The 251,037-nt window shown below is 39.6% G+C and overlaps 7 protein-coding genes and 1 long non-coding RNA gene across 17 annotated transcripts; 3 read left to right on the top strand and 5 right to left on the bottom strand.

Moving 5' to 3' along the window:
* Window positions 1-8,168: 8,168 nt before the first annotated feature.
* On the top strand, window positions 8,169-17,563 carry dnpep (aspartyl aminopeptidase). 3 transcript variants are annotated; one of them, XM_066665299.1, is made up of 15 exons: window positions 8,169-8,292; window positions 8,685-8,775; window positions 10,642-10,730; window positions 11,468-11,581; window positions 11,827-11,952; window positions 12,068-12,192; window positions 12,313-12,397; window positions 12,885-12,992; window positions 13,384-13,461; window positions 13,596-13,676; window positions 14,909-15,069; window positions 15,437-15,476; window positions 15,727-15,828; window positions 16,766-16,933; window positions 17,296-17,563. In XM_066665299.1, exons 1-15 carry the CDS (start codon window positions 8,287-8,289, stop codon window positions 17,344-17,346), a joined length of 1,425 nt encoding a protein of 474 aa, XP_066521396.1. In that variant the 5' UTR covers window positions 8,169-8,286; the 3' UTR covers window positions 17,347-17,563. The 3 variants fall into 3 exon arrangements, with proteins under 3 accessions (XP_066521396.1, XP_066521397.1, XP_066521398.1); XM_066665300.1 differs by having other exon boundaries at window positions 8,189-8,454; XM_066665301.1 differs by lacking the exon at window positions 8,169-8,292 and having other exon boundaries at window positions 8,713-8,828.
* A 1,479-nt stretch (window positions 17,564-19,042) lies between these two features.
* ptprnb (protein tyrosine phosphatase receptor type Nb) lies at window positions 19,043-53,963 on the top strand. 2 transcript variants are annotated; one of them, XM_066664105.1, is made up of 23 exons: window positions 19,043-19,323; window positions 28,990-29,040; window positions 32,778-32,888; window positions 33,559-33,664; window positions 34,713-34,842; window positions 35,261-35,594; window positions 35,852-35,989; window positions 36,196-36,227; window positions 36,741-37,003; window positions 37,253-37,339; window positions 38,844-38,923; window positions 39,971-40,035; window positions 42,157-42,360; window positions 43,696-43,950; window positions 44,923-45,070; window positions 45,441-45,514; window positions 47,265-47,342; window positions 47,666-47,785; window positions 47,910-48,076; window positions 50,600-50,653; window positions 50,879-50,943; window positions 51,228-51,301; window positions 52,008-53,963. In XM_066664105.1, exons 1-23 carry the CDS (start codon window positions 19,248-19,250, stop codon window positions 52,077-52,079), a joined length of 2,784 nt encoding a protein of 927 aa, XP_066520202.1. In that variant the 5' UTR covers window positions 19,043-19,247; the 3' UTR covers window positions 52,080-53,963. The 2 variants fall into 2 exon arrangements, with proteins under 2 accessions (XP_066520202.1, XP_066520203.1); XM_066664106.1 differs by lacking the exon at window positions 37,253-37,339 and having other exon boundaries at window positions 19,045-19,323.
* A 486-nt stretch (window positions 53,964-54,449) lies between these two features.
* Window positions 54,450-61,205, bottom strand: gca (grancalcin). The gene is made up of 8 exons (XM_066664107.1): window positions 61,073-61,205; window positions 57,931-58,089; window positions 57,685-57,754; window positions 57,494-57,537; window positions 56,554-56,701; window positions 55,702-55,815; window positions 55,090-55,148; window positions 54,450-54,779 (listed from the first exon to the last, which is right to left on the bottom strand). Exons 1-8 carry the CDS (start codon window positions 61,094-61,096, stop codon window positions 54,753-54,755), a joined length of 645 nt encoding a protein of 214 aa, XP_066520204.1. The 5' UTR covers window positions 61,097-61,205; the 3' UTR covers window positions 54,450-54,752.
* A 4,451-nt stretch (window positions 61,206-65,656) lies between these two features.
* etv5b (ETS variant transcription factor 5b) lies at window positions 65,657-75,784 on the bottom strand. 2 transcript variants are annotated; one of them, XM_066665815.1, is made up of 12 exons: window positions 75,648-75,784; window positions 73,366-73,532; window positions 72,939-73,026; window positions 72,769-72,816; window positions 72,113-72,163; window positions 70,754-70,877; window positions 69,911-70,198; window positions 67,944-68,233; window positions 67,436-67,498; window positions 66,917-67,155; window positions 66,713-66,820; window positions 65,657-66,057 (listed from the first exon to the last, which is right to left on the bottom strand). In XM_066665815.1, exons 2-12 carry the CDS (start codon window positions 73,411-73,413, stop codon window positions 65,821-65,823), a joined length of 1,584 nt encoding a protein of 527 aa, XP_066521912.1. In that variant the 5' UTR covers window positions 73,414-73,532; window positions 75,648-75,784; the 3' UTR covers window positions 65,657-65,820. The 2 variants fall into 2 exon arrangements, with proteins under 2 accessions (XP_066521912.1, XP_066521913.1); XM_066665816.1 differs by having other exon boundaries at window positions 66,719-66,820.
* Window positions 75,785-94,821: 19,037 nt separating this feature from the next.
* cacnb4b (calcium channel, voltage-dependent, beta 4b subunit) lies at window positions 94,822-115,224 on the bottom strand. 2 transcript variants are annotated; one of them, XM_066663673.1, is made up of 14 exons: window positions 115,013-115,224; window positions 112,727-112,810; window positions 104,700-104,831; window positions 103,487-103,609; window positions 102,674-102,801; window positions 101,306-101,355; window positions 101,030-101,049; window positions 100,338-100,418; window positions 99,488-99,546; window positions 99,227-99,336; window positions 98,905-99,056; window positions 98,657-98,752; window positions 97,750-97,935; window positions 94,822-97,092 (listed from the first exon to the last, which is right to left on the bottom strand). In XM_066663673.1, exons 1-14 carry the CDS (start codon window positions 115,073-115,075, stop codon window positions 96,814-96,816), a joined length of 1,563 nt encoding a protein of 520 aa, XP_066519770.1. In that variant the 5' UTR covers window positions 115,076-115,224; the 3' UTR covers window positions 94,822-96,813. The 2 variants fall into 2 exon arrangements, with proteins under 2 accessions (XP_066519770.1, XP_066519771.1); XM_066663674.1 differs by lacking the exons at window positions 112,727-112,810; window positions 115,013-115,224 and adding an exon at window positions 109,282-109,429.
* A 2,117-nt stretch (window positions 115,225-117,341) lies between these two features.
* On the bottom strand, window positions 117,342-172,368 carry inpp4ab (inositol polyphosphate-4-phosphatase type I Ab). Of its 5 annotated transcripts, none has more exons than XM_066666655.1 (24): window positions 172,245-172,368; window positions 148,079-148,281; window positions 147,506-147,550; window positions 146,864-146,982; window positions 146,164-146,280; window positions 145,951-146,030; window positions 145,463-145,574; window positions 144,089-144,179; window positions 143,214-143,361; window positions 142,364-142,494; window positions 141,956-142,060; window positions 140,608-140,716; window positions 139,062-139,079; window positions 137,541-137,727; window positions 136,377-136,592; window positions 135,652-135,973; window positions 133,252-133,284; window positions 132,839-133,011; window positions 132,109-132,232; window positions 131,555-131,822; window positions 128,784-128,881; window positions 128,488-128,600; window positions 127,160-127,314; window positions 117,342-119,961 (listed from the first exon to the last, which is right to left on the bottom strand). In XM_066666655.1, exons 2-24 carry the CDS (start codon window positions 148,167-148,169, stop codon window positions 119,829-119,831), a joined length of 2,988 nt encoding a protein of 995 aa, XP_066522752.1. In that variant the 5' UTR covers window positions 148,170-148,281; window positions 172,245-172,368; the 3' UTR covers window positions 117,342-119,828. The 5 variants fall into 5 exon arrangements, with proteins under 5 accessions (XP_066522752.1, XP_066522751.1, XP_066522756.1 ...); XM_066666654.1 differs by lacking the exon at window positions 172,245-172,368 and adding an exon at window positions 166,816-166,935; XM_066666659.1 differs by lacking the exon at window positions 172,245-172,368 and adding an exon at window positions 166,816-166,935 and having other exon boundaries at window positions 135,832-135,973.
* tmem182b (transmembrane protein 182b) lies at window positions 172,261-178,591 on the top strand. Its single transcript, XM_066666660.1, has 5 exons — window positions 172,261-172,486; window positions 175,180-175,309; window positions 176,456-176,542; window positions 176,643-176,780; window positions 178,244-178,591. The coding sequence occupies exons 1-5, from the start codon at window positions 172,325-172,327 to the stop codon at window positions 178,519-178,521; spliced, it is 795 nt and encodes a 264-aa protein (XP_066522757.1). The 5' UTR covers window positions 172,261-172,324; the 3' UTR covers window positions 178,522-178,591.
* An 8,389-nt stretch (window positions 178,592-186,980) lies between these two features.
* Window positions 186,981-194,097, bottom strand: LOC136692927 (uncharacterized). The gene is made up of 3 exons (XR_010802001.1): window positions 192,707-194,097; window positions 191,723-191,844; window positions 186,981-187,378 (listed from the first exon to the last, which is right to left on the bottom strand). It is a non-coding gene; the product is annotated as an uncharacterized lncRNA (long non-coding RNA).
* Between the last annotated feature and the right edge of the window lie 56,940 nt (window positions 194,098-251,037).

The following is a 251,037-nucleotide window of genomic DNA, read 5'->3' as shown; positions in this document are numbered from 1 at the left end:
ATGGTGAGGTCTCCTCGACCTGCCTTAAAAAGGAAAGGCATGAGGCAGTAAAGACCAGCAGTGCGCCTGCCTGCCATCTCTGAGAAGAGCCGCGCTCCTCAGCCTGAGGCTCGTGTAAACAAACAGTGCAGCTAATGATGTCATCTGTCGTGACTCAGCTATGGTTGATGACCTCACCTGAAGGAGAGCAAGTGAAACAGCAAAGGGTTAATGACAGTGCTGCAGGTCAAGTCATGGTGAATGATACGGTGATAACATCACAATACACAATTTTTTTTTCAAATCAAATGACTTACATATTTGACTTGTACCTTATTGATTAAAGAAATGGAGCAATTTGTGTTCAGAACGTCCACATCTTTTAAGGTGAAAGGTTATGAGTAAGAACCTGATTGTAGCTTGTTTGTGGTTGAAGTTTAACTAGTCTGTATGTTTTTATTCACTGTTTGAATTACCACAGAATCTCATTTGTAACTCAAGCTGTTTAGTTTTGTTGCACTTTTAAGGCCTGTGTTTACTTTCATGCAAGAAATTCAGAGTCAGGGCCTCCTTAAGTAATGTAACTGTAACAGCAAAATTAAGTTACCCACCTATGGAGCAGGAATACAGCAACATCTTCATCTTTTTTCATGCTGTTTAACATCCAGGATTCTCTCCACTGTCCAAGTGTCTCCAGATGCCATTTTTTAGCCGTGCCTGAGCCAAAGACACACAGAGCAAATGCCTGAGACATTTCAGAGCAAGTGCACAAACAGAGCAGAGAGCAAATGGTAAGGAAATATTCTCTGAAATTTATTAAAAGTTTATTGGATTAAAATCATGAACATTGCCATTTTTCAACTATGGATAAGTGGTTACAGATTATGAATGAATGCTTGGATATTAATATAGCAGCAGATATATTTTGCAGTCACACAGCTCCAGGGGCCTGGAGGTTGTGGGTTCGATTCCCGCTCCGGGTGACTGTCTGTGAGGAGTTTGTGTGTTCTCCCTGTGTCCGCGTGGGTTTCCTCTGGGTGCTCCGGTTTCTTCCCACAGTCCAAAAACACACGTCGGTAGGTGGATTGGCGACTCAAAAGTGTCCGTAGGTGTGAGTGTGTGAGTGAATGTGTGTGTGTGTTGCCCTGTGAAGGACTGGCGCCCCCTCCAGGGTGTATTCCCGCCTTGCGCCAATGATTCCAGGTAGGCTCTGGACCCACCGTGACCCTGAACTGGATAAGGGTTACAGATAATGAATGAATGAATGAATGAATGAACACTTTAACTTAGCTAACCATTATGTGCAGCACTAAGCATGGGAGCTGTCCAGTGGGGGATAGAACCAGTTCAAAACAAAGTGGTGGCTGGCTTTACATGTACCAGTAGAGCATGTGCCAGCCTACATCCTCCTAGCTTGGTAGCTTGGACTGGAGAGACCTAGTAAATGTAAGTGTAATTGGCAGAGACTGAACTGGGGGAGGATACTTGCTATAACTTGTGTTGTACCAGACTACATCATCTTTATAGAGCATTAATTCAGGTGGAAAAGCAGCATATGAGCCAACATAGGAAAGAACATTCCCACCTTCATAAACACAAGGAGCAATCTGTTGAAAAATCCAACCATTCTCATATGAAACTGAGGACCAAGATCCTCACGCCAAAGAGAAAGAGAACTCAAACTCAGCAAAGCGGGCCAGACTCGATTTTCATTAGAACATTATTTAATTAGCAGAGATCTGATTTCAAATCTGCTCTTCAAACTGTTTCCGCTGGCTGACACAGCTTTAGCAGTTCCAAATTTTAATCAAGAAAAATTGGCTCATAGACTTTCTGGGACTGAATGGCTTTTAAGTGACATTTACTGTGATTGGCTATATCTTTCTAAATGAAGCACTGAGAGGACTATTGAACTTTCCCACTTTCCGATTGGCACAGATCTGCGGGGGGTGGGGGGTAAATCTAACTTAAAACTAATAAACAGAACAGAGTAGAGCAGCCTAAATTCATACTCAAAATAAAAGCCTTCTTATGAGTATAAAGTAATGATCCAGATAAAAGTAACTTCCAGAATAGCTTTTGGATTTGAAGTAGCTGCTTAACGTTGCAGTCACACAGCTCCGGGGACATGGAGGTTGTGGGTTCAAGTCTCGCTCCGGGTGACTGTCTGTGAGGAGTTTGGTGTGTTCTCCCTGTATCTGTGCGGGTTTCCTCTGGGTGTTCCAGTTTCCTCCCACAGTCCAAAAACACACATTGGTAGATTGATTGGTGACTCAATAAGTGTCCATGTAGTGTTACTCCTACATCAAGATAATGATAACATATCTTAAAGAGCAGAGCAGCAACAATTCAATAAGACAATACAACAATAGAATAACTATTATTACACAGATATGTGTTTTTTTTAAATAAAATATTAATGCTGTTGGAATTAATAATCAAGTAAGGGATATTTGATATTGGACACTAATCTATTTATAGTTTTCCTCCTTAACGCTCTGGAATTCTAGCATTACAAAAAGCTTCCCTGGAAATTTTCAAGTGGAGAGAGACCAGAGGTGACAGAGGATGTAAACTTTATCTCTGGGCCCCCCTCCCTCTATCTTTCTTTCCTTCTCTCTCACTCCCCCCTCCTCTCTCTCTCTCTCTCTCTCTCTTCCAACTCTCTCCTCTCAGCTCTATATATGGTAGAGCAAGTTTCTGCTGTTTAACTTCAGCAGATACAAAAGAGCAAAGGAGGTCGGTGTGAGAAACAAGGAAGGTTTGCCAAATGATTTCAATGTTTAAATGTTTAAAAAAGACACGTCTAATTAGATTAATTTATTCATTAACAGCAGTCAAACCTTGGCCAAGTCAACTCACTTATTCTCACATATTCATTCATATATCCATGTCTTGGCGGTAAACATTCTGATATTCTGATATTTTAGGGGGAAAACATACCAATACTTTAGTTTAAGGTTAATAACACATAATAACATACAGAGTATCCAAAGTCCTTTAGAGGAGTTTCATTTTTTCAGTGCTCATTAAAATAACCACGGGCTGTGATGTGAACAAGTCAAATATAGTCATTTGTTTTTTACTATCCAAAATAATGTGTGACTGTGTGATGCACTGTGATGTAGAGTTGCTCTTTCCAGGGTGTTTTCTGACTTTGCGCCCAGTGTTTTTGAGTAAGCCTAAGACCCACCATGACCCTGATGAGGGTGAACTGGTTAAAGAAGAATAAATGAATGAATAATGGGTCATTTTCCATGTGTTGTCATTATAATATTCCATCCATCCATCCATTATCTGTAACCGCTTACCCAGTTCAGGGTCACAGTGGGTCCAGAGCCTACCTGGAATCATTGGGTGCAAAGTGGGAATACACCCAGGAGGGGGCGCCAGTCCTTCACAGGGCAACACTTACACATTCACTCACACACTCACACCTACGGACACTTTTGAGTCGCCAATCCACCTACCAACGTGTTTTTTTGGACAGTGGGAGGAAACCGGAGCACCTGGAGGAAACCCACGCAGACACAGGGAGAACACTATTATAATATTACTAATATTAATTTGCTTTTTGGGACCTTTTGCCTTAAAAAAAAAGGTTTTTGTCCAAACTCTCCTCTCAGAACTATTTAAAAACAATGTCTCAAGCATCAGGTCACATAAGCAAGCTTTCTCTGTGCAGCTTTTATGGAGATGTCTGGTTCCTATCACTACCACTGTGAACCACTCTGATGGTGGCCTGTGCTGTGTAAGAGAGCAGGTAATTGCTGTTATTCTCATGGGTATATACACTTTTTCACACCAAACCTCAATGGATACTCATCGCAAAACACATCTTAACTACTCAGTCCACAGAGACGAGTCCACACATACTGACCAGACCGTCTCCCAGACAACCAGGGAAGATATTCGTATTCCAGGATGCAATGTTAATTAAAGTCTGACCTTTTGTTATCTGATAACGCTATTCATGAGAAAGCAATTTCACTTTCACTGTGCAATGAAAATTGAAATATCTGCTGGTCCAAGAGTGTGGACAATTCCAAATCGGGAAGACCTTTCAGTTGTTTGATATTGCTAAGGTAGGTCTTTAATTTTGCATGATTTTTTTTTTACTGTCAGGGCTAGATTTAGTAAATGTATTACTAACTTCTAATTACTAATCACTTCTTTGCTTAGGTTATTTGTAAAATGACACACTTTGAATTGTGTCAAATTGAGTTTAATTATATTTTCCAGACACCAATAACACTTTACTCAGCATCCATCATACACTATGTGGCCAAATGTTTAATGGATGCTTGCTCATCCAAATTTTGTGATATGAAGACTATTTCAAAGAGATTTTGGTCCCCTCTGCTGCAGTACAGCTTCTGCTCTTTACACTAGAATCTGGATCATTTCCTGGAGTGTTTTATGGGACTCATCCCATAAAACATTAGTGAGATAAGGTACTGATGTTAAATAATTTCTGAGTCACAAATGCCACTCCAACTCACCCCACATGAGAGTCATATAAACTTCATAAAATGAACTCAATAACGATTATTCATTCATTATCTGTAACCGCTTATCCAATTCAGGGTCGCGGTGGGTCCAGAGCCTACCTGGAATCATTGGGCGCAAGGCGGGAATACACCCTGGAGGGGGCGCCAGTCCTTCACAGGGCAACACAGACACACTTTCGAGTCACCAATCCACCTACCAACGTGTGTTTTTGGACTGTGGGAGGAAACCGGAGCACCCGGAGGAAACCCATGCGGACACAGGGAGAACACACCAACTCCTCACAGACAGTCGCTTGGAGCAGGAATCGAACCCACAACCTCCAGGTCCCTGGAGCTGTGTGACTGCACCACCGTGCTACCCCAATAACAATTATAACTAACTTAATATATTGATAGATTAATTGATATAAAAAGCCGTAGGCCTAATATATTTAAGAAAGAAACTGTTAGGCCTGATTAACTCTTGATGCATCATCTGTTTTATTTGGGTCAGTTTCAGTTTCTTATGCCTTTGCCACAACTCTCAAATTTTGATGTTCTCTGTGTTTTTACTTTTTATTTCCCTCATGTCCCATGTTAAATAAACCAAGTGTTCCCAGTCCATTCTGTTTGTTACCATGCCACATGATCACCAACTCAAAAGCTAGCTTGCTTTATCAGGCTGCAGAATCCGTCATCAATATTTAGCCACACATGGTATTACACATTTTGCACAATTCACTTTGAAATGTGAACACACATGTCCTGGTTGCTTATAATCTTAGTGTGTTTAAAATGGTGGGGTGTTGCACACCAAAGATGAGAGATAGAGAGTTTACAGCTCAAGTCTCTAAATATTTTGCTGGAACCAGGCAACACAGTTGTACACATGCTATGATGGGAATTGTTACTTGTTTAATGTTGTGGGTGTATCAGAGGATTGTGAAAACGCTTCTTACAGCAATGTTAGATTTGCTTTGGCTAGAATATTATACTAGACTAATTCTGTAAATATTGTTATAATGCCTTGCAGACAGGCTGCAGTCACAGTACTTTTAAACTCTATTTATATGTATTTATGGCTGCTTGTGTTTCATTTGGTATGAAAGGAAAGTTTTTATTGAGGCCTTTTAGCCAAAATATTTATTCTGTGGTCTGTAGACACAAACTTTAAAATTAGTAAAGACATTATACGGGTTTTGTCCTGAAAACAGTTATTGTTACATTTTTTTAAATACAGTAAATTAAATCCTCATATTGATCCTCATCCATCCAATCATTTCCCTGGGCCCAAACAAAAACGATCTGTCCGTCTACTACATCACCCTGCCCCCATCCATGTGCACTGCACGTGTATCTATTTGTCCATGCGTCACTGAAAGCAGGATGAATGGCAGAGGACGTTACCTCCACTGGCACAGCTAAACAAATAAATATAATAATAATAATAATAAAAAGCCAAGGGCAAACCAGAGTGAACATCTGTGTAGCTTTAGGTGTTTTCTTGTAAATGAGGTAGGTGGACAGTGTTTGAAAACATCATGTTACACACCTTTCTCCAATGTTCTGACTGTGTGACTTAATATGTGCATTCACATTCTTTAAATAGATTATTTGTAGTTCACTTAGACTTGAACTAAGACAAGGAACTAAGAACATTAGAATATATAATAAAAATCATATATATTCAAAATAGCACAACATTGTGGCAGCTGCACAAAAATTGTTCAGGTTTTAATGCAAAATCTGCCATTACAGCTATGCTATTTTCTCCCAGTGGGAATGATATGGAAGCAAATCTGTCTCATCAGACTGCATCTGAATATAATTGCTCTTGAATAGAACTCATGAATTTTCAAGAACACGTTTTCACTGTTATTATTCAAGGTTAATAAATTCAGATTAAAAAAATTCAAGCTTAAAAAAATTCAAACAATATATTTAGAAGTTGCTCAAATTCGGTAGACGACATTCAGACACCAAAATACGAGTTACAAAAAATTCAGAGACACATCCGGGACACCAAGGATGAGCAATCGATTCATTTGGATTTTCTCTTTCACCTTAAATGGTGCAGTAGTTGCATTCTGTCGCCGCTAGATGGCGACAAACGAACACAACTTACATACCATGGAATAACTACACGTTTAGCTTCCTTCCGCTGATATTGTCTCTTTATTTTCAAAGTGTCTCAAAAATCTGAAAGTCTCATTAAAGACACAACATAACAGACTATTGACGTCCTGAAGATGAAGAAGTTTTACTGTGGAGATTTTTTGTAATGGCCCTGTGAACACAGCATGTGATATGACAGAATGTGAAAATGTGTGAAAATTAGAACACCCCATGAAAGCCTTTGTCTTTTTAAACATATAGACATTTGACTTTCATTTGAACAGCACTGAGAGATTTAGCTTATACAAATAAAACTGAATAAATTACTTATAAACATAGGTTGTACAGTGTAATTGGCTTTGGCAGAGAGGATTTGGCAAATTTTTCATGGGTGCAACCCACACACTCGGCTCCACTGCTCATCCCACAAACGCATGTTTCCATTGAAAAGGGCAATTAACAGGCTTTTCAACGGTATAAGATTTATTGCCAAGAAGCATTGTTACAACAAATAAATAATCTAAAAACACAATTTTCTATATAAATATTTTTAATAATATTAAAAATAACCAGACATTGTTAATATACACACGATATTCAGTGTTTAAACAAACACAACTTTATGAATTAAACTCTGCACTTTGGGATATTATATTTGTACTACACCTTCTGTAAAATCAATTTCAGATTCTTGATAATCTGACAATTAAAAAATAAAAATGCCACAGGACATTTACCCCAAAGTTCATGTTTCCACATTCTGTCATATCACATGCTGTGTTCACATGGCCATTACAAAACATCTCCACACTAAAATTTCTTCATTTTCAGGATATCAATAGTCTGTTATGTTGTGTCTTTAGTGAGACTTTCAGATTTTTGAGACACTTTGAAAATAAAGAGAAAATATCAGCGGAAGGAAGCTAAACGTGTAGTTATTCCATGGTATGTAAGTTGTGTTCGTTTGTCGCCATCTAGCGGCGACAGAATGTAACTACTGCACCATTTAAGGTGAAAGAGAAAATCCAAATGAATCGATTGCTCATCCTTGGTGTCCCGGATGTGTCTCTGAATTTTTTGTAACTCGTATTTTGGTGTCTGAATGTCGTCTACCGAATTTGAGCAACTTCGAAATATATTGTTTGAATTTTTTTAGCTTGAATTTTTTTATCTGAATTTATTAACCTTGAATAATAACAGTGAAAACGTGTTCTTGAAAATTCACGAGTTCTATTCAAGAGCAATTATATTCAGATGCATAATTTCAGTGCAAAAAAAAAATCAGTGCTAAAAATTCAAAGGTGGTAATATTTCAAAGTCTGATGAGACAAATTTGCTTCCATAGAATAGCCCTTAATACTAGTGAGCTTCATAACAATTAAAGACAAAATTATTTTCTTCAGTGGTGACCTAAAATCTGACAATTTGCAAAGATTTGTACTCTTCTTACACATTTTTAATGTTTTCTGTGAATATTTCTCTTTTTATTTATTTTTTTCCTCGAGTTATTATCATTTGCATGTAGTTATTTAGGTGTGATAATTGCGTTTTGGTGCGTTCCACAATGTTATAGACTTGTTATACAGCCTCCGAACACTAGAGGGCAGAGGAGCCCTGAGAGGTGCTGCAGTGTTTTTCAGCTGTATCTCTATGTTTCTTTGATATTTGGACAGAAGAGCTCCGTAAACTCTGTTAAACATTTATGCAGGTGAGAGATAACGGCTATAAAAGTTTCCTCAAAGTCTCCACAGCGACAGCAGAAAGGTTTGATCTGGTCGCTCAGGCCCGGAGCTGGACTTGACCCTCGAAGCAAACAGCAAAACGACAGGATTTAATAAAGCAAAGAGCCGGGTTCGTTTCCAGAACAGAGGTGTGAAGCGAATTCTGTGTATTTTGCCAGCGGCGTGAAATAAAAATAATGCCATTCACTCTTTGTATTCTTAGAGCGCCCTGCCTCTGTTCTGCGTTTAAAGATTTGCGTTAGCGGAGAAAGCTGACTTTATCTCTGATGTACAGACTGATTGAGGCTAATGACAGGAGGTTTTTACTTGTTTTATGTTTTTTGACATAACTATTTTCCTGTTTTTCTTTCTATTTTAGTCATTCATCATGAAAACCTCAAAAGAAGCAGTTCATGCCGCCGTTAAGGAGTTCCTGACTTTCGTTAACCGTGGAGTTTCGCCGTATCACGGTAAAAATAGCGGCCCTTTATGAACAACGTATACAGTAAGGTTATTAATACAGGTATTTACACAATGTATCAGGTTTATAAGACATTCCTTTAGTTTAACAACGCATTCTCTCATTTTAATAAACTTTTACCTCAAAGACTTGTTCAGTGAAAATCATTTTTTTAGCATTTTTACAAACGTGTGTGGTGTTTGTTTATAGGCTGGAAACGTGTAGAAATTTATCATGCACAAAAAAAGCAGTCAGTAACATAACTGAGCATTTTGGAGCTGCCACGTAACAAAGATTTTCAAAAGATATTCAGACAGTCAGGGTTTCTTACATCATAAACCCAAGAAACCAATCTCTTCAGACTGTGGGTCTGGGATGTTGAGCTGCTGGTCAGCGTTGAAGGAGTAAGTGGAGAGAGAGGCAGCTACTAATTGCAAATTCAAAACCTCTTTTAGGGCAATAGGGAATGTTTTTCTTGGAAATAACTACAAAATATTTAATTCTGCAGACTTTGGTGGAATGGATGACCTGAGGGTGGTTTTAAGTGCTCCATGCCTTCTTACGTATCACTTATTATAGGGAACTGCTTATTACTATAAGGCAATGAGCATATAATGCTTGTATGACCTTGGTAGAAAGGCATTAAATGAAATGTTGCAATCTGGAGCAGCTACAAGTACATTTTCAGTCACCATACCTAATGTCAAGTGGAGTAGCAATCAATACCCTTGGGATGGGATCCATAATAATTCAACATTATGACCAGATGAAAGTAATGTTTTTGAGGCTGAATGTCATTATCTCCAAACTGTTCCAGCAAAAGATGCAAACCCTTCCAAGAAATGTACGAGCTGTTAATGAATCAAAGGAGGACAAACTTAACGGTTATAGCTTACATTTCAGAAGGACTGATGATTCAGCATGTGCCCACAAATTATTGGCTGTTTATTATCTTTTTTTTTCCTCCATATTTTTTCTGTTGGTGACAGCTCCTGGACTATTTTGCTGTCCAGATCTCACACCTCTATTTTGTTTAAGACCAAAAGTAGCACAAAAGAGAAGAACATTGCCGATCAGACTTTAGCTTTTTAGCTTATAGATGCTGGATTGCACTACATTTTCTGTAAAAATTTCAGTTCTTTGGGGGTTTTAGGTCCTGATGCTTTATTCATGTATTACTACATTATAGTTACTTTTACCTGAGTGTGGTTATAGGCTTTTGTATGTATGTATCTCTAGTTTTAGTCTCAGTATGTTGTGATTATGTGTAGTTGAGGGAAATTATGATAGGTGTTGCATTTGATTAGGAAACATGTAAAAATTATGACGTCACTGCACTGTAGTATCTAGAGTTTCTTAAGAGGGTGTCTTTGAAATTGATTCTCTTTAGTAGACCTTTAGAAACCTTTTGTAGGTCATGAACCATATACTCAAGATTACCTTTGACTTGACCCATGTTTAATAGCTGAAAGATTAATCATTTGGTTGAAGTGATTCGATTCGTCTGACTCGATTATCGAAATGAATGTTTAAAGGTTTTCAGTTTTCAAATTGCAGAAGAAGCAGTTTTAATTATAGCCAACATGATCAAGAACAATATAGAAAGGTACAATTAAACACTGCTGTATATGTGTCAACTATAAGCAACTATAAACTAAAGCACAACTATATGACGTTCTGATGCAATTGAAATTTTAAAAATAATAATAAAATTATTTCCCCCAAGTTATTCATGATTAATGTACATAACTAAAGCTTGCCAAGTTTAGCCATTTGTTATTATCTAAAATAACATCACAGAGATTCATTACTATCTGCAATGCTACTCTTATTTATTGTCTCTCACCATCCATTATGTCTGTCTTGTCTTTTTTAGTGGTGGAAGAGTGCAAGACTCGTCTATTAAATGCTGGCTTCACAGAGCTGAAAGAGTCTGAACACTGGGACATCAAGCCAGCAAACAAGGTATGTATGTGTGTCTGTGCGTGGTTGTGGGGTGGGGTGGGGTTGTGCTTGTGTATTTTTATGCATCGTATCTGCTTTTCTTCAGAGCTGCTCTCTGCAGACATTCGCACACATCATATTGGCACATCTAATAAAGCACTTCTCATCTAGTAATCTTTAGCTGCGCTGTCTTGATACAAGTATGCCCCATTGACCTTTCAGCAGAAATATGATGAGGTTTATATAGCTAGTTAAGTGTGTATATTACATCTCAAGTACAAGGTGTATCATATTTTTATCTGTTTATTAAATTGCTTGTCATGATTGTGAAGTTTCTATCTTCATTTTTGTCTGTTATTAATTTTATATCCTAAATATTTATTATGAACAGACAAATATAAATGCTCAAAATGAAAAGGAATATTATACACACACATCAGTATTGAAGGGTGTGAACATTTCTTATGAATGAAATACAAGGATATTTCTCTGGCAGTAATGATATATTGCATTTCACTGCTTTAAACAGTATTGCCATACAAGATGTGTGCTCTCCATGCACATGGTATATTTGCATGATTCCTTTGTAATACTCTATTTATTCCTACAAAATTGTAATCCATACTACAACTACTAATGCTGTAGTAGAACTTTTACAAAGCATTTTTGAAAGTTCTGTTTCTGAATACATATGACGACAAAATGTGCATTATATAATGTATTGTATTTTGAAACTGCTTGTATTTTGTTTTGCACAGTACTTTGTGACTCGAAACTATTCCACAGTCATCGCTTTTGCAGTAGGGGGCCAGTACAAACCTGGCAATGGCTTCTCCATTATCGGAGCTCATACAGACAGCCCCTGCCTGAGGGTGAGAATGAGCCACTCTTTTTTGGCAAACTTATTTTCATTTAGTTTTTCTTTGACTTTCCTCGTACTTAAGCGGTGGATTTTCTGATATATGAACTCTTCTGTAATATCTCCTCAGTAATGAATTTTTCATTAATAAACAGAGTAAAAACATAGCGTCCTAGTCATGAGAACACTCTAACTTGTCTTGTAGACCATGCTGCGAATAGTATTTTAAGATTCCTGTTTACGTGCATGAATTATCAGGTGAAGCCTCGCTCTAAGAAGACCAGGCTCGGCTGTCTGCAGGTCGGTGTGGAGTGTTATGGGGGAGGAATCTGGAACACGTGGTTCGACCGGGATCTGACAGTTGCGGGTCGTGTCATGGTCAAGGTACACAATCTGATTAGATACACACACACTATCAATTATACAGCATCTCGGAGTGCCTGGTTTATGAGTGTACTCAAATACTAAAGCTTAATCATCATATTTTCTTGCTGTGTAGAGTGGCGATAAACTGGTGCATCGTCTAGTGCATGTCCAGCGGCCCATCTTGAGGATCCCTCACCTGGCCATTCATCTACAGAGAGACATCAATGACTCCTTTGGCCCCAACAAGGAGAACCACCTGTGGGTCTTCCAAATGGAGGGAGGATGGCTAAAATCAGGAGAATTAGTGAGGTGGAAATTGAGTGGGTTTTAGTACTGTGCAATTCAGGCCTTTAATTGCACATTGTGTATGCATTTCAGAGTACCTTTCCTGGCAACAGCAGTTCAGGAGGAGCTGGAGACAGGCTCTGCTGCCTCTGGTGATGCCTGTAATGCAGAATCTACAGTAAGGCAATGTTTTTGAACATTTCTTTTAAAATGAAAGATACTGCTAGGGGAATGGTGTAGAATGGATGTTGGAATATTGCTGTGAGGTAGTGAAGTTTGAGGTTTAGTTTTGGATCACAGACACCACCCCAATTTATCCCAAATCTGTTGGATGGTACCTCATCACACCAAAGTATGACTTCCACTTTTCCACAGCCCAATGATGTGGGGCTTTATACCTCTCAGCCAACTCTTGGCAATGAGCATTGTGGATCTTGTGCTCAAAAAAAGTCAATTTTCATTTCATGGTTTTCTATGGAGATTATGTAGGGTGTGCATCCTGAATTGAGTGACATTTTCCACAACGGGTGCTGTACTTCACTGATTATAAGATATAGTGCATATTTGGAGGTTGCAAGCTTGGATACATTTTTGGATAACATAATCAGTAATTGAAGACTCTAAACGTTTAGATAATTTGTACTGTCTCTGTTTTTGTTCTATAGCAAGAGAAGCATCACCCAGCTCTAATCCGGCTGCTAAGCAGGGAGCTGGGGGTCGAACCTGCTGCTCTGCTGGACTTTGAGCTCTGTCTAGCGGACACGCAGCCTGGGGTGAGTCCTGCTGCTCCCTGGCCTGAGAATATCACTGGGTGTATCACTGTTCACAGAGAAGATTAGAGGCTGCTGGTGTCTTGTGGGATCCTCCAGCAACAGCTAAGCTCCTGTCAGTTTGGCTAGTCTGTACTGTCTGAAGAAAATAAATTAGAGCGCACAAGAGGGTTCATTCCCAGGGCTATATCTCATGCTGTCTCTCTGCATTAATCTGAGTAATGGATTCATGCCAGCGTCCAATAATGTGCTCAGAATATTCAGTGCTGTAATCACTCTGACACATTCCTGTATTGAAAACATGTTGAGAATCAGTGCTGGTGAGAATTCATACTTGATGTGATATTGTCTTTTTAATGAATGCATGTAATCATGTTTGTGTTGGACTTTACAGACACTAGGCGGTGTGTATGAAGAGTTTATCTTCTCTCCACGCTTGGACAATCTTCACAGCTGCTTCTGCGCTCTGACGGTATATTTCATGTCTTTTATTAACCCTGACTGATTAAAGCACACACACACTCCCACAGTTAGCCTTCTCACATCTAAGGCATGCTGCTTTGTTATCTAAAAGCTTACTCAATGGTGCTTGCTAATCTCTTTCAGGCTCTGATAGATTCGAGCACAAGTAACTCTCTTGCCGCTGACCCGACTATCCGTATGATTACTCTCTACGACAATGAAGAGGTGAGGTGTTTCATTTCACCGTACAAAAACTTTTAATCGTTAGGCTGCTAAGTGTTATCAGAAGCCAAACCAGAGGGACCCACCCAGAGAACAAGGCCTATTCATGGGTTGCAGGTGACGTCACTGTGTACTCATTTTAAAATCATGGTCATTGCCCTTTTTATTTGCCCTTTTTTTTTTTTTTTTTCATTTTAAAATTAGGAACATATTAAAAAACTTATTTTGTGTGCAATACACAACTCAAAAACAGTGATGTTTAAATTGATTTATTGTTTCTTACAACTATTCTTCAGTTAGATGTTAAATTAAAGGAAAAGAAGTATGGATCCATTTATGTTTGTAAACAGAGCTCTGTTCCCCTGTGTCCATCAGTAGAGAGGGCTGTGTCCCAAATGATACCATACTCCCTACACAGCAGGGATCAGATTATTTACCCTGTATACATGTCTGGGGTGCCCTGTGAAGGACTGGCGCCCCCTCCAGGGTGTATTCCCGCCTTGCGCCCAATGATTCCAGGTAGGCTCTGGACCCCCCGCGACCCTAAAATTGGATAAGCGGTTACAGATAATGGATGGATGGATGGACATGTCTGGGGTCTTTAGTCTCTTACACGATTACGGAAGCTTGTATATGACTTGTGTATGAATTACTCATACAGATTCTGTCACAAGCGGAGAACTTTGTTGGAGTTTTAATGTGGTAACAGTTTTCCATTAAATCCTCTGACGATATTGAAATGAATATTTAGTGGTCAAAATATGATCAAAACATTTTAGAGTACTGACTTACATTATCTATGTCCTGAGAGTCTGCCCATTCGACTGATGTGTAATATGTACACAGTACGTAAACAACTTATAAGAACTGCAGTGGACTGTATGCGTGATCCAATGATCTCTCTGTGATGGTGTATTGTGGACAAATTCTTATCGTTCACAATCTGATATCGTCATATCACACACTCCTAGGGAGAGGACCAATGTATGAGATAAAGCTCTCCATCCTTCTCATCTGTTTATATTATTGCTGCATTCTGAAACCAAAATATTGGTACCCAATATGGCACCCACGCCAGACTCGCGTGACTGCAACCCATGGACAGTGCCTTGTTGTATTCCTAGCCATGGTTATACAGAAGCATAAAGCCAGTTTTATGTCATCGCTCCCATAATGTACATAAAGTTCTTGGAATGTACCTATAAATGATCCTACCTTTGCTCTTTGATTGGCAGGTGGGTTCAGAGAGTGCTCAGGGGGCTCAGTCTAACCTCACAGAGCTGATTCTGCGTCGTCTGGCGTCTACATCTGACAACCTCACTGCCTTCCAGGAAGCCATGCCCCTCTCCTTCATGATCAGCGCTGACATGGCCCATGCCGTGCACCCAAACTACCAGTTAGTCACTGTGGCAACCACTGCATCTCTATGGAAACCATTCAGTTACACCTGTGCTATTAGAGGTTAATGTAATCTTACATCAGGCATCACAGCACAGAGTAGACAGGACGTGATCAAGCTCTCACAGACAAAGCAGAATATCAGAATTGTCAGGTATAATTTGTGTGGTAGAATGTTTTAATGGCTTTTCCATCTATCATTTATCATCTATTGGTCTGGACAGAAACCTCTACATCACTTAATTAAGGGATATAGGAAACCTTCAGCATTCTGTCACGGTTTCTGCCTGTTATTACTGTGCTAAATTACTTTGATTGAAAGTTTTTCTTTGAAATGTTTTCATTCTGTTTATCGCATCCCACAGAGAGAAACATGAGGAGAATCACAGACCAGCTTTTCATAAGGTATTGAAACCTTCTTCAGACACAAGCGTATTGCCTATTTTTGTGTGTCTGTAGGTGTGTGTATATATTTAAAATATATTTTGTTTTTCTTTTTAAAACGTATGTTGGCATTAGTGACAGCAGGTTTATTGGATACTTAGCTCAAGATTACAATTGCCACTGAATTCACTAACGATAAGTTGTTTCCTCAGTCTTTCTGACTTTGTTCCTCATCCCCTGCCTGTTTACCTTTTTATACGTTCTGGTCTAGGGTCCAGTCATAAAGTTTAACAGTAACCAGCGATATGCCACCACTGCAGTAACAGCCTGTGTTATGAGAGAGGTTGCAGGGAAGGTGGATGTGCCTCTTCAGGTAATTCTCAGTCTGTTTTTATTCAAATGTAAATTCTCATATTTTTCTGTTCCCTCTCTTGCTGTTCCGTCTTTAATTGTTTTCATTTCTCTCATTTCTGTCCTCTAGAGCAGGGGTAGATCCAGTATTTGTCTAACATGTTTATTTATTTCTGCTCTGTGGACTGTCAAAACAAACTTGATAGATAAGCAACTGTCTACTAACTCAAACGTGGCAGTCAGAAAAGTCTAAGAAACTTAGGAATTGTGGAGCCTATATGAGCCTTTTGTAAGAGGTAGAATACATGATGGACAGAAGTGATTCAAATAGCTTCTGTTATTTGTTGGAAATTAGAAAGCAGTACATGGTTTTGATGTTCCCATGTCTGAGTATGAGTACATTAATATATTATCCTAGTATTTAGGCATTTTACCATCACTGAAATTAAAAAATAAGCATCTGAATGATTAAAAATTATTTCAGAATTTTCATATTAAAGTGTATTTGAAGATATATTGGAATAACTTTTAATTTGAAATCAATTATTTATGTCTTGAACTCAACTTTTGGCCCCGAAATTGGCCCTAAACAGAAAAAAAGAAGCAGAATTACCATCGCCATCTGGTCCTCATCCCAAGGCAAGATGCTAGGTGACATCTGATATATTTGCAAATAACTCCTCTGACTCAAGTGAGTGAGCCAGCGTGTTTCACTGAATGCTGCCCGAGTGCATGAACAGTTCTGCTAGCAACACATGCTCAAAGGAATCTGTGCCACAAACAGAGAATGGGTTCCCTCAAATATCAAATCAAGAATATTTCTACAGTAGACAGTTTGTGACACTGCAAAACACTGGCTTTTTCGAACAGTAGCATTGTTCAAACACTTGTGATTGACCTATGATCTGTCAAGAATATGGCTACAAAAATGTCATGAGTGGCTGTGTATGTTTTACCAGGATGTAATGGTTCGGAATGACAGTCCTTGTGGAACGACCATTGGGCCTATTTTGGCGGCCAGGTTAGGAATTCCAGTTCTGGATATTGGTGCACCACAGTTGGCCATGCACTCAATCAGGGAAATGTGCTGCACCTCAGGTGTCCTCCAGACCACCACACTCTTCAAGGTAATACTGCCTTCAGCCTGGGTCTGGGTGATGTGGGCAAAAAAGACACTATGTGTTATCCTTCATTCCATACTGATCGTTAGGTTATGTGATACACTCACTGCTGTGTCTGTTTAGATAATATTTCATCCAGAAATACCTCATGCAAAGTGATATATAAAAAGCCTTTGTTTCCTATAACAATTTTGATAGTTGTAGCACAAGGTCCTTTTGAACCACAAACTCCCACCTATCCTGCACGATGCTAACATTGTTTTTCAAGGGTTTTCCTGTGGTTTTTGCTAGGAATTTGTCTTTTTCTGTAAACGGAATCTCTATTAGTTAACAGCAAACTCATGTAACCCTTTCTCAATCATCTGCAGGGATTCTTTGAACTCTTCCCCTCCGTGAGGAGCAGGCTTGTGGTCGACTAGAGCGCTACCAGATGAGCATCACTGTCTGGAAAACTGACATCTGTTCACTTCATACTGTCTATCTCAGTTCTGATGTTCCTGCCTCCACAGATATTAAAACGGAGCTATGGAATATAAGGACTGTTCAATTACGCTCTTTTGAATCTACACCTGCTCAAGCAGAGAGTAATTTTTAAGCACACAATAAACATAAAACCTGATTTTACGACTCTAGTTTATATTCCATTAGTTTTCCCAGCTAGAACACACCTGAGTCATAGCATTCGCTAATTATTAAGCCCATAGTGAGTTAATTCAAGTGTGTTAGAGAGGGGGAAAAACAGTGAGGTCTGCATGTTCCAACTCCAGCCCTTCTGTTTTGTGCTGTTTCGAGTCTTTCTTCACGATAATTACATTATTTGCAGATGATCATGTCCTTTTTAAACCTGCATTAGATAAATTGGGCTCTAGTATTTGTCCAGTTGTGCCATGTGGGTGTAGGTTTCACTCTTAGGATCTCTTCACCTTGGTAGACTCTGACAGAGAATGGCAGAGTTTAAATCTACTTCCTGAATCCACACTAAGGAAAGTCTAAAATTTCTGGGAACATTAAACTGTAGATATACCAGCTATTACCTAAATAATGAGTCTGACACTGTTTAAAAGGTGGTGAGCCAGCATGGGTAAATGGAGCATAACCATAGTTAGTGCAGTGGTCCCCAACACTGGCCTTGAGCAGCCATCTTCCTATTACACTCCCTTACACACTTTTCTACTTCAGCATGTCAATCTGGGATAAGAAGGGCTTGATCATTTTGTGATAAACTAAAGCCAATATTGTAGGGCAGGGATTACAAAAAATCATGTAAGCCTGTGATTTCCTAAGACCACTGTTTTGGAAGAGGAGAACTAACCCCAAATTGCATACTACTAAATGCAGTCCTATTTTGAGTACAGCATGTTTTATTCATAAATCATCGGGGGTATTGACAAGCTCCTTTTGAGAGAGAATAATTCTCTTTAATATTTGAATGCTGCTTCTCTACAAAAAGTTGTTTCTCAAGCAATAATCTTCAAGCGCAACACACCACTGACATTCCCACATTGTAGGATTGGTGCTTTTACAGTAAAGGTATAGATAACCCAAGTAGATAGATAGACTCGTGGTCTTCTCAAAGGGAGGACAAGCTAAAGCCAGTGAGCCTAATAATTGGAACTGAAGTTGAAATGTTTATCCTGCCAATTCTGTCAGGTAAGGATTACCTCAGTGATTAGTTATTTTCTGTCCTCCTTAGCATTCACTTTCACAAGTGTGCCACATGAGCATTATCAATGCCATTCTCATATTCCAGGAATGACAGCTGCTGTAGGGATGGCTGTTGCGGTCACTGAGGTAAACGTGTTTGAACATTAGATAAAGTAGAGGATAGAAGGAAAAAACTAATATTTTCTCCAGTTGTTTACCCAGTAAAGCTTCTCAAAAAGAAGAAAACACAAAAGCCTTTAATAATTGTAAAGCCTCTGGAAGTTGGAGACATGGCTGGTCGGTGCCTCCCTCTTATGATGTTTTCAGCCACATTTACCTCAGGATTCGCTTAAACCACTGCTCTGGAGCTGGAAGTAAGCTGCAGTGGAGACCGGGGCTCGGCTGAATTCGGGTGCCGCTGCATCACTCGGTGTTTTCTGCCCGCGCGGAGCGTCTTGACGTCATCACGGGTCTCCCGCCCGCCGCACCGAACAGTGCGCGCTGCTGTGCGTTTTCTCCGGTCGGTGTTTTTCCTCTCATCTCTTCTTCCTTACGCGTGGCTGAGTCCCGGAGCGCTTAGCGGCGGCGGCAGCTTTAACAATGTGGGCCTGACTGTGGGCTCGAAGCCAGAGAGCGAGAGAGTAACGGAAAGCGTCCACTGTTGCTCGGAGTGAGCATGAAGTCCTCGCGGCTCCGCGCGCTCCTCACACTCGTCACCGCGTGCTGTCAGCTCTGCAGCTGCGCAAGATACGGTACGTTAGCCTACGTTACCGCACACGTTTAACGGGGAGGCTGCTGCCCCCTCAGCTGAGTTTTTGGTTGATTTTTTGACTTACTTTCAACTCTGAACTCTGCGGGATATTCACAGCACGGACTGAGGCGGTGATAAAATTAGTCATTTTCATTGGTTTACTGTTGTTTTCCTGTCATTAATGTACTTGTAAGTGTGCTCGTGACTTGAAGCTGCAAACTAAACATTAGCCCATTGCTCTTCTCCAGGCTTTTAGTTTGCGTCGGTTTGAGATCCGCCGCATCCCGAACTTGTATGTTGTGTGTGTTGGTGAAAATTTGCATCATATAATATGTGTTGACGTCACTGGAATGCCGCTGAAATAAGGCGCTGACCAAATACAACAACGACATGAGTCATCGACGTCAATGGAGGAGGGAAAGCAAGAGTCGTGATTCATACACTCTTCAGTAACTGACCACACCAGGAGCTCTGGGGTCAGTAATCTGGCCCTGAAATTACCCTCATTATCTGTGTAATCACCATATGACCACAGTTGCTAAGACTTTGTTGTGGTAAACAACAGGTTTAAAGGCCCCCTCCATGTCAGTGTGGTGTTGTTTATACGCTATCACGTGCAATGTAAGCAACCAACTCCATGGCTGAGCATTTTTGGCTTTGAAACTGCAGTCTTTTAAAACCACAGATTCGGACAGCCAGGGTCTCTTACATCATAAAACTAATGAACCAATGCTATCAATTTGCCTGAATTTTGAGCTGCAGGTCTGTGGTACATCAGTATACGGCACATCTCCTACTTGATGATGGAGATACTGAAGGAGACTGTGTAGAATTACATCTAAGCCACTTTTGCGTCACTAAGGGCTTTTATTTTTTTCCGAAATTACTTCAAAGTGTTTCATTGTGATAGACAGATGAGATTTGAAGGGACTGGTTTTAATCAATGACTCGTAGGAGACTTTAAAATTGTCTTTAGCTCACTGCTTAAAATGAGTCCAGTGGAGGTTCTTTTTTCCTTCAGAAAAGATGGCATCCGTTTCTCATGGAGCTGTCAGCATGCTCTATGACTCATCCACGAAGTAAAGCTGGCCCAGCAATGTTCCAGCAGTGTCGCAGATGTGCTCAGCTTGAAATATGCTACATTTTCAGCTCTGGCTGCGATACAGTGCTCAGTAGATAAAGAGCTAGAACTTTAAAAAGGGAATTCCACTCATTTCCTCACAATTCAGTTGCAGCACATTTGAAAAATTAAGATTGAGTGTTTTGATGCATAGGGTGTCAGACACAATTCACAGTGGTGATGATGGGAACCAGACCTCTAAAAGCTCTTAATGTACGTTCATGGCTTTGCCCTCTGATGGACAGGCTTTCAGTCCGGCGTCCAATGACTCAGGGTAGGATCCAGACACACTGCATCCCTGGTCCAGATGAAGCAAATTCAGAACAAGGAGGAATGAATAAATATGTGGTTCTGAAGTACATGAAGAGTGCCGTAAGACATTTTTTCAGATTTACTGCTGTGTACCAGTTATGTGTACATGATCTGGCCACTCAATTGTAAATATGAAGTCTATGTTTGTCTTGTAAACACTGCAAACCCTGGTTCCTATCACTGTCACTATAAAGAAGTCAGAAAGGTTTTCCCAAATCACTATTTCACATGAAAGTCCTCTAAATCAGTTTACAATGTTCATACAGCAGCAATTGATTATAGATTTTCAAAAATCAGTGGAATCTCATTTATTGATTAGATGCTGTGTTGTGCTTCTAATGACTGCACTAGAGAGGTATGAGCTTAATGTAGCAAAGAAGTCAACGTCATCCAAAGTCATTAGCTGTCCATTGCATGATTTGGCTGGATGTTTGCAGACGCCCACTAACCATGAAATTTCTTGTAAAATCAGATATTATTAAGCAGTTGTTCACACTATTTTTGCATATTAGGAAGGGTTGACCAGAGATAGTGGAACATTGCAGTGAGGATTTGATCCATATTCATCCAAGTCAGCTTTAGTGAGGTTTATGCAAATAATGTTGAAAAATGTTTTATATAATTTGTAGAGACGAAACACGTCTTGGCTCAGCTCCTTTTAATTTAGTAAAGCAATTTGTAGCTGTAAACAACCACTTACAACATCTACATTATTTCAAGATTCAAAACCAAGAAAGTATTTTTCTGGAGCCACATGTCCAGGCCAAGAACCTGAGATTTACCTTCATTTTCAAGAGTGCTCAACCAATTTCAAATGATGAATCACTATTGACATTTCCACTTAGTCCAAGACTGCGCTTAATTCAACTGCAGGAAGCCAGGCCTATTTGTAGCTGTAAACCCATTCTGAGTGGAGATCCTGCCAGATACAGTGTGTTATGTGTCTGGGAAGACAGAGGATACATGAAACTGCTGTGGTTAGTGTAGAGCAGTTCAATAAATCTAGCATGTCAGCAGCTGTCTCTATGTAGTATGGCTACTGTTTATCACAGATGGGGCTTTAAATAACGGTTTGGGTCAACTCTAGTCACCTGTTTGAGGTGACAGTGCAGTGCTGTTCAGATTTATTTCAGCACCATGGACAGAGACGGTGTCTTGCATGCTGTTTGTCTTGAGAATACTGGGTCAGTTCAGATGGTTTGTTGTAGTAAGCTGTCAGCGGGTGAACAAACCTCATATCTCTGTGTTTGTATGTATTTGTTAATGGATGATAAATTATAGCTGGAAGATATAATATATTTAATAATTCAGTTGTATTGATTTTATTGTGATAATCATCAAATCAAGGGTATCAGCAGGGAGTTCCCTTCGCAGTCACAACTTTCTGGAAATGCTTTTTAGTACACGTTGGAAGATTTCTGTGAGGATTTAATTGTATTCAGCCATGAGAGCATTGTTGAGGATGGATTCCGATACTGAATTATTAGTCCTAACACCACTGCAACTCCTCCACTGCTGGGTGAGTTTATACCTCTGTAGCGGACACTTGGCATTGACCTTAGTGACCTTAATTTATTATATATTCTATGAATCCTTGTTCAGTGGAATGAGTCCATAGTGATTGCACTTTAAAGCAGCTGCTGTTGCTGATTCTAAGGGGTATCTACAATCATTTGGACCTCTAGCGCATGATCATGTCATGAAAACATCTTGATGTGTGTATCGTGTGTTGTGAAAATATCATGCTGGTGTATTTTTGCCATTCCGCCCACTTTTGCCCTAAATTACGTCCTCTCACATTTCAATTTTCATCCCTCATTCAGATGTGGATGCCTGGAGTCTATTTTTTAAGCTCCATTTGATTGTGTTGCGAGCTTCATCTGTATTCCGCTCTCCTCCGCTGGCTGACTCACCTCAGATGAGACTCAAATGGCCCTGTGTGGGGGGTACACGTCTATTCAGAATGAAGCAAAACTACAGAAAAGTTGATGCCTTTGTACTGGGTGCGATGATGCCATCAGTGCTAAAAACAAACGTTCTTAAATGCTTCCCAGTTTGGACCAAGGCTACTCAATGTATCATGTTTCTACATGGTATAATCGGATAAGTGGAACGTAGAATTAAGCCCAAGAAATGCTCGCCTATTCTGGGATATTCTGCCAAAAAACACAATGACTACTTGAAGACCGTGGTGGTGGTGTGTTAGTGTGTGTTGTGCTAGTATGAGTGGATCAGACACAGCAGCCAGCTGCATCCTCTGTGGATCACTCATAAAGGACTAGAGGACGACCAACACAACTTTGTTGGACAGTTAGTGCCCCCTCGAAGTGTGTTGAGATGTTCAGTGTCATTGCATAAGCAGCAGCTTGAAAAGATGCAGTGGCTGGCTTTACAAGAGGAAGCGTGACCTAGCCTCCAGCTTGGGTGGAAGGGGTGGAATTAGTGAAATCTAAAGGTTGTGTGTGTGTGTGTGTGGTGGGGGGGGGGTGATTGGTTCTTCAAGGAATCAAAGTATTGGCTCTATGGCATTGCTCCAAGGAAGCCTTTGTTGCACCTTCCTTTTTAAAAGCATGCCACTTTGTGTTTACCCATGTATACATCCAGGTGCCAGAGGATTTTTGCATCATTTGTATTGTGTGTGTGTGTGTGTGTGTGTGTGTATTTGTGGACTCATTGGTCATGGAGATTAAGAGATATATCTGGAGGAGGCTGCCTCAGGTGAGACAGAGCAGGTAATTACATTTAGGCTTGGTTCATTTTTCTAAGTGCTTTCCTAAGTGCTCTCCTCCAAACAGCCGCCATATGCACAACAGATTTATACTGTGAGAAGTATATATTGAGTGTGATTCGAGCTTCAAATATTGCATGTTGACATGTAGAAGAGGGTGAAAACATTGGAACAGTGGTGCGTGTGGGTGGTCAGAATCTTCTGGCCATCTGATCGCATCCCAAGTGATTTCTCATTATTTTATTTTCATCCTGTGCAGGAGGATATTGGAGCTGAGTCACTGCAAGATGAAGCTCTTGTGGCACACCGAGTCTTCCTGTCTGTTCTACTTCATAGCTCTTGTTGTCTTGCTTTCTTATAGTTTCTCTGTGTCTCAGACTCTCTTTTACTCTCTTTGTGGTCTAATCTCCTGACGCACACGGTCCCTCGGGAACTCCCAGCAGAGCAGAAAGCAAAAGCACAAGAGGCTCCCTCAGATGCAGAACACTGAGAAAATCAGCAGGAAACTCCCACTCTCTTAACCAAGTTTAGAGGCCTGACTGAATTATGCATGATATATGTGTGTGTGTCTGAGTTTGTTTTTCATGTATTTTCAGAAGAAAAAAAACATAACTACAGTAACTTACAATGTCAGAACCAACAAAAATGACTTTTTACAAAGCTCAGTCATGGTATTAAAGCTTTACAAAGGTTACAGAAGTTAAGGACAGAGATTGATTTAGGTCTTAAAATTAATGGAAAAAAACTGGCAGCTGTGGTTGCCAGGATTTCACTGTAAAATATACGGTCACGTTTTTGGCAATCATAAATTTTACATTTAAGAACTGTTTTGTTTTACAGTAATTTTCTGTTAAAAAAAAAGATATACACCGTAAAAAACCACAGTATTTACATAAAAATAACAAAGAAACATTGTTTTGCCATAAAATTAACAGGTAAACTGTGTGACAATTGAGGGAATAGAGACTGAGATATTGCCGTATTTAGATACAGCCAAACCGCGTCTTATATTCAGCCCTTAAAAGGAGATTTTGCTGAAAAGACTAAAGAAATGTGTGGGGAGCACTTGGAACACAGGCTGATGGTGAACTTTCCTCACCAACACACACAGATCTCGACACAACATGCACAGAAACACACACAAATACACAAAATAATCACCCAAATGCAAACCAAAATCAAAAAGTATCAAAAACAGAAAAAAAACCCAAAGAAACTCTGAAAATCACAGAAAATATGGAGAAGCAAGGCATGCTGGGAGCTCCCTAATGAGTCTCAGCTCCGCCTAGTATTTGGATACTTGTACCGCCCCCTGATGGTTTGTGAGTTTAACAGTGAAATAAGGTCTTTTTTACTCTAAAGAGATGTAAAAATAAGTATTTTGGCTGATTTCACAGTTACAGAAACGGTTTTCAACATTTTTAGAGTTTACAGTCATTTACTGTCAGGGTTTTACAGTTTTCCACCGTAAAATTCACAGACATTTTTTAAAGTGTACTTACACATGTTTTAGATAACGTTCCCCCAGCATTTCTTCTGAAATGAAGGGTACTGACATGTAGTGTGCCCCACTATTACTTCAGTAACAGCATTTGTTCTTCTGGGAAGGGTTATCTCATCCCAAAAGTACTGTATGGAGGTTTGTCACTTAATATATTTCAAACACCACTGTCCCTCAGTGACCTGTAATTGGCATTGGTCGTAGTAAACTAAGTGCAGCTGTTGCAGGGCACCTTGTTTGTCTCCTTTATTGTGCTGGCAAGAGTGCATCAGAAACAGCAGTGCTCTATGAGTGTGTTAACCCCATGCTAGCACAACACACACTAACACACCAGCACCATGTCAGTGTCACTGAAGCACTGAGAATGATGGCCAAAATCGCGCCTGCTCTGTGGTGGACCTTTGGAGGTGCTGGGCCATGTGAAAGCGGACAAAAAGCATGCAGAGCAACATAAAGACTACAGTCTGTAATTGTATAACCACTCTGTGCTACCTGCTCGGTTGTGGTCCCGTGGGGGTCCTGATCATTGAAGAACAGTGTGAAATAGGGCTTGCAATTTATGCAGAGCAACAGATGGTAGTCTGCAGCTGAGAAAATCGACAGTGAGTGTAGAAACAGGGAGCTGGTTTTAATGCTATGGTGGATTGGTGTATAGAATTTTCACTTCCTGTTATGGAAAAGATTACTGAGGTAAAACACTGACTAGGCCAAACTGCCATTGTTTATTGTACGTCATTCACTTGTGGATTGTTTCCAGGATGGCGACCCTGTGTTTGTGTTCAGTGCTTGTCTGTTGCTATGGTAGCAGATGACTGACAGTTAATAAACCTTACACTTTCTATGGAAATCAGATGCAGCTGCAGATTGGTTGCTTAGTGCAGACGTGCCCTCGATATACAGAGGGCCTGCACTCTGGCAGGTGGTGGCTGCCACTGTCAGCTACAGACAAAAGAGCGAGAGTCTGGGTCTGCGTAGCTGAAAAGCTAACAGGCCAATAGAGTTGCACAAACACTCACTCCATAATTATGGACATGTTAATGACAAAATGTGAGGAAAATAAAGCCTTTGTGGCTTACTCTGAAAATATAAGAGGAATAAAAATGAAGACTTACAAATGCAACCAATATCTCAGAATGAACTTTAGATAAATATCCCTCCAGATCCTTTTGCAGAAATAAAAGCAAAATAAAGTGTATAATAGACAGAGTGAACTAAATCCCAATAACAGTGTTGGTATAATCTCCACAGAAAACATCAAATGAAATGGGACACTGGATCAGCTGCGCATAAGTTTAAGGTCAAGACCAGTGCAAGTGCTAGTTATGGATAATCTATCCATACATAAACTATCCAAACAATCAAATCTCCCATCCAATACCTTTAAGCTGGAACTGTATTTGTGATTCTGTGTTTGTGATCTGAGTACTGGAACACTAATACTCATGTATGAATGCTGCCAAATCCACACAGCAATGTTTCAACCAGTAGCCGCTGATGCAACGTATTCTAGGTGGGGCTGTGTGCGCCACATTGTCAGTTTCAACAAGCTTTCTAATACAATTTAACACATATTTTAGGACATCAAAGCTCTGTGAAAATCAGTCATTTTAATGTAAGTTGAAAAACAATTAGCAAACACTTAACAAAAGGGATCAATTACATTTCTGCTCAAATGTGCTCAGATATAAGGAACAATCATTCATTCATTCATTATCTGTAACCCTTATCCAGTTCAGGGTCACGGTGGCTCCAGAGCCTACCTGGAATCATTGGGCACAAGGCGGGAATACACCCTGGAGGGGGCGCAAGTCCTTCACAGGGATATAAGGAACAATACATTATATTAATCATTACATTAAACAGAGGTTCAGAAATATATGTTTACCAACACTAATAGGATAATATTAGGAATTGCTAGATCATATATAATATTGCATATATAATACATAGTATTGCTGGATTATACTGCATCTATATACTAATAAATCTCTCTCTCTCTCTCTCTCTCTCTCTCTCTCTCTGGTGTGTGTGTGTGTGTGTGTTTGTACCAAGTTCTTTAACCTGTATTTTCTTCACCAAAGTTCTCCTTTCAGATGAATTTTAGAGAAGAGAGAGATCTTTTTGAATGTGGAAGCTGCTGGAATCCTGTGTCCTGATAAATCACTAAATACTGTGTAGTCTTTACTCCACTGTGAACTGAATTTGTCTGGGGCGAGAGATTAAGTGCCCTGAGGCATCAGATTAGAAGATGCTGATAGGCTAAATTTATGTCGTTAGGTCCATATTTTCTCATAGCAACAGAGCAGCCTCTTGCCAAATAGCAAGAGAGGTGAACAGGAAGTCCTGTTTTCTCAATATATTTTATATTACCTATTATTTTACTTTTGCAACATACTCATATCAACAAAGTAGTTAATGATAATGAAAAAAAAAAAACAAGAAAAAAAGAAAACTAGGCAAGAGAAGCTTGGAGAAGCTTTGGTGCTTCATATCAATGTCTTTGTTTAAATTGGTTTTTATTATGTGATTGTGTTACAAAATAGAGAAGGACTAATAAAGGCAGAAATGAAAAAAGAAGCAGAAAGTTTTCTTCATAATATATAACACCAGCATCAGTGTTTTTCTTGTACATTTTATTAAAAAATTAAATACTAGATGAGCAACCACCACAGAACAAAGGAGAGCAAGAACATTTTGTTGATTTTAAGAATTGTAATTAATAGGTAACAGGTTAAAGAATGTGAAGTTTTAGGAGGCTGTTCACAGCTACATGAAGTTTTATAAACACACTAATGCCACAAAGTCTCCCCACCACTTCCCTTTACAATATTTCAGGCAAATACACACTCACGTGAAATATGACAAACTCAGCAGTCCTCCTCTCTCTGTGAGATACAATATGTGAATAAATGTTGCCGAGTTACGAGCAGTCCTGCTGAGCTTGTGAACAGCAGAGAAATTTAACTAACACGGAGCCAAACACAGCCCCAGAAACACACACACACAGAGAATGTTCCTGTTTTATTTCCACTCCACTGGGCGATATCGCTGCGTGTGAGACTTTCTTGAGTTACTGAACCTTGACACGCCCACAGATGAATCCACAGGTCGTGCTAAAGAACCTGCTCTTCTTTGGTTCCAGCTGGGAACTCATTTTTCTAGTTTGCGAACCAGTTCATGTCAGTGGAAACGTGCCAAACAGTTAAAAATTTAGTTCATGAACTGGTACTATTCCGATTTCTTGTTAGTAGAAACTCACGATGAGAAATATGGCTGAACTAACAGCAGAAGGTGAAATAAAGTTCCTGCTCATGCATGCTCGAGTCAATCAGTCAGAAAAGGAAAATACCTCTTCTAGGTCGTCCCGATAGGCAGTCAGGCAAAGATATTTCCACCAGGGTGCCCTCTATTGTTCAGGCACCCCTGCTTTCAACACCTATTGTAATGCACTCACTGTTATTGCATCAAAGTGTGGCCTTCCAACCTACTGATACTGCTGCTTTCTGAAGTATGGTTGTATCAGCATCTGATGACATGTAATGTATAATGCAAAATATAGCTACATAACTGCACTGGAAATCTGTCTATATCTGCCAGGGTTTAAAAGCTCAGTAATGCCTTGAAAGTGATCTCTCTCTCTCTCTCTCTCTCTCTCTCTCTCTCTCTCTCTCTCTCTCTCTCTCTCTCTCTCTCTCTCTCTCTCTCTCTCTCTCACACACACACACACACACACACGTACACGTACACATACTCACATGCACGCACACTTTCCCATGAAGCCCCAGTGTTTCATCTTCATCACTGAGCCAATTACCTGTGGTCTGCCACTTCCTATCGGTTACTAAGATACCCATGTCTTCTGCTATCCGTCTCGCTCCATCAGTTTTTTTTTCTCTTTTATTGTTTTTTGTGCTTTCTTCTCTAACCTTCTTTCATCTCTCTATCTCCCTCCCTTCTTTTCTTCTCATTGCTACCCCCCCCCCTCTCTCACCCACTTCTCTCTCAGGCTGTTTGTTTGATGGAGGACTTTGCTCCAGTGAGCAGGTCTGTTGGGATGGTGAGTATGCATGCATTACACTTTTCAAGGATTTGTCACGGGGGGGGGGGGGGGGGGGGGGGGGGGCTTGTGGGGTATATGACTTATTCATATCTCATCTGTTCTGTCAAATTAATATATGTTACTGAGATACCTGCACTGTAAACCACTGCACTGTATCCTCCTGCTTTTCGTCCCATCTTTATTTATGTTTAAAGGGTCATATCCTTTGTTTATTGTAATTTAGTCACAAAAACAGTTATTCATTTTTACGTGATCACTTTAAAATCTCTCTTTATTGATTATTGACAGGCCTGTTTTATTAGTATGCCCCGTTTTAGACTTTTAGAGCTAGGCCTCTAAATTAATACTCTTTTCTGTAGTACCTCTATGGGGTTTCACAGTATATTAACACTAAGCTAATGCTTTGTAGATTAAATGACTCATTCAAAACAAGCTGCCTCTCCTGCTTAATTACTAGGCGTGGGAATCACCGCTGGTCTTGATATACATCATACTATTTAAGGATTTGTGAATTAATAAGAACTGCAGAGTGATATCTAATGTATTTTAAAGGGACTCCAGGTGACTGGCCTCTCTCTCTCTTTCTCTGGGAGGGTAGGATGGCCTTCCCCCCTCCACATTTCTCAGCATCGTGTTAGTCAATTATTGTGTTGCAGAACTGGGCAGGTAGTCTTATCCTCCAAGAAGACTGAGCTGTCAAATGGCGGGTACAATCCATAATGATTAAACTGATAAATAAAGTAATGGTACTATTTTTAAAATCGAAATGATATGGGCCCTTTAATGGGCACGAGCTCCTGTACTTCTTTTGTGCTCTCTGTCTCATTTGCATGTGTTTGTTCTTGTTCTTTGGCCTAATGGCCTTGAAGTAGGCTCTCACATAAAAGGAATGGTTTCTCATCCTTGCAGTACTCTGTGATGTATAATATTTCCAGAGCTCTGCACACAGGGCAGAATAGTATTTTTTTCTTCTTCTTCTTCAGGAAATGCCTCAGTAAATACTGCCTATGTAAACATTGCCTTTCACCGTCACCTGCTCTTATCCAATGACAAGGATCTTTCACCATCTCTATGGTAACCATGACATCACTGAGGCAACCATAATATCTCCCTTTCATAGTTCTGTGGAGAGAAAGAGAGAGAAAGAGAAAGGAGGGGGGGTGATGAAGGCATGATGGTGAAAGGAAAGCACAAGAATGACTCATAAATTAATTTTTCTGTAGCCACCTTAGAGCAAGAAGATTGTTAGGATTTGGACACATATCAAAGTTATACAACTAGTTTCCCTCCACAATCAAGCACACACTGGCCTAATATGAGGCCTAAAATATCGGTATTTTTACTGTACACTGTTCGTCCGCTCTGTTTGAAGCACCTTAACTGTATTATCCACTCACTAGGCACTCAGTAGTCAGTTGTAAGCAAGTCTGGACATAATCATTAAGGGGGCAATGTGACCATCCTCAAATTATTAATATATTGCAAGTGGTGCGTTGATATGGAAACAGTGGAGCATCAGTGTTATATCAAAAGCATTCTAAATTAATTTAAAAACGGTCCCTGGTACTTTGTGAGTGGTCAAAGGAGAACCCAAGATGACATTGTGGTTGTTTTTGGTGTGGCCACATGATAATATTTTATCCTCAGTGTGTTATTTTGTTCCATCTATTAGTTATTTTGTAGCCACAATATATTATCACATGGTCCCAGAATCTAATTTCATAGACACAATAATTTCTTCCATGGCCTCAAAGTATAATTTTGTGTTCTCAATATATTATTTCCCTGTTCTCGTTTACTCGTTATTTTGTGACCACGTCTTATTAAACCAACTACCATGTCACATTAGGGGCTCCATGGTCCACCACTCAAAAATATCCAAAAATGTCTTCTCTGGTCTGAAACTAGCCAGTGATGAAGGACTAGAGACACCTAACACAAACTGGTCACTGATTCTATGACAGTGGCCAGTGAGTGGATGTATATTTGGGTCCTTTCAGCATTTGAGGACAATCTCTGTCCTGTTATCATTATAGTTAGTAAAATACACATAGTTCACAAATACATAAACCAACTGTATAATTATTTTCTACAAATTATTTGTCAGTAAATACACTCAATATTTGGTATTTTATTTTCTTTTTTAAATATTAAAATTTTAATCAAATGTTGTAATTGCAGTACAATGCTATGTCCTTGGGCTTAATCAAGTGTTTTTACATTAAAATTAACTACTAACTAAATACTGAAAACATTGTATCATAAAATGATTAATATATATATATATATATATATTCAATGCATAAATGGTGGAAAAACATAATTTTATACCTGTCCTCAACACTGTTATGATTAAAGGAAAAGAACCCAGGAAAATGTATTCTATTGTCATTAATCATGTGACTTAATTTCATTATGAAGAAGAATGTCATGCAAGGAATGGTAAGCCAGCTCCTTTTCTGTCAAGTTTAAAGCATGTTTTTGCTTCATCACATTGCTACCTATTGCAGATTTAGCATGCCAGTTGTGAACCCTGTTATGTTTACTATGTTAGTGATGTTTAATAACAGGGTTGACACGATTGCATTATATTTTAAAAAGTGCATTGTATCTAATTGGTTAAAAATATTATTACATTTAATTTCTGTACATATATATTTCATTGGTATGGGACCAGTCACAGCAGCAGCAGAGAGGCAGAGACAATACAGGGCACTCAGAGATACTGACCCTGTGAGAAGGCAGGAGTATTTAAAGAAGGTTAAAGAGAGGATCTTTTTGGTAGTTTTAAAACAATGGCTGTATATGTTGCAGGCAAAAGGATGTTTGTTTTTGCTCAGTTTGTAACTTTTTCCAATTTCTAAATTGTGAAAGTTGATTGCACCATAAAATTTTTGAGCAAAAAAAAAACGAAAACGTTTTATTTGTCTGTTAGAATCTTTAAAAGTGATGTAATATGTCACAACTAATAAACTATAATATAACTACAACTATAAATAAACTAAAATGAAAATGAACAGACGTCACTGACATTTAATACCATGTAACCCAACAGTGTCAACCCTGTTAAATCACTGTCAACCCTGTTGTTTACATATATTTAAGAAAGTAATATAATTTCTAGATAATATTGACAAAATTGTCTATGTACTACAAATTGAAGAGGAATATTAAGTAAGCTTTCAGCATATTTCTTCCTAATATCCAAACAGATTTAATGCCATTTTGTCTAAAGATTAAGAGAGCCCGATGTGTGCTCTTTTTTATGTAAAGATATTACTTTTATGAAAAGTAGTTTCTGATAAATGTATAGTCTGTACAATAATGTTATTTACATGGGGACCAATAAAGGGATATAAAAAGTGTTTTTTTATGCTACTAATTAATTGCAAAATATTTCCTTCATATGACCAAATGTCCATAACAGGGTTGACTTTTAACCACAAAAAGACATTTTAAATTTAACATTAAAAAGACATTATACATTTTAAACATATTTTAATTGTTTCACATGCTGAGATTGTGCTGTAGGTTTTTCCAATAATTTTATACGTGTCTTTTTCAATGTATAAGAAGAAATAACAAAATATTAAACATTTTCAACAACATAAATGTCCTCCAATGCTGAAAAGACCCATTTACTTTTTATTTTATATATATACTGCATTTCTTATACCCAAGGCCACTAAACTGTGTTGGCCTTCACTTGCATGTGTTCTTTCTGTATGTTCCAGATGAGTTGTTTGGGCAGTGCCTTGTGCAGCAGGAAGGAAGGTTTCGCTACAGGGTCACTGCGGCCGTACTGGACAGACTGCAGTCTTTACTAGAGATGCTCATGAAGGAAGGTCAGTAATACATACAATATTTCAGTACTTTCTCTTTTAGTACTGACCACACGCAGATATTTTGCAAAGTCTGTGGACTAGTAGAGATGGGTATTTGTAGTATTTTATGAACATTCAGGACCTAATCTTATCAGCATTCATGAGCCAATATTTATGTTTGTTCTAAAATCTTAACAGCTGATTGGTTGTCCAAATTATTATCTGGATGCACATATTTTTTAAGCTACACCCATTTTTCACTGGAATTGAAATGTTATCTAAAAAAGTACCATTTGAAATCAAGCGCAATGCTACCCAGCTGGCATACCAGACAGGTAGTGATCTCCTATTAGCATGCCAAGATGTCTAACAGTCCATCTTGTATAGCACTGGAGCTGTGTTAGAAGGAGATTGAAAGAAAATGTGGTTGCCTTCACATGTCTCAGAGGAAGTATTCATATTGTGCGTGATTAATTGAGTGGGAGAATCCTAGCTAATGAGTAGAATTGGTAATGACAATATCTGGGAGAAAATTAGGTCAGTTAAAAAGAAAATCAAAAATAACGATACACAGCTCTATACACTCATGTATCCTGTCTTGACTGGCATAGGTTTTCTACATTTACATTTACATTTATGCATTTGGCAGACGCTTTTATCCAAAGCGACATTTCTCTACTGGTTTTTGCAGGGTTGACCTGGCGAGATGATGTTACCCAATCAGTCATCGACAAGGAACTAAGTAAAGTTGCAAAGATCCCACTGTCAACTGGTCTCAAGAATGCAGCCACATCTGAGTAAGACATTAAAACTGAACATAGACTCATTTAGATACATGAAACAAACATTCTAATAAAATGCAAAGTACTGATCAGAGGTGGGTAGTATTCTACATTTATTTTACATTTTATCAGCTCCACTCACCATATACAAGCATCATTTAAAAAAAATAAAAATAAATAAAAAATGTGTCTCCAAAACAGTAGCTTTAAAGGAGAAGGCACAAATCTTCTTTACTTCTAATGCAAGTTAAAATAAATATATTTTGTTTATAGTATTTTGGAGTACTGTTGGTAAAACAGTGAAGATACATTTGGACAGCAAAGATATGTCAATCATATAAACCTGGCAATGTTTAAGATGGAAATATGTTTTTAGGAAACTGTGCGTCTTGGGTGAACAGTTGTGTCAATACATATGTGAGGAGTCCAATAAAGATTACATAGGGCCTCTTTGACATGCTTCAAGAGGTGGAGCTTGGTGGGTTTTGCCAGAAATGATCACCTTTAGTGCCCCCTAGAGCACTAAAGTGGGATGAGAATGTCAGTGAAGGTGCTATAGAGATAATAGTTTGACAAAACGACTCAAGTAAAACATAAAAGAACATAAAGCCTGGAGCATCCTGATGACATTGACTTACTATAAAGAAGTGCATTTTCTGCCTTTCCTGTTCAGACCCTCCAATTATATCTGTCTGGTCCAGTCTTTTATTCAGTAGGACTTACATCCATGCTTGTTATCTCATGATGCTTTGCCTGAGTCATGACAGGTTTCAAAGTCCCCTTAGAATGTGTGAATCCAAATTCATTTTAATACTAATGGTCACATATTCATTCCCAACCTACATGGAGGAGAACCAACAGAGCTCCACATTGGCTAATATCAGGATGAGCGATGTGAAGAGATGCTAACCATGCTAACCACCAAGGGAGAGTGAAACCAATTATGCACTCTTGGACACCAGGCCACAGATTGCTGAGGCATCATTGGCATTCTCTTGCTGTCTCTCAATGATATGGCCAAAAATCGATTTTCCTCCCCAACTTTTTCCTCAATTCTCTGTAGGTCCAATGAAGACGAAACAGGACAGCTCAACCCTAAACTCCAGCACCACATGGATTACATGATTGTGGATTCTCCCCAGTCCTCTCTTCACATGCAAAGCCTGGAACATTATAGACCTACTTACCAAAAGGTGAGAAAATACACAATGACTGAATTAAATTAAATGTATTCCCCAACTGAATGCCTATATTGCAACATTTTCATTATTGCCTCATACTCTTAGGGCTTTACAGTACCCACACATAGTTAATAACCTGTACAGAGATGTGAGCAAATGGAAAAACAAACCAGGTTCTAACATACAGAATTAAATTAAACAGAACAATCTTTAGGAAAACAATGAGTATGCTGCAGCAAAACTGTGGAAAAAGTATTTATCATACTTTACTCAAGTAAATGAGTTAGTTTACTCATGTTCCTTATCACATTTTATTAGTTACAACCCACTCCTCATAGTTTCTGACATACAAGTCTGGAGATTAACTCATATAATAGCATATACATTTGAAGGAGTTAAATAAGGCTGTTTGTATTCTCCTGCCATTCAGTACGGATATCAGGGTGAAGAAGAGCGTTCTCTGAATCTGGTAGAAGGGGACATGTACCCCCCGTCCTCCTCTCACTCCCGTGGCTCTGCAACGCGCAGCCACCCCCTGGATAAGGACGAACAGATGCTTCAGGATCTGATGTCTTTTCTTCTCTCCTCACCTCCACAACCCACCACCTCCCGCCACAGGGTGGCCACACCTGTCTCCTCTTCGTCTTTCTTCCAGGGCCTGGATTTTCCACTGGACTACGGCAAGGACTATGTTTCCCAGGATGCTGTGGTCAGCAGCCAGCAAGAGAAGAAGAAAACCCCTGAGGAGTATAGAATGTTTGATGGTAAGTGTGAACTCAGTCTGAGGCCTTGTCCCAGTTCTTGTCTCTACCTACAAAATTTGACATAACCAGTGTCTCCTACATATAATCCCAGGTCCTTCAGGTACATCCTGTAAAAAGTCACAAATATTTGGTGCATAGCTACTATCACAAATAAGATTAATCTTAAACCCTGAATTTTGCCTGTGTGCACATGCATGCTTCTGGTAAACCCCTTCTAGTACCAAAGAAAGTTTTGAATTGTTGACTTATGTGTACAGAACCCCCACAGCAGAGTTTGAATGAGCTGTTACTGCAGCATGGTTTTGACCTGACTCATCTGAACCCTGGAGAGATGGAGCGTCTTTTCACTGTGCTGGACCTCCTGAAGAATGAGCCTCCAATCACACACAGTCAAGGTCAGACAAACTGAGTCCACTTCATTCATTCACATGTTGTTAATCTCAGTATATATCAACAAACACAGCTATATTTATAACCTTTTTTGCATGCCTTATACTTGAGAAGATTAGGAAGTGTTTTTAAAGCAACAGGGCAAGCCCTTGGTTTGGACCAGATAATGTCAGGATAGTAATATATGTTTTTCTTTTTTCTTTTCCCATAGATAATTCTGATTCAGATTCCCCTCAAAAAGTGGTAAGCTCATTTACACAAGAATCACTCTACATCAATGTTAGTTATTTGTCTTTTACAGTTGCTTTGCCTGACCAGCAGAGGGCATTGTATGCACTGTGTGAAGGAAATGGCTGAGCAGAAGAGCATTTCAAAATCTAAATGACCATGTTCAAAATGTCCTCTTTGAAGAGAATAATGGAGCTTGAAAGAGGGGAGACAAACTTAGTTTATGCCGTTAAATTAAAATAATTCAAGGTAAAGAGTGTGTTTTCCAAGACAAAATAAAAAAATTATTATTATTCCGGCACGTTTTTCAAATTGTTTTTTGTCTGAAATGTAACGTGACCTGAGTAGACTGAGGATAATGACCTTATGAAAGTGTAGTCTGATGTGCACTTGCAAGAAGGGAGCATTAAATGCTCAGTTGGGTAAACTTAAAGAAACAGAAAGCCTTTGCAGGTATGTTCAAACAAAAGGAGTATTGGGACAGGGCTAATATGAGTTTAAAATTGTATGCATACTGCTGTTTCATAGTTGAAGATCACAGAAGGGAAGATGACACATGTAGTGGAAAAACCTCCAAATCCAGCCATGTCATCCTCGTCGGCTCATGAGGGCTTCATGCAGAATAACGTTATTACACAAGGGGCCAGTATACCGGGCCCTCCAGCCCCCCTCAAGCAGGATAAAGGGTGGAAGGGAGAGGAAAAAGTGTGGAAAGGAGCTCTGAATGCAGCACCAGTAAAGAATCAAACTAAATATAAAGAAGAATATGGATACATCATTACAAACCAGAGGTACAACCATTGCCATGTGTGTTAAACTGATTGCACACCAGTGACATTTGTAAGTCTGTTTTCACTAAACCAGATTATTTGTGTTCATTTACATTATGTTCTTAGTTCCGTACATCAAAAACCAGCAAATTAGCAATTAGGCAGCGAGGTGGACTGCCCGTCTGAGTGCATGGTTTATGTATATTGTGGAGTCTGTGTTTGTGTATCTGTGCATGTATGTAGTGTGTGAATGTGTATGTCTCTCTGCAGTCCACTCTCTGTATATGATGGGGTTCGTCTGCTGGAGACTCTGGCTGAGAGGATCCACCTCACCACTGGCTCATTCGTCAATATCAGGTAATCCCTGGGACAGGGCTAATTTGCTACCTCAGGAATTTTCTAGGCTGCACCCTGGTAGATCGTTAGTATGGCCAGGAAACTGTGCATGAAAAAAATAGGCCAGCTTTTAATAACCTTATATCTATTTGCCACATCTGTATTGTTGAATACTTTACAATTTCATTGTGTTTTATTTAAATATTTGCTAGAAACACAAATGGGTAGTTGCTAAATTCCAGCATTAATACAGAACATTCCTTTTGGTGGAAAGTTTTCTTCAGCTGTCAGTCAAAGATTAAACAATTTGTCAGCTGTATTCTTTCACAGATTAAAATTTGACATAAGGAACACTCTGGTAATATTGTACCAGCAGAGCAGTGTAGGCAGAGGCCTGATAAACATTAGGAATGTAAGTACTACAAGAATTGCTTTTGTGTGTCTGTGTTTTTGTTCCAGGATTCAGAAGTTTAGTAAGGCATTACTGAGCACATTTACTAGAGTAGCTCCAATGTTTATTGCTGGAACACAGCAGCTGCCCTTCTGGTGATTGTTGTATGTGCAAAAATCTGGGTCTGTTCTGTAATTATATCCTCAACATATTATAAAACAATGAATCATAGTAATCAATAACACAGACGGGCCAAATTAAGTCAAAATTACTACAAAAAATCTTAAAGTACAAGGAACATAGATCTAAAATATTTAACAAATAAAATTAATGCAGCATTAACCTGTTTAACAGTGAACAAGAAATGTATGCCTTACTATCCTAAAAGCATGATTTCCCAATAGCATCTTAGAACCAAAAAGATTATTATATGGTAGAGTGAGCATCACCCTAAACACTCTCTCCCTGTTAAGATGATCTTAACACTATTATGTTTTTTGGGTAAGTGAGCCCTGCTTTTAGTCATACTGCTAAAACAATATTATGTATAAGCTGTCCAGAGTCCATGTAGATTTAGTGTGGATGTAAAACAAGTTGCAGTACACTGCACCACTTTTTAACAAAATAATTGGCCACCGGGCAGTATATGCTTCTCAAATTCTTATTGTTCTTTTTGCCTGTTACTTTCTGCTTACATTCCCATTATCCTCCGTATGACTTCGCTGTAATGTAAATGCAGTGTATATAAGCTCTATTTGCAGAAGTGGATAAAAATGCATTTGAAACTTTAAATGTCTGTTTTTTCATGAAGTAGTAAAACAGCCCTATTATCAGTTTAATGCACAACTCATATACTCACAACTCAACGCATATACCTTCTAATGATGACCTTCAGACCCCTTTTGTATCCCAAGCCCAAGCTGTGGTGAGGTGGAGCCCTAACCTGGGGTCCACAGCATGGTGGAGAGCCATGGGTGCAGGGCAGAAATAAATGACAAGAATCAACCTCAACTCTGTGGTGCCCTGACCCCTTGACCCCCACCCCAATCCCATTGCTAACCTCATCCCCTAACGCCCCTTCAAGCCTCACAGACTGTGCCTGTTTGGCTGTGTGACCGTAACTTCTGTTCCCAGTGTGGTAGGTCCAGCTCTCACATTCCGAGTTCGCCCAAACAGCCAGAACCTGACTGCTACTGAAGTGGCAGAAAAGGCTGGTAAGTGTGTGTGAGAAGGTTACTGATTTTTGATATTATACAATGAATTTACTACTACTACAAACATGCCCTAATATATGTCCTTACAGTTACTGAATTTTGGGGGAAAAGACATTACACAGAAAAGCATGAAATGAAATAAAATGGGACGAATGACATGTGAAGTATACCATGTCTAGAGGAAATGCTGGATGAATATCAATCCACAAACATTTGGCCATGTGTCTTACGATCATTGCTGATGCATATGCTGGATTTATGCTCCCCTCCCCCAACACCTTTGGGCTAGAATATCGTCAACCGTTAGATCAGAATGTCGTCTATCAGTGCCTCATTTGTTGCCTGTAAATCTCACAATGCTCAGCACTCAGAGCACCCAGTGTAAATACAATTTCAAAAAAAGCATATATTTCTGATATTATTTTTGGAATCTGCCATAGGCCCCTCACTGACATTGGTCCCTGCAAAGCCTCTTTTTTTTTCAAAACAATTCAAGACTTGCCCCTGGATCTTAGGCACATGTTCAGTTGTGAGTGCACAACATGCATCTTTAATTCCTGTCTGGCCATTGATTAAATCCCTAAAAACAAATGTTTGTTAGTCAGTGCATTTTAAGCAGTTCAAGAAACACAATATGTCTTAAATGTTACTCTACACTTCAATCTTCATTCATTACACATGGATATATGAATATGCACTTAGCCCCTGCCCCCAACTCCACTAATCCCTCCGCAGTTTAAAAACCCCTCCCTGCACATTAACAAGATGGCTTCTTAGGTTTGTGATGTATGAAACCCTGGCTGTTTCAGAACACCAATTTGGGTGTCTTTGGAACAGTGCAGTTTAAAAGCGGTAAGGCTCAGTCATGTTTGACTGCTAATTTCACCCATGACATGTCATCTAGCATAAACAATGCCACACGGAAATAAATAAAATGGTATAAAAAGAAACTCTCACTGTAGTGGTGGGCTTTAAAATAGCAAATTCAAACTATTTGACATGTACTTTTGCCTCTTTTGTTAATTATTCGTTTTACGTTCTGGGCAGTGGCTGAGAAGAACTATCTGGAATCGGAGACTGGTCTGAATGTACTGCAGGCTGGAGTCGGAGAGGTGAGCAAAGTGTGTAAGCAGTGAAGTGAAGGAGGTTTGTTTAGGCTAGCCCTAATTTCGCCGTCCATTTTGAGCGCGTAAATAGTCACAGGGGACCGGGGCAGTACGTGTCCTCATTTGAAAAACTCGGTAAACAAGCTTCGTTGGCTTCACTGCTTTCTCGGTTGTGTGTTTCTCTCGTTTTCTGTCACTCAAACAGACTCGACAAGAGCTTTTCTCTCGTTCTTTCGAGAAAGACAGACAGAGAGAGAGAGAGAGAGAGAAAGAGAGAGAGCGCCATTCACTTGACGCTACCCCCGTCTCCGTCGTCACCGCTCGCTCTTGTTGCCATGACAACCACTTAAGTGTCAAACTGTCAGGCGCGCGCGGGATTCGTGTGCGCGCTCCCGATGCAGGCGTCTCTCTCTCTCTCTCTCTCTCTCTCTCTCCCAAACGCTACGCCTCCTCGGTTATTCGACTCGGTCAAAAGTTTTCGCCCCCACAGTCCCCCCTTAAGCCAGTGGCGGAGGCGGAGAGGAGCTCGTGAGACCGGAGCGAACAGCGGCGGTTATGCGTGTGCTGCGGAGGTGAGTTGAGCCTAGGTTGACGCGGTAACGGTAACGATAAGTCGTGTGTTTACCGTGTGAACGCGTTTCTCTTTGGTGCAGCTGTGGAACATTATCTACGGCTGAATGGTTTGTAGTGACATTTGAAGGAGCGCAATGTTCAATTCGCTAACCTCATAAACTGCGGTACACTTTAAGAGAGGACGTTTAGTAACTCAGGGCATGTTCTGGTGGTGTGGGACTGATGTGTGTCAATGAACAATCTGGAAGATTTATCTGGAAAACATACATTTTCAAAAACGGATTTTGGTCAAAATTACCATAATTCAGTATTCCCGCCAAATCATTCTTTTTTTGTAGCTTGTGTACAATTTCTGTAAATGTAACCCACATTCCCACCAATGTGGATTTGATGGCTCCAGACATTTTTCTTAAGCTATCAACAAAAATAGGGATTGATTGTAAATGATAATAAAAATGAATTATGTTTAAAATGGAGCATACACTTTTCTTCTGATATTTTTACTTGATTTAGAGTGGTGGTGAAAGTCTTTAGTTTTTCTGTCACAAATATTATCTTGCAACTATACAAACATATAATACCATTAACGTTAAAAAAGGAAATCGAATTCCCCAAAGGTATAGAAGGGAATCCTGTGGCCCAGTGCACTCAACTCAACTCCCTGCAATCTCTTCACAGACAGTGATGTCAGGTGAGGCGGTTGCTGTGGCGACAAGGTCAGTGCAGTTGGCCCAGATGAGATGATGTAATGCTCCGGCTCCTGTGTGGTCCACATCATACCAGCAGAGAGAGGGAGAGAGAGAAAGAGAGGTTGAGCGAGAGAGAGAAAAGGTAGCATATGTTTTCGTGAAGGACTGAGGATTCAGGAGGCTCCTCTGATCTCTTAATGATTCGCCCAAAGTACAGCCTGCAGAACAGGCCTTGATTGCTTCTCTTTTCGCCTCTCTCTCGCTCTCTCTCTCCTCTCTTTTCATTCGTCACATTTTTTAACTCTCCCTTTTTTGTCACTTCTGATGGCCAAAGGGCTTACATCAGGCATTGATGTTACCATGGCAACTGCTGCCCCCACTGAGACGCATGGTAACCCAGACAACGGGGTGGGAGGTGCAACCTGCTTTTGAGATACTCATTCTGTCCTGTGTGTGTGTCTGTGTGTGTGTGTGTGTGTGCGCACACACTCACTCACACACCTCCTGTTCCCGTTCTCTCTCCCTCTTCTCTAATTCCATTTCATTTTAAAAAGCTCCAATAGAATAGATTTTGCCTGGGTGGTCTCTTCAGAGAGAAAAGGCTCAGCTCACTCCGCCAGTAAAAACAAGGTGGAGGAATATCTATCTGTCTGTTACTGCAAAGTATTTTGTATCATTCACTTTTAAATGAGCTACTCTTTCCACAAAAACGACACACATCAGAACTGACATCAGAATTTATTTTGTTGCATTCTGATCCTGGTTTAAGGCTTTTGTAGCAGGGGACCCTTCAGCCTCAGTTCTGCGATTGTATGTGTTTTGTCTGTTTTTTTAAATATTCTCACTGTTTTTCCTCTCTCTGTAGAAAAATGGAGCCTCGCCCGTTGCAACGCGTGTGCAGGACGGCACCCGATGGGTGTTCCTCACCTTTGTGGGTGTGGCCTGCATTGGTGGTCTCTTGGTTGGCTCACTGACCATTGCTTGCCTACGCAGCCATGCCCGCCAAATGGCCTCTGGAAAGCTGGGCTTGGGACCCGAAGCAGGAAATGACACGCACTATGCGTACCAGGTAGAAGCATGCTTTCACATTTTGATTTGTTATGCATTCACATCTCTTGAAAGTTCAAAATTAAAGTCCAATGTGCTTTTTTAGAAATGTGTGTTCTCTCTTTTTGTATCAGTCAGAGCACTACTTTTATGCATCACAATATAAGTGCCGTAATTTAGGCAATCTTACATAGCTGGTGACAATAACCTCATCACCAAAGGCCTGTAATGGGTGCAGGTTTTCATTCCAGTCAAGCAGAAGCAGTCAGTGTTATACCAATGAATTAGTGGAAGACTAAGACCAACTGATTAAACATTTGGGTTTTACAGCAAGGATGGTCCTGCTGTAAAATCAGCAGTTACACTGATCCTTTGACCAGTTGGTCCATTCAAGTTAACTGTAATGCTTCAGGTATGTGCCGTTCTAATCTAAACAGCTGTGTACCTTTCTAACTTCCTAAATCCTCAGTTAAACTGGACTGTCGCCTCATCAGAGTCTTAATTAGAGGTGATATTGGAGGGAAGAATTAGTTCACTGAACAGCTAAAGTTAGTTAACTAGTTTGATTTTGCAGATGTGAGGAACAAGCAATCGAGTGGGCTCTCGGTTCATTTTTTTTTTCGATCACAATTCTGAGATCAAATTTGAGGGTCTGATTTCACCTAGATGAACTTGGTGCAAAGTGAAATTAATCATTACTGAAAGTGAATTGTTTTCTCATATTCCTTAGTTCTTTCCTGTTCTGGTAGATGACCTTTCTGCTCATGCTTCTTGAGTAAAGTTCTCAGAAAACCCTATAAGCTTTTATATCATCCAGAGCCCTAACCTGTGTAATAATGCACAGAAATAATTGTACTCTGTAGAGAATGTGTATTTGTTTTAACTTAGAATATTAACAATTGAGCAGGGGCCAAAATGTTTGCATGTACAGTATATGAGGGTGTAATTTATTTCTCTGCCCCACCCTCAGGACCTCTGTCTGCAGCGCATGGCTGCTAAGTCTTCTTATATATATATAGAGAGAGAGAGAGATGCTGAAATTTTTAAATATTTGGGCCAATAAATCAACATAAATTCAAGTAACAATTTCAAATACAATTTAATACAAGATATAGAATGCCTAAAACACATTTTGGACTGTATTATAGGTGTTGTTAATATTCTAATAATAAGATAATAAGTGAATACAAGTACACATTCTCTACAGAGTACAAATAGTTTTGTGCATTGTAACCCAGTTAATTATCTGATATCATTATCCTATTATTAGAATATAAACAACACCTGTAATTTGTGCAAGGGTGCAAAAATGTTATAATAATCTGGTTATTTCTCTCTCTCTCTTCCCCACCCTCAGGACCTCTGTCGGCAGCACATGGCTGCAAAGTCCTCTTCAGCAAAGCAAGAGAGCGGGGTGGGGTCTGCAGGGGGTGGAGCGACAGTCGGGGGCTCGGGGGGAGGAGCAGGGACGGACACATCAAGGGTCAGCAGCGTATCATCTCAGTTCAGTGATGCCGCTCAGCCCAGCCCCAGCTCTCACAGCAGTACCCCCTCCTGGTGCGAAGAGCCAGCGCAGTCCAACATGGACATTTCCACTGGACACATGATACTGGTACACACTAATAATCGGTATTTTTATCTAATCTGCCTGACACACATCTATATTGCCATGGCAACACTTAACTATATTAATTTTTAGTTTTATCAGTATTTATCCACATGTAAATAAAAAAATAAATTACAGTGTGACATTCCTGGGATGTCTTTAGTGTAGGTCATAGTGCATAAGGTTAAATGAAACCTCCATAAGCCTTCCAAGACAACTGATATCAGCCAACATAATTACCTACAATGGCTTATTCCATCAAACATCACAGTTAGACAGGAATGTGGGAAGATGTTTTAGGTTGGGTTATGTTGTGACAGCACGTTAAAATTTTTAAATTACACAAAAAAAACTTTTAAACTCACTCTATTACAAAGACATTTTAGAACCACTTTTTAATAAAACACAATTTTATAATATTTAAAGATTCATTTATAGTAATTATTTAGAGATTAAACCCATAATGTTTCAAGTATCAAGTCTGGAATACCAGACTTCATGTTCCTACACTAAACACACATGCTCATTACCCTTTGTGGATCAGAAACCGTACTCTTCAGGGTACAGTGGGGTTTTTCCTGATAAAATTCCAATAACAAGGAAACTGGATTTGGCCTTTCTGTCCTTTATAATGTTTATACATTTTTCTTTTAACAGGTCAGGTTTGTATTTGAGATTAAAATCACAAATTCAGTAAAAGTCACATTCAGTAAATTCACAGAGTAAAACAGTTACAGTGTTCGTAGTTATGGCAAATAGCCCTTCCACATTTCCTCTGTTCCTTAGTGAACAAAACAAGCTACAGCAGGTTTGTAAGACATAACACTAATCTGGAAGCATGATATTAATGTTATTAATGCAAACTGAGTACCATCTGATATTGATATTTTAAAAAATTATTTGATACTGAGTTTTATTAGTACTTTTGAGAGTGTTGCAGAGTGTCATATGTAATTCTTGCTCTTCTCACTTCTACAGGCATACATGGAGGACCATGTGAAAAATAAGGACCGCCTGATGAAGGAGTGGGAGGCGTTGTGCTCCTACCAGGCAGAACAGAGCACTGTGTCAGTGGCTCAGAATGAGAGCAACCTAAAGAAGAATCGGTGTCCTGACGCTGTGCCATGTAAGCCTTATTTTAAAACAATTTCTCATATTGTTTTTTTTTTTGTTTGTTTTTTGTTTTGTTTTTTACTTTTTAAGGTTTTCCATAGATTAATACGAGCTTTTTATATTTTGTGTCTTCGTATCTTCGTTACTCATTCAATAGGATCACCTGTCTTTTTTTTTTGCTGCTGCTGCTGCTGCTGTTATTTCTCCAATTTATTAAAATAACAATATAATTTGCCCTGCACTCTCAAACATTTGAATCATTGTGGTTCTAAATATTGAATATGACAATGAATCTCAAGCTCTATTCTTTTTGTTCACTTTACCACCCCTTTGCTCACCCATCAAAGTGATAATTGTGTGTAATTCCATGCTGTGTTGTACAGACGATCACTCCCGTGTGAAGCTGAAGGCTGAGATTAACCCCTCGAGGACTGACTACATCAACGCCAGCACGATAGTAAGTGAAAGCAACAGAGCCGTTTGGCCTGTGTTCAGGTTTAGATCACCACAGGAAATAGAAAACATCCTGCCTCTGTCCAAAAGCCCTTAGTTAGACAGGGATTAAATCTAGAGGATACTGAGCAGTCTGAAAGGAGACTCTCCAATGAAAGGTAAATGTAGTCCAGGACTAGTCTTAATCTTTGACCAGAAAACCAACCCTAATCAAAATTTAAATGGTCACTTTTATAAATATACAACATACATACTTTGGAATTTCTATACCTTTCAAATGTAATTAAATTTAATTCACATTCAGTATTGAATATGCACAGAGGAGACTGTAGACACACACCTTTGGGTGTGTTTTTGCAGTACATGGTAAACCATGCTGCACCATACACATCTCTGACAGGTTTCATTTACCTTAATGAACCTGAAGTTTGAGTGGGTTTTATAATAATAATAATAAGTTACACTTATATAGAGCCTTTCACATACCCAAGGACGCTTTACAATGAGAAGAGATTTAGAGGAAAAACAAATTCCAAAATTTCAATATTTTTTTGAGGATGGAAAGAGGAAGAAGAACGGATGGAGGAGGGTAAGGAGTTCCAAAGTGTGGGGGCAACGCTGAAAGTCCTACCACCCATTGAGGAAATCCTGTATCTAGGGATTGTCAGAACAAGACTGGAATCAGCAGGTCTGAGTTTACGCAGGGTATATGTGTGTAGAAGTGACGACAAGTAAGAGGGAGCAAGGTCATGTAAGGCCTTAAATATCAACAGCAGAACCGGGAGCCAGTGAAGCTGGTGGAGGACAGGGGCTTTCTTAGAGTGTGTTAAGACTCTGGCCACAGAATTTTGAATATACTGAAGAGGGTGGAGTGTATTAGAAGGTAAGCCATAGAAGTGAGAATTACAACCATGAAGTAATGAAAGCATGCACCAGTATCTCTGCATCTTTACAGGAAAACAGGGCGGAGTCTAGCTATAGCACGCAGATAAAAAAATTCTGACTTAAGTTAGAGATTTGATATGTGGGATAAAGCTGAGAGAAGAATCAAACAGGACACCAATATTTCATATAGAGGATGATGGGTAAACATGGGTATTATCAATAATGATGGGACAGTCTGAATAGGCAGAAGTGGCTGACTTGGTACCAACAAGTAGAAATTCAGAGTGTATTATAATCAGTTTTAGGCATGTACTTACTTCTACTATTTATTAGCGACCTAATCAAATATGTCTTGATTGACTACACTGTTGCTGAACCAAACCTTGTATATCAGAACACACCATGAATTATAATCCAGGGTCTGCAGCTGATTTTTAATAAGTCTCTATAACTGCCATCTGTGGAAATGTCACCAGAGTCTGTCTGTCTTATCTAATGGCACACCTTTGCATTTGCTCTGCCATCTCACAGCAAAACTCACCCCACTCAGCTTCCCCCCTTATACAGGAACCTCGCCCCCCTTCAGTTGCCAAGGCAACAAAATCCATTTATTCCACAGTGATGTGCAGGGCTGCCTTGGGTTCCGGAATCCCCATCTTGCCGTTGCCATAGCTACGGCGTATTGATGTAGCCCAGGCAGAGTTGGTTTGGAATCCCTGCTGTTCTGTTGTAGCGAAAGGGGATCATCTATTAAGCCTTCCTGTGTGCTGACCACATGAATGGCCTGTTGCCATGGCGAAGGGCCCGTCCATGGTCAGAGGGGGCCGAAGCACTGACCCTCGACCTTTTGTCTCCTTTTGACCCTTTAGATTGAGCATGACCCAAGAATGCCAGCGTACATCGCCACCCAAGGACCCCTCTCACACACCATCTCTGACTTTTGGCAGGTCAGTTTGTATGTGTGTGTGTGTGTATGTGCATTTATATTTTATGATCAATAGTGACAACCATATATTCTGTACATTTCTTGCTACAGCAAAAATGAGTGTATTATAATCAGTGTATTATAGCTTTAAACATCATTATAACATCAACATTCTAATGCTGTAGCCACAAGATGGATGTGGAAGCATGGAACTAATGTGACACAAATGTTTCCTTCAATTACATAAAACATAATAATAGTGTGTTATTTGTTTGTATATGTTTATATGTCAATGAGTTGTTAGTTTATCAAAAAGACTGCAGTGTGTGTTTGTGTTTAATTTAGATGGTCTGGGAGAACGGCTGTACTGTGATTGTAATGATGACTGCGCTTGTTGAGGATGGAGAGAAGCAGTGTGACCGCTACTGGCCTGATGAGGGCTCCTCGCTCTACCACATCTATGAGGTATTTTAAACCATGAGTATGATTAATGTAACTGTGTTTTATTTAATCTCTTTCTGGTGTATTTAAACACCTCAGTGAATTAATATATTTACAAAGCCAAATGGTCATTTTTGGTCACTCACAGGTCAACCTGGTGTCAGAGCATATCTGGTGTAATGATTTTCTGGTGCGTAGCTTCTATCTGAAGAACGTCCAGACACAAGAAACCCGCACTCTCACTCAGTTCCACTTCCTGAGCTGGCCTGCGCAGGGCATTCCAACATCCACACGCCCTCTGTTGGACTTCCGCAGGTACTGCGCCACACAAAGTTTCCTCTGTCGAGCGTGTATCATACTATTGGCCCTCTCGTCTCCTGATATCCTGGCTTTATATTGTCTCGTCTATCAGCTCAGCATCCCTCTTTTGGGTGATAAGTGTGTAATATTGCCTCAAGGGTTTCTCTTGTGGGCATGTTGAGCCTCATCTCCATAACTAGGGTTTGATTTCCAGCTTTGGCAGGGACACATTACTATATCAATAAGAGGGCTCATAAAAGTACATTAGCCTACGGCTGTAACAAATTTGACATGGCAAAGCATCTGTCAAATTTCATAATATAATACGGGGTGTCTCAAAAATAAAGGAAACAGAGACATACGGAAGCACCCATATAAAACTGTTAGGACACAAGTTGTGTTTAAATTTTGTTCACTGTCATTTTATACAGGTGTTTCCTTATTTTCCCTTTCCTTACTTTTGAGACACACTATATAAAATAAATCTGTATTATGTGTTTTTTTTCATTCCTGTTCTGCGACAATGACAAGTGAGTTTGGCAATTGCTTGTTTGTTGTCTGCAAAGGTCTTTACCAACGCAGCTCATCGTGCTAGTCTAAAATATGAATAAAATGCCTTCCTGACAGTTTAGGGAAAAAATGACAAGAATAGAGACGGGATTTCATACCAGCCTTGTTTATGATTAGTCGCAGGAATTTTCTGTACCCAGTCATTTAGATTCTCACCTCACTGTGTTATAATTTATTTTCATGCGGTTGAGAAAAATCGATTTGTCACTTGTCATTAAATCTTGGCTGGAAATTGTGTGCTCTCGTAGGAAATGAGTGGTTGTCTGACACGTTGTCTCCCTCTAATGCGAATGTAGAGTTATCCTCTGTGCTTTCCCTGTAGTCTTCAGTCTTTGTCATGATTCCTTTATCTCTGTGTCTCTCAGCCTCCTCTCTCCTTTTGTCTCTGTTTCTTACTTTCTGCATTTGTATTCAGTCTCTTTTCCACCATTTGTCTCTGTTTTGTCATGCTACCCTTATCTCTCTGAACATTCTGTCTCTCTCTGTCCTTCTCTCTCTCTCTCTATCTCTCTATCTCTCTCTCACTGTGCGTGTGCGATGGAGCGCAGCGGGGCCCATGGTATTGCACAGCTGTCTGTGTCATTTTTGTGGTTTGCAGCTAGTAATCTGGGTCCAGTTGCATAGTCACAAAAATGAGCACGGACAGGTGTGGCTGCAGCAAGAGCAACGCTGATGACACGCTCCATCGCCTCAAAGCCTCCTCCTACTGTCCATTCTACCTGTCTCTCACTCTGACTCTCTCAGCCTATCTGCCTTCCTCGTAGCTGGCTAGCTTGTGACAGCTAGCTAGCTGTCTGTTGGTGTCTGTCGGTCTGTTTCTGTGTCTGTTTGTCTATGTACCTGTTTGTCTGTTCTCTGTCAGTTTTTCTCTGTTTGTACAAAGCAAATTAAAAGTCCCAAGTGGGCCTTCCTTGAGTCTTGTAGCTTGCATTTTCCCTGATGGTAATAAATTTAATGTATTTATATAAACTGCACAATTTTTTCCAAACGTTTGTAGACACCTGTAATAACAAGTGAATACCTTTGTAATTTGATGGAGTAGTTGATGTGATGCAGACGTTACCCTCCAACATCAGTACCTGACCTCACTAATGCGCCCCTGGCCGACTGGTGCATAAACATCTAAAGAACGTTGACAGCACATAGCTTTTGGTGCAGCAATGAGACATTCACCTAAAAATACCCTTTATTTCAGAAGAAATCTTGGATGTGCCCTAGAACGTTTGAACAAAATAGACCCAACCTTAAAACCTGCTCCTTTGGTTATGAGCATTAATCTGCCAATTTTCTTAATCAAACAAGGTGTATAAACAAACATGGCCTCTAGTGAATAATCAAAGTAGGTTTTATGTAGATGTTGCTTAAACAGCATTTTCCTACATTCATAAGGAAAGACATATCTTTCTGATATGTGTCATGGACATGCCGTATTTGGGGTAAACTGTGACAAGAATTTGTGTTGTCTATATCAATGGCTGCCTTTAGTCCTCTAAACCAAAAATCTGTCCTTCTAGCTACATTGAATTTGACTGTAAAATAAAGCAAGCTAAGGTCAGTTTATATGTCGGCACATATCGACATTTTCAAATACAGATAATATTGAATATTACCTCAAGGCAAGCTGGCACCTTTCTACTGGAGTTTCATATTTTAATTTGAATTTACTCTGGTGTTCTTTATCAGAATGAAAAGCCTTACTGTAATCTTTCCAATTGCTTTTCAGAATGTGTGTATTTCTTTTCTTTTATATGCACTTTTGAACTAATAGGAGTTAAATATAACTAATGAATTGGAAAGACATTGTATATCATTTTACTTATTGGAACAAGGCAATTCCTCACACTGGCTTCCCATTTTTACATGTTAATACATTTCTATTTATTTGATTGGGTTTCCTGTTGTAATCTCTTTTAAAGTGTGAGCGTCTCTCTCCTCTCTCTCGTCTGTCTCTCTGCCTCTTCCCTTCAGGAAGGTGAACAAATGCTACAGAGGACGATCCTGCCCCATCATTGTCCACTGCAGGTACACACTCACTGTGTAAATGCCTCCCCTACACAGCAGCTTTCTAAAAATAGGTTGCTTTGTTCTGTTTTCTTGTTGACTCCAAAACAGTGTCTGATTGTTTCTGTAATTATTAATATTTTTGTCTTGGACTTACATTTTTGTCGAACAATGTCATGTTAATATGTACAGTGGCTTGGTTTGATACAGAATTACCAGCTAAGTGTCTTCCCCTCTCTCCTCCAGTGATGGTACAGGCCGAACTGGAACCTACATCCTGATTGACATGGTTCTAAACCGCATGGCTAAAGGTGGATCACTAAGCTGCTTACATTGTCATGCTTACCTACCATTTCATATATTCTATTATTTTTATGATAATCCTCATTTATGCATTTAGTGCCTAGTAACGGTGTGTTGGCCAATCATAATTCATACATGTTCTAATTTACCTGCAAATTAGGGATTAGTATATTTTACTTCTCTCTTTTTCTGGTTTGTTTCTCATTGTTTCTTATGCAGTATACATGATAAGAGTTTGTTTATTGCATCAAGGAGTGATGATTCTGAGTTTTGTGTTGTCATTCTGATGTAGGGGTGAAGGAAATTGATATTGCTGCAACTCTGGAGCACATTCGAGACCAGAGACCAGGAATGGTGCGCACGAAGGTAAGTTTACTCTATGGTGTTCCCTGGTTGTAAACGTAGGGCAGTGCATTACAGTAAGCTGCAAACAAAACTTCCCATTTTCTAAATAAAACAAATGTAGTATTTGATGCAAGGCCAGAAATCACTGTTAAAGCATGATCTTCGAACCCTCAGACAGCATAGTATGAGAAACCGTCATGCTACGCCGATAAACATAGCCACATTGGCTTGTGTGTATCATGGAAAACTTGTCAATTACAGCAACACTAGGTAAGATTAGTTATTTTTAATATTGGGCTCCACCTAGAGTTGCAGAGTGCAATTCACTTTTACAGAACTGTCCTGAAACAGAATTGACCAGTCACCTCCAAAATTAACATAGTGCAGTTTCTGCAGTGCTGAGCTGATTTTAAACTATACTTTTAATGTAAAAACACAATCTGTTGCTCTTTAACTTAGTTTGCATTTTTTGCAGTGTGTTGCAGGCATTTTACAATTTACAAAATTAAACATCAGGTTGGTCAGTGACAACATTGTCATTTTTTTTCTTTGTACTTTAGTTGGGTTAATAAATGTCCAAAAGCACTACTTTTCTGGAGACAGGACTGTATAATATGTCATATAATAATTTTCAAACTGTTTCAAGGGATGAGATGGGGGTTTCACAGAGAATGCCTTTAAAATATAATCTGGAGTGATGTTGAGACGTGTCCTCCTCTTTCCTCAGGACCAGTTTGAGTTTGCTTTGACTGCTGTGGCCGAAGAGGTCAATGCCATCCTTAAGGCTTTGCCTCAGTGAGACCAGGACCGGGGCGCTGCTTAAAACACACACATATACACACACACACTCCTTTTGGAATATATTAATGCATGGGAGCAACCACACAAATCCTGGCCCTCACTTTTGATTCTAGCACTGCTGGAAACTGCCTGTATAGACCACTTTACTAAACACACAAACACACACACACTGGTATCAATGATGGTGGAAATGAAGGGGTGTAGTTAGACTATTAGAAGAGTTGTTTTTCCCCCCTATAAAGTGGACCATGTTAATTACAAGCACAGGGCATCTGACCTGATACTACATTAAAATGTCAAGAAGCATATAAAATGTGTTAAATTACAATAGGCATTAGCTAATTACTTTTGTCCAGCACCTCAGCTGTCCACTGTATGCTTAGAATTTTCCCCTCTTAAAAATCTGATGTGATTAGTTTTACAAAAATAAGATAATGTGGTGTAATTTAATTACCAGATTATCTCATGGAGTTGCAAATACACTGTTAAGAGACTGCATCAGTAAAGATTTCAGTGCACATTATCTGCTATAAATAAGTGAAAATTAGCCCAGGGTATATTAATCCTGTACAGATTGACCAATCTTCAATAATGGCCTGTGGAAAAGGGGTATTCAGCACGAGTTGACTCAAGTATGTACACAGTTAAGGCATTTAGTAATGCTAGGCATGGCACATATCAGGCTCTCTTCAAGTTGTATTGATAGGTTTGTATGAGACTGGTTCTTCATCAGTGGTCAGTTTTTGGCCACAGGACGCTGTTAAGTATCATGTTTATTTAATCTGATAGCTGTCAGTAAATTGAGTAGCCACACCCACTGCTCATTTATGAATTTGATCTATTTTGATTTATCTAGATTGACAATAAATATTACACATGTTCTGCGCTAAAATTCCATTTCCCATGTAAAACTAATCACTTTAACAGGACTTAAAAATATTTTATTGACAGTGGGGTAAGTCGTAAGCTTTGCAAGGACACAGTTGTCAAACCTTTGCGCTGAGATTAGTTCTGGTCTGAAAATGTTCATGTGTTTAGCATTGGGTGGGTCTTAATGTCCTGATTGAAATTGAACTTGGTTTTGTTTGTTTTTGTCTTTTTTATTTGGGGGACTACGTTTAATAATCCACTCATCACTACTTTGGCCACACCCCTGATTTGTCGAATGGTTGCAGGAATGGGGGCATAATACCTGAATTAATATTAGAAAACAAACAATTTAAGACTGAATTTTGCCTTCTGACAGTTTAAACAAGAAATGAAAAAAGCTGTAATTGGCACAGGTCCCATCTCACAAACACAGACAGGTCACAGGGCTCGTTTTAAAAACCCAAACCCATTGCAAACTCTTGCCTTACCGTTTCTTTCCTTATTAAAAAAATGGAACGTGTTGAAGAGTAATCCCCTGGTCCTTATATTTGCTCTTCTCTTTGGATAAGGCCTCCAATTCCATTGGCGTAACTATGGTGATGGCTTTGTCCCTTCTCCACCTAAGCATTGCTGTGAGTATTTTCCCAGGATCCTCTAGTCTCCAGAAGCATTAGTGCATGAGAGGCTTTAGAGAATGCAGCTGGACAGAGATCACACTTGACCAGGCTCTCGATGCGTTACTGCAGCTTGGTGACTTTGATTCCTATGTGTTATCAGCTGAATGCTCTTGCTTTGTTCTTAAGTCTCCACTCCAATCCAAACTTTGTCACTCTCTCTTAGATACTTCTTAGAACTTCTTGAATGTGATTGATTTACTGTTTGTTCCTTCTTGCATCAATATAAAAAACTATATAAAAAATATATCGTATCTAAGTAAAAATATATTTATTTTGTATTTTGTGATTAATAAAAATCTGTTTTGTGACGTGATGCAGCAGCATCACTGTGTATATGCGTTTTTTCTGCATTCTGGGAATAGAATCCTTAATCGATAAATTGAGTAATACTCAAAGATTTGCACCCCTTAGGATTAATGCATTAATCTACTTTAAGTAGAACCGATGGTAGACATAGACTTGTGCACTCACAGCTTATATATTTATATACAGATATATCCTTCATATCAAAGCATAAAATGAAATGTGGAAACTGCAGCAATGGCCCATGAGTCTAAAGTTGCCAAGATAGAGAGGGGATAGAACCTCCAGGCACTGTACTGTAGAGTAATAGACCAGTATTCTCAGGTGTGGTTGAGAACCATTTAACAACTGGACTGATGTATCTAGAGTAAAACCCTGCCAGATAATGAGAACAGACTCCCCGCTACCCTGGATTTGCATACTGGCAAACAAAATACAGTACACAAGTTACATGTTATTTTATTGACAATATCTAAACATGGAGTTATAGTGACTGGAAAAAAATGTTTACAATGTTTAAAAATTAGAAATAATAAAAAAATAATGAGGATTGTGTTGGCACAAAACAAAATGAGTGTTGTGGTCTGACTTTTATAGACTGGCATCATATGGCTTTTGGGCTACCAAGAGCTCAAGAACTAAATAAAAAAGTCAGCTAGCACTTTCATTCTGATAGGAGGTAACCATTCTAAATGCCTGTGTTAGATATATATATATATATATAATTATTCTGCATGTACTGGTTTATATTCTCATATTTCTCCGTTGAGCATTTTTCAGTGGCTCAGCTTTTCCCCATGGAGTATTCTGTTCTGCCTTCCTCAGATAGCCATAGTACACATCACAAACTACAAGAGGAAATAAAAGCCATGTTTGTAAATGATTACATATTAAATAATGTCAGTTTCATTCACGTTGGAAGGCTAATTTCTAAATAAATGTCATAATCCAAGCAGATGTTATCTGTGTGGTGCAAACATTTGCTGGGCCTTAAAATTATGGGAGATTAAGGCTAATTGTTAGGGGAAAAAAACTAAACAGTTCTGCTGTTCCTAAGGCAATTATTATAGCTTCTTGTTATGGCACATTTGATATAAAGCAAGAAATGCACTAAACATTTTACCACAAAATATACAAGTAAATAAAATGTCCACTTACATCATCGAACTGGAAATTTACTGCTCCTTGTTGCATATTGTCTCTCCTTCTGAAGTTCTCTGCAAAAAAAAAGGGTATCAAGTGGTAAACATCTGCATCCATTAAGTTATCATTCAGGCTGCTGAAGAACATAAAGAATAAACTGATAAAGTGTGTAGAGGGAAATTTTAGATCTTTCTTTAATGCAGTGGTTCCCAAAATTTTGCAGTGCAATTTTTGTGGAATAAATTCAAGACCCCACACTTAGAGGTCTTTTGCTTCCAGACTCAACTGGAATTTATTTTAAACAGTGTCATTCGTACAAAACTGGAACTATAAGAACTGCATGAATTACACATCAGATTACATTCATTACAGATGTATAAATTACAAATGGTATAAAAAAGCAACTCGGAGAACACTTGGCAATTGTGAGAAATGTGTGAAACGAGAGGGGTACAAAAAGATAAACATGTACAATATTCATATGCTCCACGTCCACTGCAGTTTTTACGATCTAAAATCCAAAAACCCAAATCATCAGTTTGATACATTAATGTAACCTATATAAACCAAAAATGAGTGGACCTCTTCACGAGTTCCATTTGTGGTGAAAACACCCACCCCACTCACCTGTTAGAGCCCTGAGTTTCACACAGCAGGCCACATAGTCATCAAAGTAGATCTTGCCTCCGCGACTAAAGCGGTTAACGATGCAAACCAAAGCCTGAGGACTCAGTCTGTATCCTGAAGTCCACAAACACAATTTAAGTGTTAGCAAAACCCACAATCAAGTGCCATTTTAACCACAGCAACATACACACTGCTGCCTTCAAAACAGAAAACTAGCTTAAGTAAAACAAGCACACTACGCTTCACCAGATTAGGGTGACCAGACGTCCTCTTTTACCCGGACATGTCCTTTTTTTTAGACTTAAAAAAATGTCCCGGCGGAATTTCACAAACATCCGGGGTTTTGTTTTTCTAGAGCGTACATAGAACTTCGAGATGCGTTTCTTTCACAAACTAGTCCCGCCCTCCCCTACTCCGATTGGTTCGCTTGAGTAAAAAGGGGCGTGGTGAAGTAGCCTAAAATCTTCGGATTGGACGGTCTGACTGTAGAGCTACCGTTATTGGTTGATAACCTTCTCTGTAAACATTAAACATTTAATTGGTCAGTCTGCACGTCAGTAGCCACCCCCACCCCCGGGAAACGTGTACTCTTTTTCAGATCTGGTCACCCTACACCAGATATAGTCCTAATACTGCAATAATCTGTCACACAATTAGAATTGTAAGGGACTCTGGATAAAAATATCTCTTAAATGCACCTGGGTTATGCATATCGTTTTGAAAACTGAACATTCATACGAGTTCCATACTGTGTGCATTGGGCCTTAATTTCAGATTGAAAATCAACCCTATTCTGCACTTGTTAAATAAATTAACTGAAAGCCACTAAGAAAAAAAACCCTTCAAACTCACCCATGTTGCTGATGGACTGTGAGAACTCATGAGGCTCCACTGTCCCACTGTTGTCTCTGTCAACCATCATAAAGTTCTGTTTCCAGCCATTCAGTGCAGCAAACAACTCTTTAAACTCGTTGAATCCCATTTTACCAGAGTAATCTCTCTAGAGAATTGCAGTTAAGGAAGTGGAACCAAAATGCAGACAACACCAGTAGAGAAATTTAACTGTGCTTGATATAATATTGGGGTGATTTACGTCACAATTATGTCTATATGTAATTACCCTATTAATGATTGTTTATTCATTTTATTTATATAACTAACAAAGAATCTGGATCTTCAAATTTTCTGCAGAACTCCTGGACTAGAAATTTTCAAAGTTATTTGTTTTTTATGGCACAGTGTAGTCTCGCATTGACACGTCCTCTAGGGAGAGTCTGGTATCTTAACATTTAACGTGTCCAAGAACCACCTACTACAGCAGGAAACTAAATTTGACTGATACACAAAAGGAAATCACAAGTCTGCTATTTGGCATGACGTGTAGGAGGAGGCAGATAGCCAGTGCATCTGGCCAAAACCTGACAAGTAAGGCCAGGTTAGGGCACTGATAATATCAGACTCTCCAACTTGTGGGTGGAGTACCTGTGGCTGAGACTAGGTGCAGCATAACAACAAAGGCCTTATCATCTTCCTGTAGTATATTACAATCGATCTGGATTAAATGAATATTATATACAGCGTTTTAATGATAAACAACTATTTAAAGTTCTCTAAAACTGAATTCTTCAAGTTTTTTAACTAATCCTTTAAAGAATTTAAACTGCTTGATTCACCCATTAAAACACTGACAGAGAGACAAAGTACTGATAATGTGATAGTGTGTAATGTTCATGTGTTCATCTAGCCCTCCAGATGTCTGAAAAACAGTTCCCTGTTTGAATCAAAAGGATACATCCAGCATGGCGATCATAATCCTACATGTTTCCAAGCTGAAGGCTGCAACAAAGGACATAAGCTTGGGTCATGTGAAAGAATGGATCTATACATCTCTTAAAGAACAGGTTGTGTTCTTAAAGACATCATTGTGTAATTTCTGGGACTATCAGATACCACAAATGTTGCAGTTTGTTGCAGTCAACTTACGCATATAGCTGCCACTGAATCCACTCTGCGTCAAACATCTCTGTAGTTCCTCAGCATCTACTTCACCATCCTGAGAAAACAGAACCTTATTACCACATGGCCTCCAGCTTCTTTTTCACTAGCTTTAGTCAGTTGACCAGGTTACTTCCCTGGGATTATGAGTGTGTGGTTTTTCAGTTCCTCAGAACAAGCTCTAAATCAGGTATTTTTGTGCCACAGCTCACATTCTCAGAGTTCTATTTTTACCTGGCCGGCTATAGCAGTGAAGTAACCCCACATGGGGTCTTGTGCAGGAGGGGCACCAAAAGTGCCAGGGTAAGCTCCGTACTGGGGTGGGAATCCCCCTCCTGGAGGACCACCCATCGGGACTCCTGCCATTGGCATCCCGGGCATATGACCACCATACTGAGAGAAAAAGAGAAAACGAGGGAAGAAACAGAGAAAAAAAGTCAATGAAAGAGTTCAGAAGAAATCAGACAACTGGAGATGTGAAAATGTCAGTTTCTCCACAAACCCCCACGTATTTCCTGTTCAGCCGTGGTTCCCACCAATCTAGCAGTTCTATGGTCACCTACTTTATGTAGTACATTCAAACACAAAAATAATTTAACTAATATTTTGAGCTGAAAAATAATCTTGTATTAAATGTATTTATTGTTCCTCTAAAAGCCGAGTGTCCTGACATGTTGCTACACAACAAAATGTTCTTTAGTGCGGTTTCAAAATTGTGAATTTAAGAGGAAGTTAACCTTGTTTTCACCCAAGCACCTCAGTTGGTTGTTTTATCAATTGTTCCATTCATTCATTATCTGTAAGCGCTTATCCAATTCAGAGTCGCAATGGGTCCAGACCCTACCTGGAATCATTGGGCTCAAGACGGGAATACACCCTGGAGGGGACGCCAGTCCTTCATAGGGTGACACAGACACACACACATTCACTCACACACTCACACCTATGGACACTTTTGAGTCACCAATCCACCTACCAACGTGTGTTTTTGGACTGTGGGAGGAAACCGGAGCACCCGGAGGAAACCCACGCAGACACAGGGAGAACACACCAACTCCTCACAGACAGTCACCCGGAGCGGGAATCGAACCCACAACCTCAGGTCCCTGGAGCTGTGTGACTCTAGAGCTACAAAAAATTTAAATCAATAAACTATATTATAACTTAGGAAACCAGAGCACCCAGAAGAAACCCACGCAGACACAGGGAAAACACACCAAACTCTTCCCAGCTGGAGCTGTGTGACGGCGACACTAACTGTTGGGCCACCATGTCGCACACAAACTACACAATTAATAGAAAAAAAAAATAATTAACTGATTATAAAAATAATAGTAGCCACTATAAAAAAACACTGTTTTCTGCTTTCATGTGGTGGTCCATTCATAACGTCTCACACCATATCTATGATAGATTCATTCACTGTTTCTGTGTTTTAGCCACTTTTTTTTATATTATTTTTTGTTCGTACTACGATAACTTTTAATCACCCTCTAACAATTTTGAAATTTCGCTTTCAGATTAGCTAAAAATATCATTTTTTTTACCTTTGTCAGTCATAAATTATTAAATATTTATCAGTTCTGAGTTGCCACTCTGCAGAAACTCAGATATGTAGCAGAAATTCAAAAAAACTAATAAAGAGTTTGTTGCAGTTACCTTTTATTTTTCCTCGAATTAATCCTCGACATATTGCTCATTATTCTGATGTCAAAGGTCATGGTTAGGTGTGTTTTATATATTTATGTTATTTTAACCATGATCATCTGTGCTAAAATGCACTAGTTCAACCTGATTTACCACCTTAAATCGAAAGAGGATTTTTCCAAGTTTTCACCAGGGAAATTGTGATGGAAAAATTGTGATCTTGACTCATGCTCATGCTAAAACTGGAAAGACAAACAATCAACAAATGCTCTAATACTCTAATTCAACCTACGTCCAGTGTGCTTATGATGCTGAAATATCCTCAAGGGGGTGAAGCAACACTTTCTCTGAAATTTCTCATTTAGAGCAGAGCGAGTTTAATGGTCTTGTTTAGACTTGTTTTAAGCCGAATGCCAGCTTTGGTAAAACAGCAAAGGCCAGGCTTTTTCCCTGTGCAGGACTTGTCTGTAGTGAAGGGTGTTAATAAATAATTAACAGAAACAGTTATTTTTCCTCATATGTTTGTTATGAGGCATTACCCACAGAAAAGTGCAGAGTATGGATTTATGTATTTTACAGAATTTAATTCGCATATTTAAGAAATTACACAATCTGTTGATTACTGCTGTGAACTTTTTGTTCTAGTGAAAGTATTTCTTTCTGAATTGCTTTCACAGAATTGACAAAAGACAGCCACGCCCACATTTCTTTAGAAATCCTGCCAGCCGGTCAGTACATTTACTGATCGGATCTACTCAACTTTCACACACCTGAAGGACAGGTACATATTAACGTAATGCATTGTGTGAAAACCGCGACCCTGAAATGGAGAAGCGGAGAAGAAAATGATGATGATGATGATTGTGTGAAAAATTGCTGAGGTCTGAGGAGAGAGAAGAATTGTTGATACAAGTGATAAAGGCAGAATTTAGGCGTAAACATACCAATTTTGGACCCTGCATATCTATCCCCAGTCCCTCAATAATAATAAAAATCTTTGCTCAAGTTTAACAAAATGATTTCCTCTTTTAATAAACAGCTAATTAAGCAGTCAGAAAATAATGGCTCATTTCATTTGATTAGCTGGAGAGCATATTATTATATCCAGGGAAATAATTGAAGTCCCCATCTGGTCATTGATGATGCTTAGATGGCCTACATGTTCACCGTTAGTAAACAGTTCTATGAATATGTAACGAGTCCCCAGCTCCATCTCCACTCACATCTCCAGCTCGAAAGCCCTGCCACGCATGTTGATGGCGTTGGTTTCTTAGGTTTATGACGTAAGAAATCTGTGCTGCCTTAAATTGACTGCTCGAAACTGGGGTTTCAATAAAAACATCCACACGGACACGTTAACAAGGTCAAAACCTGATTTTCACTTTAAGGTGAAGGGGAAATTGAACCTCACCCCAAACGTGACATTATTAAATGCATTGAAACCTGTTGATGGTCGCAAAAAAATATCAGCCTGAATATATTCAGCGTACTGTATTGTTATCTTCATATCATTTAACAGTATTTATGTTAAGGTAACGTCCAGCCATTTTCCCTCAAAGCGCAGTTCAGAAGCATTTCGACGTTGTGTTAATTTGATTGGATAATTAGCTCGAGTCCAGCGAGAAAGAAAAAATCGTCCCGAAATGACATTAAGACTACAGTGTGTGATAAAGGTATAGTAAATAATAGGATACAAAATATATATAAATATATATATAGTAAATCTTACTCCTCCATATCCTGGATACGCCATATCTTGTTCCGTTAGCAGAGCGGAGAAATCTTTAGTGGAACTTGGCCAAAGTCTCTTCTCGGAAGCCTTCCACTTCCTACTACAGAGACATGGGGTGCTTACAAATTTAACTCCCTACTCCCTATCTAGTGCACTGTGTAGGGCATGGCTGTAGTTGAATGAGATTGCCTGGTGTCGCGCCCCTTAACCACTGCCCACAACTTTACCTTTTTTGGTGATTTGCCGCCACGATGTTTCTTAACACGCCCCCAACACGAAATGTAAGGATTTATAAAAAAAGCCGAATTTGCCCCTAGTAAATAGCTGATATTCATGTGCGCTCATCTCATAATAAGGTAATTTCCAACAGGACTTTTATTGTTATTGAGGTGATTTTCATAAAAGACAATTCCATTAACTGCTTCATATTGAAAATGCACATATCTACGGATTTAAACAAATATGTCAGACACTCCAATATCACTATGAAAGCTTATCCTTATAAAGAGAAACCATGTAACAGTTAAGATATTGAATGGTTAATAGCAGATTTTCTGAGCTTCTGGTTTGTTTTAAACTGTATTTTATTTAATTATGATTTTTAATTTGGCTACACTGTTTACCTTTATACATATTATAATTCTGTCTTATAGAAACATCATAAAGCACTTTAAGATGCATTTATGTATGGACAATTCTATGCAATTAAAGATTGTTGCTATTGTTGTTATGCAAAGGTACACCGTCTGTTTAAAAGAATGTCACTTATGTTCACGCCCAACTAAAAGTGCACTATGTAGGAAGTAGGGAGCATTTAATATTCAACCTGAATGTGCCCCCCCCGTATGACGTAGAAGACACGGCTCACAGAACTGAGTTCAGTTTGATGTTGTTTTAAGATCGATTCATGATTCCACTGTAGTGATCGGTTTTGGGGACATCATTTCTTAACTAATGTGGAACACTTTATATGAAGCCGTCTGAGACTGAGAGGTTAAAACCACTTGCGTGATCGCCCCTTGCACAGTGAAACGATGGGGAGCTTAAAACCGTTTGAGAACCGATTCTTTTGAACAATGAATCGAATGATTCATTCACTGATTTTGTTTATTATTTTCAGTAATGTAACAAGACTCGAAAAGCACGAAGCGCAGAAACATAACAGGCACAGGAAGACATGTTGCAGTTAAAGCATGTAGGTTCGACCATTTTAAAGAGGAGAAATTGTTCACAAGACGCACTCATTCACGAGTCATATACTGTTGTTTTGTTAGGGTGTGTAGTGTACATTTGCTTTAGCTTTTTACACGGTTACACCTCACATTTCCCCAATAAGAACCCATTAAACTGCATATAATGAGTTTTTGTGCAAATGGCAAAAATAACGAAGTGTTTAACTGCCGTTTTCAATTGTATAACGAGATGAATTTTAGCTATTTCGCTTTTGGTTTAATGCAGTAGTTGTGTGCTAAATATTTTTGGCCACATCGCGGCGCCATTTTATTAAGATCAAAACACACTGAACCCCCTTCTCGCTTATGGGATTGGTGCATTGTTCAGAAATATATGTAGGTACTATTCAATTTATTTATTATCGAACTGAAAATAAGTTCAAACTATCCTTGCATGTGAAATACCTGGTACTAATCTGTAAATTACAACAGAGATAAAATGACTTCAATATTGTGTGCCTTTTCAATAAGAACCAACCCAGCTGACATAACACCATCAATTCCAAGCTGGTTAAGTCCTGGCCTGGTTTTGGTTTAGCTTTTCACTTAACAGGGTCAGTGGTTGACCACAGTAGCAGCATCCAAAGCACATGCTGGTTTTTGCTGGTGATCAATAAGCTCTCAGGGTTTTAATAAGGTCTTAGACTTTGCAAAAATTAATGTTTCATCTGAAATGGTGTTTGTGTGTTTAATTAATTAGTTTGTCTTTTCAATATGCTAATTGTAGCAAATAAATGAATTTCAATTCATTGTTGCTAGGTCAAATTATAGCAAATGTTTGACCTAATACCTTTCAGTCCTTTATAAGTGTCAATTTATTTAATAAAATTAAACATACAGAGTAAAAGTTCAATTTAAAGTCAAAGACAGTGCCTTATAACAGGACTTTCCATTTAATCCTCTGAAAATGTTTGAGAGCACACTTATCATGATCTCAGCTCATGACAGTCCTAATAGATTCTGCAGTTCTACACAGGGGATCGGGGTCATCAGCAGGATTGAGAGAGAGAGAGAGAGAGAGAGAGAGAGAGAGAGAGAGAGAGGGAGTAGAGCAGGGAATAGGAGTCAGTAGGTTAACTTTAGATAAGACCTGTTACTTGCTTTAAAAGCTTTATCAGATTACACTGGAAGAATCGGCTTGCAGATTTCATCCTACAAATGACTGTGTGGAACCTGAAGCAGAATTGTTTACATTGTAAATATATTATTTCATTTTATATATTATCCCAAAGACTGGTGAATCTACATGTGCACTGCTGTCTGTTCCATTTGTACCAGCACAACACATGCTAAAATGGCCACTACCACATTAATGTCACTCAGGCCTAAGAACCTGCCTCATAATACCTGTCCTGTGGTGGTCCTGACCTTTGAAGACCAAAGTGAAAGGGGGCTAACAGGGTATGCAGAGCAGCAAATGTGCCACAGTATGCACAGTGCACCAGCATGGTATATAGTGTGGAAACTAGGAGGTCATTTTAATGATGTCTCAGACAAGCACATGCTGTAAAATATGATTTAAATAAACCCTTATCAAAAACTTTCACCAAGCAGTACAGGCTGGGCATTCAGAACATTTATGCAGTATTTTTTAGAGGTATAATTTAGATGTGTTGGGTTCCTTTCATCGTTACTCTGAATGATTTTAAATCTTAATGATTTTGTTTTTAAATTACATGGGAAAATAGTTGATTAACCAAGACCTTTTTGGTGCTTAAATGTGCTTCTTTAGTTTAGCTAAGCTAAGTTAGCATTATGCAAACTACATGAGGGAATATTAACAAAAAAATAAATTAAACATTAAGCACTATTAAATAGATTTGAGTATATGATTTCTGATACTGTATAATAGTCAAAATGGCTGCAAAGGATATATTAGTAAGCTTAGTTTGGAATCAGCTAATTTGGAATGTATTTTGTTTATAGCACAAATTAAACACCATTAGCATTCACACCCAGTCAGTAGATCTGTCCAGCTGGTCATCAGGTATTCAAACACTCCCGTTGATCTCATGAAAGAAAAGAAAGTCTTAAGTGAAGCAGAAATGAGTTTATTGTACCCAGAACAGATTATAAACCTATGTAGTGGAGGTAGGGACATCCAGGTTACCCGTGAAACTCATGTTACAGGGTCCATGTACAGTTGAATAAAGATCAGTCCCTCTTACAGCAAGTCAAACTATTATGACTACAAGGCAAACTGATCCTAAAACAACTGCTTTTGGGACTTGGCTCCTTGTAATAAAAGGCCTTGAGCACAAACCTGACAACAGGCTACCTTCAGATAGCAACAGCAATGCCCAGAATTGGTCCCCGTTTCTTTCAGATTGATCAGGTGTGTGTGTGTGTTCAGGCAAGCAACAGACTTGTGATACGTTACCATAAAAAAATTTAATGACTGGAATTAGCAAAACATTTCCCCAGTTCCAAAATTCAAGCCCCTGAGGGTCTTCACAGCTCAGAAGTTGTTGCTGAAAGCTGTAGAGTTGGCTATATTGTGCAATTGTACTGTGCTCTGCTGTTATACTGAACTTATAAACTGCTTTGCATATCAACAACAAGCGCACAATTCTGGTTTTTCATGCAGAAATTGGAACCGACATGCAAATCTCCACTGTTCAAAATGCAGATATGTCCAGAAAAATAAGAAAGAAAACCTTTGATTATCTATTTAGACATAGCCCAAGTTTCGACTTTGTCACTCAGCACTGTGTAAAAGGAACAGGTATTAGAGTGATGAAAGTCTGGTTTACAGCTTATACAAAGACAAAAACAAATGCTGACTTTGCAAAAATATACTTATATAATATACATAGATTTGCTCTTTTAATATTCCTGTCCCCTCCCACCCATCTCCATATACTCGTAATACAAAAGCAGACACTGTGCACTTCTTCTGGCCAGTAATAAAGCATGTACACTCACACAGCTGGAATAAAATGAAAATCTGTCATATTAAGATCATGGTTATAGACTTATGGTATGGACAGCATTCAACAGCATCAAGAGGTGCATCAGTACATTTTGTCATAAGGAATTTCAAAAAGGACAGAGCTGAAAAATGGACACCAGGCTCTACACGGTGGAAAAAAAAAAAGCGCACAAAAGCCTCCTTTTAAAATATACACATATTTGTACATAGAAAACCAAAGCTTGTTGAAAAATACTGCAAAGTCCCTTTGAGTTATATTATTTTTTCAATAAAAAAACAAACCTGAAATGAGAGAGGTCCATTACAGAAAATGTGTGGTTTATGACACTAGTTCAGAACACAAGATGAGGGATGGAATGAGAATCAGTGTGTGCAAAAAAAATAAAAATTAAAAAAATTAAAATAAAGGGGGTGGGGTGGGGGGGAGGAGGGAAAAAAAAAAAAAAGTTGTATAATAATGCAAGGTGTTTGGTGTGTTAGTGTGTGAGAATCAGCATGTATATGTTTTTACGTGTATCATTCTTAAGTCCTGCTCAGCAGCTTTGGGTTCATTCAGAAATCCAAGCAGATGCAAAAGCAGTTCAGAATGTGTAGTTTTCAGGGAAAGGCAGTCCTGCCAAGCACTGATCTCGACCATCTCCGAGGTAAGGGCCTCGTCTGGCTTCATCGTAGTGGGACAGAGGGACCGTGTCATCCTCTGGGACCTGCGCACCGTCGGGGTCGGCTTTCAGGCTGGGCCTCTGGTTATCAGGGAAGGCCATGGAGAAGAGAGCCTCAGGATCGCAGACAAATTTATACACATAACGCTCACCCGCGACCTACAAAGCAAGTGAGAGAGACAAATTATTTTTTTCCCTGACAATATTTAAATTAACTGGAAAAATATATATACAGAGAGGCTCAAATATATAAAGGATTGGCTACTGTACAGCAGGATTTAGAATGTTAAGTGATCAAGAATAAAACTCATTAAAATAAATAAATATAAATAAGGGGCGGCACGGTGGTGCAGCAATCACAGCTCCAGGGGCCTGGAGGTTGTGGGTTCGATTCCCGCTCCGGGTGACTGTCTGTGAGGAGTTGGTGTGTTCTCCCTGTGTCCGCGTGGGTTTCCTCCGGGTGCTCCGGTTTCCTCCCACAGTCCAAAAACACACGTTGGTAGGTGGATTGGCGACTTAAAAGTGTCCGTAGGTGTGAGTGTGTGTGAGTGACTGTGTGTGTCTGTGTTGCCCTGTGAAGGACTGGCGCCCCCTCCAGGGTGTATTCCCGCCTTGCGCCCAATGATTCCAGGTAGGCTTTGGACCCACCGCGACCCTTAATTGGATAAGCGGTTACAGATAATGGATGAATTAATTAATTAAATATAAATAAATTAGCTCAGTTCTAATCCCTGCTGTACACGATTAGTGGTAAATAAAGTACATGAATTACTAAAGAATGCAAAAAGGAAAGGAAATTGGAACGGGAACGTGCCTTTACCTTCTGCATGATGCCCTTCTCATAATAGTAGCGTAACGATCGGCTGAGCTTGTCGTAATTCATGGCAGGTCTGTTCTTTTGGATACCCCAACGTCGAGCCACCTGCGCACACATGCACACCTGTTGTGAGTTTCCTATTCACAGTAAAGACAGCAAAAAAATAGATCCTTTCTACCAATGTTAAGCAAGTAAACTGACCTCTTCCGGTTCGATGAGTTTGAACTCAAGGCCGCGACCAGTCCAGGCAATGAAGTGGCTGTTGGAGGGGTCGTCCAGCAGGGTGACCAGGAACTGCCAAAGCTGTAGAGAACCACGTCGCTGGTATGGTGGACCCTCCCTAAACCCTGCCGCTTCCTGTTTGACCTTCCCCTCGCCACGCTCAGGCACCACACAGGCATCATCGTAGTAGAGGTGAGGTTCTCCGTCATAGATGAACCCTGCACACAGATGAATACAGTCAGACTTGGGTCAAATAAGGACAGCTCTCAGCAATGATTAACACACCAGGTGACATATTAAACAGGTCTGAACCCATTGAACCCTTAAGGATTAAAAAATATATATATATTCAATATTAAATGAATTTTCAGATTTAAAAAAGATACAAAAACATTTCATTTTCTGGGGGAAAAAATATTAAAGAAAACAGCAAAATCTAAAACATAACCCTAGAGCTTTTAATCAATTTAATCAATTCAATTTAATAAACCTATTTACCTTCACTGTTGGTCCGATAGAAGTTTGATGTCTTTCCAAACGATGACTGGCAGTTCTGTATCTCTGTAAGACAGAGTAATTGAATTCAGCCTGTTGTACTCAATGCAGTATGTGGACAAAACAATTATGTGCCTGTACTAAAGGCAAATACTGACAACGGAGGCTTTCTTTGCTTTGGAGCGAGCGATAATTCTATAATAACACAATGTTCTATCATGTCTGAAACACAGGCTTTTGAAATGTGCAAAGCATTCACAGCCAAGAGTATTTCAGGGCTAGTAGGAACTAAGAGGATTTGCTGTTACATCACATCTCACAATCACAGAGCAAGTGGAGAAGAGTGCGTGAGCAAAACTGGGCGACAGCAGAGAGAGTTCTAATGCGAATGGACGGATTTCACAGCAATACATGCCTGTGACGTAAATCCCAAATGTGCACCATAATCCTGAGCACAAAGATCACATACCGCATGTAATATTTCCATGGTCTGAAAGCCTGTGACGCTCACCTGAGTCAATGCCAAAATCTCTGGGCTCCTGCTTGATGGGCATTTGCTGAAACAAAGGTGGCCGAGGGGCTCCCATGCTCAAAGCACCATGCTCTGGGTATCGGGGATCTATCATCTCCTGTTTGAACCCTCGCGGAGGAACTGGGACCAGGGGCTCGGACATTTGGCGATGGTAGGTTGGTCGGTTGTCCCGTGGGTAGGGACTGGGGGTGTGCGGAGGGTAGGGAGTTCCGGAACGAGCATCAGGCTGTGAGAAGGGCAGACATGGCTCTGAAAGCTGCCTGTGAAACCTAGAGGAAGAGGAGGAAGTGTAAAATATTAATTGCTTAATATTTGTGGTTCCCACAGTTATATTTATTCTGTAATAGTCTAAAGATTATCATATTTTCTATTTTCGCTTCTGCTGTATATTTATTATTCTGCTCTCACTGACATCAATTCAGATTATATAATGTCTTTTTCTTACAACCTCAATTCCAATGAAGTTGGGACATTATGTAAAGCATAAATAATATCTAAATAAAATATTCACTCACTTTGAATTTGAGGCCTGCAACATGTTCCAAACGAGTTGGGACAGGGGTATGTTTACCACTGTGTTACATCACCTTTTCATTTAATAATACTCCATAAGCATTTGGGAACTGAGGATACTAATTGTTGAAGCTTTGTAGGTGGAATTCTTTCCCATTCTTGCTTGATGTACAACTTCAGTTGCTTAACAGCCCAGGGTCACCATTGTCATATTCTGTGCTTTAAAATGCACCACACATTTTAAATGGGAGACAGGTCTGGACTGCAGGCAGGCCAGTCAAGTACCCGTATTTTTTTTCTACGAAGCCACGCCGCTGTAACACGTGCAGAATGTGGCTTGGCATTGTCTTGCTGAAATAAACAGGGACGTCCCTGAAAAAGACGTCGCTTGCATGGCAGCATATGTTGCTCCAAAACTGTACTTTTCAGCATTAATGGTGCCTTCACAGATGTGCAGGTTACCCATGACATGGGCACAAACACACCCCCATACCATCAGAGATGCTTGCTTTTGAACTTTGCACTGATAATATTGCTCTTAAACTGTTGGAAGATTTGCTCACAAAGTGGTGAACATCACCCCATCCTTGCTTGTGAACAACTGAGCCCTTCGGGGATGCTCCCTTTAAACCCAATCATGACACTCACCTGTTTTCAATGAACATGTTCACCTGTGGAATGTTCCAAACAGGTGATTTTTTTTAAGCATTCCTCAACTTTCTCCATCTTTTGTTGCTCCTGTTCCAAATCTTTTGGAACATGTTGCAGGCCTCAAATTCAAAATGAGTGAACATTTGCCAAAAAACAATAAAGTTTATCTGTTTGAATATTAAATATCCTGTCTTTGTAGAGTATTCAATTGAATATAGGTTGAAAAAGATTTGCAAATCATCGTATTCAGTTTTTTTTCCCCCAACTTCATTGGAATTGGGATTGTATTATTTCTACTGCCAATTGCCAGAGTAGAAAATAATTGCATCTATATCCAAAATAGAATGGAATTGTTATAAAAAACCAAAGCAAGACTAAAATACGGACAAATCAACTGACCAATTAGCATTAGAGGACGCATGCCAAATTAAGAACTAACAGGACCTCTAACAGTTTTCCATGAGTTAACTCTTGGGATAAATATAGCTTTACTTTCCAGGTCAGTGTACAATCATTAAGAGATTAATACCCAATGGCACACTGTGAGCTGATTACAGCAATGACTAACTGCTCATGCAAAAGACACAGATAAAGACATGGCTTCGGTCAACGGACAACAAATTAGCAATCAACTTCCATGAGGAGTATTCTTTGGTAGTTTATAACAGTTGTAGCGATTTGCATGTGGCCATGCAGTTCTAACATATAAGCAAAGGCTTCAAAATAACTTCCAGTTTGAAACACTACTCTTCATTAAATATATTTTCCAGTGGATTGCATACCTGTGATCTGTACTGTAGGAGGCATCTGGGTTACTGATGGGTGGGTGGGGCATTGCAAAAGGCGGGCTTTGACTGTGAAGTGGGATCTGTGTTCTGTGGTGGATTTGGCTTGGATTGTGGGCATGGCCAGGTAGTGCTGAAAGCCCAGGCGTCTGACTATGGATTGGAGGAGAGACTCTCTTCTGAAGATTGTGTGTCCCCGTGTTGTGAGAAGAGTCACAAGGCGAGACAGGGGTGGAGGGTGAAGTCAATGGTTTGTTGAATGCAAACGGCTTCCTATCATAGGCACTGGGAAGAAACAGTGTGATTAGTTTGGTCGGTGAAAGAATTTCTCATGATAACAATGGAAAACTGCAACTTAAGAAGCGGTCATCAACACTTTGCCTGGACGTTAGTCGCTGGCTGATATGAAACTTACAATTCCAATAACTGATAACATTGACTTGTTTAACAGATTCCAATAGAATTCGTCGAACAGTGATTTGCTGAGTAATACAATCAGCCTATTCTGTTAAAAACTTCCTTTAGCACACAATGTTGTGTTTGGCTATTGATTAAATTCGCCTGAAATGACTAAAGGTTTTTCCTAAACAAGGCCAATTGTTTCCACCAATACTAACAAATCTATGAAATGCTAATACCAGCACTAATGAAGATATAGTTTTCTTGGGTTTGTACTTCAAACATCTGAACACGCCTTACTGACCTACTCAAGAACGTCTGAAGAAAATAATTAGATTAGAAGTGTGGTGGATTAGAGTAAGGGCTTTTCGGGGTTGTTGATCATCAGTCACAGTTGGACAGAGTTTGAGGTAATTGTATCAGCGAGGTGGAGATGCACACCTGTAGTTGTAAAGGCACTTCTCTCCATATGGGGAAAGCCTCTGCTCTTGTCCACAGGGGGAAAACTCTCTGCTTGGGCTTGTTTCCCTCTTCACTTTTGTTTGTGGCGGGTCATGAAACATCACTGCAGAGGAAAAAGACAGGAAAAAATACAAATTGCTCACATAAGTGTGTTTTAACCTTCAAAAAAATGGATTACACTTTGGCTTAACTGATAAAAATGTTTCTACGCAAGTTCTCTACAGCACTGCTTCTCTATTCAGTGACCCACATCCCTCCTTAGAAGCAGACCAAATCATGGATTTGTAGTAACTCACTTGCTCATCCACATTTATGAGGATAAAGTCGTTACAATAGGAGTTGCTAACAGAATTCAGCTGGTTGTGGCTATTGCAAGAGAAGTGCTTTGCATCAGTGATAGTGTCCTTGTTGTTTGTGTAAGTGAAGCAAGCTTGGTGCATTCGGACAAAGTCCCACAGGGTACAAGGACATATAGGGTAACAGACTTGGAAAATGAGTCTTTTTGCCCTGGCATGGTGAAAGGGGAGTCTGTTAGACTTAAAGGCTTTCTGCCAAAGTTTCAGCACCATGCCAGACTAACACACACACACACACACACACACTCTTATACAAACATATGCATGCGAAAACGCTCACAAGGCACATTACACTATAGAACACACAACCAAACTTATTCAAATGCCAAATGGGAGGGGGATAAGCCTAACAAGGGAAACAGCCAGACCAGTGTTCACCACATAATGAAGTAAGTGTGTTTGTGTTTGAGTGTGTGAGTGTGTATCCTGGCCCATTAAAACATCACTCGGCCGAAGGCAGCAGTGATTTACTGCACTGCAGTAGTGCACAGGGCCCTTGCACATCAACCCCCCTCAGGCACACATGCACACTACTTTTTCAACCCCAACATTTGGAGCCAAAGCCCAGAACTTAGGAACAGGTTGGAATGAAAATTGGAAACCTGTTTTTCCCTCTCAACAAAGCACACATGGAAAAAATGTATTTTATATGATTTTCAAAAGAGCCTTAGAGAGTAGGTCCAGGGCTTTCAGCCAAGTACATCATGGCAATTTTATGTAATATATGTTTTGTTCTGTTTAACAGATTATAAAATATTTAAAACGTTAACCAATGCTCAAAACTCTACCAAAATGACTATTCAAATGATCTGGCATAATCATCAGGATGTCATAAAATCTGTGCCAACCATGAAGAGGGACATTTTCACTCTACAGACTGTTGTTAATAATTCATGAAAAGTATGCAAATAAGCAACTCCTGGCAGCCCTGCAACCAATCCTATTCCCTGTCTGCCTGCACACTCCACGATCAGATACTCACAGTTATCCGACTGGAAATCTGGAACAAACTGTTCGTCGTCGGGTACCTGGGCTGGAGACAAAGGAAGATAAAGAACTTCAGTCTGGTTGTGGGTGAGTGTGCGCTATAAGAGAACAAAAACTACAGAAATAAACAGCATTAAATATAAATGCAATAAAATCCTTTAATAAATACGCAACGCTTTACAGCCAAATGTCATAAGGGAATCATGTTTTGAGTTTCAATCAGCGTTGAGGACAATTTGATGAGGGAACGATTAGTCATGGAGGCGATGGGATTAGTATACAATATCACAAGTTGTTTTTTTGTAATTTTACCACATTTTGGTGTCTTTAGGTATGATGTGAAAAATATATAAAACATGACTCAACAATTTAAAACATAGGAGTGTGTTTGTAGTGTTATGGCAAGTCAAAATGTCCTTCACACGTAATGATTCTTAAAGTCCTATTAAGTCCACATTACGTTCTGAGGGCAGCACTGAGTACTGTTTGTTTATTTGAGCCACAGCTGTGTGTCCTCAGCAGCTAGGTATAGACAAAACGAACCAAGGTGTCTCATAGGCTCCTTTTTAATGATTGCATACAACAAAGGAATCTGCTAAAATGGCTACGGCAAGCCCAATTGTGTTTATCTATCATCAAGAGGAGCTTTACCTTCAGCTATCCATATTTCTTGAAGTTGACTCAGGTCCTGAAACAGCTCTGTAGAAATATGAGGATTATTTCAGTGTTACATGTGAGTCACAAGACATCAGACTTCATGACTACAGTTGTTTGAATCAAATATCATGGCTACTGTTAGATAGGCTGCATTTTTTTTTTACCTTCAGTGTCCTGGGCGAGCTCAGTGTCCACAAATTTTCTCTTCCTGTCGTTCATTGGCCTACACTGGGGCCCCTCGGCATGACATTTCTGCAAATATAAAGGATTACAATCAGTAATGCCCAGCATTTATGTGCCACATGTATCGTTGCCTATCATTTCAAGGACACCCCCCCCCCAAGGATTTTAGTTAATTTCACATGTTTTGAAAACACATTTCATAAACTCTTCTTGGTTACCAGACCAAATAAAAAGGCCCAAATAACTATGAACATGAAATAAAATCTTAATATATTAACTTACAATTAAGGTAAGAATGTGTCATGATTTTAGATGTGAGGTTTTTGTAAAACTAATACATTTATGAAGCATTTCATATATAAAAAGTACACATGGAAGACAAGATGGGGCAACTGGTTCGGCACTTACACTGGTTGTTACCACGAAAGGGACCTGCTGGTCATAAAATCCATCCATGCTGCGGGTTGGGCAGCGTGGCCAGAGGCCTGGACTCAGTTGAAAAAAGACAGAAAGAGGGATGGGAGGTGGGATGAGTGTTTTCTTCACGCGCAAGCTCTCCTCTCGCCTGCTGGGTCCTGGTGAGGGAAGAGCCGAGAAAAGTGGCACTTAGAGGAGGCTGAGTACTCGGCCAGAGACTTGGGCAGCTGTCAGTGAACGTCCCTAAAACTGACAGGACAAGACCAACTGTCCCTTTGATGTGTGGCACCTTCAACCAGTGTTTGTTTGTGGAGCACTAACTCTTTTACCCTTCAGATACAGCATGCTGCTTAAGAACAGGGACACACACACTAACACACAACACCATTTAAGCCTGACGGTACAGATGGGGGCCTTACATAACCACACACAGCCATCTGTTGCCCAAGGGAGAGAGCCACTCTCACTAAGCCTAACTGGAAGCAAAGGAGAAAATGAAGAACATGCAAAGAGTTTGTGACCAGGGCTGGAGAGGAATATAAGCAGTATTAAGAATGTGTGTATTTTTGGTGCACGGCTTTCTTTATTGCTTCTTATGAACTTCAGGTGAAAAAGGCTAATAGAAATTGGTCGAGTCCCAGTAACTTAAACGTTCCTTAATAGACCCCCTCCAAGACAAACACTCCCTTGTCATAAACGGTTTTAAATGACGTAACATTTCATCATGGCTATGTGGTGGTACTGTTGGCATTACCCCACCACATAAAAAAACCAAGTTCAGCTTATTTGGACAACAGAGGCAAGAATGCCTGTATGTTGTCATAGACACGTGTGAAGGCCTATTTTCCCTGACGCACGTAGCATTTCTGCTACTGTCGCTGAGCCAAGAACACAGAAGATCTTGGCAAGCAACTCAGAAAATTGGGTGTAATTAAACAATCATTCTCTTATTGCTTCCTTTAGATTATCACGACTTCCCAACAGGGGACACCAAGGTCCACAAACAAGCTGAAAGACAGAGAATCTGCATGATATAAAAGTCTCAAGCCAGCAGGAAACAAAGGTATGGCTTTCCTGCAAGTTTTAGTGTTTAGTTTACATTTATTTGTCAAGTCTGGCACATTGGAAAATGACAACGAGAAAATAATACACTAAGCCAAAAAATAAGAACAGATATTTCTACATTTAATGTCCATTTTAATCAGCCCCACTTGCTTTATTGGTGCCTTATAGGCTATATATTGCTCTGCATACTTTATTAGCCCCTTTCACTCTGTTCTTCAGTGGTCAGGAACCCCACAAGACCACCACATGGCAAGGGTTAAACATGTGATGATTTATACTCACAACAGCAATGTCATTCACATGGTGGTGGTGTTGAATGATCAGATACAGCAGTGCTCAACTCTGAATCTACCAGGTGGACCAACAAAGTACAGGTCTGATAAACCTCACAGAAACGGCCCAGTCTTTAAAAACCTCAGGAGCAGTGCTGTTTCTGATCCACTCAAACCAGCGCAAAACCCACTAACCACCACCGTGTCAGTGTCACTGCAGTGCTGATGGCTGACAAAATATTTAGAGCATCAAATGAACTACAGTCTGTAGCTGCACATCTACAACATGCTAAATATCAGAGAGTGCAGAAATAAAGTTTTTTAATGTGTGTGCTTTAAAATGCAGAAATACACACACACACACATATACACATATTATATAATATAAACCTAATATATAAAAATTTAAACCCAACAGGAAAGGGTTAACTTGATGTACTTCGAGTTCAAGAAGTTCAGTCCCCACTGCCCCCCCCCCCCCCCTTTCACTCCTCCCCTTGGCCCCTTGTTTTTCTCAATGAAGTGAAATTTGATCCCTCGCGAAAACACACACACACACACCACCCCTCAAACGCGCCATTCATAAATCCCTCCACACTTGCAGCACAAACCAAAGCGACCCCCTCCTCCTTCCCCAAAGCCACAATTTAACACTAAAAACCCTCCGGGACTCACACGCTTCAGAAACTCCAACATAACCAAACTTGCGCCAGAAAACCAAGAAAGAGAAAATGGTGGCTCAAATTATTAGCACGAAGAAAATGGCGTTCGCTCCACAAAAGCCCTGGAGGGTGAACTAACCCCTTCGCTGTAACTCAACTGCTCTGAAGTTGGAGAATATAAAAAATAATAATTAAAATATAAGCGGCAATAAACTGCATAAAAGTCTACCTAAACAAACCTAAAAGCGTGCGCAGCGAATGCAGAAACACTCACCCTCCGGGGATTTAATCCTCAGAATTTAAAAACAAAAAAACAACGCGTCCCTGCAGTCCTAGGCTCTTAAATCCCAAAGCAAACACAAGGCGCGTTCACGATGCGCGCTCTAGAAAAGCTCAGCCAGACTGAAAATTTTCTCAATGGACTCGCCTGCTTTTGCGAGGACGAGCGCTCAGCTCAGAGGAGAGCGCTCATTGGCTGGCCGCCCGCGTCTTTCACGACAAGAGCCAATAGGTGTTCGAGAAAAACTCCGCTATGTATTAGGCCACCTGGAGCCAATCACAGCCAAGCTCCGCGATGTTTTTATGAATGGCTGGGTTTCATTCAACAACCAGATGTTCGCCACTGTGGATACTGTTTTAAAGGGACAGGCACACTTTTCTTAAACTTAAAAGTCGCACAAAATGCGCCATTTTACACTTCTAGACAGTTGAAGAAGGGATTTTAATCTATTTTATGAATATTTTTTAACAGTGCCTAAAGCCACCCTCTGTTTTACTGGTATCGCATAACAACCTGCACAAAACCTTAGTACCAGCAAACAGTGCTGCAGTAGCGTACTCAAGTCCTCAGGTCTGTTGTCCGAGTCTCCACAATAGTTTACTGGGACCTGTCTCAGTCTCAGCCATGGTTTTAGTGTTGCTATTTTAAAAACAAGAGGCTAGTTCACATTTAAAAAGACTCAGACACAAAATTTGTGACCAAAAGACCAAAACATAACTTAAAGACTATGTAACGCTTACGCCAAACCTATAAGACTTCATATTTGATGTACACTAAGGATCTTAAAATGAAAGGAGCACCACATGCAGCAAAAGACCTATTCGAAAAACAGCAGTCAGACATAATAACAAACCTGCCTGCCTAATATTATGAATGTCTCCCTTGTGCGAACAAAACAGCTCTTGTATAGTTAGTAAAGTGACAGCTCTGAAGTAACATCCACATAAATTCTTCAGACAAACCCACCTAACCTTTCCAAACTTTTGTGTTACAGTAGTTCTTCAGTGGGAATGGACCAGACAGGCTAGCCTTTGCTCCCTGCAAGCATCAGTGAGCCTTGGGCTCCCATAACCCTGTAACTGGTTCACCAGTTTGTCCTTTCTCTGACTATTTTTGGTAGGTACTAACCACCGAATACCAAAAACAACTCACAAGACCTGCTGTTTTGGCGTTGGTCTGCCCCAGTCATCTAGCCATAACAACTTGGTCCTTGTCAGATTCACTCAGACACTTGCCTTTTTTCCTGCTTCCAGCACATCAACTTAAAAACTGACTGTTCACTTGCTGCCCATATAGCCTAGACCCTGACAGGTGCCATTGTAACAAGATAAGCAGTTATTCACCTTCCCCGTCAGGTTTTAATGTTGTGGCTGATTGATATACATTACACTATGTGCAGAATTTTAAAATAATTCATTCATTCATTCATTATTTGTAACCGCTTATCCAGTTCAGGGTCACGGTGGGTCCAGAGCCTACCTGGAATCATTGGGCGCAAGGCAGGAATACACCCTGGAGGGGGCGCCAGTCCTTCACAGGGCAACACACACATTCACACCTATGGACATTTTGGAGTCGCCAATCCACCTACCAACGTGTGTTTTTGGACTGTGGGAGGAAACCGAGCCCCCGGAGGAAACCCACGCGGACACCGGGAGAACACATTTTAAAATAATGATAAAAAAAAAAACTCACATACTGCACTATATGAAATTTAGCCATCAGGTCTCAAAGTTGGCTCAGTCTTCACTTGGAGCTGACTTGATCTTGGCTACACTGTTGCTTCAACAGAGGTGTCCTTGATTACAGGCTTCCTCGTAAACACATAATTTACAAAAGAATGATACTGAGTTTTGTACTAGTAAAAGGTCAGATATCAAGACAGCTGTTCCTACACTAGGATATTTTACTTCACCAAGAAGCCATCAAACTCCCATGAAGAACAACACACAACACTGTTTCCAAAACATGAAGTTATGATACTGGACGAGGTGAAGAAAATAAGAGTCTGGCAAACGTATCTGCTCATTTCACCACCAACATCCTCTCCAATGATTGTGCAAGATGATAATGCTTGAGAAACCACTGACAGCAAAGTATAATCATATGCATTGGCAACAAGCATATTTTTTTGCTTAAATATCCTCTGATGGTCAGGATAACTGAACACCATGCACACTGCAAATGCAGCAGACTGGGTCTATTGCAAGCAGGGGGAAATTCCACTACATGAATAGCCTTTTGGCTCTGATCTATTATTCATATCTGTTCTTCAAAGTGGTGGTATAGCCTCACTCTAGACAGGGATACAGCGTCTACCTCATACATGCCAATCTTCAATAAAATTCTAAGTTTGGCTATATTAAAGAAGCATTCCAGCCTAACACTAGCATTACCCTGTAATTTAGTGTTACTGCCAACATTCTGTAGTACAGCCTTGTAGCCATCAGTCTCAGCTAGTTTAACAGAATTCACTGAGGTTTGTCAATTATTTTCCTGTTATCCCACTACAACATCCAATATATTTTTATTAATACCACCATTAAATATCCCTGTGGTGCAAAACAATACTGACCGCAAACATAGCAATGTATAACAGGCTAATATGATCAAGCTACATTTAGGTTCCTTGCTAGCTTTTAGCTTGTTTTCCCTCTTCGTTTTATGAGTCATTTCTGGTAATTCTGTCATAAGTAATAAACTCCATGAAATGTATGGGTGACACCAAAGGTATGAGGCAGCAAAAATATATTTAGCCTTCTAGCAGTAATATTAGCTCTTTGGTTTACTGTATTTAGCAGCTAGCGGTATGCAGTTGCTTAAAGATATTTTCTACTTTCAACATACATCATTAAAAGGTGGTTTTCTTGGTACTGTAACAAGTCAGTTTAATTTAACAGAATGTTAAGGCATTATTATAGACTGGTATGCAGCTATATGTGTATTTATAACAGACCTAACAATGTTAACAAATTTGTATTGACCAGTGTGATTCCTTTAATGGACTACAAGTTCAGGCATGTTCTTAACATGTTTTTGATGTAAAGCACTGAAAACATGTCTCTTCCCTTGAGAGGTTTATGAAGCATATGAATATTAATTTATAATTATCTTGACGTTTCACCAAAGTCTGTGTATTTTATGTTACTGCCTACATTAGATATAAGAACACATGCATTAATACTGTTGACACATGCTTCTGCTTTTACAATGACAGTATTAAAGCTATGAATATTGCATGGCCTTCTGTAAATAAGGTGATGAGTCATAGTTCTGTCATCTCCCTCTCTCTCTTTCTCTCTCTGTGTCTCTCACACAAAAATAGAACCAAAGCGGGAAACACTGGCTGTTCTCCAACATTTTTCCAAATGCTTTGTCTCTCTAATCTTTGCTGAAACAACTCCAAACAAGTCTGCACTAATAATAATTAAATAAACCACCTCTCTTAGCACATCATGGCTCCACATCTTCCTGTCGGTTTGATCTGGGATCAGTGGTTTAGCTGGGATGCATGTCACAGTGCTCCTTGTAACCTGAAATGATAAAGAGGTTGCCATAGCGTTCATCTGATCACCATCCTCATGTTTTTTTTTCCCTTCCCTCTCACTGGGGGCCTGTTCTAAACATAGAGCTCAAATGCAGCTGTTATGTAACACCTTCCTGATGTTCATAGTTCTGAAAGCACATAAAAACCATCATAGCATAGCCCAGCACATTGCTCAGCATCACACTGAATACAGCCATGACCCTCATACAAAGACTCCTTAAAGTAAAAATAGGCTAGTAGTGCTATCTGTCTATCAATTTAACAACTTTTCATAAACACAATAAAGACTCCAAATCAGCCAAAACATTGCCAAAATGACCTTTTTGTATCTACTCTCATTGTGTATTTTATCAATTCCACTGACCATACACGTTAACTTAGATTTAAATGACAGACATCTGATGCCCTGCATCCTTTGGTAGCCAAGACCCTCACAGGACCACCACAAAGCAGGTTTATTTGGGTGGTTGATCATTCTCAGCACTTCAGTGACGCAGACATGATGTTGCTGTATTGATATGTAATGGTTTGAGGGGCTCACACACAGTGCTAAACACCTCATTATCACTGCTGGACAGAGAATAGTCCACCATCCACAGAAATGAATTCAGTAGCATCCTGAAGGCAGCATTCTGTGACCACTGATGAAAGCCTAGGATATGACTAACACTAGCTGTGTAGCAACCAATGAGCTACTGTCTAAGATTTGAACCAATACGGTGAAAAACTACTATGTGATGGTTGTGTGGGGGTGCGTACCATTAAAAAGCAGGGTGAAAAAACACTGATTAACAGATGGACCATGTCACAGTCTGTTTTGTATATGTTTTAATATATTTAACTGTAGAAATATTAAAAGAAGCAAACAGATATACAAGGAGGTCATTAATGTTTTATCTAATCAGAATGTTTTGGAGCACTTTCTGTGGATACTACATTTCTTCAGAACAACACGTGTTTATGCTAACTGGACTAGTATTAATCGAGGAGCACTGAGTTCAATTAAGCATGATTATATACTCTGCAATTATTTCTGTCAGAAGAGTACTGTGGATTAGCGCCTGAGTAAAATCATGGCTCTTGTCAGTAATCACCTAAATGACAGTACTTCCCCAGGTCAGATGAACTGAGCTTGAACAGAGCTATAAAAGCTGTGGCAACTCATGGATTAAGTTAATCAACAAAATGGTCACGTGTGTTATCACAGAACCTTCATCCAACAATTACTGGTGACAAAATACTTCATAAAAGACCGTAAAAAAATCAGGTTGTAGGTCAAAGCTCTAACTGGGGTTTATCTACCGTTAATGCCATGACCCAGACCACTAGGCTGATCACCATCTGTCCCATGGGTTACTACAGAAGTCAGAAAGGTAGGTGAATGTAATGAAACACAACTGGAATAGAAAAAGTGGAAACCATTTCCTAACATCACTAGCTCCAAAATGACACAGTCTTCTTTAAACTCGTCAAGTATGTGGTCATACAGAAGGCAGTTATAGATTCACGCTCCAGCTTTAACAATCACTTAGTACAAAGATCACAGTTGCGCTGACTAAGGCCTTTCTGTCTGTAAGGCTAGAGGATACGTGTGGCTTTCTTGGAAGCGTATTTCAAACTGACAAGGAGTAATGTCTTAACATTGTGCACGGGTAGTCTTACAGGTCCCATGTGCTGTATTCATATTTCCCTCTCGAGTTGCATGTGGGATTATGTACTAAAAATATAATTTTTCATTCTAACTTCACCATGTTCCATTCTTTTAAGACTGAAATAGGTAAAAGATATCTGCTCTGATTGGCTGCCCAGTATTGTATCTTTTTGAAGAAGCAGATCAGTCTGAAACACTCTGAATGTGTCTGAATGCTGAAATGATGACTATATACTGATTAACCATAACATTAAACCCATCTTCCAATATTGTGTAGGTTCTCTGCATCTCATGAGACAGCTCTAAACCCAGAGCTCCACAAACCCTTTGAATACATCCACTATCATCTTGCATCCAGACTTTAGAAGCAGATCTTTTTAATCCTTGTAAGGTGCAGGGTTTAGCCTCTGTGCATTGGAAGAGTTTTTCCAACACATCCAACAGATGTTGATGACATTGAAATCTGGTGAATTTGGAGGTCATGTCAATGCCTTGAACTCTTTGTTATGTTCCTTAAAACATTCCTGAACATTGTGGCAGGGTACATTATCCTGCTGAAATAAGCCATTGCCATTAGGGAATACTGTTGCCATGAAGAAGTGCACTTATTCTTCCAAGATGTTTAGATAGGTGGTATGTGTCAAAGTAACATCCACATGAATGCCAGGACCCAAGTTTCCATGCACAGTAATGCCCAGAACATCACAATGTTCTGATAGTTTTCCCCCAGGTAAACGACACACACATACCTACCATCTACATGATGTAAAAGAAACTGTGATTCATCAGATCAGGCCACATTCTTCCACTGTTCCATGGTCCAGTTCTGTAGCTCTTCTGTGGGATCGAAGCAGATGGGCATCAATGACCATTGGACACCAGTAACCCCGTTTTTGTAGCTATCATATAGACTGAGGTATGTTTATAAAGTTTTATAATATTATAAAATAAACATTTTTTATACATATTCTTTAATATCTGAACTACACAAAATTCCAGTTCCTGTGCTTTCTAAAAGTAGCCCAAGGGTCTATTTTTTTTTCTGTTGACAGTCCCAAAATTCCTGTTCTGTAAAAACAGAGCTACAATGTGTATCATTTGCATAGCTTTCATAGCAGCATCCTCCACAGCTTCATCACAGATCATCGCTTCCAGTCAGAAACTCTCAAGGTTTCTTTGCATAGTGTCATTTCCCATAGTGTTCCTGCACTTTCATTCAGACAGTTAAAGCTTTTGCCACACGTTTTTATGTTACAGTGAAATGATTAAGCATTACTAATAGCCCCTGAATCCAACTTAATTCACTTACTTTTCTATATATGTGCAAGCTTTTCAATACCACGGTTCAATCTCATTCAGCTGCTGTCATTCACCACTGCTCTAGATAACTCTCCCACCCACACATCCTCTTCTACAACCCCAACCTCTATGGCTCTGGTAGTCATGGCTACACCTGAAAGACTAAAAGAGAGAGAGATAGAGAGAGAGAGAGAGAGAGAGAGAGAGAGAGAGAGAGAGGCTGACTCATAATACCATTAGCTAGCAGGTCCTCCTGAGGCAGTTAAAAAGTGAATCATAAGCACTCTGCTTTGATCTTCCTTAAAACAAAGGCTACAATCCATGCAATAGTATATGTTTATTCCCAATATACATGTACCTCAAAAACTATTGTGAGATTCCCAGATGCTGACATGACTATTACTGCTACTGCTAGCCTGACATTAGCCATAAACTAGCCATAAACACTGCTCCTTCATTGCTTTAACTTACCGGAACCTAGCTAATTTCTCACTACACGGCAGCTTAAAATATGAAACCACAATATATACCAATTACCCAAAACATTAAAATGACCTATTTCTTACACTAATTGTTTTCAGCTCCACATGATGGTGCTGGATTAGCGTATAGCAGAGGTATGAGTGGATGAGACACAGCAGTTTTTAAACACCTCAGTGTCAATGTGGGACTGAGAATGGATCACCAACCAAACTTATCCAGCCAAAAACATCCTTTAGTCAGCATTCTGTGACCAATAATAAAGGACAAGCAGACTACCAACACAAAATTTGTCAGATCAGCTGCTGACTCTTTAAGATGGACCAACATGGTAGGTGTGTCTAACAGAGTGGACAGTGAGTGGGCAGTGTTTAAAAACTCCAGCAGAACTGTTATGTCTGATCACTGCTAACAAAGCCTTGTAAGCAACAGGTGGACTACAGACTGTAATTGTGGAACTACAAAGTACATCTATATGATAAATAGGGCTGATAAAATGAACAATTAGTACAGAAACAAGGCGATCATTTTAATGTTTGGCTAATTCCTGTAAATTTTAGTGAGAGTCCTCATAATTGTTATAAACAGAACTAAACGTCTAACACCATCATTCATTCATTATCTGTAAGCGCTTATCCAATTCAGGGTCGCAATGGGTCCAGAGCCTACCTGGAATCATTGGGTGCAAGGCAGGATTACACCCTGGAGGGGGCGCCAGTCCTTCACAGGGCAACACAGACACACATTCACACCTACGGACATTTTTGAGTCGCCAATCCACCTACCAACGTGTGTTTTTGGACTGTGGGAGGAAACCAGAGCACCCGGTGGAAACCCACGCGGACACCGGGAGAACACACCAACTCCTCACAGACAGTCACCCGGAGTGGGAATCGAACCCACAACCTCCAGGCCCCTGGAGCTGTGTGACTGCGACACTACCTGCTGTGCCACCGTGCCGCCCTTAAAAACCATCATGCCCTCATTAATATCTTGGCTGAATGCCATCCAATCATCACACATGTTCATCTAGAGTAAATGAGTAAATCCTTCTCAGCAGGTTTGTGGCTTTTAAAGATCTTACAATGAAATTAATCTATTCATCTGTTGCAATAAGTACGATTCTTGCTACATGGCACTATCACCAGCTTTCCCAACAATTTATTGCATGTTGGAATACATACAGCTGTAGACCAAGTGATAACACCTGACACAGAAACATTGGTTCTGAATCGTACTGCAGACAACTCAGCAGGAGCTCCTGCCAGTCCCTGACTTCAGAGGCAGTTTTTAACAGCCTTTTATGTCTAGGTTTTATAAAAAACTATAAAGGAAGAAAAAAACACCCAGCCTCAGGATATGAAAGTGCTGTAGTTTGAGTGGCACACTGTGTAGAGTGAGAGGAGGATGTTGAACCTTGTAGGAGAAAGACAGTTAAAAATATTCAGCCAGAAATGGCACACTTAGACTCACTGTCAACATCTAAGGTGGTAATTTATTAGTCTCAGCCAGTCCTGTTTCCTTTTTAGAAGCAGACAGAAAAGTGAAATAGAACCTAAAATTTCCTCAGTATAAAAGCCAACTCCCTTTGACAGAAATATTTTGTTTTTGTCAATCATGACAAAATGCAGCTCATAAAATTACACTGCAGTCTTTTGAAGCAGTTCAAACAATCCCTGGAACGGTAAACGATTAAATAATCCAGTGAAAGCTGGACAGTGCAACAAGAAATGAAAACTCTCCTGATCTGTCTGAACTGTGTTGTGTTCGGCTACAAAAACAAAAACAACACATGAATACATGACGAGTGAACAGCGCTTAACCTTTCCTTCACCATTGTTGTGGTTTCATTCCAAGTGCCTGACTTCTGTAATCATCTCAGACCAGTCTCCACAACCCAATGCTAGAGGCTACATAGACTTGTAGTCAACACTTGGCATTGAGCGTGGTGACAACTGACTGATGTGCAGATACCCCATAATGTCCCATTTCACTTCATGTATTCTTATGAACATAATATATTCATATGTATTATCTTCTTTGTGTCCACAGGTATGTGAATCCATTCACTTTAAGGGGTGTTTACAATCTTCTAAAGTAGGCTTAGAGTTCACAGAAAGTTCTAAAACATCCTTGTTTCCCATGAATCACATGAGTCAAAAAAAAAGATGTTAGGGCACCGGGTCTCTCCACTTGCCTAGCCAATAATTACACCACTGCTTAGGTGACTCATAGTCTCAGACCATTCAGGAGCAGTGTTACTAAAGCAGTCTCTTTCTCTTGTGTCCAGAGGCAGTCTCTCCTTAACACCTTGACCATTGTCATTCTCAAGAATTGGACCCATTTATGCCATGGTCTATGGGCCTGCGTCTTAAGCTGCTGGCTTTGACACATGCTGATGAGGCAGGGGTGGGCTTTGTGTTGTTTGAGGTGGGAGATCATTCTCTAGCCCCAGGGCCTAGACTATGGGACATGCAGGTATGCACATTAATTCTACTGGATTCCACTAGTGGGGGTTACTTTGGGAAACGGTGGGGGATGATGTTTGGAGCCATCACCCCCTCCTCCTTCCCACTCTGAACTTTGCTAAGACCTTAATGCTGATTGAGAGAAAGAGAGAGAGAGAGAGAGAGAGCCCAACAGTGGGCTCTAGTAGTTAGGGCTAAAGTAGGCCAGCTGCCAGACTCATGCCCCTCATGCCTCTGCATCCATGGTGGGACTGCGTGAAAAAGGAACTGGAGCATAAGAGATGGGATACCCATCCATCCAGGCAGGCAGAAAAACACAGCTTTTATACTCATAGTTAGACTGCATTTTCCCAGGATAACACACTGAAAACCAATTCCTTGAATTTAATAAAAGAATAACTAATAAACTATCTATTTATACCATTCATTTTAAAAGAAATGTTGAATAAGCAAGTGTGTCCATGCCACACAGTCAAGTGATGCAAATAGGGGTCCTTCAAGACTGAAATGTAATACACATACAATACATTATAAAAGCTGCATATTGGACACGTGTAAACAGTGATTATTATGGTACAAGGTCCGGAGCTGATATGAATGCTTTTTCCATTGGTTATATGATAACAGGATTAAACAACAGCGAATGGGTTCTGCTTAATAATTTTGTTTTATATTTTGCTGCTTGCTAAAGTGCATACAGTATTAATGTTCCTTACAAGGTACAGCAGTGGTCTGTATGTCCTGCTGTGTAAGGGTACGGGGTAAAGGTACATTACGTTCACTTCCGCTGAAGGAAATTTGAATATCTACAAGTTTTCATAAGAGCCCTGTCTTAAATAATTCATTCATTCATTATCTGTAACCGCTTATCCAGTTCAGGGTTGCAGTGGGTCCAGAGCCTACCTGGAGTCATTGGGCGCAAGGCGGGAATACACCCTGGAGGGGGCACTACTCCTTCACAGGGCGTCTTAACTAATGTGAATATGAAACTATAATTTGTGAAATCTATTCAAATTCAAAATCTACAATTAAAATAAAATATAGTACAAACGCTTCTGAATTACAGGTACAATGGTGAAACATTGAGGGTCCCACTACAGTGAAAGCAAAAGGTCACCACAGTTATCCCATAGGAGGAGTTATCTGAACAAACTGCGGTGCTAGCTGTAAGAGGTGTTAAAAAAGTTTGGTAAAATACGCCATTGTTGAAGATAATTGTGAAACTTACAATGACTTACAAAATGGATAAAGTGGATATTTTGGCAGAAAACTGGTACCAGAGAACAAAGACCAATCACGTGTCAGCATAAGACTGTAATAGTAGCTGTAATAGTTAAAACTAACTAATGTGGAGGCTAGGAGTTGGGTGTGTTCTCCCTGTGTCTGCATGGGTTTCCTCCGGGTGTTTCAATTTCCAATAACACATGTTGGTAGGTCGATTGGCGACTCAAAAGTGTCCATTGGTGTGAGTGAACTTGTGAGTGTGTGTCAATCTACGAAGGACTGGCGCCCACTTCAGGGTGTGTTTCCGCCTTGCGCCCAGTGATTCCGGGTAGGCCCCAGACCCACTGCAACCTTGACCTGGATAAGTAATTACAGACAATGAATGAACGGAGGCTGCACATTAACTTCGTTAGATCTCACTGCGAGATTTATATTCATATGCTCCAACACGTTGCAGTATTACAGTCAACAGTAGTGTAATTAAAACACAGTATACTGTGTACAAAAGCTTCTAGATACCGCTGGTAATAACTGAAATACTAGGTGCACCAATGACTGTCACGTGTTGTACTTATCTAATTAGACACTCTGGATCATAAGAATTTGTGCTTAAGGTCACTTGCTCAATACCAAGTTTCGACTAGAGGGGTATGAAGTCCTCAGAAAACACTGGAACACAAAATGGGGGACAATCTCAGTGGATTCAGAAAAAAAAAGTAATCTGTGGTTGTCTGCAAGCTTTTTGTCAAATCCTGTATTTTTAGAGAATTTGGCTTATCAGAACACCCTCACACGGCTCTTCTTGAGTCCCTTGCCACACTCTACCAAATTACCCCAGATGATGGATGGCATTTTGCAATAACCCGCTAGTACTCCTGTGACGCAGGCCGGTTTTGATGTTGATGTTTGATCTTCCTTTCTCCCTCTCTCTCTCTCTCTCTCTTTTACAACTTACTGGGGAAAACAAACAAGGGTCTTCCAAATGCCACCTAGGTTATGCATCACTGGTGCACACAACAAGGAAACAGAGAAAGTGAAAACCGACAACGGAGAGAAAAAAAAGACTATAAAGGTGTAATGGAAGAGAGCAGGAGAAGCCTACTGTTGAACAGTGACCTTTCAGATAGTGATGAGAAGTCACCCTGAAGTGACACGGCTGTCATCTCTACAAGTGAATGTCACCTAAAACCTTACAGGAAGGTCTGTCCACTCAATGGCCAGCTTAGGAAGAGTTCAGGACAGATATTTCTACTCATACAAGACTAGGCTAATATCTCACTGAATGGGGAGGGACCCTATAAACCCAAAACGTCACAGTAATGTTCCAAATGCTTTTTGAAACACTGGTAAAAACAGATAAAAATCACAAAAACAGTAAAAAATGTTTTTTTGCAGAAATCGCAAAAAAAAAAAAAAAAATCTCCATGGTAACTTGGGGCTTATTATGAGTTTTTTCCATTCGTATTTAACCACGGACCATTTGCCTCCCTGACATCTCTGACATCACTCATTGGCTGGCTGAGAAAAGGCAGAAAACACAGTCATGTTACTCACCCCTCACCTTCCTCAAAGCTCACAAAGCACACATAATGATTAATCAATGGGTCATTAATGAGTTATAAAGTAACAAACATCTGTTACCACACAGTCAGCACAAGTCAGGATTCTAACCTCAAGTCTACTGTACGGGCCCAAATATTAGTCAACACTTGCTCATCCAACATTCTTACCTAAATATAAGGGTACTACTAAGGGGTCTGTTCCCGTTTGCTAAAGTAACAGCCTCTACACAGGACAAGGTTCTGGAATATTTCCGAAAGGATTTGATAGAATTCAACCATGAGAGCATCAGCGGAGTCCAGGCCTGACATCGGATGAATAACAGGTCTGGATCAGAACTGTACTGGATGCAGCTCCATCACTTTAGAAAACACTGTTCCTTTGCTAGACCCCTCTAGCCCACGCTTGGCACTGAGCTTGAATGTCATATCCACAGTGACTGCCCCTTGAAGTTACCATTAAAAGCAGATGTACAGATATTTGGACATATAGTGCAACCCTGTATCTGTAGAAATGAAGCCCTTTACACAAAGCTCAGTACTCCTTTTTGTTAGTCTGCGTACGTTTATGGCTCAAAACTTGTCATTTTCCATTGGAGAAAAAAAAATCCAAGTAACCTAGCAACTAAGACAGAATTTGGCACAAACAAACTTTCTTCAACCTTGAAACAATAGCAAATATGCTACAAAAGTTTATGCTGCCTATTCACTCTGAACCGGATGGGTATAAAAATAATAACGAACATATTTTCCCAACTATAACTGACAATGAAAGATAGTGAATGATGACTTGAGACTCTTGATCATTGTGTTGTAATGGACAGACCTTTATGACTTTATGGTCAGTGGATCGGATGTTTTTCTCCACAAAAATCTGTGAACGTGAGCAATATAACCTTCAAGTGTTCAAGCAAGTCAGTTTTATGAGTCCATCAGTTCCAAAGCAAGCCAGTTAACTGAGGTTGAGGACCTCGGGAAACTGCTTTTAGATGTGCAGAAACTAACAGTACAAGTCAAAAAGACTAGGTTTTCTGCAGCCATTCTCAGTGAAAACTCTCTATTAAACATGTCCAGGGTCCTTTTTAAAAAATTGTGGACAGCTGCCCATCCAATATTTTGTGTGAAATTCAAGGTTTAATATGTAGCTCATCACCCTACGCTGCAATAACAGCTTCTACTTTTCTGAGAAGGCTTTACACAGACTGTACAGTTGGAACATTTGGGTGGGGATTTGATGGCTTGCGTTCAGTAGAACATTAGGGAAGTCAGGAACGAATGTGTGATGATGGTACTGGATTATAGATGTCAGTCCAACTCATCCCAAACAAATCGAAAGGAGCTTCATCACTCCACATGTCAAATCGGGGGATGGTCGGGGGTTAAACTCGTCAGGACTACACATGGGACACTTCATAAAATGCAGAATAAAAAATAAAAAAGTCAGAACTAAGACTAAAAGTGTTACTACATGCAGTCGGTATGTTTTCACATTGTTCCTAAAGCAGCATGAAGCCAGATTCCTGTTTTCCACTTCAGTGACCAACACCAAAGTCAGAGCAATCAAACTGCACCACTTCTCACCTTCTGTTTGACCTGTGTCTCATTTTGTTCAGAAAGTGTTTCCCATTTTGTTCAGAAAGAAACTAGCAAAGAGAGAGAGAGAGGAAGGGAGAGAGAGAGAGAGAGAGAGAGAGATAGAGAGAGAGAGATGGAGAGAGAGAGAGAGAGAGAGATAGAGAGAGGAAGGGAGAGAGAGAGAGCGAGAGGAAGGGAGAGAGAGAGAGAGAGAGAGAGAGAGATGAGAGAGATAGAGAGAGAGGAAGGGAGAGAGAGAGAGAGAGAGAGGAAGGGAGAGAGAGAGAGCAAGAGGAAGGGAAAGAGAGAGAGATGGAGAGAGATAGAGAGATGGAGAGAGAGAGATATAGATAGAGATAGAGGAAGGGAGAGAGAGAGAGAGAGAGAGGAAGGGAGAGAGAGAGAGCAAGAGGAAGGGAAAGAGAGAGAGATGGAGAGAGATAGAGAGATGGAGAGAGAGAGATATAGAGAGAGAGAGAGGAAGGGAGAGAGAGAGAGAGAGAGAGAGAGAGAGAGGAAGGGAGAGAGAGAGAGCGAGAGGAAGGGAGAGAGAGAGAGAGATAGAGAGATAGAGAGAGAGATAGAGAGAGAGAGAGAGATTTGCAGAGGAGTGTGGCAGGTTGTTAGCCAGGTTGGATGAGTGACGCGTTGCCTTTTCTCCCCTTTCACACCTATGATGTGCTAGCAGGAGTCATGGGCTCAACCTGACACATGACCATCTGTGCACCTTTTCCTTTACTGCCACTTTTCATTAGTCTGTAAAGGCTTATACCACAGCCAGTTATTACTGGACAGTTTTATTTACTGTATATATATATATATATATAGTATACAGTATACAATGTAAGTATAAAATACAAATTGTATTGATAGAGTAAATCTTAAGTTTTAATGATATAGTAAATAAAACCCTCAGTGATACCTATATTACCTGACTGTCCTGAGAACAGCTAGGGACTAACACTCTGTATTAAAGGGGCAGAGCTAAACTACTGTAGACTAAATATGTGGATGTATGTACATGCTTTGGATTTTCTTTCCTTACAAAAGGACATTTATAAGTGGACCTTTTTTCCAGCTCAGTTAATACAGTACGTAAACACACACATTTTTTTTAACCATTGCTTATATTATTTTCAAACTCCAGTAAAAAAGGAGACGGCAGTTGGCACTGAACCAAAGTCAACACCTGCTGTTTGGGGTTTAGCTAAAGTGTACGCTAATGAGACGTATTTTGGAACTTCTGACAAGTGTTTGTTTAAGACTGTGAGTGTGTGAGGATATGTATTACATTTTAGTTGGACATAGTTGACATTCTTGCAGTATTAATGTTTTTCTTCAGTATTTCTAAAAACAACATGGATCTGTGGGAAATACACAGCACAATATCACGTCGATGTGGCCTTCAGGAAAGTGAGCGTTTAGTGTGTGTTTAATTTAGTGTGCTCTTGTATACTTGGGTTTTTTATAACTTATAAGCAAAATTGGACACAATCTGGTACATACTGTGAAGGACATTAACACACACAAAAATACACACGACTGCAAGTGTGAACTTTGGTGCAGGCTGTGAGTTTTCCAGGACAGAGAATATTATAGGAACATTTTAATAAGCAAAACTAGCCTTGTGGGCGGCATGGTGGTGCAGCAGGTAGTGTCGCAGTCACACAGCTTCAGGGACCTGGAAGCTGTGGGTTTGAGTCCTGCTCCGGGTGACTGTCTGTGAGGAGTGTGGTGTGTTCTCCCTGTGTCTGCGTGGGTTTCCTCCGGGTGACTGTCTGTGAGGAGTGTGGTGTGTTCTCCCTGTGTCTGTGTGGGTGTCCTCCGGGTAACTGTCTGTGAGGAGTGTGGTGTGTTCTCTCCGTGTCTGCGTGGGTTTCCTCCGGGTGACTGTCTGTGAGGAGTGTGGTGTGTTCTCTCCGTGTCTGCGTGGATTTCCTCCGGGTGACTGTCTGTGAGGAGTGTGGTGTGTTTCCCTGTGTCCGCGTGGGTTTCCTCCGGGTGACTGTCTGTGAGGAGTGTGGTGTGTTCTCTCCGTGTCTGTGTAGGTTTCCTCCGGGTGACTGTCTGTGAGGAGTGTGGTGTGTTCTCTCCGTGTCTGCGTGGATTTCCTCCGGGTGACTGTCTGTGAGGAGTGTGGTGTGTTTCCCTGTGTCCGCGTGGGTTTCCTCCGGGTGACTGTCTGTGAGGAGTGTGGTGTGTTCTCCCTGTGTCTGCGTGGGTTTCCTCCGGGTGACTGTCTGTGAGGAGTGTGGTGTGTTCCCCCTGTGTCTGTGTGGGTTTCCTCCAGGTGACTGTCTGTGAGGAGTGTGGTGTGTTCCCCCTGTGTCTGCATGGGTTTCCTCCGGGTGACTGTCTGTAAGGAGTGTGGTGTGTTCTCCCTGTGTCTGTGTGGGTTTCCTACGGGTGACTGTCTGTGAGGAGTTTGGTGTGTTCTCCACGTGTCCGCGTGGGTTTCCTCCGGGTGCTCCGGTTTCCTCTCACAGTCCAAAAACACACGTTGGTAGGTGGATTGGTGACTCATAAGTTTAGGTGTGAGTGTGTGAGTGAGTGTGTGTGTGTTGCCCTGTGAAGGACTGATGTTACCTCCAGGGTGTATTCCTGCCTTGCGCCCAATGATTCCAGGTAGGCTCTGGACCCACCGCGACCCTGAACTGGATAAGCGCTTACAGATAATGAATGAATTAATAAATTAATGAAAACTAGCCTTGTTCTTTCATCTGAAAAAAAAAAAAGTTGTGTTTTTCAGGTTAACTCTCAATAACAAAATTAGATAGTGGTATTAGTATGAAAAATGTGAACAGCATCATTAATGCAAGTTATGTGGAACAATTTGTAAATCATGAATCAGTAGGTGAGTGAATGAGTGAGTAAAATTACAAGTGGGTGAAGATATAAGTACAAGAGAAACCATTTGTAAGTGAAGTGAGTTTCCAGACAGTGAGGTGCTTCACAAATGCCTCCCTCCTCTGCACTGAAATAACTCACTTGCCCATCAAAAGTGCATGTGAACGTGTTATCCAGACAGAATCTCTCCTCGTTCCTGAATCTCATTGCTTTGTCTGAGCTTTAGACTGTACTGAAATATTTAAGCTAGGCTATGTTCAAAACAGGATCTGGCACACTGACGTGTGCTGCTTCAGTTACATAATGTTCATGTAGGTGTCTTAGCTAGCTGATGAGCTTTAGCAGTTTCCCAATGACTCCCCCACGATTCTCTTTCTCTTCTCCTTCTCTCTCTACTTGGGTCCTCAGGGCTGGCCTACATCCTTCGCTGTGTAAAACACTCCTGTTTTATTTACCTATGGGAAAAAGAAGGAAACAGAAGTATATTAGTTGACATCCAGCAAGTCATTGAGTCAATGCAGCAAGTCAAGAAAGTACACACTGAAATAATAATACATGAAAAAAACACATGACACGGCACCAGCAGTATTGTTTCCATGCGCAGTGTAGGCTACTGTCATTGCAACCAAGAGCCCTTGTTGTTTTATTGAATGAGAGAATAGCATGTTGCCTGGTAACAACGAAGTAGCCCTTTGCTCTGGTTATTTAATGTCCAATTAAAAATCAGCGTGTTATGCAAACGTCATTTATTTAAAGGGAGGTATGCTGAGAAGGTGAACACAGGTCTATGCAACTCCAGTATGAACATTAATCTATCAGTTCATCCAACATTTCTTCCCAAATGAAGGCTATTATAAAAGCTGACTTGCCTCTAACTTTTGGGAAGGTTTTTAAATAGATGTTACATCAGTGCTTTGAAGGTTTGGATGCATACAGCCCTGAGAACGAACATTAGTGAGGAAACTGGTGCTGGATTAGTTTTAAATCACAAACATCACTCCAACTCAGTCAGAGATATTAGATGGAGCTTCATCCCTCAAGAGAACGCAGTTCCGCCGGTCCTTTGTCCAGTGCTGGGGGATTTTATAACACAGGCTAGCCTACACTTGGCACTGTGCCTGGTGACCTAATGGTCAATCAAATGGACAAAAACAGGCATTCCTTATAACTTCAGTAGAAAAAGTAAATATAAATTTACTGGTATTCATGACACCAAGACATGCAACTTAATTTCCATATATGGATCCAATGAACTGGGGGGTGAACAGTTCATTTCAAAACATTTATTCATTGTCTGTAACTTCTTATCCAGTTCAGGGATGTCATGGGTCCGGAGCCCACCCGGATTTACTGAGCACAAGGCGGGATCCCACCCTGCAAGTCCTTCACAGGGTGACAAACACTCACACATTCACTCACACCTTGGGGCACTTTTGAGTTGCCAATCCACCTACCAACCTGTGCTTTTGGACCGTGGGAGGAAACCGGAGCACCCCAGAGCCCTGGAGCTGTGTGACAGTGACACCACTGTGCCGCCCCACTTTGAAATAATATTTAATTATCACATCAAACTTTGTCATTATCCCCATATGATTAACATTTATATTCATATTTAGAGTTCAGTACATGGTTTTGTCTCACAGCTAAAATAAATGGTTTTCTCATAAGAGACTGAATAAATATGTAACACTCACAGAACCACACCCCCATCCCTGCTACCTCTGCAACCATTTTCAGTGATGTGTCACTTAAGGAATAACAGGCCTGGGATGTCAAAGGTTAAAAAGACAAAGCAAAAACTGAAACAAAGCTTCTCTTCTGATCTCACAGAAAGGATCTACAGTCTCAGATGTCATCTGAGCGTTTCCCATTTGGCCACTGAGTGTTTGTTAACCAAGATGATGTAATGACACTGTAACTGAGTCTGAATTCAGGAAAACAGAAAACTAATGTCTTCATCGTGTGTGTTCTTTGTTTGTCTCGTCAAAATGATTGGGAACAGACACTGATCCTATGGCTAGATTTTAAAAGCATCCTCCACTACAAAGTGCCTTTAATCTAGGAATGGGAGATGAGAGATTGGGAGGAGTGGGGGAGGAGTGGGGGGGGGGGTGGGGTGAGGGGGCGACACTCTTTCATCTGCAAATGCCAGCTGTTATTGGGAAGATGATAAAATAGAGAATGGCTGCCCTCTGATGGTGACAGGCAGCATTGCTTCAGTAGAGTGAGCACGAGCGTTTTTCTGTAGTGTTATTTACAAAATATCCATCGCTTTGATCGAATGATATTCAGAATTACCCGTCACTCTCAATGACAGTGACTGCCAGAGTCGGGTTCCGGCTTTCTGCCAAACAATCATAAAAATATAGTATGTAGTATATATTTATTTACGTTAAAGGACAGTTAGAGTGACATCTAGTGGAAGTTAAAGGAAAACCATGCCTCACATGTGAGTTGGTCCCCAAGAAACCACCTGAACCCGTTTTTTCAAAATGGTCGTTTATTTTTCCCCTTTTTTTTTTTTTTTTGTTCTTTTTCTTTTTGTAAAAGAAAACTTAAATACTGCTAGATTTATCTTTTACACAATAATTTCCATAAAACATTTTTTAATTAGTTTTTTTATAAATTAAAATCATATATTTGTGCATGCACTTTTGCATTTTCCTCATTAATTTTTCAACTTTCACAAAAAAAAAAGAAAAAAAGAAAAAAGAAAAAAAAATGGACACTTTTTTTTTTCTTCTCAGAGTTGGAGCTCAGATGGAGCCTGAAGGAGGAGGAGAGCAGGATGCTGGGAAGGGATGAAGAATGTTTCCGGATGAACAGAGAACTTCCATCTGATTGTCTCAAGCAGTGAAGTTGGAGATGAATCTTCAGTTCGAATATGGGTCAAATGGGCGTCGACTCTCAATCTGTTTTTTTTTTTTTTGTTCATTCATCCTCAGTTATAGTATTAACAGAGAAGCATGCTCATAGACAACTGCATACAGAATGTACTTGTTTTAATACCTCTTGCAGTTTTAAGGGTTTTCTTCTTTTTTAAAATCTTTTTTTTTTCTTTTTTGAAAATGCACAAACTAGCATAAATCAGTGAGACAGGGATATGCAGGAGAAGATCCATGGGTTGGCAGGGAGTTAAGGTTGTTGAAATTTCAAGTTTCTTTTCATAAACGCTTCTACCTTTGTGTACCTTTTCCTTTTCATGCCATATTCAAGTAGAAGGGCAGAATGGAGCTGACCTCAGCATCAGCAGCTTCTGAAGTGGCCAAAGGTCATTCAATGATCACTGAAGGCTGAAGAACTTGCTACTCTGTTGAAGCAAATCAACCAGAACGTAAGTCAGAAGGCTTGTGTAGTGCCTTGAGGAAAATCTTTGTTGACATCCAGCACCCTATGAAGAGTATACATCCCACTAACTTGCACTTTCTAAAGTGCCATGAACTGCATCTGTTCTGAGGTTTACTTGTGGTGATGATCTGAGCTATGAAGATGAGTAAAGCCTTAAAAGCAATGTCACCTACATGTATTGTAAACTAGCTCAGAGCAACACTATTTTTCACCAGCGTGTCTGACTGGTGTGCGTCTCTAGCTAAAGCAGCCATTCTAAATAGCAGTTAATGGTCTATGCTGAGAGGGCCATCAAGGCCCTGGAAGCTATGAGGCAGCGCTTTCGAAGAAGTTACCCTTTCTCTCCTGAATGAACACGTTAGTGCGAAGTACGCAGAACTGCACAGGTTAGTAGTGTACTATTGTGCGCTGTGCCAAGCAGCAGCACAATAGCTAAATGAATCCAACTGTATAAAAAAAATCCCTTTCATCAAAAGATCCAGAGGCTTTGGAAGACTCTAAGACCCTGGTCTTACAGACTTCTATACGCACTCCGTTAAGTATAAGAAAATATCATTGGCAGTGGGTTGGTATATTATCATTATAAGCCTGGCTGTACTGTCAGAGGGGTTGCTGTGATGTACTCAGACACGTTACAGTCACTCCAACGTTGCATGTTTGCAGATCAGTAATGGCGGAGGGAAGCATTTGTTAAGGTAGTGTGCCGATAGCAACACACAGACTTGACTGATCTGTTCTTGCGGTGGGTGGGGATGGGGGGGACTGTGTGTGTTGGTTCACTTTCCAGCAATGTATTTCAGGGCAATCTCTGGTGTATTGTTGGACATCTGTTTACATGTGTAGTCTGCAAACAACCTTGAGCAACATAACCGACATATAAAGAAGAGAATAAACATATGAATGATGGAGCAGTCTCTCCTCCGACAGAGGTCTGGACTGTCCTTCTTCTCTGAACACACATCTCGAGTAATGTTTGCAGATGGAGACGCAGGCTTCAGATGATTTGTGTTCGGGAGGAACTTATGACGTCCGCTCTGACGCCAGAGGCCCAACCGAAAGAAAACATGACGGGGGATGAGAACGAACGCCATCTCGGCCCTGGCGGCATCGTAGCTCGGGCCTGGATGGTGAGAGTGGGCAGGGAAATGTGCAGGGCAGGGGCTCAGAGCCGGTGGCGGGAGTCCTGGCTGTAGCTGCCTGGGGAGCTACGGTTGCGGTGGGGCTTGTAGCTGTCCTGGTAGGGGTCCTGCTGCTCGTCCATGTAGTGGTGGTCTCGGCCTCCGCTGCCTCCATGCTGCGAGCCAGATGAGCCACGGTTTCGACCTTTGTGTGCCCGCTCATTGTGGTAGTTCTCATCGGAGGCCATCAGGTTGCGGCGCTCGTTGGGGGTGGAGTGGTCACTGGTGTGGTTGGCGTGTCGTGTTCTTTGGCCCTGCTGATTCTGAGATATAGAGGCAATACCGTAAGGACAACTGACTGCATAAAATGTGTATACATTTGTACAGTGCAATAATATAAAGGAAGTTGTAGGTAAATCTTAATCAGCCCAGTATTCATTCATTCATTCATTATCTGTAACCGCTTATCCAATTCAGGGTCGCGGTGGGTCCAGAGCCTACCTGGAATCATTGGGCGCAAGGCGGGGAATACACCCTGGAGGGGGCGCCAGTCTTTAGCCCAGTATTTAAATCAGTCAAAACAATTTTCACTTTTTTTTGTATCTATAAACTGTCAAAACTAAATTACATCAAAATAATGCAGTTGAATCGACAGACTGACTGTGTTCAGCAGTTGAGATTTCACGACACACAATAATTTACTGCCTTTTAAACTGCCAGAAGTGACAAGTGTTTTCTTTTTTAAGACTCCTAATAGTCTACTATATTATTTCTTTCATAGTTTAAGAATGACAGCAGGGCTTACAGTTCTTCTTGCATTTCTATGAAGGCTTATTCCAACAGTGACACAGCGACACTTGTTGGAACAAGCCTTTATGTGTACATGTTTATGCAGGTAAACGAGATTATTCTGAGTAGAAACAAGCTCAAAGCAAAAACTGAAAGAGTGATTGAGACTGTGTGTTTATCTGTTTACGAACCTGTAGAGAAGAGATGGTAGTGGGGTAGGGAGCGAGGGCAGCAGGGCCAAGGTTTCTGCCCAGCAGTGGGTTCAGAGGGGTGCTGCTGGAGGTGTGGGTAGCTTTCCAGTATGCTTCCAGATACTCTGCCAAGTGTTCACATGCATCCTCCAACTGATTTTCATCCAGGATGATGTCAAACATCTCCTGTAAATCATTAGAACACACACACACACACACACATATAAATGGCAGGTTGCATCGTATTTGTTTGCTTCTGCTACATGTTATCTGTCAGTGTTAGACATTTAGTGGTTACCACCCTTTTAAGCACGTCTGGTTTCAGCTCCTGTTCCTTTAAATGGTAATTAGCACACAAACACACACAAACACTTCAGATCTCTGAGTAGCATGTAAAACACTGAAGACTTCAATTTCACCGCTTTTGCCCAGTTCTCTTACCTCTCTGCTCTGGCAATGAGGGGGCAATACAGACCTCATTATTTCCTTTATTACATAATAAGAGGAGCAAAATCAGAATAGCTCATTTCATCTAATTTTTTCTGTCTTTACAGACTACAGGTTTAAAGACACCCCAGACATCCAAATTAAAGTACAAATGCACTGACAAGTAGTAAAAAAGAACAATATGTCTCCTTTAATTGTGTTACAGCATTAAATCTAAAGTTAATTGTACTGTTATTTTCATAAGACCACATGAAATATGTTGATAAATGTTTCTGTGTTCTTTTTAATTTGTGTATTTGCCTCAACCCAGATTTAAACAAACAAACAAACAAAAACAACCACACCCAGTATTCAAGTATCGTAAAAGTCTTCAAAATGCTGTGTGCATCAGAAGATAATCTAAGGTGTCTAAGTGACCAGCAAATGATAGGATTTTATGTGTGGGGTTAACATTACATACCGGTGGGCACTGTGCAAGTTTATCAGCTGCTACAAGCTGCACGTTGAGATGTTTACTCTGAGATTTTCCTCTGGATTTGATCAGCCTCTGTAGGACCTGTATTAAAGAGAATGATTTTGAAAAAGAGGAGAGAACAATGACCACTGTTGGTGATATTTGAAGGCAAAAGGTTCATTTTTGTCTACAAATGCTATGCACTTCATTACTTTTATGGGCCGTGTGTGCGAGTGTGTGTGGGCAGTGAGTACCTTCGGAGAGGACACTTTCACGTGGACGATGATGGGAGCTAGTGAAGTTTTCAACAGCTGAGCAGGGTGGTTAATGGTATCTGCATCCAGGACTACGAGCTGCAGAGAGCGGGCCAGCTCGAAAATACGCTCAATCTCACTCTGCACTTCAGCTACACACAGACATACAAGGTAAAACACGCTTTTATTGGTTTAAGTGCAGTCATAGTCTGAGAACACTGACATAGCAGGGTAAAACCCTCACTATAAATTCAGCAATGTCTTAACATAACATACAGAGAGTATGACAAAATAAATGTGTTCATTTGCAATTTTTTTTTACCAAGACTTGATCTGGTGTTGGAGCGTTCAATGATGGCTCTCTTGCTGGGGTTGTTCAGCACAGATCTCTTAGCCAGGGAGATATCCGCAGTAACACGTGTTATAGATATCCTAAAAAAAAGTTAAACATTTGGGGTCATTTTGTCTGTATAACCACGGTCCACTGAAGACTCATGGTTCTGGACTAAGCAGCATTTTGAATGGATGTGTTTTGTTGAAAGAGTTATGGTGATGCCATACTTGACTTTGCTACTCCACTCACCTGCCATCAAACCTATGCTTCAGGAAGTCAAACAGAGCCTTTTGCATCATATCCGTCACCTGCACCACAAAATATATTCATGAAATATCTGATGGTGAAAAAATGCAAAGATGACTTTTAAAAGTAATGGCTGTTGTTCATTTTCTTTAGATCATGTTAAATATCCTTTAAGAAAGACATGGGTCTAGAAACATCCAACACAGCCTAAGTCATTTTTTCTTTTTTACACCCTCCACTGAAATCTATCCACCCCCCCCCCCCTTTCAGTCGGTCTGTCAACAGCTCATTCACCCAGACACACTTCGTCTCTCTCTCTCTCTCTCTCTCTTTGGCCGTGTATCTTTTTCTCCTTTTCATTCTTCTGTCTTCCTTTCCATCTCTCTCCCCCTCTCTTTCTAATTTCAAACCGTGCTCTACTTTCTACCACTGACGTCTCTTGGACCCCGGAAGGTTGTTGCCATGGCAACCGAACGGCGGAGAGGAGGAGTGTGTTTTTGTTTTGTCCATGCAAGTAGATGCAGAGAGGAGAACAGATTTGGTGTTCTCTGTATCTTACAAACACAGACGCAAATACACAAACACATAGGAGGAATAACCTAGAAATGTTCAGGGCCTTCACATAAAAATTCTACAAATTCAGGTTATGACAAATCCATACAATTCCACACAGCTTTAAAAAAAATACATTTTTACATTTATATTTTTCAAGATTTACATTTGGAAAAAAATAGACAAAGGAATTCATATTCATATTTAGTGGGAAATATAGTGTAAATGATATTAAATTTAATATTAACATTCATATTAAAATACTTAAGGGATAAAAATGAATGAATTACAGACTCCTCACCTCATATCCCTTCAGAGATGGACCAACAAGCACCACAGGCCTCATGGAGGGCACAACATCATAGGGGGCCACATGTTCAGTCTGTAAAAAAGTTACAGGTCATTTTCTGAACATGGTATGAGTACTGCAATTTCAATATATAGAACACAGATATACATATTAGAGATATTGACAATGTTTATTACTCTATATGTAATTAAATAAAGTTATTTGGTCATAATTATAGTATTTTCTGTTTTACACATATAGTTGTATTTAATTAAATTGCTTTAAATATTACGCTTTTCTGTGACTGATAATATTTTATGAGGACATTGACTAGATGTACTCAAAGAACTGCAAGCTTTATTAGACTTTGTTTTTGCAATCAGAAAATAGCTTAAGGTATTAAGCCATTTATTTGACTCTGGGCTTAGTTCAGTTCATTATAATATGTGAATGTCAGGGTAAAAATATAACCCAAGGGAATCCTTGGATAACACTCCTAATGCCTTGTTAGTCTATATCTGTAACATAAATAAAATAAAAATAAAATTGTAAGTCACTCTGGAGAAAGTCATGTACCAAAATGCTGTGGAAATGCAAATACATGCCTCTAAATTGTATATCTGTGGTAATGATACAAATGCCAGGTCTGAAAAACACTTGTACTTTAAATGTCCAGAAGCAAAGTGAAGATGAAGATGACTTACCACTTTCTGTTTCTGCTTGCCTGTGAAAAAAACAGAAACAAGTCAGTCTAGCTTTTCTCATCTTGGTAAAAGCTGAAAATGAATACGAACCATTCAGAATATCATAATTCACTGTCCCATGCTCACAAGAAGCTGCTTGTTCATTCTTTAGCCTTACGCAGGACAGTGATGAAGTAAAATCGCCCATTGATGAAATGCCTACGACGTTTTTCGTGGAGATTCCTGTGACCCCTCCCCAGTCTCCCCAAACCCCACCCCCCCACACCACAGGCTCACCTGATGACATCACATCCCCCAAGCTTGAGGAGGAGCTTCCGCTGGACTTACTAAAAAGATGAGTGAACAAACAGAGACACAGAAAGCACAGTATTAGAGTGCCCCTCCAAGCGCCAGTGGGCTACTCTACAACTATCTACTTATATGTTCTTATTTTTAACATCTACGATTACTCTTATCCTGTGTATAATTACATTTATGCATGCTAAGATGTAAAAAATCAATCCATCAGCATCACATAAGGCCCACCACACTTTCTTCCTACCTGCAACCACAACATTCCTGTAATCATTTATCTTTGGCCATTTAAATCCTAACCCAAACCAATATTAGTAATAGTTACTTATAAAGAATGTATAACAATAGACCTAAAGGTAGAATTTTGATCTTGTAAACAATCATATAGTTGGAGTGAACTAATGTCATATAGAAGCAGAAATTAATAACTGGACAAGTGTTAAAATGACTATAAATCTTAAATGGAAAAAAAATTATTATTTCAAAACATCTTACACCCCAAATCTTTTAAACACCCTTGTAACTACACACACACACACACACATTTTTCTGAAAAGTACTTAAAGATTAATGAAATCTTTAAAACAATGTAATAAAATCTAATAAAACAATATGCCTAGAGTATAAGGATTTATGGTTAAAATTATTCTTTCTTCTTACAAAAGCTAAAAAAAAAACAAGCAATGTATAACCTACGATATCAGGAAATGCTATGAGAAAAATCTTCTAAGTGTCTGTGTTTCTATTCAAAAGCCAAAGATGTTTTTGTGAACATGGTGAATGGTGCAATGATTCTTTCAGCTTAGCAATTACATGTGCTGCAGTGCTGAGCAACCAAATCAGACAGTAAATGCCTAATAATACATCATGTACCTTATGCTATATTAAAATGTCAATGTTTCAGATTTAACATATATGCTAACAGGCTGCACGTATATCTCTCTTATGCTTATATGTTCTCTATATAACCTCTGCTGAAACTTAGAGTAGAGCATTTGATTTTCTGGCAACAAAGTGAGAAATGCACTTTTACACAACCAATAAAACAGTAAAATACAATACTGGGCAAACTTTACATGGTTGGAAATGAAAAAAACTTCAAAATTCACATAAATTATTTGTTGTTTAAACAAAACTGGAAAAAAACAAACAAAAAGGGTAGAATTGGCTGGTAAGTGACAGGTACATTACAGAAAAGATTCTCTAACAAGTCAGGTATTTTACAATGGTAGCCAGATTCAACAAGTACAATTTTCTGTCAGAAGGCCCCCCTCCCACAGTCTATGGAAAACCAAATGCTCTTATTCAATACTTAACTGAATGGCCAGGCACTGTCCTACAGCTGCTTACCCTTGAACACGGCTCTTCTTTTGCTCCAGTTGGGCTCTGATGTTCTCCAGCTTCAGAGGGCTGGGGATGAAGCCAATCTCACAGCCCTCCTTCACCAGTCTCCCGATCCACCAGTCATTATTAAACTTCTGCATTTGATCAGGATGAGGGAAGAAAGAAAGGATGTACTTTGGAAAGTGCTTTGGCTCTGGTTCAGTTATATTTAAGCTTTGCATACCTCTCGCCTACAAGTACAGTATAAACTTTATTATATTTCAGAGGACTCTACTTCAAAGGTTACCATCCAATTTTCTCAACACTAGTGCTTGGTGACCTTTAAACTGTGCAATTTATTTATTTACATACACTTCTTTCACAGCTTTGCTGCTTGCTTATAATATAAAAAAGTGGTCTCGGTTAACTCCTGGAATACACCTCAGCACATTACTAAGTTTAGACATCACTAAGAGGTTATAAGAGTTATAAACACCAAGAACAGTTTCCCAGGTACAATTCCCAGGTCCAAAGCCTACCTGGAATCACTAGGCACAAGGCAGTGAACACAGAAACACACCATGGATGGTGCACCACACACTTACATATTCAGCTATGGACATTTTTGATTAGCCAATCAACCTACCATTTGGACTGTGAGTGGAAACGGGAACCCAGAGCGACATGGAGAGAACACACCAAACTCCTCACAGGCCCGAGGCAGCATTCGAATCCACAGCCCCAGGACCCTGGAGCTGTTTGAGTGTCACTACTGTTACGCCACTGTGTCACCACACGGACACTCATGTTGTGACAAACAGGACACTGGGTCCATCATACCTCTTTGATATGCAGAAAGTCCTTAGCATCAAATGAGATGGCTGTTCCTGGCACTGGCACATCTTCATCTAGGGCTCCACAGTAACTGACATTTGTCTTCACGGCAAAGGCCACTGCTTTGGCCTGTGAACAAACAAGAGCCTCTGGTTTGAGCTTTCCATCAAGCATTTTTCTCACTATATATATATATATATATATATATATATATATATATATATATACAGAACACTTAGAGCAGGATTATCTTAAATGAATGAATTAATTGTCTGTAACCACTTATCCAGTTCAGGGTCATGGTGGGTCATGTGCCTACCCGAAATCATTGGGCGTAAGGAACACACCCTTGATGAGGAGCTGGTCCATCACTGTATCTTAAATTATATGATACTGTTATACCTGGAGCTACATAAAACATGTTTGCTAATCTTTGCTGCTGTACTGATGTTACAGAAAGCTATAATACACTAAAGTGCTCTGAAAGATTAGTCTACCTGGGTCTCCGACCAATAGGATGTTGGTACAATAGCAGGGTATTTCCTTCTGTCTCTCCGCTCTCATAAATGTAATAAATGAAAATGTTAAAATCATATGCAACCCTTAAAGCCCAAACAACACAAACTAACACTTTTCTTTTTTCCAAGAAATTGTCCGTTCCCCTGTCCTACCTGACACTGAGGGAAGACTGACAGCCTGGGCAGATCTCTTGTTTACTGACCATCTACTACTACATGCCTCAGACTAGCTCCCTACCCACCACTACCAACACTGAAGTTCATATGGACTCCAATTATTAAATCCTCACATTTTTCCACATGCAACCACTGCTGCTTATGCAAAGCTGCTTGTAAACAACATCAGTTGTGAAAAGCGCTATACAAAAAACAAAATTGATAGCATTTTGTGTCCATTCAGAAATACCGTAAGATTTTCCCGGTGTGATATTTCTGTGGATGGTTTAGTAAACAATGGCAATCACACAATGCAAGTAATGGACACATTAATGCAGGCCGCCTATCGCACCTCAATGAGACTCAATAAATTTATTTAATATAATGCAAGCCATGTCACACACTCTGTAGCATTATAACCCTAATGTGCTATTTTGATGAAAATATGCAGCCTTTCTTTGTACTGCACTTTATTTTTAAAAAACATATTATAAACAGTCATTATTAAGCATTTTACAAAAATATAGGGTTCTGGAGACTTTAACCTTGGCCCTTTCCAGCTGCACAGCGGCCTGCTGCTCTCGCTCCTGCCGGCCCTGGCTCCCACCCTCCTGCCTCTCCTCCTCCAACGACACATCCGAGTCGGATGGCCTGCTAGTGTAGGAATCAGCTGAACCCTGGAAAGATTATTAAAGAGCATTCACCAGCAAATTACTTGCATACATGCAGTTTATTAAAAAAGATTTTGGAAAAGGCTATTTAGCATTTATCACGAAACCCTTTAAATATTACAGCAAGCATCACACATGTCTATAAAAAACAATATACTTGAAAGTTTAAGCATCACCAACTGCAGAAAATGGAATGTAAAAGCTTTGGAGGAGTTGAAAATGAAAATTCAGGTCTCCATGACTCTTGTCAGGCTTTGTATAGATGGGAATATACCCACCTGCATTAGTAGAGCAAAGGAACTGTGTTTTCTGGAGCAATGGAGGACCACTGTATACCACTGGGATGAGTCTGGGTTCATGATGCAGAACTAATCATCCTTTATCAGTATTTAATTCCACTAATGTTATTGTGGATAAATGCCATCAAGGCCTCACAGAAATGTTGCAAGAATTTGTGTAATGCCTTCCAAAAGAAGGAGAAACTGCTTGAGATGTTGGATGAGCATATTTTCACAAGCTTTTGGCCATAAATATGTACAGCTACACTAAAACTAGATTAATAAATCTAAGCAACATTATCATTTATGTATTTATTTATTATGAATCACAAAAAAACCTTTCAATAAAGCTAAAGGGCCCAGAATCATTCTGTAGCTTTGCAGTGTTTAATACAGGACTTGGGTTGTGTAAACAGAAATGATGCATGTCAGTCATACAAAGATAGAAATAAATGTATGCAAATAAAATAAATAAAACCTATTGGTATCACTTGGTATTTATACCCCTTTCATTTCTTGAACATAATTTTTACTTTCTTTTCGAGGCTGTTTTCTTCAGACACTGACAGAAATAGACACAGCATCATCTTGAAAAATGTCATGTTCCCAGATTCAATTGGTTTTGACAACTCCTCAGACGAATCACAGAGATGCACACTCACAGCATCGTGAACATCACTCTTAAACATGTGTTAAATCATGAATAACAGCAAAACATTCAAAACAGATAATTCAGTAAAAAACAATTAAAAAAACATAAAGCCCCTCATAGGCCTTAACTTTACAAAACATCTGTACGGAAAGTGTTTTTAAGTGTTTGTATGCATCCAAAACAAGTATTGCTCTGTTAATACTTGCATGGCGCATCATACACATGAACTCATAGAAAAACAAATCCACCCCTAATACTTTTCTCCATGTAATAGTAAGACCTGATAAAGATATAAAAAAACAATATAACCTTGTAATTACAAATGGAAATGCATATAATCTCACAACTTACTTCAGACAATTTTATTGCTCTTCTCTTCTATTCTATCATCGCTTTACACTGGAGTTGAGCATACACAGGTCAGCCTTAAGCTATTTACACAATAGCCTAAGAATATGATGGTTTTAAGGTTATATCATTTCTATATCCCATGGAAACCTATGAGAGTACAGATTTGTGTATTGTTTTGTGCCATATATAGCAGAAAGTCTACATTTTAAACACTGAAAAACTATACCCCAATATTCTTCCATTTCATTCCTAACCTCAAACTACTACATACCATCTCTATGTTTTATTTGAACACAAAATGTGTGCTTGAGACCTTAATCATTCCCCTGTATATGCTGTATATTAACCCTGCAAAAGAAATAAGTTAATCCTAAAGACGAAAACCAAGTTTGTCATGGCTCCTACAACTGATTTCCTATATCACACATACTGTAACCTTTATAAAAGTAGCAAATAAACAGACAATATATTTTCTGAAGAGAAACTTTTCAAAAGAAAACCCATGTATTGTTAACCTTACTTTCATTATGTTTTCCTTGGGGTTCCAGCTTTATCAACCCTTTCAGATGCATGTAAAATATCAGTTGTATCTCCAATAGCATCATATAATGTGCAACAATCTAGTTAACCAATACAAAACATGCAGTACCTTTTGAGGTCCATGAAACACCTCACAATACAAAATTTTAACATTTTCATCTGTAATTTCCATCAGATCTTCAGAAAACTCCAACATTAAGACTCGACGGAAGAGACGGATTCAATCAAGCCTCAAAGCCACATGTCCACTCTGTCTAACTGAGATGATGAAGGTTAACCCAGTAGTAAGTGCACCAGTTTTCAATTAATATAAGCAGCTCCTCTGCATGAAGTATAGTAGGGGAGTTTGGTTGTGATAATCCAGTTGGGAAACAACATTAGCTCCATTTGGTGAAAGAGGCGACTGGGTCAATATCGCATTAGGGAGAGAGAAAGCCTTGCAGTTGGCTAAAAAAACCCACTCCAACACACTGCCCATGGCAAAGCACTTTTTTTCCCTATTGCAGCAGCAGCCGCTCCACTCAGGCTTACTTCAGCAGGGACTCAATTGAGTCCAGCGAGGCCAATCACAAAACGCCTGATTCGGAAAACAAGAAATGCACAAGTATGCTTATCTTTCCCCCCCAGAAGTGATGATTCTAGGGAAAAAACTGGAATTCAAATGAATGCCTTTCATCTTCGATTCTGATGAGATAACGGTGCTTTGCTGAAAAATGACTTCTCGGGGTCAGTGGAAGACTTCTCAATGAAAAATCCCGTTATAATTAATAGAAAGAGAGTGGACAAATTTAATTATAAAGCAAATCCACATGTAGGTACTCAGGACCTTTGTTCTGGTGAGTATGAAAATGACAGCTACATTTACGATGTAAATGTATGTAAAAACAAACAAAAAAAAGGTTAAACAAAGCTGCTTATTATAATTTAGAGGAGAAAAAGAACATTTGTTATGTTCCACTTGAAAAAAATATTTCTAACAATTCTGAAAAATGGGCTTCAAACATTCAGTGACATTACTCTTTAAAGTCCCTGGTCTCCACAAATATTTTACATATCAGAAATGTTGATTAGCTAGAAATTTGTAAAGAAAACACTAATAATATTTTTTTTAGTAATCCAAAAAGAACTAAATGTACAAGGTGTGGCATGATTACTCCACAACAAGACCACTACAAATTTTGAATTCTATCAGTGAATTAGTAAAACTGCTGCCGTCAATTACAATTACTGTTTTGGCAACTGCAAATTAGAGCTTTAACCTGGAAAACTCACATGATTCAGACTCACATCTGAAATACACAATGAACAGTGGACCAGTTTCTTAAAGGGGAACACCTCCCAAAGTTTAAAATATCTGCATAATAAACTGGCCAGAAGTTTCTTAGAGAAACTTACAGAGTCAGAATGGTTCAAAGTAGTGGTGACAGGAACCAGCCTGGTTAGATCAAAACGCTAATTCTGCCTGATACCTGACACAATGTTTTATGATAGTTTTGAGTTAAAACTGCTCAAAAACTCAGAAGGCACACATTTTTGTTGGTAATGGCCATAATTGTGGAGTACACATCACAACAATGGTTTGTATTACTAACAGTGTGAAGAAAAGTGACTCTGTACCTTTCTCTACAATCAATTGTATCAATCAATCAATCATGACATTTCCCTTTAATTTACGAAGCCCCAATAATTCTAAAATTTGTTGCAGCCATTGTAGCCACAATAATCCATAAATAGACATTCATTCATATACAGTTTCTCAAACATGAGGGCTCCTACACATAGTTGTAGTAGAAACATGGTGTACACGCATAGATTATTTATACAAACGTATACGTACATATGTGATCCCATGCGTGTGCACAAACACAGATAAAATCAGGCAGATACAAATGGTAAAGAGAAGTGAAAAAATCCTTTTGGAGAACCAGTCTAAATAACACATCTCTCCTGTCGTGACAACCCACCGGATCAGGACAGGAAAAATTATATCACACCACGTGTGACACGAGCGTACACTCACGCAGAGGCTCCTGGCTTTTTCTGTCCCTCCTCACGACGTTCAAATGGGCCACTGAAACCATGTGACTCATTACATTCTACACATCATCACTGAACCTGCCTGGCTGAATAGAGGAGCCCGAATGAGGACACCGGCCCTTTAACACAGCCAGTGTAAATGCAGCTTTCTGTTGCTAGAGCCTATATCACGATATATAATGCAAATTCTCGCATAAAGGGGTAGTGGGTATGCCTTTCTGACACAAGAACCGTTTCATTCAGCATCTCTGTAATGCAGAACCTTTCGCTGTACACAAATGAATGAGAGGCGATTTTTTTTTCAAGCGCTTGTGGTATCTCAGAAAGGTTAGCATTGTGTGCTATGGATAAATAGTCTCATAGAAATACACACATATTTAATAAGATACACACAATGCTTGTGTCCCTTCAATACACCCACCGTGATCGTTCTGCTGCATCTCTGAACACTGTGTTACGGTGGATCTCCTAGGCCCTGTATATGTGTGCACCACAGATGAGCCAGTGCTTGTCACACACACGGGCAGCAGCACTGAGAAAACACACACAGGCAGCAAGAAAGAGAAATAAAACAAGAAAAAAACCTGGTCACACTTACCGCCTCCGAGTCTTCAAATCCATGCAGGTACAAATTGTCATACATGGAGGTTTGCTATTCCAGAGAGCTCCTCTTCAAGAACAGAAAAAATGAAATGAGAGTGAGAGAGAGCAAGGAGAGGAGGTGGAGAGGAAGAGAGGGGGGAGGAGGGAGCCACCACAACCAGTGAGGGGAAAAAAAAAACTGATCGATGGGGGGATGACGATCCTCTGCCTCACCAGAGGAAGAGGAGGAAAAAAGCAGCAAGAGATGCCTAGTGGAGAGCACGAGCGAGAGAGGAAAATATAGAGGGAAGGAGATGGAGAGAATGAGAGATGGAGAGAGAGGGGTAAAGGCAGGCCCTCGTTCAGACTCCGATTCTTTCACATCCTCAGGCTGGGAGAAGCTCCCCGGAGGCTGCTTGACGCTGGCATTTCATCATCTCTCAACACGCACGCACACACACACACACACGCACGCACACACACACACACACAAACTCTCACACACGCGGACGGAGAGAGAATGAGAGATGGAGAGGGGGGACAGATAGAGGAAGAGAGTGAGAGAGAAAAGGTGTATAGAGAAAGAGAGAACCCTTCCTCAATCTCAGCCTGATGACACACTTGGCTAGCTCGCTGCTGATTGGCAGAGCCGGCTCCCAGTCAACGCTGGTGCTGACGTGCGTTCTTCTTGGCTGAGAGAGTTAGATATTCCCCCCACCATTCTGCTTCCCCCCTATACCCTGATGCGATTCGAATGTACAGTAATATGGCTCTTCTTTCCATATTCAACATAGTCATTCCACCCATCCAGTCTGCACTGACCTCTCACTGAAACACATCAATATGGCCAGTGCTATCATTAATGCATGCAGCTTATTGGTCTATAATTAGACTTGCCAAAAATAATACTGATGAGATGATGGGATCCAACACTGCCCAATCAGAGCATCTATTTCTTCACATTTGCAAGATTAAAATGAAAACTGCTCAAACAAACAAATATTTGAATCAAATACAATAGGAATCCTCATAAAATGATGTAGAAGACCGTGTTTTATTAGATAACATAATACAAATTTACAGCATTTGAAAACATTTTCCTAGATTGTCCCCTGTGAACCTTTAGCTCTTTTTCCAGAGACCCTAGGTTTTTTTAGTTCATCTAGTTTTCATCAAAGATTTACTGCTGTTTCTGCATGAATGGTTTCTAAAGGGGCGCTAATTAGTGCAGCACCAGGTTTGTTTTGAAGAGCGAGGGAGAGAGCAGCATAAAGTGACTCAGAGTGAGCGAGGGACAGAGTTTGTTTGAGCGAGTGTTTGTAATCGATTATCTCCGTGTTTCAGTAATAAATTCAGACGCTGAATGTTTTTATATCTATTTTCATGTGTTTTATATAAGAAGGGCTACTGCACTGTGGTGGTTGAGAGTATCTTTCTGTTATTTACCCTGCTGTGTGTGTGTGTGTGTGTTTACACCACTATCGGTGCATGTGTGTTGAGCGTTGCTGATATTTAAATGATAATATTTAATTTAAAATTAAATCCCAGAAACTGTTCTCTGCAGAAATTGTGAAAAACATCCACACGGCAGACAGTTGTGTATTTACAGGCATACAAGCACAAAAAGGCGGCAAGTTATTGATGGTAATATCATAAAATTCCAATATTAGACCGATAACAATAACTGAAATAATCCAGATATTGGCAAATAATACATATAATGTGAATCACTATTTGGGCGGCACGGTGGGGCAGCAGGTAGTGTCGCAGTCACACAGCTCCAGGGATTCCCGCTCCGGGTGACTGTCTGTGAGGAGTTGGTGTGTTCTCCCCGTGTCTGTGTGGGTTTCCTCCGGGTGCTCCGGTTTCCTCCCACAATCCAAAAAACACACGTTGGTAGGTGGATTGACGACTCAAAAGTGTCCGTAGGTGTGAATGTGTGTGTGTGTGTCTGTGTTGCCCTGTGAAGGACTGGCACCCCCTCCAGGGTGTATTCCTGCCTTAGATAAGGGTTACAGGTAATGAATGAATGAATGAATCACTATTTTAAAACCCTATTGGTGGTTATCCCAAGAGCAAAATTATATGTTGCTGTAGGGCTGGACAATTAATCGAGTATTAATCAAAATCGACATTCAGAACTTCTAATCGACATAAACTTGTCTATAACAATTAAATCAATTATTTTTATTCTGTTGTGTCCCCACTGTGTGTTCGTGTACTGCCTCTTTAAAACCACATTACTAAGCTGTAGTCACGTGATTCTGCCCCCTATCTGCCACACAGAAACAACTTAAACACAGATGCCGACCTAGCGACTCGAACAACTCGTACCAAAGAAAAACACAGTGTCTGTGGTTTGGACGTGCTGTGTTTTGACTTGAATTAAAACGACACTGGACAAAAAGATGTCAAATGTAAACACTGAGATAAATCAGTTTTAGCGACCAAAGCACAATCTCACACCAAATATAAACAGTGCTCAGAAAACGAGAGGAACAAGCTCCCAGCAAGATTAGAAAAAATATCCGAGCATTAATACTAGAGCATAGTTTCAGTACAAGCCTCGTCACTGAAGTATGAGTCAAAAATACAAAAAACAAAATAATCCTTCATTATTCATAATCATGGTAAATTGTACAAACACTCGTGATATAAAATTGCGCTCATATCGCCCAGCACTATGTTGCTGCTATGTTGTCTTTGTACCTAAAAACCCACACAGATATCTTTAATAGTAAATCTAAAGAAAAACAAAGGATATAAATAAATTATTACATTCTTAACTTGCCTGTGTTGCTCTATAAAGTAACTGTTCCATGTCATGGAGATGAGATCATTTTAAAATGTTATTGATTTATTGAAGGTATTTACACATTCAGATGAAGCTCACCCCTATTTGTATAGAATATGCACATTTTTAAATATGAAGATCTATATTTCAAGGGTCAAATATAAGCAAATAATTATAATTAATCACAGTAATCTACAAAAAAGAGATGGCTACAAGATATATATCACATTTAATTCCAACCAAAAGTGACAGAAACCCAGTGTTAAGTGTTGATCACCTGAGCACAAAATGGTCATAAATAGAAAAGCTTAAATAAATCAACCAATTGATTATACTTAATAACTGTTTACGTCAGAATTAATTACCTTTAAAGCATTTTTAATACTTCGTAATAATTTTTTTAACCATTTCATAAATTGTTTTTCCCCTCCTTGGTCCTAAATCACACACACAGCACGGTTTGCCACACTCTTTACCTGAGACATGGCTATAGCACTGAAAAAGACATTAATCAACAGCACCTCACAAAAGCACAGAAAGAACACATTAATTTAACCTTGGTCAAGCTTCAGAGACAGACTGCTTAAAGTGTGATAACGGTACATCCGCATTTCTGATTCGCTTCAGAGTTGAGGATAGAGCTGCAAAATAGAGTGATCAGTCTCACCTGTCTGAGGATAAAGCTGGTGGAAGTAGTACTGCCATCTGAGCGTTTCAGTCGGCTCCGTCTTGAGTATGTTCCTCTGTTCACCTGAGAGGGGGCAGCAGAGAGACACTGAGTTGAATCACAAGCAATGCTTCTATATTTAGGAACGACCAAGAAAGAAAAGTCTGATGAATGAAACACTTGACTTGGATGTTTATGTAGCACTAAGTGAGGTTATATTTGTAATAACTGTACTGCATTATAATGCAAATGACCCAAAGGCTAACAACATGACTTATAACAATTTTTTAATGCAAAGAGATAATAGGTTGGAATGCTTCTTCTAAAAATACATATAGTACTTGTTTAAAGAAGTTCTGTCATTTCTTGCTTAAAGAAGTTCATTTCTGTCATATTTTAGTCATAGATGTTAAAGACAAGGACAGATATACTGAAAATATCTGAGCATTCAAGTCACTGATATCACATGTTCAGGTCGTGATATTATACACTAGGAGACGTATCGTGAGTGAAATAAGCAATCAAGGCCACGGATGAACATTTATTCTGTGAAAATGCAGTGTTCCAAAAACTCAAAAATATAGATTCAACATCCAGGGTTTTATAGGTCACAAACCTAAGAAAACACCCCATCAACGTGCTTTCAAGCTGTAGGCTGAGTGCATATTCATATATTTGCAGGTGTTGAAGGAAGACAAAGATGTAAAGTCTGGGAAAACTGCAAAGCTCCTGGTGTTCCTAGAACAATGAATTGGTCTCAGATATCAACATCATTGAAATGTTATGATGCTCCTCAGACGTTATTTTAAATGCCTTTAAGCTCCATCCACAAAATCATTCCTAGCAATTCTTCATGTATAAAATTAACTATTTTTGGTGTGATTTCTAAAAAAGGAAATATAAAATTGCTGTATTAGTTTAATGCGGAAAATGTAAAGACTTTAATATCTTTGTCCAAATGGCTAAATGCAATTGTTTTCATGAAGGAGAAATCTTCATAAAACCCACGCGTGACATGCACTGACACTACTTGCTGCGCCTATATTTTTCTAAATAATAACTGAAGGATTATAATGTAGAGCCTCTCCAAACCTGCAGAGTCCATTCCCCTCCAAAACCTGAAGGCATTGTGTCCATGAATAGCAGCGTAAACCTCAGTGGGATAGGTTAATTAGTAAGTCCTGATTTGATCTATTTCTGGTAGTCTCCAGGGCAATCTGCTTGTTTGAGCATAGACAACGTCTGCTCATTTTTCTGTGAGTTTGTTAAACAGGGCCACTTCAAAATGGGTCAGTGTGCTCATTTCACAAAGGGTGTCATAGAAGTTGCTCCTCTTGTGGTCATTTACCAAAAGTGGTTTCAGCCAATAGAACAGCAGAGAAACGCTGCAAATCTGAGGAATCCCCCAGTGCAATTTATAAGGTTTTAGGCTCAGATTTGTATTGTGTAGTTTCACATTTTTCTGCTCCAACATAGTCAGTTAAAAGCAGACAATGTACAGTGTTGGGCCAAGTCTTCTGAAAGCCTATTAGCACAAATGTGATTCATAAATGGCCATGTGAGCATCATGCTGAACTCTCGCTGTCCAAATTAGGACTCCTTTGAGATACTGAGCTCTGGTGAGTTGAAGATGTGCATGACAAGGTTCCTTAAGGTGCTGGCATGAGGACCACTGCCAAAAAATCAGTTGGAGAAGAAGTAAATAAGTGTCCTAGAACTATTGGTTTAGACAGATGCGTAAAATAAAATATTTAATTCATTAGGTTATTCATTCATTCATATATATATATATAGTTTGTTGCTGTGTTGAGCTAAACTGAAATGCCCCAAAAGAACTAGCAAGTTAGCTATCTAGCTAAATGTGAAGCATTCATATTATAGCCTATAGTTCTTATCATTTATGTAGCTCTTTTCTGTTCCTAACTGAAGTTCCATAAATTTGTAAAAGTTTATTATAGACTATATCTCATTAATATGAGATAGCAAGTCACATTTATGCAAAACGTTTTTTTTTCTAATTTGTATTATTAGAAAACAAAACAAAATGGAATCGGCTCCACAGCGAAAGGACTGAAATGGAACAAAACAAAAACTAACAAACAAAAAACTCCAGATACACGAAGGAACACTTGGTAAACGTAGTGTGGCCCGAAAAGAGAGCATTAAGGAAACACTCCTTAAACTCTGTAAAGTGTACCTTACGTAAAATTATTCATTTAAACTCGGTGTCCTTCTCAGACAAAATATTCCTCGCTGTTGCCTAAAAGGTGAGAGTTTTAACGTTACCTGGAAGATGGGCGCCTGGATGCCCTCTCCGATCTTGTTTCTGATGTAAATGTGCCGGGACATCTCCGCCAGCACATCGGTCCACACGGGGGGCTGTCCCGCTGCCGCAGCCCGTTGTGAAGTCTGCGTAGTCCGCACCGTCTGCTCCAGCTTCGGTTCTCTCCGTTTTCCCGCCGCTGAGAGCCGTTGTCCACCTCGCGCTACTATCGTTGCTCGCGCGCCCTCGTCCTCACTGAATGAGCGAGTGCCATTTAACGAGGACCGACTCCTTTAGGAATAGTTTACTGAACCGACACTTATTTAATCACTCGAACCGATTCACAATTTCAAACGGAATGGAGCTTATTATTAACAGAACCGTGTTCAAATGTGAACTACTCCCCAGAATAACAGACTCAGTGTTTTGTAGCCGTCTGAAATGATAATCTGATAAATCCGAGTTTGTAAAGACAGTATCAGATCAGGAAATCAAATAGGAAAAGTACATCCCATGAATACAGTGAATAAAATTAATCTGTGCACTTTCAGTAGGCTATATCATTCTTGTTAGAACTAAGGTTAGCGTTTATTTTACAGTCTTGTTCTTAGGCTTGCTGTTGGTTTTAATATTTCAAGGGATTTCTACAGTGGCCTGCAAATATGAACACAAAAAAGACAAATGCACACAATAAGAGAGGTGCACACAATAGAAAAACACGCACAAAGAAACACACATGGAAAAAGAGATGTGGACACAAAAATTGGAACTCCATTATTAATTCAAAATGGAAAGTATAGGTCCGTACTGAACATTATTTGATTGTTGCTGATTGGTGGATGCGTGGGTCTATAGTGTTTATAGGCATACTAAAGAGTTGATTCTTCGACTCCAAATCAGCTGGGTGTTGTAATCGATTCTTGGCCAATGACTCGTTACACTTTGCATTTGACTCATTTTAACTTTAAGCGTGGTTTAATCCAGAATTTATCAATTTATAACACAGCTCAGTGACACCTTGAGTAAAAATGTATTCACATTAACTACTGATATATGGTTATTATTCATATTGTTGAGTAATAAGCCCATTTCGAGTCGATGTAAGACAAAGCCACAGTTTTCTCATTTCCACAAGCTGGCACTGAAAATCTTTTCTTTCTGTTGGAAACATGCTTCTACCAGGGGTGGCAGAAGTTTAGCATTACCAAGTGTGGGTGGATGGGGGAATGGTGGACACCACCTTTGTCTGGAACACAAAAAGGTTTGAAGGTTGATTCTTTTTCAGTCAAAACTGGTAAGAACATCTTTGGGTGACATGAAATTTAATATATTGTGGACTACAATTCTGGGGAACTGCTGCTCTCTCTGGTTCATTTATGTTCAGAAGCTCTGTCTTTAAGAAATGGCAAGTTTGAGGAACTGTTTGTACATGGCTGAAGTTTTTTAACTTAGTTTTCATTCCCTGTTTTGATATATGACTTTGTAGCACTTTCAGTCTGTGTTTACTTTCCTGAAGGTCTACCAATTTAGTCTGTTCCACATTAAGTAATAGGTAACAGCAAAATGAAGTCAATATTACCCACCTATGGAACAGAAACAGAGCAATATCCTCATCTCTTTTCAATATTTGTAGGTCTTTTTGCTTTCTAAACACCTTCAGGTGCCATTTTGCTGCCATGAACAGAGAGTGAAAGCCTAGCATACTGGACCAAGACGTGGTTGTTTTTAACACATTTACTGACACTGGGACTTTGTAAACACATTAGGACCAGTTTCCAGCATGCAAACAGACTAGAGAGCTAGCCAATGGTGAGGAAACATCCTCAGAATTTAATAATTTATTTGTTTTAAATTAATAATAGCCACATTAACACATTAGGTTCAACACTAATAGACTCAGCTGAGAGTTAGATCTCATTTACTTGTCTTGAATCCAAATATTTAACATTTGATTTATATGTGCACGTGAGGGAATATCACAGATCAGCCAAAACATTAAAATAACCACAGTGAATTCACACTCATTGCAAACTTTATCAGCTCCACTCACCATATAGGTGCATTTTGTAGTTCTACAATTAGACTGTAGTCTGTCTTTTGCATACTTAACCCACTTTCATCCTGGTCAACGGTCAGTACCCGCACAGGACAACCATTGAGAAAATATTACCAGGACCGTAGATCATTCTCAGCACTGCAATGACTGATGTGTTGGCGGTTGGTGTTAGTGTTTGTAGAACTGGTAAAAGTGAATCAGACATAACTGCTACATCTTATCACGTCTGACACTAAAGATAAACAATGAAAACACACTTAACTGAGTAAAGGCATATTAAACCAGTGAGACTCCACTGGTTTAATTCTCTTTAATGGCATCAGATATTGATGACGGCATATTGTACAGCAGAACTGTTTAAAACAGACATAGTACATCTAAGAGTGCGAGTTCAGTAAAATAGAAATAAATACAAATCAAGTTCAGTTCAAATAACTGTGAGCTTAAATAATACAAGACATTTTATAAAGTACAGTCATCAAAAAACAACAGTGTACATAAAAATAAAGAACAAATACAATGGCAATGGTGCAAAAATAAGAATAAAACATACGTCAAGGCTCTTGAGTAAAATAAGACATTGAATACAGGTTGGTGAAAATGTATTTTAATCTGTCCGAGGGCTGAGAACTGAAACAGTGAAACTGGGTCTTGACCAAAGTGAGATTTGCTCTGTCCTTGCTATGGAGTGTAATATGGTACTGTTTATGGTATATACGTATATGGACGACAGTTACGCAACATAAAGAGCAAAAAAACAGATCCTGAACATTGCAGACAGTGCATATATTATGGCGTGTTCTTTTTTTAACTGCCTAGTCATTTCAAGCTTAAGATTGTCTTAAATCTACAGGTCACTGAATATTCTAAATATTATCTGAGGTTTATCAACAGTGAAGACTAACCAATGGTATACGGCCTAAAACAATATACCCGCTTTAAGAGAAATATCCACTGACTTTTCCAAATCTCTGTGCAATTTCTTTGGCAGGATGAAGTGTCATTAAGAATGGCTTGATGTGTCTTAATGATGTGTATACTGGCTGCGACTGGAACCAGAAGTCACAATGGTTATGTTCACACAGCAGGGAAAAATGACCAAAATCCATTCTAAAGTCTTTTTTTGTTTGTTTTTCTTCATATATTAGACACAGGAATGTGTCAGTGTGTTGTGCCCTGTGATGGACTGGTGCCCCCTCCAAAGTCCACCTTACACCCAACAATTCCGTTTAGGCTCTGGACACATCGCGACCCTGCACTAGATAAGGGGTTACAGTCAATGAATGAATGAATGAATATTTATTTTCGTTTAGAATCTTGCTCAGAAAATTGGGTCTGGGCGATTTTGTCTGCTGTGTGCACAAAGCCAACACCTACATTACAAATATAGCCATGTTATCAGTCAATATACGTGTCCATCTTATTTAACTATTAAAAGTACAAACAACGTTCCACAGGCTTTCAACAAAAGGCAGAAATGTCAAGCTAAAATCATTACTGCCATCCATTAGCAACGTTACAGCACAGAACTTACAACTGTTTTTTTTTCTCTGATTTATTTAAACACCTTTATTTCTAATTATGAGTTCAGACTTGTACAAGTAAACAATAGTGAACATATCTGTGGTCAACTTAAATAACTCAAGTCAGTGTCATCAGGTAATTATATTATAATCATAAGAGGCTTATATGTAAATGATGGTGGTAAAATATAGGTACATTTTAAAAACCATAGTTCCATTTCACATCAAACCCTTCTATAAGCGTTTGTTTACACCATTATGATTTAACCATGCACAGAGTTTGAAAACATGTGAAACAGTGGACTTTCCCTTTAACAGCTGAAGGCTAGTAGACATTGACACAATATGTATGTATGCATGCATGTGCATGTGTGTGTTTATGCGGACAGCATTAGTGAGGGAGAGGTAGATGGAGCTGCACGGTGCAAACATAGGGTCTCTAAAGAAAGTTCAAAACACCGGCATCATTTTAGAGGGTCAAGGAGTAGAATCATGCTTTGGACCAGTACGTTCTGAAGCATATTCATATCTGAATATATGAGTGACAATCTTGATGATATTTAAGAAAAAAAATGAAGGGGGTGGGTTTTCAGTCACCAAATAGTTCCTTGCTATTTGTAGGGCAAAAGACATGGAAATTCTTCACTTGAAACAATAATGAGTTTTTAGGGGCTATAAATAATATTATAACCAATAATACTTACAGGTTCAGTTCTAAGGTTTCAATGCTAATCTAAAGGAGTTGTAGTTAAACAGGCACAATTCTAGGTGGTTTTGGTGCCATACCACTTCCAGGGACTCAGAGTCCTGGGTTCGATGTGGTCTTTTCTCCCCACGTCTTTGTAGGTTTCCTCCCAAAATCCAAAAACACATGTTGATAGGTGGATCACTTGGGGTAATTAACATAACCCTGCAATGCGTTCCACTGCTCCACAACTCAATGCTGACGAGCTTTAGAACCCCCTAAAGGAGACTTGGCATTAAGCATGGTGACCCTAGGCTTATGGACAATGGCGCCAATGCTTCCAATTCCAAAGTTTTTCTAGGCGGATTCCTTAAGATATGTTAATTGGAAACATGTGATGTGGTATGCAAATGGTAAAAGAGGTCAACTCTGATATCAGTGTGAGGTCCTGTTTGACTACAGCTTATTTTACACAGTGATATGTTTTATTTTAAATGGTGTATTTAGCCACCAGGGGCTAAACTCAGATTGAGTGTGGTCTTACTGAGTTCAGTCTAAAATCCTGGCTCCCTCGCTCACGTCTCCACTTTTCCAAAGGTTCCATCTGGAGGGCGGTAATGTTTGGGGAAGGCCTTCAGCTGGATGTAGTTGAAGGCATACTTGCGACTTCCCACGTTCTTCACCGTGTTCTCACGTCGAACACCCTCACTGGGAGGACGGGGGTGAGGATGAAAACAAGTGGCAAAAATAAATAAATAAATAAATAAAATACACAGGAAAAAACAACAACAACAAAGGGCCATGTTTAGAGATCTTAAGCAAAAAAAAATAGACAATCAAGCAACACATATGACAGCACATGCTATGTGTGGACAATGGAAATGGGGACTCAGGTGAAATAAAGATAAATTGAGGACTATGGGCTGAGAACATGAAGATCTCTCAGGGGATGAATACAAGGAGCATCTGAAAAGCTAAAATCTGGAGGTTGAACTTCAGGCAACATTTAAAGATGGTAGCACAGTTTACTATATTTGTCAACCATATCTTACAATAAATAACAGTAAATATATATGTATATATAAAAATACTCAGCCTTCACTCTGAGTAAACCTTTGTGCCTTTTGCTTCTGGCTTGCATGTGGAAATCAAAGATGACAAAAATGCTCAAAAATATTGCTCATCCTTCCCACACTAATGTGACAATTAAACCTCTGACATCCAAAAAACATGCAAACTGTAAATACTCCGCCATATTCACAAAATTGAATAACAAAAATGAAATGGCTGTGTGTAAAATAGACAAGAAAAAGCACTGAATTGGGAATCTCTATGCATCTCATGATTTTGATTTGACTTGATTGTTTATATGATTCATTAGAGAATGAATGTCATCTACATAGGTCTGTGGAGTCTTCGTATTTCCGTAAGCAAAAAACATAGCCTATACAAGATTCTGATTTTAATGTTTTGTGAAGCAATTCGTAACCTTTCAAGACACAACAGAGATGCAATCAAGTATTTCCCAAAACAAAAATACACTTAAAGCACATAGAACCTGCAAATCTCTAAAAGACACATCTCTATCTCACACTGACTGTGAGCACTTCATATTTCGCACACTCTCCACTTAATTACCCTGCTCAAAACATTACACTCGGTCATTTGAATGTCACCTAAAAAGAGAACCACGGGTGCAGGTGACCTATTTCAACAGCAGAGGGCGCTCAGAGTTAGTCCAACCTAGACTGCGCTGCCTCTATTAAAGGAGTTTACCACGCATGCGGGATACATCACAACAGAGATAACGTGGGAGGAAGAGCAATGCTGGAGATGCTCCATCATCATATAACAGCTAATCTGACACCTAGTCACATTCTATGACTCCCAGTCTACACAGCTCACACCATCAGGGCATGACTAAGGACTGTTTTCTCAGGCGCTCATATTGGATCATCATTCACATTATCAGTGAATCTAGAGGTAGTTTAAGAACTCACTTTTTTCAGTAACAAACTGCAAGATATGTACATAAAATATTCTATTATTAGCATATTGAAAGAAAACTCTTAACATGATATTTCAAAGGCTCAAATATAATGAAATCACTGCATATTTAATCACTGTATCGTCACTGTCCTAACAAAATCTTAATAAAGGAGCAAAAAATATATTTTTATTTGAATGTAATTAAGTGTAAATATATTTTAACATTTATTTTGCTTTTAGCTGGCATTAACTTGGGTGTAACTTGATTTTGATTGGACACTCAAGATTAGGATGACCAGATCTGAGATGGTGAAAAAGAGGACACGTCTTTGGGGGGGAGGACATGGGAAAACATGGGAACTTCTATTTTAATTCATCCGAGAACTTACATTTACGTTTCGTCATAGCTGCTCGAGATGAGGGTAGGTACATGAGCTTTGCCTGACGTAAACAAGCACTACTGATGTGCAGACTGACCAATTAAATGTTTACAGAGAAGGTTATCGACCAATAACGGTAGCTCTACAGTCAGACCGTCCAATCAGAAGATTTTAGGCTACTTCACCACGCCTCCTTCTCACTCAAGCGAACCAATCGGAGTAGGGGAGGGCGGGACTAGTTTGTGAACGAAACACTTCTCAAAGTTCTATGTAAACTCTAGAAAAACAAAATGCCGGAAGTTTGTGAAATTCCGCCCGGACATTGTTTTAAGTCTAAAAAAGAGGACATGTCCGGGTAAAAGAGGACGTCTGGTTGCCCTAGTTCAAGATATGATTCCTACGCCAGGAAGATTCTGTTCCAAATCCAAGAAACCAACAGCGGTTCTCAAAACCTACACCAAAATGCAAATAAATAAAGAATAACAATAAATATGTAGTAACTAACTATAAGAGCAAAGTAGGTACAAAACTGATTTGTAAAAATTGCTTATCGTCCCCCACCTACACTGTATTAAGACCAACTCCTTAAAGTCTGTTATATACAGAATAAACAGAACTGCCAGTCAATTCAATTCACGTTAAACACAGTTTAAAAAATATTAAATAAATAAAAATCTTTTTGATCCACTTACAACTCTTGGGTCTGTCTGACCTTTCAGATGTGCATCAAACACAAATTGTGGAATTGGCTAAAATAAATGCAGTGAACGCTGTACAGTCAGAAGTGCATTTCCGTAGCTTCAGGCCACCATTATTCAACAAATAACGTGTAGTTCTCGAACTAACATGAACATAAATCTGTATGTACACATTCCTTATTTGGCACAAAAGAGATATTCAATATTTCTGGGTTATTTGCAAATCTTAAAATAAATATATTACTCTCAGATGCTAAAGTTAACATGATAAATATATAGTGAAAATACAGCTAGGTATTAGAAGGTACTGATCTGGGGAACCCAGGGAAGAGCTTTGAAGCTTTGGGACCTGAATAGTATGGCACAAAGAAAGCAAAACAAATAGTCTGATATTTGGCACTAGCAGATACATTCTCCTAACCGATCGTGCATAATCCGCTTAAGTTTAAAGTGACACATCTAGCCTCACAATATTAAAAACAATACGCAAAATATAGAGATTCAACTGGTACTTTAAACCATTGGCACCTATTGCAATTTACCCCAATGAAAATGTCATACTTTGGTTCAAAGTAGTGACTTGAGGGAAAAAAAATAATTATATTAAAATATATGTAGCTATATTTACTGCATAATTAACATCCACCTGACCTATAAGTACAATCTGACAATGTCGAAATCTATCACTTCTGGGAGGTTGCTAACTGCCACCAAACTTTGCTCTAAAAAGTGCACTGGCTTTGTGCTGAAGCAGACTTTTTTTTTTACCTGCTAAATGTAGGAAGACAAGAAAACGACAAATGCTGTTAAAGTGTAGCTAGCATCTGTAGCAAATGAGACAAGAATAAAAACGAGCTTCGGCCAAAGCCTTTAGCTTTGCATTTAAATACGAATGCATGGAAGACGCAAAAACTCAAATCAACCAGAGGACACTGGAAAAGAAAAAAAATTACAAGACCTTCATGGTGTGTTATACACACAACCAATAGGTTCTAGAATGTGCCCCCCCCACCCCCACGCCCAAAAAGATCCCACTTTATATTAAGAATTTGTTGTAACTGGGTAGTTACATGCTAACAAGAGATGTAACAAAACTGCCACTCTATGTATCTTACATATTCTGGTAAGCTGGTCTTCTGTAATACATGTGTAACCATAAATAAACAAATAATAATTACAATGCGGTTACATGTATTGCTATGATGTAACTATAGTTACTACAGGCAACAACATGAAGTGGGACAAAATAACTTGTTACACTTTGTGTAAATATCCCATACTTAATGAATTAAAGTATATATTTATATAGATTTTGATTCTGAGATGAAAGCTAAAATAATTTAATAAATTCAATGTCTATAATACTGTATTTCACAAAGTTTACAAATCTTGCAATTCACACCTCAATTATTTAACAAAGTATATCAGTAAGGCAGAGAAAGGAACTGCAAGAGACACGTAGACCTTTAGACTGGATGTTAAAGGAGAAAGCCACAGAGGATACGCAGCCACTGAACAGAGTAACTAGCCCTCTCTCTACGCTCTCAGTCCATAGAGAGATGGACAATGGGGAGGGAGAAAGAAAGAAAACAAGCAAGAGTAACAGAGGTAATCAGAGGGGTTTTTAGACCATGTAAAAGTTTGGAATCACATTATGAATTTTTATTCTCATTTCTCAAATATTTTGACCATGTATTTGTAAGGTTTTTATTGATATTTTAGTTATGTGAATATAACATCCTTCATTAATAAGTCTTCTATTTTTTTTTATATTATCCAACGATCTTCCAAATTCAGTCAGGGCTAAGTGGAGCCTAGCACATGCTTCCTGCTAGACACACAAAGCCTATACCTCATTGGTTATCGTAAATCAGCTAACAGACAACTGTGTGGTTATGGGGGAAGAGAAGGGCTGTACACTTCATGCAAATAAAGTGAGACCAATTATGCTTGATTTCATTCCCAGCCACAGATGACTGTGGCATTGCTGGGGGTCAGACTCCTCCAGTCTTAATATGACCGGGCCCTGTGCTTAGACAGATCTGGACACTGGAGCCCTTTAAGGAAGGGGTCGGACATTAACCCTACAGATCCTTTAAAACGTATGAGATGAGTTGACGTAAGAAATTGAGTTTCAATCTGTGACTCCAAACTTTTGAACTGTAGTATGAGAGTTAATACAGAGGAAGGAAGAGTCAAGAGTCAGAGAGGGTTAGAGAAAGTGAAGAGGTTTAGATGCAGCAGAGTTTGGCCAGCAGGTAGGAAGAGAGAGAGAGAGAGAGAGAGAGAGAGAGAGAGAGAGAAAAGCAAGAGGAGGGAGATTGATTCAGAAACTGAGGGGCTCAGCTGCAGCGGAGTTTGGCCAGCAGGTAGGCCAAGCTGAGGAAGAGCCAGACGATGAGTAGGTTGGGGCTGAAGGCCAGCAGAGGCAGTGAGTACAGCAAACTGGGGTCCAGCCTGAACTCCCTCACCGGCAGCAGACCACTCAGATTCTTCTGTGTCACCCCCTCCCTGGTCCCAATGCTGCAGGAGGAGTAGTGTGGTGGGCAACGGGGGGCATGGGAGTACCACGGTGCAAGAGAGAAGGGGAAGGAGCAGAATGTAGAACAAAGTTGGGAGGATAATGACCCGTGGCAACCGTGGCAGGACCGACATTGATGAAGGGGAGTAATAAGAATAATATGGGTTTGAAAAGAGAAGATAAAAAGGAAACAATGAGGCAAAAATGAACGTATAGGAGACATGCAGCCAATAAAAAAAGTTACAGATGGAATGAAAAATATAGGAAGGTAGAATAAAAAAATATGTTGGCAGAAGGAAAAGAAAAATGAAAGGACGGCAAGAAAAAAAGAATGAAACAACACGAATAAAAAAAGGAATGGCAAAGAGAAAGCAAAAACCAAGATACAAGAGGAAAATATGAAAAAACAGGAAAACGAATAGGAAGGAAGGATTTGATGCAGATTTATGAATGAATACAAAAAATATAGGGTATATAAAAAGAGAAAAGGTAAAAATAAGAAAATCAACAAAACAAACAAAAATACGACAAGCAGAGAAAGAGAAAAAAGAGAGAAGAAGAGGTAAATTAAGAGTAACGTTGAGCTTCATCAGTGTGTTGATCAGAAGTGCAGTAAGCAGCAGCTGTAGCTCCTATGAGTTTTGATGTAATTTGAATGGGAGGGAAATTAAAGCTCAGGCTGTGCACTCCCAGCATGCACCACTGCGTGCATGTAGCCAGCACACAAACACACACACACAAAGAGAGAAACCAGTACCAAAACCAAAAGGAAGAGTAACCAGTGTGGATTAGCGTCAGTGGAGAGAGTGTGTGTCTTGTCTGCACACACTGCAAGAGCTGGATCAAAATTCTCTCTCTCTCACACACACACACAGTACAAAGCCATTTTGCAGTGCACATGGGGGTCTATTTCACAAAATAGGTTTTGTCAGTTATCACAACATCTCACATAAGAATTGCACTTTTTATTTGCATATTTGGCCCATAGTTACTGCATAATTATATAATAAATAAGTAAAAGTCATTTAGAGTGTTTGATAGCTTACAGAACGGTGGGAAACTGAGATTTTCATTATTTCAGAGGATTTCTTCAAAGCAATTTTAAAAGTAACTGAAATAACTGCCTCGACTCCTCTGTAACGGCTTTAGACAAGATGCTAGACGTTTCTGTAAGAAAGTGAAGTCATTCACGTCAAGTCTTAAGTTAAACAGATTAGTGTGGCACGGTATACCAATACTCAAAAAGTATCTCAACACTCATTTAAATGGTACAATACCCCCATATAATGAGTACTAGTACTTTAAGAAGGAGTGTTCTAAAGTAAGAGCTTTTTTTAAACAGTAAACACGTCTTACGAATGTATGACATGGAGCCAAAGGTGCGATTGGACCCAGAAATGCCAAAATGTCACGTGTGGCATCACACTTAACAACTTGTTACCAGCGATTTGGCCAAATGCCCTCAGCTTGTGGAGAAAGTACATTACTATTCCTGACATTTTAGGTTTTTGCAGTGGTATCGTTTCAGTATTGGTATCGAGATATTTATGCAGGTATCGTATCGAAAGTCATAATTTTGGTATCGTGACAACACTAAAACAGATTACTGAAAACCTCAGCTTTGTGAAATAACCCCCAGATCTCTCATACACACACACACAGCTTTAAGAGATTTTATAGCAAAACAGCCCCTTTTTCTTGCCTCCTTTCCTCCACATATGGGTCACACATTATTAATGAGTGTGACAAATTTTTACCCATATTTCAGAGAGGAGACAAGGAGGAGAGAGGGTTTGGGGCAAAGCCATTCTCCGTATGCACTAGAACCACAGCTCCAAGCAGGCAGTTAGTAAGACTATAGCTAATCTGCATCTTAATCGCTATTCATTCAGAACGAAGTGTTTTCCTCTGCATCTACCAGTCAGTTTATGCTTTTGTCCCTTCAGCAAGCACAGGCCAGGAGAGCAGGTGGAAGACGACAGAGGGATGGAGAGGATGAGGATGGGTGGCAGAGAGAACACATATCACTGAGCAAAAACATCAATGATGACAATGACAACAGCATCAGCAATCATTCTGCTCAATGTGGCGGCACATACACAGGCACAGAGAGCTGGAGAGAACACAGGAGGAAGAAACAAGAAGATAAAGTGCTGAGAACAGTGCTGACCTCAGGGAGAGAGGGAGAGTTAAAGAGGAAAGGAAGAGAGAGGAAAAGCAAGAGTCTCCTGTAGTTGGCACTGTCCCCACACTATGACTGTGTTTATTAGGGAATGTGTGTTCTTTTTTCTCCCCCATTAGTTGTCTTGGTGTTTTACCTGCGCATGCAGTCGAGGGCCTGGGTGAAAACCTGCGGGGCCATCCCATGCTCATGCTGCAGGATAAGACACTGCTCTAGAGTCACCGACATGGCCGTGCGGTCCTTCGCACTCTTACAGCTGGTGAACCGAACCCCATTCAAACGCCGGCAGATCTACATCAGAGAAAGGAGTTAGTTTAATTTACATAAAACATAAAATTTGATTATCATTATATACGTTTTGCATTGTGACTGACACCAAAACCAGTTACAAACATCCTGCTTTAGCTCACTGTATAAGCAGCAGTCAAGATAAAATATGAATTATGTCAATACATTGTCGCTGTCCAAAGAAAAACACATCTCTCCAAAACAGTAATTTTACAGGTGAAGGAAACTCCCCCCCAAAAAAACCCCTTCAATAGAAGTACAAGTCATTTTGAAGTATTGCTATTATTTCAATTATAGGAATTGAAGATTTCTATAATGTAGAAATCTAAAAATCACCAAAAATGGAGAAACACGTTTTTCTTCGGACGGCGACGATAGATTATTGCACAATACAGGGATATAATAACTTCTGTCCACATTTGGCTTGCACCTGACTAATCCTACCTAGCATAGTACACAAAGTAAGGGAATTTGTGTTTTGTAGGTTATTTCTTTGTTGTAACAATGCTTCTTGATCTTCAATGATGACAAGCTTCGTTTTTCCAGTGAGGGAGATGCCGCCCCACACCATCACACAAAATAAGCTGTTTGGAACTGGCAGAGAGGATTTGGCAAATTTTTCATGTGTGCAACCCACATACTCAGCTCTACTGCTCATTCCACAAATGCATATTCCTTAAAAATGAGACACCATTTTAAAGGGAAATGAACATGCTCCAACGGTATAAGATTTATTGCCAAGAAGCATTGTTATAGCAAAGAAATAATCTACCAAACACAAATGTCCTTACTTTTGTGATATGTTTACAGTAGTGATAAGGAGGAAAGCTGTGTGAAGCTGATTTTTGGATGCAAACCCTTCACAGGTCTGTTCTTGTTCATCATATTATGTCTATTATACACAAAACATAAAACTACACCTCTACAAACCTGTATGTGTGCTAATAACAAAAAGAATAAAGTTATGAATTATATTTTAACGTCCCAATAAATAACACTTTCGTAAAGGCCTTGAGATTGAATCTTAGACTATTTTTTTAAAATGTGGAACGAAAGAAATGAAATCCAATGCAATCTCATTCTCTTCTTTCTGCTGCCCACATGCAGGTTTACTGATATTCCCAGAGAGAAGGTCATAATGGGCAGAGTGGGAAACCGCTGAGTCATGCTGTTTACCTCCGCAGCTTGCCATAAGATGTCCACGTTCTTGTTTTTCCTGGCATGAACGTTCTGGCCGAGGAAACGCAGGAGCTCAGGGAGGCACGTCTGACTCCGAGAATGAGGGAGACCTGGGAAGAGGGAGTTAGATATCAGTGCTATTATCTAATCCATGAGGGAGAGAGAAGTGAAACGAGAGACAGTATTTTCTTATTCATAACAAGAATCATGCCTCTTAATATCTTCTTTGGTCTAGAAAGAGAGAGACAAATGCGCGGGCGCACAGATGGAGAAAAGAGAGAGTGCTGACTCACAGTCCTCGGGTAAAACCTCCTTGAACTGCTCATAGTATGAATTCAGGCGAGCCAGACTCTCAATGTTAATGAGCTCCTGCAGGGACGTGTCTCCAAACCTGAACATACACAAACACATATAGTTGTGCCTTTCTGCATTTTTTTATATCACTTGTTAGATAAAAAAAATAAGAACCATTGATATTATGAAGTTTTATTACTGCAGCATGATTAAAGCAATGATTAATTATCACCAGCAAACTCTACATGAACCAATTTATGCTCCATAGAGCAGGTTTCCATCATAGGAAAGGCCATGTTCAGAACAGAACTTTTTACAAAGAACCTTTGATCCAGGCCACTAGGTGTCAGTATAATGTAAATAAGATATACACATGTTCTTGTAATCAGTTTGAAAACAACAGCACCTTTTTTCAAACTTATATTTAACCATATAATTAAATGGTTGAGTGCAAAGCTCTAAACTAAGGCATTCAAAGTGGTTTGATGTGAAAATGTTCACAGTGGTGTTGATAGTAACCTGACGTCTTAATCACCCTTCTAAACTCCACAGAAAACTAACCCCTACTGCCCGATACACCGTCCACATACTACATACACTGGGCTCGTTTATACCTAGCATTCAAACGTTGGGTGTATATACAGTATGGATGGATGCTGTTTGACACTACACTACTGTACCTTTTTTTTTTTTACTGTATATTCACTAAATGTGTATACTAAATGTATACAGTCAAGCCCGAAATTATTCATACCCCTGGCATATTTTGACTTAATTTTACTTTTATTCAACCAGCAATTTTATTTTTTGACCGGAAATGACACAGGCATCTCCCAGGAGATGATACGATGATGTACAAGAGGGATCATTGAGGAAAAAAATATTTCACAGCTTTTATTCACGTTTGAACAAAAATGACATGTCCAAAATTATTCATACCCTTTGCAAACTGTCACAGTCTATGGGAAAATCCAAAGTTTTATACCATTCCAAATAGCCCAAGCTGTTTTAAAGCATCCTAATTACCCTGATCCATTGGGAACAGCTGTTTTAATCAACTCAACAGGTGAAAAACAGCAGCTCTCTGCAGTTGGTTTGTGGATAGTCATGGCTAAGACAAAGTATTAACCACCAAGACCATCCTGGTGAAACTGGGCTCTGCTGGTGGCAACATCTCAAGGCAGACAGTCCAACAGACACTGCACACTGCTGGGTTCCACGGACGCAGACCAAGGAGGACGCCACTTCTCCAGAAAAGGCACACAAAAGCCTGCTTGACCTTTGCAAATGCTTATCTGGACAAAGAAGAAGACTTCTGGTCTTCTGTTTTATGGTCAGATGAAACAAAAATTGAATTGTTTGGCCACAATGATGTGTCCTTCATTTGGCGTAAAAAAGGAGAAGCCTTCAACCCTAAGAACACCATCCCCACTGTCAAACATGGTGGTGGGAACCTAATGTTTTAGGGGTGTTTTTCAGCCAATGGACCAGGGAACTTGATCGCAGTAAATGGCACCATGAAAAAAGAGCAATACATCAAGATTCTAAACAACAACATCAGGCAGTCTGCAGAGAAACTCGTCCTTGGGAACCAGTGGACATTTCAGCACGACAACGACCCAAAACACACAGCAAAAGTGGTGAAGAAATGGTTAGAAGAGAAAAACATTAACGTTTTGCAGTGGCCCAGCCAGAGTCCTGACTTGAATTCAACTGAGAATCTGTGGAGGGAGCTAAAGATCAGGGTGATGGCAAGGAGACCCGCCAAACCGCAAAGAGTTGGAGCTCATTGCTAAAGATCAATAGGCAAAAATACGAGTGGAGACATGCAAAAAGCTGGTCAGCAATTACAGGAAGCGTTTGATTGCTGTAATAGCCAATAAAGGCTTTTCTATTAATTATTGAGAAGGATATGAATAATTTTGGACATACCATTTTTGTTCAAATGTGAATAAAAGCTGTGAAATATTTTTTTCCACAATGCCTCTTGTACATCATCGTATTATCTCCAGGGAGATAACTGTGTTGTTTCCGGTCAAAAATAAAATTGCTGGTTGAATAAAAGTAAATTTAAGTCAAAATTTGCCAGGGGTATGAATAATTTCGGGCTTGACTGTATATTCTTACATATAATACATTACTCATACATACTATTCATATATTGTAAACACTTATGTTACGTTCATATTATTTGTATTCATATTTATTGCACATTCTGGCCATTGCACTCTTCTGTCTTTGCACAATGCTACTATTTGCACTTCTGGTAGATGCTAACTGCATTTTGTAGCCCTGTATTTGTACTGAGCAATAACAATAAATATATCTCTCTCTATCTATCAAGTTTCAAGCCTCTGAAATTTCCTCATAGAATTTAATGCCACTGTAAGAAACTATCACAAAAATACTGGTGGCAGCATAGAGCATTTGGCCTAAAACTCATTCATAGCAAAAAGTCACAAGTAGTGTGTTGTAGAGCAAGAAATTCCCCAGAGAAATCCTGTGAGATCCATTATCAAATTACAAATGAAACCTCAGAAGGCATTTTATATATATTGTGACTTTCTGGTTTCCATCTGTACCACTGTAAAGAAAACAGCACAATAAACCATTTTACACCAACCATTATTATTATTATTATTATTTACTACAGCATAAAGAGACAGTATAAGAGAAAACAGCAGGGTATAAAGCCTTCTAACATCAGCAACCATCTACAGCATTCCTGGAAGGTAGAATTTTGTAGATCAGTTCTCTTAAGTAAACTCACTTCTGTGCAAGTGTTTGCTGTTCGTTGATCCCGACGTTAAACAGAACGGGTTGGACTCGCAAAAGCATGCCGTTTTGAATCTCCCGTGGCAACGAGTCAAACATGGTCCCTGGTAAAGGGATGCGCACATTAAATCCATCCCGGTTTCCTGTGATGACTGGCAGCATATCCGGGGAGGATGTTGAAATGGCCTGGGTCACTTTAAACGTTACGTTCCTCAAGTCCATTATCCCCACACTCATGTCTTCCAGCATGGCCAGCTCTTCTCCTGCACAAACACAAATCAGTTTAAATAAAGCTCCAATAAAAATCTAAACTAACTACTCACCTTCTAGAAGGTCAAATGTATTAGGGTGTATAAAACTAAAGCCATATTATTGCAGTGTAATTAGAGACTGAACAGCATGGATGTGTGTGCCTTTATGTGTATATTTTTGAATGAATATGAATCCTAAGGTAGGGTTAAATTAATCAATGTCAGGGGTGTCCAAATTAGTTTGTACTATTGTATTATAAATAAACATTTAACATTATATATCTTTGTGTGTGTTTACCATAGGTACTCAGTAGACTCTCAAACTGAGCAAGCAGCCCAATGGTGTATAGTTGCCTCAGGAAGCCATCATCACGGAGACAGTTCCTTAGTTTAATAATAAAGCCGCAAATAAGAGCAGTAAGCTACAGACAGAGATAGAGAGAGAGAGACAGTGAGACAAAAATATAACTATTATATAAGTTTCATTTTTGTTATAAAGGTTAATACAAGTAGTGAGTAAGGAGTGGAATCTATGACTTGTGAGCTATAGCAGCCTCATAGGATCAGTGTAAAATAAAAGGAGCAAACATGAAAACACTTGGGTGATTTTATGGCAAGGTGAAAATGCTCCTTTGTTATTATTTTTGGGTTGTCCTTTTGACACTTACTTTCATTATTTTATCTTATGTTTAAGGTAATTTACTAAGGTTGTTCCTTTTTCCACCTTTCTAAACAAATTTGCTGTAGTGTCCTAGGAATATTAACTGTTTAAAAAGCTTCAACATTTCTCAGAGCCCCTTAATGCTCCACAGTGTGGGAATCTAACTCACAGAGTTGGGCAGTAAGATTTCCCTTTCATGTTTGTTGAGTCCCAATAATGCTGTGTTAGGGGCAGTTCATGTCTTGTAAGAAGCCTACCATCTTGGTAGCACAATGTGATTAGTGAAAACATAGCTTAGGAATAGACTTGGCAATTATTAAATGGGGTAGAAAATTAGTTGACTGTGTGTGTGGGTTTGCTCCCTCACTGTCTGGCAGAAGACAACGTCTCGGCGGTACTGCAGACTGAGGTCCATGGCGATTGTGGGCGCTCGGTCCTGCATGAGCAGAAACACCATCGACTTCTTCGCCTTGTCGCTCATCATTGCCACACACTCTGTTAAAGTTGTTAGCAGTGGATACAGAGCCTCACTCCACTCACCTGAGACGTATATACACAAACACACACTTAAGTGCAGGTTTATTCCAGCAATTTTACACACCTCAGTGTTTCTGAATTTGAATTTTCTTAACTGTGACAAATTTCATAGTTTTGAATTCATAACCATAGAAAACATTTTTGCTTAACAGACCACATACAGCACATGTAAAAATGAAATAATGGCTCGACATTTAGCATAAGCGCAAAGGGAAAGGGGCTTGGGATATGTGGTCCTCTTACCTGGGTAGCACTCTTCTATGCTGCTACTGCCATCTAGAGGAGTGGAGGTGCAACATGCACAGTTAAGAAACAAGACCAGCACACACTTGGCCAAGCTCACAGAGACAAACAGGTATACGGCCTTTACGGCTCAGGGCAAAACGATACAAATAAACAAGACATTCTGAATCTAGCATCTAACAATAACATTTACTAATTTGCAAATATAAGCTAAGCAAGCTGCCATTCTGGATTGAAATCATACAAAGAATAATTCGCAAAATCAAAATGAAAGGAAATTATCAGATAAAGTGACTACTAAAGGGATTGGCAATAAAAATAATTAAAAAGTAATTCCTCATTGAAACAGCCACTAAAGAGCCTGTTAAATGGTCTGGTCATAGAAGATTCTAATTGTACAATGTGTGAAATCAGCCTTAAACTGGCAGCTACATTTAGGAGCTAGAGCGCCGGACATTAGTGGCAACCTTAAGCTTTTAGCTTGGAACAGACATTTGAAGGTAGTGACTGATGTAGGTGCCAATGATATTCATCTGTGGCAGTCAGACAGAACCAAGAGAAATATTAAAGGGGTGGTTAAATTGGACCAGATGATGTGTGATGCTGTAAAATGATCTGGCCTCATCCCCACGCTCAAGCTTACAGGAGGCTTTGGGCACTACACTGCTGGATGTCCATGTGGTGTTCCAAAAATTGTTTGGGGTTAATAGACGGTAGATCCACATTTGAGGGAATGTCTGGTCTTTTAGGGCGGGATGATATCCACCCTCACTGGAGGGTGTTGTTCTGATTTCTTGCAGCATTTCACAGTGTCTATTAGTTAGTTGACAGCGTATAATAATCCACTGCTGGCAAACTACATCTGAGGCCAGGCAGAGGAAAGACAGGCTAAAGTGACCGTCAGCTTACTACCTTAAGATATCATCTCTTTATTGAGACTGTGCCTGTTCCTCGAAGTAAATACGAACTTGGGGGAAAAAAAAACTGTTTGTCCTAACAACTTTAACTGAAAATAAGCATTTACATTCAGTTTCCAACAGCAGCACCTCTGTTCTAAAAGTTTGGCCTGCTTAATATAAAATGCATTATAAAGCTCTCATTTTTAAATCAGGTGATTAGTGATTCTAAAAAAAAAAAATAAAAAAATAAAGATAAAAAAAATGTCTTAATTTCATGTCTCACCGGAACTTGGATTAGACCTGATGAATGTTTAACAATAATTGAAGCCATACATGTAGGTTATAATTATGTACACAGCCTGTGGTTATCAGTCCAAGGATTTGGTATAGATGCCATCTACTGAAATAACTTGGACATTAATCATAAAAAGAGTTGCACATCTTCCACTGTTGAAATTCACTAACACAATCAATCCTCTAGAAAACCAGAGTTCATTTTCACTGTTCAATATTTATAGGCCTCCAGGGTCCTATTACAAATTTTTGCAAGAATTCAGTGGCTTTATTGCAAATTTAACAGTGGAAAATCATAGGGGAATTTAATTTTTATTTTGAGAATGTAGATGATCCATTAAAATAGGCATTTTCAGCAATAGATAACCCAACTAATCTTAATTTATTACCTAATTTGTGAGTTGTTTATAAAACAGTTCGGAATAAGCATGGATTTGTTTATAGTTTTGTTAATATATAAGGATTAATATCAAACATTTTGATTTTGAAAATTAACAGAATTATTGCTGTTTAATTTGTATTTGCAATTCACTTTCTAAGTCAACTGGTTTGGAACTGGGTTTGTATTCAAGACGTGGGTTATCCCCACTGGGCTATGTATCTTTGTCCTGCCAGCCTTATATCTGGCACAAATAAAATGATCAAGCAGGACCACTGAGCAATGCCCAGAGACTATGCCAACCAGACAGTCAGTGGCAAGTCACATGATCAGTGAGTACATATGCTGAGAATCAGGCAACTGTCCTGAAGGTCAGAGTGACGCAGCAACAAAACACAACTAATCAATATATCACCAGTAATAAAACCTAGTCACTTTAAAGTCATTGACATGTTCTTGTTTGATGCATGTACTAACACAAGCACATAAGAAGTGGATGTTTCATTATTTGACATCAACAATGTCGCAGAAATGTAAGATGACAGCAGACCGAGGCGCCTGAGAGACAGCAGATATTAGGATGAGACAACATTGTGTAAAAATAACAAATGAGTTATGCTGAAGACTGTTGCTATGGCAGCATGCACCCTGCCTCATGAGCATGATAGCAGGTGAGAGGGGGCATGAGGCGGAGGGAAAGTGGAAGAGAGAGAGACCATGAGGCACATTCTAAAAAGACTGTTTTTGTGACAAGTTGAGCAGCATCATAGCAAGACTGCAAGTGTGACAGAAAACAAGAGAGAAAGAAAAATAAGGAAGAGAACATACAGGGTTGTATTTCTGCATTTGGGGGGCATGCAGGGGTCAGGGCATGCAGTGAGGATGATGATGATGATGGAGATGAGGAGGAGGACGATGAGGATGAAGGCTGGTCTGGTGAGGTGGGTGAAGGACAGTTGTTTGTGTTGATGGGATTAATCCAGAACGCAGCGCCATTCTTCTGGTTACCTCTCTTAGGGGTGCTGCCCTGCTGTTCGTTCTGGAACATGTCCTCAGAGCTGCTGCTGCGGAGTCTCTCTCTCTGGAGGAGTTTATCCACCCGCTGAATAATACATTCCAGACTTTTATCCACATTCACCCACACCTTTTCCTAAAGGAGAGATTGACAGCGAAGGAATGAGAGAGAGATTATTTCTGTTCTCTTAAGTATCGTTTCTATCTTCTTAGAGGAACTGTCTTATCATTTTCTCCTATGATTCCTCTTCACGTCATTAAACAGCTATTGTACTGTCATGACCTGGATGAGGATCTTAGCTTGACTTGCCTGCCCTTATAAGGGGGACCACATGGAAGTACAAAACAATTTGAATCTCCTTCTTGCAAATGGTACAAAATCACTTTCTTAAGTATTATTTGGCACCTTTTGGTCATGAATATTATTTTATTTCACTGCTGTTTGATGAAATCATGATCATGTGAAATATTTACATATACTTTTGGCTATGACCTTTTTCCTATGTCGTGTCTTGACCCAGGGTCATTCAGAGTCTTACCCACTCCTCTTCGTGCCAGTCCACGTGTAATGATGAGCGACTGTTGCGTCCACTCCATTTGGCCAGCAGAGTGTCCTGGTCATTCCGTAGCACTACGTGTTCAGAGTCGGCTGAGGGTGAGTTCTTGGAGGCAATGTACTCTGGACGAGCTGCGTTTAGTGCCTGCACAGCAGACGCCAGTAGCTTGCAGTCACAAACTGTCACTAACTGCCTTGTCTGCAAAAGGCACACACACAGACACACACACAGACACACACACAGCCAGAGAGAGAGAGAGAGAGAGAGAGAGAATGTACCAACATGAATTACTATATAAATTACACAAAGAACAGCTGTAAACTGATTCCAAACCAATATTTTCCAATTATAAGCCACTCTGTAAAGTTAAAAAACAACAATTCTAATATCTGTAAATGCATTCACTTAAGTTTGCATTGTAGCAAGTTATAATATCAATTAAAGTTCTTATATATGTAATTATTATATTTTAATAATATATACTTCTATCATAAAATTTGATATTTGAATAATTGATCATTCATTCATTCATTCATTATCTGTAACCGCTTATCCAGTTCAGGGTCATGGTGGGTCCAGAGCCTACCTGGAATCATTGGGCGCAAGGCGGGAATACACCCTGGAGGGGGCACCAGTCCTTCACAGGGCAACACAGACACACACACATTCACTCACACCTACAGACAGGGGAGAACACACCAACTCCTCACAGACAGTCCCCCGGAGCGGGAATCGAACCCACAACCTCCAGGCCCCTGGAGCTGTGTGACTGCGACACTACCTGCTGCGCCACCGTGCCGCCCTAATTGATTAATTTTTCAAATTCTCAATAAATATTTGGTGTGAATTAAAAAAAGAATTCAGATAAAATTAATATAACGATTATAGTTAAATTTTATGATTTCTAAGTAGGTTGCTGATAAAGTAAATACATTCCAGAGAGCTCATCTAATGCACTGCTCGCTCTAATAGGGCAGTGGAAGAGCCGCTAAGGTGGTGGGGATTCTCAGGAGGTGAAGCGGCATGATCAGGTGTGCGAGGGCTTCTCAGATCTGATAATGACAGAGGCAGTTGGACTAAGCATAAGCAAAACCTAGAAGCGTCACTGGTGAAATTTCTTTGTAAAGTGTGACCTGTGGGGCTCACCTTGTCAGCTAGTATGGTCAGGGTTCTCTCCAAGCCATTGGCAGAGCGCTCCTTAGCTGCCCGGGACAGACGCTCAGCATAGTAGCTGACCTGAGTCTTCAGAGTGTTGATATGAGAGATGATCTCTTTGGCACAGACAATATCTTGAGGCATGTACACAATGGACTGGGAGCTGGTCAGAGCACTGCTGCAGGAACCAAGAAAATTATACAGTTATATTCAGTCACTGAGTTACACACAGACCCCACTATATTATGTTTTTTACTGTCATTAACTGACCACTATGCAGTCAGCCTACCTTACAAGTACAAACTACCATAAGGTGTCCAATTACAGTTAGTGACAGCGGATTATCTGCTGGTGCACAAAATAAATCAGCTCTCTCTACACCGGGTATCAGTGGCAATTTCTTTTCTTCATAACAACAGATGCACTACAATATCCAACTGTACACTAGCAATGTGGCATGTTCTCTTATTACAATGACCAGCAAGCGTGTATCAACTATATTCAGAACATAAAAATATAAACAAACGTATAATAAAAGTGCTCAGAATTCAGATAGAGACTTATTTAAAAGTCTTTGTGGGAATTGAAAACTGCAAATACACGTTATGTAAAAATGGGCCTAGTTCCCTTCCCAGAATGCAGGGTGGTAGTAACACAAACATGTCATCAGCTTTCAGAATGAACAAGCCTTACACTGAAAAGTTTACGCATGCGCAGAATTCTAAATTTATCATAATTATGATGTGGTTATAAGATGTGATACTGTACAAGGGACCAGACACAACAAGTCAAATGAGGGAAATGAAAAGAAAGTGACAACTTTAAAACTTAGTATGTGGCTGCTTCAAAATATAAAAAAATAAATAAAAGCAGTTTATTAAGTGCATCACTGTCTTTCATTTCACAACAAGGAACAGAGTTGAGAAAGCTACATAAACTGTATCATGTGTTTGTGTGGTCTGTGTCTGACGCCTTTTGTTCATGGTTATTTCACTTGAAGTTTTCAATAACCAAGATATGACTGTGTTCTTCCCGAGACCTGACACTTTTTTGTCTGATGTCTGAAACCTGGCACCGTGCTCTGAGGATGTCCTCAGACAATAGATTTATGTTTAAACTTGTGGCAACAGCACTCAGTGCCCTGCCCTTTCGAGACGCAATTCCAGCACAATCTCATCTACAAAAAGTACAGCGTGTTAGTGTGTTCACATTATAAAATATGAAATTCCTTATGCATATTCAAATTTTAGACATCAGAAAAAGTGGTTGACTTGGTGTGTCATAGCCCTGCATTTTATCTTGTGAACAATCTACAGGCTTCAGCAAAAATTGTGTTTAAATTCCAAAGAAAGAACAAACATAAAAACACATATATATTCATGTGTGTGTCGAGCACAGATCTCACACACATATCCCTCCACAAACTCATGATGCAAAGGACAGTGCATGAATATGCTCAACCTGTGAGAAACGTCATGCAGACACAAGAAGGTCAACTTAAAATTAACTCACCATTCCTCCTCATAAATGCTGATTAGAAAACAAAAAGGCGATTAAAGAGCCAGAAATGAAAATGAGGATAATTTGATCTATAATGACATGTACACTATCAGTACAAAGCAGCTTTTTTTTCTTTAAATGATCAAAAAATGGAACAGCCAGTGAAAGCAGCCGACCAAAAAAATTAAATATCTCTGTACATTAAAAGACTAAAGAACTGACAAAGAAATTGGAAATAATCAACATGCAATAATATAGAATGTCATTTTCAATAGCGAGAGCATGTGTAAATGAGTGTCTATACGCACACCAATAATGCCATTATTTTCGGTTTTCAGCCATTATCTGATATATTCAAATGTTCATGCAGATAAGAATAGTGTAACAGAACACACACAATCCATAAGCGGTACAAACTAACCCCACCCACGGGAAGCTAAAATGACAGTCTCTCATTTGTCGAGACTAAAAACGATTCAATCCATAATCTGATCTGCACTGTGATGTCATCACTAGTAGACTGAGTACTGCAATTACTTTGAACAGATTTAAGCCCTTACTGGACATCAGGAAACGTTTAGAAATTTGACCAAACAATTCACACATCACAATATGTGACAAAAAACAAATGTATGAGCAAAGTACTCTTACTGGTAAACACTGATTAAGGAATTTAAATGACTATCAGTGTGAATTCTCAGTTATTATCAATTATAAATTATCAGTATATATAATAATTAAATTAAATTACTGAGATCAATTCAAGAGAGATAACTGCTGAAATCTGTTAATAATCATATAATTGGTGTGAATGAATATGCATTCAGTGACATGTAATGAGGATTGACAGGCAGGGAGTTCAAAGTAAAGCAACAACAACAAAAAAATCCTGACTTTGAAACTTCTGCAGTGATAAAGAAAATGATAAAAAAAATAAATTCAGAGGGCTGCTCTTAAGGTCAGTGTATATGTGAAGAGCTGCTGAAATCTGCTGACATTATTCTGCTGAGTGAAGAATTATTGACGGTCTGCAAGCAGCACAGATTCTACTTCTCTTTCTCTCACAGCTACTGCAGATTATGCAGAAGACTGCTACATATTTCCTCTGCAAAGGTGTTTATATTCTTAACAGGGCATTGTGTCTGAACTATATTATATTCGATCCCTTTTTTTCTTTAGTATTTTCTCTCAATTCACAGGATGTATTCTGCACTGGGAAAAGTAATGTGCTGTAAACACACCTTCATGGCTAGATTTGAGATTAATGTATAGGCTAATTAATACAACTTGTGAACAATTTGTTTAATTAGTACAAACTGAGTGCCACTTTCTGCAAATGAAAGAGTGAGTCATTTGTCAAAGTGGATTAACTGGATTGGATTCTCAAACACTGAATAAAAATGTTTATAATGTGTGTGTAATGTAAAATATGTTAATTTGGCATATTAGCGCATGTACTGCAATTCTACTGCAGGACAATAAAGACATATTTCTTAATTGTCAAAAACAACATTTAGAATTTCACAATCTCTCCGTGCTACTTTCTCACGTCACTTACTGTTTCTTGGCCTCCTCAAATTTCTGGATGAGTTTACGCAGGCCACTGTTCTTAAAGCCCTGACAGTGAGCTGCTGGAGCGCCGATCGTAACCACATCATAGGTGTGATCTACACACAAACACAGTCAAAATTATACATAATTTAATTAAACACATATCACAATATGTTCAGAACCTTTTATAAACATATAATACACAGTCTATTGGGTCTCACAGGTTATACTGGACTTGTGAACATATGTAACTATATATTCATAATGTTCCAAAATATACACCTGTCACCGGTGTAAGACAGATACCCAGCCTAGTGTAGGCTTGTCCAATGTAGGTCAGTGATTTCAAGGGTAGAATAACAACGAAATGTGGCCTAATAAGGAAATTGTGTGTGTGTGTGTGAGTGTGTGTCAGGAACAAAGTCTGTTGTTTCACAGTCAGAGAACCCCATATCCGTATAAACAGTATGACAAACACAAATGTAAGTCATATGTATTCAATCACATAAAAATACAGCCTCTTTGCTACCATTTCTACATCTCTAATTTTCAACTAACGCTATTCATCTCAGTAGTACGAAGGAAAATGTAGAAGCACACAGCAATATTTTAATGTCATTATTAACAAAATAGATTGCAACTATAAGATGATTACTACAAATATAAATGTTTGAGGACATTGTAACAGAGAATTGTGTTGAAATTGAAATTCTCAAATGCACGTAAACACAATAGGTTTTCAACTCTATTAAGCAGGAGGTTTGAACCATTTAGCTGAGGCCTTAAGTTTCGAGTAGTAGGCTTGGGACTGGAAGATCCCCCGATTGATCCTCAAAAAAAAATGATAAGGAAATAAGGAAAGGGAGTGTCTGCTTCATCTTCCCTCAATGTCTACAGCTAAATTGCCCTTGAGCAAGGCAACTAACCTCCAACAGCTGCCTGGGCAATGTGGTTGGCAGTCCACTGCTCATTGCCCCTAGTGTGTGTAATGTTTGTATGCACATGTGCATGTGTGTTCACGCCCACGGATGAGTTAAATCCAGAGACCATTTCCCTCAAGGGGATTAATAAAGTAATGCCACTTCTTCTATGAAAGCTGACTCAATTCTAAGCTAACACTTGAGCTTGTCAGAGCAATGTTACATTGTCACACACCCCTGGCATACCTGCCTCACTATTGAGAGAGAGAGAGAGAGAGAGAGAGAGAGAGACAAACTTAGTGTAGAAAAGAGGAACAGTGTGAAAGGGTCAGCAGGTAACTACAAGTTAAAAAGAGTAAAGAAGGGAGGAGAAATAGAGAGACAAAAATGTAAAAAGTAAAACATGGACAGATATAAGCTGTAAGTGAATTTTACCAAAACCAGACTCATCCTGGACTCTCATCCTCTGCATGTGTAAGTTAGTGGGCATGAACTCCAGCTTCTTGTCTGCTTTTAGATTACTGGCTTTGAACGAAGGCCCTGAAAATGAGAAACGAGCACAAAGATCTGTAATAAAAAATAAATAAAAGGGCAGAAACGGCTGTACATAGAGTAAAAAGCAGTGCACCAATGAGGTCCTCAAAAGTTTTGGAAATGCCAACTCTGAGTAGCACCCTCTGAGTGGAGTGATTACCACCACATTTTCAGAGCATCAGCACTGGGGTTTGAGGAGACCGGTATCTACCAGAATCAGTTTTAGGGCACGGAAAAACAGTTAGAGGGCACTACCACTTTTCACCAACCAATACCTTAAACGAATTGGTAAGACTATCGTCTACATACCTTTATAGTCCTGCAGGTCTCTGAGAGTCTCCTGGTAAGCGAGAATAATACTCTGGTACTGTGTTACGATCTGCCTTCTGAGACTCTCCCAACACGGAGATAACTCCCCCAACTCCTCTAGTTCACACACCCTACATACATAAACACACACACACTTGCATAAAGATCCATGCCATGCAAACTTCCCGTTCCAAAAGATGCTGCTAATTAAAGCGTAAATTATACAGAACACATACAAATAAGTTGCCTGTCATATCTAGGTCTTTTGTTACATTTGTTTTGCTGATGAATCATGGTTCATTCAATTCACATTTTAAAATAGATTTTCAACCAATACAAACACTTCAACATCTCCCTTTTATGATCAGTGCACTTGGACTGAGAGTTATTAATATATTGCTGTCAGAAAACAAATGTACCAATACAACACCATTCTGTGAAGTACTGGGTGGTACAGCTAGCTGTGTAGCTGTGTGCTTTCTGTGGTAAGTGATAACTTATTTTATACCCAAAGAAAAAGAACACAACAGTGAATGCAATAAAAAAAGTTTTGCATGAGAGAGAAAACCTTAATTACAATGTATTGTTATAATTGTTCTATTTTATTATTAGTCACTTTTGATTGTGCCTTATTTACAAAGTATGATTTATCATAGGTATGTGTGTATAGGAAAGCAACATAGGATTTGGCATCGTTTGTGGGCCTTGAAATGTATCCTCCATGGACAAGGGGGTAATTGTACTTATCTTAATATCTCAAATGTTTTGGATCTGGAAATTGTGTTAATTTCTCACTCAGAAGAGAGTCTTCTGTGTGTGTGTGTGTGTGTGTGTGTATGTACTGAGGTACCTGGCAGCATCCTCCTCTAGGAGCATTTTCACAAACTGCCGTGGCACATTGAGGGACAGCACGCTCTCGGCCATCTGCTCCAGTATCCGCAGGTGATTCCCATCAGTGGTGGGGAACCGATACATACGAGACATGGTTCCCCCAAACACTACAGAGAGCGAGGGACTTCATTAGACAACAGTGATTACCTGTCACCTAAAGAGCCTTCCATTGTAGACACTGTAGATGTTTGTCTAATCTTACAGTTATCTACAATAACTACAATTCCACGTACCTTTTCCTTAACCGTAAATGTAAGTCTAACCTAATCCCCAACTCAAAGCCTAAAAAAATAACCCCAGGAAACTTGAGAACAAAAAGCAGTCACAGTATAAGAAATGAGTCAGTTAAGCCTAGTAGCATATTGCAGTCAGGACAAAATCTCATATTTCCATTTTTTTAAATATATATATTTTGGTCTGATTGCTGTAGATGTAGATAATGTATTAGAGCACACACAATAACACAGGGCCAATTACATGACTTGGAAAAAGACATTTACAATATTACAGTGAGAAGACAACAGATTTGTACACACGTGGGACTCAAACCTTTGATGCTCATGCTGATTAAACCCCTGTCCAAACACAAGATACTGTGACAGCAGGGTTGTGTATGATTCAGCTCACTGGACATGTGCCCATATGAACACTCCGTGTGTGATCATACTAACATTTTAAACTCAGTGACAGAATCCAGCAACAACAAGGATAAACATAGCAGAAATTTTAAATGGTGCAATATATCACAAAACCTTGCACCACCATGCCATCCGCATCTGACACTTACAGCTAGATGAACACTGATAAAATATCACTTATTAAAACTTTTTGTACCTGATCGAAGAAATGTGTCTTTATTTAATGATGCATATTTGGCTCCAATCCCCATCGACTCTGTCAAGCTTTCATCCACTGCAAGGACCGTCTGAGGAAGAGGGGAAGTCAGAGAGACATAAACATCAAAGTTATATTTTAGTATTATTGTGAATTATTACATTAATAATGAATTAATGCACTACTACATGGAGAAGCATGAATCTGCAGGGAGTTGATACAACTGGATCCATTTTGGCATATAATATTCAATAAAACACAAAATCATTTATGCTTTCCACAGAGAGATAGAAGCAAAAGCTTTTTACCATCTATCCTATATTTCAATACAAAATTTCACTTGTTACTGTAGTCAATGTCGGCTGGAAAATAATATCGATATATATTGCAATATAAAATGTTTAAATAACAATATGATTTTTACACACATTTTCATTATTTCAAATTATTTTCAACGGTCACTGAGGTTCATTACAGGGCACCGTTGTCCGTTCAGTGCATTCAATTTAAAATTTAGTTTAAAAATATTAGTATTGACAACGTCAATAAGATAATGGTTGATGGTGATGTCAGGTTTCTTGTTGGTTCTTGGAAGTTTCAGTGGATTTTAATCAGCGAAGTCATATCGTATCGATCAAAATTGAGAAATATGAGAGTGGCGCAGCAGGTAGTGTCGCAGTCACACAGCTCCAGGGGTCCAGGGTTCAATTCCCGCTCCGGGTGACTGTCTGTGAGGAGTTGGTGTGTTCTCCCTGTGTCTGCGTGAGTTTCCTCCGGGTGCTCCGGTTTCCTCCCACAGTCCAAAAACACAAGTTGGTAGGTGGACTGGCGACTCAAAAGTGAATGTGTGTGTGTGTGTGTTGCCCTGTGAAGGACTGGTGCCCCCTCCAGGGTGTATTCCTGCCTTGCGCCCAATGATTTCAGGTAGGCTCTGGACCCACCGCGACCCTGAATTGGATAAGCACTTATAGATAATGAATGAATGAATGAATGAAATTGATTTCCAAATTGTTTTAAGACAACTCTAATCACATTTCAGATGTGAGCTAATGCACCGTTTTGCTCTTGCTTGAGGATTCTATGATGAGGTCTTTCTGCCCGAACTGGGACCCTAGTCTCTGGTGTTAAGTGGTGTTACTGCACCGGTACTACTTCATGGTTTATACATCAATATACGTTTTTTTAATTATCAATAAATTAATCTAGGTTAGTAGTTGCTCAACACTGAATCCTAAAGTCTGATTTAAAGACCTTTTCAGAAATATGAGTAGCAAAAGGCCTTCTAAATTGTAATTTAATTTTGTTTTGAGATATGTCAGATATTCACACCTGAGTTTTATATGGAAACAGCAACTGAATTGTGTGTAGACTGACCTTGCCGTTGACGGTGTCTGGTAAACGGGTAACCGGCACCCGTTGCTCCCTCTTCTCCTCCAGCTGCCAGGCAATGACCGTGATGTTCCCCACTCGTATATTTTCTGCTGAACTGAGAAAAAAAAAAAAAAAAAAGGCAACGATTTTTTTTATGCTAAATCATCAGGCACTCAAGCAGCTTGTTGCTTTTTTGCCTATGGTCATCTTCTGTCTAAAGTATCCTGACTGAGAAAATATTTAATGCATCAGGAAATGGGTTTTGGCGCATGGTAGTTTTCTCCATTTCAATGACAAATACAAATGCTTATGCATTAGTAGTTCCCCTTGTAGAGAACCTTCAGCCTTCTAAACATGAGTGAGGAACAGAGTGAATCAGTGTCAAGCCAGATCCAAAATGCTTTGTATAGGGTTTGTTTTTGACAGTGTGTTTTATGACCATCAATTCTGTCCTCAACATATCTCAATCCAATATACGATGAGAGACATACGTTAGCGGCAGGTTTAAGGTGTGGTTCGTGTCCTGTAGTAGTTCTTTCACAGGGAACATCGCTGAGCCTAATAAATACATCTATAAAACAACAAGACAAAGAAGACAGAGAGAAGAAACACATACAGTGAGTGCTCCACTTAATCATTTTTTAAATTTATTTATTTATTTTATTTTTTTTACATTCATACTCAAATTCACGTATGCAACTCACAGTGCCCTGGGAGCGGTCTTTTACATCGTACACAGAGAGCTTGATCTGTGTCTGTTGGTTGATGAAGGAATCCTGGAAGAAGGCCACGCTGCTCAGGAACATGGGATTTGTCGTGCCCTAAAAAAGCACAACTTGAAGTGAGACTGATTTTACAACCTTTTATAGACACTGCCAGTAATAGGCTTTAAAGCACTGCACCAGGATTTTATCAGAAGGAACTGTCCACTGCCTTCTTTGTTTTTTAATCCTTGGGTTTTGTTCTATTATGACGGAAGGTAAAAACTTGTCAAAGCTACTGTCCGCGGTAATAAATCATACTCTATCGATGCAACAGACAGATTATTCTGAAAAATGTTGGAGTGTCCCTCAATTGGAATTGACTTAATTGACAGAGATATACCCATCAGTATAAAAATAGACAGACAGACAGATCAAGTTTTTGGCAGAGATTCCTAGCCTTCCACACTGTTCCATACTGTCCAAAAGAAAAAGGTTGTGCGGCTTGCGACAATCAGCATAACTCCTTTGTAATACAGTTTTATTAAAAAGATTAATTAATGCCAGGTTTCCGTCATAGAGAAAAACCATTAACCTAGAGAATATATTCAAATTATTTTTAATTTCATTACCAGCACAAGCTCTGCATTAATACTGGCTGAACGTAGTGCTTTTACAAGCACTAAATGGGGTATCATATTACCTCAATGATTTCTGTTTGTGCATGCTTGGTCCAGAAGGCTTGGGGTGGCGTGGTACAGCTCACAGCCACAAAGCTGTTGGGCTTACGGTCCAAATTCGGAGTAGTCAGCTCACTGCAGGCTACACACACACACACACACACACACAAGGTCACAAGAGGGTGAAAGTTTTCCATAAAGTGTCCAGTTTACACAAAACAGACATGGCTGTTAATAATTGTGTGAAGAGGCTCTAGCGGAGCAGGAGATAGGACTGAGCTCTATTTAGCTTTCCAGGGTGAAATTGGAGAAGGAGACCAAACACAGAAGCTTTTAGCCCAGTGCTGCTGCTGCTGGCTCGCATATATACACACATACATACAGCCACACACACAGACACACACCGTAAGATATGGCCAGTTCACAGACGTATTCTCCCTCTTTCATTGTTTTATTGCTGCTGACTGTCAGAAAGCTCTCTGTACATAAAGGCATTCATTAAAGCCTCAAAATAAATGCCACACAGTGTTAATAGCCAAGGGACAGAGGCCAGTGCTGTCAGCTAATGGCTAAACTAATGTCTGACTGGCTGTGACCTCCACGCTGCATAGGAGAAGCAAAGCAGGGAGTAATTTGATGAAATCATACAGAGGCAGGGCACTAACCGAGGCTGAACTCCAACACAGGCTCGTCTGGGTCCTGACTGTTCCCTATGAGGAGGGGAAAAAAAAAAAATTACCAGACGGATCTAATTATATTTCCTAGATCCCCCCAAAAAAGTATACATTCTGATATCAACATGCTTTTATAAGAAAAGGAAACAACTAAATACAACATAGATTCTGCAACTTGTTCCCTATGTTCTGGCTTGCTTATTTATATTTTTTGTGTACTGAACCATGTACTGTCTGTACTTAAAAATCTATTTGAAAGGGTTATTACAGCAAGGAAAACTTCTCTTCAGTTTTCTGAACGATCTCAGACACATTGTATGTATTTTATATAAAGTGCTGCTCACTTAAAAAAAAACGCACTTAATTATATGTACAATTTACAAGTAACATTTAATTATTGCTATGTAAATATTGTATACTTAAAATGGCTGTAACGTCTACAGTGACTTTTAACCAGTTCTGAACCTCTTGTATTTCTACTGTACATTTAGACAGGTATTTCTTTGGAAGATTTGGTGGTAGAAACCCTCAAGTCACTGACCATAACTGAGACATGTAACTGACCTGCCAGTGCCAGACCAAGCATCTCTGAAGAGATGTCCAGTGTACTCGCCCTGTACACCGACCATGGCCTTTGCCGCTCCCTCGTAGACATCCTGATGAGGTGTGTGTGTGTGTTCAGGTCAGAGCTGCAGGAGCGATGGAGCCACACACACACACAACCCCAAGCACACACTCCTGTGGGGTAAGGTTTGCCTGGGGCAGCTCTGCAATAAAGAAAAAGGAAAGATATTTCAATTCAAATATGCACCCCCCAAAAACAAACAAACAAACAAAAAAAACAAGTCAATACTATGAGACATTAACAGGGAAATGCTGCAGGGCACCCCCTCAAAATTCTCTGTAATCTGGATCTACCTGATAGAGCTTGAACATATCTTACATCTTTAGACTTTCAGAGTAGTGATAAAGGCCATCTGCAAATCTAAACCCGCCAACGTGAGTCATGCAAATAAAATTTCTCTCAATCCTCACCTCTGACAGAATGAAAGTGACAGTGCCTGGAGCTTCAAAAGAGGGCAGATTTAGAGAATAAACAGATTCCACTCCGTATGGAGAGAAGAAAACAACACAGCAGATGGCTTAGTGTGAAGGCCACTGTCCAAAACAACTCCCTTCGACTCTGAGAAATCTCGAGGGAATTAGCGGTCCACTTCTGGAATCTGAACAAAGGCTGTGAGGTTCACTGTACGCCCAAAAACTGTAGACACCCATAATATGCAAAACAGTCCTTTAAGTTGTGTGCGTAGAGCTTGTAAATTTTTCAGTTTAAAAAGAAAAAGAAAAAGAAAAAAAAAGAGAGAGAGAGAGAGAGAGAGAAAGAAACCAGGCAAGCCTAGGTTTGCCAGACCTCCATTAGCCATATAGCCATTTTGTCACAAATGTGTTTCTGGCTTTTCAAAAACAGGAAAGCCCAAAATACATACCCTTGTCATTGGAAGGTCTGGAGAAGCTTTGGGTGCTTTAATAAATGCTAGATGATCTACCACCAAAAAAAACAAACAAAGACCAAGGACATTTTGTTGATGTTAAGAATTACAATTACTTATTTATTCAATGTAACAAATTAGAGTAAAGCATGTGAAGTTTAATGAGGCTGTGCGCAGCTATATGGTGTTATAAAACCCTTATGCCACAAAAAGTCTCCTCACCACAAAGACAAAATAAGACAAATTCAGCAGTCCTCTCTCTGCGAGATATAGGAAGTGTGTAAATGTTGACAAGTTCCAAGCCGTCCTGCTGAGCTTGTCAAATAACGATGCGGAGCCGAAGCTCTGGCTGACATGCATGGTGTCGCACCAAACACAGCCCCAGAAACGCACACAAACTGAGCATGTTCCTGTATTATTTCCTATAATGATTCGCACTGAAGGACCTATTGTCCTTTGGTTTCAGTTGGGAAAAAAAAAATTCTGTTTCACAAACCAGTTTATGCTGAAACGTGTTCCAAATTTAGTTCACAAACTGGAATGTGAAATATGGCTGAACTAAAAACAGATGTTGTTGTAGTGCCACCATAAGTTCTTTCTAAGTTCTAAGTTCCTACTCGCACATGCAATTTTCAACATTAAGGAACAGTCCGGCAAAATACATGAAATGAACTGGAACAAAGCAAGTGCACATGAGCTTATAAAGGGCACCGGTGCCAAGAATCAGCCCAAGGAGCATCACCTAAACAGCAGGGTCAAAGGTCCCTAAGACTCATTGATGCCTGAGGCTGAAAAAGTTCAAGCTGGCTCTGAAAGAAAGTTGTTAGCGCACAAAATACATTGCAATTTGGGCTACAATAGCTCTTCTATCATTGATGCTTCCCATAAGGCACCCATGTCCCTGTTGAAAGTTCACCATGTACAGTGATGAACCTTGTAGTAACAAGCAGCAGATGAATGCCAGACAATTACTCTATCATTTTATCATATTTTTTTGTATTAATGGTTTTATTTTGTCCTCTTATGGTCCTTATTAAATAAATAGTACCTCTAATGATTTTATAAATGGCTGAAAGTCTCTACTCTGAATCATGTTCCTAGCTAAGAAACTTGCATTATTCCGCCCTGTTTCTCATCTCCATGGAGATTATATTTTTCCTCTAACCTGGGTTTTGCTAACAAGACCATGCTATTACACAGTAATGGGCTCCTATTCTTGCTCATTAGCTCTAGAGCCACAAACATCTGAGTCTCTGGAGCTGGATCAAAACAGTCATGTAAAGCATCAAATACCTGTGGGCTGTGATTCTGTTATGAAATAGGCAGGAACGTATTTCAGTATGAAAATAAAGAAAAGAACAAACATCTCACTATACAAAGTAACATCAAAATAAAGAGTAAAAAAAAAAATCTATTAAAAAGATAGGTGCCATTGTAAAAATAGTAGTCAGTCAGAGTGGAGACAAATACAAAAAGCAGTTCTAAACACAGAAACCCAGCCAAATTATTCAGAAACTCTAATAACTATCCACTACAGACACTACAGCTTCGCTGTTGACACATACATTGTGTTAGACATCCCCTAGCCCAAGGGGCAGTTTCTGATTAAAGACCAGCTCTTGGCTGGATATTTTTGGGTCCTGGACCATTCTGAACCTAACAGAGACAATGACCCCCAACAATGCCATGTCTGATAAACTCTTTTTTTTGTGTGTATTTATATAGTAATATCAATATAAATATATATATCTTTATTTTTGACAGCTATGATTTTAACAGTTATGTCATATTGTTGCAACATTTTACTATTTTCTTCAGCCACCACTGGTTTTGTTTGTGCTTAAACCTGTCTTTGTTTTTTATTGCTTTTTGTCCGTTTCCCCCTCACTAATGGTGTCCTGTCATTCTTGGGTAATGATCTTGAGAAATACTTGCCTAGCTGTCACTGGGCAAGGAAACTTAGCTAACAGTTCCGAGAGCTGATATTAGGTTTGACTTTTTTCTACCTTCCAAGCAGCTGGTTATTCAAAACATTTCTCAAGAGAGGAGTGTAGTCCCTTCAAAAAAAAAAACTATGCAGAATGCTGTACATGTAAATTAATACTGACAATCTTGCTATCTTTTTTTTTTTTTTTAAATTCCTACCTTTATAACAGTGACTTGACAGTTGAAATAGATACCTTCTATTAAATACAAAATCCTTCAACACTCTGTGGCACTCCTTAGTTTTGACCCTGCTTAGCTTTCCCTTCACTGCAGACAAGAAAGCTGCATCATAGGCTGACTGTACTGGATGTGCTAGCAAGGAGCTAGCAGTGTCTTTTCAACTGGCAAAGGCAGCATTCGGGTTTGTAGACCACACAAGGTCAAACACTGCTGAAGCTCAATGTCATGCTGGTGCCTTAGCCACCCCCATTCATACCAGAAGGTGACAGACTGACAGATAACTGGTCATTTCCTATTAGAGCAGGCAATGTGTAGCTGCGATGTAGTGACAGGCAGCAACAGACTGGCAAGCGACAAATCCAGCTGAGATGTCCTCAGCTTTATGCAAATGAGCTACGATACACATCAAAAACTAAATGATTAGTTCTCACAATTTCTCAGATCTATCAAAGAAATACACTCTCGGAGGTCCCCACACTGCACACACTATTTTAGTCTATTAAATAAAAAGAAGCCTAATTTTAGCCCTGAATTTTGAAAGGTTTTACATGTATTATTTGTTTCAAATTTTCACACACTAGAACTTAAAATGTATGTTACATTTAAAAATGTTAACATCCATCAATTGGGGGGGGGGGGGGGGCATTAAATGAAAATGCTGTGTAGTCCAGTACTACGCTGAATCCCTGTCTGGCCCTCTAAATTTCAAAGCACTGCAGAAGGCACTTGCATACTGAGACTGAGTTGACTCCAACAGTTTCAACTCAATCATATGTCATTGGCCAACAGCTATGAGTGAACCTTGATACTCAAATAATGATTCTTTGAGAGTCAACTCCTCTTCACTATTCCACCAGTCCACTCTCATTGCCCTGACAACAGTAAACAGACAGGGCATATTCCTGTTTATCTTTACATGTTCTTGCAATTTTCTTTTTCAAATTGAGAAATAACAGATAATTTACAACTCTCTCACAATTTCGTTTAGTTTTAACACGCTGATGAAATGTAAAGAATGTTGTCATAGTTCTCTTGTACAAATGATTATTTTTATTAAGTCGTCATCTAGTTTGCTGTTAAAAATCTATTGTCAATAAATATTTTTCATCAACAGTTTATGTCAAAAAATTAAACACTGGCAAGGGGTGCTGGACCTCAGCAATTCATAATGATGTTACTGACCATAATGGTTTGCGATCTAATCAAGAAGAGCTGAAGTTAGTAAAATGTATTTGTACTAACTAATTCATTCATTATCTGTAACCGCTTATACAGTTCAGGTTCACGGTGGGCCCGGAGCCTACCTGGAATCATTGGGCGCAAGGTAGGAATACACCCTGGAGGGGGCACCAGTCGTTCACAGGGCAACACACACATACTCACACCTATGGACACTGTTGAGTTGCCAATCCACCTACCAACGTGTGTTTTTGGACTGTGGGAGGAAACCCACGCGGACACGGGGAGAACACACCAACTCCTCACAGACAGTCACCCGGAGTGGGACTTGAACCCACAACCTCCAGGTCCCTGGAGCTGTGTGACTACCTGCTGCGCCACCGTGCCGCCTTTGTACTAACTAATGATCATCTAAAATTAATAGGCAACTGACAGCTCCTGCTCTCTTCTAGGAATGCTTTCAGACTAAATTTTGGATTCGGCTGAGGAATTTTAACTACACAAATCTCATTAAGGTCATCCATACAGATTTAAAAGTTCTTCTACAATATCTGGAAAATTCTAAGCATACCAATCAATCTCTGACACAAAGAGATCCAGTGGCAGTCTGCCTAGTGTTAATGCCTCCAATATCTCATCCCGTGCAACCTCAGGGTTTATGGCAGTGTCTAAACCTCAATCCTAGACATCCTTGTGGACTACAAGATTCAGAGTTTTGGACTACAAGGTCCAATAATCTTAATTGCTCATTTGCTACATTTCTTTCTGACAAAATGAAGCTTACATACTGATAAAGGGGGAAAGCTCAAGGTATTCATTATATGGTGTCGTCCCAATCAAAGCGGACTTTTTTAGCACAACAGCTTCAAAGTGGAACAGCTTCTCTTCTAAGCAAACAGCACTGAAGGCAATAACACTTGGTGTTGGATATTCTTAGTGGTGTTATTACACTGAATTGAAAAATGACAGCATTAGCTCCACTCTCACTGCCTATATAATAACAGCTGTTCAGTTCTGACATTTGGTGATTCTATCAGACATGCTCAATCAAAAATTGCACCTGATAAATGACTTAAGTAGCTACCAGGATGGCCATGGTTGGGACATATAGCCCCTTTTCTGTCAGACGAGAAACAAAACTCAAAGGATTAATGAAGAAAAACCTAGAAATAATTTTAAGAGTCGTAATATAGGACCTGGAGACCCCTGCAGACTTCTCAATCTCATGAACTAGAACAGGAAGCAGGGGAGAGCTTTTTCAGCTAATCCCCCAAAGACTGCCTGACACATTTTTCACATGACCTGCTGAAAATGGCATACATGTTCAATCCGGAGGCCATCTCTTCAGCGGGAGAAAGAGGAAAAAAGGGGTTATTGTTAGTGTTATGCACTAAATACACTTGCAGTGGGCACTTACATTTGGCTTAGTGGAAACGTGTTTCAACATCCTCCATCTTACCTTAGAATACATACAAATTGTTAGGAAGAGAAACTGATTTGCCACAAAGCCTCCTGATACTTTTAGAAAGACTCTCCGAATTATCTCACAGCTGTGTGTCGTAATGCATTATATACCTAAGTATTTACATAACATTTCACAAAAGTTATACAAGAGTACAATGTTTGACATACTGCTAGTGGTTATAAGATGGAAGATTTGGTTTTAATTAGAGCACTGAAGGTAGTGTCAGATGGTCACTGACCAGACATACACAAAACCATACCATAAAGGGTACTTGGTCCATCGTAGATACACTTGCCTTCCTTTGTGACATGAGTAGCCTGGACCAGACATAGCTCTAAATATTAACAAAACCACCTAACAACAGAGTGATGAAGGCAATCCTCAATGAAGGTCACTGCAATGTATCTGAATAACTAAAATTGATTTAAATATAGACTTGAGGCCTTTTCACAAAACGGAAAAAAAATAAAAATAAAGCGTCAAGTTTTGAAAACAAAGACCTGTATATTACCAGCATCTTTCACACAGAGCTCGAAACTGATGGTGGGTCAAATTTTTAAGTAGAACCTGTTCTATTTTCTGTGTTTTACGGATGTGTTAAAATCAGACTGACCGTTGTCATGGTTGCAGAGCAAACAAATAAGCAGCTTTTCGTAACACAAAAGCTTAAAAAAACAAACATGCTGACTGGTGAGACAAAAAAAGCTTCGGACATGGTTTCCATACGTTAAAAGCTGCATCATTACTCGGTAGACTTGAAGGTAAATTAATGACCAGAAAGAATCTTGTTTTTTTTTTTTATAGGATTTCACATAGCATGCATAAATAATCTGGTCTGTGACATTTATAAACAATAATCAGAATTAAATAAAAATATAATAAATAAGTAATAAATAACAACTAAAAGGTGAGTAACTGCAAATTACTGCAGGTAACAACCATACATTTGCATCATGTGTTATAGGATATCAAAGCAGTGATACTTTATTTCGTCTTAGAATTTGCTAATATTAGGTAACTTCCCAAAATGTTGTTATTATTAAATAATAAGTGTACGAAACTAAACTTTTTCATATAACAGATAAAGATTGGAGCCAAGTAGGCCTTAGTAATACTAATGAGAACAATCCAAATAACCATATTCATAATCAGCATCTCCTTTAGCAGGTTCACAAAGGGCTAAACAGTGAACCTATTTCAAATATGAAGTCCCCATTGTAGGCAATTACTACATCTGCAATATAATTATTGCACATCCTTGTAGACAAGAGTGCAAGCAACTTTGCATCATTTGTTACAGGAGATCAAAGCAGGTCCCACAAATATACCAACACACTTAAAATCCCCATCTATTTCTGGGTGGAGCTGAACTCAGATTAACAAAAGCTCCATTCTTGCTCAAATAACCAGGAATTTTAAAAAAAAAAAAAAGAAAAAAAATGTGATGATGTGTTTGTTGGAGCCTCATTTTCCACTGGCGGCTGGAGGAGGCAGAGAGCAGAGACCCACAGCCATAAAAGGGCAAACCCACTTTCTCTTTCTGTGTGCCTGCCAAATCTCAAAAACTCTGTGCTAATACACACACACACACACACATTATAATGAGGAGAAACGGCAGAAGGGGTGAGTGACCCCAACCACCCTCAGATCTGACATTTCATCTCTTATCAAACACTCCCACACCAAAAACTCCAGCACTAAACTCAACGAGTTCTCTCCAGCACAGCCCTTGTGCCCACATACACTGCACTTTCCAGCATGTCTCTCAGAGAATCAGAGAGCAGATGTTAAATGTATATTAACTAGAGCTGTCCAGTGAAAGTCTCTAAAAGAACATGTCAGAGAGAGGTTTGCTTCTCTAGTGAGAGTTAGTTATGATAGTTAAATACATATATCCACATACATAAAAGGGAATGCACTTTCCGAACTCGTGTTTATGTCACTAGATAAAACCACTATAGGCACTGTAAAAAAGAATGAATTATGAAAGAACGCTTTCCAAATTCAGCAGATCATTAATTAGCATTAAATTCCTGCATGTTAACATGTTAATTTTGACAGCATTAGTAAATACTTACACATGTAATGATAGTCAAATTTAGTTATTTATGTTAATTCACTGTGTTGTTTGGCAAATGCTCTTATCCACAGCCACTGGCTGTTTTTTAACAGTGTATTTTAAATATAAGGTCCATGTCCAGACTTAAAGCCAGTTTTCCATGTCGTGGGTAGAAATGTAACCCTCTATGTCACACCAACTACAGTCTTTACTTTAAGGCACACTATGTAAGATTTGGTATTTTTGCTTCTGGGCTCCCCCTTCAGGGCTATTTGCTTTTACAGCACTTTGAAGTAGTGAAACTTCCATGGCTTCACAGCTGCATTTGCCTCATAGCTTTAAACCTAAAGCCATTTAACATACTGCATGCAATTGGTGAAAGAAGACAATGTAATTCAGATTTTGCAGAACTATACATTTAGGATTTGCATGATAGCAGTAGGAAGAGGACGTCACATTGTTACAGGAAATGTCTTTCATTTCTTTTTACACTCAAAACAACTTAGGTGGTAACTTCCTATTCTAGCCACACGATTGGCCATGTGAAAAAAAGTGTGATAGCAAAGCACTACCCAAGTAAAAAAAGAGTGAAAACACTATGCTGAATGTCTTTACGTAATGCAACAGACCTTCAAATAACAATTAGCAACAGCTTCTCCCTGCTGCTTGTGGTTTGCAGTTCAATAACCTAACAGAGGACACATCATACATGACTCACCACTGAATCTACATGGCTGCGTGGTTCTGAAGTCCCAGTGGCTGTAGCTGCATAAAATAAAAAAAATTTTTTTTAAAGGAAATAAAAACCAGAAACACAACATCCTTTGCCTGCTGTAAAACTGGGGATGGAGCTCAGAGCACCTGTTCTTGCTGAAGCATACATAGAGGAGCAGAGACTCAGCTGTTTCCCTTTCCAGTACTGGGTAAATGGTTATGTAAAAGAAGGCCACACTCTCACATGCTACAGCACTATGCTGTTTTGCCTGGAGAGAAGCAGCGTTACGGGTCCTTGATTCTGTCAGAAGCAGCTTGTTTTCAGTAGTTTACCCTCAGTATCTGAACAGAAGTGAATAAAGACTCTGTTGTTGCAACTTTAGGCGCAGCACTGCAGAAACTGCACTATGTAATTTCAGGACTATGCTGTAAAAATGAATTACACTATGCAACTCCAGATGGAACATTAATTCATTGTCTGCAAGCGCTTATCCAGTTCAGGGTTGCAGTGGGTCAGGAGCCTACCCCGAATCATTGGGCGCAAGGCAGGAACACACCCTGGAGGGGGCACCAGTCCAGGGCGACACATACACACACACACTCACACCTACGGACACCTTTGAGTCGCCAATCCACCTACCAACATGTGGTTTTGGACTGTGGGAGAAAGCCGAAGTACGCGGAGGAAACCCACCAAACGTCTCACAAAGAGTCACCCGGAGCGGGACTTGAACGCGCAACCTTCAGGTCCCTGGAGCTGTGTGACTGCGACACTACCTGTGCCGCCCTAAACAGTACACACAAGCAAAAATCTTACCTAGTGTTCTATTAAATGCTGCTATCAATGACAAATGATGCACTACATCCAATGAAAGCTGTTCAGTGTTCTGCAAGTAAAATATTCAGAAAGGTAATTACTTTAAAACAGACAAACTGCCTCAGAGTGCCAATAAGACATCACCAAACTGCCAAAGCTCAGTTTTAACTGAAAGGAATTAATTAATGTTTGCAACCATCTGGTTTTTAAAAGCAACATGTAAAGGTGTAAATTCTAAGTAAATGTGATAAACAGGAGAATTCATGGGTAGCCAGTTAACAATAAGGAAGGAAATGGTTATGAAAAAAAACAAAAACAAAAACAAAAAAAAAACCATACCGTGGCCAAATTGTGCCAAACGCTGTGGGCTTGTGTTTTTAAAATGTTAATCACCTCATGGAACTGAGTCTTGTATCTCACTCACATTCAGGACTTGCTCCAAAATTGGGTGCTATTCAATGCCTGGCACTGAAACTGAAGTTAGAAAGACTCACTGTAGAAAACTCGACAGTGTATTTTTCCAAAATATCAACATATCATATTTTTGCACTATTTTGAAGGGCTTTAGTTCACAGTGTCTAAGAAATAATGTATAATATGTAAATAAAGTAATACATTCCTTCATTCATTCATCTTCTCCAGCTCAGGGTCTTGGTGTGTCTGGAGCCTACCTGGGATCACTGGGCACCACACCCACACATTCACACCCATGGACACATTTGAATAACCAATCCACCTACCAACATGTGTTTTTAGACTGTGAGAGGATAGTGCAGCACCCGGAGGGAACCCAGTCAGACACAGGGAGAACACAACACTAAATACAACACATACAAAAAGAAACTTTTCAATAGAAATAACTTAAATTATGTGCGTATTATGCCTGTATCTACCCAATGTGTTACTATATATGGCCAGTGTAGTAGCAGTGCACCCCTGACTGTAACATTATATATATTCCATCTGTCCATATTGTCTAGACCTATGAGATACCAGTGAACATGAACAATGAAGTTTTTATTGAGAAAATGAATCACGGTAAATTGTCTCTTAAAACACTGCTACCACAATGTATCTGGCTCGGAGGAGGATCTGGCCTGCAGCTCTATGAAGTAAGGCCTCCTGTGCTGATGCTCTAAATAGAGAAAGTCTCCAATGCTGAGGCTCTCCAGATGGCCTCAGCACCATCGGGCAGACACTGATCAATGTGCTGGAGCCACATGCACTGCTTAAACCATTCACTATGTCTCTTTGTGTGTGTATGTGTGTGTGTGTGAGAGGGCAATGTACCCCTCCTTGCTAGAAGACCATTATGCAGACTGGAGCATGCATAATTTCTTTAAAAAGGCAACAACAGATGTAACCCTTTCAGATGAAAATGAGCATCGGTCATCTTCCCTCCAGCAGCATGCGTTTTAGATCTCTGCTTTACTTTACATGCACACGCACATTTGTTTTCCTACAATGTCAGGACTTGGGGTCCTGCACATACTGTATGTTTTAACCTTGGGCACAGCTAGATAAGCTACATATCCCAAGTAATACACTGCCTTTAACTCAGCAACCCAAAAGATATTCAGCCAGGTCCATTAAAAGTGACATGCAGTTTTTATTATAATGCACATTTTATTGTGGGTTTATATTGTATTTATTTTCATAAAAAGAATTGTTTCAATTATTAATGTTTGCTCACAACACCAAGGCTGTAGTATGTAAACACAACTTAAATATATTGGCAATCTCAATGGTAACAATCTTGACTGTTAGCCGAGGTTGATAAATACAGCCAAGCTAGCAGTTGTGTGACTCCACACCAAAACAAGTATTCTGTCGTTAAGAGGCACATAACAGATTTCAAAGACAAATAACAGTGTCAGTTAGAAAAAGAAGCTACATTCATAGCACATACTTTTTAGAATGTCATTCACCTCATTGAACGATCCATTTTCTACGCAGTTTGTGTTCTAGAAGGAGACAACAGGTTACTCAACTTGGTATACAAGAATAAAAATACCAATCAAACGTGGGATTTCGCTAATTATTCTCATTATTAATAACACGTAACATTAAAGTTGGAGCTTTATCAGTTCCGTTTTTGATGATAAAATCATCAGCACTGACTAATACTATCGCCCAATCAACAGATCCTCCAAGCCCTAGCACGCACAAACTTTCTGACCTGTATGCATTCATAGCGAACTGCATTCCCTACATGCCGCACTGTGATCAATTTGTAGATAAGAGCCATCTGGCTGCATATTGACAAAACCATTTAGTGCGCTTGACAAAAAGAGCGAGGATTATAGGCGGCCATCAAGATGCCATGTTGATCGATCCTTCTGGTAAGCGGAAAGTGACCAGCCGGCTAACAGAGGACACTTGACTCAAGACATTTCTAGTTCCTCTTTGTTTAAAATCTGAAACTGCTGTAACAGTTCCCGTCTAATGCCAGGTGGGGAGGTCTTCAAAAGGTTTCACTGTTTCAGCTCTAACACTGAGAATAACAGGAAGTCTGCGTGGTGACACAAAGTTTACTTTAAAAACAATGCTGCACATTGATACATGAGCAGCATGCACTTTGCCTTTCTTATACATGCTCAGTGTAACTCAACAGTGATAACTCCATGTGAACTAATGCTAAGTATCAACAAACACAAACAGCAACAAATTAGCACTTCTAAAAATATAAAAAGGTATCTATTAACTTTTAGCAATTTTATAGAGAAAAGTATGTTACTCAGTTTCTATTGACTATTCATAAAAATACCAGCATAAGCAAAAGTGCGATGTGTTAGTATCTTTTTCGCAATGCTAATGTGGCATCAGCTCAGTATCAGTATTGTTGGCAACTGTATAAACATCTTACAAATGAGAGATAGCAAGATCAATTGCATAGTCCAGTGCTTCTCAAACTGTGGTATGCATACAACTAGTGGTACGTGAAGCAGCAAGAGGTGGTATGCCAAATGACCTCGATAAATTTACTACTTAATTGAGGAATTTATTCATAACTGAAAATCTAAAGTTTTTATGTGTAAATTACATAACGTACATAAAGGGAAGGAAAGTGATTCCCCAGTTTTCTGAGAAATCTGCGTAAAGTCAGTCCAGTTTTAGTTGCTTAATGCACATACGCAATGTCTAGACACAGACGTGAGCAAATTGGATTTTATCATAAAAAGGGCAAAGCAAAAACGAGAAGAACAAGCCTGAGAAATACTCTGAAGCCTAGAAGGACTAAGTCCAGAGGCAAAAATAGAGAAATCTAAGCAAGAATTCTGTACACGTGAAGACAATATAGAAGAAAACACTCAGCTGAAGGAAAACGTGGCCGTTCTTTGCATCGCTGCAGCCCTAAAACAAGGCTTGACACAGCAGAGAGGCGCTGTGAGCACCTGCCCCAAGTGCCACGCTGTTTTCACCTGTAGCCTATTAAAGCACATAACTGATATTAAATTGACCTCTTCTCGTTTTTTTTTTTTTTTTTCAAAATGAATATTGTCCATAAATTTTAGATTTTCTCATAAATGTATAATTTTGTTTAAAACATTCAGCTTAGGCCTAGTTATTTCTATTCTCCCTATAATTATTAGTAATTAATTTAGGCAAGGCAAAAACATGCAAAATGCAAGCAAGATTTTGCCTTATGCCCCCGGAACAGAGGAAGAACCAGGGGTGCACATGTATCTGTGGTAAAAATCATAGGTGGTATTTTGCTGTTTTGATTTGATAATGGGTGGTACTTGGTCTAAAAAGTTTGAGAACCACTGGCATAGTCCTTGCATTACTCTTAAAATAAACAGTCTTAAAATAATTTGTAGTAAATATCTACTTTATAAAATGGATAGGTCTGATCATACAATCTGATTGGCTGAGCCGCTATAGGTCCCTAAAATAGGTTATTGCCCCAAACAGCATGATATCAGAACAGAATTACAGTGCTACAGATTGTTTTGATACTTAAATGTTACTTAGCCAGCTTCTTGAGGTTAAGCCTAAAAACACAGCCCCAAGGGAGCCCTTCCTGCAACTCTCCTTTAGAGTAGAAGTCCCTTCAGAACGAGGACAAAACTCTATGCATTTCTAGTCAGCTAAAACACTCTTAACCCACCTGAACATATTTGGTTTCATGGAGTGAATATGGTACGTTACTATAGCTAAACCTCTGTGTTTGTGCTGCCCAGCAACAGTGCTCATTGCTAATGGACTACATTGTGTGGTGGAATTGTAGGTTATTGTGAAAGTGTTCTGTAAATAAATAAATTTATGAATTGAACATTGGAAAAAGAAAAAAAAAATAATAATACCCTTCCCAGTGATAAAACTGCAGTAACAAATTGCCTCTTATTGCTCATTGTTTTATTACACTCTGTATACATTTTTGATAAACTATCATTGTAACATACAGACATCATTACACTTGTATAAAAAAATTTGACCTCATACCCAATTCTCTCAAAACACCTCTAAATCACAAAGACCTAACGGGTCTAAATAACAATCTAAATGCACAAGTTCACAATTCCATCCTCTCTCTTTCAATGGTGACAATGACTATATTGTGATGATGAACATCTGCTAGCGTTGCTCATCGCTAGTACACTGATGCTGGTAATGTAACAGACTCATTTCACTGAGGTAGAGGACAAAGCATAATAGCTACATTGTTATATTACATTTCCATTAACATTCATACATTCAACCCACCTCCAGACTGCTTAAAAGATGTTAGTTTTTATGTGGTGGTTGCGACATTAAGCATAAACATGCAAATGCATGCCAGGCTAAACATATATAAGGGGTTGCAAATTATTTTTATTACTGATACAAGCTTCTTCTTCTGATACAAGTTTTTCGAAAGCCATTGCCTTTATTTCCATAGATGTTTTAAATACATATAGCTGATCTTTGGAGTGTAGCGGTGGAGAATAAACATATTTATAATTTCATAATATTCTCTCTACAATGTTGTTGACCAATAAACTCCATTGTTCCTGGATCATCTCTGGGAGACGTTCTCAGTTTCATAAAGCCACAGATGAACTGATGTGAACATATTAAATCCCAATGTTAATTCCTATTGCCCATCTTAAAGAGCAGTTAAACAAAGAAGAATACAGCGAATATAGTGGGAAACACCACTCTCATAAGCACTAGGACAGTCAATTAGTGAGTTATAAACCAGTTGCTTCATATCAAAAAAATATAATATTCAGGTAACGTCAAACTGGGATTAATTAGTTATGTGATTACCGCAATATAACATTGTAGACTTGCTCTATATTATTACACAACTGGAGAGCGGATACTATTTACGCAAGTACAGCATCAGGACCACCACTGTGTAATGTAATTTCCCCCCCAAAGGCCATGCAGCAGGTGCATTTGTATGTTCACGTTTACAGGCATAGTCCTTGTCCCCCAGAGAATCTACTCAAGTGCAGAAAAGGTTTAGAGCAACTCTACCTCGGCCCGCACGTGGGTTTGGTGTTCTCCAGATTACTCCTGCACATCAGAAATGAAGAGCAGTGTTGTGTAACTACAAGCCAACTTGCACACTAATACTGTTCTAATGGTTTAGGGCTATATGATGTACTATTACTTGCACTTTGCCAAAGTCATTAGAAAATCCATCTATCCCAAATTTCAAAGCACATCTATAACTAAGGCCCAAAGCACAGTAACTGCAGGAGAAAATAATTTCTACCGTGCCTAAAGATGAATGAAGGCCAGTCTCTGAGAGCCATGTTACAACTCCTCATCTAAACTGGCATGGGGCTAAATATCCTGAAGTCACTACCAACATCTCCAGGGCAAGCACGCCTTAGTGAGTTCTCTGAATATAAACCAAAGGAATTTGCCTTTCCAAGATGGAGTGGTAATTCACACATCCAGGCTTGACCGCAGGCGGGACTGACCTTGAGGAGCTGAGACTTGAACACATGGTAAGAAGAATACCACGGTGGGGCCAGAGCCTACCTGGAATCATTGGCCGCAAGGCAGGAATACACCCTGGAGGGGGTGCCAGCCCACCGCAACCCTGAACTGGATAAGCGGTTACAGATAATGAATGAACGAATGAATGAATAAATGAATGAAAGATCAACACCGGTGAAACTAGAATTGAGAGTTCAAGTAATGAGTCAGAGGTCCACTAATGAGAGATTCAATGGGTTTAGCATCTATATCAATGTCAATAGAGATTCAGAAACAATAAACTAGGGAAAAAAGGATGTTAAGAATTTAATAATATGAAAGCATATAAATGGAAATATACAATATCTGCATGGGTTTACATATAGAAAAAATCCATAATTATTCATTTTTAATGTCTGATTGTTACTGTGTCTTTTCAATAGTCATCGAAATATTTCAATAGTCATCGAAAATTCAATTTTCTATGAAGCAGGCTTTAAGTGAACCAGATAGCAGTCTATCATGACAAGTCCACATCCTCCCATTGCATTTTAACACAATAGACCAAATTAATAGATTTTGAAAAATAGAACAAAAAGTCTACATTGTTATTATGACAATACCAGTGACTTCATTGATCTTTGTGATTGGATCAGTAATGTCTAGTTCAAATACTCATATTGGAGAGAAGAAAATAACTCGATTGGCATCTCTTGGAATATGGTACAGCAAGTCCCCATTGTAGCCAAGATTATGTCTACGCCAATACAAGGGTGATACATATTCTTTAAATTGGAGTGCTAATTGTGATCATCTACTGCTAATAAGAATCCAGCCGAGGGATTCTTCATTAGGCTAGATCATTACTTACAAAACAATGTACATGAAATAAGAGGCATTCATCCAGCAAATTTCCATTTAAATGGATTAGGCTAAACAGTCAATTAAGAGTTTTTAGTCTGATGTAAAATATCTGCTGTGTATGCACATGGGAATCTTGTGTTTTCCTTTCAGCTGAGTAGAACTTGTTCAAATCCCCAAGCAGAGTGAGAGCAACCACATTGCTTTTCTGTAACACGCTTATGCAACAGCCTGTCAGCTTCCAAACAAATATGAGCAGTTCTCACATTCCAGTTAACCTGTCTATACCATCTACACCTCCACACAAACATAAAAAAAAAAAAGAAATTCCACTGACGGTTTCAAAAATGTCTACGTAATACAGTCATTTTGTGTTGTGACATAAAAAGGCATATTGTCAAGAAACCTGCAAATTCTCAACTCTTTAAAGTACTAATGACATCCATAAGGCAAAAAAAGAAAAAAAAAATACCGGTTAATATGAAACTAAGACCCACCTTATCATTGAAGCCAAGCACTGATTAGCACCCTTTGTGCATCATTTTGTTAAATGTGGGTGAGTGAGTGTGTGAGTGAGTAAGTTCACAAAAATACGCCTTCATCAGGAAAAGCCACCTTTTCCCTGCATGTGCCTTTCCAACATGAACAGAAAAATATACTTGAAAATATATTTCAATACTACTGCAAAGCAATATCTCATTGTTGTAGATACCCATTTTCCTTCTGCAAGTAACAAATGTGCTTTTTCAGTTTTATAATGTTTGGACAATGTATTTGCGATCAGCAATTTCAAGCAGACCTTGCTAATTTGTTTCAAAATTTCTGTTTAAAATTAATATTTAAACAAATTACTTTAGAGCAGTTTAACAGGTAACTGTCTGAGCCGTGACAGGAACACACAATGATAAATGATCAATTATATATTAATAATATATTTACAAAACCAAACCCACATTGCCTTAGATATAACTCTACAGCTCATCTTTCCTTCAGGAGGCATGGATCTATGATTATGTAAATAGATTCCCCCTCTCTCTCTCTCCACTTTGCCTCTCACCTGCAGTTCAAAAGCCCCAACTCACAAGCTGACAGGATTTTTTTCCGTAGGTTATGACGTGAGAACCCCTTACTCTCTGAATCTGGTTGTTAGAGACCGCCTCTGGAACCAAAGCGGGCATTTTCAGCCATGACACTTAATGCTTATTTTGCCCATGATATGTCTTACCACTACACAGATCTATTAAAAATGTTTTTAAAAAAATCTTTGGTTTTAACAAGAGAGGGTTCTTTAACAAATTTTGTCTACACCATAAGACTTTGCTTAAATCTAAAAAATAGAGCTACCAGAAAAGATGATATCTGGAATTTCCCTTTCATTGACTTCCTTGAAGGAACCAATGACTTCAAATAGGAGGCAATTTCATATTCACACTTTCAAAAGTAGAGTAGAACATCTTGTATAACACTGGATTTTTATTCTATAAAATTAACGTTGGGTATGTAGGGAATAAAACTTACCTTACTCAGAATACAAACTTAGCCTATATTACAAACTTTATGAGTGAATGTGTTTAGCTACTTGCAAAATTCTTGAGCAAGGTAGCTACCATTTTCAGCGGTTATTCCAACATTTTCTGTTCAGCAAAGAAGCCTATTTTATGTTAGAAATGTTATTAACTTTGTTGGCTTTCATTACTAAACTCAATAAAATTCACACACAACCAGAAAGACAGCAAACAGCACAAATGCTCTTGCTCCATGAAGCTCAAATTTAAGTAGCTCATTTACAAACTAGATTTTGTTACACCTTTAATAGTGCAGCAGGTTACTGTCGGAATGCAGTCAAATAAAAAGCAGCTGAAGCCAAAGGGGTACACAGGTGTACATTAACTGATCCTGAGATCCTATATAATTTCAAGGCACACTAATTTTTTTTAAGATAATGAAATACATTTACATATTTACTTTCTTTCATTTGTTATTTACATATTTAGCTATTTGAGTTGATGAGGATTGTTGAGCTGGATCTGTTGTTAATATTTAAGCTTAAAACGTGACAAATTAAAATATCGAAAAACAATACTAAAACTGCAGGGTCACTGAAGAAGTTTTCAGTTCCACCTTAAAATTGTATGTTAGCATGTAACTATTAAAGTGCAAATACACTCCAGGAGCAATTCATTTTTCAGCTCCACCTTAAATGTTGAAGCAGGTAATTGTCAACACGACTTTTTAGTTCCACCTTAAATAGAGCAGCGGATAAATGATTTATGGCTTAAGTTTACATATATTACTACAATAACCTGCAGCACCACTTCCATTTTTCCGTTCCACCTTAAGTGCTATACAAGGTAACTAGTACCGCTTAAGTTTAAATGTTTGTACTGTAATCAAATAAACGGAAACACTCTTTAAGGCGGAATGGACAAATTGTAAGAAGCCAGCGAGTAGGAAGCCGTCTTTTCAGCCTCATAAGTTACTTGTTCACAAGTTTATCCTCTCTGCGAACAGCCTAGCACTGCCTTTGGCCAAAGCAAAGTAAACAGGGCTCAGGAGAGAATTTACCCGGTGGTGTAACGACTCCCGGGGGATCTATAGGAACTACAAACGAACTATAAAGGGAACTGCACTCACATTTTCGTGGTCCACACAGTTAGTCCATATTTCCAGGAAAAATAGTCCTAAATGAAGCCCGCTGATCTGAACGCAGCTCTGCTGTAGACGCCTCTTGCGCCACTGCATAACCTGGCCCCGCCCTCGCTTCTGACATCACCATCACGGCCCCGCCCACCACACACGTTCCGTCCGCAACTACACGTGCGCAATTAACATTAACCAGTACGCAGGTACAATATAATAATATCTGGATAAATATCTTACTTTAAACATGCATTTGCACTGTTTATTTGTTTATTGGGTTTGCATTCATTGCAGCTGCAATGGCAACAGTTCGGCTCCATATTAATACTTATACATTAGAATATCATTTTACAATCATGTGATCCGAATGTATAACAGATCTATAGTCATAATAATATTTAAATAATACAACTTTTACTCAGAAGGGCTGGGGATAATTCCCCATGCCTGCTCTACTAAGACATATTTTACCATCATTGTGATTAAATAAATATATATTTTTTAAATTAGTGTATTATGCAGCTTAATATTATATAAAATTATTATAAATAATTGCTGATTCGATATTTTATTTCTAATATTTTGTCTACTGTAATATTGAAACCTCCAGTGCCCTTAAATGCTTGTAGAAATGTACCAACATCTAGTGTAAACCCTTTGCATTATAAGTTATTAATGCATTACACAAATAAAATTTAATTTCAGAAAATAATACATTGTCCACAAACACATGCCCAGGTGCAATAAAAACCATATGAATTTTAAGTCTCTGAGCAAGAAACTGTGCTGCCACCACGTGGTCAGTTTTTGTAAGTAGATGACTTTCAGTTAAAACCATTTAATAATATATAGGTGTTAAAAACTATTATTTAATTTTTCCTTGACCTACATATTTTATTAAATTCACTTCTATCAATGACTTATCAGTTTATTAAAAACAGCCAGGTCCAGAGTAAGCAAAATAAAAGTAAACTGGCTTCTGTAGTCTTCTCAAGCAAGCCTCAGGTGAGTCAACACAGCTGAAACAAATTTCTGGGAATTTCCACCTTTGCCTGGGGCTCATTCTTATCTCATTCTGTAGAATATATGCTAGCACTTCTGCGTTGAAGTTTACAGTTCATACTAACATCTATCTGAACTTGTTACACTCCAGCAGGCTTCGTACACCGTATCAGTTAAATCTCAACACCTCTAAATTGTAATTAATTAGCATAGTAGTTAACTTTGGCATCTCACAGGCCAGTAGAATGTCTAATCATTTACCCATGAAGAGGAAGAGCCCCTTTCCATGAACTTCATGTTAACTTTCATTAAAACTTCTCCTTCTCTTTATTAATTTAGTTTCATTACTACTTTTCTTCCAAAGAAACAACACTAGCAGAAAGAAACATGATTCAAATCTGTGTAGTTTCTGATACAGCTGACCGCAATATCCCCAGGCCTGTCAAGCACTGTTTTATAACATTGTGAGTCATATGAATAACCAGGCAGTCCTTGGTTTATAACAAAACTGTAACATTTCCTGTAAAGTCCCACAAAGTTCCATTTGAAAAGTTTTGCTTTTCTGTTTTAATTCTAGACTGATTCATCAGGAAACATCTTATCAACTGTAGTATCACTTCTTCTGAAAATCATGACAAATAATAAAAAGAAAAACGTTATTTAACCAGTTCATCCTGACCATGGGGCGGCATGGTGGCACAGCAGGTAGTGTCGCAGACACACAGCTCCAGGGACTTAGAGGTTGTGGGTTCAAGTCCTGCTCCGGGTGACTGTCTGTGAGGAGTGTGGTGTGTTCTCCCTGTGTCTGCGTGGGTTTCCTCCGGGTGACTGTCTGTGAGGAGTGTGGTGTGTTCTCCCTGTGTCTACATGGGTTTCCTCCGGGTGACTGTCTGTGAGGAGTGTGGTGTGTTCTCCCTGTGTCTGCGTGGGTTTCCTCCGGGTGACTGTCTGTGAGGAGTGTGGTGTGTTCTCCCTGTGTCTACATGGGTTTCCTCCGGGTGACTGTCTGTGAGGAGTGTGGTGTGTTCTCCCTGTGTCTGCGTGGGTTTCCTCCGGGTGACTGTCTGTGAGGAGTGTGGTGTGTTCTCCCTGTGTCTACATGGGTTTCCTCCGGGTGACTGTCTGTGAGAAGTGTGGTGTGTTCTCCCCGTGTCCACGTGGGTTTCCTCCGGGTGACTGTCTGTGAGGAGTGTGGTGTGTTCTCCCTGTGTCTACATGGGTTTCCTCCGGGTGACTGTCTGTGAGAAGTGTGGTGTGTTCTCCCCGTGTCCACGTGGGTTTCCTCCGGGTGACTGTCTGTGAGGAGTGTGGTGTGTTCTCCCCGTGTGTTTCCTCCGGGTGACTGTCTGTGAGGAGTGGGTGTGTTCTCCCCGTGTCCACGTGGGTTTCCTCCGGGTGCTCCGGTTTCCTCCCACACTCCAAAAACACATGTTGGTAGGTGGATTGGTGATTCAAAAGTGTCTGTAGTTGTGAATGTGTAAGTGTGTGTCGCTCTGTGAAGGACTGGCGCCCCCTCCAGGGTGTGTTCCTGCCTTATGCCCAATGATTCCAGGTAGGCTCTGGACTCACCACGACCCAGAACTGGATAAGCGGTTACAGATAATGAATGAATTAATCCTGACCATGGTCATGGTGGGTCTGGTACCTACACAAAAACATTGGGCGCACGGCAGGAACACACCCTGGACAGAGCATCAGTCTATCACACAGTCACTCACAGCTGTGGATAATTACATACACTCACCCAGTCACTCACATCTGTGGACAATCTCACACAACTAATCCACATACCAACATGTGTTTTGGATTGCGGGAAGAAAACCGGGAGGAAACACACGCAGACAGCGGGAGAACACACCAAACTCCTCACAGACAGTGGCCTGATGGTTTGTGCCAGCAAAACTATTTGCACTGCCACTAGGGGTGGGCGATATGTTCTAAAAATAATATCCAGATTTTGGCAATAATGATATTCTTGGTGATATGACAAAACACTGAAAAATACTTTCATTAATTTAACACACTATTGCAACAAAATAAATGCTATATTAATATTAATTATATTAAATTAAACATTTGCTTATTTTGTAAACAATAGTAACTTACCAAGATTCTGATTTTGTATAAAAAAATAATGCGACATATTTAGTGTGTGCATGTAAACAGCTAATGTAAACAACTATAGTAATAAATGTAACCTTAAAGCTTCACAGTAAATAACAAAACAAACAGAATAGTTGCTGTGCTGAGTCAGTGTAGTTTATCTGACTGAGTTAGAGCTCATAGCCCGTTGAATTCTTAAAGGCATTTTTGATTTTCCTCATCCTCAACCAAGTGTTTTGAGCTGGTCACTTGCTTGAGCTGGTGAAAACATTAGTTGTGTCCCCTCCTTCTGTTGTTATAGGCGTCTTTCTTTTCTTACATAATTCATTCATTCATTCATTGTCTGTAGCCGCTTATCCATGTCAGGGTAACAGTGGGTCTGGAGCCTAGGCAGGAACACAACCTGTAGGGGGCGCCAGTCCTTCACAGGGCGACACACACACACACACATATACACCTTCACTCACACTCACACCTATGGACACTTTGAGTCGCCAATCCACCTACCAATGTGTGTTTTTGGACTGTGGGAGGAAACCAGAGCACCCGGAGGAAACCCACGTGGACACAGGGAGAACACACCAAACTCGAACCTACAACCTCCAGGTCCCTGGAGCTGTGTGACTGCAACACTACCTGCTGCACCACCGTGCCCTTTCTTACATAATGCCATGGTTTAACGCACATCTGATACTTTTTAACAAAACCACCTCCACACGACTCAAGTCACTCCCCTTTTTGATGCAAATTCCTCCACCTCAGAGCCATTTCCACCATATTTCACTGTGCCTAAATGACTCATTTAAACAACATTTGCCATATTACTCATAACTGCATGTCCTTATGTAAACAAGTCTAAAATATCACTATTATCATGATATAGCTTATTCTTTTAATCATTTTAAAAAGGATGATAATATTATCGTAAATGATACAATACGGCACAGCCATAAGTGCAACCATGCTGCCCAACTGAGATGATATTCTTATTTTATAATAATTATTTAAATCTGAGTCTAAACAAGACAATAATGACTCATTGAATGCCTCTGCAAAGAAAATGAAAGGCATATAATTAGATTGCGTTACTGTCATTTACCCATGTCTTTATAAACACAAACGTAAACTAATTTATTTAATTCAGTCCATGGCCTTGTGCCTGTGACAATACAACACATAAACGTTTTCTACACACTAGCCTGCTACCTTCTCCTGCATTAGCCTTTTAACTCCCCTCCAAAAGTCACATAGTACAGTTTCTGCAGTGCTGAACCCAGAGTAGCAATGACAGAGACGCTATTCTCCCAGGTCACTAAAGAATCACAATGGTTTTAAAGCTGTTAATTTCCTAAGAAACCCTTACGTCATTTACAACTCAGAGGCATGAATCCAAAAACAAATCTCATATCTTTCCAGTTGTGGCCCCATTCCTGACTTACACTAGATACTGGAATATAGCTTTTAGGATTTAATAGCATCCAAAACTATTGGATGGTGCTCCTTCATTCCAGAGAACAGTTACACTGCCACACATCCAAATGCTGAGAGGGTTTTATACCGTCGTTCCACATAAATGTCCCAGTTCTGTTATGTTAGCTAACTCTAGCACTGGGCTGAGTGATGGTTGGAGAGTGAGGGTTATCCATCCTACTCACTCAAATGAAAAACCTCTACAAACGTGCCACATGGGATTTCCTCAAATTCTCTTATGACAAGTCCCCAACCCTACTACTCATACAAACGATACATTTTTCCATTATTATATACCACTTCTTAGAGTAACATGAATATAAATCAGACAGGCAACTCTGTCAGCGCATATGACACTTTCTCCATAGGCACAACTATTAATGTTAAGCATTGTAACTGTATCTAGGCACTCCATGATGACAGATTCTATTTTCAGTGACGCTACTTCATCTCCAGCTGCACACATCCATCCAGCTCCTGATCCTTATAGCACAGCACGAGACTTTCTGCACGCCCCAGAAGGAATGCCACCCCTGTCAATCATGTGTGTCTAACTGTTTTATTAGCTGTTATTTTTGAATCATGCCACACCTCTGCTTGAAGTAGAGCTGAGACCTCTAACCGGGGTCTAATTCTGAAATGAGAATTAATGGAGAGGGTGTTGGGATACTCTGTGTGAGCTGACAGTCAGACAGAGGGGATGGACAGACAAACATCCTGAAAGGCAGATGGGAATCTAGATATAAGGCTAAAGGCAGTGAAGCAGATACAGAAGATCAATAATCTCTTCCAGAGAGACTTTTGAACCATTGTAGAGCGGTAGGCTAATGTAGCATTAGGTGTCTTACTGTTCAAGAGTAGTGTAGTTGAATCAAACCCCACTGAGTCGGGAATCAAACCCCAGAAGAACACGCCTCCTTCTTCCACAATGCGGCCTGCAGTGCTGAGGTTCATGGCTGGTTTCTGTGGAGCCCTGGGCACCATCTTTCTTCTGCTCTCTCTCGGGACTGACTACTGGCTCCTAGCCTTTGAGTCCTGTGATCCAGGGGTGAAAGAAAACAGTGCAAGACTAAAAAGAGTCACTACAGAGGTAAGGAAGATAAATCAGAATGAATAAGATTGGCTCAACATATATGGACAGCCATATACAAGTTTGGACTTCTGCCAATTTTAATGCACATAATTTATCTGACGAGTTCAATATATTGAGGAATATATAATGAAAAATGTGACAGATTTTGTCCTTAGAGTATGCTCAGTTTTTGCGTATTTTGAAAACGTGCATTACAAAACCTGAGTTGAAATGGCCCAAAATTTGCAAAATTACCCTAATGTTTCCAAAACGATATTTATGCTCGGATAATGTGGAAATGTTACAATGGAATAGGTTTTTTTTTCAAATAAAAGAAACCTAGGGCCGGAACATGAGCATTTAACAGACTCCCTTGAGCCTCCTTTCCCTCATCTCCTATCAACGCTTTAGGACCACCATCTGAGATTCATATGTTAGTGCATGTGTTGATTACTGTACACATATACAGCACTACGAGACCACACAACATTTAAGTTCTTTAAGAACAAGTTCTGCAAGACAGAAACAAAACAGAAGCCTCAACAAACACAGAAAACAGCTGTGTTGATAGAGAGTTGATAAACAGCTGTAAAACATTCAGACCAAGCAAAGCCCACTCCTATCTCTCCATTTTGCTCTTTTTAATGCCACCCCTGATTATGAGAAGCTACATCATCTGAAGTTCATTAGCAAAAGTGAAGTGTATGGAAACACAACACAATTTGCACTTTTTTTCTGCCAAAATTTCTTTATTGGCAATAACATTTGTGAAATTTTTGGATGGAAACCCAGCTAATGGTGGTGTTTTAAAATATGCAGAGGTGCGTTCTCTCGCTCAAAAACTTGACTAAACACTATTTGACCAATGGTGCCTAAACCTTTGCGTACAGCTATAGAGTAAAGGACAATCCAAGTAAGGACATTTGTGTTTGTAGATTATTTCTTTGTTGTAACAATGCTTCTTGGCAATAAATCTTATACAGTTGGAAAGCCTGTTAATTTCCCTTTTAAATGGTGCCACATTAGTAAGGAACATGCATTTGTGGGAGGAGCAGTAGAGTTGAGTATGTGGGTTGCGCCCATGAAAAATTTGCCAAATCTTCTCTGCCAATGGCAAACAGCTTATTTTGCAGTTGTCATTAAAACATTTTGAGCTTCTAGTACCCCCTGATTGGCACCTGATTGGCAGCACCTGTGAGCATGGGCCCTGCTACAGTGGTCAGTAGGTGTCTGCTCCAAGAATCGGCATGCCACATTTGACTGATCTGGACAGGGCCTGTGCGATAGGGGTAGTTGGTGTTCCGCAAAACCAAGTTGCGGCATTATTAGGAGTGAGCCCTAGTACCATTTCCAAATGGAATGTATATAACATATAGCGGGGGATGTCAGAGAAAGGCCGCAAAGTGGGCGTTCCAAGAAGATCGTTTCCTCACCTTGTCAGCACTTAGGTACCATAGGCTGTCTTCTACAGATTTGCAGTCAAGGTTTGTAGGCCGATATGGCAGATGGCTCTCTGTCCAGACATTCTGGAACCGACTGCACGGATTTCCAGTGTCACTGGGCTGCAAGGAGGCCTGCCATGACTGCTCTTCACCATCAGGCCCGTTTGCGCTGGTGTCGGGAGCACATGCACTGGAACCTGAAAATGTGGAGTAACATTATTTTCAGCGATGAGTCCAAATTCTGCCTATGGCAGTTGGATCGTTGGGTTGGAGAGTGGAGAAGACACCGAGAACGGTATGCTGATTGCTGCACCGATAGAGTAGCATCTTTTGGTGGAGGCAGTGTGATGGTGTGGGGCGGCATCTCCTCAGCGCTACTGCTCCTCCCACATGTTCCTTACAAATGTAAGGAAAAAAGATTTATTGCCAAGGAACATTGTTACAACAAAGAAATGATCCACCAAACACAAATGTCCTTACTTCTGTGCTAAGTTTATATATACTGCATATGTATCTGTATGGTCCGCATTCAGTTTTCTATTTGAAATCCTGCAGCAACCGTGTAGATGTGTTCCTGGCTTTTAAGTTTGACAAGAACAAAGACATTAAATTCAACCTTACTTGACCAACCTTATCACAAGCCTTCTGAATTTAAATAATTTGGTTATAAATCAAATGTACATCATTTTCCCTTAATTAGAAAAGACATCAACACACAAGATCCCATTTATATTTCTCAAGGCTAACAAACACTATATCTCTAAAGGTTTATGGACCTTCCTTCAAATTAGTGATTTCATCTACTTCAAGGTACAACGGCTTTTGCTGACACAGGTGTTCAACTGTACCCACAGTTTGTATAATCTCCATAGAAAAGCTTTGATTAATAGAGAACGGGACGCTCTGGAGCAGCTGGACGTGAGCCCAGGGTCACAATGCTCAATGGCAAAAGTCTATCCAAGGGGTATAAAGCCCACAAGACTGGGCCATGAAGCAGTTGTACTGCATTCTCTGGAGGGATGGAGCACCATCCAATGCCACCGGTCAATCATTCCCTGACCTCACTAATGCTCCTGTGGCTCTTGTGTGCACTCATATTCTCAGTGTAAAATCTTCTCAGAACAGTACAAGCTGTTGGGAGGTGGGAAGAAAAGACATTATTTCAAAATAATGTTATAAAAATTAAGCAAGTTTAGATGAGGAGTCCACAAACTTGTGACTATATATAATTTAAAGCTAAATATCCAATTTTCTTCTTAAAATATAAAGGAAGAGCTACAGGAAGAACGAAGTGGCACTGAGATCCTCTCCTACCATGAAGGGATTTTCTGGAGGTGCTCATACAGAAAGGAAAAGAACAAAGAAGAAAAAGAAGAAGCTGTACTGGATTTTTGGATCAGTAAGTGAAAAAAGTAGACTGATTTGTGATTCATAGGAAACAGTACATCATAAAAGCTATGACGTAGTTATGAACGTTTACCAAAGCATGGGGAGTTCCAGCACCTCATTCTAAAGCTGTAAAAGGAGCTGTTCTGAATGTATTTCTGTAGATTGATGGGGGAGTTTGAGGCTCTGCTTCTGCATGTTGCTTCTCATTAAAAAGTATTACATTTTCTGTAACGTTAACCTTTTAAAATATTTTTATATTGAGTGTGCTGCTTGTTCTGTTACAAGACGATCTGTTCTGCTGCCATTTTGATGCTCATTTGTTTGGTCTATAACCATGACAACAGGGCTCTGATTGGTCTGCTTGATTTTGTATATGTAATTTTAATGTGAGTTTGATGGGTAATGCAAAAAAAAAAAAAAATAAAAAACAAAGAAAAAAAAAACAAAGAAATAAAAAACAAAAACAAAAACGGTCTCTAATTGTGACGCAATGTTGCAGTCTGTCAGTTTTGGATTCGGTGTGAAAGACACCATTAATATACATGTGTTCATTTTCAAAACTTTTTTTTTTTTTAATCCGTTTAAATTGGATTTGGTGTGAACAGGTCTTAACACTATATTTTTTATATTACACTATGTTATTGAAGTTTGTTCTGGAAGCTCACATCTATTAACACCTTATCACATATTCTTGCAAAAAATTACTATCACACAATTTCCTGTTATCTCTAAACTGTAATGAGAAAAACTAAGACATTTTTTTATTCCACATTAACAAACAAAATTAAATGTTATTTACAATTTAAAGTGAAAATATATTAGAAATGACACAAAAGTGAGATAGTAATCATAAAGAAGATATGTGTGTCTCTGATATAGACAATAACAGAGACAGAAACAAATAGAAAATAATCACTTTTCTACCTATATGGTGCTACTGCAATGTGGTCCAAATGATGCATTTCTCTTTTAAGGATTACTTATCAATAGTTACATAGAAATCAATGCAAAATAGCTGAGATATTCTTAAGTTCTTAAGTCACCTGGGTGTTAAACCTGCAGGAACCAGTAATGAACTTGTTTCATCTCCAAAAGTATGCATTCAAGTAAAATTCATAGATACAACACAAAAGCTATATGTGTATTTTTCTGTCAGCAAACCAACCCTCAGAGAAGGTTTGTATGCCGGCCTACCTGCCCCAAGTTCCTCTTTCTGGCATTTTGATCTCAGATTCAACTTCAGGTGAGTAGTTCCATCTTTAAAACCCAAAAACACATCATTTAGAGCTTTAGTTTTCCATTATGTTGAGATGCTATAGTTATATCCAGTGCATTTTGTCCAGTGTATAGGGCTTTTTGGGGCATTACGTCTGTGCTGGGACTCACCATGGTGCTGCTGGGTGTGTTCTTCTCCATCTGTGGTATTCCAACAGCCAGCCGCCGTCTTTATGAAGCTGGAGGAGCTCTCTGCATAACCGGTGGTAAAGAGACCTATTACTTTTGCCCACTTATTTCTGTAAATAGGGGTTATTTTCTTGTCAGGGGTTTAATTGAAATTTCAATGCGGTAAAGATTTTGTTTACATTACGTTTGTGTGTCGTTAACTTCACTGTTGAAGGGACATTCAGCTACAGATAGAAAGAGTTGTTCTAAATATGTTTTACACAGCTGGGTATGATCAAATTAGACTTACAGTCATACTACAATTACAGAACATGCAAAGGTCGTGGAGCTCTGCTCTGATGTGCCCCGGCACTGGTTTCTTTTATAAAATGTAACAGTACATTACTTCAGAAGCACACTACTTAAAAGAAAGCTGCCAGTGATGTTATAGAGGCACTACTTTCAGTTCCCTAAAGTACTTTTCAGTGGCTGAGGCCTACAATGTGCAGTCAATTTAAATTAAGAGTAATCAAGTCAACCCTTAAAAACTTGTTTCTATTCATCAAAATGACTTCAAGTCTGAGATGTCACTTGATGCTTTTGCCTTCATTCAGTATTCACATAATAGTAAAATTTAAATCATTGCTGTAAAAAAAAACGTCTCTAAAAAAGTAACTTCATAGGACAAGGAAAAAAAAACACTTCTTTTGAAAATTGGATTTTATTCCAATAACTTTGGAGCATTTCTATTGGTCCATTCACCATGATTTTTCACACAGTTTGAAGAACAGCTGCTGTGTTCAAATGTTGTAGGAAATACATGTTTTTCTTTGGACAGCAACGAAATAATCCCTGTTTCTATCTCCATCTACCCTTCTGCGGCTGGCCTGCAGCTTGAAAACTGTTCTCTTCATGTTGACTGAATTATTTACTTGGTTTTGAGCTTGACAGAGAGTCTGCAGAGCCCCAAATACAATTTGAGACCGTCTTTGATATCTGCAGATTCAAAGTGACGAAGCATATCAATATCATTGACAAGAACATGTTAACAAAATTAACATTTTATTTTTTGTCTCAGGTGGGGGTCTTAAATAGAGTTTGCTGTTACACTGCATATTGGGCAAGCCTGAATTCGAATTTGAACAGTTGTACAATATTTATAAAACAAACATTAGTATTGAAGCTATGCTCTGACGTGCCCTGGCTCAACTGAAGCCCTGCTTCTGGTTTCCTTTCATTGTATTTTGACTATTCTTTACTTAACTACTTGCACAGAAGATGCAATAGAAGAACTAATCTCTTGTGCTGATATAGAAGAACTACTTTCAGTTCCCTAAAACACTTTACTGTGGGTGATTTGGTACAGTTTGCAGATGCATTTTAAAATGATAGAATAATGCAAAGGTTTTGTAACAATAAAAACAGTTGTAAATTCAACTTTAAATATGTCTTCCATTTAAAATCCTCTTCTATAGGACATTTCGGGACATTTGTTTTTCATACCACAGGACAACAATCACAAGACAATCACAAGCTTTACTTCTCTCTTCTTTGTGTGTAGGCCTGCTTTTCTTTGTGGTGGTGGGAACGTTCATGGCATGGGTGCAGGGCTCCTCCTCTCTGGAGCAGTACGTCCTCCAGCGCAGACTCTCAGCGTGCCCCAGCCTCTGCCTCCATGTCTATTATGGTCCATCCTTCATGCTGGCCCCTGTGGCGTCCTTCTTCTGCCTGCTATGTGGCCTGCTGATCCTCCTTCCACAGACCACCTCCAAAGTAGGGTCTAAAAGCTCAACGCAGGAGCCGTGTCCGGTGGATGGATGGCAGGTCAGCACGCTGTAATCCTGCTGAGTAAGGCAAGGAAATGTGATGAGAAAATTCATTGCCGCTGCGGTGGGCAATGGCATCCTGAGGAAACGAGTGCTGCTGCTTTACACTTAGGCCTGGTGCTGTGAAATGGAATAGACTTGGAGAGAATGAGAATATAAGAAGACGGTGTGAGATATGGGGAACTGTCCATACACTTGTAGTAACTACCCTTCTGAGAACGGCTTCACACTAGATGTTGGAACATTTCTGTGAGGATTTGATGGCATTCAGCCACAAGAGCATTGGTGAATTTTGTGGATGGTGGATGATTACATCTAGATCACATATGCCATTTCAGCTCGTTCCAAAGATACTCAAAAAGTGGTGATCCATCACTCCAGAAGACACAGTTCCACTGCTCCAAAGCCCATTGCTGGGGGCTTTAAATCTCTTTAGCAGATGCTTGACACTGAGCATGAGAATACTAGGCTCATGTGCAGCTGCTCCGGAGGGTCCCTATTTATTGTATGCATTTCTTTGGAGATGACATATGCAGTGTTTGCCCAACTGAACATCTGCATAAAAAGGCCTGGACATTAATGGTTCCTCATAGACTTTGTTCAGAGTCTGAAAGTGGACCACTAATTCTCATTTTAATTGGAGTGTCATTCAGGTTTTACCAATCTGTGTTTTTGATGATTATGATGATGATGATGAAGGATTTATTCATTCTAGTTACAGTTCTGCAAAGCAGCCACCAGAGTGCAGTATTGCTTTAGATCTGAGAAATGCGGAGTAGGAATTATATCTCAGAGACTTGTCCCACTGGGCTCTTTCTGCTAGACAGAGTGTGCTGAGGTACAGAAAAATAGAGATGAATTCTCAGTTTGTGGGTAAGATCAGAGTAGGAAATAAGAAGCAAGCTGTCACATTTCGAACTCCAAATACTGATGATAGCAATTCTATTTATGTAATTAATTCATTTCTTGGTGAGGGCCACTGTTGGTCTGGAGCCTATCTGGAACCACTGGGTGCAAGGCATAAATACACACTGGGCAAGGCATGATTCCATACCAGGGCATCACACTTTCACCTCATCACTCACACATTCACACCTGTGGACAATTTTGCATGGCAAGTCCACCTACCAACCTGTGCTTTTGGACTGTGGAAGGAAACCCAAACAGACATGAAGAGAACACATCAAACTCACAGTCATTGACCTGATGCAGGGATTGAATCCACAACCACAGGACCCTGTAGCTGTGAGACAATAACAGTCACACAGTGTGTGTCACTCAGACAGTGTTTGTAAACAGAAGAGGCTCTGTAAATGGGAAAAAAATTTGTCTTTTTTCAAAATGGCTCAGGTGTTCAATCTATGTGTCGCTGGCTGGGCCACAGGACTCTGACCACTAACCGTCCATCAAAGTAAACGCAGATAGAGAGTGCTACAAAACTAAACAGTTCGAGTTACAAATGAGTTTCTGTTGTAAGTCAAAAGTGAATAAAAACATACAGACAATTTAAATTTCAACAATGCACAAGGTACAGTCGGCTCCTTACACAAACATGCGGTTCCAACTTAAAAACTGCTAAGCTTCTTAATGAATACAATCTGGAGGTGGAGTTTGTTTTGCTGTGAGAACAGCAGTTCTCCAGAATCATCTGTTACCTGTAAGGAGATGTTTAAAGGAGATTTGGAGGAGAGTTGATATAAAATAAGAATTGCATAGGGAAAGTCAAAGTAATATAAGAGAAATCATTAATTCATTCATTATCTGTAAACGCTTATCCAGTTCAGGGTCACAGTGGGTCTTGAGCCTACCTGAAATCACTGGGTGCAAGGCAGGAATACACTCTGGTGGGGGCACCAGTCCTTCACAGGGCAACACACACACACGCTTTTTGAGTCGCCAATCCACCTACCAAGGTGTGTTTTTAGAGTGTGGGAGGAAACCGGAGCACCCGGAGGAAACCCACGCAGACACTGGGAGAACACGCCAACTCTTCACAGTCACCCGGAGCGGGAATCGAACCCACAACCTCCAGGTCGCTGTAGCTGTGTGACTGCAACACTACCTGCTGCACCACTGTGCAGACCCTAAGAGAAATCAGTAAAGTCTGGTAGACTTGGTAGACAGAAGGTAAACAAGCTACTTACACTATTAGCTCTAGATCTGAAAAAAATTCCATGGGTGTTTGTGTCCAGCCTTGTATTGTGGGTAGATAACTCAGGACTTACGGTCTTAAAGTACATGGAAGCTGTAAGAAAAGAAACAAATCCGACTAAAGTACCTGCTGGTGTTTAACAGAATACAGGACTGACCGCTCCCAAACCCAGACCTTGACATTACTGAGTTTATTTATTATTAAAAAAATTCTGCTGAAAATTTGGAATTCTGTATATGTTCACATTTTTTTAATGGGAAAAGGCAAACATCCCAAAGAGAGCTGCTGAGAGGTAGGCCAATTTGGACTGGGAGTCCCAGCAGTGTGCATCCCTCTCTACCATCTCCACTCCTCTTCCCTGCCTGTAACTGCACCTGAACCTGTCACATTCACTTTCTCCACTGCCGCCGAATTAAACATCTCTGTCAGTCCCACCCTCGTTCGCACCCCTGGAACGAATTGATATTTTAAGGTAGATTTTAATGAATACGGCAAGTCGTATTCAGTCATATCTCTCAGATTCAATTTTTTCCTCCCTCTCTCCTCCATGGTGGGGGATCTGTTGGCAGATTCATTACTGGTTCATGCCCCACCACCACCATACTTCACCACCCCCCACGCCCCCTGCTGCTCCACTGCCACCCACGTTGTTGCTCCCCTCATCACCGGGGTCTTTGTCGCAGAGAGATGGAACTGTCCAGAACAATTACTTCAGGAGCTCTAACGACACACTGCACTGGCCTTTTAATCTTCTCATAGTTTCTCCAGGAGATACCATTAGGAGAGTTGACAAAGCTCAAAATATGTGTCACTGAGACTGTCGTGGGGGGAAAATAAACATTTTTTCGGCCTCCTATGGCCTTCAAAATCTTCTTGTATGATGCCTGTGCACAGGCCCCGTAAAGTCCTAAACTAATAGGGGTATCTAATGGAAATAACAAAGCCTCATTTAAACCAGGCTTTGATATCTTTTTTTCTTTCAGTTTTTCCAGCTAATGTTCAAGAATTGGTCAAAAATAAACTCATGTTTACTACCTAATGCACCAGTCCAAAAATACAAAAGCTGTGTAATGTCCTCTGCTGGTCACAAAGCCGGTTTGCTTGAGGGAAATAAAAAATCAGGTTGAATTGAAAATAAACAAATTAAAAATGTACGTGTTTTAAAGCATGTACATTTCTAATGTTGAGCTAATCTGCGACGAGTATGATGTGTTCTCCCTGTGTCTGTGTAGGTTTCCTCCGGATGCTCCGGATTCCTCTCACAATTCAAAAAAGCATATGGTATAACTACACTGTCAGAAAAAAGGTACAGCAGAGGTTCATTATTGTCAATAAACATACAAACTTCAATGTACCTTTAAAGGCACAGTAGTGCTTTTAAAGTCCAGTTATGTTCCCCAAAGTGAGTTCCAGAAGGAAAGGTGAATATTTGTAATCTGTCATTACACAGGGTAAAAAGTCGCAGGACACCCTTTTATTTCAAACATGAAAGGGAAAATAACATATCTAACAGATGAGGGAACATGGCCACCATCTTGAAGGCTGACACATTGGATAAAGATTACATTTTTTCAATGGGAAGGTGGCATGTAGCATATCAAAGAAGACTATAACTGTCTCAGAAGTCAATTGCCACAATCAGATGTGCAATATCGCTTGTGGTTCACAAGTTATCAAAATTGAAAATTCAAAAATGTTGTTGTTACTCGCTTGACCAGACCCTAAATGCTCAGCGCTACATGACAATGCTACAATGCTACAGTGTTCCAATCCATTCTGACTGAAGATGGAGCTGAGCATTTAGGCTTTGGATGAGCCTTGCTCAAACAATTCTGGTCTTATATTCTACATGACCAACCTTCCCATTGGAAAACTGTGCCCTTGTTCGGCCATGTTCCAGACATAGTCTAAAAGATTGGATCCCTCACCCATTACTTGCAGGGGTATTCAGATATGCCATTTTCCCTTAAGTTTCTGAAATTAAAGAGTGTCCTGCGACTTTGACACTGCCTATAGAAGTGTGTGAAATAAAATTAAATATTAAGTACTGAAGTTAAAATAAGGTGTTTGATATAAACACATATTTATATATCTACAATGTAGCATATTGTACATTTATGTTCCCTAACTAAAGGTACTAAATATCCAGCCTTGGAGGTACCCCTACTGTGACAGCAAAAGATACACTGTAATAGTTTTCCTGAGAGTGTACAGTAAGTGTTCGCTAAAGAGATTGGTATAATTAATATATTAATTAAATAATTCAGCTATAATTTGTATATTCTTTGATTCCACATTTATCACAGCTTTCACATATTATTATTATTATCATTAATATTAATAATAATAATATATTTACAAGAATGATTGGGTAAAAAGTGTAAAAAATTTAAGGCTTTGTTATATCCATGTTCTGAACAGTGTAGCTCTTTGGTCTCCAGCTCCAGCCTCATTTGGATGGCACAGTTTGTCCTGGGGAGCCACCCAAGGGGTACAATTACCCCACACCCATGCTCAGCCAAGCAGAGGAAATTACACTTTCTGGAATCAGGACCTTCAACCTGGGGACCTGCTATTGGACCAATGTCCCCCCCCAACAATTACGGCCCTCCTCCCCTCTCCTCCCCATGTCTTCTGTTTATGAGTGGGTCCTCTGGAGTTTACATTGTGATACGACGTCTGGACTCATCTGGACCTCGGGTCCAAAGGCCCCTGGCACAGAGGGCCGTCCCCAGAGTGGCCACTGGATGACTGCTCTCATACAAACGTCGAAAAAAAGCAGACAGTGAGGTCTGGATCAAAATGACACTGCAAGTGCTCGACACTATCATGAACAAAACTGTTTTACCTTTAGAAGTGTGTGCGTTTGGGTACATATAGGAGTACTTTGTAGATCTACATTTCGAGAGTAGTCTTTTTGTTTCTCTGCATACTTTGTTAGCCACGTTTCACCCTGCTCTTTAACGATCAGGAACCCCACCAGACCACAACAGACGAGGTTGTCTGTTGACGAAGCTGACTCTGACGTTGTATGTAGTGGTGTGTTTGTGCATGTTGTGCTGGTATGAATGGACCAGACACAGCAGGTCTGCTGGAGTTAAACTGAGAATAGTCCACTAATGAAAAACCTCCAGCTAACACAGTCCTGTCGGTGGGGTCCTGTGGCCACTGATGAAGGACTAGAGGACGACCAACACAAACGATGCAGCAACAGATGAGCTACTGTCTTTGACGTTACATCTACAACAAGGGTCTCAACCCTTGTAACAAAGGGCTTGTTACAATTATAACTCCTAGTCGTTATACATTTAACAATCACTGGATTAGGAACACCTACCTTATTTCTGCGTTTACGTCCATTTTATCAGCCCCACTGACCTTTGTAGTTCTGAAATGGTCAGTACCATACATAGAGCAAGTATGATTTGGTGGATTATTATCAGCGCGACAGTGACACTGACATGGTGGTGTGTTAGCATGTGTTGCGTGGATACGAGTGGATCAGACACAGTAATTCTCCTAGATTTTTTAAACACTGTGTTCACTCACTGTCCACTCTATTAGACACCTTGTTTGTCCACCTTGTAGATCAGGGGTGTCAAACCAGATCCACGGAGGGCCGCGTGGGCACAGGTGTTCTTTCCAACCACGCAAAAGCCCCACACTACTGAAAGTCAAGATCTATTGATTAGATCCAATGATTAAAAACAGGTGGAATGAGGTGTGGCTTCTGCGTGGATGGAAAGAAAACCTGCACCCACATGGCCCTCCATGGATCTGGTTTGACACCCCTGATCTACAAGGTGGACAAACAAGGTGTCTAATAGAGTGGACAGTGAGTGAACACAGTGTTTAAAAAATCTAGGAGAATTACTGTGTCTGATCCACTCGTATCCACGCAACACATTCTAACACACCACCATGTCAGTGTCACTGTCGCGCTGATAATAATCCACCAAATCATACTTGCTCTATGTATGGTACTGACCATTTCAGAACTACAAAGGTCAGTGGGGCTGATAAAATGGACGTAAACGCAGAAATAAGGTAGGTGTTCCTAATCCAGTGATTGTTAAATGTATAAGGACTAGGAGTTATAATTGTAACAAGCCCTTCTCCAAAATTTGTCCTAAGTCAAATGTACTCATATAGAGGTTACCCTTCCCACAAATGGGGCTACATGTTGGAACACTGTTGTGAGTACTTTAATGCATTCAGACATACACGCATTACCATTATAGGATTCCTGTACTTTCAACAAGATCAGTCCCACTGCTCAGTGCTAGGGGATTTACACTGCTCTAGCTCACTCTAGGTACTGAGTATGATGAACTCAGCTGCGTGTTCCCTTTAATGCATTTCTGTGGAGATCATACATACTGTGCTTGCAGAGCCGAACATCTTTGTCCACATTTGGTATATGTCAAAGGAGCTGAATTCACTATCCATAAGGCAAGTCTGCAAACCTTTATGTTAAATAGTGTATCTGCTGAATATAAACAAATAAAACCTAAACAGATCCACCTTAATTGATGTAAAGTTTGGAGGGAAAATGTCACTGTTGTCCTTTGTCCTGTCATCTTCAGTGATACTAATCACTTCTATCATTCCGCATTGCTTTGTGTTTCTTCTGTCTTTCTCTCTCTCTCTCTCTCTCCCTCTCTCTCAGGCCAGCTCTTTTCGGGTCTATAATGAGTTCTGTGATTGCCGTGTGCCCCTGTGCCCCATGCTCCCCCTTGTCTCTGCTCTGTGGCAGGTTAATGAATATTGGAGAGATCAGCATGCCGCTGTTAAACACGTTACACACACTGAACGCAGGGGACGCAGCAGAGATTCACCTCCAGCTCTCAGTCCACTGGCATCAGCCTTCATAACCATGTCTGGGGCGCCTTAAACTATACGCACTCCACTGATCCACTGTTTACTGAAGGCATACCACTTTGTTGACGTAACCACTGATTTCCACAATTATTTTCAGTCATGTTTTCATGTACAGAATAAACATTAAAGAGGAATTCCATGGGTGAGACAGAAGGGTATACAATCCCCCAGCATTAGGCTGCATTCTATGGAGTGACGGAGCTCCATTCAATAACTCTGGGATGGGCTTGAGTGGAGTCTGTGAACCAGATCTAATCATCCAACATTAGTACCCGACCTCATAATGCTCTCATGTCATCAATCTTGCAGAAATGTTCCAACATTGAAGCCAAAGCCATCCCAGAAGAGTGAAAGCTGTTACTACAGCAAGGATTTTTAAATTGTGTTAGTTTCATACGCCTAACTTCAAGCCCAGGACTTATATTATTTTAAAAGTACATTTAAACTGTTGGTACTTTTAGTGACAACAATGTACCTGTACCATAGCTTTTTTATTTTCCGAGAGTGTACCACACTCCTATCTCCTGTCACTTTTTCAACTCTCTCTCCACCCTCACGGCTCTCCTAAGAGGTCATTGACTCAGAGGCAAAATACAATTCTTAGTCACCTTATCTGCACTGAGAGAGAGAAAGAGAGCCTGAGCCAGTGTAGCAGCATTGCTGGCTTTTCTTTATCAGCCTCTGAAGTCCATCCAAATTTCATTAGATTACTGTGTACATTAGAGAGGGCAAGGCTGATTATATTCTGTGAGTTTCTCCCACCTCTCTCTCTCTCTCTCTCTCTCTCCTCCTTCATGATCAGAATAGGCTCCTGGTTTTTCCTCCCCCTCGCCTCCCTTCTGCTCGCACGCCTGCGTTTTCACGCTCTTTCCTGGAGAAAGCGATCAACACAGTGTACTGGAAGAGCAAGCGAGACGGAAAGAAAGATTAAATCCAACTTGCTTTCACCCATGGCTGCTTTCATGTCTTCTTTTTTTTTCCTCAAATACAGGGAATTATCAGTGCTGCTACTGACGCAGCCTCCTCTAAGGAGGAGGAAAAAATGATGGGAATGAGTGCTCTGACAGACGGGGAAGAAATGAGTAGAATGAAAAGTAAGGGTTCAGATGGCAAGACATTTTATTTGACCATCTGCTCCTTTTGTAATGATCGGGTCGGTTAGTACTGTAAACTCTAGGCTTACTGTTTTGACAGTAAATTGAATTAGATACGTTTTTCCACCAAAATGTAGCAGCAATATTAATGAAGGTGATTATTTATTTCTGTCTATAAACTGCAACTCATTCAATGAAGAATCAAACTGCTTTGTAGTTCCTGAATGAACCAAATTATGTTCCATAAAGCAGGTGCAACACATGGGGAGTTAGCATAGTTAGACATCTCAGACACATAGATGTGTGTCCACTAGATGTCAGTATAATTTTTGCTTCATGGTGTCAAGAAAAATGTTTGACTGAGATCAGCATAGTTACCTGAAATATTCATTCATTAACTGTCTGTAACTTCATATCCAGTTCAGGGTCACGGTGGGTCCGGAGCCTACCCGGAATCACTTGCCGTAAGGCAGGAACACACCCTGGAGGGGGCGTCAGTCCTTCACAGGGTGACACACCCCCACACAATCACTCACACTTAGGGACACTTTTTAGTAGCCTACCAAAATGTGCTTTTGGGCCGTGGGAGGAAACCGGAAAACCAGGAGGAAAGCCACACAGCCACTAGGAGAACACACAAACATCATGACAGACAGTCACTCGGAGTGGGGCTCGAACCCTTCATGGATGTCAGTGTGTGTCTTCCTCTTGTACTACAGCTGCTGTGATCTGTCTTCTAATGACTGTAAAAAGAAATAAATAATAAATAAAAATCAAAAACCCACTTCATAAAATTTAATCTGTCACAAGACAGATTTATTAAATTACATTTTTGTTCATACACGCATTGTCCACTTTACCAGTCCACTGACTTTGTGGAACAACAAAATATGTGTGTCTAATAGATTGGCCAATTAGTGGGTACAGTGTTTAAAAAATTTAGCAGCACTGCTGTGTCTGATCCACCTGTACCAGCACAATACACACTAATATACAACCAACATCTCAGTGTTACCGCAGTGCTTTGAATGATCTACAGCTCAAATAATTGCTGTTCTGTGGTGGTCCTGGCCATACATCAAAGAATAGGGTGAAGTAGGGCTAGAATTTATGCAGATCAAGACATAAAAATTAACAACATGAATGGAGGCCAATTTTTTTTTTAAATTGCTTAGATTCCTGAAATCATGTTTTAATTGAACAAACCATGAAACTGGAAATCACAGTGACTGGTTTGTCTGATCTAACAGTGAAGGCTGGAGCTAAGAAAGTTGCCCCTTTGGATGAGCTAATGCTAACACACAGTTGTTGTATTAGGAGTAGGTCTAAACATCTTTTACCACATGTTAATGAAAGAATAAAGGTGTGTTGCATTTATCTTTCCAGAGATTTTTTTATATCCCAAATATGAGCTCTGCACTCTACTTACCTGACTAATATGTCAACATTAAATTAAGACGAACTTTATTAACTTAGCTAACTGATTTTACACGATCACATTAATTACTATGAGGCATCATATTAAAATGTACACTTGTACAAACTAGTATATTAACCTGATTAAATATTTATTGCCTTAGAACTTGCATTAATCAGACATACATTGCATTAATCAAATACACACACAATTTAAAAAACACACAAACAAACAAATGAGCATACAAAGGTGCACCACTCTCCAACTCTTAACATTCTCACTGAAGGATTGTGTTTGTCTGAGGTGCTTTCCTTGTTTGAAGAAGTAGTGTAAAGACAGCTGTGATTGGTTGAAATGTGTATCAGTAATTATTTTGCAAATGGTGTGAGTAAAGTAAATGTGGGCCCTTAGTTATTACACACTGAAGATTTTAAAAGGTGTTGTGTCCAGTCACTAAATACCAAGCCGTTTCATCAAAGCTGAATTTTAACTGTACACACTCGTGTCTCACAGAGTCTGAATCCTTGCATTTGACCTCAATATGCAAGGGGTTCCAAAAACAGAGGCAGCATTAAAATGCTATTAATGCATCTCAAATTAAAAGAATAAAAATAATATTAATAAATAAACAAACAAATAAACCCCACCCCCCACCACCACTTAAAGCAAGCAAATGTTCAGATATTCTTGGCCTGACTTCTAATCTCTTGCATTAGGAGCATACATGTGTGTGTGTGTGTGTGTGAGTGTTTTCTTTCTTTTTTTTCATTAAATTTGTGTCAGGACTAATTTTGAAGCGAATGAATACAGATGTCAGGGGCGCCATCGGATCCCATGGCAGCCCCCTCTTAAATGAGATAACAGGCTTTAGTGGAAGAATTAACACTATTGGAAAAAGGAAAAAAAAAAAGATTAGCTGAAAGGACACGGGTTACAGCTGGAGTTTCTGCTGAGACCTGTGCTGCCAAAAAAAAGAAAAAAAAAAAGAAAAAAGAAAAAGGCAAATCTATTTCCAAACGCTGTGTATTAATTATCAAACTAAAGCCGCTGTTGCATATTGACTCGTCGGGTGTGCTCTCTTGTATTATCTCCCATTAAGCGCAGAGAAAAGAGGAGATTATGTGGGCCTTGGGGGGCGCTTTATGAATTCTGTGAGAGTGTTAAACCATGTCATGGACTTTGGAGGATCATGCAACCCCTGTGATGCGCCTCCTTGCGCTATAAAATGCATCTTTAAGCCCTAAATTTGATTATTGCTCAGTGCCGTTTTTCAATTAACGGCGAGGATATTGGCTCTGGATGTGAGAGGTGCTGAGGAAAACCGCGTGAGTCGGGTATTTGTGCATGTGCTCAGCGAGAAGGAGCATGGCCACAGATAAGAGGGTCTGGACTCTTCTATAAGGGTTCTTCAAGCTGCCATTCATACCATTATAGATGCAACAAAGGCAATTCTGACTCATTGACTGTAATGGGTAAATGGACATAATGAACCTGCTATGGTTAAAGGAGACCTTGGATTTGACAGACTAATAGCTATTATGCTTATTAAACATGAATGCTTTTGGTTCTGGACCCACATTTAAAGTCAGTTTGTGTTTGTGGGCTCTTGCTTATGCCTCCTTCTGAAATGAAGTGCATTACAAGGTCATTTGTGTCCTTCGAGGAGGCTTTACACTAGATGTAAAGTGAGAATCTGATGACATTCAGTCACAAAAGCATTAGTGAGCTCAGGTACTGATGTTGGATGATTATTTCTGGATCACAAATGTCACACCAATTCAGTCCAAAGCTATTTGATGGTGATACATCACTAGTAGAAGACAGTTCCACTGCTCCACAGGCCATCCTGGGGTGGGTTTATGTCCTTATAATTGATGCATGGCAACGAGTAAATTAATTCAAAGGTACTTCTAAACGCAGTGTATGGCTTTTCTGACCCAGAAATAATTATCCAACATCAGTTCCTGACTTCATCAATGCTTTTGTGATTGAATGTCATCAGATACTCACAGAAATATTCCAGCATCTACTCACCAGACAAACTAGCAAATCTTTGTTTCTCCAGAATAGTAACTTTATGGGTGATACGAAAAAACACACATAACTTATAACAAAACTGATTTAGCTCCAGTTTAGTAATTTTGGGTTAGTTCTATACCACGTTTAACACAATGCAAGGGACAATTTAAGTTTTAATTCATTAATTCACTCATCAATTTCTCTAACTGCCTCTTCCTGTATAGTGTTGTGGTGTGTCCAGAGCCTACCCAAAATCACTGTGCGCAAGGCATTACGTTTTCAAATAATGCATAAACTGGAGTTTCAATTAAACTTTTAAGTTTCTATTAAAATTGGACTATTTTTGACTGCCCAGCATTGTGCACAATCTGATGTCAGAAAGATATTGGACTCTACTATTAGACATTAATGGATTTTAATTGAAAATAAAAACTGGGTCGACGACAGCATTTGCTTGATGTCAAGATCCAGTGCTGGACAGATGTCATGACCAACAATCAACCAAATAACAACGTATATGAACGCTAATAGTCCAGTGGGTGATATGTTGCCAGCCAACCACAAACCTCTAAGAAAATAGTACTTCCATAGCTGTTTTGCTAGTCTGTGAGGAGTTTGGTGTGTTCTCCCCGTGGCCACGTGGGTTTCCTCGGTGTGCTCCTGTTTCCTCTCACGGTCCAAAAACACTTAGTAGGTGGATTGGCGACTGAAAAGTGTCCATAGGTGTGAGTGAATGTGTGTGTCACCCTGTGAAAGACCGGCACCCCCTCCAGGGTGTGTTCCTGCCTTGTGCCCAATGATTCTGGGTAGGCTCTGGACCCAGCGCTACTCAGAACTGGATAAGCGGTTACTGATAATGAATGCATAAGGGCAACACACACTCACAACTTCCAGGTCCCTGGAGCCACATGACTGCGACACTACCTGCTGCGCTACCGTGCCACCAGGCTTTTGCTTAAGTTTTTGCTTTTATAACAATCTACAGCCATTTGTCCAGAACTGTTAAATTTACTGTTCTTTATAAATAAACTTGACGAACTACACTGATGGTATCGATGACAGTTAATTCAATTGCTAATTTAATTTTTTTATCATCAATTATCATTTGAGCAGCACTTAATCCTAATTTGCCATTTTATGAAAAGAACAAGCCACTTGAGGCTGTATGTTACAAAGATGTTATTTTGCGTGCCTAAAAACACCCTTTAACCATGGGAAAATCACCGTAAAGCATGAACTCTTGCGGCTTATTGCTTTAATATACTGTAAAGGGACAAAAACATGCTTCCTTAGTGGCTATGACAATCAATTTGCTTGTAACACGATGTGCCAACATCGGCAGGCCTGGTTTCTACAACCATACGATTATGAAGGAGTTGCCTATTGTTTATTCATAGTGAGTGGCAGCTTGGTGTATAGCGATGCAATGTTGATGATCTGGGGAGCACATAGAGCCCCCTCTTCGTAATCTCCCAGGTAATGATCCCCCCAGCCCCACGCTGCTATTTCACACATGGATGCCGCCTGTGATGAGAAGAGTGTGTCAGTATCGATAAATAATTATGAGCAATGAGACTTTCTTTCCTGTATTGGAACTTGACCGAAATGACTTCATATAGTGAGCGGTGTCTGCCATGACAGCATCTTTCACCTTTTTTTTTTTTCACGCAAATTATGCAGCGTGAATTCATCTGCTGGCATCCAGTGCATCTGACCTATGCATTTCTCATCAGATTTGTCCAGGTATAAGCATGGTGACAGCAAGTCTTCCTGCTGGAAAATGAAAGGGAGGTGAAAAAATACAGAGAAAAACAAAACACAAAAAAGTAGCCACCTGAATGGAATCTACTGTGATGGCTGTACATACAAAACACAACAGCATAATATTAGACATAGTATATAGTAAACATAGTATAAAATTTATATGCATATAATTAGCTGTCATTGTGAAAGCAGTCATTTAACAATGTCTACAGAGTTTTTATCATCTCCACAGAGAAGCTTTAATTGAAATGGGTCTGAGGTAGTGCTTGGCGATATGATCGCTAATCAATATCATGATTAATAATAAAAAAAAAAAACCTTGTTTAAGATTAATGAATGATTATATTGTTTTTTAAACAGTTCACTGACAAGGCTTGAACTGTAAATATGCTCTGGTAACGCTGAGATTTTTTTTTATGTGGCTGGGAGCTTTTCTATTTTATATTATTTTATTTTTTTGAGCCAAAAAATGCACTGTTCATATTTGATGATGTGATTGTGCTTCAACAGATTGGATATATTAACTTTGGTCATGAAACTGTTTTTTGTCAGTGCTCCCATCTGACTTCTTTATGCTCAGTGTTGTCTTCACTGAAATCAAAACAAGTCCAAATGACAGATTTTTTCTTTGGTACAAGCTGCTCAAGTCGCTGGGTCTCCCTCAATGTTTAGGTTCTCCTCTGTGTTGCTGCCATGTGGTAGAATGGACAGGTCAGGATCACGTTACTATGTGCTTGGTAGAATGGTTTATAGAGAACAGTATATGGACACACAGTGGAATTAATAGAAATATTGATATTCTTTATTTTAGAAGATACATTGGGCAAGACTGTGTCTACAAACTTTTCATTTTATACGGTCATAAACTTACCAGAGCCACTGGTACTTCTCTGGTCTCGGATATAAGGGTTTCTGGCCTAGTGAGCTTAACAGCATACACCCAACAATCCTGTCCAACCCAAAGAGTTCCACAGGGGACACAGTGTTGTGGTTCTGATCCCCGTAGCCATCTGTAAGGGTTTCTAGCAAGAGGAAACTGGAATGGACATCCATTATTAACATGTCCCCCGTGCCCTATTCTCCTGCTTCCTCCCCAGAGCCCCTTGTCATGCCCCTTCTGCAGAACTGAGAAGATCTCAAACCCCCTCAGCACCAGGAGCAGAGTCCCCCACCACAGTGCAATATAGTTAAGCAGTGACCCTAGTGGGTATTCAAAGCTTGCCAGGTAGCCACTGAGGAGGAGGTAAAGCAAAAGCTGGCCGATGTCATTAAGCCCTCTAAGGGTAGAAATAAACTTGCTGTTAAGTACGCATTCGCTGCCTCATATATGCTGTGTTGTGCACATTCTCAGAAAATAATGTAGTACATGCATAAACGGTAGGGGCAGTGCAGGCGATCAACAGCAACACAATGGCGTTACAGAAAGTTTCGAAGAAGACATTGTCAGAGCCAAGTCCAGAATTATGTGTCTTTCTCTGGTCTGCCCTCTAGTGGAAGCCTCCAGTTACACATAGGCAACTATGTGAACAAATACATTCACGACCCAGACAGTTGTCTACGTAAACGCATGGCCAAGAAGAAAGTATATGTCTACCCTAACAGTCTATGGTCCATCCTCAACTTCATGATTCCCAAAAAAGATATGTCATGAAGTTTCTGCAATGACTTCTAGAAGTTGAACTAAGTCTTGTCATTCCACTTGTACCCTCCTCCCTGTGTGGATAACGATTCAGGCAAGATTGACTTTGTTTCAAATTTGGACTTTGCCACCTTTGCCACTTTGCCACACTTCAAAGTATGTGGTCTTCTAGCGATTCCAAGCTCTGTTGAAGACCCCATGGTGTGACTGGCACATATTAACGTGGACAAAACTCAAGCTGGCACTGACTGGAAGAAGCCTTCACTGATCTGTATTCAAACATGGTAAAAGAAAGGACACACTAAAATGATCTTACCCTTAAGAATGCTCAAAATGTCCCTTCCTCCCTGCATTTAAGCACTGTCGGTCCTTGTCTTTTCAAACAGTCACATACCTAAACACTTGACTAATCTGATCCACTTTAATTAAGTCCTGAGTAGTGGCTACAATTACTGAGTACAAATCTTGTATTTCAGGCGCACTTTGATCATGCACTCTTTGTGACAATGCAATTAATTAGTTCAGAATCTAAGTGCTCAGATCATTTACACAGATTTTTTTTTTTATCAAGGATCTCTTGTAAAATTGGATCGTATCGTGCCAATAGATTAATTACTGACAGGAAATTTCCATTATTCAGTTCATGCAATTTTTCCTTCAAAATGATGTGACATGAAATTCCTATAAATTTTTCACTTTTAATTTGCCCCATCTCACCAACAATTTTGGAACATGTTGCAGGCATGAAATGTAAATTATTTTACATTTGCAAAACACAATCAAGTTGGTTGGTGAATATTTTTTCAGGTAAATCATTTTAAAGAGAACTACAAAAATAAAAGATTCTTGTGTAAAATGCATTTTACAAAATGTCCCATCTTTTTCCAAAATGGGAATATATATATATATATATCTGCTGTCCAATTAAAAACATGTACCTTTACAGGAGAAGGAAATAACTTAACTTTTAATGGAAGTGAATGTAAAAAGATTTTATTCCAAGTAATTCTGAAGTATTTCTATTGGTCCATTCATCATAAGATTTTACCACAGTGCGAAGGACAGCTGATGTGTTTAAATGATGTAGTAAACTAAAAATCCTCAAACATGAGGATACATGCGACGATGTGACGATTGGCATGATTTGTGTCCAAGTTAATAAATACAACATGTATAATTTATTATACTATAGAGAAAAGAGTATGTGCCACTCTATGCATAGAAATCTATGTTTTAGTTTTTTATTTTCCATGCAGGTCTGAAAAATTATATGCTCCAGAAATGAACAAAAATGTTCCACCACCCCCCACCTGCACCCCACCCCTGAAAAGAACCCTACATGGTGACTGAGAACAGAACGTGTGTGACTTCAAGTAGAGAGAGAGAGAAAAAAGAATCAGTGTGAGAAAGGGAGACAGAGGGAGAAAACGAATAAGACAAAATAATAGAAAAAAATGTGGTGAGGAAAAAAGAAAAAAAAAGTGGGCAGAAGAAGGTGGTGTTAAAAAAGAAGCAAAAGCGAGGTGTGTTTGGGGGGAGGGGGGGTTAAAAAAGAGGATAGAAAATAGAAGAGAAAGAAAGAAAGGGTGGAAGAGGGGTGTGGTGGTGGGGGAGTAGCAAAATGAGACCAAATTTTCTTTGGCAATCTCGCCTCTCCTGCTGCAGGTGTGAGGCTATTTCACTAAAGCAGGCCAGACGCGAATGTCATTAGTTCCTAAGCCCCAGGTGAATTTGCCACTGTTCCACATGATTAACCCAGATAATTGTGTGTTGATAGCGAGCATGGTCGATGGAATACAATTTTCGGGCCGAGATTCCTAAACAAACAGCTCAGCAGAGGGCTGTGGGGAGTGTGTGTGTGTGTGTGTGTTCATCTGTGAGTGTGTGTGTTGGGTGTGTGCTTAGCAGTGTAAGTTTGGTGACTTGTGATGCTGCTAGCGTCCTGGTGCCTCAGTCGTTGATGGTGTCATGCTTGGTCTAAAGCAGCAGAAGAGGAACTGCAGGTGACCACTTCAGCCAATTCAGCTCCTGAAGCTGCACACATCACATACAGTCATATGCACAAAGACGTGTACACACTGGTAAAATAAAAATGCTGAATTTAACACAAATATATCTTTGCTGTGCAAAAGAACATTGATAACATCATCTACTAACTGCTGGAAATGGAAATGTAAACACTTACAAAGGTATTACTCATATGGTAACTACAAGACATTCTTCATTTTTAATGCATGCTGAGAATATCAAGTGTGATGAGGCTCTAAACAGCTACACAACAATTCTCCGCACCAGTGGATAAGCTAAAAAGTCCTATTAACAGAAATGGAAAAAAAATATATAACAGAACTGTATAAGTACAAAGCAAGCTACACTCATAAACAAGTTCACTTAGAGCACTTAAATACATTTTTCAGTGCATGTGCACATTAACATGGGGGTCTGAAGCACCTAACAAACCCACAATCTCAGTAAACATGCAGTAAACATGGGTTAAAACAAGCCATTCTGAATTTGTGCTGCTTCTGACATAGAGTGCAATGTTGTTAGGACTGTCCCGCCTCCTCATCTGAGTTTCTCCAGTCACTGAGCCACAACTTTGTTTACAGTTGTGCGCTAAGATGAGTTTAAAAGCAAATAAAACAAACACAATGAGCTTGGGAGGGTGAGCATACAAAGTAAACATGGTGAAAATTAAAACAGAAGAGTGAACCAAGTGTAAACAGCTAAAAACAAGAGCTGCTCCTTGCTTCTCATTTCGGGGCTCTTGCACTGAACTGTGGCTCATTCTCATTTAAAGGAATAGGTGCTTGTCGATAATGGGTAGAATATGTCCCATTTAACCGAGAAGTTTTGTTCTGTATGTTTTGTGGGTTTTTTTTTTTTTTTTAAATTGTGGAGAGTTCTCTGTATAATTTTGCCAAAAAGCTGAGTAAGTCAGTATCAAATATGGTACCACTTTAAAGTAAGACTACACTAATAAAGGTTTATAAATGGCTTAAAATCTGTTTAAAACATATTAATAGTCATTAATAATCAGCTACACCCCAAACAGAAAAGGCAAGTGACATTGCTTGCCAAATAGTGAACCCACATCCATGTACACTGTTAAACCTCAGATCTTGTCAAATATTGACTTTACGTTACGTTCTCTATCAGTCGACATTAACCCTGTCAGCTTCAGCACACATTTATTTACAAGTTTAACCATTTAATGAATTAACCAGCAACAGAGTGTCTTTTTCTACTTTAATGATGATGTGGTTTACCTTAACATCCTCAGGTCTGAGCTTATTCTTCACCTTGATATTTTCAGTAGGTTCTCTGACACTTTCACTACTGGACAAAAAAGAGTTCACTGTCACACTTCCTATCTGTGTTACAAATAATTATTAATGATTTAAGGTGTTTACAACCTAATTAATAACCTCTCTACAAATGTAGACATTTTTTAACGTGGTACCTCAACTATCTGTAGCATTTTGAATCATTTACTTTACAGTTACAAATAAAAAGACATGTCTAGGTGACCTCATGTTGACTTTAAGGGTTAAAGAGTTAAAGGGGGCAAATTTCTGAAATGATCACATGTGAGGTACAGTGAGGTACAGTAGCATTAACAGACAAAGCCCAAGTCATGAATTCATAATTAGCCAGTGAGCTGAATCAGGTGTGTTAAAGCAGGGTAATGCAAACGCACACTGCATGGGGTACAGAGCTATGGTTGAATACCTGTGAGCAGAAAAAAATCATGGACTGGGTTTTGTGTGTTAATCTCACATATCTCTTGTGATATATTCAGAAACGTGTGCTCTTTCTCAAAGAAAATGTAGCTGAACCCAATCATGTATGAGACACTTATTCTGGTGTTGAGTATGTTTAATATGAAAATAGCTTAATCACATTAAACCTTACAACTTGAATGTACGCTGAATTTAGGAATGGTTTTGACCTTCACCGAGTGTACTAATTTTTTCAGGAATACTTTAATATTGGGCCTAGTTTAAAAGACTACATGACAACTACATAAGTTCATTCATTCATTATCTGTAATCGTTTATCCAGTTCAGGGTCGCGCTGTGTCCGGAGCCTATCTGGAATCATTGGGTGCAAGGCAGGAACACACCCTGGAGGGGGCGCCAGTCATTCACAAGGCAACACACAAACACATTCACACAGTGTGTTTCTGGACCATGGGAGGAAACTGGAGCACCCGGAGGAAACCCATGCGGACACAGCGAGAACTCCTCACAGACAGTCACCGGAAGCAGGACTTGAACCCACGACTTCCAGGTCCCTGGAGCTGTGACACTACCTGCTGCGCCACAGTGCCGCCCCACTACAAGTTGTTGTTGCTTTTTTTTTTGTCATGCAACATAAACCTACATCGTATTCCATTAGAAAATTTTATTACAACAGACACTTTTAGTCCATTTTTCAGAGCCACTCACCAGTTACTTGTACTTGAAGGTTCTGCAAATACAGACTGTATTCTGAATACATTGTTAGTCTTCCATCACCCTTTTATATGGAGACCATACAAGCTGTATACACAGCTGAATGTCTGTGTTCCCAACTGTTGCATCTTTCACTAATTATCAAAGGGGACTACAAACCTGGGTTACTTTGTAAATGTAATACCAGTGGGAAGCAAACAACTCTCTGACTGGGAAATTGCCTTGTTAATATTTCATTAAAGACTACAAGAAATAAAAATAACTTCCATCTTTGCTGGTTCAGTAAAAAAGAGTCATCATAAAGCCAAACTAGTTTGGGAAAGATGTGCTACACTGATTTTGTCACATACGTCTGTTTACCATCATTACCCCGATAGACAATTATACACTAAAACTTTACGAAGAAACTTCGCCCTTGCAAACATTATTACAGAAACTATGACAGAAATTTGAAATTCAACAGAACTTATAACAAGAAGTCATTAATAACGCTCTCACCAAATACATATTCATGGTCAAATCAAGAGAAAATGACTCTTGCATCATTTCCCTCGGTCTACACACACAAAGCAACGATGCCCGGCCCAGAACCGAACAACAGCACAGTTGCCTTCAGCATCTGACATTTGCATATCATTTTAATACGACCGTGTTTATTGCGCTTCTTCCGATTTTCAAGCTGATTCTTGAAGGCAGACGGCGCTGTGTTTGAGAAAAGCTCCAGAAGACGATGTCAAAGGTTGACATCCAGAGCACACCTGCCAATAGGCTTTAGAAAAACACACACAGACACACACTTCGCATTCCCACAAAGTGTTACTTCACCTGTGGATGCCGGGGGTTTGTAGAAGGTGCTCCTGATACCTTCATGTCAAACATCCTACTTCTAAGCCTTACTGAGAGATGCAGCGTGAAAGGATGCAAATCTTTCCAAACATGAGTTGTCACTTAAACACAGCAGGAACGATCCAACCTAGGACTTGTTTTTGTCAGTGAACTACACGCATACAGATCAGGGAGCTAGCAAATGGTGAGGAAACATCCTCAGAATTTTATAAAAAGTGATGAAAATCACTTTTTTGAATGTCACCTTTAAAGCCCAGCCACGACTGAACGCAGCCTTATGAACCCCATGGAGTTCCTCATTGTCCACTGCAGAGAAGCTGAAATCTGTGGCAGGTGAGATTTTAGGACACAGGCAGGATCTCGCAAGGTTCAGAAGTATCTGCTCAGTGGTGAGGTGCTCTTTTTCGGTTCTGTGCAACATGGCGACAGATGAAAGCTCATTAGGTGGTGTGGTGAGGAGAGGAAGCGACGGAGGGAAGCGACGGAGCAGGGGCGGCTAATTGGGGTGTGTGATTACACCGGCTGCTGTTAGTGGGAATTAGGCAACAACAGACAGACCCCGGCAGCACGGCTCATCACCACAGAGAAGAGGGATCGGGCGGCGACGCTGATATTGCTCTAATTACGCCACACACCTTTCTTCTTGTAACACTGCACGGCTTTACATGAGCTGCACACACACAGATGTACGGTGCATGCGCTAAAACGTCGTCCGACACTGTTCATACTGCAACACGTTTATATGTGAGTGTGGCAAATGCACAAAATCATCAGCACACAGAGGACCTGTGCTGTTTTCCAGATCACACTTTACTATTGTGTGATAGCAAATTATAGTCTGCAATGTGTTTATTGTTATGCAGAGTGGAATTTGTTGAGGCCCTCATTCAGCCACCACTGTTGGAACAAATCCTTGTAGCTCTCATTATCATCCGTTGTAAATATATGGAAATATCCACTGCCCTTTATTTTCTGAAACTACAAAAACAGGTTTCTACACCCCTCTAGCCTATACTTGGCTTTGGTCATGGTGACCTTAAGCTCTTCTCATACTGTGCTTCACTGTTTCTGTTCTGAGATACACACATAGATACAGTGCACCGAGACAGAAGTGAAGCGATACTGTTTGCTTTAGTGATGCACTGAAACAGCTCCAGATGTCCATCAGTGTCACTTTTATAGATCTGGAGATCAATAGCATTACCCCTCCTTCAGACTGTGCTGAATAGGCCATCCAAGCACACACCTCTTCCCTTACCCAGTGGATTAGTGAACGAGCTCACCCAGGAGCTTCCATCTCTCGCTGAGCATCACAGCAAAGCCATTGATTTACACTTTATTTAAGGTCACTCTCCTCTTCAGTGAGGCTCCGTCTATTTGATTTCCCAGAACAAAAAGCTGAAAGGGATGGAGCCAGAAGAATTAGGAAGGACCTGACACAGAGGACAATATGGCGACGCAGCTTTGATTTTGCATCAGTGGTAATAAACGCTAATATGAGGGTCACGGCACCAAAAGAAACCCTTGAGTTCATCGGGTTTTACAGCGCATTGTTACCCTTCCCCTTAATGAAGACTCTAAAGAGTCACTGAAAGATCTGGCTTAAGACGACTTGAAGGACTGGGATCTCTAAGACGTTGTGTCCGTTCACAAAGACAGATGAAAAATAATAATATCAATAATGGTAATGATGACAGATATTTGGGAACACCACTGGGGTATGTTCTGTGATGTACTACTAGCTGCATGTGACTGACTCCTGATACAAACTGCTAATACAAAAATTGGAAAAAATATATGATTTGATATTTATTAAATAGAATGACCATTTTACTATAAAGCAAAAAACAGTTTTGCCTTCGTTGTGTGTACAGTACTGTGCAAACTGTTAGGCACCTGAGAAAATGAGTTTTAAAAATCTTTAAAAGTGATCTGAGCAGTAAGAATTTATTTACTCTTAAAAAGAAATATAATAAACATACATATTATTACATTAAATATTGATATCCTGGGTGCGAATGTGTTGGTTTAGTTCTCTTTTAATCTCTCATCATGCCAGTCCTGTATTAGTGAGGTTATCATACCTGTTTATAAATATTACAAAGTAAGCTGTTGTTTTAACAAATCCATATGATCAAAGAAAGAGAATATCTGGAAACAAACTTTGTTCTTCTCACTTGCTCACAACACATCTACTACTTTTCATTTATTCATTCATTTTCTGTAAGCACTTATCCAGTTCAGGGTCCAAGGCAGGAACACACCCTGGAGGGGGATGCCAGTCCTTCACAGGGTGACACACACTCACACATTCACTCACACCTATTGACACTTTTGAGTCACCAATCCACCTACCAACGTTTTTTTGGACCGCCCTGGTAGGAAACCCACGCGAACACAGGGAGAACACCTTCACAGACTGTCTCCCGGACCCTGGAGCTGTGTGACTGAGACACTACCTGCTGTGCCACCGTGCCGCCCTATGACTTTTCATTTTTACTGTATTTATATTTTTGTATTTATTGTAATTATATAGAATTTTATACAAGCACAATGCCTGCTGAGAAGTTTAATTCATTCATTCATTCATTGTCTGTAACCGCTTATCCAGTTCAGGGTCGCGGTGGGTCTGGAGCCTACCTGGAATCAGCACACACTGGAGGGGGTGCCATGTACTCACACATTAACTTACACCATTTTTTTGAGCAGCCAATTCACCATTTTTGGACCATGGGAAGAAATTGGACTGAGAGAGAGAGAGAGAGAGTGAGAGAGAGAAAGAAAAGAACTTCAACAAAGTTTATCATGAAACCTTTAGACCAGTCTGGGTGACATCAGTTTTTCTCAAACTACACTGGAGTTATATGTGTCAGTAGGCCTCAGCTGCTACTGTATACTGTCTGGGAGTCATACTGTAGTTATATAACATACCAACAGGAGAGTTGTTAAAAAAATAAGTCTCTGCTAATATGAAAAGCACTTCAGGCGTGCAGAGGGGATGTGAAGTGCTTTCAAGTGAGCACGTGGAGTGGGCTTTTCAGCCTCTATGCTTCTTGCGATGGGCGTCGCCATCAAAGCTACAGGTGCTGCGTGAGCGCTGCACATCAAAGGGAGCGGCGCGTCCTAATGAAACGTGGCCGTTATGATACGCGCCTTTGAAGCGCCGCCTCTGGAAAGCTTGTGACAAAAGCTCAATTAACAGACATCAGAAGAGCTGAGCTGTTTTGTCTGCCATCCGCCTCTAAACCGCCGCCGTTACACGTTGTTATTCTTAATCAAGACAAAAAAAGACAGTGCCATGAGAGCCACATGAGAGCAAACACTGTGTGGTTAGGCTCATGCTTTTGTGGAACAGACAGCAGAATAGTAGATATGGGACCTGAGGCATTAAGACCAAGAACCAATTTCACACACTCAGCTACCAGCCATGTCTCAACATGTGTACCACGTTTGAGATACGAATCATTCATTCCTTCATTCATAATCTGTAACCGTTTATCCAGTTCTGGGCAGCTGTAGATCCGGAGCCGACCCGGAATCACTGGGCATACACCAGTCCTTTACAAGCCCACACACACACACCTATGGAAACTTTTGAGTCGCCAATCCACCTACCAACATGTGTTTTTGGACCGTGGGAGGTAACCCGAGCACTTGGAGGAAACCCACGCGAACACAGGGAGAACACACCAAACTCCTCACAGACAGTCACCCGGAGCTGGACTTGAACCCACAACCTCCAGGTCCCTGGAGCTGTGTGACTAAGACACTCCCTGCTGCGCCACGGTGCCACCCTGAAATGGAAACCCGTTTAATAAAAAAATATATCAACTGTGGCCTTTTCTTGGCTTAAGCCTGCATATCCATCACCAGTTATAAGAACAGCTATGAGCGCACAGCTTGAAACAACAAGTCTCCCTCCAAAAAGAATGTCTCTCAAAATCAGGCAAAAACAGAAACCTTGGGATGTCAGCACTATTTCCAGAACAGTCTGTCTTAGTAAGGCATTCAGATGAACAGAGCATGTATAAACCCGGCTTTATTTAAAAGCAGCAGTCCAAAAGTGATAGATGCTATTGAATCAATTAACAACTGAACAACCCAAGTGTTTGGTTTATCTCTCACATAAACCACATGGATGCTCATGTGTGATGAACAAGTTATTCTTCAGACAACACGACTGCCCCACTTGCACTCAAAGGCATTGTCATTATAAAAGTGGCTTTGCTGCATGTGTTTCTGTGAGTAAACACTAATGCCCTGATAACGATGTCCCCAGCTGTGCAGAAAAACTGATACCATCAGAATGGACACGTTTGTGGATTGTCTTATATACGTATATGTTCGTCTGTGTACAAGATTCCCTGTCGGTCTTTGACAATTTCTTGCAAAATGCAATCCGCAAAATCAATGTTTTAGAGAATACTATGTTTATGAAGCATAAATAATACAAGTCTTTAGACATTAAAAATAAAGCCCTTAAAATAACTGATGCCCAAATCCCTAGTTTTAAATAAAGAAATAAAAAAATTTAAGGTCTGAATGGAGAGGTTGTGCTCACTGCTAGAGTCCCCACAACCACTAGATGTCGCTAAAAGACAAGAGTGAAAAGCAGCACTACCTCGTAATCCGTGAGGCTCAAATGTAAACCAACGTTCCAATCCATGTTTTAAATAAGCACTCTACTTCAAATGTTACTCTTAGATAAATATGGGGATTGTTGTTTTTTATTCAGTGAATAAAATATACTTCCGTGGGACACCGCCTCTATTTTAGTGTCATTTCAATAAAAGAGTGTCATGTTCAAGTGTGTTTCATTTCATTTAGTTACATCTTCAAAGCCCACCTAGCGCCCCCTGGTGAATTCAAAGTAATACAGCAGCAAAATTAAGTCACTTTCACACCTGCTACAGACACACACACACATACACACACACAATTTGCAAACTGTTATGTGTAACCTTTTGTAAAATGTCCATATGCTGGAAAAAGCTACTGGTAAAATCACAGACTTCCGTTATGTCATACGCTTCAACGGCCTTCACATATGGAAGACACTGCAGAGGATATTTAGAGAGCTAACATCTGTTAAACAGAAAAATGACAAAGGAAATTTAAAAAATACAAATCTTAGTTGGGCACAGCCACCACACTGAATAAGAAAATATGGACTTGCAGTTATTTCTTCAGGCTCCAATACACTATACAATTACTACAAGTTATAACAATAAAAATAATAATAATGAATTCATTGTCTGTAACCGCTTATCCAGTTCAGAGTTAGCTATGGGTCTGGAGTCTACCCAGAATCACTGGGCACAAGAGGGAAACACACCCTACAGGGGGCGCCAGTCCTTTGCAGGGTGACACACATTCAAACATTCACACCTATGGACACCTACCAACATGTGTGTTTTTGGATTGTGGGAGGAAAGCAGAGCACCCGGAGAAAACCCACGCAGACACAAGGAGAACACACCAAACACAGATAGTCACCGGGAGTGGGGCTCTAACCCACAACCTCCAGGTCCCTGGAGCTGTGTGACTGCGGCACTACATGTGTGCCAATAATAAAAATAAGAATAATAATAATAAGAAGAAGATTATTTAAGTATTGTACTTTTTTTCCGGCACACAGTATAATTATAATTATAGTTTTAATTTATTTATCCATCTATGTTAATTGTAATTATGGGCTTTTAAATTTATTTCACACATTTACATGCTTACTATTACACCACACTTTACCTCACTATTTGAAATAAAAGAGCACGTTGCATTAAAGAAAATAAACAGAAATCTACTGATTTAAATGAGGCTTCATGTGTTTATTTAGTCTATATATGAACTGGATAAGCGCTTACAGATAATGAATGAATGAATGAATGAATGTAAACAGCAAAATGTTCATCTGATTTCTCCAAACTCAAATAATTTAATCACTGTGCAAAATTCTAAGTAAAAAATCATTATGTACTCAAAACTCATGTTTTTTTTAATCATATTTATTATTCCATAAACATAACTTCATTCCACTTAAGTGTTAAATCTGAGGAAAATCTGAGGAAAGAGGAAAATCAGTATCGAAAGCACAGAAGGTAGGATTTTGTCACAAACCTTTTTTTTTGACACCTTCTCTGTCCAAAAAATGTGAAACAGAGAATGAGAGAGAGAGAGAGAGAGAGAGAGAGATAAAGAGTCACAGAGAGTATGTCTGAGAAAGAGATAAAGGGGTAGGGAGACAGAAGTGCTTTATTGATCTCCAAGGTGAGATTTGGATTTCTGAGAAACGTCGCTATCCTCTACTCTCCTCCTACAGCGGTACACCGTGGTCCTGACAGTGAGATTTTGATGTTTATGCATTACGAAAACCCTCTTGATGCTTTAGAGTCAATAGTTTAACAAATGTAACATATTTATTAGAAGATTTGTTGTATGCTGAAAAAGGCAGAAACACTGATATATTTTCTATTTTTTGTTTTTTAGATCTTTCAACTGGAAAGCCTCACTATTGGGACTAATGTTATGACATTGTAGGAGGCACGTAGGAGTCTCTAAACATGTAGGAATGCTATATTTTGGAGGGATTTTTTTTTATTTAAAATAAAACATTTCCAAACTTTCCCTTGGATTTCAACAAAGTACCCCTGTCTATCTCTTTAATCTAAACTGAACGGTCACTGTATCAAGAAGTGTTTAAAGACCAGAGCTCTGCCACAACATCAACAACACTGCAGCACTGAGAATGATCCACCACCCAAATAATACCTGCTCTGTCTTGGCCCTGACCATTGAAGAACAGGGTGAAAGAGGACAGGCAAAGTATGCACAGCAACAGATGGACTACAGTCTGTAATTGCTGACCTACAGAGTGCTCCTGCATGGTTAGCTGGGCTAAGAGAACGGACAGTGTGTGTAGAAACAATGAGGCAGTAGAAGTGTTACGGCTGGTAGGTGTATGGGTATATAGTGCACTATTATGTACAGTCATGAACTCATTATTTTGAAGACTCTGCAATGAGATTATTAGTCTAATCAGGGCCATAACCTGCGTGCAGTATCGTATGTGGAGCCAGAGTGAGGAGAAAATATGCTCCTCCGTTTGGCCTTGTTAGTAGCCTGACCTTGTAGACTTTAATCAATTACGTTCAATTAATATTTTCCAGCCTGCTTTACGTAACACAAGGCGAATACTCAGAATTCAGAGGGAGTAGACTGCATAGAAAGGAACTGTAGCTATAATAATAATAATAACAATAATAATGTTAGTTTTATTATTACAGTGCACACACATTGTCTATAGGCTACTGAACACTGTTATACATACCACCTAAAAGTAGCCCTCTGCTAATTTCATATTTCAGTGGCTTCAAATAACTGAAGATTTAAATATTATGTAAATGCTATTGCCCATTGTATTTCAATGACATTTTGTTTTTTTGAGAAATTAGTAGCTGTAAGACGATAATGAATAATCAGCAGACAGAGTAAATATCATGATTTCCATCACAGGTTATTGCTGCATATGAAGTTGACATGCGGTCCCCCAAGAATGTAATGTGCTGAATCTTAAGCAGCCCCTTGCAATGAGCAAACGGACCGATTTTGGTCATTTCACCATGACATGTGCTTATCAGGCCTTCATAAGCTGAATTTTGACAATGGTATATGGTAATGTATACATCTTCCTCCTTAATTCTGTTTACATATATAACTTCTTCTTCAAAAAAAAAAAAAGCACACGTACAAGAGAAGGCACAAAAAAAAGTCCTCAATATTCATTCACTGTTTGTAACCACTTCTCCAGTTCAGGGTCGCGGTGGGTCCGGAGCCTACCCCGGAATCATTGGGCGCAAGGCAGGAACACACCCTGGTGGGGGCGCCAGGGCGACACAAACTTACACATTCACACCTATGGACATTTTTGGGTTGCCTACCCACGTGTGTTTGGACTGTGGGAGGAAATTGGAGCATCTGGAGTAAACCCACATGGACACAAGGAGAACACACCACTCAGACATTCACTTGAAGCGGGACTTGAACCCACAACATCCAGGTCCCTGGAGCTGCATGACTGCGCCACTACCTGCTGCGCCTCTGTGCCACCCTCCTCAATGTTCAATGTAAGTTAATTTAACAGAATTTGAATTTTTTTGTGCATTTCCACTGGCTCATTTGTTGCAACGATTTGACACAGTAAACTGAAGATATTTTCAAATAATTAAAAAAAAAATCCTGAGAAATTGAGATAAAAGGTTTTGTTCCAAATGGCAACTACAAGCAGCTTTTGTTCTATCTGATGCTTAAAAAGAACAGTTGCTTAGAACTAGAGCTGGACAATACGGCCCAGATTAATTTCACAATATATTTCTTAATTTCTTCATAATTTATTATTAAGAATAAAAAAAGCCACAGAAAAACTGCCAAGAACTGAGCACCATCAAACAAAACCTCTTGACTTTGTCAATATTAATTTTTGTAAACTAACTTTAAAATTGAGTGCGCAGAACTGATGGCAGATAGATATTTAAATATTGAAAATGTGTATAAATATCATATCATCGTCATTGAAACATTTTACATTGCGATATATATTGATATTAAATTATTGTCCAGCCCTACTTAGAAAGGTGTATGTGCCCTGGAAAGTCACGCTTCTTGGCATTCCAGAGTTGATCCAAACAGTACGTAGAGAAACTTTGTTTGCTTTAATAACAGCTTATATTGAGTAGACACACATTTAGAATTGTGAAGGACACTACACACTTGTGTCTGCACACATTTGTAAAAATATCCAAGTAACTGGGCTTTTATTTTATGCACTCATATCTACTTTAAAAAATATATATTTCATAATTTTCCTCTGTATAATTTTATTGAAATATTCACTAACAAGGATATGTGATCTCGCTGGATCTGAACACTCAAGAGCACCAGGGCAGAGAATTGTCTTCAGTAACAAGCCCCAGCTTTGTTTTAAGAGGCCTGGCTCTGTGTTCTTTTTACCTGCTGCCAAATGACTTCCATTTGCATGTCATTCACCGTCCCTACTTTCATCTAAAATAACACTTCTTGCGTAATATTCTGATGAGCAGCAGTGGAAATGCTTAATGATGAGGCGAAGCTGTGGTGCATCTGGCTGCATGCCCCCCCCCCCTCTCTCAACACCCCCCCCCCCTCCCACCACCACCCACAACCGTCCCCTTTCTCAGCAGCAGCCGGTTTAGTAAAAACGAAAAGGGTGATGTCCAGTCGTTAGATGGACGCTGGGCCTTTTGATTTTTAATTGTCATTGTAATCCTCTCCACTTCAGGACTGGAAATGTGCCGTTTGAAATCCTGGGCAAAGACAGAGAGGAGGGGTTTTGGGGTGGGATTTGGGATGGAGGGAGGGGCTGGAGAGGGGGCATATTCAGCTTGGTCCACTTCACAGCCACGATGCATTAAAAGGTTTAATCCAACTGAAATGTAAATCACAGTTCTTGAAAACAAATTAGGCCCGGAGATAACAGAATGGCGCTCCATCAATAACCCATCGGCCTCGTCCGCCGAGGCCCGAGACTGCTCTGTGGCGCTTGGGCCCCAAAATTACCCCAGGCCTTGTTACCATGGGTAATGGTAGACTGTCAGGTGGACTGATTACAAGGTTATAGTAAACAGCGGCGTCAAAGTGAGCTGCGCAAATCGTGGAGAGAATCACCATCACAATCACAGTGCTGTTCAGACCGACACACTCGCCTGTCACTCTCACCATCACTCCTTGTAATTGTGCATTCAGAGGCCGTGATTTGGGCCAGGCCTTAACTTCCATGTCTTGTTTCTTTACCACGTGAAAGAATGGTATAATTGTAGACTATTACAGCACACAAATGTACAGCGTGACCTCTTCTTGGAGTGGGCTGGTTTATTTTTGACGGAGCGGGCACTCAAAAGGCAGATGGAAGCTGGAGTTTACAGTTTACATTAGGTCTGCGGGAACTGCACCAATCTACTATACACTTATCTAACACATTAATAGACTGTACACTGTCCAGCAGGATTCAAAAGTCTGAGAATACATTTGAATGCTGGTATTTAATTATTAAATTTAAATAAATAAACAAATACTGAAGAGCAATAATTATAAGCAACTTCTCTCAAGATTCATTATCATTTCTAATATTTTACTCAAATGTAAACATCTTTTTTTTTGGCTTAATCATTTTTCTGCAGTGTCTCTGTCCTAACTGCTTGCACCACCATTTAATTCACATATTTATTTGATGGATTAAATTAATCTGGATTTTCAACCATTTCTTCCACTCCTTGTTTAAAAAGAGATGTAAAAAGCACACTGTGTTTAGGTTTGGCATCGGGTATCATGGCTGCATTTCAAATTTATTCTAGACGCAAATTTGAGCGCTCTGCTATCTGTGTATCTGTGTTCTATCAGTGTTGAGTCTCAGGTCAGTGAACAGGACGCAGATGGACAGGTCAGTCTGTGACCTGGTCTCTCTATGTCCCTCTCTTTCTCACTGTCTCTTTTTTTCTGTCTGTTTCGTTTTCAAATGTCCCCAAAGGTGCTATTACTCACCTCAATCAGCCCCTTGTTTGGCCCACTTTGCCTCAATTAAAGACAGTTGGAGTTACAAATTTGTTACAAATTAAGCTCGTCGAGATCCTGAAATGCTGAGCTGGGGGCCACAAAGGGGGCAAGACCACTTCGGAGCGAGTGTATCTGAACTTGCCCTAGTGTCCCTTGCCCCGGGGGCCCCAGTGCCAGCGATACTCAGAGGTCCGGGAGAAGAGGCCGTCTCTCAAAGCCTCTCCCCTACATTAAGGAACAATCCTGCTCATTGTTGGCTTTGGAAAGTGATGGGGTTGCAAATGGGATCCTCCAAGAGGAAACAAAGATGGTGGGATCGATTTAGTGCAACCGGAGCTCGGGCCAGGTGCCCCTCTTCGACTCCTTAATTGATCTCATTTGTTACATATACCTCCCGATCAGGCCACTATCGCTGCCGGACCCATCCCTTGCCCGGGCCCCACTGTGTCACCGTGACGACAGGGGCTGCAGGACGCTCCAGGGGGCGGCGAGTCACCCAGGCGAGTTGGCTCTGCTACTTTTACGGGCTTCGTTTTCAGTCACTCCATGGACTGCCCTGAAACAGGACGCCCCCAAATATCCCAATTACACCGGCACTTCATGTCCTTTTGTAACTGGATTTCTCTCATTCTCTCTCTCCTGGACACAAAGGAGATGATTGTCCCGCACCAGGCGGCTCAAACAGGCATGTCTGTTTTACAGGAAGCAGGAGGATCGCATATGTGGATAATTACCTCGAGCTTTTAATGGCCCCCAGTAGAGGCTGGTAATAGGCCTAGAGTTATGTAAACTGTCATTTATACAGCTGCCTCTGTGCTGTCCTCTCTTGGCTTGTGCTTAAGATTTGCCAAACGCTGCTGCCCAGACATATGCAGTCCAGTCATTATTTTTAATATACTAAGCACTGTAAAATGGCTCACCACTTATCATTAGCCAGGGAGTCTCATAGTGGGTAGCACACTGCATTTCCCTGTACCACACCATGTCTGAACAAGCACAGGTGTAGCCACATTTATGTATACACAGCCTAATTTATCATTTTATTTTCAGAACATAGTAGGTGTGTTAAACATCTGCACACTTGTGTACAGGATTTATGCTGGATTTTAAACATGCCTATGCTATGTCTAGAAAAACAGCTAGTTTTCATCAACTGGATGTACGTTTCTTGTCATATGCCATGCAATTTTTACAAAATGTAACTGTTTCTCCAGCAACATATTAACTTTATTGTTTTGTGTCTACTAGACCTTTGGTTTCATGGTAAACCACTCTAAAATTTCCTGACCATTAGTGATACAGTTTTAACGCTAATTATGGCAGTTTAAAGCCTCACATAACTTACAGCATCAACCAAAGTTAGGGACAGTCTGCCAGTGGCCACAATGCCATGCCACATGGAATATGGGTTTGTTTGGTATCAGGGGAAGCAGAGGTCACAGGTAAAAAAATGAAACACTCTATCCAGGATTTCAAAATTCTACCTTAAATGGTGCTGCGTTTTGTTCCACCTTAAATAGAGCCATGGTTATATTCAAGTGTTTTTCCCAAACTGTAAACATTCATTTAAACGTTACAACTTGCTACTAATTAATTTTAAAGCAATATAAAACATGTTGAAGTAATTTAAGTATGTTTAATTACGTTTCAAACTTTTCAGCACATTTTAACAATACCGCGGTAATACTAATAAACCATGATAATTATGGGCATGATAGTCGTGATGTTAAATTCTCATGCTGATTCATGCTCAGTGTCTATAAATCATTGAAACAAAATGTATAAGTTCAATATAACTAGTAACTGTTGTTCCACTACCTTGTCAAACATTTCAAAGCGTTCATATATTTATTTTTTATTTCTCAAATTGAAACCTTTGATTATTATAGCTGTATTGCCCTATTTACTGCAAAACCTGATCAACAACAACATGAAATGCTGTTTACTGTAGGACATGACTAAGGTCTTTGCTATTACAGCAAATTTATCCATGATGCATAAACACATGTGACTGGAGTCTGGCTAGTGCACTCTGGGCTATGCCACTCTCAGGCAAAGTCAGTGAGGTTGTGATGTAGTGCAGTGAAAGTTCTTCTGGGTATGTCATGGGGTCATCGCCACTTTTTTTTTTTTGCCTGTGTTTATCTGTCTTTGTCTCTCTATTTCCTCCAAATTTCGTGTCAGTGTCTTCAAAGTTGGCATGAGGCTATACTCCTCCTCGCCCCGAGCTGGGCCGCGCACTTGAGTTGGCTGTCAGAGTCAGAGACAGAGGCTTTGACAAACCCAATTAATGAAATTCCCTCTGATTCCGAAAACGAATCACATTTTTAGTTTGCCCCCGTCCGTCATCTGCCAATTTCCCTGGAAGTTAAAGTGCCACCAATTACTGCCCAGCGGCACCAGCCCTGGCACGTATGTGCCGTGTTGCAGGCATCGGGGTGGCGCGATTCCGAGGCCTGGTCTGTGTCAACGGCAACGAGAATGAAATTAGACTAATAGGAAGCTTGTTTCCAGCCACTGATTAAAAAGGCCTGTGAGTTCCTCGGGCATTGCCCGCATCCATGTCCGAACGTCCTGAGAGAGAGAGCGAGTGCGAGAGAGAGAGAGTCAGATTGCTCCTGTAATGTCATTTCGGACATCAGCACGTCTGTCTCCTCAGGGTTATCCTTCCTCAGCCTCGCTTGTGTTTTTTTCTCCGTAATGTGGGCACCAAAGTCTCCTCTTCCTTTGGGGTGCTAATTAAGGGAAGCGTCCAAAATTAATCAGCAAATTCACTAGGGCGAAGGGCGATCTGTCTGAAGGCCCTGCAAACAAAAGTGCGCTCGCACCGGGCACAAAGGAGCCTTCGGCTATGGAGTGAAAGGAAAACAAGTGCACAGACGGCAATCTGACACAAAAATTCATATAAGTATAAAATTTTACACTCATTTTCAGTGTCAGCTTGTCACATTGAATTATAAAGGTTGATTCGCTTGCTCCGCTAAGTGAGATCATGGGAGCGCGGTCATCTGAACAACATCATATGGTCAGTGTCTTCAGCAAAGAAGCCGGGGTTTAGCCACGGTGCAGCAGAGCTCTGCAGAAGCCGAACAGACGCTGTGAAATCCCAGGGGAAATAAATATATAAAGAAAAAGAACTGTAAAATCTGGGGAAATTTCACAGTCTGACTGGGCCTTGCGCTAACGTCACTTGCTCACCCAGCCCCAAATCATCCTGTTCTCCAATCTCACCTCCTCTTCAAGAGTACATGAAGCATCCTCCAGAAACGCCAACACTTCATCCGCTTTGTCAGCTCCAGATAAAAATCACTTATTTAACTCCAGCTTTTCTTGTTAAGCGTATCTATATCTCCGGCTCTTTCTCCCTCTGTCTTTTTTTAACCACTCGCTAATTAGAGCAGAGCCTGGAGGCTATTTGTGACCTTTCCGTATGGAAATGCAGCAAGGCCCTTTTTTTTTCTGTGCTGCGTCTGCCGAGAGGCTGTGAAAGGCCCTCTGTCGCACCTCTCTGGGCATGTTTGGCACTTTTGCCACTGATACAACTGTGAAAGGTGTTTGGCGGGTGACTGCAGCAGATTGATTTTTGACAGGTGTGACTGTAGAGGCCACTGCAGCAAGCAACAACTGTCAGCTGTCACTCATCCTCATCTTTGCCTTACGCTGCAAGGCTCAGCAAGGCCGTCCTTGACTTGGGTGTACAATGGCGGGTCTAGGCGTGTGCCAGAGAGGACCTTCGGAGAGGCCAGAAAGCACTGGTTTGCACGAATCTATAAGGAACTGTTGTTATGGTCCAACATCAGGACTTAATTCACTTGAAAAAATAGAAAATGTTGAAAAATAGAAGATGTTATAATCCGAGATAAAATTATACTTGTTTAACATAAATTCATGGACAATACCAATATCACAGCATGCAGTGACAGATGGCACACTATAGTATAAGCTCTACAGCTCGTCTACTGTTCCTGGAAATCCAAATACAAACTTCGATTCTAAGAATGGATTCATATAATTCAGTCTATATATATTCAGTGCATATTTTCTGGTCTATGGTAAGATAAATGAATAAATAAAGGTACTCAAAGCACTCTTTTTTTACCAGCATATCAGCTGTACACACGTCCTAAGGGACTACAGTGTGGGGACCATAATTTTCACTTTACTTAATACTGATAATGTTGCTAATTTGGGCGGTCCCAGTGCAGCACCTTAGCTGAGCATGCAAACAATAGATGGCACTACGTTTTAGCATTCTTGTGCATTAAAATGGACCTCATTCATCAGCTGCAAGGAAGGAGGGGTAGCTCAGCAGCTCTGATGCCTCAAAACACTCTGCATGAATGAAACAGTGGCTTTCAGAGGGGTTCTTCTCCTCCCTGCCTGTATAATGCAGAGGTCCAGGCCGTAGAGAAGAGACCATGATCTGACCCAAAGGCCCGTAAACAAAGATGATGGCACTCTGAAACCAACGGCAATGAAGCCTCACTTCTCCTGTTCCACAATGGAGCTCTGGAGTGGAGTTACCCTCCAGTCTAGTTTTATATTTCACCGTTGTAGTTAAAGCAGAAGAGGACAAGAAAAAACGTGCTAGCACAGGGTTAGAAGAATTAGGAATATGTTTTGCGACTGATTTTCGCTTTTGCTCAGTTATCACAATAGGAAAATATTACACAGCTCCTGTATTTTGTTCTGTGAAAACAAGCAGCTTCATGTATTTTGTACTACCAAATTCTCTTTTTGTTGTCTATTTCATTTTCTCTAATGGCTTCTACAACCACTTTCCCTTAAACCAACAGCATTTCAGGGGGAAAAGCTGGACAGAAACACCTGTGGATTTTCCAGAACTGTTGAACGAGTGCGGCTTGACTTAACTGATCTTATTTCATAAACATTTTAGTGCTGCTTTCTGTAATAGAGACAAATTTGGTGGTCCAGTTCTTGCACACTTGTTCGGAGCTGCATTTGCACTTTGAACTTTTGACTGAAATTGACATAAATGAAACATATTTGAGTGAATTTGCACAGAACTGATTAATACTTATTTTGTTTCCTACAAAACTCTCCAAAGGTTTATGCTGAAACTCTCTGCAGTTCGAAGTGACATGTTCAGGGGGGAAAACCTCAAACAAACAGGAAAAATAATAAAATAAAATAAAATAAATAAATTGAAAAGAGGAAATAGATATTTATTATTAACCCTTTAAAACTGACAAATGAAATAATACAATGAACAGTTTCTTTTTTTTTTGAAAATCACACATTATGTGGCCCTAAAAATCTAAATGTTGTTCATTTATAAATTTTGAATCATATCATTTCTGAAAGCATCATATTTAGGCATTTACCAATATTTCTTTCTTTAATTGGTTTTTCATTTAGTTCTCTGTATCAGTTCTTCAGATAATATTTTTTTTTTTACAAGTTTTTTCTTTATTTTGATTTCAATTAAACAATCGATACCAAATGATTGTCTCTGTTCCTAAGAAATTATCAGGTAAACATAACATTGAACTAAACATAGTCCTTGACCTAAGAGTGCTCTGTTCTTCTCTCTGACCTTTTTACATTTCATGCACTGGTGGTGATAAAAACACCAAAACCACGAAGACTATTTTGTTCATCTACACAGCCATGTTTCCATATTTAGAGAAACTACAGCTATTTCTGATACTGTCTCAACCTTGGCTTGAGGTATGAGGTCATTCAACAGACCTCCCACACTCACCTGTATCATCATCTTCTTCCTCTGAATCTGTCTCACAAAATCTGTCGACAACTGAGCCAATACATTTTGCACACAAGGGCTTTTGGAAAACTTTGCAAAATTGTCTAAATGTGTTTTGCTGCTGTAAAGAACTGTTTAAATTTTATGTATATTTATTATAATTAATGAGCATTTGACAGGTAGAATACACTACATCTATGAAATGGAACAAAAACGCTTAGTTTTACTAAAAGTAACATCAATCAAATCGTACATGAAATTGCTTCAGTTAAAAATAGCCTTGAGATTTTCTCCTGTGTTTTCATGAAGATAGCAACAATTGTGTAAAGGTTTGGTAAATGCATAGAAATTCTTCCACTTCATTCACAGTTCAGTAGAGAACTCAGAACACTTGCCACAAAAGGATAAAAGCTTTTCTTCATTAGATGATGAAAGAGCCACCTCAAAATGTCATGTACCATATTTAATACATTTGGCTTTATAGGGTTAAATTCCAAACAACACATTCCTTATTTGTATATAGGATTAAGTAAATATTCAGATAAATATGTGCATTTTTTTAATGTACTCAAACATATTAGTGAGAATTCCATGGTGAGTTATTGGTTTCTGATACAATCAATCAATCAATCAATCAATAAATAATAAATAAATAAATGCACCTCTGACAGGTAGATGATATAATAGTGGCATAGACTAAGAGAACATAATTTGCATCCTAATCTGGCTCTAATGACTATTTGCTAACAGATCTAATAACAAAGTTGCTTTAGACTGTTCACACTTCACTCTGGATTTGTTTAGTGTAATGACCTATACATCTGAAATTTGAGCCCGTTATCATGACCTGCTATATTCTGCAGAAAATATTTATAAGTGGATGCCTACTGTCATATTAATTCCTGCTAAGGTTTTTGGGGTCCCTCGGAAAAAGAGCCCAAATTTGGACAACACCCTTGATTTGCCCAGAGACTACATTTTACATACTTCTAAATTGCACCCGCTGTTGATTTGACTTGCCTGTAAATAGGAATCTTAATATTCAGAATGTATAATTTCCGATGTGGGCCTCAACCCACAGACACATTTAAAGAGATTTTATCCATATTAATATACATTTTTAAAAAGCAGTAAATTAGTACATCAGTGAGAGAGAGATGAATGGCAATTTGCATATTCCGAACTTTAAAGTGCTCTTGTAATTAGCTAAAATCAAACATGCTTTAATTTGGCAGGATAATTAACGTGCCGTGCCAAAATAAGTTTCAGAAATTGATTGACCCTTGCTGAGGCGAAAGGCAGACGGAGTGCTTCATGTGTTTTAAATAGGAGACAGAGGGAGTGTTGGAATGACGGGCGACGGTGGGGGACACGAATGACCCTATGGAGTCGGGCAGCAAAGGAGCTATAGCAGCTCAGTCCTGCATACGTAGCAGTTGTGTGACTGCCATTTAATGTATGAATAATGTCCATAAGCGGCCTGAGCTGTCGCCGACTTGCAGAAAGAGAAGTGCCTTCCTGGGGTGGCTCGCAACTCTCTGGAGATTTCTGCCGTTTCTGAAAGCTCGTAAGTGTGTAATTACTGATCAGAGCACTCACACTGCTCTGTTTGCTGTAAGAAAGACCTCAGTCAGGGGAAGTGAAATGAAAGGCAACTCTGTTAGCCAGTTAGCGTGTGTCGTAGCTGCATACATTTGTCCTTGACTGCTGCTTGTAGCGGGGAGTTACCTTTCCAAAGCAGTGTGGGATTTCTTTTCATGGCCTCTAAATGTGACTTGTTTGTTGCTTTGCAGCAGCTGCCCTCCAGAAGCACCCCCTAACTCTTTCTCTCGCTCTCTCTTTCTCTCTATCTCTCACTTCCCCCTCTTTCTGTGTGCTGGCTGCTCTAGCGTGAGGTCCTCACATTACCCAGAGGCCTTTGAGCCTGCGTCCCTTGGGCGGGAAAAGGGCTAGATTGTGGATTGTGGGTGGCACTGTGCCCTCTTGACTGACCACCTACATCTCCTCTCTCGCCACGCTGTCCACATCCAGGGCAAACATTCCTCTGGCCTGCTGATGCAGAGTGACCGCTGAGCACAGAAGTGCCCCCCCCCCCACCCCCTGAACCTAGGGCATGTCAGGGTAAAGCCACATAAAAAAACCAGAGACAGAAACAAAGAGCACATATAGACTTCTCTATCAGATTACCCTCTTTTCTATTCCTTTAAATGATGCTTTAACACTATCAAGCTCTGACATTACAAGTAACATATCCGTTATACCTGACACTCTCTCACAGGCATGTCCCCCTCAGAGGAGAACAGGCACGGAGTCTGTTAATTAAGTGTAACCTCTTCTTTTTTCCCTTCAGACCCACCTTGAGCTCCTTACCCCTTCTTTGAAATGAGGCCTTGCAACATCTACAAAGCTATATTCAAATTGATGTCCAATATTCTGTTTGTATAGTTTAGAATAAAAGTACAGTCTTTTAGTCTTTTAGACCTTTTAGTTTAGCAAAATAATTTAATTCTGACTCTTATAAATGACTGATTTTAATAAATACATCTATGGGTATAATAATAATAATAATAATAATAATAAAAATATATATAGTACTTTGCAAAACCAGAGATTATGAGATTTAAAAAACAAACAAACAAACAAACATATACGCCCAAAATTAGATATAACATTACTCCAGTGAGTGTGATACTCTGTGTGTGAATGTGTGGGTTTAACTTTTTCCAAATCTCTCCTTGTGGAGTCTGTATTATTTGAGGTTATCATCTAATACCTAGTTTTACCGGTTAATAAATAATGATTTTAAATAATGTGTGCTGTTGATTTAACAAATTCATCCAATCAATGAAAATCTGAACAAAACATTGTTCTTCAAACTCACTCTCACCTACTACTTTATAGAAAAAATATCTTATAATTCTTATTTGTTTTATATTATTATTCTTTGTATTTGCTATAATATATATATATAATTTTATATAAGCACCACACCTATATATAATTATTTTAGGTGCCTAAGACTTCTGCACTATATATATATATATATATATATATATATATATATATATATATATATATGTAAATAATAATGGAAGCTGATGATTCATTTTAAACTAGAAATTTGTTACATTTTATATTTTAAGGGTAGTTGTAATTCATTCTGTTGCGTGTTTACTGTTCTAGAGATTTGCAGCATTACTGAAATGACTGATGAGGAATTTAATGGCAATTAACGCAAGCAACCCAGGATTCAGCTGGTCAGTGACTAAAATACAGAACAAATTGACGTTTGTTCTAAATTAGATATGGCTATACTCCGGCAAATATCCTGTCACCCAGAAAAATATTTCACTCCTTTGCTGGTGCGCAGATAGGAGTCTTGCGTTACCCAGAAAGTGTTAATTAATGAAAGACGAGCTTTTTGCCAATTAAATGAGCATTTGTGTGTGTGTGTGTGTGTGTGTGTGTGTGCGTGCGCGCGTACCCCCTCACCCTGTTAATCATCTCTGTTCCTGGGCTCATTGTGTTGCCGTTCACTGCGGCTACGAGTTTTTTGAGGCCCTTTTGGAAGTGGGGAGGGTAGGGAGGGAGAGTAGAGGGGAGAAAGGTTGAAATAATTTGTTTAATTTGGAGCTGCTCTGTGTCTGGGCAGGTGAAGGCTGGTGGGTGCGAGCGCTGTGGGGGATCATGGGGTGGCTGAGATGGGGTCAAGCTGCCTGACTCGCCCTTCGCTTCCCCCTAACTGCAAAAGCACCATGACCCCAACCACAACACACACACACACCATACCACCACACCCTCCAGTGCCCTGCGACACAAAACCAGCCGCTAATTATCTCTGAATAGCAATTTTATTGAGCCCTAATTTGCGGTAATGGATTGTGATAGGTTGTGAGAAGAAGAAAGAGAGAGGCCACAGATGGGGTTGGCGGGGAAGAAAGATGCGTGTTTTGTAGCTGATTGTTGCTAAAGACAATAGAGGTCTTGCATTTGACCTAAACAAAGAAAAAAATGTGAAGCGTAAGATGTAGCATTTTTTTGAATATGAAAATTATAAAGATTTAAATAATTGAATATGTTGACATTTAAGCCTACATGGGCAAACTTCAAACACACTTAATATTGAACTAAAATGGTTCAATCGCTTATTTCTACTGAAATGGTAAACCTGAAACATGCAACTGTGCTTTGAATGATTTTGTTAAACATAAACAATGCATCAAAATTATTGTAGTAATTGACACAGGATTTGCTGGGACATTATTCAGGAGAATTCCAGCCATCTTTCAAAATGTTTATATAATTCAATGGTTTGAATGTAGAAGTAATTCACAATGATGCACATTTCTACAAAATGGTTCAGAAAACTATTTTACAGAAAGATACTACATGACACTTTGGTGAAAAAAAAATGCTTATTCATGTCCTAGGCATTAATTTTTGATAGTTTTGAAAGTACAAATTTTTTTTTTACAAATATAAATTACTGAAAGGTAAATGCAAATGGTTCCAAGGGAATATGGCCCCCAAATAATGGTCCCCACTATTTTACCATAATCAACATTACATATCAAAATGTGTTATAAACAAAATGGCCATTCTGCCTCATATAAAACCCTATCACTTATGCACAATTATTAAAAGATTAATAATACTATTAATAATAATAATAATAACAATAATAACAATGCTACCCACGTTTCAAAAAATAAATATAAACAAAAACAACTGAAGCTAATAAAAAGGACAAGAGTGCTATCAAAAGTCACAGGAGTCAAACAAACTAAAAAATGATAAAAACACATTCTATTTCTCATTGTCCTTCTGCTGTTCCTCAAAGGAAAAACCCTGCTCTTTGATGGCTGTTTGCTGCTCTGTCAGCCTACGCAGACTGGTGTATAGGATATACTTCATAACCTTTACAACTAAAGCATCAGCAGCTCGGAATTTTATTACAGAATGAAAACAAACAGAAGTATCCCTTAATGCAAGTGCGCCATTTCCATAGATACCAGAGTTTTCTTTCCAAGGCATCTGCAATAAATGTATCTCCCAGCCTGACACCTTTGCTAGGCTTTTTTCCTCAGCGGTTGGTCATGCATCCTGTGTTTGCTCAGGATTTCAGCTGCGTGGACGCCCATCGCAATGTGCGGCTTTAGAGATTTTAAAGAAAGTGGAAGGGCTGCGACTGCACTTCCCACCTCCCTCCAACAGCCTCCCTCAGCCCGTCCACCTCAATCAGACATCAGCCGCTTCAGCTGAGCTCCGCTTAGCTAAAATACCTGATTACGATTCACCAATACAATTCAAATATGATACCCAGGCTTAAGGCTAATACCACAGTAACAATATCATTTATTTTTCTGCCTGTACTCTTTATCCATCTCTTACTGGGCACTAAGCCTCTAAACCCTTTGCCAAACAGATAAAGATCTGATAACCAGGCAGCGTTGTTTTCATGTTTCTACAGCTGTGACAATGGAATCAAATACATTTATATATATCTTTAAATATCCTTTTTCTATAATAAGGTGTGGTTTTTGCCTTACTACCAAACAGATGCGATCAAAAAGAGAAAAGTATAAAATGCATTTAGTAAGAAAAAAGAACTAATAATAAATTGTTCTCTGATTATTAAACCTAAATGTTTTTCAGCAAACTACCTGTTTACAGTGAGTAATTATGCATGCAAATGAACGAAAGTGGAAGCATACAACAATGTAAATTTTGTTTGGCTTGACATTTTGTGCTGGTGACAGTGATGCATTAAAATGTTATGCCGACTGCTTAGGCGCTTTATTCAGATTTTTTTAACAAATATATTCATCAAGTCTTACATTTAAAGAAGAATGGTTGGCATTTACATTTTAAGTTTCTGCAAATGCATTAAGTAGAACTAATGAATAATGCTTTTTATTAATGATGGCACATAATAACACAGTCCTCAGGGCACGTGTAATATTTCACAAGGGTTACAGTCTAGTGACTGATATTTTTTTTTTCTTGAAAAGTTAAGTGATTTTAATATTTTGACAAGGAAGAGAAGAAAGGGGCTGATGATTTTAATATTTGTAATGCCACCATTCCCAAAGACATTTGCAAATTGTCACATGATACTATTAACTGCAACAAACATCATATATGCTATTTTATATATATATATATTACGCTCAAGGAAAATTGTAAAAATGTTTATTTGCATTAGAAAACAAAATATTTTAATAATTCAATTATGTCAGCATTTTTATTATAAATGTTTAAAGTACACTATATTAGCTGCATTTTCATGAACACTCCAGGTATATGTAAGAGATTTAACCCCTTAAATTTAAGGCTAATTACTCACTATGAAAAATTTAATAACGACTGTGAAACATATACATTCGAAAGGTATGTATGAGAGGGAGGAACCGTTTAAGGGGTTATGTAATAGCATGTTTATAACTTTATAGCTTAAAATAACTGGCCAGCAGTTATTCATGTACAGCAGATTATACCCTGACTGGCCATGGTGATGCTGGGTCAGTTTTGTCTGGTAAAACAGAAAATTCTGCTTTAGTTTTTCAGCCCTTCCAAGACCAGGAATGACAGTCAGAAACTGCACTCGAGAAGCAAAGACTATAAAACCCACACCGATAAAGCCACAGTACTCTGCTTGGATTCGAACCCTGTTCATTAGCAATTCAACTCCTTATTTTTGTTTGGTTTCCCCTCTGGCTGCTAATTAATGCTTAATCGAAACTGCTGAACTGAGCTCATAGAAAATTCATGAATATTGAAATAAGCCCTAACAATTTTTGGGGGGTTTCTTTGGCTCCGTTTCTTTCCTGTAACTGTCAGAGGACTGACTCAGTGTTTCGGTCTCTGGCTTTCGTCTCTCTCTCTCTCTGACACAGTGGCACTAATGTATCCGCCCTAAGAGACACAAAGATCAGCGAAAGAGAACAGCCATCAAAAGCTCCACACAGTCTCGCAATAACAGCTATTTGATTGTGTCTGCAGGTGTGTGCTTTCCTCCAATGGGCCTCACACAGTGGATTTGTGACTTTTTCAGCAGATTATGATTATGCAGAATTACACCACTTAGCCAGTGAAATTGTTCCCTCACCGAACCCCGGGTTAGAATTACACTATTTAAAGAAATAAAGTACGTTTCTGAGTGTCAGTATGGTATTGTGCAGAGTCAGGACAGTAACTATGATTGGTTGAGAGAGTGTGAGATCGAGAACAGGAGAGGAAGTACGAGAGAAGGCGACGCAATTCAAACCCCGGCATGAATTTTTCCCTTTGAGAAGTTCACTTGCCATCCTTCTCCATGCCTTATAATGGAAGATGATTATTAATGTTCCCTTGCAGGAGGAGCTGTCATGTTTCTCTGTGGTGAACATAAGAGGAGGTGGAAAATGAATTTCAAATATACAGTAAACTGTGCTCTTTATCATATTTTATTAGAAAACAATTTGATTGAAATGGATTTATTCAGAGGCTAAATATTTCATTTTATTATTATTCAAGCATCGAGAGAACAATGTGCACAAAGCCAGAGCTTCATTTAAAAAACATCCGATGATGCACATCACACAATCTTTTTGAAGAACAAACATATGTCTATTTTTATTCGCTGACAAAATCAGGAGTGGCACGGAGGGCGCTCGGTTTTAAATCTCAGTGACAATTCCTGTAAAATTACTCAAATTCGACCTGACTTGTGACAAGAGGGCGTAATTCCTAAAACAGAACATGCCTATCAGTGCAGGGTGCATTTGCATAATGAGGAACCTTGCATTTTCCACCAGTGATGCTTTTGACATCTGCAACTTGGAGCTGCGCTCGAGCAAAAGTGAGAAACGTCGATAGGGATAAGGGAGAGAGAGTAGTGAGGGCAGCCAAAACTGGGCGGGCAAGAGGAGGGCAAAGTCAATTCTGCAGGCACACACAGATACACACATGCACAAAGATGGGGTAGAGTGGATGCAGACTTGGCAGAGGGGATCGTTGGTGCAGGGAGAAGTGGTGAACGTGCACCACCGCAGGAAAGGCATTTTTGGACTTTTACTGACAGCCTGACGAAAAATGACTGCGCTGACGTTAATTCCATGAAGCTCTTTTGCTCTAATTGTTGATTCAATTTGCTAATTAGTAATTTGATTTAAGTGGCAGCCACATCATGTGTTCAGGACATGGTCGGGGGAGATGGGGGAGTGGGAGGGGGATGAAGGACCTAGGTGCCATGATGGCTTGTCAAGCAAGGGGCAGCTGAGTTATGAATATTGTATGAGAGTTCAGTCCTAATTGTTTCTGATTTGTTTATTTTTCAACATGGTGAGCCTTAACACACTCCAGCAGTCTGCACGTACACACACACACATACACACATATGAGAACACCCGCCCTACAACCAAATATCTCAAGTGGCATTCAAAGCATCCATCAAAGAAAAGACGGGGGATCACTAGAAGTTCCAGCCGCTCTCAGACAGAAGCACTTCTGTATGGACAGCGCTCTTCAAATTCCGGCATGTTGAGGGCCACCTGAGTACAAAAGCAAACACACGGGCTCGGGGATGAAAAAAAAAACCCTGACCTGTTGCAATGTGGCTTGCTTTATCAAAATGCTGGAGAGAACTGGAATGATTCATTCATCAACAGACAAGCTAGCTTTCCATTAGACAAAACATAAAAAATGTAGATGTGCAATAAACCACACAAATGCACTACTGTGTTTTCACGGAAAAACCTATATATTCAAGCTCCTTGTTACGATTACTCAGTAGAACTTCCGACTGTTAGTCATGGATTTACTGGGTGGAACAGACTGAAGCTTACCACTAACTTTAAGACTTGGCGTATGATTATTTTTCAATCTGCACTATAAAAGGGGACTTGAAAATTTAGTTTTCAATTTATTCAGACAAACAAAACCAATATTTCACAGCAATGTAAACCTCATAAATGCTTCAAATCCAAACATTCAGAAATGTTTCATCTTTTCTGTTCTCATTTTAAGATATTATTATCATTAACTTTAAAAAAAATGGTTTCTGGAAAAAAAAAATAAAAAAATAAACCCAACCGCATAATTTTGACACTGTCCAAACAACTCAATAGTCAAACAGTGCTAGATGGTGCTAAGATTAGAAGCTGTGGTCTGTTAAAACTTGTTGAACCCTTGTAGTAAATGCTATTTAACTGAACTAAAATCACTGAAAAGAGCATCATTGTTCCTAGTTACTCACAAAGTGTAGTGTCACTTTCCCAGATGAATGAAAGCGCTGCATCAAGTTGCATCCCACGCTCTTTGTGCACCAAACATCTTTGTCCTTCCAGAAACAGAAGTGATCAGCTGTTGATTTGAAAGCGACAAATGTAGGCTTCCTCTGGAGTGTTTGTAAGCGACGGTATGCTGTTCTCCACGGTACGGACTGAAGCTTTGAAAAGACCTGTAGGTCTGCAATTTATGCCCTTATATTCCCAGAGCCTTGGCTTGGACTTGCAAATGATACATTGATATTGAACGGCATTGACATTTTCAGATGAAGATAAATAAAGATACCGCGTGGCTTTGTGGTGGTGTGCTATGATAAAAGGGTTCTAATGAAATTATATAAAGATATCTTCCTTTAAGTGTGGTGTATGTTGCTATGGCGATCATGGATAAATATGGTCATGTATTCATTTATTAATTCATACATCTGGGTAGTTGTTTAGTAGGGTGTACTCATGTATTCATTTATTCATTTATACTTTTGGGTCATTCTTTCATTGGACTTTAAATATATATATATCAGAATTATATAGAATATTGCATGAGAAGAACATAACTGCTCAAATCAGACGGCGGAAAATAAACACTAAAGTGAATAGGACATAACTTTTAGCAACTTACTTTTAGTTTTACAGTAATTCATTCAAAATGTTTCAGTTTTCACCACAGTTTTGTAATGCAAAATGCAGCGAGTATGCAGGCCTGTGCCTGAGGTGCTCCACTTTGAGGCTCTTTATATTTGTATTGATAAATAAACATTATTTAAAACATCTGTCAAGCCCTGTTAAATATCCTCCTGGTTCAGTGCCTTTCAGAACCCTGGGCACAGAATATTTAATTATTGTACTAACTGAATAATCAAAAAGTCAATTTCCGAACCGCCACCCGCCCATGTTCAGACAATTGCATTTGCAATATCTGTGTACGTAATCTCTTTCTCGCCCCTTTCTCAGTCCCCCCCCTTCCTACAGTATTACCGGGAGAGAACTGAATGAATTTACATACTGTAGCAGAGTCACCAAACAAGGCTGCATCAGTCGCTTCCACTCGTCCATATTAATTACCGCCTTAAACTCTACTACCTAACACACTGATAGATTATAGCACTGGACAGTGTAGTAGACCCAATTGATCCTGTTGTGTCCACGAAAACGAGCTCATCGATAGCTGATCATTATTCTGCTGTAAATAGAGGAAGTCTTTCATGCATCTAATTCTACTGCTGCACATTATACTCTCGCTATCTGTAGTGTATTAGACATAAGTGGATTTATTGGGAAGGCAGTTTACATGCTGTATATGGATTTATAATTAAATGCAAACAAAATCTTAACCATGTTTGATACATTTAACCACGATTCCATTACTGAGAGGTGAATCTTTCAATTATATGTGCATTATGTGCAAATGTATATCGATATCTATTTTTAAGATCTATAATTATAATAATACATGCAGTACATCGTTGTTCTCAAATATTATTCTTGTAGTTAATTTAATAATAACAATAAATAACAATGGAGTGTTATTATTTTATTTTTTCATGTTGTTCTTTACTTTATAAATATTTAACAATATACTGGACAATTGAAATAATAATATAAATTAATATAAAATTCATAATACAATGGTTATTATATATTAGTATGTTTTATTTTATTATTATTAGTAGTAGTAGTAGCAGACATATTAGGAATAGTAACATAAAAACAGCATTCATAATTAATATTTTCATAAATACAATTATTATTATGGGTGATTATTATAATTTTTTTTTTTACTAAAGTTTCTTTCAAGTTTCTGAATAATAGCACAACTAAATGTGTTAATAAATGATGTTAAAATTGTAATCAAGTGTCTTATTGCTTTTCTGTTGTTCACATTAGTAAAGCATTCATGAAATATTAATAAGCATGTTTTGCATGTTCAAGTGCTTAGAGTAGTTCTGGGGCAACTTTGGTGAGGCAATTTTACTATTAAATCCATTTGTTGTAATATAAGTAATTATATTAGCAATGCAAACTCAGACATTGCTATGACTGACTAAAACAGTACTGATCCGAAAAGAGAGGGTTTGGGACCAAATTACAAATGGATATGATTTGAAACCAGATCAGAAATAATATGGATGTTTCTCTGTGTGATTTTAAAGGAACTTTCCTGTGGTTTAAGGCAACTGTTTTAGGTAGCGGGCTGGATTGTGTGTGTGTGTGTGTGTGTGTTTGGCATGCGGTTCCAGGCCAGGTCAAAGCAGCTTAGTTCCAAGCCGCTGGGTGACCTGCCCGAGCGCCATGCTTGCCTGCTCCCACTGACCCGCATGATTTCATTACTGAGAGGTGAGGGACACACACACACACACACACACACACACACGCACATTAATACATAAACACAAACATGCACTGTATGCTACTCTGGTGCAAGCTCTCAGCTTCCACAGGGAAAGGGTCACACATATCCAGGTATTCATGGCCCTGTCAGCTACAAATACATACGTACATACATAGAGTTCTTTATAAAAGACTGTGATAACTTCAGTGACCTCCCTTCACTTTCTTCACAACCTTTTTTCTACTTAAAACAGGTATTACCTCAGTGTTATTCATTTTCAGGAGATATTTCTGAGAAGCTACTTGCATTAGGAAGTGGACATACAAACAAAACAAGTGGAACACCAAGAGTTTTAGAGACAGCTGGTAAAAAAAAAAAAAGCTTTAACGATCAGATCAACTCTGTGTATAACTTTTACCAATGAGAGAGAAAATTCAGTTCTGAAAAAATCCACAGGTGTTTCTGTTTAACTGTGGAGACAAACCTTTGCTGTTCTTCTGGAAGAATGTATAACTGACAAGAAGCTGTTGCTGAGAAACAGACAACAAACAAGAAAATTTGCAAATCAAATAAAGAAGCTCCTAGTCTTCTGAGCACAACTGACAAACTGCCCCAGAGCCCAGATTTCAACACTGTTAAAAGCAACCAACTTTTTAAGATTTAACTTTGTATAAAAAATATCCCTGCAGATTTCTTAAAAAAATTCTAAGCAATTCACACAAAAAAAATCCATTTATGTTACATGGCACTGATGTAAATATAAATGAAATTAATCACAGTACATTTTACCACATTATGACTCTATATGTCTATGAAGCTGCTTGTTTCATTAAAGATATAGTATAATTAGTACTGTTTAATTGGCTACAGTGCATCTCAGTACGTGGAACAGTGAATAAAAAACACTGTCTTTTATCAATAGTAACAATAATATTTTGATGTGTCATTACAGGCTTGTTGTCTGTTTTATTTAAAGACCTTTCTGTAAAGCCACATTATATAATATGTGTGTGTGTGTGTGTTTAAACAGAGGGAGAGAGAGATATAAAGAAAGAAAATGTCTTGAAATATATTTCCACATGAATAAAACATCATTGTCAGAACAAAACATTTTATCTCCAAATAATAATTACTTTACAAGGAAAGAAAAATGGGTTCCTAATTTTACATGAGAACTGACAACTACGTTTTCTTCTAAACCCTTCTGAACCATGTTTACTGAGCCATTTGTCATGAATTTTTAAAAGGCAAAGTTAAAAGGCAGCTGGAATTTTCAAATAAATGAAAATAAGACAAAACAATTACTTTGTCTTAGGCATCAGTGTAAACTGTATCCTTTAATTCCATTTCACGTTCTCCTTTTTTTTAGAAGCATGCTTACTTTCATTAATTGTCCTTCAGTTTCAGCAGATATACTCACTGTAGTTTCTGAAGCAGTGGTGGTTCAACCAGTTCACGTAGCTGTGGCCACTAGATGGCGCTGCAGGTTTGTGGTGTGTGTTTGGATGGGGGTAGTGAAAGAATAACCAGTGCATATCCAGGTCTCGTCTTGTCCTACACAGAGAAACACAGACAGAGAGCAAACACAGTCTCAAAAAAAGATATATATTGTCATCATCTTCTATTCACTTCCTCTTGGGTATTGCATTCAAAGTGGTTAATGAAATTATATTAAACAGCTATTTAAACACTGACAAACTTTTTCTTTAATTTTTAGGTGTGTGCTTCTCTGGAACCCGTTGACCCTGTACACAGAACCCCGTCGGTTTCAGGACAAAACCCCAATCTATTTTATTTATTTATTTATTGATATATAATATAAAAAAATATACATTATGTTCAATTTTGATGATTGATGGATGAATAGAAACAGACCAAAATCATTACTCTTTTTAAGTTTTTTTTTTTTTTTACTCCGGTAAAGTTATCATGTAGGATATGAACTTCTGTCCTGACAGCAACTGCGATACTGCAAGACAAAAAAAATTTATATTATAGATATAATCTTAATAAATACTAGGTATTACGTTTAATTTACATTTAAAACTATTTGTCCAATGAACACCAAAGTGAACATGTGGTTTGTTCTACAGCGTAGAGCACAAGCAGAGCATCCATATCAGAACAAATCGTTTTAGCTCCCAAAAAGTACATTTCCAATAAGCACAAAAACATACTTAACATTTCATAAAAGTAATCTACATTTTTACCCCAAGTCCTATAACCCCAAAACCACTGATAATAAAAAAACAGGGCATATTAAAGGGATACTAATTCACAGTTTTGATCAAAATGGCATTCACAATCTCACAAAGTCAAACAACAACAGAAACACGGCTTTGTTTCTGTTGTTTAACAACTTTGGGGTGGTTTATGATTACAATACCAAGGCATTTCATGTAACTTGAAAACAAAAGCAAAACACTGTTATCTGTGTGAAAGCGGCACAGTTCTCCCAGCAAAACAGTCCTCTTAATGTTTAACGGGAGACATGTAGCCTTAGATTTTTCTTGTTTCTTCATGCTATGGGCCCTTTAACATTCTTGTGCTGTTATAACTGCACACGAGAAAAATACAAACTAATACAATCTGTATTGTCAATCTTCCAGAGCTATTCCAGCTAGGGATGCACAACATGAGATGACTGCATAAAAAAAATAAAGAAAAACCAATAGTGGCTTTGAGCTGACAGTGAAAATATACAGATTTATGAAAAAGTTTGGGTGCCCTGGGTCAGAACATGTTATGCTGATTTTCTTAGTGAGATATACACTCATCCTCTACACAGAACACACTTCTGAACATGAAGATTTACCTTTTTTGTGCTGAATTGAACATGTTTAAAAAAAAAAAACTTGCAGCCTGTTTGGAATTTCTGACACGTTTTTTTCAATATGTTTAAGTAAAGAAACGGCAACGGTGCAGATAAAGCCGTATTTATGTATTTATTTGTTCCAAATTAATTCAACAAAATATGTCATTTGACCAGGAGTTTCAGAAACATTTGTGTACATCTGTAAAAATTACTAATAAATATTAATACTGAATACTAGCAAATATTTTTGCTCATACAACCCAGACTTCTCTGTGTCAAACCCAGAGAGAAGTGATGTTTGAATCCTGATTACAGTAATAAATTTGTGTGTATATGTATATATGTGTGTGTGTATGTGTGTGTGGCATGGTGTGGGGGTTGAGGGGGTATTAACGCAGACTATGTACAGTGCAGCTGCCCACTTCAGCGCCACCTGACACAAAGCCTCTCTCTTTCTCGCGTCCACCCTTGTTCTTTATCCCCTCCTTTTCCTTCTCTCTTTCTCTCCCTCTCTCACTTCTCCCCCCTCCTCTCTCCATCCCTGGTCTTTAAGGGGTCGACAGTTTCTGAAAAGAAGTGGTAGCACTTGCTGTCCTTCTGATTTTTGTCTCACGGTCAGAAGAATAATGCTGAAAGAAAACTCCACATGTGAGAAAAAAAAGGGACGTTATAATATCCGCCAGCGAACAGGTACAAGAATACACTATTACTGCGCACAAGACCTCTCAAACTACTCCCCTTTTATTCATTCATTCATTCTGCTGCACCCCTCCCTCCTCCTCCCCCCTATTTTCCACCCCCACCCCCCCTCCAACCCTTCTCCTTCTGTACTGCTACAATTCTCAGCTCGCACTTTGTGCATGAAATGCATTGTGAAAAACAGAAGACTGGAGGGAAATTGAGTCTAACAAATAGCTTGAAAGGAAAAACACGGCATATCAAACTCGGCCTGGCGAAGACAGACAAAGCGCTGCCGTTTCTTCCCAACTTCTGATGTCGATATGCAACAAACTAGCACGCTGACGCCGGCGGAACGGGGAAGCGACGGAGTCGGCCCTACGTTTTGTTGTGCTGTCACTCCAGCTTGAATGGGAAAAAAAGTTGGCATGCTGATGTTTGGCTAGGTGGAGGGAAAAGAGAAGCTTGTTTGATTTATCGGCCCCTCAGATATGTCAGTCCTGCGAGGAGGCAAAGTTAACCCCTTAAACCCTAAGGGCTCAAATGTGGGCCCACACTCCTACTGCTCTTAACAATATTAGTATCATTGCATTTACTGAATGTTTTACAGCAGTAACCGAATATAAAGACTCCCAATAATTAACTGTTCAATAGGCTTAGGGTTAGGAAAGACTGGAATTATTGGAATAATGCAAAAAATATACGAGCACAAAACACTAATATGTTTCAGAATAAAATTTTGGTCAGAAGTCAAACTTAGACCTGATCAAACTGCATCTATGCAGGACAAATCACTTTGAAATAAATAAATACATTTAAGGAATAGAATTAATTAAAAAGCCTATGGTAAAAAAGTATTGGGTAATAAAATGAAATGCATAATGTTCTGACGTTTTTGAGTTTGAATTTTTGCTGGGAACATTAGCAGCAACTGGCTTTTATATCATACATAATGACTACAGTGTTTTGGTTGGTTGCTGCAGGAGCAGCAGAAAACAGCATGTACTGTGAGTGTGCCTGGTTCACATTATTAATATTAAGTTGCTGTTGTTGAAAAATCTGCTGATCCCAATCTTGGTTAACTCTGAGCATGCATGTGTATATGACAGCTGTTTTATTAGCATTAGTCTACATTTGTCTGGTATACTGACCACCACTAGACGCTCTGAGAGACAGACAGCCAAGAACTCTTCCCTAGTTCTCCTTTGAGTTCAACAGAAATGAAACAAGAAAGATAAACAAGCATTAAGTAAAGGGTATCTCTTAGAGAACAGTGTTGGTTTTGCACAGATAACAGTCTTTTGGTTTTGTTTTGAAGTTACATTAAATGCACTGGATTATAATCATAATAAACCACCAAAGTGCTGTGTTTCTGTTGTTGTTGTTTGTCTTCGTGAGAGGGAGAATAGCGCTGTGGTCAGTATTGTGAATTTGTAGCCCTTTTATGGCCCCTTTTTTACATCCAGAGCCATCACGATTATTACCCGAGCCTGGCTGTCACCATCAAAGCGCTATCTCAGGTCCCTTAGAGTGTACGTGTGTCTGTGTGTGTGTATGTGTGCTTGTGGGTGTGTGTGTCCACATCATTGATATTCGGCTAGTAAAGCAGCAACCTTTCCACACAGATCAGGAGAATACTAATGCCCTGTCTCTGTGTTGTTTTAAAACAACTAAATTACAGAAGCCATCCTCAGCGAGTGTGGAAATGACATAACATGCACACAATCACTTTCCCAGGTCCTGAACGTGGAGAGAGAGAGAGTGAGAGAGAGAGAGAGAGAGAGAGAGAGAGAGAGAGAGAAAGAGAGAGAGAGAGAGAGAGATATGGTAATGACACACCATTATTCAGAACGCACCACACACACTTTCTGGACAGAGATAATGTAACTCACAAAGAGTTATTTCAAGTGCAACTGTGGCATTTCCCCTTTATATATATAAATATATATATATATACTCTTTAATAAAGCAAACAAATGCATTTCTTTCAATAGAGTGCTACCTAATTTTCTTGAGGAGACACTACACAAGTATATTTACTTATTCAAATAAATCTCTTCCTTTTTTCTGGAAATAGTTATTTATTTATTTATTTTGGCAGCTGTAGACAGCTCCAGTGCTTTAGAAAATAAGGCATGTTTGTGTACTAAAACTTCTTCTCTTTTTGATGATCTTTTAAAAGATATATAATATCTAATACAGAATATACCTAACAATGTTAGCAATTAAATATTGTCCATCCACATGACTGAGGAGGTAAAAAAATGTAAAATGTACCAAGCTTTCATTGTTTCAACCTGCTTCAGTTCTGCCAATTCAACAGGTCTCCCATATAAATACATAAAAATAACTCCATACAACGTAAAGTTTACAGATATGACTGTTAGTGTGTGTGTGTTTGTGTGTGCTGTAGGAATGTCAGGTCTGGAAACAAAACCAAATTCTTCATACGTGTGATTATACTTGGTCAAAAAATAAATAAATAAAAATAATTCTGATTCTGGTATGTAGAATAATCTGGGTTAAACTGTAATAAAGCATGCTTATCCAATTTCAGTGCTCCAGTTCAAATGTAAAACTCTGCTTCAGTCCAATGTGGCTTAGGCAGCCCTAATCACACATAACAGAAATCAGACAAATTTAGGGCTCTACACTTTCTGGAATATATTCAAGTATTTCAAATTAAATACTTACCAATAATAATGTAACCTGAATCATATATTAAAGAAATGTTAAAAATTAATATACCTCCGATATTAAGTCCTTCCTGTTCTTGTTTTTGTAACTAATAAACATTACATTTCGTAAAATATGATGTTTATGTATTTATCTATCACTAGCGCGATTGTCCAGGCTAACGTTAACAGGCTCGAGCGAGGAAAAAATTTTCACAGAAATAATGATTTCCCAGGTTTCCTTGGCCTTTTGGTGTAAACTACACCATATTTCTACAGATAAATTATTACTTTATTGTGCAGTGCGAGTGCGATACTATATTATGTGGTGTAAACTTCGTTTTGTACCTCTACTCTTATTTTTGTCGTTAAGGCGCAGTTAACCGTTGTTTTCTTGTCTTCTCTCCCCTGCCTAAAGCTAATCGTTTACGCAAGGAATTATGGGCATTGTAGTTTTTGGCGGCCGCTACTCAACTCAAATTGCTCTGACACATCTTACACTGAAAACTACAACTTTGTAAAAATGTGAACCTACAGGCGGGAAACTGAATTTACACAAAAACTGTTCATATTATTAAAGGGGCTCCATTTTACATACAATTATTATTCTGAAACCTGTGTAGTCTGGTGTACCAAAAATAGTGTAATTATTAATTATTTGATACAGTAGCCTATGTGCATAATTGTTGTCTATGGGCAACAATGTAATTTTGTTGTAGTCTGTGACCACGTATTCAAATATTATTTTGGTCCCCTGAGGGAAAAAGCTTCCTAGAAATGTATGTAAATAAACTTTATGGTTGGTTGCATTTCAAAAGCCTGTTTTTTTAGGTGCTCTGGTTTCCTCTTGCAATCCAACAAGGTCAAATGGCTATACAAAGTTGTCCACATAAATGTGAGTATGTGATAGTCCTATTGTTTACTGGTGCCCTGTCCATGGTGTGTTTCTGCTTTGAGGCCAATTATCCTGGAAAAACCACAACACTGATCAAGATGAAGACATTACAGAAGAATGAATGAATGAATGAATGAATGAATATTTACGGAAATAAATTCACAGATAAACAGATTTTGTTTTCTGAGTTTAAGAAAATCAACAAAACCTGTAATTTATTGAGGAATTCTGGACAGTATGGGCCTGTTTTGAACCTTTAACAGCATCTACATCTGACAGAATCATTTCATACAAATAATTATATTTTTGAAAAAAAAATGCTCATTTTGGACTGGCTTGCAAATTCTGAATACCTTATCAGTACATGTTGTTTATGTAGCCTATTTGAACAGGAGTGAATATCCAAGTGAATCTGCCCCCGTGGGGAAGGTGGGAGGAGGTGGTCCGCATGCCGTCTGAAGCTGCGACCTCCTGGCCCTCTCTCTCCACAACAGAGAGCATCCTGGGTAATGAATTGCCCCACTCCTGCTTATTAACCTCTGCTAATGAAATCGTCAGGACACTATTGTTCCTCTAATGAACCTTCAATGACAGGACAGAGCTCCATCTTTGTCCTTCGACACCACTGCTAAATTAGAATTCTATTCCTCTCTCACACACTCTCTCTCTCTCTCTCTCTCCCTCTTTCTCTCTATCGCTCTCCCTCAAGAAAGAGATCTCCTTTACACATTTGTAGTTTCTGCCACCCAGCCCTGACATTGGATGAAAAGACAATAGAGAGTTTGCTGGAGTCTTCTCCTGAGAAAAGGAGCCTATGGATCTCACACCTGTCTCCTCTTGAGATAATTTGGAGATCTCAGTACACTCTCACTGTGTCGCCCTGTGAAGGACTGGCGTGTTCCCGCCTTGTGCCCAGTGATTCCGGGTAGGCTCCAGACCTATGATTCTATGTCTTCTAAGAAAATGTAGAATGTTCATTATTAAAGGAGCAATAAGTACCACCAAAAACTGTTAAGCAAAATGTTTTTATTATGTTTTATAATAAGTGCAGCTCATTAAGAATTAAACTGCTTTGTAGTGATGAAGTAATTAAGTCTATACCCCATAGAGTGGGTTCCTCACATGAGGGTGACCATGTTTAAATTAGGCCATGTTTTAAAATGTTGTACAGGAGTTCTGACACTTCCAGGCCACTAGTTTTCAGTCTAAAAACAGAAGGAGGATCACTGAAGAAAATGTCTCATTATAATCTTAAAAGTCTCCTTTGTTGTCAATGAGCAGGTTTTGAGTAAAGTTTTCAACCGAGTCTCCCTCACATTGTCTTTATCTCTCTTTCTCTGTATCTCTCTCTTCTAGAGGGCTGTAGAGGACAATGGTGGGCTAATGGTATTTCTGTCCTTTTCTTTGGCATTCCTTGGCCCTGTGGGTTAGCCCTGGCTAGCAGCAGCCTTGCGTTAGCCGTGATTAGCACCTCCACTGCAGAGCAGTGCTGCTAATTACTTGCTCAGCTCTGGTTCACTGAGATTTAAGCACCAATGCTGTCCCATTATCTGCGGTCCCTGAAGTCTAGCCCCCGTCACGCTGCACAGTAGAGCTCACCGCAGGGTTATCGATAAGAGCCGCCCTGCACGGGCTTATGTGTGGCTTACACACACACACACACACACACACACACACACAGACTTCCTCTGCTATATCTCTTTGTCAGTTTGTACTTATGTGCACACAGACGCTCACACTTCCTTTGCTGACCCACTTCACCAGTGTGTACTTGTATGTACCTACACATACACTCACACGGATAATATATTACTGTGTACATATGAATGTGTGGGTAGCCTATATATATGTGTTTGTATATATATATAATATATATATATATATATATATATATATATATATATATATATATATATATATATGAGAGTGCGAGACAGAGACATGGTAGTTCTGGATTTGAACAGTAGTGTATGTAAGACTCCAGGTCCTAGCACAGTATAAAAACAAACCAAACCTATGAGTGTGTATGTAGATACTCTATATAGTCCAGCCTCAGTCTCAGCCTGATTCATTTCTGGCCTAATTTCAGTCCAGGAAGGCAGAGTAACAAAAGCAAAAGGAGGTGCCTAAAAACAAGGGGACTGAACGACAGTTAAATGGAAGGACCTGAATTGGATGGGGAGATTTTAAAGGGGGTCTCCAGGCCTCTCAGAGTTCTCATGTAAGCCCCCACAGCTACTAATTACAATTCACATGTCACACACTCGGCAGATAATGGCAGGCAGGGAAGGGGGATTGGAATATTCCAGAAAGCCTGCGGGGGTGTCAGCACCATGGAGAGGAACGTGTGTCTGTTTCTCTTGGAGAGGGACAAGAGTTATAGCGCTATATTTGGCATCTCTGCGTGAGCCTGTGCCCTCTTTGTGGCTTTGCCCCTGCTATCAATCTATTCATCAATCCGTCCATCCATCCATCCATCCGTCCATCCATCCATCCATCCATCCAAACAACAACCCCTCCACATCCTTTCACTGGCACTGGAATGGTAGGCTGATAGGGGCATCTGCTGGGTGAGGCTGGCACACACGGGCACAGAGGGCACAGGCCTGGCACTGCCAGCTCCGACAGCAGGGAATCTTCTGGAATGAAAGCCCACACCATCACCCCCTCTCTCTCACCCACACCCTCTGCTTCATCTCTTTCTCTCTCTCTCTCTCTTTTCATGCATTAGTTTCCTTCCCACTCTCACTTTTATCTTGCACTTCTTCAGTCCCTCTCTCAATCACACCATTACATATCTATGATATTTTCTACATTGATTCTCCATTTTATCTGCTCCACATTCCATACAGGTGCAGATACAGACTGTAGTCCATCTTTGGCTTTGCATACTTTGTTGCCCCCCTTTCAATGGTCAGGACCACCACAGAGCAGGTATGATTTGGTAGGTAGATGATTCTCAGTGCTGCAGTGACACTGATCCGGTGGTGTGTTAGTGTGTGTTGCGCTGGTGTGAGTGGATCAGACACAGCAGTGTTCCTGGAGTTTCTAAACCCTGCACACCCACTGACCAGAGAGTAAAGCCAGAGACGTTAGCTCATCGTGCTGTTTGTGTTAGTCGTACTCTAGTCCTTCATCAATGGTCACAGGACATCATTGGCTGGATATCTTTGGTTGGTGTACAATTTTCAGTCCAGCAGTGACACGAAGGTGTTTAAAAACTCCAGCAGCACTGCTGTGTCTGATCCACACCAACATTCTTCAACATTCGAAATTCCCTCATTTCATCTTCTTAATAAATGGTGCAGACAAGAGTCTAAAGTTATTTGTTTTCTGTATTTTAGGCAATTGTCTTTCCAATGAGTCTCTGTTTTGATTTGTGTGCATGTGTGTATGCGTTTGTGTGTTTTTAGCAAGTTTTTTCCTCTTCCTTTTTCTTCTTCCTTTTTTTTTTTTTTTACAAAACAAACAACGTTAATGAAGCACTGTGCTGACATCTGCAGGAACCCAACAACTAAATTAATGCGTGCACCACATATCAACGAGGAGCCTTCCTACTGTCAGACACGGCTTCTCAAAGAGAATACATAACAAGCAGAGACAGAAAGAGACAGAGAGAGAGAGAGAGAGAAAGAGAGAGAGAGAGAGGCTCTGTACTTCCAAGTATCCACAGAACTAACTCTCCTGCTCTACTAAACACAAAGACAACTATTAAGCTGCCAGTTTAATAATAATAATAATAATGATAATAATAAAAATAATAATAATAATAATAATGTTAGCACTTTACAGATTGGTAAAAAAGGTATGATAGGGTATTATTATGCTAATAAGTTGTATTCACCCATAAATTAAATGTCAGTTTCCTAGTTATTAGTAAATAATTATTCATTAATTTGTGTTAACCCGTACACCAATCACACTCTACATTAACTGCCCACATTATTCTGAAGAACTGATGTTATGACCTGATATAAGACGCTGTAACTGAGACACAAGTATAAAAAAGAAGTAAGTTTGAATCTCACAGATCATATATAATGTAGGTTCCCTGTAATTTCAGTAGATTTTTTGAAGTGATTTCCTTAACATTCAAAATTTTGTTGCACGTTCTAATTTATTGAATTATTAATTATCAACAACTAGGCAACAGACTTTTAATTGAAGGGTAAATGCACCTTGTTATTGTGATATTATCATGGTATCGCTCTCTTAATACCGGCCTGTAAACTTTTGCTGTAAAAATTACAGTAATAAAATATTTTAAAGAGTATGTTTTATACATAGAATATGTTAAATAGAATTAGGTTTTACAATGAATCATATTAAATAGTTTTATGGTATATCACAATTAGCTTTATATTTACATTCAGCCCTGGAGATTCATCATAACAATTATATTAATACAATTGGGTTTACACATGCAGTTTTAGAGGTGCCATAAAATTCTAGTTCTAATTGTGAGTGTAATATGAGGTATTTATAGAATTATACTAAATAATATAATAGTGAAGTTAGTTAAGTAAATGTATAAACTATATATATATAGTTATGTGACTCTTGCTGCAATAAGAGTATGATACATTTATAGTTGTTTAAATTCAAAATGAGTTGGAAATAACAGATTAGCAATTTAGGCTTTATAATTTGTTATAACAAGTGTAATAGCTCATTCTAATTATATCCATGTTATACAGTTAGTTCCATATTTAGAACTTGGCTTTGCAATTATTTATAATGAGTGAAATACACAGAACAGTCTTAACCTTAAAACTACCTGCCTAGTAATGTGTAGGTCCCAAATAATGTGTAGGGCCAGAACAACGTGAAGGCCTGTCAAGGCATAGACTCCACAAGACTTCTGAGGTGTCCTGAGGTATCTGGCAACAAGACATTAGCAGCAGATCCTATAACGTGGTGGTTGGGTCCTTTGTAGATGTGAATTTTGTCCAGCACATTCATGTTGATCAGATAGAGATCCACGGAAGTTGTAGGCCAAGTCAACACATTGAACTGTGTCTTATTTCCCGAAACATTCCTGTACAAATTTTGCAGTGTGAAAATGCTGAAAGTAATTCACTGCTATTAGAGAATACCACCCATTAAGGGATGATCTTGGTCTGCAGCAGTGGTGGATAGGAGGTACTTGTCTAAGTAACATTCACATTAATGCACGCAGCAGACTGCCTCTGCTGGCTAATCTTATGGTTAATGAGTTATTAATCATTCATTGTCTGTAAACACTTATCCAATTTTAGCCATAATTTTATAGCATGAAAATTCAGAAAATTATAGAATGGCTTATCTAAAATGATCCAAGACATAAGTCATATCCCTTACTGTACTATAGATATTAACCTATAAACCGGAATCCTGTAAATACTTGTTTTACTGTACATTAGAACAGGAGAAGTCTTGCCAGGAACTCATCTTTAGACTTTGATTTTTTAAAATTATTATTATTTCATTATTTTTCATAAACTCACAGTGGCACAGTGTTTTCTGGGAGAGAGAGAGAGAGAGAGAGGTATTCAGAGAGAGTGAGAGACAGAGAGAAAGTGCTTTGGTGCTGTAAATTGATTCGGAGGAGAGAGGACGCTGATGGATGAATAGTAAATGAACATCTTCATGACTGACCCCAGAACCAATTGCGTAGCTGCGTCCAGTCGGCTGCTGACTGACAGATTCACTAATGAGCTAAGGCTGACACGCGGTCATCATTCACCTGAACTACACCCTCCTCCAGGTAACAATCAGAGAGCGCGAGTGAGGGAGTGAGAGCGAGAGAGAGGTGGGGAACAGAAGCAGAGAGAGGGATATACAGTTGTGCAGTTGTATGCAAAATTTTGAAATCTTGCTGGAGATTTTTAACCCTGTGCCCACTCACCACACTGTTAGACACACCATTGTGTTGTTGTTGCTCGTTACCTTGCCGCTTTGTCTTGCTTTTGTTCCGTTGTGCTCTTCGCTATGGACTTATATTATGGTCAGTGAAACCTTGCTTTTTGTCCTGCCTCTGTTCGAAAGACGGCCTCAAGGTAAATTTCCCACAATGTGTACTAAATATTTGCCACCTGCAAAATGCAAATTTAATATAACAGTTCTGGTAACCGAACATATAAAATCACCCTTAAAACTACACATCACCCTAACCCTACACTTAACCCTAACTTTATACCTAATCATAAAGCTAACACTAAGCTCCAGAAATGTAAGAAAGTGCAGTGTTTTGAGCTTATTTAACACTAACACTTAGAGTTCACTCTTAATCTGAACCTAATCCTTAATCTTACCCTAATTGGCACATTCTTTAAGTAATATGTGTACTAATTTTTGGTGATTTAGTTGGCCCTGCTTCTTCACAAATATAGCTAAAGACTTGAACAGACAAGGCAAATTAAACTCATGTGTCATCTAAGGTTGATAGTTCAGGCTACGTTTCCAATGGTAACACATTTCTGAAGTTCACACACACACACACACACAAACCATTCTCAGAACAAAACAGAAAACAAACAAAAAATATGGTTCTCTATAATCTTAATAAGCAAAACTTTTAACCATGTCAATATTACATTTTTGAGTGCAGGAGGACTTTAAGACCCATCTGAGCCTTTAAACCAAGAAGCCACTTTAAACCACCAACGTTTCACCAGAAAGGTTCAGTAGTCAGTTTCAGTTTCAGTAATGTTTTTCATGATTTTTCATAACTTGGCATGTTTTCCGCTGAAATAAAGGTTTGCAAATTAATTAATTCTGTTTTTTTAATGGAGACTTAAAACTTGAAGGAGTCAAGCCTTTTATTTTCCGACAATTAGCCAAGAGACAGGAGCTACGCTTGTTTGTCAAAGTGATTAAAAGGACAGACCATCAACACACTCGCCTCACCTTTTAATCAGAGAGCGTACCTTATTATAACCTTGATTAAATCTTCATATTGTCACCTCTCATCAAGACAAACAGGTAGGATGCCGTTTTGATTACGGTGATTTCACTCTGTGTATGTATGTGTGTATTAACGTGTATGTGTGTGTGTATAGGGGTGTATCCACTGCCAAAAAATTATCTCCTAGCAAGAGAAATCACCTCATATCTAGTAAATATATCTAATATTTCTCTTTCTGAGCCTTGTAAGACTACTGATATATCACGGAACTTATTTTAGTCATTTTTCCTGACTGTTTTGCTCATTTAAAAATTATATATTTTATATATAATATTTTATATATATATATATATTATATATTATTTAAAATAATAATTTGCCTATGAAAGGAAGCACCCTTACCAGATAAAATCACTTAAAATCAGTGAAACCCATCTGCAAATAAGTAAAACGATAATTTCACAATGACAAATACTGGATACACAAGAAGATTTAAAGTCTGCTTTACTGACCATGCCCTTAATAACTAATCTCTGTGCATTAAAATCCAAAACCCTAAGACCGCAGGCTAGCCATACTTTACTTCATTTCTGGCAGTGTGACTGTCTCCTTGTGTTTCAGATTTGGTCTGAAGGACAGCTGATGATGAATGTGGCTCTATAGGCAATGAAACACTCTCTTATACAGTTAACGCAGCTAGACTTCATTTTCCACCCACCTCAGTGTTAGCTCTGCCACTGTGGCGTTAAATCTGTGATGTGTAGGCCACGTATCAAGCAGCAGTGTTGTCCTCCTCCTCCTCGTCTCTCCCTCGGCACCGAACCTGCAATTAATTAGAGGCTGTGAGTGAGTCAGACTCTCTTCATTGCTTATAATGATGATTCCACCAGCAGCAGCAGGCTGACAGCAGTACGCTAGCGCTAACAAAGCAGAGTCAGCCTCGTTTTACATGGCAGTAAACCACACAGCTAACTCCAGTGTGACTGACAGTGAAGGCCCAAGGGCCTCATCTACCTGGATGGACTCTACAATTGTGTCATTGTATGAACATCAGCCAGCAATAAAAGGATAATGAGATAGTACCGTAGAAACAAGACTTTTGAAACCCTGCTTTCACTTTTCCAAACTAGTGTGTCGTGTTCCTTTGGTCAGAAAGAAGGATATAGAATGTAATGCTAATATGACTTCACCAGGAGCAGTAGTAGCTAAAACTAGCAACACACACTACTTAGCTTTGCTAATCATGTAGCACATGCTAATATTATGTGACTAAAAATTCTGCTTCATTTGAGCCAATCATTTTGCTGTAGACCACACAGCTCAACTGTAGTGTAAACTGGAGTGAATGGCTGGAGTGTTTGCTAATTACAAAGCCAAGTGAGTCTCATTTTACACCGAAGTTGGCCACACAGCTAACTCCTGTGTGACTGACAGTGAAGACCCAAAGGCCTCATCTACATGAATGGACTCTTCAGCCTGTGCAATTATGAACAGCTAGCAATGAAAGGAGCATGAGACTGTACTGTAGAAACAGGTCTTTTGTAACACTATTCACTTCTCCAAAGTAGTGTACAGCTTTCTTACAGCGTACAGACTTTATTGGCCTTCATTTAACTGTCTAGTAATGCTAAAATGGTTTTGCAGATGTCAGGATGCTACAGCTAGTATTACATGTTAGTACAATGTGGCTAAAAAAAGCTAAAAAATAATTGTTTGAGCTGATAATGCTGCAGTTGAAAACAACACAGTTAACAGTATCAAAATACAAATAGTAGTAGACAAAATATGGTAGCCACAGAGCTAACTCCTGGACCCATCTATCTATCAGCCATAGTTTAGTATATATATAAATTTCTTTTCACTTCATGCCCTTCTTGTGTGGTTTGACCCAGAGTAGCTCCATCACACAGCGGCGGATGCTAATATGAAAGTGGCTGCGGTATTTGTTCATTTCTCTGGTCCCTGGGCACATGGCTGGTGTTTGGTCAAGCAGAAGGTGAATGCCTTTATTTAAAGGCTGCTGTTTAAAGGGTCAGTGACCCTGACCTCTCCTCTAATGTCCCGCACCACTGACTTCGGCCACCCATAATTCATACCCCTTCATACACACACTCACACACAGACACACACACACACAAATGCACACTGTCTCTTTCCCTCCTGCTGCGCTGGAGCATTGCCCCTTACTGCTGCCCTGCTGAGCTCTGTGGGATGAGGGGGTTTAGGGGGGTCCCATCACTCCTGGCAACCCACACGGTACCGCCTATCCACAACACCCCAGGTGGGGTGTGTGCTTGTGTGTGTGTGTGTGTGTGTATTGGGGGTTTATGAGGGTAGATAGAGGGCCAACTGTCTGCTCTGCACCTGGGGAAGAAAAGAAGAGCACACACACACACACAGAGAAAGAGAGAGAGAGAGAGAGAGAGAGAGAGATAGAGAGAGAGAACTTTTCCTCTCCTCCTCAGCCCCGGGCATAGGATTTGCTGACTGATCCAGTTTAGAGGACGCCTGGAAGATTCTCCACACTGCTTAATACTCCCTTCTGCACCTCTCAAAAAAAGATTCAACCCCAATACAGCATGGCGAGAGAGAGAGAGAGAGAGAGAGAGAGAGAGAGAGAGAGAGAGAGAGAGAGAGATTAATAAGAGAGTTATTAGTTATTAAACAAATGAGAAACAGATTTGTTTCTATTATTTACATATTTCTTTGCTTTAAATCTTCCTCTGTCTACTCTCTTTAACTCTCTCACTTTCCATGCGCTCCCTCTTCCTAAAATTTTTCTGTTTCTCTGTTGCTTCCTACTGTTCTCTACTTTTTCTACCACCTCACTCTCTCTCTCTGTTGTCTACTTCTTTCCATCTGTCTCTCGCTCCATGTTCACTGTAGTCAGTTTGTGATTTGTGCTTCTTTCCAGTGTCTTGTCACCTGACGCTCTGAGGTAATTTAGCCACAGCTGCTGAGATGAACTCACACATAGATCAGATGGATACACACAGAGGATCGCGCACACACAAACACACTCTAAATTACCTTACGCCATGAAAACCATTAATTGTTTACAACAGCAGCAGCTAAAAGCTTTGGCAGCGGCGGTGAACGTGAGGCGTCAGGACTGCGGGTGTGACGGTGAGCTTATTGATTTAATGTCAGTGGATGGGCCGCACGTACATCTGAGCGAGGGCCTTATTGAAATGTAGTACGGAAGCTAATTGCATTAGACACCTTCCTAACACTGCTTTATGCACATAACGAGCATGTAATCAGGCCTGGTGGCAGGCGCCTCAGATCTGCTGAGTCATGCTTCGTGGCTGTGATGTCATGTCAGAGAGCAGCGGGTGAAGATGGGGGGGGGGGTCTAGGGGGACAGGCAAAGGTTTCCAGAGGGCTGTGAGTGAGTGTGTGTCTCTAGAGACCTGGGAGAAATGTCTGGAAAGAGAAACAGAATATAGGGTTAAAAGGTGTTGATTTCCTCTTAAATCAATGGTATTAACAGATGCTTTGCCTCCCTTTGCTGCAGTGCCTCTACTCTCTCTCTACTTTACGCTTGATGTCAGAGCACTGCTGTGAGGATCGGATGGAATTCAGCCAAGAGGCATGACGTCAGTGGATTAGTTCTAAAGTACTGGATGGTGCAGTTTCCTGTGTCTCTGAGCTTTATCAGCCACAACATTAAAACAACCTGAACTGTGTGTAGGTCTCCTTCATGCCACTAAAATCAGCTCTGGCCCTTAGAGGCATGGACTTCCCTTTTGCCATCCCTTGGACTCCCAACCACTGCAAACCTGCTATTGTGGAGATGCCCTGATCAAAACTGTGACCATCCCAACTCTGCCATGTCTAAATCACTCAGATCATTAACACTTTCCCATTTTTCCTGCTTTTAACACATCAGCTCCAAGACCTGACTGGTCACTTGCAGCCGAACATCCTTCCCATGGTCGCCACCTCTCAGTGGTTTTAATCTTGTGGCTGACAGGGTGAATGTTGACTCAGTTGAACTGAATGGGAATATGTGCCATCATTAAATTGAGCATATACAACATTTTTGTTCTTCAAGGTCTGATCCAGGGCCTGCTCTAAACTACATGTTCAAACATCTTAGTAATTCATGCGCCGACACTTTCCCCTCTCATCCTTCCCCTGAAACCCATCAAACATTTAAATCCTCACTCCAAATCCTGCTAAAAACTCATTTCCTGCTGATCTGTGATCCAGTTCCAAAAAAAAAAAAAAAAGAATAGGGAAACAGAGCACTTGAGCAAAAGTAAGTTGTATTTAAAAATCATCAATTTTTTTTTTCTAACCTCCAACACTTCTCATTTGCTCACTCAACCTTGAGAGAGACTAAAGTGTGCTCTTTTTTGGTATTTGTTACCTCACCATTTTTTACCAGTTAGAGTCCAGCTGAATTTACCACTTAAAAGAGTATGTTTTTCACTTACCTGTACTATTCATTCATTCAGAGACACACACACATTCGGACACTTGAGTGGCCAATCCACCTAACAATGTGTGTTTTTGGACTGTGGGAGGAAACCAGAGCACCTGGAGGAAACCCATGCGGACACAGGGAGAACACACCAACTCCTCACAGACAGTCACCCGGAGCAGGACTTGAACCCACAACCTTCCTGGAGCTGTGTGACTGCGACACTACCTGCTCATATGTAATCATTCATTCATTCATTCATTATCTTTAAGCGCTTATCCAATTCAAGGTCGCGGTGAGTCCAGAACCTACCTGGAATCATTGGGCGCAAGGCGGGAATACACCCTGGAGGGGGCGCCAGTCCTTCACAGGGCAACACAGACACACACACACACATTCACTCATACATTCACACCTACGGACACTTTTGAGTCACCAATCCACCTACCAATGTGTGTTTTTGGACTGTGGGAGGAAAGGCAACAGATTCCCACACCTCCCAGCACTGTGCTTCTGTGATGGAGTGAGGTTGTTGAACCCACCCAGGTCTCAGATATCTCAGGGGTTACTGGGGACTGAACCAGTGATGTTCTAAAGACAGGGTCAATTCGGGGGGGATCCGGGATCTTGGGTTCAAGTCCCATCTGGGTGGAGTTTCCATGTTCTCCATGTGTCTGCGTGGGTTTCCTCCGGGGCCTCTGGTTTCCTCCCACTGTCCAAAAAATAAACATGGAGGTCAGGTGAAATGGCTTCTCTAATAACTGTCCTGGTGTGTGAGTGAATTGAGTGCATATTTTTGTGCACTCTATTGGTGTATTGGAATTGGTGCTCTATCCTGAGTAAAACCCCAGTGCCCAATGCATGTTGTTCCTGGTCGTGAGTACGCTGTGCGCATTTGGCTACCACTCCTCGCCAGTGTATGCGTGGATTGAATGTTGAGTGTTGATTGTAAAAGCAACCTTGGGTTTCTAAAAAGGCACTATGTAAGGGTAACTTTAGACTGCTGCACCACTCGGGAGCCCCTTCAGCTGGTTCTTAATGGTTAAAGAACCTTCACTTTCCCAGAGAAAGGGTTCTTTTGCGGCTTTTCATAACATAACTTTCAAGTAGAATAACAAGAATCAAACTAAAGAATAATGAGTGTATGTGTGGGTGTGTGTCACCCTCCAAAGGATTGGCTCCCCCTCAAGGATGTGCTTTGGATGACCAGCCTTTCTCTGGTGTAAATGGTGTCTCTCTCTCTCTCTCTCTCTCTCTCTCTCTCTCTGTCTCTCTCCCCCACTCGCAAACTCACTCACACTGAGAATGCACTATAACTCATATATAGATGGGACTGGCTTCCCCTCGTTATTTCTCTCTACCTTGCCCTCTTGATCTCATTCATGGTTACAAATTGCACCACTAGGAGTACTATTTCTCACATACACCTTATAGAATAGACCCTCTCTCTCTCTCTCTCTCTCTCTCTCACACACACAGACATGCACTCACTCACTCACTCACCCATTGACATTAAGGGACTGCTCCACAAGTGGGTGCTATTGTGCTCTGCAACTATGACACCTTGTGTCTATGTTTAGGTAATTACTTGTGTACGTGTGTTAAATCTGTTCAAATGTGTTGATAAACAAAAAGGAAAAAATGAAATGAAATTAGGAAAATTAAGAAAAAAAAGATTCTTTGGCTACTCATTTCCAGTTTGTTTTCTCCATGAATTCTTTTTGTTACTGCAGTGCATCACTAGTTAGTCCACTGCTACGTACCGCAGCCAAAAACGTCCTGTGCTTCTGTGGTCAGAAAATGCAAATTGCTGAGAGGGTAGACAATGGTTAACAGAACCTGTGCATCAACAGATGGTCGGCGCTCTCTCACTGCCGAGTGCAGGTCTACAGTGTAGGTGTTTCTTGAATAAAGTGGCCTCATAAACTGCACAACAGAACTAGCGCAGACTCAAGTGTTACAAGGCTCTACACACCTATCATGCCTTTGAGGAATAATATTTACAGTAACCACCTTCCTCTCCCAGAGAGGACAAGAGGAGGAGGTAATTAAAAGGAACCGTTTGATTGGCACACACATTAATAAATGAGGAGTGAGAGAGAGAGTTGTGTGTGTGTGTGTGTGTGTGTGTGTGTGTGTGTGTGTGTGTGTATGTGTGTGTGCGTAAGGTAGCAGGCCAGTGTTTGCAATGTAAACAAATGCCTGGCTGTGTTTTGCCATGTACGGAGTTCAGATTGATCCTGACAGCTCCTTGGGTTTTCTGAGCTTTAATTAGAGAGCCTGGGGTGAGAGAGAGAGAGAGAGAGAGAGAGAGAGAGAGAGAGATACTACCAGTGCCCTGTTACTCCCATGTTTTTCTGCTGTGCTGCAGTAATTGCAAGCAGGTGCATTGCGACCATGTGTAACAGAATGTATTTTGCTGCTTTGCTCTCTCTCTCTCTCTGTTTATGAACACTATGCAAGTGTGTAATGTAGCTATCAATGGCACAACGCTCCTTTGTGGAGTTTAACCACAACACGACTGTTAGACTTTGGTGAATTTAGTTTATGGCACGTTTTTGTAGAGATTTTGTGTTGATTTCCTATCTTTTATATGCCTTCTTTTTGTGTATTTATTATAAATGTTATTACTGTAAATTACAACTGTATAACTGTTACATTTCTGTTTCAATATATTGTATTTTGGTCTAGTCTTACTTTATGAATTAGTTTTTTTTTTCAATTTACCTCCCTGAGATTTACTGCATTTCTGCATTGAACGACTGCATTGACCCTCTATGTTACAGTAACAGCCTCTAATCTTCTGGAAAGGCTTTGCGCTGCACGTTTTAACATTCTTTTGAAAATGTGATGGCATTCTACTCCTCGGTTTTTCTCCATGGGCTATATATTGTCTAAGGATTCTGTACACTGTACGCTGACTGGCAGGTATTCATGTGCATAGGATCTCACTAATGCTGCTGTGGCCGCATGCCATCAAACCCTCAGAGCAATGCGCTAACATCAAGTGTTGCCTAACAAGTGACCTAAGCTAGGGTGACCATTGGTTTCCAAAAAAGAGGACAGTTGGGGCAGAAAAACTAATGCCATTATGGACAGGTGATATTGCTTTCCATTCAACTTAAACAAAAATAACAAATAATAACCAACTATAAAAATAGTTTATCTTATCAGTTGCTGACAGTGTGTGTATGATCATGGAAAGCCTGTTATTTTATGTTCATACAATGCTACAAAACTGAAGCACTGTGTTGAGATGACATTAAAGCAACAAGATAACGTTTAAACATTTAACACTTTGATTTAAACATTTTTACCTTTACGTTTTTGAACATTTCTAAAACCAAGCGCCTTAACATTTTATCAACAAAGTAATCTATACTTTATAAAGGAACTAGATATTTACATTTCTATTAGGGTCTGACTGATAAAACGGTGCTGTGACAAATTCACAGCCTCGTTTATTTTGAGTAACACCTCGCTCTGTTGTTCTGGCTTTGCCCGTTTTCGTGTAAAGTTAAACAAAACGTCGTGCAGATGTAGCGTAATTTACTGTCAGAAAGTCAGTAACGGTAAGATGTGTCCGTGTATTTGTGTCGTTATAGGGACAGAAAAGACGACTTTCTGTTTGTTAAATATATAGTAAAAAAACAAAAGGCTGTGTCACAGAAACATCATCCAAACACAAAGAAGAGACTATGATAAATATTACCTCGACAACGTTCAGCACATTTTTGTTCGAGGCTCCAGTAAAACACTGAGCTTCTCACCGCGGTGGACGGTTGACGGTTGAGCGCTGAAGCGGCGCGAGTGTGTCCCAATTCACCTCTCAACTCTCTGACCCCTTGAACACTTCAACCCTCGCGCCTTTCAACAACGTCATCACAGTGAACACTTCAATGAAGGATGTAGGGCATATGGAAAGAAATGGGACGGGAAAAGCTACAGACGTCAAAATCCTGGACGTTTTAGAAAAGAAATTTAGAAACGCATTTTTTATGTCCCAAAAATGACGTTTGGTCACCCTACCACATCCGGGGAACTCTCGGATTAACATAAATAATGTTAGGCATGCAGGTGTCTCGAGCCTTAGCCACTGTGTACGCGAGAACTGGAATAGTGAAGCAGAGTGTGGAAGAGCTGCCTCGCGCAGGCCTGCGCGCACATGTATATGCGCAACTTCATGTGGCTTTGGATCGTGGCCGTCTTGATCTTCCATTGAGGCGTGAAGATCCGCCACCTGAGACAAACGCCACAATAAAGCGACATTACACCTCGAGTGACGGTCCCAATCTCGCGCCTTTGTTATGTAAGCAGGCCGTAAAAGGCGAGCACGAGGGCGCAACAAAAGGCGGCGGTTATTCCCGGGGCCGCACGCGGCGGGCTTTTATTATCTCCCTCCGATTTGGGGCTGAATGATGGCTTTCTCCCATTTTAATTAGCATCATAGTGTCAGTTTAATATCAGCAGCTTGGTGCTCGCACGTGAGTGGGCTCCACACACACGGGATAAAGTGGCTGAGAGAGAGAGAGAGAGAGAGAGAGATGAACACGGCTGCAATTATGGACAACAATAGTACTCAGACACAGCGCTATAGATTCATTACCTTTAACAACCCTCCTTACCTTTCATTGCTAACCCTTATCACTTGCTTTTCTTCTCTCTTCCTCTTCACTTTTATTTAACACACTTATTACAGTTCACACACACACACACACACAGTATACAACTGGGTGAATGCACACAGGCATGCACTTTATGACCATTTTAATGACACATCGCACACACTGGACCTAGATGATTTGTATCAACTCCATAGGAATGCATTATACTTTAGAGCAGCTGCACATGAGCCTAAAGGAGGAGGGAACCCCTACTCAATCAGAGCAAGTGAGGCCTTTAAGAATCTGAAGTATTACAGAATACTGCTGCTTTCCATAGCAAGAACCCCTTTTAGAAGGTGTGTGTAAAACCACACTCTTAAAAATGAAGGCACTGCAAAAAGTTAAGAAATGCCATAGAAGAACCATTTTTGGTTCCATAAAGAAACTTTTTTGCTAATTATTTTAAATGGTTAAAGAACCTTAAGATCGAGTGATGGATTATGAAAGCTTTAAAAGGTTCGTCACGCTCACACATCTTAAACAAACACGGATCTTTATGGAACCAAAAGTGGCTCTTTTATGGCATTGTCAGATGTGGGTAGAGTAGCCAAAATTAGTACTGAAGTAAGAGTATTGTTACTTTAGAATAATATGACTCAAGTAAAAGGTAAATGTAGTCACCCAATTAATATCTTGAGTAAGAGTAAAATGTACTAAGTGAAAAAACTACTCCTGTACTGAGTAACTGGTGAGCAACCTCTTTAATATTCATTCATTCATTATCTGTAAGCGCATATCCAGTTCAGGGTCACGGTGGGTCCAGAGCCTACCTGGAATCATTAGGCGCAAGGCGGGAACACACCCTGGAGGGGGCGCCAGTCTTTCACAGGGCAACACAGACACACACACACATTCACACCTACGGACAATTTTTGAGTCGCCAATCTACCTACCAGTGTGTGTTTTTGGACTGTGGGAGGAAACCGGAGCACCCGGAGGAAACCCACGCGGACACAGGGAGAACACACCAACTCCTCACAGGCAGTCACCGGGAGCGGGAATCAAACCCACAACTTCCAGGCCCCTGGAGCTGTGTGACTGCGACACTACCTGCTGCGCCACCGTGCCACCTCTTTAATATTCAGGTCGTCAAATAATACATGTGAATATAAAACAGCAATGAACAAATTCAGAGTATATCTCTTAAACAACTAAAACAATAATAAATTAAATCATTACAAAGTAACATTAAATTCAGCCACAATAACTTGTTTTATGTAGGATCAGGGGTGAGGGGTCTCTTCGCCGTTGTCTCTGCCATTATACTGTGCTTCTGTGCTATTTTCCAGCCTGTGTTTGCTGCAGGGAATTTGT

The sequence above is a fragment of the Hoplias malabaricus genome, chromosome 3 (assembly GCF_029633855.1).
Source record: "Hoplias malabaricus isolate fHopMal1 chromosome 3, fHopMal1.hap1, whole genome shotgun sequence".
Taxonomy (NCBI): domain Eukaryota; kingdom Metazoa; phylum Chordata; class Actinopteri; order Characiformes; family Erythrinidae; genus Hoplias; species Hoplias malabaricus.
Note: the sequence above shows the minus strand (reverse complement) of the source record. Positions and strands in the feature narration are given on the sequence as shown.

Coding starts and splice junctions, on each gene's coding strand:
- dnpep (XM_066665299.1), top strand. Junction 11,582..11,826: donor CAGACAGCCCCTGCCTGAGG/GTGAGAATGAGC, acceptor ATGAATTATCAG/GTGAAGCCTCGCTCTAAGAA. Junction 15,070..15,436: donor GCCGTGCACCCAAACTACCA/GTTAGTCACTGT, acceptor CGCATCCCACAG/AGAGAAACATGAGGAGAATC.
- etv5b (XM_066665815.1), bottom strand. CDS start 73,413: ATGGATGGATTTTATGACCAGCAGGTCCCTTTCGTGGTAACAACCAGT. Junction 72,817..72,938: donor GCTCGCCCAGGACACTGAAG/GTAAAAAAAAAA, acceptor ATATTTCTACAG/AGCTGTTTCAGGACCTGAGT. Junction 68,234..69,910: donor TCCTACAGTACAGATCACAG/GTATGCAATCCA, acceptor CTCTTCCTCTAG/GTTTCACAGGCAGCTTTCAG.
- gca (XM_066664107.1), bottom strand. CDS start 61,096: ATGGCGTATCCAGGATATGGAGGA. Junction 58,090..61,072: donor CGTATCCAGGATATGGAGGA/GTAAGATTTACT, acceptor TTTTTCTCTCAG/TATGGTGGTCATATGCCCGG. Junction 57,538..57,684: donor ATTCAGTGGCAGCTATATGC/GTAAGTTGACTG, acceptor CCTTTGTTGCAG/CCTTCAGCTTGGAAACATGT.
- ptprnb (XM_066664105.1), top strand. CDS start 19,248: ATGAAGTCCTCGCGGCTCCGCGCGCTCCTCACACTCGTCACCGCGTGC. Junction 33,665..34,712: donor AAGAATGCAGCCACATCTGA/GTAAGACATTAA, acceptor AATTCTCTGTAG/GTCCAATGAAGACGAAACAG. Junction 40,036..42,156: donor TGCAGGCTGGAGTCGGAGAG/GTGAGCAAAGTG, acceptor CTCTCTCTGTAG/AAAAATGGAGCCTCGCCCGT.
- inpp4ab (XM_066666655.1), bottom strand. CDS start 148,169: ATGTCTACGAGGGAGCGGCAAAGGCCATGGTCGGTGTACAGGGCGAGT. Junction 147,551..148,078: donor GCTTGGTCTGGCACTGGCAG/GTCAGTTACATG, acceptor CCCTCCTCATAG/GGAACAGTCAGGACCCAGAC. Junction 127,315..128,487: donor TCTTATGGCAAGCTGCGGAG/GTAAACAGCATG, acceptor TCTCTGATGTAG/ATCTGCCGGCGTTTGAATGG.
- cacnb4b (XM_066663673.1), bottom strand. CDS start 115,075: ATGTCCCGGCACATTTACATCAGAAACAAGATCGGAGAGGGCATCCAG. Junction 103,610..104,699: donor TGCAGCTGGAAAGGGCCAAG/GTTAAAGTCTCC, acceptor GTTTGTTCACAG/GCCAAAGCAGTGGCCTTTGC. Junction 99,547..100,337: donor CATCTCTGAAGGGATATGAG/GTGAGGAGTCTG, acceptor TTTGTGGTGCAG/GTGACGGATATGATGCAAAA.
- tmem182b (XM_066666660.1), top strand. CDS start 172,325: ATGCGGCCTGCAGTGCTGAGGTTCATGGCTGGTTTCTGTGGAGCCCTG. Junction 172,487..175,179: donor TAAAAAGAGTCACTACAGAG/GTAAGGAAGATA, acceptor TAAAATATAAAG/GAAGAGCTACAGGAAGAACG. Junction 175,310..176,455: donor TGTACTGGATTTTTGGATCA/GTAAGTGAAAAA, acceptor TTTTTCTGTCAG/CAAACCAACCCTCAGAGAAG.